The sequence below is a fragment of the Mustela erminea genome, chromosome 8 (genome assembly GCF_009829155.1).
Source record: "Mustela erminea isolate mMusErm1 chromosome 8, mMusErm1.Pri, whole genome shotgun sequence".
Classification (NCBI taxonomy): Eukaryota; Metazoa; Chordata; class Mammalia; order Carnivora; family Mustelidae; genus Mustela; species Mustela erminea.
Window position 1 is genome coordinate 82,350,719 of NC_045621.1, and position 288,358 is coordinate 82,639,076.

Genomic DNA, 288,358 nt, shown 5'->3' on the forward strand with positions numbered 1-288,358 from the left:
CTGTAATCTCTGGCTCCCAAAAAGAGGAAGAGTAATGGCACCTAGGTGGCTCAGTCGGTTAATTCGCAGACTCTTAGGCTCAGGTAATGATCTCAGGGCTGTGAGATCAAACCCCATGTAGGATTCAGCACTGGGCTCAGCGCTCTGTGTGGAACCTTCATAAGATTTTTTTCTCCCTCTGACATCTTCACCCCCCGACCTCCCCACCCCTACCCCTGCACGCCCAAAAGCACATTATCTCAAAAAAAGAAAAAAGAAAAGGAAAAAAATGAAGAGTAAATGAAGGGAGGGAAAAGGGGCATTGGCCTTTTAAATCCCATGAAAGTTATGTCTCAGGAGGAAGAGGGACTTAAACAGTAAGAGGAAATAGACTCATATAGCAGCAATGGCCATGGTCGCCAAACTGTGGAAAGAACCAAGATGTTCTTCAACGGACGAATGGATAAGGAAGATGGGGTCCATATACACTATGGAGTATTATGCCTCCCTCCATCAGAAAGGATGAATACCCAACTTTTGTAGCAACATGGACGGGACTGGAAGAGATTATGCTGAGTGAAATAAGTCAAGCAGAGAGAGTCAATTATCATATAGTTTCACTTATTTGTGGAGCATAACAAATAACATGGGGGACATGGGGAGATGGAGAGGAGAAGGGAGCTGAGGAAAATTGGAAGGGGAGGTGAACCATGAGAGACTATGGACCCTGAAAAACAACCTGAGGGTTTTGAAGGGGCGGGGGGGTGGGAGGTTGGGGGAACCAGGTGGTGGATATTGGGGTGGGCACGTATTGCGTGGAGCACTGGGTGTGGTATGAAAACAATGAATACTGTTACGCTGAAAAGAAATTAAAAAAAAAAATTAACTAAAAAGAAAAAAAAAAAGGAAATGGACTAACAATGGCAACCTGTCTGTTAATGTTTCTCTGAGATAAGAAGCCACAATCAGCACAAATCCTTGACATTTGGATCCTATAGGATCCCTTTTACCCATTCTGTCACCACAAGCTGTGTGCAAAATCCTCCAGTAACAGGTTGATAGCTGCCTCCCATTGGACATGGTAGTGGGGGATGGGTGCTGCTACTGAGCAAAGAGCTGACCATGACCCGAGCTGAAGGCAGAGGCTTTAACCCACTGAGCCACCCAGGTGCCCGGAGCCAGCTGATTTTTAAAGTCCCAGGGAGATACTTAATCAACTGAGCCACCCAAGCCTGTGCATTTTGGTTTTTTACTTAAAAAAAATTTTTAAGGGGCACCTTATTCAGGTTTTATAAAAAGAACTCTTTTGTCATTTACCAGGAACTCTATAGGCATGTTTTATGACACAAACCCAGTTTTTTTCCAACTTTTCATATTAGAGTAATAATTTATAGCAGAAGGAGTTTCTGTACCTTTAAATTCAGGTCTGTTGGCCTGGGATTTAATTATTTTTTTTTTTAATGTGCGTTCATCCATTTTGCTCATGTCTTTCTAAATATTACTTGTTCTTTGCCACCGACCACCCACTTGGCATCACAGTAACTGACACAGCTTGTCCAACAATGCCATGCCATTAGTGCTTTTTTCATCTTATGATTGGAATTGGGAGACTAATCTTCAGTTAGCACCATTAGTTAGCTGGCTTTAACAGAGCAAATGTTTGTCCTCATCTTCTGAATCAAGCACATCTTTTTTGTTCTTTTTATATTAGGCACCTTTCATGTGATTTGACACCACTTTGAGGTAACTATTTTCTAAAGTTGGTAACTATTTTAGGTACTAATTTTTGCTTTTGCTTAATTTTTTTTTTTTTAAGTCTAGGGATTTTAATTATTCCCAAGAAATATTGATGAATCAAAATCTGTTCATATAAACATTGTTTTCTGTGCTGTTAAAACACATATATCAAAACAATTTAATAATTCTTTGCAGGAAAGAAGATTTTTTGTTTTTTTTTTTGTTGTTGTTTTTTGATCAGGGGATGACATAACTATAAAACATCCAGGCTAGTGTTTGTTTCTTTATTTCACTCTTTTGTTTTAAAAGTTTTTTAGAGTTTTTTTTTAAACAATTTTATTTATTTCTTAGAGAGGGTGAAAGAACACAAGCAGGGGGAGCAGCAGAGAGAGGAGAAGCAGCTCCTCACTGAGCAGGGAGCCCCATATGAGGCTCCATCGCAGGACTCCCGGATCATGACCTGAGCCGAAGGCAGACAGTTAAACAACTGATCCACATAGACGCCCCGTTTAAGGAAGGAGTTTATATGACTATCCTCTAAAGGCTCTCCAAATTATCAGATGATAGGACAAAACCTTTATTACTTTTATGTAACTGGAGAAAGAAAAACTTTTCTGACTTTTTAATTCCGCTTGTGGCTAACACTCTATGATGTTTTCTAATAGGTAGCCTTTTAGCTTATTTTATTTACCATAATGAAAGTCCTTTGGCTTCATGGTATCTTTTTTGTGCCAAATTCTCCTGTTTTGGTGATCCTTACATACTGTTTACCTCAGTATAATCCTTAGATACTGTTTACCTTTAGGTTTAGCTTGGATTGAAGAGATGGTATCTATACCAATGGATTTCTTTATCTTCTGTGGTATCTTAACAGTTTTATGAGGTTTGGTGTAGAATGAGAAGTAATTGACAATTTTCTCAGTAGCTGGTGAAGTATGGTTCTGGGACTGGCAGTAGGAGCATCATCTGGGAATTTATCAGAAATGCAAATTGTCAATTGCTACCTTAAACCTATTAAACCAGAAACTCGGGGTATGTTGCCAAGCAATCATCATCTCTTCCAGGTGTTGAATGGCTTCTTACCATTAGTAATTTGGAGTCTTTGAGATCCATGTAACTGTAGATTGATCTACCCATCATTTCTTTTTATTACCAATATTCGAAACTATTTTTTTATATTGATGAGAACTCAGTGAATGTATTCCATTGAAGTATTCTCTCATAATTCTGAAGTTCTTCAGTTGAATTCACACTTGGTATTTATTGCATTGTCAAAGAAGTACTGTCAAAGAAATTACTTGTTTACAAGAATCTGTGCTTTTGCTACCTCCACTTCCCCATCCTCCTCTTGGTTCTTCTCTCCAATGTAATATGATAAAGGGTACTGCTGTGCGTGGGATTTGACAGCATTGCATATCAGGTAAATCACTTAATTTAACCCCCACAATACCCATGAATTAGTTAATAGTTTTATCTCAGATTTTGCGGAGAAGAAAACTGGAGCTTAGGAAAGTGAAGGTGACTCCGTAGAACAAGAACCCAAATCTGGGCCCTGCTGATAACAAAGCTCTTAAATATAGTAGTACCATCAGTCTTACTTCTCTAGTTGTGCTTTTCCTTACTCTTTAAGAATTTGCATTTATCTTAAACTTAATGTACAGGGTTTTTTTTTCCTGGACTTTTTACAGTCCTGATTTGAATTTTTTTTTTTTTTTAATTTCATCACTTGTGACTTTCTAAAAAACTAAAACTTTCTGGAAAAATTTTGGTGTCTTCATCTTCACTTCCTTTGCTTTTACTTTTTTCTGGTTTAATTTAAAAAACGAAAACCTTTTCATATATTCAGTTAAAGATGTAGAGTCTGTATTGCCAGCTTTTTCAGACATGCTAAAATGCCTCTGGTAATTTCAAGTTTGAAGTAAGTAGGGAGACTGTTCCAATCATGGCAGAATTATGTTAGAAGTAGAAGTGTAGATATTGACTAGTAATTTTAATATTATTTGAAATATTCCTCTTAAACCCCATGTCTTAATTGTAGGCAGCAAATAAAAGATGAAATATACTACTCTAATTCCAGAAAGGAGAATATATTACTAATCATTTTTAATGTGTTGGTAGCAAGCATAGACCTTTTTTCACAGTTAGGGTATTTTAAGCCACAGTGAGGATATCATTTCATGTTGTTAAAAGGATCCCCCCCCCATGCAACTTTTATTTAAGGGGAGAAATAATAAAAAAATAATAAATTAAAAAATGGTTAATATAAAGATTCTTAAAGTGGCTTGCATAGACATTAGGCTCCTAGAAGGTGCCCAGAGGCAGCTGAGAAGACTGCTTTTCTCCTAAGAAAAAATATTCTTAAAGAATAAACCAGTTGAATACTCTGTTTTTAAGTTCCAATTTTGGATCTTGGAACCAGAAGTCCTTTGGACTTTGGGCCCTGGCTACATGGCTTATACAGTTAGGGGGAGACAGATTTGCTTGCTCTCAATCTGTCAAAGCCTTGCTCAGATGCTATCCTATTAGCATTTCCAGAGAAGAATAAAACAGCATTCCAATGGTTGGCATCTAATTGTCAGTATGTAAAATTAATAAATGTGAGTTAATGAGTTATTAAATGAGTTAAATACAAAGTATGTGTAACAGTTCCTGGTATATAAGCAAACAGTGCTTAAGTTCTTATTACCCGACTAGTAAAGATTGCTATTGGAAATCAGTGCTAAGACAATTAGATCTTGGGGTGCCTGGGTGGCTCAGTCGGTTAAGTGGCTGCCTTCACTCAGGTCATGATCCCAAGATCCAGGGATCCAGCCCTGCATCCGTGCTCAGGGGTGGGCCTGCTTCTCCCTCTCTCTATGCCTGCTACTATGCCTACTTGTGCTGTCTATTTCTCTGTCAAATAAATAAATAAAATCTTTAAAAAAAAAAAAACCAGAAAAAAGAAAAGAAAATTAGATCTTTTAGCCAAATGTATTTATCTGTGGCTATATTGCCATAAAGACTTTTACAAATTTTTCTTTATTAGTATATATATTTTCCATTCACATCATCATTGCCAATTTTGTTTTGGATATTGTGCTAAAATGCTCGGAATTTTAATGGTTTGGGGATATTGGTAGTTAAGTGGACAGTCTTTTTAATATAATTTGATTATGGATGAAGAGAAATAAAGCAATTATGGAAGTTCATGGAAGAGGCATTTTACCTACGATTTAATGACAGTGTATGTACAATGAGTAGAGCAGGAAAGCCAAGGCTTTCTGGAAGGTTATGATCCTGTGGGATGGATGGAGAGGGAAACATTCTGTATAAAGGAAGCATATAGTTTTAAGGAAGGAAAAATAGTTAAGGGAGGGAATGTGAATAGTAGATTTAAGCAAAAGGTAGGAGTTAGTTGTCTGTAAGAGCCATATACCATGTGGTATGGAATGTCAAATAAGCCAAACTTAGAGAACTGTTCAGATTTTTTTCAGTTTTATTGAGAAATAATTTACATACAGCACAACAGTTTGATTTATGTATATTGTGAATTGATTACCAAAAGAGATTGAGGTGAGTTTTTGAAGTTGGAGAAATTGGAATTTTCATGTTTTTAAAGTTGTGTTTATTTTGATTCTGTAATACTAAATTCTTAATCTCTTCAAGCCTGTAATGTTTTTATATTCATGCTTTTTTTTTTTTTTTAAGGATTTCAGTTTGTTAAAATGAGCAGTCGCAAATCTAAGAGTAACAACTTAATACATGCAGAGTATCTTTCACAGGTTAGTATATATTTTCATTAACCTCAAAGTCTATTATCAGTCTATTATCTATTATCAGTCTATTATCTATTCTGATCAGAGAAATAATTATCTTCTTAATTTGAATTCTTTCCTTAACACTTATGAAACACTTTACATTTTCAAGGAGAGACTCTACACTACTTTCATGCTTTTTAAGGCTTTAGACAGTTGGAATCCCAACTTCACTCCTGTCTTCCCAAATGTGTCCTAATTTCAGTTTACTTCAGAGTTCTCTACTACTTTTGTTAAATTTATTCCTATTTTATTTCTTGTGATTATTGTGTTATAAATGGAATTGTTTTAACTTTTTTATTTGTTCATTGCTAGCATATCTAAATGCAATTGATTTTTATATATTAATCTGTATCCTGCAACCTGACCAGACTTACTAGTTCTCATAGTTTTTACTTTTTTATATAAGATCATGTCATCGGCAAACATAGTTTAACTTTCTTTTCACTATGGTGACTTTATTATTTTTGTTTTAATTTTCTAATTGCCCTGGCTGGAACTTTCAGTACAATATTGAGTAACAACTGAAAAGCAGACATTCTTGTTTTGTTTTTGATTTGGGGGAAACACATTCAGTCTTTTACCATTGAAGTGATGTTAGATAGAGGTTTTTATAGATGCCATTTATTGGGGTGAGGATGTGTTGCCCTTTTTTCCTAGTATGTTGAGTGTTTTTATCACGAACATTTAATATTATCTTGAGTGCATACAGTATTCAGAGTGCTGAGCTTATATCTATGTGTCTGTGTCTTAAGATAGGGAATGGGTATAATAACTTTGTCCTGGTATTTCTACTTATCTGGCTTGACCAGAACTATAGTTTTTTTTAATCAAAACTAAATGTATGTTATTGGCATCCCTTCATCCCTTACTTTTTTTTTCTTTCTGGAAGGAAAAGGTTTAACTCCGTTTCATGAAAGAAATTTAGCTTAAGTATGATTTACATATCCTAGTAAAGTAAGTATCTTCCACATACAGCTTAATTTCTGTATACATATATATGTGTTTAACCTTCATCTCAGATCACTTTGAGATTTTTGAACCGTTCACTGTTCACTACAGCTTCACTTCACTTTATCCCTTAGATTTTATACATAGTTGTTGCCTCTGATAGACAAGTTGAAGTTTGAAAAAGAAAAGGATAGAGATTTATATTTTGATTTCTAATGATCTTATCTAGGTAGAGAAATACACCATATAGTTAGTATTATGATTATATATGCTCATTTAAGTGTTTTATAGGTATTAGCTATTACCTGTACAAATACTTAAGTTATGTTAAAGACGACTACCTTATTTAATCTTGAGAACAGGCCTGCCCGAAAACTATTACTGTCTCTATTTTATAAATGAAAAAAATTAAGATTTAGGAAAGGCTAACTTTAAGATCCACATAATTGGTTCTTCTGGCATCACTCCTCTTAATTCTTTCCCCTTCTTAAATAATAATTTGCTTTGAATAATTTGCTCTGAATAATTTGCTTTGCTTAGCCTCTGTTACGTATAAACAGAACTCAGATTCTACCTTTTTGGTACATGAAGAATCAGTCCCATGCTGTCAGTCTGAGAAAAGCAAATTATCTTGGAAGCTTCTTGTTTCCATTGGTGGGACCAAATCTCAAATAGTTTCCTAAGGTTTTTGTCTTTGAAAGGTTTCTGTATTAGCAGCAGATGCAGAAAAGGAAATGCCTTTAATGGTCTGTCTTTTTAAAAAATGCGCTAGATTATCTGACATAATATTTTACAACTCAGTTTAAGCCTTTTATTCTAAGGCAAACTCAAAATTAATAAGAATTTTTTTTCTTGGGGCACCTGGGTGGCTCAGTGGGTTAAGCCTCTGCCTTCGGCTCAATCATGATCTCAGGGTCCTGTGATCAAGCCCACATCAGGCTCTCTGCTCAGCAGGGAGCCTGCTTCCTCCTCTCTTTCTCTGTCTCTGCCTGCCTCTCTGTCTACTTGTGACCTCTGTCTATCCAATAAGTAAATAAAATCTTAAAAAAAAAAAAAAAAGAATCACCTATTTTAAAAAAAAAATTTTTTTCTTAATTCGTTCCAGTGATTCCTCATTTTATAGATACAGATGAATCTAATTTCTTCCATGTAGTTGAGCAGTTCCTTGTATGCTAAATTACAACTTTTTTTCAGTGTGTCATTTCTTTCCAATTTATTTGCACTATTTCTTTAGGCATGGATCATACTTTTTTAGGAGTATCTTACTCTGCTTCTAGTAGGTCCTCAGTAACTATATGAACTTTTAAACTTTTGTTTTCTCAGAATCCTGACTTTTATGATAGGTGCAGGTAGATAGGGCTTGGGCTAAGCCAGTTTAGATTTGTTTGCTCTCTAGAGATTGAGGTGTGGTTCATGAGCATTATTAGGTGAGATTACATTATTACATTCTCTCCTGTCTTTTTTCCTTGGCTGATATGTACCATATAAAGTGAAGTGCTCATTTATTCACATGCAATGCAAAACAACCCTCAAATTGCTGACGTGGCTAATGCAATTAATTCTTTCTGTTGAACCTCACAAGTAAATTCTCCTCCTTCCTCCGGGACTTGAGTTAGGTTGAAAGAACCGTTAGTTTTACAACTCATGAAAGTAGTACCAGAACTCGTGAAGACAAGTTATTTAGGGAGGGTTGAATAGACTCATTAATACCTAATTCTGACTGCTGTAAATGTATATTCTCATTCATTTTTATTTCATGTGTAACATTTTTATTTATATTTATTCACTTTCTTTTTTATCAGGTACAAGGAATTTTACGGGAAAGATTTTGTCATCAGAGCCCACATAGTAACTTATTTGGAGTACAAGTACAATACAAGTAAGTTTAGCTGTCCTTTTGTCCACTATGAACTTACTTAAAGATGCCATTAGGTTTTATAAAAATTAACCGCACAGATTTTATCTTGAATAAGGCTAACAGACATTTTTATAGAGATAAAAAATTTCTTTTTCTTTTATAGAAACAATAAATATTATAAAGGAAGAGCAGATATAACTGTTGTCATAATGAGAATGTGCCTTACCTTTCAATCTTGTGTTGCTTCTGTCAGCTGGTATATGGAGAAAATTCTGTGCTCTGATACTCCACAGCCTATTGTGGAATGAAAGCTCCCAAGATATGCCGCTGTTGTCCCTTGTCTCATGACATCATAAAACCAAGACATTTCAAACTTACTTGGTTTTCTCTTGAGGTTTCCAGAGAATCCATATTGACCTACCCTCTCTTCAGTGGTTTTCTGTGCATATTCAAATTCAGCTTTTAAATAGTATTACCTAGCATATTATTCCAGCTTCCTTTTTATTTTTTATTTTATTATTTTTTAAGATTTTAATTATTTATTTGACAGAGATCATAAGTAGGCAGAGAGGCAGGCAGAGAGAGAGGAAGGGAAGCAGGCTCCCTGCTGAGCAGAGAGCCCGGACGTGGGGCTCAATCCCAGGACCCTAAGATCATGACCTGAGCCAAAGGCAGAGAGGCTTTAACCCGCCCAGGCACCCCTCCAGCTTCCTTTTTAAATTTTGACTTATATATGTCATTCCAGACACTTAATTGAGCTGCTAAAAAGAACTGCTATCCATGGAGAAAGTAATTCTGTACTCATTATTGGACCCCGAGGATCAGGAAAAACCACGGTAAAACTATTGATTTCTGGTATTTTCTTGTTTGTGTAGGCATGTGATGATTCTTATAGACAGTATTGAAAATACTTTGTATTATTTTCATTATCTCATTAATTTCCCTTTTTTCATTTTCTTTAAATCATAGAAGACGTGCAAAGCCTTAAAAATTAGGGTGGTATATTTGAGTTGAGCATATCGTTTTTCACCACAGTAACAAATTTTCAGTTGCTGCTTTTTTCATCATGGCCTTTTGCCCATGAGGAATTTATGCTTGCCAGTAGAAAAAACAGATTAGCATTTATTGAGCATATTCCTTGTGCCTTTTCTCTGTGTTCTTGCACCTTATCTTGGTCTTTTTATCTGTATTATCATTTCTTCTTTACACTAACGCTGCAAGGTAGATATTGTTTCTGTTTATGAATTAGGTAACTTGTCATGACATGCATTCTTTTTTCCCCTGCTGTTTTATTGTTTATTGTTTAACCCTAACTCAAGTAATTTTCATATGTACAGTCACATCTTCTAGAATTCTTTTCTACTTTCCCTCTTTATTTTCTTAGCTAACACAAAAAGATACTCTTGATTTTTCTCCTCATTTTCTCTTTTCACATTCTTTATTCAATATATGAGATAAATTATGACTGTTACATTGAATATATGTACTATTAATTTTCAGTAGTTGGGCTATATAAAAGCTCTTTTCTGCTATACTCCATGCAATGAATTTAGATTTCTCACTAACATACTTTTTTTTATTACATGTAGAAGTAAAATTACATATTAAGTAAAGTTACATAAATTAGAAGTAAGATTGTTTTTAAAGCGATGAATGTTGACTGTATATTAGGTAAGGTGAGGAAATAAGGACTTTACAATTTTATTGAATTGCCCATTTCTAGTGGCGATATAAATCTAGGTAATTTCTTTTTTAATCTTTGAAGAATATTTTACATTAATTGTATTATTTACAATAATTTTTTAGTTTTGACTATATTTAATTTGATTCAGTCTTCTGCTCAGTCATTTTATACAACCACTATTTCTCTCTCTCTCTCTTTTTTTTTTTTTTAAAGATTTTAGAGAGGAAGAGAGGGAACACAAGTAGGGGGAATGGGAGAGGGAGAAGCAGACTTCCTTCCTACTGAGCAGGGAGCCCCATGTGGGGCTTGATCCCAGGACCCTGGGGTCATGATCTGAGCTGAAGGTAGATGCTTAATGACTACGCCACCCAGGCACTTATATTTCTTTATTCTTGAGTTCCTTAGTATGATTTTCTTTTGTGTTTGACCTCAGTACTGTTCGGATGGTTTTGAAAGGAAAACCATGTGACTGATATGCCTTTGAGCTATTAGAATATTTTAAATTTCTAACAATAATACTATTAAATAGTAGAAACACTAGGCAAAGGAGATGCATAGAAAGGTCACATAAAATTAAATACAGATCTGACTTGAACTTAAAAGTTGTTCAGTTTTACTTATAATTAAGTAAATTAACCAAAAACATTAGCAGTTTTGTCTACCAGGTTGACAAACCTGTAAAATTGATAACACTAAAATTGTGAACTTATAAAGAAATAGACATGTGTCCTGCTGGTAATATAAATTGACATCACTGGAATAAGAGACAGTATCTAACTAGGCCAAAGTCATATGCCCTTTGACTCACCAGCAGTATTTCTAGGAATTTAACTTGTGAAATGATGTATATACAGTTACTCACTACAACACCATTTGTTAATAGTGAAAGATGAGAAACAACATAAATGCCCATCAGTAGAGTACTGGTTAATAAATGCTAGTACATTCATCCACATAATTATTGTGCATCAGTGAAAAGAAACATTTGTCTGTAGTCCAGAAAAGGAAGAGGAAAAAAATACTTGTGTTGGTTTGTACTGGCATACTTCATTTTGCTTTGCTTTGTTGCACTTTGCAGATAATTGCATTTTTTACAAATTAAAAGGCTTTTGGCAACCCTTTATTGAGCAAGTATGCAGACATTATTTTTCCAACAGCATTTCTCATTTTGTCTCTATGTCACATTTTGATAATTCTCACAGTATTTCAAACATTTTCATTATTATATTTGTCATGGTGATCTGTGATCAGTGATCTTTAATGTTACTGCTGTAATTGTTTTGGGGTGCCAGGAGCCATGCCTGTATAAGATGACAAACTTAATGGATAAATGTATTGGTTCTGACTGTTCCACTCTCTGGCCACTCCCCCATCTCCCCCCCCCCCCCCCCCGGGCCTACCTGTTCCCTGAGTTACAACAATACTGACTTTAGACCTATTAATAACTCTATAATGGTTCCTAGGTGTTCAAGCGAAAGGAAAATTCACACATCTCTCACTTTAAATCAAAAGCTAGAAATGATTGAGTTTAGTGAGGAAGACAGGTCAAAAATCAAGGTAAGCCAAAAGCTGGGCCTCTAACACCAAGCAGCCAACCTGTGAGTGTAGAGGAAAAGTCCTTGAAGGAAATTCAAAGTGCTATTCCAGTGAATCCACCAATAAGAAAATGAAACAGCCTTACTGCTGATATGGAGAAAGTTGTAGTGGCCTACACATTCCTTTATAGCAAAGCCTAATCCAGAGGAAGGCCCTAATTCTGTTGAATTCTGTGAAGGCTGAGAGGGGAGGAAGCCACAGAAGAAAAATTTGAAGCTACCAGTAGTTGGTTCATCAGGTTTAAGGAAAGTAGCCACCTCCAAAACATAAAAGTACAGGGTGAAGCAGCAAGTGTTGATGTAGGAAAAGGCAACATGATGAATCATGGACACATACTCTTTTTAGAGCTCCTACTCAGAGATGATAACAGAGCACCTGTCCTCACAGTTCACTGGCCAAATGTCATATAGTTACACCTAGTTTCAAGAGAGTGAAGAAGTATATTCCGCCTAGGTGACTAGAAGTCAGAAATATTTAGTGAATGTCACTGATAGCCGTGACAGCTAACTTGTTTTGAGTTTGTGTGTGTGTGATTTTTCCCTATCTAGACACTTACAGAATTTCTTTATCTTAGCAGTATGAAAATTTCAGACCAATATCTAAGCTTGGATCATAAAAACTGATACTCTGTAAACTCCCTTAATATAAATTTAGATCTTTTTTCACTATAGGATAATTTTTATTCAGTCTTCATTGTTTTATTATCTTTGGAAAATACATCTTCGTACAAATATTTGAAAAACACTTTTAAGTAGTACTTTAATTCTTCAAGAAGCTCATGGTGATAATCTGAGAAAATGAAATCTAGGAAAACAGTACATTTAGACCTATTATTCCATCCTAAACTATGCCTCTTGAAACAAAAGGGCATTACAACAGAGAAGTTGGCTTTCAATGAAGTGTACATCAAAGTGTCAAGCCTACAAATATAACTTGAACAGTTAATGCCTGGATTTATTCTGAACTTTGTCTTGGAAGTTTGTACGTAAAAGCATGGAAGGAGGCTCAGAAAAAAGGAAATAGTTAGTAAACACTTATAAAGATGTTTAAATACAAATTAAAACTATACTCCATTTCATTAGTAAATTGGCTAAAGTAGATCTATTTTTTACCAAGAAAATTAAGCATAAAAGAGAGTTCCCCTATTATAATCACCCCCCATGCACATACATGCAACTTCCCCTATTATTAACATCTTCCCTAAGTATGGTACATTTGTTGAAATTGATGAACCAGTTTTAATATGTTATTATTAACTAAAGTCCCATAGTTTTCATTAAGGTCCCCAGTTTTTTCATTTAAATAAAAAGCTCAGTTTATCAGCTATTTCTTTCATGAATTGTGACTTCGGTGTTATATCTAAACTTCATCACTGGGATGCCTGGGTGGCGCAGTTGGTTCAGCATCTGCCTTCCTCTCATGATCCTAGGGGTCCTGGGATCAAGCCCCTTATCTGGCTTCTTGCTCAGTGGGGAGCCTGCTTCTCCCCTGCCTGCAGCTCCCCCTTCTTGTGCTCTTTCTCTCACTCTCTCTCTCCGACAAAGAAAATCTTAAAAATAAATAAACTTCAACACCAAATCCAAGATCTTCTAGGTTTTCACCTATGTTTCCTTCCAGAAGTTTTATAGTTCTTTGTATTTTTACATTTGGTTTGAGTTAATTTCTTTGAAACATACAGGGTCTGTGTCTGGATTCTTTTTCTTTCCTTCTTTTTTTTGCATATGAATGTTTAAATTGTTTTAGCATTTGTTGACAAGGCTATCTTTTCTTCATAGAGTTACCTTTGCTTCTTTTTCAAAGGTCAGTTAATTCTGTTTGACTCAGTCTATTTTTACCATCTTGATGACTGTAGCTTTATAGTAAGTCTTAAAGTCCGTGTCAGTCTTTTTACTTTGTGTGCTTCTTCCGTATTGTTTTGGCTATTCTGGGTACTTTGCCTTTTTATACTAACTTTAGAATTAATATGTTAATTTCCAACTACTGGGGATGTTTGAGTTCAGTTGTAGTTTCAATCTGTAGATCCCATTAGAAAAACTGGTTTCTTAATTAAATTGTTTCCACATTCATGAACATGGAATATCTTTCCATTTACCTTTTTTAGGTCTTTCATTAGAGTTTTGTGGTTTTCCTTATATAAGTCATATATACTTTGTTAGGTTTATACCTAAGTTTTTAAAAATATTTTTGACCCTAATGTGAATAGTATACGTTTTTAATTTCAGATTCCTAGTGTTAACTGCTGATATAGAGGAAAGCAGATGACCTTTGTGTGTTATCTTGTATCCTGCAATCTTGCTATAATTGATTGGTTCTTAAAATTTGTCAGTTCTTTGGGATTTTCTGTAGACAGTCGTATCATCTGCAAATAGAAGAAAGTTTTATTTCTTCCATTCCTGTTTCTTTTTATAACTTTTATTTCCTTCTGTTGTCTTACTGCATTTGTTATTCACAGGCTATGTTTGAGCATTAGCTGATATTCTACAAACTCTTAATATGACTTTAGGTCTGTTTTCCCTAAAGACTAATTTTATTTTTGAGTATTTCTTTCATTTCTTCTTGTCCTCTCTTAGGATTAAAGTATCCAGTTGTTAAGCCTTTGTTCTCATTTCTTTGTGTTATTTCTCCATGTTTCTTTCTTTTATTCCTCTCCCTAGCATTCTGCCATATCATCAGTGTGATTTTCTTCACCATCCATTCCATTGTTTGCTTCTTTTTATATGATACTGCTTTTTAGTTCTAATAATCCTTCTTGTCTAATAATCCTTCTACCTCCATGTCATGCACCTTCTGAGTTTATTGTTTTGTGTTTATCTAAATCTGGCTTAAATGACTCAAAATACTTATTTTCTAAAATACACATTTTCAGCAGTAATTAATCTTTTTCATCAGTTTATTGTTTCCTTTCTTTCATGTTACACCATTTCTGTGTAAATTCCTATGTCAGTTTTTTCTGTTTCTTCAGGGCTTAAGAAGATGAAAGCCATTAAGACAAGAGTTTTTGTCAGTTAATAAAACAGATAGATCGTTCTTGGTATGCTGACAGGTTGTCCTCTTGTTACATCTTAAACCAGAACCCTCTGATGGTGCTTTGAAGTCATTGACCAAGTCTGACTTCAGTGGAATATGGAAGAATCCTGTACTTCGTATTCCATTTCAGTATTATTTGATTTATCCTGCTGTACTCCAGTATTGGGAGGTCAGAGCTTAGGAGCACTGTTTAACTTTTGTCACTTTCATAATTTGTTGTGTGGGAGTATTCTGAGACATAAAATAGATTGTTTTAGACAAGAACTCTCATGTAAGTTTTAATATAAGAAATAAGATTACAATATAACACTGTCCTTGGCCAAGCTATTTGAAGCACAAAAATTTGGAATCTGTAGTTATTTGATAAAAATAACAGTGTGGCTTATTGTATTTCAAATATTTTATTTAAAAAATAGGATGTGGGGTGCCTGGGTGGCTCACTTGGTTAGGCAATTGCCTTCAGCTCAGGTCATGATCCTGGAGTACCAGGATCAAGTCCCGCATCGGGCTTGCCAGCTCCACAGGGAGTCTGCTTCTTCCTCTGACCTTCTGCTCTCTCATGCTCTCTCTCACATAAATGAATAAAATCCTTAAAAAAATCCAAATGACAGATTGTACCCTGGAAAATACTTTTCTATATGGAAATTGTTTTAGACAAAGAAGCGAGTATTTGGCAATAGAATAGTAGATAAATATAAAAATCCCTGTTTGCTGGTAGGTATAAATGAAGTCGGTCAGTATGTTTGTAAAATTGTTAGCTGTAAAGACTGTGGAAATGGAGTAGCCATATTGGTTATCCTGCTTGGTGTAACATCAAAAAACCAACTAAATTTTTTTTTACTATATAATGTAACTTAAAATATTTGGAAAGATACTCTATTTGTGAAAAATACTGAAATTATGCAATTGGTTACTTAGGTAGTTACACACAGACTAAGTTTTAGCAATATCCAGACTGGAACTAAAATTATTATTTGAAGACATTTATGCTAATACATTTAAATTATCATTTTAGACCATACAAGCACATCATGAAAAAGTCATGAGCTAATCTAGCTAATGTAGCTAGACTAGGCAAATCATAATAACTTGTTTGAAGTAAATTCAATGGAAAGAGTGCTATAAACTTGTTTCAACTCTCTCTTTTAAGTTTTTATTTTAATCACCTGGTGCTCATCACAACAGGAGCACTCCTTGATCCCCATCACATTTTTCACCCATTTCTCCCATCCACCTCCCCTCTGGTAAGCATCTAGTTCATTCTCTGTAGTTAAGAGTCTGTTTCTCGGTTTGCTTATCTCTCTCTCTTAACTTTTGGTAGTTTGTTTTGTTTTCTAAATTCCACATTAGAGTAAAAGCATATGGTATGTATCTTTCTCTGACTGACTTATTTCACTTAGCCATATAGTCTCTACCTCCATCCATGTCACTGGAAATGGAAAGATTTCATTCTTTTTTATGGCTGAATAATATTTGTGTGTGTGTGTGTGTGTGTACATACATATTGTAATCCATTCATCTATTGATAGATACTTGGGCTACTTCCATAATTTGGCTATTGTAAATAATGCTGCTATAAACATAGGGGAGCATGTAGCCCTTTGAATTTGTGCAAGAGGGTTCCTTTTTCTCCACATCCTTGCCAACAGCTGTAACGCCTGTTATTTCTTGTGTTCTTTGTTTTAGCCATTCTGACAGGTGTGACATAGTATCTCATTGTGGTTTTTATTTATCTCCCTGAGGATAAGTGATGTTGAGTATCCTTTCATGTGTCTTTTGGCCATCTGTAGGTCTTTGGAGAAACGTCTATTGCTATCTTCAGCCCATTTTTTAAATTGATTATTTGGTTTTTTGGGGTGTTGAGTTGTATCAGTGCTTTATATATTTTGGATACTAACCCTTTATTAGATAAGTCATTTACAAATACCTTCTCCCATTCAGTAGCTTGCCTTTTAGTTTTGTTGGTTGTTTCCTTCACTGTGCAGAACTTTTTATTTTGGTGTAATCACAATAGTTTATTCTTTCATTTGTTTCTGTCGCTTTGGGAGACCTATTTAAAAAGAAGTTACTATGGCCTGTGTCACAGAAATTACTGCCTGTGCTCCGTTGTAGGATTTTTATTGTTTTAGGTCTCACGTTTAGGTCTTTGAGCAACTTTGAGTTTATTTTTCTGTATGGTGTAAGAAAGTGTCCCAGTTTCATTCTCTTGCATGTTACTACTGCCCAGTTTTCCCAATACCATTTGTTTTTTTTTTTTTCCTGTTGGATAGTCTTACGTGCTTTGTCAAATATTAATTGACCATATAACTGTGGCTTTGTTTCTGAGTTTTCTGTTCTTTTCCATTATTCTGATGGTCTCTTTTTTACCATTATCATAGTATTTTAATTAATACAGCTTTGTAATATAACTTGAAGTCTCAAATTGTGATTGCTTCCAGCTTGCTTTGCTTTTCTTTTTCAAGATTGCTTTGGCTCTTAAGGGTCTTTTGTGGTCCCATAGAAATTTTAAGATTGTTTGTTCTAGCTCTGTGAAAAATGCTGTTGGTATTTTGACAGGGATTGCATTAAATGTGTAGTTGCTTTGGATAGTTTAACAAAATCTTTTCTTCCAGTACATCAGCATGGAATTTCTTTCCATATCTTTGTGTTGTCTCCAGCTTCTTTCATTAGTTTTTTATAGTTTTTGGAGCATAGGTCTTTCACCTCCTTAGTTGTATTTATTCCTAGATATTTTATTATTTTGGTTCAGTTGTAAATGGTATTGTTTTCTTAATTTCTCTTTCTACTGCTTCATTATTGGTGTATAGAAATGTAACATTGATTTTTGTATCCTGCAACTTTACTGAATTCATTTATTAGTTTTAAGAGTTTTGGGTTTTCTATATATAGTATCATGTCATCTGCAAAAAGTGAAAAGTTTTACTGCTTCCTCACCTGTTTGGATGCCTTTTATTTCTTTTAGTTTTCTGATTGCTGTGGCTAGGACTTCCAGTATTACGTTGAATAAAAGTGGGTTGGGAGGAGGTGGGTGTGTCAGTTAAGCATCTGCCTTTTGCTCAGGTCAGGATCCCAGGGTCTTGGGATGGAGCCCCACATAGGGCTCCTTGCTGAGTGGGAAGCCTGCCTTTCCCTCTCCCTCTGCTGCTCCCCCTGATTGTGTTCTCTCTCACTCTCTCTCAAATAAATTAAATGGAAAAACCTTTAAAAAAAAAAAAAAAGTGGTGAGAGTGGACATCCTTATCTTTATCCTCACCTTGGGGGAAAGGCTTTCCAGTTTTTCCCCCATTGAGGGTGGTGTTAGCTGTTGGTCTTTATTATATTCAGGTATAGTCCCTCTAAATCTACTTTGTTGAGGGTTTTTATCCTGAATGGATATTGTGCTTTGTCAGATGATTTTTCTGCATCTACTGACATGACCATATGGTTCTTACTCTTTCTCTTATTGATGTGTTGTATCAGTTAATTGATTTGCAAGTATCGAACTGCCTTTGCAACCTAGAAATAAATCCCACTTGATCATGGTGAATGGTTCTTTTAATGTATTGTTGGATTCAGTTTGCTAGTATTTTGTTGAGGTTTTTTGCAACTATATGTTCATCAGAGATCTTGGCCTGTAGTTCCCTTTTTCTGTGGTGTCTTTCTGGTTTTGGTATCAGGGTAGTGCTGCCCTCATAGAATGAATTTGAAGTTTTACTTCCTTTTCTATTTTTGGAATATTTAGGGAAGCATAGGTATTAACTATTCTTTAAATGTTGGGTAGAATTCACCTAAGAAGCCATCTGGACCTGGACTTTTGTTTCTTGAGAGTTTTTTGATTAGATTCAGTTTTTTGCTGCTGATTGGACTTTTCAAATTTTGTATTTCTTCCTATTTTAGTTTTGGTAGATTATATGTTACTAAGAATTTATCCATATTCTAGGTTGTCCAGTGTTGGGATGTTATTTTTTGTAGTATTCTTCTATAATTGCTTGTAGTTTTTAGTGTTTGTTATTTCTCCTTTCTCATTTGTGATTTTGTTTATTTGGGTCTTTTCTGTTTTTTGTTTTTTTTTTTTCTTGGTAAGTCTAGCTAGAGGTATATCAGTTTTATTGATTTTTTTATTAATTATTTTTATTGAAATATAATGCATTATTTGCCCCAGTGGTATAGGTCTGTGAATAGTCAGGCTTACACATTTCATAGCACTCACCATATCACACACCCTCCCCAGTGTCCATAACCCAACCACCCTCTCCCTAAACCACCCCCCCATTTTTTTTTCCCCCAAAGAACTAGCTCCTGGTTTCCTTTATCTGTTTTGTTGGGTGCTCTTCAGATTGCTATTATCTCCACAGACAATTTTCCCTGCCTTCTCTCCAAGAGCAGCCCCAGTGTCCTTCGAGTTCTCCCAGAACCACACGTGCTGATCTTTAGAACCCCAGGCTTTAAGCCTCCCTGGTTGTAAGAACTCAAGAAATTTAGGCCCTCCAGCTTTCCAAACCAGTCCTATGAGGATTCATTTCCTGTGTGTTCCCCTGTATGTTAGTCTCTTTTTCCCACTCCTCTGAGACTGTGACTTCCTCCCCATTGCATTGGTTATGATCCATTTCTCTCCTAAGTCACGTCTCTGCATTTCCTACCACCTTTGATGTGTCCTCTGTCCTCTTCTCTACACTTAGTTGTGGAGTTTTTTCTGCCGTCTTTAGGTTGGTTTCTGGGGTATTTAGGATGATTTGACTGGGATCTACTTGTATTTGTGGGAGGAGGCAGCCTTAGGATCCTCATTCTCTGCTGCCATCCTCCTTCCATGTTATAATAACTCTTTATGTGTATTATTATTATTTTCCCCATTTCATTATGCAAAGAATTTAAAATAGTTTTCAATGATTTACTGAACATATAATAATTTAGAACATACAATCAGACCCAGAGAAATAGAAATATTATGTAAATAAGATACCATTTGGTGGGAGGAGGAACATTGCAGATTACCAAGAAGCTATGGCAGAGGCCCCATTTTGACATACCACGTTAGTATCATCTGGGAATGAAGTCTTATGATAGACTCATACTTGCTCTAAAAGCCAAGAAGTACCACTTTATTTTTGGATAGTTCTCTGCAAAGAATGTCACTTCTTAATTGGATTTTATTACATAGTATGACAATTGATATTTTGAGATTTCCCTTTTTAAGAGGACTTAGATTACTATGATCTAAGGTAGAATTCCATTTTTTTAGGTTATTTATTTATTTTGAGAGCATACATGCACATGAGAGCAAGCATTGGGGGAGGGGCAGAAGCAGAGCGAGAGAGAGAATCTTAAGCAGGCTCTATGTTCAGGAAGGAGCCAGACACAGGGCTGGATCTTACCCCTCTGAGCTCATAACATGAGCTGAAATCAAGAGTCATATGCTTAACTAGCTGAATCATCCAGGCACCCCAGAATTCCATTTGTTTTAAAAACAATACAGATTAGGAGTGCCTGGGTGGCTCAGTCATTAAGCATCTGCTTTCAGCTCCGGTCATGATCTCAGAGTCCTGGAATCGATCCCTGCATTGGGCTCCCTGCTCAGTGGAGATCCTGTTTCTCCTCTCCCTCTTCCTGCCACTCTTCCTGCTTGTGCTTTCTCCATCTCTGTCAAACAAATAAATAAAATCTAAAAACAAAATAAAACAAAACAAAAAAACCCAGCCAAACAAAAATACAGATATACCAGAATTATGTTTGATACCTGTTATGAAACCTAATAATTTAAAATACTTCTTCATATTTCACGAAGATGTTGTAGTGACAAATTGAAGTACAATATTTCAAATACAAATAGTATTTTGTTTTCCAAAATGATTTGCCATTGTTCAGTGACTTTTGAATTTCCTTTTTGTTCTCACTGAATTCTGATGCCATCTTTACTAATTTTTTTTGTATACACAGTCTGTTTTGAGGGATCATTTATTTTCTAATCATAGGAGTAGTTTTAGTATTAGTAGTCCTTTATCATTGTTCTTCTTTTTAACAGTTTTTTGACTTTTCTTAGTTCTATTAATTTTTAAAGTTTTTAAAAACTGTACATAATATTAATGTGAAGAGATGTATATTATATTGCCATAGAGTTGTAATAAGATGTCACAAGTCAAAAAATAGAGAATAGGAAGTATGTGTCATAAGAATTTATAGTTAAAAATATCTTAAGCTTTATAATTGAACAATTTAAGGTGGTATAACACCTTGTGTGTATATTTTTAGTAGCTACTATATTATTAGTAGTATTTTTTTTTTCATTGCAAGCTCAACATTTCTTTAATAAGGTCTTTCTCTATATGCAGTAGGCCCCCCCCACCCATGGGACATACATTCCAAGACCTCAGTGAATGCCTGAAACCACAGTACCATACCCTATATGTACTGTTTTGTTTTGTTTTTTTTTTAACATGGTAAACTTCACCTGTAGTATACTTTAATGTATGAATTAGATACAGTAAGAGATTCAAAATAATAATAAAATAGAATGGTTACAACAAATATAGTAAAAGTTAGGTGAGTGTGGTCTCTGTCTCTCAAAATAACATACTGTACTATATTCATCCTTCTTGTGATAATGTGAAACGATAAAATGCCTACATGATAAGATGAAGTTAGGTGAATGATGTAGTCATTATTATGTACATTAAGCTACTTTGACCTTCTGCCCATAATGTCAAAAGGAGGATTCATCTGCTTCCACAGCACAGGTAATTGAAACTGCAGATAAGGAGCAGCTGTTATACCTAGCAACTCATAGAGGAAACATCTTTTTCAACTTACCCCTTGGTATTTCTTAGTTTTCCACATTTTTATTTCATGATAGCTTACGGACTAGTTAACAGTATTTCATAGAAATTGATATAGTGACTGGGATAGACTTTTTACAGTCATTTAACATTGCTCTAATACATGTTTTTCAATAGCTTTTAAGTGATTTCAATAGTATTTAGTAGAATAAATGTTAGAGATAAATAATGAACTAACTCAGACATGAAGCTCTTAAGTGGCTGTAATTTTATGTGACTTATAGAGAAATATGTCTTTGAAAACTTGAGGGTTGTTTCTAAACATTTATTAGTTTGGGAAGATGATTGAAAGAGCATGACATCAGTCCTGGCTTTGGCGTCTTGAGTTGGACATTAGATGTTCTCGTTAAACCTTTCTTTTATCTTTGAGTAATATGCAAACTTATTTGTTAGTTTCAAATGACAGTCTTTTTATTATATTATGTTCCATTCATAATTTTTAAAAGAACATGAGCTTATATTTTTATTTATTATTAAATATTCCATAAACTTTTTAATACCATTTAGTTAATAAACCATGCTTTGAAAGAACTAATGGAAGTAGAAGAAGTGAGTGAAAATGTATTACAAGTGCACCTAAATGGTAAGTATGTCATCGTTTTACTATTGGAAATGATATAAACTATGTGAGCTTTTTATAATGTAAAATCTAATTTACTTGTGTGTTTTAAAGGTGGGTAATAGTCATAATTTAAAGAACTTGATCCATGTTTAACAACTTTCACTTTAATATACCATACACAATATTTTGAGAAATTAAAAAAAAATAAGATTAAAGAGGTACATAAGGACTCTTGTTATTTTGTTTTTTCTTTTCTTTTTTAAAAAAATAAAAGAACCCCAAGGATGATAGTTTCTTTGAGTCTAACAAATGTCTTCATTGCTGAGTTTCAAAAAGAAATTAATGTTAACTCACAGTTATTTGACTTTTTTTTTCTAGTTAAAGTTAGAAACCATTAAGAAAGCTTAATTTGACTGGAAAATAATCTGCACTGTTTCAAATATTTCATTTTAGTTAAATACTTTTAAATGGGCTTATTTCAGGACTGCTGCAGATCAATGATAAAATTGCCCTAAAGGAAATCACAAGGCAGTTAAATCTGGAAAATGTAGTTGGAGATAAAGTTTTTGTAAGTATCCTAAATAGTCTTTAATATTTATATGCCGTTAGATATTTTCGGATTTTTGGAAGGCTTGGGTGGGTTCAGGGATTCTAAATTGAAATATGAAAGATTCTTATCATAAAAAAGTATAATGTAGTAGGATGCATTTATTCATCATAGCTTTATGTTTAAATTTTTTTGAAGTAGATTATACTAATTATAAAAGAGCCAAGAAATCCATGTTTATGTAGATATTATCTGAGTTTCTTTATCTGTAAGATAAATAGTTTGATTCCCTATCTTTAGAGATAGTAGTTTAAAGTATTTTTTGAAGTACTACACTCTAGCACCCTATTTTTAGTCTTCTGAGACTTAGGTAGCTGGGAGTAATGCAAAATGTACTGAATTTAAAGCTAAAAAAGGTAGATTTGAGTCTTGTCTTAAAACCATTGACTACTTGATAATCATGACTAAAGTATTTCTGAAGTTCAAATTTTCCCATCTGTGTTAAATGTGCATTAACCTTATTACATCACAGATTTATTCTAAAGACAAGCATTAAACATAATTTATATTTTAAAAATGCTGGATTGGTAATGTTCTATACAAATGTCAATTATCTCTTACTAAAACATTTTCAGAAACTTAATTCATATCTCATCATTGTAACAGCTTGGAACCTCAAGATAGTGAACATCAGTAACTTAAACGAAACTGATTAGAAATGTTCTGGAACTTTCATTAAACTTTTTACCCTATCACTTGATTTATAAGGTTGAAAAGTAACATGATTAAATTAATTTACAGCTAGTTTAATTTTCATAATGAAATGACTTAACTTCGTACTGCTTATTCAGTTGAAATGGATTGTGGCTTTCCTGCAACGACACAGCCATTGTTGTGTAAGCCTCTTAGCATTTAGTAATTTCATTCTTTAATAAGTACCTGTAAAAAGGTAAGCCAATCATGTGTTACCTTTTCACACTGTCTGTAGGTTCAGAATGCCCCTTCTGTAAGTCTGAAGTTCTTCCTCCTGTGCAGAATGTATTGTTGAATACAGTGGCCTACTTGGTCAAGGAGATTTACTATTATATAGGCTCAGTTTGGCTTTTGGTTTGCCCCTGATGTAGACTGAGGTTTCTGACTTTCCTAATTGAACCTGTTCTTATTGGATTCAGAGAAAATAATAAAAGGGACAGTTGTTTATCATCCTAGTCATTACTGTTGTTACCGTAATCATCACATATAGTGATTATTAGTTTAACTTTTACATTATATAGGTAAGTCACCTGAGGCTCAGAGAGCATAATTAGCTTGCCCTAAAGTCAAAATGGATATTAAGACATTAAGAACCTGAGTTACTTGACCCAGAGCCTTTATATTTTGATATACTTACAACAAATTTGTATATTCTTATGCATACGTATGTGTTTTTATATAAGGATATTCTTATAATATGTGCATATGTACTTATATAATTGCACACTCACATGTAATGTCAGATGTAACTGTCTTTTAAAAAAAATGCATAAGACAAGCTACCTTTGAATAACTTCAACTGCTGATTACCCACCCACAGATTGCCTCTGAGCTTTTGTTTATATTATATAAATACCTCTTGCCCTAACTGCCTTGGAAATAATGTTGATTTGACAACAGACAGTTATTATAAAATATGTGGAAATTCTTAAAAACCTGTTCAGCTATTTTATATCAGTTCTCTCAATGGGGAAGCAAACAAGTGGATTTTTTTCCTCCTGTACATCTTCACAAATTTAAAGTTGGCTATTTCTTAAAATGAAAAAATCTGAATGAAGTAAAAATTAATGACATATGAAAAAAAAAATTTCAACAGGGCCCTTATCTGCAAGTTGGAACATCTGGATAATGCATCTGCTTCTCTGTTAATTTCCATGTAGAATGTATAAGTTGTATCCAAAAATGTTTTGGCTGTGTTCCAAGTAAACATAGTCAAAGTTGATATGATATATACAAATTCTATAATATGCTCTTGAATAGGGAGAAACTATTATAATATGTAATGATTAAGGCAAATTTCTTCTCCCCTTTCCTTTTGGATCTCATTTAAATTTGTGCTCATTTTTTTAGTAGTATGCTTTTTTTATTTGTTTGCACGTAAATTTAGTTAGTTAACATATAGTGTAATACTAGTTTCAGGAGTAGAATTTAGTGATTCTTCACTTACATACAATACCCAGTGCTCCTTAATACCCATCACCCATTTAACCCATTCCCTGCCCACCCTCCCCTCCATGAATCCTCCGTTTGTTCCCTGTTGTTAAGTGTCTCATGATTTGCCTCCCCCTCTTTTTCCCTTCCTCTGGGTTCATTTGTTTTTTTTGTTTTGTTTTGTTTTGTTTTGTTTGTTTTCCTTAAATTCCACATACAACTGGAATCATATGGTCATATTTTTAGTGGTCCAAATTAATCTGAAACTTGGAAGAGCTTAATCTGTTTGAAAATACAAAGTGCAGTGATTTCTAGTTCTCAGACTCTATTTGGAATACAAGTCTTAAAAACTACCTTTAAATTGTTAAACAGTTTTATGCATTTTATCCAGAAAATACAGAATTTTGAGCATGGCAGGGTAATGCCATTTTCAGTACAATGCCACCTCTCCTTTTATATTTAAGTCTTTAATGGTGCACATGGAAGTCTCCAGCTCAGAATCTGGCCACTGACTAATTTAGGAAACAATAGATACATAGTGTCTATGTAATGCCTAAGAATCAGATAGTTCGCTTTTATTCTTTATTTCATTAAACTTCTAGTTATGGTGTCTTTTCTTGTTTTTTAGGGAAGTTTTGCTGAAAACCTTTCATTTCTTCTGGAAGCTTTAAAAAAAGGTAAGTATTAGCATATTTAATAACATTAAAAGTTATCTTTTAGCTTTATTTTTCCCCTGATTATAAAGGCATTACATATTTTTACAAAAATGATAATGTAAAAAGTCATAATATAATGATCACTGTAATCCCACAACTATTATAGTGACTATCCTAATCATTACTATTTTTTAAGAAGTTACCACACCCAATGTGGACCCCAAAGTGGGGCTTGAACTCATGGCCCTGAATTCAAGACCTGAGTTGAGATGAAGAGTCGGACACTTAACTGACTGAGCACCCAGCCACCCCATGATTATCCCAATTAACATTTGGTTTCATATCTTTATTCACCTGTAGTGTATCAGTGATGCAGATGGACATAATTTTTTATAAGGATAGAATGATTTTCCATATTGTATAATGTATATCTTGTTCATTTATGTCAGTAAATAGTGAGTTACATCATTTTTATGTTTCTCATATTCTATTTTATAAATTAGCTATACTTAAAATATAATAAATTATGTTATTAATTACCAGTTATGAACTTTGATTTCTCACTTTGTATATAATTAGGAAGAAATGCTTAGATGATCATTTAGTTATTTCCTAGAGTAAATTTTAATGAGTAGAGTTCCAGATTAAACAGTGCCAGATTTAAAAAGAATGATTATAGGGTCACCTGGGTAGCTCAGTTGGTTATTTTTGCTGACTTTGGCTCAGGCCATAATCTCAGGGTCCTGGATTTGAGCCCCATATCAGTCTCCCTACTCAGCAGGGAGCCTGCTTCTCCCTCTGCCTGGGGCTCCCCATAAGGTAACAGTGATTAACTTAAGGTAATAGTGATTCTTTTGCCCTCATGGTTTCCCTCACTGTAATGAGAAAAATAAATTCACAGAGTCATGATGAACTTTCCCCTGTTCCTGAAATATTAAAACTTGGTTGGGGGGGCTTTAAAAAATTTGGTTAGGAGTTAAAAGAGGCTTTGGTCAAATTTTGTGGTTTAACGATTATTTATAAAAATTATAAGTACTTGGGAAGATCCAGTTTGCATTTCTGCTAACTAAACAAATCTCTTTTGAAGCAAAAGCTTTGTTCATAAGTTAGTGACTCCCTTTATTATTAATCCCAAAGTATTTTGGTTTCTGTGGGTGTTAAGAGATCCCTGTCAATTTTTTGATGATAGAAGATTATATTTGCATAATTTTAAAAACAACAGTCTAGTTATTTAAATCATGTTCTTAATTTTTTATTAGTAAACTACTAAAGTCTTGTATTTAGACTGTGAACTACTTGACGGGAGTAAGGACTATCTTGTCCTCTGAATAAGTTTTTGTTGTTGAATAAATGTGTAAGCATTGGTAAGTATCCTGCACAAACTAGGTTTTCAATATATGTTTGTTGAATTGAGTTTTAACCACTAAAATACAGTAAATAATTTGGAAACTTAAGAAAGATTGATGTAGTTGCTTATTAATATATAAAACTCCTATTTTATCTTAGGTGACCGGTCTAGTAGCTGCCCAGTGATCTTCATATTAGATGAATTTGATCTTTTTGCTCATCATAAAAACCAGACACTACTCTATAATCTGTTTGACATTTCACAGTCTGCACAGACTCCACTAGCAGTAATTGGTCTTACATGTAGATTGGTAAGTTTTTCTTTCTATTAAAAAATTGCTTATATTTAGAAAATTAAAGCTTACTGATATCATCAGTTATGTAGGTCATTATATCAGACATTTTTTCAGATGTGTTTTAGTAGTGCCTGGTACATTGATCCTACTTTTCAACTCAGATTGAAGAAAACAAAACATTTATGACACATGCTCATGAACTAATACCTCTCTCCCTCCAGTTAAATCACTGAATAAAAAATGTGAAGTCAGATTATGCTAGTGTAATTTCTACATTAGCAAGTAGAGAGAAAATCATATCACTATTTTATAAAAATCATCCATGGTTTTTACTTCTATATTTAAGATTGTTCCTATATTTTGAAAATGTTTAGAATTGAGTAAAAATAATAGTATCCCATCTTTGTAAGTAGTCATCTCCAGAAATGGAAGGGATTACTTCTCTCAATCTGTCAACAGTAGATAGTGGCTTCTTTGCTTCTTGGGGGTGATTTTAGAATGATTTTAACCATAGCTCTCAGTGTCACTATCACATTATGAAGACTCTCTGCATTGTGAATCTTATGTACTTCAGATAGTTACACAGGCCTTTTTTTTTTTTTTAATCTTCTTTTACATCATAAACTTTCTTACTGAATTCAGGTAAAACTGGTATTTAAGAGTCATCTCTCTTCTCATAGATGGCTGCCATGAGTCTGTTTTCATTTTTCTTTTCCCTCCTTCATTCTTGGCAGGTTTGTGGTCAGGCCCATTGACTTCTTTTCCTTTCTTGCAGCAGTTTTCTTTTTAGAAAAGTGAAATAATCTGAGTCATCTTTCAACAGCCTTCCTTTTAGTCTTGTATTTCTGTGGAGTGTTTTTCTCTGTCCTCTTTCCCTAGTGCTCTTGAGTTTATAATATATGCCTTCATAATAAGCCTCCCCATAAAACATCTGCCTCTTTGTTTTATCTTTATTCCTTCTTGTCAAGGCAGCAGTTATACCACAGGAGTTAAGGAAGCATCTTTCTTCTTCTTGCCAAAAAAAAACACAAAGTAAGAAGTAGCAGTGGCAAATGTTACTGACCCATTGAAGGACCAAATAAAGAATCAGGTGCTCTTTAGCAGTGTTACATAGGCCTTTAAAAATTCTATAGTATAATTCTCCCAGCTGTGCAGTTCAGGTCTATCTGTATGTCTGTGTTTGAAAGGATAGTTGGGTTAGTTACTTTGCTAGCAAACAACCTCTTCTCTGTAAAAGTAGTTCTTTTTTTTCACTATTCTCTTTATTTCCACATTGCAAACTTCAGTCATTATTGTCCACAACTAAAGTACCTTTTACCTCCACCTTCTTTCCATTCCCAGTTCAAGCTCTTAATTATTGCTGGCATAGAGTGTTGTTTACACTGCTTTTAGCCACTTGTACATGGATGATCTAGAGCTGCTCATTAATAGAAAATTTATAATATAGCTGTTTCTGAACATAAAACTTCACTCTCTTTTAATTATGCTGGCACTGTATTTTTCTTTGACCTATAAAAACATTCCAGGTTGGGACGCCTGGGTGGCTCAGTTGGTTAAGCGGCTGCCTTCGGCTCAGGTCATGATCCCAGCATCCTGGGATCGAGTCCCACATCGGGCTCCTTGCTTGGCAGGGAGCCTGCTTCTCCCTCTGCCTCTGCCTGCCACTCTGTCTGCCTGTGCTTGCTCTCGCTTCTCTCTCTATGACAAATAAATAAATAAAATCTTTAAAAAAAAAAAAAAAAAAACATTCCAGGTTTTTCATTCACTTTCTCCCTGCCAACCCTAAGCTATTAATCTTTCCTGTCTTCTTTTCCAGACCAACCACGATCCCGTTTTGATCACTTGAATTCTTTACTCTGTATGATTGGTTTCTTAACCTAGCTATGATGAAAATCATCTGGGTAGATTTAAAAATCCATATTTTAGGGCCTTACCACATTTTTTTTTTTTACATTTTTTCTTAAAGAAAATTGACAGTAAAAAAGTTGATTCCTAACTTCTTAAGGAAAAATAGCACAAATGCAAGTAGTTTCTAAAATATCACTGTAAAAAAGTCAAAAGACAGAATAACTTAACAGTGTCATGCTGTGTTCCTGCAAGTTTCCTCTCCTGTAGTTTGTTCCATCAGTTCAGCATGGCTTCAGCTTGAATTTATAGGTAGTAAACAATTCTTCTCCATTACATTTGCTACTTCCTGAGTTTTTGTTATATAAAACAGTGTTTAAATTTTCAGCAATTAATAGATTTACTACCTTTTGCTCTTTTTTAATATGAATTTTTCATAGAATATATGAAATTCTTTATTGAAATTTTTAGTGTTATTGTGGCAGAGAACTATTCAATAATAGTCACTTTTTTTTTGCAATTATTATTGGCTTGAAATGTTAAATCTTAACTGAGACTAGCATAGTAGGAAAAAGGCATTGACATCACCAGGCCTACAGATGCTTAGAACGGGATTATTAAAAGTGACTTGCATAACTGTGAGGAAATGAAGGCAATGATTTGAGTTTTTGGAGGCTTGAATAAAATGCTTAATTGTGTATTACAGGTTAAGCATTGTTAATTATAGTGATAGTTCAAATATGTATACCTCTAATATTGGTTTTTTTTTTTTAACATACACCTTATATGGATTTTTGTTTGTTTTTAAGGATATTTTGGAACTCTTAGAAAAAAGAGTAAAGTCACGATTTTCTCACCGGCAGATACATTTAATGAATTCATTTGGATTTCCACAGTATCTTAAAATATTTAAAGAACAATTATCTCTACCTGCAGAATTTCCAGACAAGATCTTCACTGAGAGGTGGAATGAGAATGTTCAGGTAAGTTGGAACAGAGGCAATAATGTTTTAATAATTTTTGTGCCTACTGTACCATTGAAAGCTTATAAAAACCTCCAAATTTAAACAAATTTGTAAATTAGCAGAAAGTTTCTCATGTTATTGTAGCATAAAACTGTATTAATACAAATTATATACTTTGTATGTGTTATTTTCTTTAAAAGACATTTGTCATATCCTAAATTTTTTCTCTCAAAAGAACTTTAATGAGATTTTTTGTTCGGTCTTAAAATTTTAGATTATTCTATTAATTTTAGAATATTATAAAAATATTATTTTCATTATTTATTAGTTTAGCAGGTTTTTTAGCTTAGTGGTTCATACCTAACTAATTATCCAGTATGGATTTTCCCTCCACCCCTGATTCTCATACAATTTCAGCTTTTATTTCATTGGGTCTTTTAAGTTGTATTGTGTATATTGGTGAATCTCATCTTATCTCTGGAGCTCTCAGGGTCTTAGCACACTCACATGTTGATATAAAGATTTACTAAACCTTGTGGACTCTGTAATTTTATCTACACTTACATTGAATAGCCTAACTTATGTAGACCATTGTCATATCAACTCAACATACTAGCATAAGTTTATCTTACATTGTCAAGAGTTTTCAGTTGGCAGAGAGAAAGGAGAGAATATATGTATGGGACTATGTTTAATAACACAATTGAAAAACAGTGTTGCAGAATAAATCCACATGGTAGAATCTTCCAAAAATATGGGTCTTCTGAAAGTAGAAAATAGTGTAGAATCCTTGGTTTTGAAAGAATTGGGAAAAACTGGTCTGTGATATTAAATATTGATGAGGATGATTAGATCTTTGGATAATTAAAGTTGCAAAATGTATATTCACTGACTTAAAAAAATTTTTTATGTCAGAGCAGTAATTATTTTATTATTGTAGTTTTAACTTTTTATTTAAATTCCATTTAGTTAATGTACAATGTAATAATAGTTTCAGGTGTAGTATTCAGCAGTTCATCACTAACATATACACACAGTTCTCATCACAAAAAGTGCCTTCCTTAATACCCACAACCCATATAACCCAACCCCTACCCACCTCCCCTACAGCAATCTTCAGTTTGTTCTCTATAGTTAAGAGTCTAGGGGCACCTGGATGCCTCAGTCATTCAAGTGTCCCACTCTTGGTTTTGGCTTAAGTCATGATCTTGCAGTCATGAGGTCTGTGCCTGCATCAGGCTCTGTGCTCAGCGCAGAGTCTGTTTCATGTTCTCTCTATCTCTCCCTCTTTCTCCCACTCTTTCTCTTTCTCAGATAAAATCTTAAGAACAAATGAACAAAAAGAGTCTGTTTCCTGGTTTGTCTCTCTTTTTTTCCCTCCTATTTTCTTCTATTACACTTAAATTCCATGTAAGTGAAATGATATTTGTCTTTCTCTGGCTGACTTTATTTTGCTTAGCATAATATCTCTAGTTTCATTCATGCCGTTGAAACTGGCAATATTCCATTCTTTTTTATGGCTAAATAATACTCCTTTTTATATACACACCACAACTTCTTTATCCATTTATCAACTGATAGACATTTGGGCTCTTTCCATAATTTGGCTACTGTTAGTAATGCTACACAAAAATAAATTCAAAATGGCTAAAAGACCTAAATGTGAGACAGGAAAACATTCAAGTCCTAGAAGAGAACACAAGCAGCAACTCTTTTGACCTTGACCAACCTTAGCAACTTCTTACTAGATAAATCTCCTGAGGCAAGGGAAACAAAAGCAAAAATTAACTATTGGGACTTCATCAAGATAAAAAAGTTCTGCACAGCAAAGGAAACAGTCAACAAAACTAAAAGGCAACCTTCAGAATGGGAGAAGATATTTGCAAATGACCTATCTGCTAAATAAAGTCTTAGAATCCAAAATATATAAAGAACTTAACAAACTCCATTCCCAGAAAATCAAATAATCCAGTTTAAAAATGGGCAGAAGACATGAATAGACATTTTTCCAAAGAAGACATACAGATGGCTAATGGATACACGAAAAGGTGCTCAACGTCACTTATCATCAGGGAAATACAAATCACGACAATGAGGTATCACATCACACCTGTCAGAATGGCTAACATTAACCTAGGAAACAACAAATGTTGGTAAGGACATCTAAAAAGGGGAACCCTTTCATACTGTTGGTGGGAATTGAAACTAGTGTAGCCACTGTGGAAAACAGTATGGAGGTTACTCAAAAAAGTTAGAAATGGAAGTACCCTACTATCCAGCAATTGCACTACTGGGTATTTACCCAATGGATATACAAATACTGATTTGCAAAGCAGTCGTGATTTTGATCTTAAATACCAATACCAAATTAAAAGTGAAACAATTCTGGAATGCTGAAAAGAAATTAAAAATCTAGATAAAAATTAAAAAAAAAAATTCAACCAAAAAATAATTTAAAGGATTTTGATTTATTTTGTTTTTTTATTTTTTATTTTTTTATTATTTATTTTTTAATTTTTCCCAGCTTTGTTGAAATACAATTGACAAAATAAATTGACAATAAATTGACAAAATAAATTATATATGTTTCAGGTAGACAGCTTGATGTTATGATATGCATAATGCATATACATCAAGAAATACCACAGTGAAGCTATTCAAGGCATCCATCACCTCAGTAGTTACCATTTTCTTTCTCTTCTTTTTTTCTCTTTTTTACTTCCTTTGTGGGAAGAGGTGAGAATATTTACGAGCTGTCTTGTAAGCAAACCTCAAGTGTACAGTACTGTATTAAACCATAGTCATGTTTTTACAGTTACTATATTCCAAAATTTACTCATCTTGCAAAACTTAAAGTTGATTCTTGTTTGATTATAAAATATAATCTGCTAATCTAAGCACTATTAATTTGGCACTTCTCATTTTTTAAAATTAAAAGTTCACTGAACAAGGGAACACCTTACTGGCTTAGTCAGAAGAGCATGCAACTCTTGATCTTGGGGTTGTGTGGTTTCAAGCCTCACATTGGGTGTAGAGATTACTAAAAGTTAATCAGGGCATAAGAATATATGTTAAAAGGTGCAAGTTTGCCTTATATATATGCCCATTCTACTTCCTGATACTATAGAGTAGTTATTTGGTTTATAGCCTTTCAAACATTATGCATACTAAAGTTGTTTTTTTTTTTTTTTTAAAGATTTTATTTATTTATTTGAGAGAGAGAGACAGTGAGAGAGAGCATGAGCGAGGAGAAGGTCAGAGGGAGAAGCAGACTCCCCATGGAGCTGGGAGCCCGATGCGGGACTTGATCCCGGGACTCCGGGATCATGACCTGAGCCGAAGGCAGTCGTCCAACCAACTGAGCCACCCAGGCGTCCCCTAAAGTTGTTTTTATAGAAGGAGTTCAAACTTTGTGTATTATTTTGTTTTACCTTTTTCTGTTTTGTTCTGATTGACAATTTTATATTTTTTGTTGTATAACTATACAGAATTGTGTGTAAAAATGGTTATCTTAATCCTTAAAATTCAGATATTGTTCTATGATATAATTAGGTGTAGATTTTTCCTTCTCCTTTTCTCCCCAGATTAATCTTGTCTGGGACTGAGATGTTTTTAGCCCAGATAAGTTTTTTTGATATTTTAATTATAAGATTCTATTCTTTAGGAACCCTTTATATTTGGCACTCCCACATTGTCCCTTTCTTTACCTAGGCCTGATGTGGAGCAGAGCTCTGCATCTTTGACCTCTGAATCCACCTTACAGTGCCTTACAGACTTTCACTTTTCACTTGAATTGATTATCTTGTTACAACAGTATGTTTTTCTGACTGCTTTAGAGATTCAAATGCAGTCTTTCATAATATTTAAATATCTTTGCTTTGCCACAACTTTTATTTCTGTCTCTGCTCCCTTTCTTTTCCTGAGATGACTACCTAGCCCAGGTGATACAGTGCTGACACCTGTCTTTCAGTCCTTCACAGAATATTGCATTCTGTGAATCCAAGTAGGTATATAAAGCAATTAGATGAGAAGGATTACTGGTGAAGCATAATTCTGGATGACTGAGAAAATGGTAACCATGTAGCAGGAAAGTGGCTAACCCTTAGGTTTCTGATCCTTTTTTGCTGATTCTGTATTACTGAATTTGGGGGCAGATGGTAGAAATGAATGTGAGCACTATGCTTTTGTTTTTTAGGGTTTTTTTTTGTTTGTTTGTTTTGTTTTTTTTGTTTTACCATCTTGCATTTCTTTTATAATGTAGAACTAGTACCACTGCAGTTTTTGTCTCTTAGGTCTAGTATTTTGTTCCCTTAGTCCTCACCCTCATTTGCTGCTTCCTTTTGGTATGCTAATGGGTGAGCTTCACTTGAAATATATGTCAGCACCATGGCCAGAGGCCTTGCCCAGGAAAGGGGGGTTTACCCTGAGGGAGCTATCCTTTCTCTCAGTACTGACTACAGTACTGACTACCCAGCAAGTTTTTCTTATTCCAAGCTTAAAACAGAAACAATGGTATAGATAACAGGTCCTGCGGAATCTCATCCAAGAAATATTTTCGGGATAGCATTGAACATATCATCTAACTTGAATGTTTTAGTGGTACAAATTAGTTAAGCAGAGCAAACAACATCTCAGCATGACAGTATAAGGAGAAATCCCTGTATGAAAGAACATTTTAAAGGATCGTAACTAATTCTTCTCAAAGCAAATTCCTCCAAATAACTATAGCTAAGTTCAAGGAATATTTACCTACTGTCATCTTCCCTGTTGAGTTAACAGAAGGTGAGAAGATTCGCCAGGAACTGACTAGGAGGTTTAGTACATATCCTGCTGCCACTGAGTTATCCGTGGAGCATCATGAGTTCTGAGATACTAGTGAAACTCTGTTACATTCTGCTTAGAATCTGCCTGTGGAGAGGGCACCAGACAGGCAAACTGTAACATTGGTACAATAAGAACTTGCTTCTGCAGCTTCTACTCATGTGTTCATCAGTGAAACCTTAGTATTTCAGCTTCCTTGAATAACAGGAGAGATCTGTTTTGTTTCTGGGAATTTCCCCATGTTCCTATAAGGGTGATGTCAGTCAGTCATTCTTTGTCTTTATTTCTCTTGTGTCATTTCCTGAGCGAGCTATAAGGGAGCTTTCAGTCCAGAAAAATAAGAAATTTAGTCGTGTTTCAAAACCCAAGATCTAATATGTTCAATGACTATCATATAATAGCCTTATCTCCAAGTAGTTTATAGTATTGGAATCAAGGTGAAAGTCTAATAAGGATTTTTTTTTTTTTAATGGCTCACATATATAGATCTTCTAGACTTTTCTTTTTTTTTTTTTTTTTTAGATTTTTATTTATTTATCAGAGAGAGAGAGAGGGGGAGAGAGAGAGCACAGGCAGACAGAGGCAGAGGGAGAAGCAGGCTCCCTGCTGAGCAAGGAGCCCGACGTGGGACTCGATCCGAGGACGCTGGGATCATGACCTGAGCCGAAGGCAGCTGCTTAACCAACTGAGCCACCCAGGCGTCCCTAGACTTTTCATTTTTAAAACACATTAAGTAATTATGGAAGCAAGAAGGTGATAGCTTTAAGAAAGATGGGGAGTTGGATTCAGACCTCTAAAAATTTAAGAACACAAGCAGAGTATAGGTTAGCCTTTTGAAGCATCATGTAGAAGAAAAGCAGTTAACTGCTATTAAAAATAATTGATTCTTAGGGAGAAAATTTCTTCTACCAATATTTTTGTGCCAGGTAATTTTTTTATAGTTTTAATAAAACTGCAATTAATTCCCAAAAGTTTTTTATGTGTACTACTTTGCTTTATTATTTTGTGTTCATCTTGTGTACTCTCAGAGAATATCTGATCCTTTTATGATACAAAGATATGTATAAGGGCACCTGGGTGCTCATTGGGTTAAGCCTCTGCCTTCTGGTCAGGTTATGATCCCAGTCCTGGGATTGAGCCCCGCATCTGGCTCTCTGCTCAGCAGGGAGCCTGCTTCCCTCTCTCTCTGCCTACTTGTCATCTCTCTCTCTCTAAAAACAAAACAAAACAAAACAAAACCCATGCTGTTAAGTTCAGAGAGAATACTGAAAATAATGACAAAGGAATGAGGACTATAACTAGGATAATGTATTTACTGAAAGCATAAAACTTTATTTCATTATACTAGAACTTATTCCTGAATCTGGATCTTCTTGCAGTGGACGTAGAAATATAACAGTTTTACCTCTAGAAAATAAGATTTTCGGGGTTTTTTGTTTGTTCTAAGAAAAAGTATCCTCATTTGTTACAGATGATTTTTGAAAATTTATGTCAGTCTTCCCCACTCTGTTTTTGGCTCTGCCAGCTATGAATTTACTCTTTGTACATCTAATTTTTTCTGTAATACCAAGTGTACCTTATTTTTTATTAATTGTGATTCACTGCAGTCACAACTGCTTTTTCAAAGGACCTTATTCTCCAAATTTCCAATGTGATTAGTTCTTCTCAAATATATTTGTTTAATTATACTAAGTAATTTACATTGTTGATCATTACTTCCTTCCTGAAGTTTTCTTCCCTTGGTTTAATTGCCCTCTCTTGGATTCTCTTCCAGTCTTCAGTACCTTTCTCAGTCTCTTTGCTCTTTTTCTATTTTGTTCTTTAATATTAATAACCAAGTTTCACTTCTTGACCACATTTCACTCTTCATTCCTCCTGGAATGTTCTGTCCCCAGAATATTATTTCTGATTTTTTTCTTCCCTTTCTCAAGCCCTTGCTTCTCCACACATCACCGTTTGACTCTCCTTCAGACCATGTCTTCTATAAATGTCTTAATTCTCTGTTCATACTATTTTAATTCAGACCCTTTTTGTCTCTTATATGGACAGTTACAGTGGCCTACAATTAGATTTTTCTGTCATTGTCTTTCCATGAAATCACTTCACCAATAACTGGAACTCAGGGTTACATGACTATTCATTTTTCTGTTAGTATGCCATGATCTTTCAGCATTGCTCATACTGTTCCCTATAACTGGAACGCGCTTTCTTTTTAGCTTAATGACTCATACAATTTAAGCATTCTTTGTACTGCTTTACCTTGTGTTTCCAAATATGGTAACTCTTACTCTCTATTGTGTTTTGTGCTGAATTATGATCATCCCACTGGTATGACTATATGGTTTGCCTTTTTAGACCAGAAAGTTTGGGTAGCGGGTACTATGTTTGGTTTCTGTGTGTTATTTAATTAACATAAAGAGATAAGAAGAAAACAATAGACTGGAAGTTTCGTTTTGATTTTTGTTTCTACAAATAAAACCAACACCTATTTAATAATGAATAAATATCAGAGTTAATGAGGTACACCAACTAGTGAGGCACATTATAGTTAGGTTTTAAACCGCCGTGTTACTTAACCTATTTTGATTTTTTTTTTTTTTTTGCCTCTCTCTCTAGGGTCTCACAGAAGATAGAAGTGTGCGAGAAGTACTACAAAAGCATTTCAATGTCAACAAAAACCTGCGGTCATTACACATGCTATTGGTTTGTATTTTCTTATTTTTATACTCATTTTATTTCATCAGGTAATTGTATTTTGTTGGGAATTGATTAAACTTACAGATAAATTTTGGGAGAATTAACATGATTACTACATTGAATCATCCAGTCTAGAATAGGGTACATTTCTCCTTTTATTTACTTTTTCTTTGATTTGTTTAATTATCATTTTATAATTTTTGCCATACAGGTTTTGTTTATATTTATTTTTTTATTTTTATTTTTTGTTTTTGTTTTATTTTGTTTTTTGGTATATGTTTAAAATATATACTTAAGTATTTAATTTTCTGTGGAACTGATATTTTGTAAATATCATATTTAAGTGATATCCTGTTGTTGTTTTTTTGTTTTTGTTTTTGTTTTTTTTTAAGATTTTATTTATTTATTTATTGGACAGACAGAGATCACAAGTAGGCAGAGGCAGGCAGAGAGAGAGGAGGAAGCAGGCTCCCCGCTGAGCAGAGATCCTGATGCGGGGCTCGATCCCAGGACCCTGGGATCATGACCTGAGCTGGAGGCAGAGGCTTTAACCCACTGAGGCACCCAGGCACCCCAATATCTTGTTTTTATTTAGGTTTTCAATGTGCTCATTCTTAGTATATAGAAATATGTTTATGTCTAATGGTAAGTTTATCTGTAATGGTGTAGTAAATGTCTGTGACTATTAAAATTTATGACTGCTAGTAGTGTAAGTATATCTAGGTACTTTGGAAAACAGTTTGGCAAATTAGTTTTCTAAAGAAACTCTGATGCACAAGAAGATATGGAAAGATTGTTTGCAGCAACCTTATTTATAATTGCAAAAAGAAATGACATATCTATCAATAAGGGAAAGAATTAATAAATTGTGAGTATACATTAAGGAATATAATACAACAGAAAAAATGAATGAACTAGAAATAATACCTCAACATTATAAATTCTCAGTACGTGTTCAGCCAAGAGTTGTAGAAGTATAATATGGTATTTATATAAAATTTGGAAATTACTCTGCATTGTCTAGGAATGTATACATGTGTAGTAGAAAAATAACAACATGGTTTTTTTTGTATAAGGAAGAGTAGAGTATCCGAAGAAATAGATCCTCTAAGATTATATTTTGTAAGCTCAGGAAGTAGTTGTAGATATCCAATACATTATTATTTTGCCTTTTTATGTCAAAAATACTTTATAGTAAAGACAAGAGTAAAGGGGAAGAATAAGGGAAAGAGTTACTGTGTAACCAGGTTCTCTCCCAGTAGGGGAATGAAGGACAAGGATTTCCAAACTCTTCTGTTCAAGTAAGGACCCTGGGCCCTGGTTAACATGAGAGAGAGTTTTTAGTATAAATATTTCTTCAGTATTACATGGTACTTAATTACACTTGGAAATTACTCATTGTTTAACTGGAATTCACGTTTAATTAAATATATATTTTCATCCGCTAACTCTGCTTACCTTATTTAAGAACTACATTTAAATGTTACGAAAATTACACTTAAATCTTCAAATTGTTGGAAAGGCAACAGCTACATGAAAAGTTGTCTCTAGGTATAATTTTGGTTTTTAATTTTTTTCTTTTAGGTACAGTTGAACATAAAGTAGGTAACTTCTGTCACTTAATATTGACCTGAACTGGTTAATTATTCGGTAACAATTAGTAAAAAAAAAAAGCTTATACAAGTCACAGGTCTGCCTTTTTGGTTTGGTCTAGGGCTTTGAATAATAATGTTTTTGAAGTACAGTTGACATTACATTAGTTTCAGTCATACAAGCCTAGTGATTAGACATTTTTATATATTACAAAATGCTCACCGTGGTAAGTATAGTCACCATATGTCACTTTACAGAGTTATTTCAGTGTAATTGACTATATTCCCTATGCTGTACTTTATGTCTCTTAGACTTACTTATTTTATAACTGGAAGTCTGTACTTCTCAATCCCCTTCACCTATTTGACCCATCTCTACTCCTCTCCCTTCTGGCAACCATAAGTTTGTTCTCTGTATTTGTAAGTCTGTTTTTGCTTTTAGATTCCACATGTAAGTAAAATCATACGGTATTTGTCATTTTCTGTCAAACTTATTTCACTTAGCATAATACACCCTCAGTCCATCCATGTTGGCACAGATGGCAGGATTTCATTTTTCTTTTTTATGTCTGAGTAATATTTCATTGTGTGTGTATCATCTTTTTCCATTCACCTGTTGATTGATATGTAGGTTGCTTTCGTATCTTGGCTCTTGTAAATATGCTGTAATGAAATAGGGGTACAAATGTCTTTTTGAGTTAGTGCTTTTGTTTTCTACTAGTAAATATCAAGAAATGGAATTGAATTGTATTGTAGTTCCGTTTTTACTTCTTTGAGTAATCTCCCTACTATTTTTCATACTGGCTGTACCAATTTATATTCCCACAAACAGCAGGAGGGTTCCTTTTTTTCCACATCCTCCCTGTCACTTATTGTTCTTACATTTTTTGATACTAGCCATTCTGACAGGTGTGAAGTAATCTCACTGTGATTTTTTTTTTTTTTTTTTTTTTGGTGTTACTCTGATAATGATTGATGTGGAACATTTTTTCATGTGTCTGTTGGCCATCTGTATGTCTTTGGAAGTGTCTGTTCAGCTCCTTTCCCATTTTTAAATCCAACTGTTTCAGGTTTGGTATTAAGTTCTAGGAGTTCTTTTTATATTTGGGGCATTAATTTCTTAATCAGATATATTTGCAAATATGGGAGAAGTTATTAGATTGACTTTTTTGTTTTGTTGATGGTTCCCTGTACTGTACTGTGCTGTTCAAAAGTATTTTTAGTTTTAGGTAGTCTCAGTTGTTTATTTTTTGTTGTCCTTGTTTGTAGAGACAGTTAACAAAAAAATATTGCTAAAACAGATATCCAAGTGTTTACTGACCAGTGTTTTGTTTTTAAAGAGTTTTATGGTTTCAGGCCTTAATTTAGGTCTTTAATCCATTTTGGGTTTATTTTTATATATGATGTAAGAAAGTGGTCCAGTTTCATTCTTTTGCATGTAGCTGTACAATTTTCCCAACAACATTTATTGAAGACTATCGTTTCTCCATTGTATATTCTAGCCTTTTTTTGTCATGGATGAATTGGCCATAAATGTGTGGCTCTATTTTTGGTTTCACTCTTTTGTTCCATTGATCTTTGTGTCTATTTCCATGCCAATACCATACTGTTTTGGTTGCTATAGCTTTGTAATATAGTTTAAAATCTGGGATTGTGAGATTTCCAGCTTTGTTCTTTCTGAAGATCACTTTGGCTTTTCCAGGGTCCTTTGTGGTTTTATACAAATTTTAGAATTATTTGTTTTAGTTCTGTGGAAAATGCTGTTGGTATTTTGATAGAGGTTCCATTGAATCTATAGATTGCTTAAGGTAGAACAAATATAAACAATGTTAGTTCTTCCAGTCCATGAGCATATATATTTTTTCCATTGATTATTGTCATCCTCAATTTCTTTAATCAGTGTCTTAATTGGTCTTAGAGGGAAAATTTTTCACCTCATTGTTTGGCTGAATTTATTTCTAGGTATTTTATTCTTTTTGATGCATTTGTAAATGGGACTATTTTCTCAATTTCACTTTCTGCTAGCTTTTTATTAATGTAGAAATGCAGCAGGTTTCTCTATGTTACTTTTGTATCCTGCAACTTTACCTAAGTATTTGTTAGTTCTAATGACTTTTTGACTTTTTCCATCCTAATACTATTCCTAATATTATATCATCTGCAAATAGTGAAAGTTTACCTCTTCCTTAACTACTTTGGATGCTTTTTATTTCTTGTCTGATTGCTGTAGTTAGGTCTTCCAGTAGCATGTTGATTAAAAGTGTGAGAGTCTGCATTCTTTGTCTTGTTCCTGACCTTTAAGGAGAAGCTTTCAGCTTTTATGATGCTGCCTGTGGATTTTCTTGTGTGGGTGGACTTTATTTTATTGAGGTATGTTTCCTCTATATAACTTAGCTAAGTGCTTTTATCATGAATGGATATTGGATTTTGCCAAACTTTTCTGCATCTGTTGTGATGATTATATGATTTTTATGCTTCATTTTGTTAATGTGGTGCATCGTGCTGATTGATTTGTGGATAATGAACCGTCATTGCTTCCCTGGGATAAATCCCACTTGATCATGATGAGTGAACCTTTTGATGTATTGTATTCAGTTTGCTAATATTTTGTTGAAGATATTTGTACCTGTGTTCATTGGGAATATTGGCCTGTAATTTTCTGTTTTTGTAGTGGTTTTGGTATCAGGTTAATGCTGGCCTCATAACCATTCCTTCCTTTTCCATTTTTTGGAATAGTTTGAGATGTAAAGGTATCAATCAACTCAATATTTAGGAGGATTCATCTGGTCCTAGAATTTTATTTCTTAGGAGTTTTTTATATATTTTTAATGGTTTATTTATTTGAGAGAGAGTGCAAGCATGAGTGAGAGGGGCAGAGGAGAGAGGATCTCAAGCAGACCACACTGAGCAGGGAGCACAACAAGGACTTGATCTCCGGACCCTAAGATCACAATCTGAGTGGAAACCAAGAGTTGGAAGCTTAATCCACTGTACCACCCAGGGCGCCCCATGGGAGTTTTTAAGTTACTGTTTCAGTTTTGTTAGTCATAGTTCAGATTTTCTCTTTCTTCCTGATTCAGTCTTGGAAGAGTGTATGTTTCTAGGAATTTATCCATTTCTTGTGGGTTGTCCAGTTTGTTGGTGTATAAATTTTCACAGTAGTCTCTTAGATCTTATAATCCTTTGTATTTCTTTAGTGTCAGTTGTAACTTCTCTTTTATTTCTGATTTGAGTCCTCTTTTTATCTTGATGAATCTCTCTAAAGGTTTATCAAATTTGTTTATCTTTTCAAACAACCAGCTCTTTTCATTGATGCCTTTTCTGTTGTTGGTTTTTGTTTTTGCTTTTTTCTAAATCTCTCTTTCATTTGTTTTCATTCTGATCTTTACTTCTTCCTCCCTTGTACTGGCTTTAGGCTTTGTTCTTTTTCTGGTTCTTTTAAATGTAACATTCAATTCTTAACTTGAGATTTTTCTTGTATCTAGAGGTAGACCTGTATTGCTATAAACTTTCTTCTTCAAACTGCTTTTTTCTGTCCCAAAGATTTTTAGAACACTGTGTTAACATTCTCATTTGCCACCATGTAGTTTTTTGTTATCTCTTTGATTTCTTTGTTAACTCATTATGTTGTTTAGTCTCCAAATGTTGTTTAGTCTCTAAATGTTGGTTAGTCTCAAATGTTCATGGTTTTTCCTTTTTTTTTTCTTGTGATTGATTTCCTGTTTCATACCATTATACTCAGAAAAGATGTTTTATATAATTTCATTCTTAACTAAATTTATTGAGACTTGTTTTCTGGCCTAACGTGTAACCTGTCCTGGAGAATATTCTACATACACTTGACAGGAATGCTTTTGGTAGTGTTTTTGGATGGAATGATCTGTAGCTATCTGCTGAATCCATCTGGCTAAGTCTGTTAAGGCTGGCGTTTCCTTACTGATTTTCTGACTGGATAATCTATTGATGTAAGGGGTGTTAAATTGTAATTAATATGTAATTGTAATTATAATTATAAAATTATAGTATTTGGTCAGTTTCTCCCTTTGTGTCTGTTAATATTTGCTTTATATATTTGGGTGCTTCTGTGTTGGGTGCATATGTATTTACAGTTATTGTATTCTCTTATTGGATTGATCCCTTTATATGATGTTCTTCTTTGTGTCTTATTACAGTCCTTGTTTGTTTGTTTTTTTTGTCTGGTATAATAAGCATTGCTACCCTAGCCTCCCCCCCCCCCATTTGCATGGGCTTTTTCCATCACTTCACTTTCAGTGTGTATGTATCCTTAGGCCTGAAGTGAGTCTTGTGTAGGCAGCATGTAGATGGGTCTTATTTTTTTAATCTGTTCAGCAACCTTATGCCTTTTGATTGGAGCACTTAGTCTGTTGACATTAAAAGTGGTTATTGATAGGTATGTACTTATTGCCCTTGCGTTTTATTTTGTTTGCTTTTGTAGTTCTTTCATGTTCCTTTTTTCTCTTGTTCTCTTGTCTTATGATTTTATGACTTTCTTTAGTATTATGTTTGGATTCCTTTCTCTATTTTTTGTGTACCTCTTTTAAATTGGTTTGTGTTTACCATGAGGTTCAACTGTATGTTAGCAATCTATTTTAAGTTGGTAGTTGCTTAAAATCAAAAGCATTTTAGGGGCGCCTGGGTGGCTCAGTTGGTTAAATGTCCAATTCTTGAACCCGGGGCGGGTCTCTATTTTAGGGTTATGAGTTCAAGCCCCTCATTGGGCTCCACACTGGGCATTGAGCCTACATAAGAAACAAACGAAAATCATTTTAAAAGCACTAAATGTTTACTCTTCTCCCATTCTCACACTTGATGTGTTTGATCTCACGTTTTACATCTTTTTACTTAGGATATACCTTAACTAAGATATAGCTGATTTTATTAGTTTTTAATCTTCCTACAAGCTTTATAATTGATTGCTCTCCTCCTTTTACTGTATATTTGCTTTTACCAATGAAATTTTTCTTTAGTAATTTTTAAATTTCCTCTTAGGGCCTTTTCTTTTTTGCTTAAAGAAGTTCTTAACATTTCTTGTAAGGCTGGTTCAGTGGTGACGAATTTCTTAAACTTTATCTTGGAAACGTTTTCTCTAATTCTGAATAATAATCTTCCTATATAGAATATTCTTGGTTGTAGGTTTTTTCCTTTCAGCACTTTGAATATTATGTATCATGCATATAGACCTTGGATTTGTCTTCTTTGAGGCTTCCTGTACTTCCTGGACCTGGATGTCTATTTCCTTCCCCAGATTAGGGAAGTTTTCAGCTATCATTTCTTCAAATAAGTTTTCTTCCCCTTACTCTCTTTCTTCTTCTGGGACCTCTGGAATGTGAATGTCAGTATGCTTGATGTTGTCCTAGTGGTCCCTTAACATATTCTCATTTTTTAAATTATTTTTCCTCTTTGCCATACAACTTGGGTCCTTTCCATTACTTTGTCTTCCAGATTGCTGATCCATTCTTCTTTTAATCATTTATTCATTTCACTTACTGTATTCTTCAGCTGTGACTGATTCTTTTTTATATTTCTTACCTCTTTATTGAAGTTCTTACTAAATTCATCTGCTTGTTCTAAGTTCATCCACTTGTCTCCCAAGTTTGATGATTATCTTTATGACCATTATTTTGACATCTTCATCAGGCAAATTGCTTACATAACTCCATTGGTTAGTTTTTTTTCTGAAGTTTTGTCTTTTTCATTTGGAACATACTCTTCTGTCTCCTCATTTTGTCTGATGTAGTGTTTGTTTATATTAGGTAGCTGTGTCTCTTGATCTTAGAAGTAGCAGCCTTATGTAGAAGGCATCCTCTGGAGCCCAGAAGTACAATCCTTTCGGGTCACTAGAATCTGGAGCTTTAGGGCTGTTTTATGTGGGTGCTTGCACATCTCTTGTCACTGGGCCCCGACTGCTGAGGGCACATTTGTCAGGGCTGGTTCCTGACCCAAATGGCAGCAATGCCTCACCACAACTATTGGAGGCACACCAGTGTGTGGAGCTGGTCCCAGTCCAGGTATCTGAGAGACCCGGCTGTGGCTGCTCAGGGCAGGTGAGAGGGAGTAGCCTCTCTGTGGCTCATTGTGAGATCCCACCAAGACTCTTGTGTGCTTGCTGGCGGGTAGGGTTGGTTCCGCTTCCCTTGGGTAGGACTTACTTGGAAGAATACCTACCTAGATTAATACAGTGCAGTTCCACAGGGGAATTTCCCCTGGCGTGAATAGTGGTCCTAATGAGATAGATGAATAGTGTCACAACTGGCTCTTACAAGCCTCTAACTTTCCTGAAGGAAAAGAAGAAAAATAGTGCTGCCAGCACTTCCATTTTCAAAGAAAGCTCCTACAGATACTTGTCCCTCCAGCACTATGTATGCCTTAGTCAAGTATACCTTCCCATATGGCCCAGGTGTTTTTCAAACTTGCCTCTGAGCAATTGAAATTATGTATGTGCCCTATGAGAATAGAGTCTCCATTTCCTATAGTCCCTCTGGCTCTCCCAGAATTAAGCCCCTCTGATTTTTTGAAGCCATGCATTATAGGGACTTGTCTTCCTGGTACAGATAACCAAGGCAGAGGGTGCCCAGTGTGGGATCTGAACCCCTCACTCCTCAGGAAGGACCTCCACACCTCCCGCTGTGGATCGCTGCACTCGGTGTATGGTTCCTACCCCAACCATATCTCTGCCTCTTTTTACCCTTCTCAGTGTGGCTTTTTAAAATATCTTCAGCTGCATACAGACACACACGCGCGCGCGCGCACACATACACACACACACACACACACACTCTCTCACACTCCTACGCTGCTAGTTTTCAGAGCTTCTCAGAGTTGCTTTGTATGTAGTTGCATTCTTGTGTCTGTGGGGGAAAGTGAGCTCAGGTAACTTCCCTACTCCATTTTCCTGTGAAATCAAAATAACCTTTGAACAGCATTCTTACCTATTTTTGATCTCTTCTTGCTTGTGTGTAGGAAGAGGTAGAGCAGCAAGACCTTTTTTTTTTATGCTTTACATTTACAGACCTATATAACATATGTACTGGAACACTATATTAGAGCCAAGTGTGAGAATACCTTTCCCAAGCATTAATATTAAGTCTCCCATAAGAATAGACTCCAAATTAAGAAGTTTTGTTCAGTAATATCTCCAGAATGCCTAAGTAAACATGTAAATGTTTTTTTGATCCACATTTCCCTAGATGCTTGCTTTAAATCGTGTAACAACATCACACCCATTTATGACTGCAGCAGATCTGATGGAGGCAAACCAGTTGTGTAGCATGGACTCTAAAGCAAATATTGTACATGGTGAGATGCCTGTTTAATTAGTTTTTTATAAATTTAAGTTAACATAATGGAATTTTTCAAAATTATACTTAAAATTGGGTATAATACAGACTACTTTTAAGTCCATGTAGCCTTTAATTAAGCCCTACAAAAGGTATTATGATTCCCATTTAAAGTGGAAGAACACTGATGCTCTCCCTGCCTTGTTACATTGGAAGTCCAGCTAAGACTTGTATTGCAGGTGTTCACATTGCATTGGGTGTCACTAGAGAGCCGTAGCATTGAAGGTTCACTCTCCCTTTGAAGAATCTAATGAATTTTCTTATTTTAGAAAAAAATGTAAATATAATCTCCAAGTGTTCAGGGTTTCTATGAATAGTCAAGGACCCCATGTGATTTAAAGTACATAATTGCAGGGGCACCTGGGTGACTCATTCTCTTAAGTGTTTGCCTTCAGCTCAGGTCATGATCTCAAGAGCCCTGGGTCGGGCTCTCTGCTCAGTGGGGAGTCTGGTCTTCTCTCTCTCTTTCTCAAATAAATAAAGTTTTTAAAAATATATAAAGTACACAGTTGAAGTGTCAGTTTATGTTTATTATGAGCCATGTGATCAGTGCTTGATAATACTCTCTCTAATCCTTATAACATCTCTGTAAGCTTAAGAAGATTCTTAGTTTGCTTATATGAAAGCTAAGCCCAGGAAGGTTGAGCAGTTTGCTTAGGATTGTATAAGTAATAGTGACTGAAAGATCATTTGAACCTGGGGGATGTCTTGATCTCCTGCCACCCCTCAGAACAATGGTCTTTCACTTTATCATTCTCTTTGGAAGACAGTTATTTCAATCTTATGGATCAGTAAGTTAACATACAGCTCATAATTTGTTTTCCTTTTACTGTATAGGTCTGTCAGTCTTGGAAATCTGTCTTATTATAGCAATGAAACATTTAAATGACATCTATGAAGAGGAGCCCTTTAATTTTCAAATGGTCTATAATGGTGAGATGAAACTTTGGTTTCTTTCTGCCTCTACCTCACTGCCTGTTTGAAGGTGTTAATGTTGTTACTGCTTTCTGTCCAGAGTTTCAGAAGTTTGTTCAAAGGAAAGCCCATTCTGTTTATAATTTTGAAAAACCTGTTGTCATGAAGGTAAGATTTAAGTTGACTGTTATTTTTCTGAATACAGGTAGATTTTTACATCCAGTTTGATTGTATATGTCATATTTGAACTCTTACTAACTTTGAAACATTAGGTATTTATCATAGAAATTTATTTGTATGATAGACAAAAATTAATCTCAAAATGTTTGAATAATTCTAAGGCAGCCTGATATTTCCCAGTTTGTGGAAGTATACTGCCCTCTACTGTCTGTTTGTAGCACTGCATTATACAAAGAACTGTACATTGCAGTTCATCAATAAAATCCTGTCCCTTTACAACCCAGGGGTTGGCTTTATAATCGTAGCAGTAAAAAAGAAAAAAAATGCAGATATTAACCATTAAAAAACTAAAAGATAAAATATGGGCTAGTGAGGACATATAAAGTGTTATAAGGGGTTGGTTAAGTCATGAGTTCTAAAACTTGAGGAACTTCTTTAGAGTGTACCATTGTCCACTAGAAATAAATGAGCCACATAGTGTAATTTTGGATTTTCTAGTACCAGCAAAAAAGTTTAAAAAGGCAAAGTTAACTTTAATGATAATTTTTATTTGGCCTAATACACCAGAAACATTTTAATCTATAATTGATACAGAAAATTATCAATGAAATAATTCATTTTCTTTTGTATTTTTTGAAATTTCATGTGTCTATACTTAACTTAATTCACTAAGTATTCATTGGAATTACTTGCTCTTTAGATTTCATAAAATTTGTAGCTGAAGTAGATGTACCTTCTCAATTGTTCCACTAACTTAAAATTTTCTAAATGATTCGAGTATCAAATTTTAAGTTAAACTTAATAATTAATAAACTTAAATAAAATTAAAAATCAAGTTACACGAGTAATAGTAGCCCTCTGTGGTTACCTTACTGGACTGCGCCGCTCTGGAGGACTTGATAGGGAAAAACATCTTTCCTTTCCTTCCCTTCCTCTCCCTCTTCCTCTTTTTTTCTCTTTCTCTCTTTCCCTTCCCTTCCCTTCCTCCCTGCTTCATTCTCCTACCCCTTCCCTTCCCTCCCCTCCAGCTGTGGACCCATAAGTCCTTTATCATCCTTTATAGGCCTTAGTGGTCAGAATTCTGTTTCTTGTACCAAATAAAACATGTGAGTACAGGGCATTACCCTTTCTTCAGAACAACAGAGAAAGTATTTATCCTACTGAAGTTTTTTTTTCCCCTTCCTAATGTCCATGTCTGTCTGATAGTCATAGTTTGTGGAGGTTGTATGAATACAAAGGTTTACATGAACATTTAAATTCTTGAGTAATTTGTATTTTGTACCTGGTCATTCTGTATTTTAAAGTATTTTGCTGCCTAGAAATATTTTAAATTTCAGTTTTATTCTGCCCCAATAATACCTGCAGCTTCAGTATTCCTCTAGTATTTTCTCATTTTTAGAAATGAATGGTGTCTATTTCTTTTCATCAGACTTTTTATGATACATAAAGAATATATTCCAGTGATATTTTTTACAATGTGGTTGTTAGAATAGAAAGCTCCAGAATCTATTTCACTGTGTCAATATTTTAATGCTTACTATCTATGTCATGATTGAATGGTTTCCTTGGTATTAAAAAGATACGCTAATAAAATACCTAAAACAATACTCAGGGTTAGAAAAGACATAGTACATGAATATTAGAGGTGAGAGGAGACCATAAACAACCCTTTTTAAGGGGGGGAGTGAGTTTTTGACAGGTTGTGGCATGCTCTGCAGACTTCTTAGGGAAAAAGGAGCCTGTTTTCTTTCCTTCATGCCCATACCACTCCGCTGAATCATTTATTTATAGGGTTGGCCAAACAGGCTTGGTGTACTCCTAGAGGTTTTTCTGCCTCTAGCTTTTTTTGCAGCTGCATTAAACTTCTGTATAGCAAAGTCTTACAAAACTAGAAAGAGAAAAAAAAAGAAAACCTAGAAAGAGATTGTAAATGCACATTTGAATCACCTAGATAATTAGTTAAAAGTACTGGTCTTACTAGTTGTTCAGTTTTTATAGAGAGAACTAGGAGCCCTTCCCTTAAGTATGAGCAGGTGATATGGTACAGAATGAGGATTGGAAGAAAAACCATATTAAGTAGACTGAATTAGAGTTTGCCCTGTTCACATTCAACAACGCAGGGACAGATAACTGTATATTGATACTGCTTAACCTGATAGATAGATGAAGTTCTTATGAGGTTGATGAGAGTTGTTTTTGATCCCTACTGATTTCTGTTAAGTTTTGTTTCCTGGCACTCTGTTTTACAGTTAACAGCAACCCTAATTGATCTCTGGATTAATGTTACTGTTTTACTTCCCCTATTCAACCAAAACTATTTCTTTCATTTTCCAGGCGTTTGAACACTTACAACAATTAGAATTAATAAGGCCCGTGGAAAGGACTTCGGTAAATACACAGAGAGAGTACCAGCTGATGAAACTACTTTTGGATAATACTCAAATTATGAATGCTTTGCAGAAATACCCCAACTGTCCTACAGATGTTAGGCAATGGGCAACATCCTCACTAAGCTGGTTATGAATATAACCGGTGGTTTCAGTTACAAAGTTTCAGACATACTTCTGTAAGGAAGTCAAAGCTATTGTCCTTTAACAAGATATGTTATTACATTTTCTTATATTTATAAACATGTATTTTTGTATTCATGGGAGACTGTTACACATGTAGTGTCTTGGCTGTGTCATGCCTTTGAATCATGAGCAGTTACATGATTTATAATTTCAGTGATTTTAGATTATGTTGTAAGTAGAAGTTCAAAGAAATAAATGTGACTGTTTTAGGGAGTGAACCATATGCTTATTTAACACTTGTCAAGTATTTATGCAGTATATTTGAAGAGTTCATTTCAACACAGCAGCCTACTGTCTTTACAAATCCTCAAGCGGTAAAGAAACAGTGGTAAGAGTTGAGGTGTACTGAGCAGTCTTTTGGTCCACTGGGAGGTGCCACATTTGTTTTGTTTTTTTTCTATCCGTGGAGATTCTGGATTCTATCCCAGACCCAGGTCTTTTAGTTCAGGAGACTGACCAGTTTGGCCAGGAGACAGTTCACACGGAAAAAAAAGGTGAAAAGTTTGAATATGAATTTCTTCCAGGCTTCTCAAAAGGTGGTACTTAATCTTATCACCTATAGAAGAATCCCTTGTAGAATTTTTTAAAAGGCAAATTTTTTCCATTTCATTAAAGGTTTTGTGAAATGCTGGTTTATTTTTTTATTTATTTTTTTAAAAGGCAAATTCTTGGGCCTGTCACAGGCCCAAAGGATCAGAATTTGTCTTTTTAACAGGGACTTTAGGAAATGCCTAGAAAAACATTCCCGCAATTAATGGTAAGTGTATGGCACTATTGACTAAACTTACTTGTATCAAAAATTGTAAATCCCTAAAGGCAATGTAGAAATAGAAATGCTCACCTTATAAATTTAGGAGTCCAGGAACTATTTAGGAGTCCAGGTTTAAAATGAAATTTAATAAGCATTTGCTAAGTGTTAGTGACTTCATTTATTTAAGAACATTTGATTGTATATTGTTTTTAAAAGACAGTCCCTGTCCTTGTGTATTTCATAATCCTTTTAACTATCAAGTGCCCTGTGATATTCAGGGACTGTTATTTACAGTTGAGAAAAAACTGACATACTAGTGGCAGTGTTCAGAATCACACAGGTAGAGAATGACTGACACACTCTGGAATTCAACTCAGGTTTGACTGACACAAAAGCCCCACTGTCAAGAGTTTAAATTCCTTAACAGGTTCTTGCCATACTTTTTTTTAAAGTATGCTCTAAGAAATTATTTACCAGGTTTTTCAAGAAGTGTCAGGTATAGAATGGACTATAACATTTCTGTGTGTAAAAAGTAGCTCTTCAGTTCAACCTATTTTTTTGCAGATGTAGCTGTTCTTTCCCTGCCTTCTAAGTCTTCAGATCACTGTCATTTACTTTTCAGCAGTGTTTCAGTAAAGGTAAGGCTTGCATACTGGTTCTGTGCAATAGTCGACAGATTTTAGGGGATATTTTGCCAGAATACTTAGAAGCAAGGATTTTACACATGAGCTTAAGTTTTCTCTCTAAAAAAATTTTCTGAGCCATTTTAAGGAAGTATTATCTGTTTTAAATGCACTCACTGTGAAAGTATCTAAAGAACTTGATTTCAGGATTGCAATTCACTAGCCTAAGATTGCCACTAAAAGGCTGAAAGCTCTCATCTGCCTTCCTGGTTATTAGAAGACCTGCAGAAGATCGATCCATCAACACCCAGTATAGAGATTGTAAGACTATAAGTAGCAGGGTGGGTTTTCATTTTCATTGAAACAATTCTTAAATTAGAAAAAGGGTTAGCCAAACGGTGTTAGAGGCTTCAGGGCAGTTTTGACTCATGTGACCCCTCCAAGTACCTTATCCAAAACAGGATCTTCTCTAGTCCATGTGCTCATGCATGTGAATGGCTCTGAGGAATTAAAACTTGCTGGTCCAAACATACAGTATCTTAATGCTATGTATGTTGAGTATATACTATGTATTAACTTCCCAAAGAATCCATTTTGCAGAACATGCTGTGGAAAGCGATTTCAGTCTTTCAGTATAGATTCATTGCATATTCCACCACAGCTTTCATTTTCATGTGATTTAGAAGCCAGTGCAGGTTCTTTTAAACCACTGTTAAGCATTGTTCTTTCCTTCACCTTTACCTTAAAATATATTGAGAATCCCATTGGTGTGAACTGTAACACAGCTCCCACCGTGGGGCTTTCCGTCCCCTCTTTTAAAAGTCACAGGATAAACAAAAGCCTTGGCAACATTAAAAATATAAATGAAAGCTAGCTTCCTTGACAATTGCTCTTACTGATCACCCTAAGTGAAAAATACCAGAATTCTTCCATTGAGTTAGTAAATTAGTTAACATCCTTAGGAAGTGGGGTTTGTATCTTTGATGACTATTTCCTAAGCCACATCTTTCTAGTTCCCTATGAAAAGAAGGTAACTAATGCCTGTTGGCCTCTGGTTTCCTACAACTGGCAAGACTAACATACATACTTTGTGAATACAGTCTTGGGTAGTAAAGGGGGGAAACGCCAACCCTTTACAAACTTTCACCACTATCCCCATTCTTCCATATCGCAAGGTGTGAGCCTCACCGTAAATGACAAAGCTACTGTTCCCCTCTTGAAGAAAAATGTATAGCTGAAGAAAAACTGCATAAGCAAATCATATACCATATTCATTTTTTTATTTAACTCGAGGATGGAATGGGGATAGCATACATTTTATTGTACAATATTTAACAATCACTTATTCAAGGTGGAGTTTTAGGGGCTTTTTTTTTTTTTTTTTTAGCTTTTTGTTAAATACTTGCAGAAAAAAATAGCAAGTACAATTTGACAGTAGTACAACAACCTGTGCCCAAAACACTGACAAGAATTACAGAGTAAAGCTAAAATAATTGCTTACCAATATTTTGAGAGGTAACAAATAGGATATGGATTGAGACTGCGTAAAAAATGTACTGCTGGTTGAATATCTGAGGTAAATGATGTTCAATCAAGATGCTACTTGTATCATTTTGCCCATAAATCAGTAAATAATTTTATGCACATTATACCAAATGTTTCTAAAAAGTAATTTTTTAAAAAGGTAAAAAAGAGAAACTGGAAAATATTTGTGGAGAAGCATTTTTTTTAAAATAGTAAGTTTAATTCCACTCAAACTTATCATCTGGTCAGGGTATTTTTTTCCCCTACCTGCCTGCATTTTACTTAAATGTAGCTGTTACTTAGGATTGAGGAAAGGAAGAAGAAAAAGTTTCTTTTTAAATTTTATGTAGATGATTCTCTTTTTAAATTCCAAACTTGTTGGGTTTTTCTCCTGATTATATTTTCGAAACATCACCATGAAAGATAGTACAGGTTCATGGGACCAACGATTTTGAGGCACAGTCTCTGTTCTGGAATTCACAAGGTACCTGTAATAAACATTCAAACAAGAGTCACACTTCACATGCTAAAAACTTCCTAGCATCTAAAATACATACAAGAGCTGTGCAGGGCAAAGACTTCGAATAAAGCCAAACACTGGTTAATCCATCAGTCCTATGGCAGTTGATCATAAAGCATTCCTTACATGGAGATTTGGGCAAGGTAAAGAGTGGAAGTTAGAGCAGCAGTTCTGATGGGTATCAGAAAGGCAAAATACAAGACGAATCATAAGGAGCACCATACACATGAGGAAAAAATTATTGGGGTCTCAGTTCACCCCCAAACAAAGAAGTCATCATTTTTCTCATTCTTTGATCTTTCTTTTTTCAGTATCCCTAGCTCAAACTTTTTGTAAGCTTGCCCACTCTACGCTGACTGTAAACCAAACATGAAAATGCCCTGCAAATGAAAGTTTTAACAAGACTAGGTATCAGGACAGGTAGTCATTGGAACATTCTTATTTTACTGCTTATAAAAAGTGTTTTTCTATTAATATAGTTTTCAAAAGGATACAAGTCTTAAAGTTGGTTAGCTAGAGTTAAGTACAATACCCAGGATTTCTAAAAATTTTTTCTAACATGAAGAGAAAACTATCTTTTGAATAACTGATCTTATAAAATTTATCACTAGTGCTCACATAAGCCAAACATTCATCATAATACTTCTTGTTTTTGTTTTGATTTTTTTCTTGCTTTTAAAAATGAGATTAAATGTTTAGAACAGGTAGAACTTTGTCTTTAGGAGATTGACAATTTCCATGTGTGAACATTGTCAGTTTCCCGTCTTGATTAGTTTCAAAGTGGAAGTTAAACCAAATCAATTAAGATGTCAGGTCCTTTTTGAAATAAAGAGGTGAACTGAACATTGAAAAGGGAATTCTTAGGAATACAGTGAAAACTTGGGTACATATGAGACCCAAGAGCACAAAGTTCTGCATGGTGTGTGGCACACAGACAACAATGCTGTTACTCTTCTTTCCTCCCTGCTTTAGAGTCTGTTGACCTATGCATTATTTATAAATAATATAATTTATTATTCCCAGAGATTAAGTGCACATTATATGTAAAATGTAGTGTACTGTGTGGTTAAATAGCCATTTGAAGATAATACATTCACAGTGAGCTCCTGATAGTGACATGTAAAAAGTTCTTTTATAAAATCAATGTATGGATTTTAAAATGACCTGACTAAAGTACATAGTGTAATACTGGCTATTTATTGGTCAGAAATAAAATAAAATAGAAATTCAGGAAATTAACTGTTTTACTTTGGCCTATATAAATTTGAGGAACAATCCAATTATATTCTGATGCAATATTGTTTTGAAAAGCACTTTGGCACCTACCTACCATCAATTCCACTTTCTTATCAAGGATAAGGCATGAACTATCCTAAAAATCATAGTTGTTTCTGAAAGCAATTTGCGGGAGGAGGCTAGGCTATATATTACCTATATCAACATCGGTTACCTCTAAATGTCATTGCATATTTTAAGTTTTTAAGTTTAACTTGTTATCCCTGATTTGTTTTAAAGCAGTAACATCTGAAATCTGTGCTTAAAATTTAAAACCTCTATCCTAGGATAATTCTTTACATATCACAGACATCAAATATTACTCTGACAAGATGGCACCAAGCAGAAATATAGTGATAAAGTTACAAGTCTCAAAGCAGAGAGTGAGGAATTCTGGATAATGACACTTCCTGAGGTGATCCTTAAACAGTGATTAAGAATGTCCCACACACTGTTTGGTGAAAAGAAATACACTACAATTTTACATATATAAATAGGAAAAAAAATCTATTTTAAAAGAATAAAAATGAAGAGCTTTCCAGTGTCATAGCTCACTTTAAAAAATTTAAATCATGCTTTAAATTTTCAAATATTCCCCAAACACAGCACACCTTTAAAAAAAAAAAAAAAAAACCTTAGATAAGTATGCAATAATTTGGGAACTGGATAGAAGATGAAGCTCTAAAACATGGGAAGAAGGGGAAAATGACATCTTTTTTTCATTGCAAAAAACAGCACTTTTTTTCCTTAAATTACAAGCTAGCACAAAAAAAGCTAAAACACTGCTTTATGAATGGCCACTTAGTGTTGGCACTAAGCATAGCTTACCTTTTTTTCTTAAATAACACAGTGAATTTGTAATACCTTGTTACAAAACATGGATCAATTTATTATTCAAATTTTGTTAGTGTTTTCAATTTTATAATTTAGCAACCGTGGAACTGAGGTATACCTTGTTGAGGGAGGTTAAAGTAATGCTTGGAAGCCTCTTTACTGTACCCCACTTTGATGACTTTGTTTATGTACACAGAACAGCAGCACACTAAACATTCACAAGCTGTGTCATATTGGCATTACAATAGTCATTTATAGAAACACAACAGCAAATGCAATAAAAACAAGTTTACCCTTTTTAAAATCTGAAATGAAAAGTTTTTGATTTAAAAAAAAAATAGCAGTAGTTCATTTAAGGAATTAGTGTCTTCTGACAGACATTAAGAAATCTGATGTCAGTTTTCAAACACTTGATTAGCCAGGTCCAAAAGATCCTTGATTTGGAGAGGGCTACGTTCTTCATGTACACTTTTTCAAAAGTTTCTTTATAGAGTCTGCAGCTTTTCCAAGTCTCATGTCCTTCACATCTCTTCTGCAGGCAATGCCATAAGTCTCCCAGAGCCACATTTTTAAACGTGAGGGTCTTCTTTTTGACATGTCCAAGAGACCTCCTACTCATTTCTCACAGAAAATTAACTGTAAGCAGTTTCGTTAGCTTAGCAGCTCCAGCTCAGAGTCCTGTTTCACACTGTGTACACATGGTGCAACCATCATAGACTAGATTCTTTGGGAGGAAAGTCAACGTTTGTCACCATTGTGACCACTGTTACAATGTCCTCTGTGGTAATGATATTTGTTAGTCTTTGCATCTGAGTGATTCTTTCACCTACACATCCAGCTGATAACCTGGCTTCTGCATCGTGATCCCAACATTCTTCTATTGTTTCACAGAGCATTGCCATTCCCTAAAAAGGAAAAACATACTCAAACACCACAGCCGATTTTGTTTTCTATTAGGAAACAATAAAATGTCCATAAAGAAACTGGTATTTCTGTGAGTCAGGTTCTAAGATTAGCCAAGTTAGATGTTATATGTCAGCATTCACTTATGAATATCTATTGTATGTAGGAAATGGAAGAAAAGCATTAAGAAAAATCAGAATTCCTATAGCTTCCAAACTTCTGAGACTGTCATAGGAGGTAGTAAAATTTTTTGAATTCCCCAAATCCCCATATAAACCAGGTCAGTTCAATGCTAACCCTTGATCTGGACTCAAAGCCAAAGCTAAATTTGTTTTTTAACCAATTTCTATTGTTTTCTTAGTTAATACCAGCATTTCTGTCTTGCAGTTAAATAGAAAAGAAAAAAAAGAAAGGGTTAGAAAAGCATCCTTAAGATTCTTTACCTGGTTTTAATCCATGTTTCCGGTTATATTTGGACCAAAATAACCAGGGCAATAGTGTTCCATTCTTCACTTACCTAAGTCTCTAGTTTTAAGAGCATTCCTAAGAACCTCAACAAATTCCAATCCCAAATCAAAAACACGGAAAGCAGAAAACTGCTTTACTTTAAAAATAGCATCTTATGGGAAGCTGGTGATCATCAAAGTCACCCACCTATCGACATGATCAGAGCCAGGTACTCCTTTCCCTGGGAAGATTTCCAAACGAGACAAACACAAGACCATAGTACTGTCAGCCCCTTAGGTTTTAGGACTTCACCATCTTCCCTTATAACCCTAAAATTCTTTTTTTTTTTTTTTAAGATTTTATTTATTTATTTGACAGACATAGATCACAAGTAGGGAGAAAGGCAGGCAAAGAGAGAGAGGAGGAAGCAGGCTCCCCACTGGGCAGAGCGCCTGAGATAATGACCTGAGCCAAAAGCAGAGGCTTTAACCCACTGAGCCACCCAGGCGCCCCTAGCCCTAAAATTCTATTGTTTATAGAACTCTAGACAGAATATCCTGTATGAAGATAACCTCTCCAGAAAAATCGTCCCAGAAGAGAAGTGTGCAGAGATAGAAATCATTCCTCTGAAAAGCATTTTATTGGAATTTCAAATGAAAAGCTAACTGTAACTTACAGCATGTTTCTGCCAATAATCTCTTAAAACAGGCCTCTTTTTTTTATGCACAACAACTTCCTGCATGTCTTCAAGAGATGGATGCTGGCCAATTTCCTCCTCGAATGGCAACATGTATTCATCTACAGGTCCTGAAACGGGTGAGGGGGGGAAACAAAACCATTTTAATTCAAATCTTACTGACTTCCAAACTGGAACAACCCTTCTGAAACATACTCTGTATCACCTTTTCCCAACTGTTAAATGGTATATAATGACAGGAGAAAAACACACTCTCAACTACTTCTACCACAGTATGACCCAAATGCTAATTTAAGAGAAATCAAAAACTCTACAATTTGGCACATAAGCCTGCTAAGTTTGCGTAAGGAGCTTTCTCATCTGCTCTATGAGAACGGTCTATCTCCATACATCTATAGGACCACAGGGAATCAACAATATTTGCAAATCTAGGCTATAATATCCCTTTAAGTACTTCCCACAATTCAAATCAGGCTGTAAACAGTGGTGATTCTGACAATTTGGGGGTTAATCTCTTAGAACCATCTTTATCCTGTGACACATCTTTACCCTCTACACACTCTGCATGAGGAATTACATACCTCAGAGTTACAACTCGTTGCCCTCAAAAAAGCTGCCAAAATAGTCTTTTAAAAAAATCACAAGCATACTCCATACAGGGTTCCCAATAAGCCTTCAGAATATGTCTTCACAGACAAAACTTATTCACCAAAATAAATGGTTCCTTTTTTCTTAGGCATACTCAAATAGGAAAATGCAGTTATGAGTTAATACTAATACTTAATAAGCACTTACCCTGACTAGGAACTTTACATACACTATTTCCTCCCATTTTACACCTCCACAGAGTGAAGGTGACATTACCTCTATTTTACAGATAGTAAAGAAGCTCAGAAAAGTTGCATAATTTGCACAAGGACAGAACAGTTGTTAAGTGGTAGAGTTGGAATTTGAATCCATCTCTGCCGCTGAAGTCCGTGTTTTCAATCACTGTACGGTCTCCCCTTGACAGAAACCACTCACTAGAGACCAATTTCATATAAAGGGCCTGTATACAGACCTAAACCTTGCACAGATACTCCTACTCCTGGATGGGATATAAATGATAAATAATGAGTCATGAAGGAGGACATGTAACTCTACTCTTTCTAAATGGAAGAATCCTTGAAGGCCTGGATAGTCCATCTCTGCTTTAGCACTTCCAGTGACATTCTAAAGTGTCTGTTTAACTCCTGCTACTCGAAATTGCTCAGCAGCAATGGCACTGACTACCAGCCTGCAAGAAATTTAAGTATCAGGCCCTAACCCAGGCCTACTGAGTCAGAATATGAACTTGATCAGGAGTTTAGTACACTTTAAAGTGTGAGAATCACTGAACTTTGCCATCAACAAATTTTAAAGTACTCACTTTAGCAATGTTCACACTGTCCCCTCCTGCCCCAATTTCTGACTTAAGGGTCAGAAATTCCCGACTCTGCAAGTATTTCACAGCACATGCAAAGCATTTCAGAAATACCAATACCTGTCCTTTTTCACTTTTCATAAAAACTTCCCTGATAACCGCTCTACTGCAAATGCAAAAATACAAAACAAAGCATTTTTCACTCCTCTAAACTCCCATAACCCTCTCAATATTCTTCAAGTATTATATTTGTCCAGAATAACTTACGGAATATCTAATACTAATGAATACTACACACAGAACTAGACAATTCACACTAACCTTAATCTAGAGTCAACTGTCCAGGATGTATTTTATCCCTGTAATTAAACTATACATTGCTTAAGGGCAGGGTCTCGTATATATCCCCACGACACCATATCCAGTGGTTGGTTCTGGAGAGTCCATATTATTAAAGTTTTTATAAAATACATTTTCCTATAACATCTGCCATCTGACCTATTTCTGCTTCCATAAATGCACATAATGTACTTTATCTTCCACTTTGAGCAAAACTGCTTCAGACTTTCTTGGGTCTGGATCCACCCCACCCCATGCCAAACTCCCAATCTCAGAATGAATGGCTGTCCGTTCCTGACCACTCTCTACTAAATTCCCTTGAAAACCATAGTGCCCCAAATCAAATTTCATGTACCAGACAGAGGTAGTCTGTCCTACACTAAGACACCATTACAGTACTCAGAAAACAAAGTATTCTTATAAATACATGTTAAGTTGGCTTAAATGTACTAAACAATTTCTTTTAAGGTCTTTTCACAATCTGCAGGAAGTTTTTAGGTAATTGTAAATTTTTTTTAAAAAGGATCAAGCTAATTTACATTTGTTGAGATGTCTGCTTTATATTTTTCACGTCCAAAAAAAAGTGCTATAACACAAGTGAAGAGAATGGAGGAGACCTTCGGAGAAGCGCTAAAGACAGTACCTAGCACACTATAATTTTGTTAACACCAGGAACAGTATACAAGCTTATAATCAATCGATCCGTGCAAATATTTACAGGACTTAAACACGGATTTACATAACAAAAACAGTAAGAATCCTTTAGAACCAAGGTGTGAGAGAATATAACTAGCATTCATAACAACCTCTATACATCAGCTCAGACTTTTAAGGCATTGAGGAGGCAGAAATTAACCTGTTACTATATCCAAAGGCATGCTCCATTTTGTGTCATGGAGGATGGACTGTAAATTCAGTCTGGTTAAGTGTATGTGGACATCATGGGAGTGATGAAGAGACTTAGCCTTGAGTGTCCTGGGAAGGAAAATCCCCCAATCCTTCATTTACTTCCTGTTGCCAAAAGAGTTGACTTTTGCAACCTGGGGGCAGGTAGGACCTGCAGGACCCACAAAGTAGAGCCATATCCCTACATTTGGATCAGAGTTTCAAATCTAGGTTTCACCATTTACCACCCTAAAGCTAATATTAGCAATCTGCTTAATTTCTACTACTTAAAATTTGAACTTCAAATTGCGCCTATATAAAACTAATAACTACCTCCAAAGGAGCCTTAGGAAATCAGCTAAAGGTATGTGAAGTGCCTAGCACAGAACACCTGGCAGTGGTAAAGGTGCCCATACCTTCCCTCTCCAGCCTGCCCCTATCCCTTGCCTCCTGAATTCTCTTTAAGCCACTACCTCTTGGGAGTCTACTTAAAAAAATTTTTTTGTACTTTGAAATATTACCTTTTAAGTGTAATCATCCCTTTTCATGTATGTGTAGTAGGCAATAGGCATTATCTTTTTTAAAAAAATATTTTTTCCCTTACCATCTGCAGCAGTACAGCGAGAAGCCAGTTCCCATAGGACTAATCCCATGGCGTACATATCTATCCTCAAAAATGCATCCCTTTGGAAGTTTATAGCACCCTCTAATACCTCTGGAGCCATATACCTCCGGGTACCAACCTGAAAAAGATGAAAGCAAACAATACTCATTCATTAACTTTATGAACTAACATTTTAAGATTTTGTAAAAAGAATCAAAACCAAGTATGTTCTGCTGTCGTTATCAGGTAAGGTAAATACATTATGACCACCAGACTACAGAGTCAAGGCGCATTGTATTCACGTAATAACAGCCAAGACACTAGAAATGGGAAGTTTCCATCAGTAGGGACTTCTTAAACAGTACTATGCAGCTCCTAAAAAACCATGAGGTAAATCTGGACTTATACAGAAAAATTTCCAAAAACACTGTACAGCAAGGAACAAAAGCAGTATATATATTGAGATCCCTTGTGGGTATACTCAATAAATATACCAGCAGACACTGCTGGCGTTGGCTTAGAATTTTTCCCCCTTCTGGAAGTAATCCTAAAAACAATGGTGGTTTTGTTAGAGATAAGGAAAAGAGAACTGTATTTCTCAATTGTACCCTTCACGTCCTGTTTGAAACGTGTCTTTTAAAAAAATAAATTCCTTTTTAAGGGTTTCTCTTTCTCTGTATTAAAAAAAATAGTAATATAAAACTTAAAAAGAATTAGCCCAGTAAAGAATGTAAACTTTTAAAAGTTCTTTTTCTTCAAAGTCTACATATTTATTTATTCATGAATTCTGTCTTGGCATTCTTTATTTCTGTCTCTAACAGTTTGGTATTTCTTAGTATTGTAACTATGGTTACTAAGCTACTATAGCTAGCTTTGGTTGGTGCTTGACAATATTCATATATGAATAAAAAAATTCTTAGAGGATAGCTGGGTGGATCACACATTCAGTTTTTGGAGATCAAGGGAATGGCCAGATAATGGTATTCCAAAAAGCTCCATCCTTAGTTGAGTGATCTCTAGATTAGAAGTCAGACAACTATCTGAGAACACACATACAGCAGAAATGTCTAGAAAAAAAAGGAGTCAATCACTAAGACTCCAAAGCTCAAGTTTTTAATTCATTTAATAATGAGAACACTCTAAAGATAGAAAAAAAAAAGCAGCTTTGCTTCTTTTGCTCCTTTAACTGTACTATAGGCAAGCATTTCTCAAAAGTTTATTTTTCAAAGAAAAAAAAAAGTTTACTTTTCCCCTAAAGACAAATGTATTCTATCCAAAGTACTTTTCTTATAACGTGACAACTACCTTTCCTTAGTATAAAATGCCCTCTCTTTTATAATAAGATAAAAATCTTATTTTTCTCCAGGGTTCTTTATTTGCAATATATAAAGTGTACAATAACTTGAATTTTGAAATTTTCTGGTCCATGAAGTCTCAAGTCAAGGATCCAGTGATGTAGGTAATTATTTTTACCTCGTCATGTAAACTACTTGAGAGGGCAGTAAAAGACAGGAATAAGTCTCGAATTTTTTTCTTAAGAAAAGGGGGGATGTGTTATGATATACCAGAGGATTAAACTGTCCCCCAATTTTAGTTTTATAATAATGACACAGTCAGCTCAGATGTTTGTCCCTAGGCTTCCTGTACAATCTCCCACCTCCATCACAGACTCTACAAGACTGCCTTCATTCCCAAACACGTATGGTGTCAACTTTTCTAGAACTTGGACTACTGACTACTGGTGTAAACTAAATTCTTATCCTCTGTCAGTATTGCCAAATTTGTTATGCTATGATTCTTTAATAACTATTCTTGGAGGTCAATAGGATATGCTGGGAAAAATGAAAGCTTAGAATTAGATGACAAATAATTTCCATGACTTGAAAGATGAAGTAATAAATCATGCCAACTTTGTAAGGAAATGTCACCTTTCAGGTCAAACTGGTTTTCTTAATAAAAAGATGATCTTGTAGGCATGAAAAGCACCACCTTTCCTCACCTCACAGTTTCTGAGAATAAAATGTATGGATCATATTTTTTCTCCTGTTTGGCTTTCTTAAGGATTCCCATTGTTCAGTGTTCTTCATACAGACCTTGACTAGATAGAATTAATTAGGCTTTTTGCTCAGGGCTTAGTAAGTGCTCTGAACTGGAGAGAATTCAAAGAAAAGCTGTAAAGTTGGTTAAAGAATTAATGAAGCACTAAAGACCATGAAGCAAGAAAGTAATTGTTGCATGGAAAAATCAAACAATAGATATTCTTTAGTACATACTAGCATGAATAGTAACTGTTCTGCCATTCCTCTTAGGATGATGAAAGAATTAACGAATTAAAACTGCTGTGTTATTACTAAGAACTCCCTAAGAATGAGGTCCATTTAAATGGATTAACTTGATTATTTTTAAAAATAGTATCCCATGACACATATCTAGGTTGTTTTATGAACTGACTGATCTAAACCACTTGAGTTCCTAACAGTCCTTCACCACACATGAAAATGTCTTCCTCAGCAAATTTAACATACTACTTTTAAGAGAGTCATTTTATATTAAATGCTGATTTAATAACCATCACAGTAATTTTATATCAATTCAATCTAGATATGCCATTCTAAGAAAATATGGGACAAGATTATTTTTCTTACATTTTATAGTTACCATCCTTACCTGTCCATGGGTATCACCTGCAGACTTGCCAGCTTCAAATTTTAACGCCAACCCAAAGTCAGCAATGCAAGCTGTCAGATTGTTTTTCAACAGCACATTTTTACTTTTGATGTCCCTTGCAAACAGACAAAGTATTCAAATTAATTTTAAACCAGTTACTTTTAAAAGTTTTCAGTGAAAGTGGGAAAAGAGGAGAAAACACTATTAGAGTATGACAAACAGAAAAAAGGAGGGAGAAAAGGCTTGAAAAACAAGAGTAGAGTGACAAACTCCTATTCATAACATGGACAATAAGAGGGACATTTCTCCATAAAGAGCTGCTCTTCCAAAAATACTGTCTAGCCTACATGTTACCTATGTCATTCCTACCTACCAATCATAAAATTGCTGGTTTTTTGAGGTAAAATGAGTATTTCAGAGTTTATACTTAGAAGCACCCCTTGCAACTGAGATTTAAGAAAGCAAACTAAAAGAATATTCAAATAAAATGAATTGGGGCCTTTTGCCTACTGGAAAAGGCCTACATACTATTACAAACAATCCCTTATTTTGGGGGTTCTTAGATTCATCAGCCTTGTTGTAGAAAAGCATCTCTAGGAATGTGTATCAGAAAATTTTCACCATAAACAAAGAGCTCCAGCTAGATCCTGGTGTTCCAAAAAGAGTAACGATTTCAAAGCAATCAGATAACCTCTTTTGATCCTGGTGTTCCAAAAAGAGTAACGATTTCAAAGCAATCAGATAACCTCTTTTATATACTAGCTTCAACTAATTCACCCCCGAGATTACTACACTCCTACTACATATATCTATGCCATGAGCAGTAGTTAAATCTATGTGCACAGACATGGAGACCAAGAATGGGACAGAGGAGACACAGACACCCACAAATGCTGCAAAAAACAATCAGTAAAGCCTCAAAGGATTTTTAGGAACCACACTGCTAATAACTTTTGGGGGTGCCAAAGAATTAGTTCCCTGTAGGACTAAGTGAGGTGAATAAAAATTCAGGAAGAGATAGACTGTATGCAGGAAGGTGAGAAAATGGGAGATTTTTCTGAGGTGGAATTCGTTCAAGGGAGTTCGCAAAATTAAAAGTAGTGCCTCCCAACAACCTAAAACACTGCAACTGGTGGCACTCAATTAAGTATCTGTTAAATGAATCAGCTTTTAAAGCAACCATCTTTTTTAAACTATATAAGGGACACACAATGTTACATTAAAAGTGTAAGACATTGTGATTCAACAAGTCTATAGATTATGCCATGCTCACTCAAGTGTAGTTACTGTTACCATACAAAACCACTGATTATATTCCCTAATGGTGTACCTTTTATCCCCATGACTTACTTATTCCATAAATGAAAGCTTTTATCCTACTACCCTTCACCCATTTAGTCCATATTCCCACTCACACTCTCACCCCCAACCCCTCCTCTGCCAACCATTAGTTTGTTCTCTGTATTTATGGGTCTCTTTCTAAAGCAACTGTCTTTAAATTGAATACACAATGGCAAACTGATTCCATGTTTAAAGGAACGAACATTTTCCCTTTTAAGGGAATGACAACTATTGGGTTCAAGCCCAGTTACTCAAATGATGCCTCCCTCCAACTCAGCTCAGATAATGATCACATGGTCATTACAAACACAATAAAAGATACTCAGAGTCTCTCCTCAATTACATCTTAAAATTATCACCAAAGTAAATCCATGTTTTGAGGCAAAACAAATTTCTTTTTTCCTTTGAGATAGACAAAATACACTTTCACTCTTAACCATGTTTTCAGAAATGAGAAATTAAAACAGAGGTCATTACTTAAACTTTGCTAGTGATATTAAATATATCCATTACCCAAAATACTTCCTGGCCAATCTCAAAGGTTTGAAAAACAAATAAAAATCAACTGCCTCTTCTAGCATGATTAGGTAATTGGGGGGAAAACGAATTTTGCACAGTAAATTTAAAGTTTAAATACTAAATACTAAATTATTAGGGAAAACAATATAAATTTATTTCTACCTGTGAGATATGGCGGGTTTGTGGCCATCTTTTAGGCCAGGTATGTCCTCATGCAAATATGCCAGTCCTCTAGCCATGGTTTCTGCAATATGACACAATTCATTCCAAGAGACCACATTAGCCTTAAGAAAGTCTGACAGTGAACCCTAAAGAAATGAAAGAAAAGGGGGGAAAAACAACTTATGCTCTGGACAAAAGCTGTATGACATGGAGAACTTTTTACTTTTAAGAGATTATGGAAGGCAACATATCTTTTAGTGAACAATATTATAAAAAAAAAAATCTTTCTGTAATGATTCAAGTTTCACATTAGTAAACATTTGACTAGAATAGAATACCTCTAATCTTTAAAGGTTTGCTACAAGGCACAGTCAGTTTCCTCCTATTTTGAAGGCAGGAGTTACAAAACAAAACAACCCACCATTTGAAAATCTAAAGTTCAGGAAAATATTTAAAAACTTAAAATATGATGACTACAAATGTTAACACAAAATTAAGACATACAGCTGTCAGAATCTTCCTCTACAGATTACTGTTATTCTTCTGGTCAACAATTTAGAGACGTTTAAGAGCCACCTATATCTAACAATGATGAAACTAATTGCCAAGGAGAACACAACTGCCTATTTCATTAACATGTATTTTCATACTAACTCTGAAAGCAGAAAACCTTCCTACTTTCAGAGGAGAAACAGCAGCTGTGTTCTGGTGATAATTATTCTATAGATCAGTGACAGATCAAAGATCAGATAAATCTCCTCCCTCTAGTTTTGTCACTACGCTATACTGACTGAAGAGTTTTAAAAACAAAATTCAACCTAAAAAATGGTCCAAATAATCAAGATGAATTGCGAATGGTAAATGAAAATGACTAAGCACCGGCTACACTGAAATAATTATCTGTAAGAGAGAGAAATGCAGCACAAGAAATAAGGGACAAATGACTGGTTTTATGTAAGTAGAGGCTTAGGTGAAAAAGTTGCCAACTTTTCTCTTTTACTAAAATGAATTAATTTTTTTTTGAAGATTTTATTTATTTACTTGACAGACAGAGATCACAAGTAGGCAGACAGGCAGGCAGAGAGGGAGGAGAAAGCAGGCTCCCCGCTGAGCAGAGAGCCCGATGCGGGGCTTGATCCCAGGACCCTGGAATCAGGACCCGAGCTGAAGGCAGAGGCTTTAACCCATTGAGCCATAACAAACTAAAACAACATACTATTTTCAGAAAAACAAGTCTGAGGGATTTGTAGCCAACATTAGGTGGGTAAGCCAACCCTGAGTTAAAACTGTTTTCCTGAGTTAAAACAGAAAGTAGTTTTACCTTTTCATGAAATGCTGTGATTAGCCAAAGATCCACATCAACACTGGTGCCTCGTTTTTCTGCACCAATGAACTGCAATATGTTCTCATGCTTCATTCCAGGTAAACTATAAACTTCATATTCATTTTGCCATGATTGTTTGTCCTAGAGTTAAAACGAAAGAATAGTAAGAATGCAAAGAACACGGGCAAATAAACCATATCTAAGAAATTACTCAAGTAGATTCAAAGGGAAAATTTAAAAATAAAGCTAAGCATGAGAAGATTCTTTGGTTTGGTTTTGTCTTATTTTTTCATAAAAGAAATCCAAGAATAACGTAGGAACTCTATGACAAATGCCTGCCGTGCCTGCCCCATTCCCTAAAACATACTTCTCTGTTTCTTGTTTGTGAATACAGGAGTCCTCATGGGAAATGTTGCATATCTCTATCAATGGCAACACATTCTGCTGACAGTTTCGTAATACAGTGTCATTTCATCATCGTGTGAAGTTATTTTTGTTTATTCAGAATAATCTTCCTGAGATACGAATTTCAGGTAGAATGACTTCATCTCAATAGAAAACAATTTTTTTGTTCAAAGACTAACATTGTATCAAACGTTCTTAACAAAATGCTGAGAATACCCTGCAAAGTCAGTGAGCACACAACAGGGTATAAATAGGCAATACAATTTAAAACACTATATACTCATTTGCATCTGCAAGTGACCCATGCCTACTACATGTCTATTTATAAAGGATTAGCTTCTCTTCACAATGAAAGAATAATGAAAGTAGGAGGCACCATAGTGTAATGGTTCGGAACCCTCTGAATCCAAACTATCTTAAGAACCTTTGCCAAGTGACAATCATTTAGTTTCCTCATTAGCAAAATGGGGACACTATAGTGTCTGACCCATAGGGTTGTTGTATTATATGTATACTGTGTATTGTTTTTTTATGTGTGGGTAATATATAGACACCTATTACTGAGTACTCCTATGTAAAGCACCTCTCCTGACAGTAAGAAGCATTCAATAAAATATTAGCTACTGTTACTCTTGTGCTAATATCCAAAGACCTTTCTCTAATTTTTAAGCTTCTTCCCACAATGAAAGAAGAACCCGGAATTTATCAATCTTAGCAGAACAGATTAGATTCTTTTATAAAGTATCTGCATCGGTACAAAAAAAAAAAAAAAAAGTAATAGCGTTCTTCACAGACTCTATGAGACTTTAGAGGAGGCAAGAAAGATAAAAGCTAGGTATATGAAGATAAATTGGTTCTCTAACTCTGGAATGAGGAAGCTCCACTGTGAAGATACAGTGGTGGACCCTGCATCACCAAACCCAACCAGGTCTGCAATGCACACAAGGCATTAGCTGGATGCGAAAAGCAAGACATAGGTAGGAAGAAATCATCATAGATCTATACCACTGATGGACTCAAATAAAACATAAGAACAGTCCAGATGTGCATTAGACCAGGGTTTTATGAGGTCAGACCCCTTTAAAAGAAAAGTCAACAGTAAACCAATTATTTGGAATCTTGATTCACTTCCAAACAAAATCTGAAATGATTACATGAGCAATCAAAGTAAGATAAAAATGAATCAGTCTGGTAATATACCTCAAAACAATTCTAAAACGAATATGCTATTCTTTCATTCTTCTCTTTGTTTTCTGATAATGTCAATGGGATATTAAAAGTTAACCAACAAAATTCTATTACTGGAATCCTCATCTTCACCTTACATTTCTATAGTATTTTTAATGGCAAAAGATGTCCTATACATTCATTCACTGGAATTCCATCACTCCAAACAAACGTAACAACTGCTATACCATGAGTTCCATTCCTTGGATGAGAAGGCAGACTAAAGAGCTAGCCGCTTTCCTCAATATCACAAAGAGCCACCTGGAAACATGTAGTCTGTGTTTTCGGACTGTTTCTGAATTACGATAATTGAGCCAGTTTATCTTTTAAAAATACATGCAGATGAGAAAGATGCAATAACATACCTGTATTGGAAATATTTTCACAGCCACGTACTCATTGAGCAGCTGGGCTTTCCACACACAACCAAATCTTCCCCTTGCTTTCACTTCTAGTAACTGCAGTGGCTTCAAACCTAGTAATGGAGAAGGTGGGGGTGGTCCTGGGTCCTACAGATAAACAATAACAATAATTTTAGAAAGCAGCACCTGATACAGATCAATGCTAAATATGAGGGGGAAAGTGAGTATACTGAGGAATCAATTGACAGAAACAGGAAACACATACAAATGACACTAACTTCTATCTTGCAAAAACAGTTCTCAAGCATTACTAATTATTTATAGTGATCATAAAGTAAACCACTTGAATTGATGTTTCCATAATAACACTCAGCACTACTGCTACAAAAGTACAGCAGGAGAAATGACCACAAATCATTTTGAGTCCATCTCACTAATTTTCTGGACTAAGATCTTTTGTGACCTTTAGGGTTATTACTAACAGTATTTCAATGGTTTCATCCAGTTGGTACTTAATTAGACGAGGATTTTAAAAGTGCCAGCAACAGCAAATTATGGCTATTTCTCAAAGGAAAACACCCCTCAAAATCTACTACTTTCTTTCTCCAATGACTGTTTATCTTTAAATCTCTTCTTCATTAATCTCAGAAATGCACAGTCATTCCCAAATACATTGCAGATATGTGTGTCAAATAGAAAATGCAAAATATGTTAACAGCCACAGTGTTCTACTTATTCTAATTTTTCAACCTATTAACAATTAATCCCTTTGCTTATAATTCCCCAAGTTGACTGGAGATAAAAATTGTTAGTCTGACTGGCAAAGAAAGTACAAATGATAATCCAGAAAATGAGTGTTCATCATAGTAGATGGGAAGAAAAATGAAAGAGAAGTGTATTGCTATAGGTAATTTTGAAAATGGAGCAAATATAGTATATAAATAGGGGCACAATGTTTACAAAACACAAAGGCATCCTTCCTATACAAAGCAGAATGGCAACCTCTCTGGAAGCATTGTATCAGTTCAATATCTGCAACTAAAACAAGATGTAGGAAGCCTTTTGAAAAGCTTCCAGAGAAAAGTAATAAAAATGTATGAAGGACTGCATAATGAGTATTACAAGGAAGAACTAAAATTTCTGTGGCAACAGCAGCAGACACTGTGACACTGGGTGGCATCTAAGTCGCTTGGAAATAGTATGTCATCCTGTATCAATGCATCTCTCTCCTTTTCATCCCCTTTTAAGAAAAAAATCTCTGCAAAAGCCCCAACACGGTCAGTGCCCCCTTTAGGCATTATTCAGCCCATGGTGTCACTCAAGATTTTAAAAAGCTTACATCAACATTAGAAAGACTCTCAAAAATAGAAAACACTGCACAGTATTAAAGAGGACGAAGGTGCAATTTCTTTGAGGCAATCCTTTATAAAATGGCTTGAGAATTCCTACTTTTAAAATAGATAAATTAGAAAACTTGTGACTCATTTCAACCTTAGATATTTATTTTTTAAATGTCTACAAAAAGTTGCTTTGCCTTCACACATTCAAAAGATGAGAGGTTATAGGAGAGCTAAAGAGTGTTGTAGTTTTAACAGAGTGATGAGTCCAGAAAAGTCAGATACAAATCTTAGGGCAAGTATGGCCCCTGAATTTATTACTCTCAGTGGGAAGGGACACAAGAATCTAGGGAGAAGTTTCATCAAACTTAAACCCAGCCTACCTCATTGCTCTATTTACAAGTGTAATAAGAGATGCCCCTGACAGGAGTAGGCTGCGGATGTGGATGTGGAGATGGGAGGAAAAAAGGTTGAAAACTAGTCTTGTAGAGGCAGAGAAAACCGCTCATGCTCAAAATCCAAGAATTATTAGATAACTACATAAAATAATTATGCTAACAGAAAAAGTTCAGCCTGAAAAAATGGCACTAACTACAAAGTTAAAAATCAATGATTCCCCCCTTTTTAGAACTGAATCAGAAATGTCAAGTTTTCAAAGCAGGTATACCAAAAACTGAAGTATGGTGATAAATGCTGAAAGCTGAAGAGGCAAAATAACCACATAAAGAAGAAAACAGCTCTTAACTTTAAGATTTAGGAACTTTTATGTAAATTGATAATGTCTCTTAATAACATACGACATTACCCATTCTCTGTTCTAAAGTGTACCAACCACATGGATATGATTCAGTCTATAAAACAGGATTCAGAGGACTTAATCCACATCTCAAATTAAGACTATGTTTGCAGTTCAAAATGCAATTTTAGTATTTTAAGAAATTTTAGGACACATACAGTAACTTTCAATGTCTCTATTTAGAGAGAAAAGATCACTGAATATTTTCTGAATGCACAAATAAACCTTAAGGTTCCCGTAAGTTTCCAAGTCTTTGTTTGGCAAGTTTCTAAGCTACCATTATGAGTAAAAAGTCTTAGATCACTGTCCTAATACTATTACCATTCTGTTCAGCCTTATAATAGCATGAAAACAGACTACTGTTAAAAGAACGAATACTGACGACTTTTTAAAGGGTGAGGAAAAGGTGTACAAAGGTAGATTCCTACAGAATGTCAAACTTTAGAAAATGGTATGTGTTTTTAAATAGTATTCTATAATACTTAAAAGGTAAAACTCAAAAATGAGTAACTAAAATATAGATCATAACTCTATAAAATATATACACTAATATAAATTTTTGTTTTAATGAAAAACTAGATTATTCTATATAATACTTTTCATACTCTTCACTAAATGGATAGGAAACTTTAACTGTATCTCTAATATCTGGCTTTTACTTATCCTATCATCAGAGTGTATCACAAATCATTTGCAGTTTATGAGCATCATTATACTATTTTACCCACAAAAAACTCAATGCAGTTCACCCTTGAACAACATGGGCTTGAACTGCAGGAGTCCACTTCTATGTGGATTTTTTTCTAATAAATACAATACAGTCAGTACTGTAAATTTATCTTCTCTTCATTATGATTTTAATAACATTTTCCTTTTTCTAGCTTACTTGGTTTGTTACTTTGTTGCAAGAATATCACACGTATAACATACAAAATATGTGTTAACCTTTGTGTTATTAGTCACAAAATTTAGTTTTATGGTTAAGTAGTTAAGTTTTAGAGGAGTAAGAAGTTATACGCAGGTGTGACTGTGCACAGCACTGGCACCCCTAAACCCTGCATTGTTCAAGGGTCAACTGTACTTGATTCAGGAATAAAGATTTATACTTTTAAAATGTATCAACACCTGGCAAGACAAATTCGGGCTTGTACTTCACAATGACAGCAACACTCTAATATTGTCATAAAACATGACTTGGTCCTGCTACACAGAAAACCAGCTTTGGGGATTCAACTGTATGGACGAGGGAATTCCTGTAAACTTTTTCTGATCTCCTGTTCTCTTGCAATCCCCCCGCTATGTTGCATAGTTACGAAGACATGCAGTGGAACATGCCTCCACTTACATCACTTCTTTACCCATTTGTATATGAAAATTATGGCATCAGAAGACATAATGTTGAGGAACAACAAATGGCAATCACTGAAAGCCGTGTGCCCATCCCAACACCGCTACCCAATAAAATTACTATACTGAAGACTGAAATAAATTAGCAGAAGTGAAGAGCTGCTAAGTAGTCTGTGATCATTTGATTCTTCTGAGTTCTCAAGTGGGAAGGGTGAATTCTAATCTAAAATAAAGCCTTCAATCTCTAGAGAGCAAAAAATCAACTTATACTTCTCTAGCTAGCCCATTTGCTAAGGAGGCTACAGAAGAAAGAAACTATTTGAAAATATAGATTTCACATTAAAGGATAATGGGTTTTACCAGAAAGTCAGCTCCTGGTAAAAATGAGCATATGCTCACATTTAAGCTAGTGACACACTAGTCATTAGGTGTTAACATCTCATCAACTAGAACAGCTGTTTCTACATTCCAACTCAGGTAAGTATAAATGAGGTTAAGAACTCTTTGAAAACAAAAAAAATTTGCTATGGCAAATCAATCATATTTTTAATACTAAAAGTGGTTTAAAAAAAAAATTCCATAACATAAATTTATAAAGGATGCACAATAAAGCAACAACAACAATGAAAATCTAAGAACAAAATGTTTAATATGCATCCACAAAAAGTTCCACAACCATAAAACAAACATCAATGCATCTTACCTCTATCATTATATGAAAGGCGTGCTTGTGAAGAAAAAACACAGGCAAAAGAAATTACGATTTATATCCAGAGTGAAATGAAAAATGACACATCAGTTACAAAAGCGAAGGAAGGAGAATAATGATTTAGCTTTTTAAAAGTTGGCAATGATCCAATGTATCATATTTTTAAAATAAGAATTGGGACACTCTCCTTATAAAGAGAGGAAAGTAATATCAAACAAACAAAAAACTTGGATATTACCTTTCAGATGAGGGGCATTATTGTATAGACGAATCTAGTATGGCCCCAAACTACTTGATCCAATGAACTTCAAGCTAGCAAATAAACTACAGCAAGTCAAATTGTTACTTGTTTTTCTAAGAAGTTCTAGAGTCTAAACTGAAAGAATAAAAGGAGCAATTTGAGAAAATATGCGTTAGAACTGGCTTTGGACAGCAGAGGGCAGTACTGCCTTAAACAAAATCTAGAAGCAGCACAGAAGGAATTTTTATGTAACTAGAATAAGTTCCTCAGCCCACACTCTGGCAGTTGTTTTAAGACTCTCTAAAATCTCCCATTTCCTGAACTGCTTCACTCCCTTGTCATGGAATATAGCAGAATCGTAATAGAAGAATGTTTCTAGTGTGCAACATGTCTCTAGTGTGTGCAACATAAACAATATACTAGGGTAAGAAAATAAGACGGGAGTAATAAAAAAATGAGAATTAAGTAGAATACAGTGACAGGCCAGGCCCACTGTTGACTTACTGGCTACATAGAGAGTGAAGAAGTCAATCAGGGGTGGCCCTGGGAATAAGTATCCATACATATTTTTCAGTCTGAGGACACTCAGATACTGAAGGAGAACAAGATTTTCATTTTCACAGTCATCCTAAAATAGTTAGGGGACTAAATTTAAAATTAAGAGAAAGACTGCCACCAATGTAAAAGAAGGCTTCAAATCTCTCCAGTCACTGAGTATATCTGCCATTTCCAATATTTCTATAATATTTATACAGAGAATAGCACTGACAAAAAAGATGTGACAACTCATATGTACCAGTAGTTTAACTAGTTTTGCTTCCTTCTTGATTTTCTCCTGTGATAATGATTCAGGACTATTTATAATTCATCTAAAAGGCTTAGCTAATCCTACTATCAAACCATCTTATCAGTACTCCAAAGTATAATTCATCCCTTAAAAGATATACATGCTAACTGAGTAACTAGACTTTAACTTCCCAAGGCCTATGTATCTCTCAGGTTTTGTTTTCATTACAGGTACTACAGAGATAAACCTGCCACTTCAATTGCACTATGCAAGTAGGTGCTATCCATGCATCTTTATATACTTATCAATAAATGAACATTAGAGTAAGTCAGAGAATGATCAAGCTAAATAAGAACAAGCAATAAGATCAAGCTAAACAAGAACAGGCCTCAATGTGTAAACTATGTTCCAAAATAAAAGGGTCAAAACAGAATCCAAAAAAATTAAATCACTGAAATACATGGAAAAAAGTAACCAAATAAAACCATCTGAATTCACAACACAGAAAATGGAAACCTGAGTATCATGTGCTATAACTGGAGATAATCATGAAAACCAAATCAGCATATTAATGTCAACTAATTAGGCTGCTGGATAAGAAAGAGACTAGTTGCTCATTCCTTAAGAAGTAAAGAAATTTAATTGTATTGCCAAACATCAAAAAAGAATAAATAGGACTTCTCCATTCACTCAAAAAATCCCTGAGTGCCTACTTGTGCCAGGCCCTGACTACCCCAGCTTCTCATGGTACTTACTATAGTGTGGAGGAAGTAAGACTCATCAAAGACACCACACTGATGAATCTATAATTATAAAAGAGCAGTAAAAAGGAATTCAGTACTTTGAGCACCTGTAAGGTGAAAGTGGACTTCTACAGGCATGTTAAATAAGAGATTTTCCTAAGGAGAGAATCCTTGGAAAATGGAGTAAGTACTCAAGGGAGACACACTAGGTGGGAAAACGATACGGAGATACATCCTAAATTTCTGACTTGTGCCACCAAATGGTTACTGGTTCTATTTACTGAGAACTCAGTTTGGAGAGATCATTACCACAGGATGGTTAAGTGCTTGGAGATACCTAAGTGCTAATATTTAGCAGGCAGTTAGATGTACAGAACAGGAACAGAAAGAAATCTTTCTAGAAATAGGATTTTGGTTCATTTATTTACTATAAACAAGCATATATGACATATACTAAAATTTTTCTCTTACTATTTAAACCTAAGATTTACATATACATATATATTCTTTGATAACTCACTAAATATCTTCTTAGGACTATCAAGAAGATTTAAGCTCCCCCCCAACCCAAAGTATTTGAAAACCAACAAATTCTGAATTTGTCTCATCTTAGTTATCTAATTATCTCATGCTCTAAGAAATTTTACAATTGCTGATTTTAAAAAAGATTATTGCCAGGCAGACTGAAATAGAATCTATAAAGAAATAATATAGGGCATCTATCAAAACAAATGCTTCTGAGCTAGGGAAAGCAAGACATTATACATTAACAGATTCAATAGTATTGATACTGCCAAATACACAGCCATCATTCTATCCAATTAGATCTTCAAAATTCCATTGTGATTTATCAACTCCTACTTCCTCGATTTCTCTCATCTAACTCCTGAAAGCAAGGCAAAGACAGATCCTTTGAAAGAGGTTTCTGAATAAGTTCCCTAAAAAGAAGGTAGCTCCTCAGCGCAGCTAGCAATGGGGTTTAAAAGTGTGAACTAGATGTAAGGGATATCCATTCACCTTCTGGCCACTGCTCAGAAGCACCAGGTTTATTAGAAATTTTATTTTTATTTATTTTAACATTTGTATTCTGCAAGTAAAGCTGAAAAAAAAGGAAAAGGATCATGCTATACATTATGGAAATTATGGAACTGTGATGTGATAAAATGGTTATGTTTATATGTACTTATAATAAAAACTATTTTAAATATAATTTATATACTCCGATCCCTCCCTTTATCCTCCTATAGTTTTTTATGTCCCCCCTAATTATTTACTAAAATAAGCCATTCTGTTAAAATTACCTCAATGAATAATAATCCTTGGGTCTAAATGTCCAGACTCTACTACTCAGCAGACTGACACTAGGCCAAGACACTTCACCTATCTGTGCCTTAATTTTTCTTATCTATGAAATGGACTTAATAAAACAGAACCTATATCGTGGGGTGTGGAAATATTAATCAGTGTAAAGTGCTCTGTGTAGTCCTTGACAGAGTACTCAAAATAAAATCCTTCACTGCACTAATTTCAAATGACTTACATATAAATATATATTTACAATGGCCTCAATAAATAGACCTTCTGACAACAATTTTGAAGCTGCTACTCTGTTGGAAATAACAGCTAACATGTTTTTGTTTTGTTTTGTTTTAATTTTATTTATTTATCTGAGAGAGAGAGAGAGATCACAAGTAGGCAGAGAGGCAGGCAAAGAGTGGGGCTGGGGCGGGGCGGGAAGCAGACTCCCTGCTGAGCAGAAAGCCCGATGCGGGTGCGGGGCTTGAGCACAGGACCCTAAGATCATGACCTGAGCCAAAGGCAGAGGCTTAACCCATTGAGCCACCCAGGCGCCCCAACAGCTAATATGTTTTGAACACTTAATATTAGGTACCCTGGGTGTGGCTCCAAGTCACTACAGAACTGAAGTCAGACCAAAATTGTCTTCACCTTTCATTTCCAAGCTGCAAAGTCAAACGACCAACCAACCCAATTTTTGTTCACCTACATATCAACTGTGGACTTCAAAAAGGCCAGCAAGAACTGTCCCTCTGTTGCTCGCCACTACCCAGCAGCATGATGTGCGGCACACGACAGGCACTCAGGCACTGGGTCAGTGGGTCAACTGAAACCAAACAAGCAAAGCCGAACACCCGCCGCCTATGTGATACAAGCAGCTCTCACTAACAAATGGGCTCTTTCATTTTTCTTATCTCAAATTAACAGAAAAGATTTGACAGTGAAGTAGCTAGGAATGAAGGAAGAGATCTACAATGAGGTTCAGGAAATAAAAACTGAGAGAAAAGCCAAGTCACTTCTTCCTATCTTCCATCTCCTAACCAGACAAGAAAAAGGAGAAATTATGTACTCTGCTCTATATGCATCAGTCCCATTTGCAAAATGGAAGATAGGGCCCTCCACAGTCTAAAGGAAAACTGAACTCAAGATTTTAAAAACTGAATGGAAGTCGTCTTTAGAAATGAAGTACCTTCGCTATTAACTTTAATATACAGCTTTAACTTGTTTTAAGATTTGGATAAAGGTCCCCCCCCACCCGCTTCCCTTTCCTTTTTGCTTTTGGACATGGAATTTAGCAGATCTCTAAGTGGGCCTGTCCATGCATTTGTTAAGTAAAACAGCTCTTATACACCTAAGAGAGTAATTTTTTGCCAAGCTGCAAGTCTACAAATAATTTATGACACTTATCCCCACAATTAGAAGTATACCTAAAACTTAAGTTGTATTTTAAGTTGTAACAAAAATAATCACACACAAAGGTAGAACACAGAAGAAAGGAGACTTCCTTTCTTCTGTAGGAACCCTGCACTATTTCTTAGGCATATATAAACAAACAAAAAGATGCTCAACTGCAAGATAAGAGCATGATATCATCATACTTGAAACATGCTAAAATAAAGTAAGGCACTTAAAAAAATTTGTGAAATGCAGGTTCCAGGTCTTAGTAAAAACCTAACACCAACTCTAAGCTAATAAAACATCATGTTTTGATTATTTCATGAGCATACATTATAGCTCTACTAAATTTCACTTAAGAACACACACTTAATCGGAATGAGATTGAAAAGTATTGAGCTGAAAAGCTGTCCTCAGTATACTGTTAAATTAAAAGAAACCAATTGTGAAATAACATTCTGTAGTTTATATAAAGGGGAAAAAAGCATATACTCAAACAAATTAGATTAGAAAAAGGTGTCAAAGGATACATACCAACCTGTTAAAATTGATTATCTCAGGAAAGTGATAAAGAAAAAAAAAAAGGAAGAATAAATGGTTCTATCACCTTTCTTTTGCACACTTCCTTCTGTATAATTTGTCTTATTATAACAGGCAAGTATGTGAAATTAATTCTTAAAAATAATTTAAAAGGAAAGAGAAAGTAAATCAACCTATTTCAAGATGTGCTTCTATAGATGTGATACTCATTTTGCAAGTATAACTTAATATTAGCATATTAATACTCATTTAATTTTAGTAAATTTCTCCTGCATCCTCCACAAATAAACAGTACCCTTTCCTAAACTGAGTTGCCTGAATGATGATGTTATGCTACCCTTTCAGTATGTTATTAATTTTAAATGGGTACATATATAGACTCAAGTTCAACAGGAAATCCTACACAGCATTTTCACAGATGGCTCAATTTCTCAGTGGATAGTAATTTGACATAGCACGAAACAACAACCTATTATTACTTTAATATTAAGGTCAGCACGATTATTTTGTATGCCCAAATCAGTATCCCAAACATCTGAAAGTCTTTACTCTTTATCAGACCAAAATCTAAACAAAATGTCATTGCCGTAAAGAACTGAAGAGACTGATGTCATTTAAGTAGGCATTACTGTTGCAATAGTAATAGTGCTACTTAAATAGCCTTTAAAAATGAACAAGAAGTTAACTTCATACCTTGTTAAAGGTAGGTAATTTCTAGCCCCTAAAATCCACTTTCTTATCAAGTGCTTTTATCAGCATAAATATAGATCTTATTAACAGGAAACTTCAGCTCACATATGGTTTTGAAAGCGATGCAAACACTTTTATTGAAACCACATTACCTCTAACCACAGTAAGACTTCTTAATCACAGAGTCAATGCAGCCATTCCCTCCTGTTCTTGATTCACCGGCACTAGAAAAACCAGTTTGTGTTCAGTTTACTCACTGCAGGTTACAAGAGCAAATTCCTACATGTGGAAAGACAGTTTCAGCACAGATAAAAGAAAAGGACCTACAGGATGTAAATTAAAAAGATGCTTCAAGCTTGTGATTCCAGAAAGAACTGAATACTGGCTTTGTCTTATGAAAGCCTGGAATACTTCAACTTATTTTACCCTAAAGAAATATGGCCTCTAGATTTATCTTAAAACTAAGCCCTAAAGCTCCTTATTAAATGAATCCCTGGACATGTTGCATTATTATCTCAATATAATTCTAAATGCGACAAAGTCAAATCTGGCAATTCATCACTTATAGAACAGTTATACGCACAAACACTATGTAAATACAGCAGTGACTACAATATGCAGCTGGTCTTCAGGGAGTTTACAGTCAAGGGGGAGACTGGACCATGCACACAAATGACTAGAGCCTCTCTCAACTGGGGTTATTCATCTGACTTAACACAAGACAAACTGACTTCACTCTTTTCTCAATTCTTTCAAGGACAGTACATAACTAGTATTATTCTAGAGGCATATGAGGGATATGCCTCTAGAATATGGGAGGAAAGAATAAAAAGGTAAATATATTGAAGTATGGAAGTCCCATGTCATACTCTCAATTTTGTATTCTTTGCTGTGGAGCACTGAGAGCCCTCAAATATTTTTAAAAACAGAAGCAACACAATCAGACATGTAAAATGCTATTCTACAGCAATAATACAGATAGAGAGAAAGAGAAGACCAGCTATGAGATTACAGAAATAATCTCAGCCTCAGATGTAATAATGCCCTGAACTACAACAGGATCAAGAAGGATGAAAAAGTGAATGAACAGGACTTGGTAAATGATAGGGCCAAAAAAGCAGTGGCTGTCTCCCAGGCTTTCATTGAGGGTGACGGGGAAGATAGTGTTAGAGACGTAATAGTTATAGGTTATAAAGAAAGAAGAATGGCTTCAATTTAAAAGAAAAAAAATTATTTTCCATGCCTCGAACTATGCTAGATTTGAGAATTAATATTCTTTACTGGTTACTAAGAACCATAAGACCAGATTTTAAAGCATGTATATCCTTAAATCATTCCTTCACAATAAAATACTACACCATAAGAAATTCTATCTTGGGGTCTTAGAAAGAATCCCACAATTTAGCTGTCAGAACCAGCTTAGTAAGGAGATATATGTGGGTATCTCTTGTCTTCCAGGATTCCATAAGACTGATTTTTTATCCCCCAATGAGAATGAAAGACTGAAATCAGACCAAAGAATGATCACAGTATACCTAACTTCAGCTTGCTCTGTGACATTCACTATAAATTCTCTTCAAGTATAGTTCTTATTGTAGGAACGACCTGTCAATGAGATATTATCACAATGAGACTAATGTCATGTAAGAGAGAAGTTAATTCACAAACCAGTCTTTGCCAAAGCTTTAAGGAAAAGTTGCCTAAGAAAGGAAGGAAAATTTCTTATCGCTCTAAGTATTTGAAGATTTGGAGGAAAAATGTTTCAGAAATCCATAAGAATATAAGATCTTTATCTAACCAGTCTTGGAATTAAGCTTTGAACATGAATATGGAGTGAAATACAGAAATCACCTTAAGACTTCAAATGTATGTCTCCTTTACTATCTTGTTTTAACCATCTTTAATCACATTTTAACTAACCTATCCCTCGTAAAAGTCTTGAGTAACTAGTAGGGACTGGCACTCTCAACTCAGCTGCACAGGAGTCCTTACCTATAACCCAATCATGCTGAAAAAGGTGCTAAAATTTTTTTTAATGAAAAACACATGAATATGTCCTTGTACATATCCATGACCTTTATTGTCCTTGGTGAGATAATGAAATATTGTTGCTCATTTTGGTGGTCAAACTTTTCAACATCCAAAATGGGAAAATAAACTGGCCTATAGAATGATTTTGAAATGGCAGGGATGTTTACCGAATTATCTAAAACACCAGAGACATCAGCTTTCTAGGAAAAAAAAAAAAGAGGCAGAACAGCATAAGCAGGAAGAAGAGCAAAGCTTTAGTATTGGAGTCCTTGATTCAGATTGCAGCTTTGACACTTGTGACCTTTTCTAGGTCTCAATTTCTTTATCTATAAAATGGAAATTAAAACTACATAAACAACGCTGTGAGGTAAAACGAATTCAGTGCTTTTCACTCCTGGCTGGTCACCACAATCACCCTTAAAACCTATCAGAAACATAATACTCCATACTTACAGGGCTGTGGCCCACAAGTATTTTATAACAAATTCTAAAGATGAGCCTTACATGCCAGTCACAATTGAGAAATCATGGGAAAAAATTATCTATTTTATGTTTTTACATATTCTTATATGTATAAACTTAATATGTGTAACTTACCAGTACCCTAGTACACTGTAAGTGTTCAAATAAATGCTTGCTGTTATTATCACTAATTATTTTGAAATTGGAGATAAAACTGGGAATTTTGTAACAAGATGGGCACTTGGCGGTTGCAGAATTACTATGTATAAACCTCTCACCAAGAATGAGACTTAAAACATGACACTATACTGTTTGAGACACAGTGAGAGATGACATAAATGAAGTTTCAAATTGAAGACAACCCCTCTTCTAAAACACAGTTTATCACAGAAAGAAAGCCTAGTTGGGCATTTTTTATATTTTTCCTAACAAAGCTTGACCATTCTAGATCATTCCATCACAAAACTTTAAATCTAATTTTCATTTTTCAGTAATTCATACAATGTATGCAAATTTACCACAGAGCAATTCAAGTGCTAAATAAATGTGTACAATGACATTAACATGGCAGCAAATATCTAAAATCCACAGAAATGGGACATTCATTGAAGATTCCTATTTCTCAGTTATTTATGAATAATAATTGCATCGTCCCATTTTAAAAGTCTAAACCCTTGAATTAATTAGCATTTCTAAATAAAGTGGCCTCATATATAGGATACCAAGCCCTTTAAAAAAAGCCCAACCATATCTCTGTGCCATTATAAAAATATCAATATTATCTATAAGAATACATTATTATTTTTAAAGTTCTATTATAAAACAACAAATCTGTTTTTAAATTTAGTTTCCAGTTTGTTTCTTTCGTAAAACAAACTAGGGTAAATTCAGACACTACTCTAACTACTAAACACTCTCTCTTCTAAATAAAGAAATAAAAGAAAAAATAGTTACCACCAAAAGAAGATAAGGGGGAGTCTACAGCTATTTGGAATAAACTACATATATTTATTAGGCACTAAAATTTTTATTTTTAAAACACTTTCACAGATAATTTTTAATAAATCTACAATTTAATTACTAGTGTTTAAAAGTTAAAATATTTCAGCTGTACAAAACTGTGTGTTTACCTACTTTACTGAATAGGATACTTTACCTTTGGGTTCCATATACACATCTTACAAAGATTACGTGGATCACTAATCTAATGCTAACAGATTGCTGCAAGTACTGAGAAAGAAGTATGTTATGTAAATAAAGCTTACAGAGAAGAAGTTGTTTTGGTCATTAAATTATAGGACTCTACCATTCTTCTATCATGTTTTAACCATTAATCCTAGTGGTATTAGAGAAACAAAGTTAAACTAAGAGATCCAGAAGGCCAAGGTAATCTGATCTTAAGAGTTAAAAGAAACAGGGTAAAAACTAGAGTTGTTTTTTTTTTTTTTTTTAAAGATTTTTATTTATTTATTTGACAGAGAGAGATCACAAGTAGGCATAGAGGCAGGCAGAGAGAGAGAGGAGGAAGCAGGCTCCCTGCTGAGCAGAGAGCCCGATGCGGGACTCGATCCCAGGACCCTGAGATCATGACCTGAGCCGAAGGCAGCGGCTTAACCCACTGAGCCACCCAGGCGCCCAAAACTAGAGTTTAAAGATGTCTCAAAGTATAACTACAGTTTTCACCTCTCCTCAGCCTGCAGAATATTAACTAGTTATATTAAAAGAGCTTGTAAACCACTGTACCAGTGCCAACTGTCTACATGATAGGAAGAATGAGGAAAATAACATGAATTTAATCTGATTACCCACCACAACCACATTTTCAAGTATATTCAGAGTCAGGAGAGGGAGAATTAGGGGCATTAAAAAAGTTTTTGGTCTTAAAAAAAAAATAAAAAGCTTTTAGTCTTCAGTACACATTTGATCTGCTGCAAAGCAAAACAAAACCAAAAAACCCCAAACAAAAACAAAAAAAAACAAAACAAAACAACACTTGGAACTACCAAAGTAAATGACGACAAAAACTACTCATCTGCAGCTCTTACCAAAAACATTTTTTGGATATACTTTCCTAATGCCTCTGTGAAACCTCTCTTTTCCACACTTTCTTGATTACCGTACTAAATCCCTCCCTATGGTTAAAAGGATAATTTGGCAAATAGGATAAACAAAGGATATCTGGCAAGCCTGAAAATGGCACAAAAATTAAGGAATGGAAGAAAGAATAGAGGGGAAAGAATGTGAAAGAAAAGAAGGGAAAGTGATCATAACCACCCCTTCTCCACCATCAATTACTTCTCAAGAAACAAAGCAGGGAGAATCTCACACCTGAAAGTCCTACAATGACAATAAAACTGTCCAAAGAACATAATACCCTTTACTCTACTTTACCTCAACTCCTAAGTGAGAGAAGTTTAGGATATATCAAGTTAATAAGTTTGGAAACTTAGCCATAGATGCCATAACAATAAACATTCAAAAAGTAACACCAAAGAAAATTATTCATAATAACCCAGTGGGTTTCCCCACAGTAGTATTTCTTTAAAATATACAACTCAAAACAGCACAAAGTACAAGAAAATAACTTACTTGAGTTGGAACAAGTACAGGAGGATAGGCCATCTTATGATGTCTATACACCCAAAATGCACAAATAACAATCCCCGCAATTAACATAAGTGGCACCAAGGAATACAGCAATATGTTGTAATAGGGTGGCTTAGGTGTAACTGGGTTTGAAGTCGCTGTGGAAAATAGAAGGAAAAAAACAATTAAGATTTGGTCTATAAAATTGCACAATAAGTATTTATTATAGTATCAAATCTTAGAGGAGAAAAATGAGAGTAGGAGAAGGTAGGAGTAAATTACTACATCAACACAAATATTCTTTGTTTTCAGTGTACTAGTTGAACAGACCTATATGTTTTCCCTGTGAACTTACGCTGTGTGACTTCCATCTCCGGAAAATAAGAAAACCTTTCATTACACATATTGCCCTCACAGCAACAAAAATACACTTCAGGGCTGTCTTTTTTTTCTATACAATCAGTCCTATAAACAAACAAAAAGAGAAATAATTAAAATCAACATTAAACTGAATCTGTAGTGAGAGTTTTTCTAAAATTCTTCTCAGAGATAAAATAATGAAAATGTTATTCATAGTCAACTTCAAGATTTTTATTAATAACCAGTGATCAATTCTTAAAAGCCAAAAATGGGGCGCCTGGGTGGCTCAGTTGGTTAAAGGACTGCCCTTCGGCTCAGGTCATGATCCCAGAGTCCTGGGATCAAGCCCTGCATCAGGCGCCCTGCTCAGTGGGGAGTCTTCTTCTCCCTCACCCTCTGTTGTTCTGCTTATGCTCTCTTGCACTCTGTCAAATAAATTTTTTTAAAAAATTAAATTTTAAAAAGCCAAAAACGTTCCAGTAATCCTGTTACTAAATTTCATAAAAAACAAAACAAAACAAAACAAACAAAAAAACCCAGCTGCTCCCATAGCAATCATACGAGCTCCATGAGACCACTGCTTTAATTTGGTTTTTAACGATCAATCTAAGGCAATCATCTTTTTTTTTTTTAATTATTAGAAAAGCATGAAAAGGAACATAAAGCCAATGAAGAAATTTGGTTTATGAGTGCTTTCTTTTACAGGAAATATACCTTTCCCATTGCATGAATACAAAAACTGAACACTATAAATAAAACTATGTGTGTGTGTACACATCAATACATATATACATATAAATATACACACACAAAATGATGCAAGTTCCTCTCATGGCAGAACCTATCTCAACATCAGAGACCCAAGCTAGGTTTGGGAATTGAAGAGTGTTATTTTTTGCAGTAGATTTAAATGCGCTAAAAAAAATGAACAGGGTTAAGATAACCAACAAGTAGAGAACATCATGGAACAACATACAGAACCTAGTAACTCAAAACCTGATATGAGTTAGGTTGACTGGGGAGCTGAGGAAATAGGGACTTAGTTGCTAGAACAAACCCTAGTCAGCTGCTAATAAGACACAGCTATACCTATTAAAAAAAAAAGCAAACCTTTAAACACTGCTAATAAACATCAGGTGAATTTAAAGATCTATCTTACAAATACACGGCAAACTTTTGTGATGGCTGTTAGAATAATAAGGTTGAATTTAAAATGGGAAGCTTAAGAAATTTCAGGGAGAAGACTATTTTAACAAAATCAAAGATTAAAATTAAATCTATACCAATATCTATTTAGTAGAAAGTAAAAAACAACTGAAAGTGAAATCTTAAGTCATAAAAATGTATAAATTTAAATGTTTAATATTTAGAATCATTCCTCAAATTATAGGAAGTAAAAATGATTAAGTACCTAGATTAATTAATTTAAAAAAGTACTTTTCACCATCCAATTTCACTCTTCTTTTTATCATTGTCTTTTCCTCCATATTTTGACCTTTCTTGAATCTTTTAACTATTCTTCAAGTGAGACAAATAGTTTTTACCACAAAAAGAACAAGGATCCCCGGTTTCAACTAATTAATAAGAAGTAATTTGGATAAAGACTTTCCCCCCAAATTCTTCCTACCGCTTTTTTAATTTTTTTTTTTTTGGTAGATAAAGCTGAAATAATACCACATTAATTTCAGGTATACAACATAGTATTTTCATATCTGTACATACTGTGAAATGATCACAATAAACTAGTTAACATCAAATATACACAGTTACAAATATTTTTTCTTGTGATAAGAACTGTTAAGATCTACTTTCTTATCAGGGCATGTGGGTTGCTCAGTCTGCTAAGCGTTTGACTCTGGATTTCAGCTCAGGTCATGATCTCAGGGTTGTGAGATGGAGCCCAGCTCTTTTACTCTCTCTGCCCCTCCCCAACTCCTTCTATAAAAGAAGAAAAAAAAATATCTCCTCTCATCAGTTCTCAAGCATACAATACAGTTTTATTAACTACAGCTGCCACGTTATACATCACAATCCCAGGACTTGTTTTATAACTGGAAGTTTGTACCTTTTGATCACCTTCAACCATTTCACCCAATCATCCACTCCCCCAAACCCCTGGCCTCTATATCTAGGAGTTCTTTTTTTTTTTTTTTTTAAGACTACACTTATAAATGAGATCATACGATATTTGCCTTTCTCTATATGACTAACTTCACTTAGCATAACACCCTCGAGGTCTATCGATTTTTGTCTCAAATGTCAAGATTTCTCTTTTTAAAGGCTGAGCAATATTCCTGTGTGTGTGTACACATCACATTTCTTTTTTTTTTTTTTAAGATTTTATTTATTTGACAGAGAGAGATCACAGTAGACAGAGAGGCAGGCAGAGAGAGAGGAGGAAGCAGGCTCCCCGCTGAGCAGAGAGCCCGATGCGGGACTCGATCCCAGGACCCTGAGATCATGACCTGAGCTGAAGGCAGCGGCTTAACCCACTGAGCCACCCAGGTGCCCCCACATCACATTTCTTTATCCATTAACAGACACTCAGGTTCTTCCATATCTTGGCTGTTGTAAATAATGCTGCAATAAACATAGGGGTGTATGTATCTTTTTACAAGTTAGTATTTTCATTTCCTTGATAAACAGCCAGAAGTGGAATTGCCAGATCAGAGAGTAGTTTTACTTTTAACTTTTTGAGGAACCTCCATCCTGTTTTCCTACTGGCCCTTCTTCCTTTACATAATAACAGGTATCACTTGATGATCACCTCTATTAATAGAGAGGCTAAGAATCAGAAATCCAGCTAAAATGTGTAATTACAGAGAAAAAAAATCCCTGGAAATTTCAGAGATTTAGAAGTATATCCTAAATACTACATATATACCTAAGATTTTAATTTCTAATGAAAAATTGAGAATTCAATTTTCATGGGCTTATTCTACACATTTTGCTATTAACTACATATGGCTAATCAAGCACAGGTTAATGGTAATCAGTTAAAGCTCCTGAAAGTGGATAGGCAAGTATCCAGTGTTCCATGAGTATATCAGTATTTTCTGGCTCCAAAATGTCGTTTATCTAGGACTTTGCAGCCTCTGCCAGTCATTAGCACCCACCCACAGTGGGAATCCTGTGGCGCAGGCAATTTAAGTAATCAGCCAAACATCTATGGGACTCCTTACAGAAGATCACAGTTAGTCAATAACATGCCTACTGTATTTTATTTCCAATACAGAATAAAACAATTTAAGCAGGGCGCCTGGGTGGCTCAGTGGGTTAAGCCGCTGCCTTCGGCTCAGGTCATGATCTCAGGGTCCTGGGATTGAGTCCCACATCGGGCTCTCTGCTCAGCAGGTAGCCTGCTTCCCTCTCTCTTTCTCTCTGCCTGCCTCTCCATCTACTTGTGATTTCTGTCAAATAAATAAATAAAATCTTTAAAAAAAAAAACACAATTTAAGCAAAATTTTCTAAATAAAATGTAGCTTTCTATAAGGACTCTGTTAGTACTGATGTCATTCCAAATATCAAGTTAAAATGTCTCAGAGGTAAAGAACAAAGGCCCACCTTGCAAGGAAAAAACAAACACAGTAAGATCAATTTCTTCCAGATACATAAAGAGGGAAACTAAAAGAAAATTAAATACTATTATGAAGCCTTACTTTCTTTGAGGATACAGGATAGATTTTCAAAAGATATACTATCTTTTAAAGCAATTTTGAAAATCCCTTTTCCTCAAAATTGACATTAAAAATAGTTTATCATCCTAATAATATAGGGGAAAAAATGGTTCTATCTCAATACTTGGTGGATTATTCAAAGTGTATCAAAGATAAAATATAAACATGCCATATTTATCTTATTACTTTAAAACATGTATCTTGTCATTAGAACATGTTATAATGGTCTTCATAATCCCATCTTAAAAAAAATTTTAAGTGAAAATACATGCATTGGGCTTTCCCCCTTTAAAAAGGGAGTGGGGAGAATTATTCGACATTCTCATAAAAAAAGAAAAAGTTTCCTTACCTGTCATAGCAGTTGATATCATCCAGCCAACAACCTTGCTTCACTATTTCAATGGAACCAGAAATATTCTTCCAGGTAGCAAAACAATGTCGCCTTTTATCTTTGTCACCGTAACAGGGTTCAACACCAGTTCGATTGGTTTTATCTCTTTCCCAATTAGCATTATAGAAAATACACTCCTGAGTTTCTGATCTACCAAGTATAGCACCTATAAAATAATGAAACAACTTAATATTAGCTGTATTGGCTCTTAAGAGATTCTCTCCCATATACCGAGCTCAGCCTAAAACATCAGTAACTTTCTGTCTTCCCAGTGTTGTAACATGGGTTTGTTTCTTCATCAATCTCTGTACTTGAAGTGTAACGAACATAATAATGGAAAATGATCAAATGTATCACAATATTTCTCTGAAAAAAGGACAGTTTCATTTCATTTAAGAATGTTCTTGATGAAAAGCAGTAAAATTGTTAATTAAATCTTGACCTGGATAGATTTCTTTTCAATATCCTGTATGACAAAATAGGAACTAAGCAAAAGCACTTCTACTGCATATTGAAGTACAACGATTGCCTCAAGAAAAAGCCGCTGCGTGACTGAGTTGCGAATTAAACCAACCATGGTTATTCAGACTTGGGTATCTGACAGACATGTTCTCAAAAATGAACAAGCCAAACCCATTACCTTCAAGAAAAACAACGGACAGTATGCAATGCCAGTGATAAAATTTGATCTTTTAAGAGAAAGAATTTTGGAAAATTTACATACTTTCCCAACACTTAAAGAATTCTCTCTCTCTGGGTGCCTTAGTCAGTTAAATGTCAGACTCTTGATTTTGTGTCAGGTCATGAGCTCAGGGTCATGAGATCAAGCCCTGCTTCGGGCTCTGCTCTGGGCATGGAGTCTGCTTAAGATTCTTTCTCCCGGGGCGCCTGGGTGGCTCAGTGGGTTAAAGCCTCTGCCTTCAGCTCACGTCATGATCCCGGGGTCCTGGGATCAAGCCCCGCATCAGGCTCTCTGCTCTGCTCTGCAGAGAGCCTGCTTTCTCCTTTCTCTCTGCCTGCCTCTCTGCCTACTTGTGATCTGTGAAATAAATAAATAAAATCTTAAAAAAAAAAAAAGATTCTTTCTCCCCCTGTCCCTCAGCCTCTCCCTCAATTCTACTCCCACTCGCATGTGCATGCATGAGCATGCTCTCTTTTTTTTTTTTTTTATTTTATTTATTTATTTGTCAGAGAGAGAGGGAGAGAGAGCGAGCACAGGCGGACAGAATGGCAGACAGAGGCAGAGGGAGAAGCAGGCTCCCTGCCAAGCAAGGAGCCCGATGTGGGACTCGATCCCAGGACGCTGGGATCATGACCTGAGCTGAAGGCAGCGGCTTAACCCACTGAGCCACCCAGGCGTCCCAGCATGCTCTCTTTAAAAAAAAAAAAAAATCTCTCATGAGATCAGTGAAGATGTTAATACATGTAACTTTAAATACTGAATAATAAAACGTGCCAATAATTAGGTCTACGTAATTTCTAAAAAAAAGAAAAAAAATGGGCAAAAGATTCAAAATAACATGCTTTGCTGAAAAGGTATGAATGGAAAACACTAACATGAAAGGATTCTCAGTATCATTAATCATTAGAGAAATACAAACTGAAATTCTAATACTGATTAAAATGGCTAAAACAAAAACAAGCTCAAATGTTGGTAAATATGTAAAGCAACTGGGACTTTCACATATTTGGTGGCTGTAATGCAAAATGGTCCACCCACTTTGGAAAGCCAGTTTGACAGCTTCTTATAGTTAAACATACACCTACCATACTACCTACACAGCAATAGCATGCCTAGGCATTTACCTAAGAAATAAAAACATATGTTCATGCAAAAATCTGTACATGATGCTTAGAATGGCTTTATTTACAATCAACCCAAAACTGGGAACAACTCAGTATCCAGTACTGCTAAGTGGATAAACAAACATCTATACAATAAAAAGAAATGAACTAGTGACAGCTGTACAACATGGATGAATCAGATACACATTATGCTTGCTATATGGGATTCCTTCTCCCTGATATTCTGGAAACAGTGAAATTATGGAGACAAAAATCTGATCAGATGTTGCCAGAAGCTGGGAGTGAGGGGAGAGGACTGATAACATAAAGCCATGAGAAAATTTTTCAGAGGGACCAAAATACTCTACATAACTGTGGTCAGAGGGTATATGACTTATGGGTTAATCAAAAGTGACAGAATTATATTATTAAAAAAAACATTTTATTCTATGTAAATTATACTTCAGTAACTCTGACCCCCCTCCCCTCAAAAAGCAAAAAATCTACCACTTGTTGAGTTTTGGTATAGTATCAAAGAAAACATCCACAATCATCTAAAAACACATTTTTTCTAACGATATATATGTGCATGACCAGGATTTCCTTCATATCAAAAGAACATATCCCAGGAGACTTAATGGAGAAAGAGATACAAGAATCCAATTGTCGGGGCGCATGGGTGGCTCAGTGGGTTAAAGCCTCTGCCTCCGGCTCAGGTCATGATCCCAGGGTGCTGGGATCGAGCCCCGCATCAGGCTCTCTGCTCAGCGGGGAGCCTGCTTCCTCCTCTCTCTCTGCCTCCTTGTGATCTCTCTGTCCAATAAATAAATAAAATTAAAAAAAAAAAAGAGAGAGATCTGCAAAAATTTCACTAATTTTTCGGTTTTAGAAAATATTTTTCACACAAATGTTCTTTTGTGAACATATAATGGATTACTGTTACTGTTAAATATTTTTAAATTCTGTCAATTTCTAATGTGATAAGGATGATAGATATAACCCCTATTTAAAAAAAAAAAAAAAAACACCTCTGGGGTTCTAAATTTTTAAAAGTCTTAAAGAAATTGAGACCAAAAAGTGTAAGAAATCGTTGATGCTATACAATGTCCTAGTACACAGATGGAATTATAAGCTGCTAAAATCTGTGGCAGTATTAGCGCGATGTACTTCCTCTCAACTATGGAAGAAATAAAAGCAGGAGTAGACATATTATAAACTAAGGCTAGTAACTCCATGTTCTCTGTATTCTATTAAAAAGGGGGGGGGCTGCTTGTACTATTTACCTGTATTAAAAAAATAGCTATTTTCTAAGTTACTCCTTTTCAAAAACCTGTTGAAAATACCAGCAAAGTAAGTTCCCTCCTTTACTAAACAGCCCAAAAGCAATCATTCACTGTCACATTATTATCTTAAAACAAGGTATAGCCAACATTTTCTCTTTTAATTCAATTTAATTTTCTTTCAGTGTTCTAAAATTCATTGTTCATGCACCACACCCACTGCTCCATGCAATACGTGCCCTCCCTAATACCCACCACCAGGCTCACCCAACCCCCCACCCCTCTTTCCTCCAAAACCCTCAGTTTGTTTCTCGGAGTCCACAGTCTCTCGTGGTTTGTCTCCCCCTCTGATTTCCCCCAACTCACTTCTCTCCATCTCCCAATGTCTTCCATGTTATCCTTATGCTCCACAAGTAAGTGAAACCATATGATAAATTTTTCTATAAAGGGCCAGATGGTAAATATTTTCGGCCTTGGAGACCACCTGGTTTCTGTCACAACTACTCCCTCCTGCCATTATAGCACAAAAGCATCCATAGGACAGTATATAAATGAGCATGGTTATGTTTCAGTAAAACTTTACTTATACACACTAAAAATGAAATTTCATGTAATTGTTACATGTCACAAAATACTGGTTTTTTTTCAACCATTTAAACATGTAAAGATCATTCTTAGTTTACAGGCTATAAATCTGGTTCACAGGCTATGTGGTCAACTATCTCTTAAAACAATGTCCTAATTCCAATAGTCTAGCTAACCTCCCTTTTGTTTTATTTGTTTTGTTGGGGATGGAGCCTCTGTAAATTACTACTTGTGTAATTTGTGTTAAAAACTACTATCAAGGGGCACCTGGGTGGCTCAGTGGGTTAAGCCTCTGCCTTCAGCTTAGGTCATGATCCCAGAGTCCTGGGATCAAGCCCCACATTGGGCTCTCCGCTCAGCAGGGAGCCTGCTTCCTCCTCTCTCGCCTGCCTCTCTGCCTACTTGTGATCTCTCTCCCTCTGTCAAATAAATAAAATCTTTAAAAAAAAAAAACAAAAAAAAAACACTATCAATGGGGAGCCCGGGTGGCTCAGTGGGATAAGCCTCTGCCTTCAGCTCAGGTCACAATCTCAGGGTCCTAGGATTGAGCCCCGCATCAGGCTCTCTGCTCAGCGGGAAGCCTGCTTCCCCCTCTCTCTGCCTGCCTCTCTCTGCCTACTTGTGATTTCTCTCTCTGTCAAATAAATAAATAAAAACTTTAAAAATACACCCCACTAACATTTTTAATTTCCAAAGATGTCACTGAAACACAGGAACATAATACCATTTAAACTAAACAAAACTGATAAAAATAAAATAAAGTACTGCCTAGAACAGAAATGCCAAATAGATTTCGTCTTTGTTGTCACTTCCAATAAACTAACAGTAGCTGCCTGGAGTAGCATATGGAGAAGGATTTTGAAGTAAAAGGGTCTTGAAATTAGTATCTGCCACCTCCGTTCTAGAGAAAAGACAAATGACCATTTCCTTGTTTAAAAAAAACTTTCTTCACTAAGTTTTAAAGGCAAACAAGACTTCAGCATGGTTTTCTAGATCTAGACTATCATTTGAAGGATATTTTCCAGAGACAGAAAGAAGACTGCTTATATAGAAAATTGTAGCAATCTCATCATCCCCTCCTCAAGCTGATTCTGTAATCAATCAGTCTCTATTCCATCATACCGCTAACTGAACACTAAATAATATGATAATTATAAAAATAAAAATTACACGTATTTTTATGTTCTTAAGTTTGCACTGTGACTTTAAAGGTGAAATTCTAGGGGCACCTGGGTGGCTCAGTTGGTTGGGTGACTGTCTTCAGCTCAGGTCATGATCCTGGAGTCCCGGAATCAAGTCCAGCATCGGGCTCCCTGCTTGACAGGGAGTCTGCTTCTCCCGCTGACCTTTCTTCACTTATGCTCTCTCCCTCTCATTCTCTCTCTCTCAAATAAATAAATAAAATCTTTAAAAAAAAAATTAAAAAATAAAAAATTTTTTAAAAAGGTGAAATTCTAAAAAAAGGGCAAAAGTTGCTTACATGTGTGAATTTTTAACAGCAACTTCCAATTTAAAATTTCCTGAAACTTAAAATTTCTACCCATAAGTTTATTCTATCAAAGTAATTCCAGATTCATACTATTTTCAAAAGAAATAAACAGACATAAAAGGTTATGTGTTCATGGTTTAGCATGACGGTTCTTAACTAATTATGTAAAACAGAATCCCCTATGTTTTCTCAAATTCCTGTTTGAGTGACATTTTAGCCCTGGGAATGAGTAACTGAAAAGTCTACGACAGGAGGGGTACATATCCAGAGAAAGTGAGTGAGTGAGTGAGTGTGTGTGCACGTGCGTGCATGCGTGTGTGCAAGTACACACACGTGTTTTTTTCTTTCTGACAAAGACCCAGTGGTGATCAAATGTTCCTCCCTAGTTAAGTACCACTGGCTTAATAGACTGTGAACTGAATTTGGAATTTAGTTCACAAACTGTGGCCTTCAGTAAATCACCAAAACTTTCATTACCCTGTTTCCACAACTGAATCAATTTCCATAATAATTTTGTAATTATTATTAATAATTTCATCATTTCCTAATTCACATTTAGCCTAGTTATAGTAAATCACTTAAGTCTTTAGATAATAGTTCTAGTTCCAAAGTACTACTTATGCATTAATGACTAGTACCATTTTTCCTGCCACTTTAAAAAAAGGGGGGGGGCAGCACACTGGACCTGAAATTTGGTAGAACATCTAATCATAAAATAGCCCTGTAAAAGTCCTATTTAAATCTAAAGTACCCCTTCTATGATGAAAAAGCTGATTTCACCTAAAGTGACTACATCTGAGGACAATGAGGATTTTATTTTTTTAAAGTAGTAAATTTTAACCTGATACACCAACACTAATTTCACACACTCTCTTCCAGAAACAGAAAAGAAGTGACTATTTCAACTGATCTTATGAGGCCACTATTACCTTGATAACAAAAACAAAGCACAACAAGAGAAATACAGACCAATATTTCTTATCAACTTAGATGTTAAAGTCCTCAGCAAAATTTTAGCAAATAGAATCCAACAGTATATATATTTTTTTAATTTTATTTTCTCAGTGTTCCAAGATTCATTGTTTATACACCACACGCAGTGCTCCAGGCTCATCCACCCCCTACTCCACTCCCTTCCCAAACCCTCAGTTTGTTTCTCAGAGTCCACAGTCTCTAATGCTTCATCTCCCCCTCCAATTTCCCCCAATTTACTTTTCCTTTCCTTCTCCTAATGTCCTCCATGTTATTCCTTATGCTCCAAAAGTAAGTATGATAATTGACTTTCTCTACTTGATTTATTTCTCTCAGCATAATCTCGTCCAGTCCCTTCCATGTTGATACAAAAGTTGAATAACACCAAGTAGGATTTATTTCAGGTATATAAGGTTGGTTCAATATTCAAAACTCAATGCAATCTGCCAAATCAAGAAACTAAAACAAAAATCACACAATCTATGAGTACACCAAGAATAGATGGGAACTTCCTCAAACTCACAAAAAGCACCTACAAAAACACCAACAGCTAACATCATAATGGCAAAAGACTAAATTCTTCCCCTCTAAGATCAAAAACAAGGTAATGATGTCTGTTCACTACTCTGAACACTCCACTGAAATTCTAGCTATTGCAATAAGGCAAGAAGAAATTAAAGGCATATGAAATGAAAAAGAATATATAACTATTTCTATTTGCAGATGGCATGACTGTCTTTGGAGAGAATCCCAAGGAATCTTCAAACAAAATATCAGAATGAGTTCAATAAGGTCACAGCACATAAGATCAATACACAAAAACTGCATTTCTATATACTAACCAGTGAAGCAGTAGACATGAAATTTAAAATATAATACCAGTGGGGCACCTGGGTAGCTCAGTCAGTTAAGCTTCTAGCTCTTGATTTTGTCTCAGGTCATGGTCTTGGGGTCCTGAGATCAACCCCGGCATCAGGCTCCCCAATCAGTGCAGAGTGTGCTTAGGATTCTTTCCCTTTACCCACTCTTCTTCCCCCTCTGTCCCTCCCCCATCTTACGCACACCTGTGTGCATTTGAGCGCACTCTCTCAAATAAATAAAATCTTTTTTTTAAATGTAGTACCAGTTACCATTGCTCCTTAGATTATAAAATACCTAAGCTATAATCTGACAAAATGTATAAAATCTACGTGGTAAAAATTATTAAATGTTGACGAAAGAAAAAGACTTTAACTCTTGGAGAGACATACCATGATAATGTATAGGTTTAATCCAATTCATATCAAAATCCTATTAAATTTCCTTGTAGACATAAATGAACTTATTCTAAACGTTTTTGAAAAAGAATAAAGTGGGAGAATTCATGCTTACTGATGTTAAGTCTTACCATAAAGCTGAAGTATGAGCAAGTGGTAATAGAGGTGGGACAGACACAGATCAATGGAACACAGAGAAAACCCAGAAAGAGATCTACACAGATAAGCCTGATTAACTCTGGACAAATGAACAAAAGCAATTCTATAGAGCCGGGAAAGCCTTTTCAATAAATAGCGCTAGAGCAGTGGGAAATGATTAAAGCAACTATTTCTTAAATGCCCTCCCCTTTGCTATCTATATCTATCATCATTTTAATAGTTCCTGAAAGTCCAGCTCTTGCAAAAAAGCCTCCTAGGCTAAATTTCACGTGACAATTTTCATGTTTTCTCAAGGTAGATATAACAAAATCCTAGAAGTCCTTTAATAAGAACTACTCCTTCCCCAAAATGTACACCACTTGCAATCCAACATACAATGTATTCCTTTACATTTACTTACCGTTTTTGATCATTGCCTATGTACATTCATTTACATGTCAGAATGACTGTGGGTCTAAAACTATCCATCTTTATTTCCCTCCAAATACAATCAGTATTTAATGAATGATAAAATGTAAAAAAAGCAATATAAGAACTGAATAAAAAAACCCACTAACTACTACAGCTTCCCAGCTTCAAACAGGTAACTGGAATCAAACATCTTTAACAACTAAGAATTGCATTAATTTCTTTTCTGATTAAGAAGACAATGTTTTTCACAGTCCTGTGACCTGTATCACCCTGTCACAATTTTCCTATGTATACAAACAACATTAAACAGAAAGAATTGTTTGATATCTCACAAATATGAGGGACACTTCCTTTTTTTTTTTTTTTTTTTTGCCTTCCCCTCCCACTCCCAATCCTCCCCCCCTTTTTTTTAAAGATTGATTTATTTATTTGAGAGAGAGAGAGAGAGAGCATGAGAGGGGGTAGGGTCAGAGGGAGAAGCAGGCTCCTCACTGAGCAGGGAGCCTGGCAGAGGCTGGGTCCCGGCACTCCAGGATCATGACCTGAGCCAAAGGCAGACACTTAACAAACTGAGCCACCCCAGTGGCCTGAGGCTCACTTCTGAAAAAGTTCTCTAATGGTGTCTGAAACTATCAATAAATTATTGAGAATACAATATAAATAGGCACGCTTCCCTTAAACCTGTTCCTCCTATAGGCAAATTAGTCCTCTAGGAAGGGTTAATGAAGTTTCAAAAATAATAAATAAAACTTGATAAGCAATTCTTGTTTCCCTTTCACATATTATTGCTTCCTGCCACTCTAGGGATAAAATACACATCCAAAGAGAATCAGCAACAGCAGGTAGATTAGACTGATGATGCTTTTAATCCAAAACACTTTATAGTATAAATTAAAAACAACAGAATGGTATCAAAAGCATTATACAAAAGAATGATTTTAGATAAGCAAATAATTGGGAAATTCTAGTATAGTACAACCCCATGGCACCAAAAAACCCTAAAATAAGTAAATATATACAGCATTTTATTAGTTCAGCAGGTATTATTTAACAGTCTCTCCCTATGCTAGGTAATCATCCAACTACCCAGAAACCTGCAACTTGAATGAGTAGCATACAACCCTCAAGTTGAAGGATTTCTCAATTCCCCCCAATAAGGTATTTTTAAAATTTTGGCCAACTGGAAGTATACAAACCTTTGTATATTTATATGAAATAGTCCAATGTATACTTATTTTAATGAATTTAATGAATTAAGTTTTATGCATATTTTAAAATCAAAGCACAATTTTATAAACAATTTTGTTCAAATTTCACATGCATCTCTCAACAAGTATCATCTCATTTTTTTTTTAAGATTTTATTTATGTATTTGACAGAGAGAGACAGTGAGAGAGGGAACACAGCCAGGGGGAGAGGAGAGAGAGAAGCAGGCTTCCCACTGACCAGGAAGCCCAAGGCAGGGCTCGATCCCAGGACCCTGGGATCATGACCTGAGCCAAAGGCACACACTTAGTGACTGAGCCACCCAGGCACCCTCATTATTCTTTTTGAGTCATCAAAAACTATCAAAACATGAATCCTCTTCACTTCCATTTAAGTTGCTTGAGAAGCAATACGTTTTAAAGTCATATAGGATATTATCACTGGAAATGTTTTTCCAAGCCAATAATATCCATTCACGTAATACTAAGGCAGTGATTTTCTTTTCACTGTTCTAAAGGAGTATTTTGTGATCTTCAAAAAGTAACTACTTATGATATTGCTTTTAAAAATGAGTTTTAAGTTTTTTTTTTTTTTACAGCCTCTGAAAATAGTTTCTCCAAGAGTAATTAATTTGTTTAAACTCTTAATTCCCTTCTACCTTAGGAAACTGACATAAACATTCAATCGAGCACTGACCGGCATAATTTCAAGCTCGCCTGCCTTTTCCAAACATTTTATTTTCATTCAAAATAAAACTGAGAGAGTCTCAAAATACAAAAAACTTTGTAAGGATTCAAATATAAAATTACTCTTCTTCTGAGGAATAATCTTTTAGAGAAAACTATGCTTTATACTGAGCATTTACAGATGAAAAAAAATTGACTATATGCTTGTACTATAAATTAACACACCAAGATAAGTGCTACAGTTAAATGCTGTAGGAATTAGAGATGATAACCTATGAGCTTTCTAGAATAAGCCCTGTTACCCCTTCTGTATCACCAGTGCTTGGAACAATACAGGAACTCAATAAATGTATACAAAATCAATTCACAAAAAAAAAAAAAAGAAAAAAGACTTTACAGAGGAAGTGGGACTAAAGCAAATTATTAAGGAGAGACAAAACTATGGCGAACAGAAGCAGGGGAGATAATGACCAAGTAAGGAGGGATGTGAATAATCAAGAGTGTTTGACAACACTGCTCTTAATAGACGTACACATTCCATACTGTTTAGTACTGGGTATAATCAAGGCAGGTCTGCAAGACATCAGAATTAAGAAAAAGAACAGAAGTGATATTTCTAAGATTAATCTGAATACAATGACTATTAAAGTGTGCTGGATTGGAAAGAAACTCAGTAAGCCACACTAATAAATAAAATATTACCCAGTAAAAACCAAGGGTCTATAGTCTATCACGTGCTGACCAGACAGTCACAAGTATCAAAAGGACTGGCAAATCAGAAGACAGAGATCAAGTTTTTGCTTTCCATAGTCCCTTCTTTGGTCCCTCTTCATGTAAGAAAGTAAGATAAAAGTGATTTAGTTTATAAAAGTGATCTGCGTGTAGAGGGTTGGCTGTTTCTAAATGTTTATCTTCTAGCATCTGACAAAACAGAGCTGGCTTTCATACTATCTACCCTTTATTTCTCTTTGTTGCTAACTCTCATCCTGATATTCACTCCTACTGTCATGAAAGATACATATTTTCAGGGGTAAGTAAGATATCTTCAAAGATGAAGCACAACAGCAAAGTGTTTTTGCCTACAGCCACAAAATGTGTGGGATATCTATAAATGCCCAGGATGCAAGATTAAAATAGTCCTACCCAGTTCTCTGGCACTCATTCGAAATATGAATTACATCAAAACAAGTACAAGTAGATACAAGTATTACCTAGGCTGTGTAAAATAAATTTCTGATATTAGATGTTCATCTTGTGAGGGCAGAGGAGATCACGGTGACTGCAGTTAGAGGCCAGGACTCCTATCAGAATTAATGGGCTATTTTTAGAAATTGTACAAAAGCCAAAACGGGCATAAACTTAGAGTAGTAAGAGATAAAAGGTAAATTCGCAAAATCAGAACAGCGCTCTTAAAATAGATTAAGGAAACACACACAGAGCAGTTCCTACTAAAAACAATCTGTACAATGAGAAGCCACTACGTATATTAAGGTTTTTTAGTGCTTTATTTTCTTGTGAAGATGCAGCCTTCTTTTTAGTAAATCATCAAACTCTGTCTGATGCAAAAAAGACTAAAAATGGCTCATTTCAGCTGCTATGAAAGTAATGTGAAATATCACCCTTGAGGAGCCAGTAGTATAAAGAATAAGAAATTGAAAACAAAACAAAACAAAACAAAAATGAAAAACCACCTCATCACAAAGTTTTCATTAAAGTAATATCTGGCAGTTTAAAATCATCAAGTGTAGAAAATTAGCAATACTTACAAGAGTAGCTTTAACTAGCAATACAATTTTATTCAAGGAAAAGAATGCAGACTGAAAACAAACTATGACATTAAATAACAATGGATACAGAATCAACCTAACTAGCCTTAAATCAACAGCTTTTTTTCATATTTATAACCAAGATTCCTAGTATTAGAAAAGAAAAAAATCTAAAATTCTTGTTTATTACTTTTGTGTGTTATAAAAATTTGTCCCACTTCAAAACTCATTTTAATAATGTTTCTATGAAACTATAAACACAGCATAGGTCTTCTAGCATCCTTTCTTTTCTATATTAACACACATCATGGAAGACAAGTCACCTTCCCTATTTGGTTGCCCTGGGCTGTTTTTAAGGACTAGGAAGAAAAATCCACAAAAAGCCTTCTGATAAACAGGTTAGAAACAGGAAGGAGAATAAATTTTCAAATAAAATTTCTGCATAATAAAAACATTTTAAGTCCTATCAATCTTTTGTTAAAAAAAGTAAGCACCTCCTTACTACCAACCACCTCTAAAGGGAAACATAAATACTTTTCAGCATTCTTCCCAGATTTTTTTTTTTTTGCCTTACCTGTTAATACTCTCTTAGTACTAACTATCAGTTTGACAAAATATTACAAGATTCTGTCCATCTTGCTCAAGTAATATAAACTAGAAACACAACTACTATGGAATAAATTAAAAATCTAAACGTATGTGGTAACAGACAGACACAGTATGTGAATGCGTGTGTAAGGAGTAAAAAGTACTTTTAAGTCAACATTTAACTACTGGTTTTTTTAAGGGCTCCTAATACTAATTCCTGACAAATTACTAAGATAATCACCCAAAATGTATCATAACATTGTTAACTTGTGACTAATTTTTCCCATATAGATACTTCCAAAATAAGTATACACCTACTTTGTAAGGACCCAGATTTTCTTAATATTTTTTAAATTTTAATTCCAATATAGTTAACAGTTTTTATTAATTTCAGGTGTACCATGTACCGATTCAACAATTCCAAACTTAACGACTGCACCTTAACAAGTGCACCTTAACCCCCATCACCTATCTGACCCATGGCATCACCCACATCCCCTTTGGTAACCATCAGTTTGTTCTCCATAGTTAATAAAGACCAAGGGGTACCTGAATGGCTCAGTCGGTTAAGCATCTGACTCTTGATTTTGGCGCAGGATTGTGAGCTCAGGGCCCTGAGATTGGGCCTCAGGTCAGGCTCCATGCCAAGCATGGATGTTCTCTCTCCCTTTGCCCCTCCCCCTGCTTGCACGTGTGTGCACTCTTTCTAAATAAATATATTTTTTAAAAAGACCAAGATTTGAAGAAAAACCTCAATCTCAATTTCTCAAACCTCTTTCTTAAAAAGCCTCTATATAAATAAAGTTTTAGAGCCCCAAAGAGATCACCACATTTGTAATGGTAGAATTTCCTTTTGTGAAAGAAGCAAGCAGCTCTCTTTAAATAAATTCGGAACAATTTCTCATTTTTTTGATTCACTTAACTATATAAAAAGGTGCATTTCTTTACTAGCAAAACTTTCAGAGGACCTCATTTCTTAAACTCTTCTCTAAATATAGAAGATCCTCTACAAAGGGACTGTTCAATAAGAGACACGAACGTGCACTTGATTACTAAACTGCTAATTAAAGCCACCCATTACAATGGTTTCTCCCAAAAGAAGAATCTTCAAATTGGTATATTTCGTTGGTTATTTAGAATAAAGCATTGATTTTATCATCCATTACCAAAGAACTTCAATTTCCTGAATACATAGAGTATACACAGAATAACAGGAACCAAGAAAACAGCAAATCACAAAACTCCAAATTTCTGATTCAACTAACCAGCACTTGGGACCACATTTACCTCTCCAGGACAGTCCAAGAAAGTCTGGCAAACTTTCAAACCTCAATGTCCTAATTAAAAAGGGAGGAGAGGAATACTTAGAAGAAAAGACCTGCTTTCTTCTCATTTTAAACAATATAAATAGGTTTCTTATTCCATTATTGGGGAGAGATTTCCATCAAAAAAGGAACAGGAAATATAAGAGCCCAGTGTTTTCCCCTTCACCAACAAGAAAATTCTTATTAAAATCCTTTTACCTCTTCTGTCCCTTGAAGGACACTTTAAACTCTATTTTGCAGACATGCTACATGAAATCTTAAGTATTATGTCTTTCACACAGGTAGAGCATCTTCTACATCCAACGAATATATATAGTGCTGACATATAGGTGCCAGGCACTTTGACTTTTGGGTACTAAGCAGAAATAGTGAAAAATAAAGTATTTTCAAAATTTGAGAAGTCTTTAATCTCAACCTAGGAAGAAGAGAAAAAATGAGAGGCTGAATTTTTAAAACCAGACACTAAAGTAAAAAATAAGAGAGAAACACACATATCTTTAGACACTTCTAAACTTCAACTGAAGCTTATTCTAATTTCCCCAGTAAGGTAAGTAGGAAGGCAGGACAGATTACTAATCAGAAGATCACAAAGACTAGGGAACTTCAAGTATGCTTCTCAACATATTTTATTTAAAGGAATAAAATCATGTTAATGCCTCTAAAAATGTAGACTTTGTCTTGGAACTGAACTGACAAGACAAAATGATGAATAAAGAAACATAAGGGTGTCTGGGTGGCTCAGTAGGTTAAGCCTCCAACTCTTGATTTTGCCTCAGGTCATGCTCTCAGGGTTTTGATATCCAGCCCTATGTTGGGCTCTCTGCTCAGCAGGGAGTATGCTTCTCTTCCTCTCTCTCTCTGCCCCTCCCCACCGCTCTCTCTAAAATAAATAAATCTTTTTTTTTTTTAAAGGAAATATAAAAATCAAGTGAGATATCCTGACTTGCATATAGAAGTGCTCCCTACTAACCACTGCTTGATACTACAAAGCAACCACATCAACCCCTTAGTGCTAGGTAGTAAGGACATTTTAAAAAGTAAATAAACCCTCTATAAATGCATTCATACTAAGTATAAAGAAACCATCTATTCATATTAGCACCCCTAATTGAATAAAACAATAAAATAATGTTGTCCAGTTTGTCAAAAGAGTATTTATGGATAACTAAAATTTTAAAAGAAAATAACAAAATCGGGTCAGAGATTTAAGTTACAAGCAAAAGAATTTAAGAAAATCTAAACTAGTTTTTAAAAGAGGTGGAACAAGGTTATTACCTCAAGTTACCAATATCTCTTCCTAGGCTGGAGCAATGGCTTCCCTAACTGATTTCTCAGCTTCTACTTCTATCTCGGCAAAGGGAGTTCTTCATCCAGAAGTCAGAAACTTTTTTAAAGCAAATAAAATCAAGTCACTTGCCCAACTTAATGCTATTCAATGGTCTCCCACCACCCTATTCCCTAAAATAAAACTTGAACAAATCTTTCTTCTCCGGCCTTCCACAATCTGGCTCCTCTTCAGCCTCAATTCATACCAGACAAAGAACAAACTCTTTCGGACCTTGACACATTCCTTCTACTACTCCCTCCCAATTTCAGACCCCTAAATGTTTGAGATAATGGAGTGCAGTAAAACATTAAGAAAATGTTTTGAAAAATGCTTGAAAAACTTGAAGAAAAGTTACCAGATCAGGGCAAAATATCAATTCTAATTTGGAAATAGTTCTCAAACCACTGAGAACAGTTTGATTATATTTAGTAAGTCTTAAAAAAAATATGTATTTACCATCAAATTTTCCATTCCCACCAAACTACTGATCTCAAAAATAAAAATACTCAGCTATTTTTCTATGATATTTCTAATAGCCATTCTCCATCCCTCTAAAAAAGAAAGCTTTATTTGCTACTTGATTCCTAAGAGACAAAGGAAAGCCCTTAAATCTAATAACCCTTCTCCAAAAATCCCTAGTCACAATAATACAAAACATGCACTCCTCCTCCTAAACTCAAAGAAAGCTAAGCAAAAATTTCAGATAAACATACCAAATCAAATAAGTATCTGACTCTAGTTTGGTCACTGGCCTCTTAGTTATTAGTAAAACTAGAAGAGTTATATTTGTAAGTCACATTTGTCCCCTTTAAAGATAAAAACATCTATCCAGTATCTTTCAATAATTATCAAAGTTGTTTTAAGACACTGACTTGTCTGATGCTATAAAAGAGGAGTAGCAAGGATAATAAAATTAGATTAATAAACACATTTTTAATATCACAAAATATATTTAATCTAAATCCTTCACATTTACAATTTTAAAACATTTCTTCCCAAATGTAGCTTAAATCTTTACCATTTAAACTGAAGGAAAAAATATTTTCTTCAACATTTTAATAGTCTTGCTATATTAATACTGCCCCAAATATAACAATTTTGTTCTATGCTAATTACCACAAAAGAATTATTTTAATAGTATCTCAATAGAGTTTTCCCCTCCACAACTTAATGCATTAAAGTATATATACTACAGGCATCAATTTTTACTGTAAGTATTCACATTTCGCTGTTTAACCAGTCAGTGATAAGAAATAGGGCTTTCAAAGAATAAAAAAAGGGAGCATGATAAATTTATCACTAACAGTTTTAATCAAGGATCAAAGTTACAGCAAAACAAAACAGAAGTTACAATAAGCCTCCTTCAGAAAGCTTTCACATAAACATCTGTATAGCCTATTACTTACATTTAGTACACATATTTTATCACCCTAATATAATGTTCACTTGAAATGTCATGTTTACACTGAAAAGAAGCCATGGTTACTTCCAACAATAACCAATAACTGATTGCTCTTTGTTATGTTAATGATTATTTTCTAATATGCCATCACCTACATCTCATTAATGAAACCAGAAAAACTGTTCATTTAGACTAATAGTAAAAGGAACTTTTTCTGTTCAGGAGTATGACAGAAAACCTTGGAAAACACCAAATGATTTACTTTTAAATCCAACAGTGGAAGAGAGCGAACACGTTGATAGACCTGTGCTTATGTTCTGTAAGTTAAATATCTTGAAAAAGAATTCTGTTAGCCCACCTTGAATGGCAATTTACCATTTCTTCAACATTCTCCCTCCTAGAGATGTTTATAACCATCTAAAGAACAAAGATCTACAGAACCCTAACAATTATTGGGGCTATTCGCGGCCTGTATTTGTAAAACATTTAAACATAAGGCAAAAATACTTACTAATGAGCCACTGAATTATACCTATAAAACAAGATTCAAAGATGTTCTAATATACGGCACTTTTTCCCCAAGTTAAAAGCTTTCCCAAAGCCAGAAACAAAGGTCACAGCTGACCAGTGTTTAGGTTCAGATCAACCCTTGGAACAGAAGTCTGAGATCAAGATGTGTAGCAGAAAAGCAAAGGAATTCAGAGACACAGAGACTTTAATAATAATGCTACTATTGTTACCCCTTTCCATACTCATTGATGTATTTGTGCACTGAGGAGGCTGAGAAAGGACAGGAGCAACCAGACAGAAGAAAAGGATGGAGACAAAAAGCAGTTGAAAGGACATGAGCAACAACTGCACCCACCATAGTTGTTCTCAGTTAAGCAGCTGGCTGGCCGCTGACTCAGGGGTCAACAATTCTAATCCCTGGCCTTCCACTAAGTCTGAAGACCAATTCCTGGTGGAATTCACACACCCTCCTCCTGTTTAGCACTTATACCCACCTGCCCCAATTTTCAGTGAAGAACAATTTTGCTTTTTAAAAACAAATTAAGAATGGGAACAACTGCAATGAAACTTTGAACCCACAGGAACTTACATATTTTTAGGTATTAAAAACCTTCTAAGTCTAATGAAGAGAATGACAGCGATAGGCTGATGAGAATTATGTCCTAGCTGCCACACAATCCAAGATTCATCTTTAATAATAGAATTTTTAAACATAAATAAGCATTTACAGCATATTCCTAACACTTGAGGAGACATTTTGGGGTAAATATCTAAGAGAAATGTCAGCAGCACTGGTGTAAGGAAAGAACACTTCAAATTTTTAGTTTTTTGCTTACTCTGGTACTTAGAAATTTTAATTTTTTACAAAATGTCTCACTCATTTTTATCATTATTCCATTCAGTAAAAAGGTAAACAAAGGAGAAGAAAGACCAAAAAAATGACACATTACAAGAAAAACAGAAATAACAAGCAGACCACTCAAATGAAAAACAGGGGGGTAAAAAGATCAAAACCAGGATTTTTCATGGGAATGAAGGTATTATACCCTTTCAAGAGGTGGGATCTAATGTTGTAGATGATGTCTGTAGGAGCAACTAGAACTAGACAGAATAGCTCTCAACCATTTTTCCGTATAGAAGTAGAAGACATTGCCTCTGTATCCTATTTTCTGCTTTCCTATTTATTTTGCCACATAATCTTAACAGTTTTCATCAATGGACTATAACATTTTTGGATCCCTGAAACTAAAAAAGGAAGGGTAAGAAGTATAGACTCCTTTTAGAGCCACCTATGTTCTATGATTTTCTTTTTTTTTTTTTAATGTTTTCTGTAATACTAATATTTGTTGTGCTTTAACCAGCAGGATGGGTTTGTCCCCTACTCTGACATCTGTGTTACCATCATTTTGAGTCTCTAGGGAAAACACACACACACACACACACACACACACACACACACACACACACACACCCTCTGATGTGCAACATTTTTATGTTCATTTTCAAGCTGGAAGCATACCTAATTTATGCCATGCAGCCAGTGCCTACAACTGATGCCTCTGGAGGCAACCAGAAACTCAGCAGTGTTTCTAAAGGGGGAAATAAAATGCCGATTTTTGGATCTCAAACCACACCTAGTAAATCAGATTAAAAGTGTGCTGTTATACTGCATTTTTAATAAGCATTTCTATATATTATGTGTAGGTATGAGATACAAAAATAACAATTGTTAAAGCTTGAAACACTGTATGCAACAAAGAATAGACATTTGATAATAATCTGCTCCCTCTGGAAATAAGAAAATGCAGAATTATATTTTATCATCCCCAGAAGGAACCCTAGCAGTAGGGGTAGCTTTTTGTTCCAGGTTGGTATCTTCTGTTTGTTGATGGCAAAAAGTATCAAAGGTAGACTTCAAATAATCCCTAAATAAGACTTCTATTTAAACAATGAAGAGTCACAGAAATTACTTTTAAAAATTATTCTTACTGTTAATTCTTACTAATGTTAATATTACTAACATCAAACACTTTAAGCCTCTATATTTTTAAAAGAGTTTGTTTATTTATTTATTTATTTATTTATTTATTTGACAGATAGAGAGGAGAGAGATCACAAGTAGGCAGAGAGGCAGGCAGAGAGAGAGAGAGAGAGGGAAGTAGGCTCCCTGCTGATCAGAGAGCCTGATGATGCAGGACTCGATCCCTGGACTCTGAGATCATGACCTAAACTGAAGGCAGAGGCTTAACTCACTGAGCCACTCAGGTACCCCTAAGCCTCTATATTTAAAAATTAGAATGAACATTAGTTTTTCCTTCAAATTATTACTCACTTGGTTTGAATATCTATAATCCTGCTTAGCCTCTATGCAACTTACAAAAGCAAAATATTAAATAGAGATGGGAGAGATGAAAAAAACTTATTATTTTGTACATAAGAAATCTGGAATCAAATACTTAATAAGACCTGTCATCTACCAAGACTCACCTTGTACAGAAATCATGACTGATTTACAGCTGAGAGTCACTGTCTATATACACATATAAAATACACATTATATATTACAATGTATTCATATTTAGTAAGTACTATTATATGTTATGACCTATAGAGTTCTAAAATTAATTATCTTTTTACTTAAACTGATTTTTACAAAGATATCTTACATGATCCTCACAGCAATCCTACCAACTCCAACTGTAGACTTATAATGCAATCAGAAGATTCATACTTGAACCAAAACATATCTTAGAATCATCCAGTACATCATGTCCAGTGCTTCTCAAACTGGATGTGGTATGGAACAGTTACAACTGAGTGCTACATAAAACTTCCTTTACCCAAAGAGATCAGTTCAGTGGGTCTACGGCAGAGCTCAAGGATCTGCATTTTTATCCAAGCACTCAAGGTGATTCTAATGCTGGAGGACCTCAAACCACACAGTTTGAGAACCATGAAATAATTCAATCCCAACTGAGTCCCAAAAATGAAATGATGAGGTTATTATGTGGTGGACTGGGACTCAATCCCAGACTTTGGCTCATTTTCAATATGTACACCATTCACAAAACAAGACTTAGAAAGTCTTTCTTCACTTAATAGGAATTCTGTGTAAAGAAATTTTCATGAACTATTAATCAAGAGGTTTCAAAGCTGAACTCTGAAAACTGCATTAAGGAGTCACAGTTTAGAATATGTGTTATAAACATGTATTCCAAGAAAACACTATGGTAATTCTTCTTCCTCCATCTGGTATTTTAAACTAAGAGAAATAACAGGAAGATCCTACCAATCAAGGTCACTACGTGCATACTCATTTAATCCATATATGTCAATGAAGTAGATATTATTTCTGCCCATTCTATGGATGAAGAAACTGACACTTGGGTGTCTGGAATTTGCCAAGGAATATAAAATTCAACGGTCAGGCCAAACTGACTAAAGTTAAAAGTATAAGCTTTTTTTTTTCTTTAAAGATTTTATTTATGTATTTAATAGAGAGAGACAGTGAGAGAGGGAACACAAGCAGGGGGAGTAGGAGAGGGAGAAGCAGGAGGGAGGCTGATGTGGGGCTCAATCCCAGGACCCTGGGACCATGACCTGAGCCTAAGTCAGAAACTCAAGGACTGAGCCACCCAGGTGCCCCAAAAGTATGAGCTCTTAACAATACTTACATACTGTAACCAATGTCCCTATCACTAAGTCCTCTTAATGACTGCCTAAGCAATAAATTTTGATCTAGTATTCCACATAATCTTTCATTGTTCCCAAGTCACCAAGAACTCTGTCCAGTTCTTATCTCATAAAATCAATCCTTTACCTCAGACCCTTCCTCTCTATTATATTACAGTAAATCATCCTCCCCTGTCTCACTGCTATCCACATTTTATCTGCTGATCCCAACAGTTTCTCTTGGATGTCATTATGAGTAACTACTGCTCACAGTAGTACACACCTTAGGCTAAAAAGCCCCTAGTTGGGAAGGATGTTTTCTTTAAAATAACTATTTTATTCCTCTTATAGAATACTGTCTACTGCCATATCCTGCCACTTCCTATTCATTTTTTCTTTTGAATCTTTTTCTCTTATCTTCCAGATGATTTCCCCACCATCTACCAAAAGAAGTTTCACACTAGTTTTTCAATCTCTCTCCTGAAATTACATACCATTTCATACAGAATTCCCTGAACTTAGTTTATCTTAAGAGATTCATGTTCACTCATCTTATGCCTTCACCAATTTCCTGGCATTACTGTACTTTCACCAAACACTCTACACCTGAGCTGATAATAGTAGCCACTAGCTATATGGTTTACTGAGCACTAAAAATGTAGCTAATCTGACTGGAGATATGCCGTAACTATAAAACATACACTAGATTTCAAAGACTTAGTACCAAAAAAACTCATCAATAATTTTCATATTGATTACATATTGAAATAATACTTGTGGGGCACCTGGGTGGCTCAATGGGTTTAAGCCTCTGCCTTGGTTCAGGTCATGGTCCAAGGGTCCTGGGATCGAGCCCTACATCTGGCTCTCTGCTCAGCAGGGACCCTGCTTCCTCCTCTCTCTCTGCCTCTCTGCCTACTTGTGACCTCTGTCTGTTAAATAAAAATAAATAAATAAATTTTTTTAAAAAGAAATAATACTTGTAATATACAGAGTTAAATAAAGTATGTTATTAAAATTAATTTCATTTAGAGGGTTTTGCTTTGATTTGTACTTTTTTCCATTATTTTTTATTCTTTTTAGAGAGAGCATGAGCATGAGTTAGGGGGAGGGGCAGAGAAAGATCTCAAGAAGGCTGCACACTCAACACAGAGTCCAATGTGTGGCTTGATCTCATGTCCCCGAGATCATGACCCGCGCTAACACTGAGATTCGGACGTTTAACCAATTGAGCCACCTAGGTGCCCCTTTTTGTACCTTTTTTAAGGTGGCCACTAGAAAATCCAAAATTGTATTTTGTAGTTCAGAGCTATGTCTTGCATTATATTTACTTTGCAGTACTGCTTTATACAGTTCACAATCCTGAGCCTGACTGGCCCAATGCCCGTATGACACCTTTTTAAAATATACCCACTCTCTCTGTTCAATCATCTCCTCAAAGCTGTATCAATTAGTTCACCCCATTAAAAAAAAACCTAAAACAATATTTCATCATAAAATGTACACATGTGCATTTCAAGGAACACCACCTAGAAATAACATTACCATGAATGTCTCCAAAGTGGGAACTGCAAGTTAGGTGTTAAGTGAATGAGCTATTCAAAGGCAAATAAACTACCCTACCTGTCCTCTCCTATACTTGAAACTTTTCTTATTGCCTTCTCTCCCAAGAAGCCAAGGCAATGCTACCTCTAACGAAAGAGAAAGGAAAACTCTAGAAACTGTAGAAAGACAAATAACTTCTATCACTAGAAGGAAAAGGAGTGAAAGAGGTTTTTGTTGAGAAATATTCTGCAAATATAAAGTACAACAAAATGTAAGCTATTAATGCTTTAAATCAACTATTCAATGTGTCAATTATCCATAGAACCCAACTTTCCATTAAGACATTATAAGAAATGGTTTTTTTGCATCAAGGTACATTTTATTTTTAATTAGGCTTTACATAATATGTTTTATATAGAAAAAAATAATGTATGACCCCTTTTCGATACATGCAAAACATAGGTGAGGCACATTTAAGAAGTTAGCTATCAATCATTAAAACTTTACTGTGGTACAGTATATACATACAAAAACATGGGCTCTATGTTTTCAATGTGAATTTAAAGGAGTTGGAATGGAAACTCTGTGATCACGTTTGCCACTTATATGGGGCAAAAAACCCAAAAAACAAAAATCTCGCATCAGAGAACAAGCAAGCTCCACCACTAAGAGTCCCCATTACAGGCACTCAACAAACTGTTTTTCACCTACTTACACCAAAGACCAACGAACAAACAAAATCAAGTCCGAAGATATGTAATCAGGAGGAAGTTAATAAGGGAAAGAGCAGAAAAATTAAGATGTGAACTTGAAGAAGAACAAGAAGGCAATGTGAGCAGCAATTTAAGATGTCCCAAAAAGCAGGAGGCAAGTTTTTCTTTAAAATGAAATCTTAACAGATGGCTAAGTAGGGGACTTAGTCCTCAGAATATTTATAAGATGAGTTCTTCTGTATATATCTCTCAATTCCACTGACACTAAAGGCTTAAAAGTAGCTATTCCATGCTTTTGCTTATTAGAACTTACCTGAAGCAGACAGCACAGCTTTTTACTTTTAATCTCCGCCACAAAATATTGGTATGTTATCTGTAAAACTGATTCATAATTAAACATATCATATATATGTTATCATACATGCACATAGGCTAGATATTTGCAAATTTTCCTATGAGGGATAACATACAAAATTTTTATTTAAATAAAACCCTGATTTAAAAAGCTGACCAAATTAAATTTATTTATTGATATTCCTTAAGGTCGTTAGAATTTAAGAATTAGAATTCAAAAGTGATTAGCAGAAAATAAGTGTAAGAGAAAGCTTATTTATTACTTTAATTAGTAATAATGTACTGAACTTGGCATTTACTCAATATTAGCCAAAAGCAAGGAAAAAATGTCTTCCTAACAAATTTTTATTAAGGGGAAACACCTTTCAACGGATGAGCTTTGAGTACCAACCATCAGACAATAACCACATCTAAGGACTCAGAATACTCAAAACATGAGAAATATACCACAAGTCTTTTTGTTTCCCCCCTTGTGGAATCTACTATCCATTCTGCATATCAATCAAAAACTTAGAAGTTACTTGATAAAAGACCTCAATGCAAGGCAGGAATCTATCAAAATCCTAGAGAAGAACATAGGCAGTAACCTCTTCGACACCCGCCACAGCAACTTCTTTCAAGACAGGTCTCCAAAGGCAAAGGAAACAAAAGCGAAAATGAACTTTTGGGGCTTCATCAAGATCAAAAGCTTCTGTACAGCAAAGGAAACTTAACAAAACAAAGAGGCAACCCACAGAATGGGAGAAGATATTCACAAATGACACTATAGACAAAGGGCTGATATCCAAGATCTATAAAAAACTCCTCAAACTCAACACACACAAAACAGATAATCTTGTCAAAAAATGGGCAGAGGACATGAACAGACACTTCTCCATAGAAGACATACAAATGGCTAACAGACATATGAAAAAATGTTCATCGTCATTAGACATCAGGGAGATTCAAATCAAAACCACACTGAGATACCACCTTACACCAGTTAGAATGGCCAAAATTAATAAGACCGTAAACAATGTATGTTGGACAGGATGTGGAGAAAGGGGAATTCTCTTACACTATTGGTGTAATGCAAGATGGTGCGGCCACTTTGGAAAACAGTATGGAGATTCCTCAAAAAATTAAAAATAAAGCTACCCTATGACCCTGCAATTGCACTACTGGGTATTTACCCCAAAGATACAGATGTAGTGAAAAGAAGGGCCATCTGTACCCCACTGTTCATAGCAGCAACGGCTGTAGTCGCCAAACTGTGGAAAGAACCAAGATGCCCTTCAACAGACAAATGAATAAAGAAGATATGGTCCATATACACTATGGAGTATTATGCCTCCATCAGAAAGGATGAATACCCAACTTTTGTATCAACACGGACAGGACTGGAGGAGATTACACTGAGTGAAATAAGTCAAGCAGAGACTTGGTTTCAATTACTTGTGGAGCATAAGGAAAAACACAGACGACACTGGGAAATGGAGAGGAGAACTGAGTTGGGGAAATCAGAGGGGGAGACAAACCATGAGAGATTGTGGACTCTGAGAAACAAACTGAGGGTTTTGGAAGGGAGGGGAATGGGGGGTTGGGTGAGCCTCGTGGTGGGTATTATGGAGGGTACATACTACATGGAGCACTGGGTGTGGTGCATAAACAATGAATTTTGGAACACTGAAAATAAATAAAATAAAATAAAATGGAAAAAAATTAGAAGTTATTTAAAGTAATCTGTGTGCTTATTTGTAAACCAAACACATGAGAAATGTGAGAATTTCATGAGGAATGTGAAGATTTAAAGGGATACATAGAATTTGAAGATTAATTAGAAAAGGTTTCATAGAAAAAGTTTATGGATTTATTTAGAAAAGTAAAGATATCTGATCATCTAAAGAAGGAAAAGGATAGTCAGGGAAAAGGAGGACCCATATGCAGAAAGCAGTCTGTACTGGTAAGTAATGAAAAAGGAAACTCATTCTTCCCTTTAAAAGGGAAGAAGGAAGAAGGGAGTCAGTGGAGAAAGCAATGAGAAAAATCAGGGTATTCAGTTCCTGCAACGAAAAGACTTGATATGATAATTACCTATGATATTCAGAGTCACAGTTTATAAATTAGGTCAGAGGGTGCAAAGGGTAAAACTCCATCCTAGGCAACTAACAAGGTACTAGAAAGGCCAAGGAACTTAATAAACTATGGTACCTGCTCTCAAGTTGCAAACAAGAAAAATCAGAAATGGCTTATTAAATTCAGCATTCTGGCAAGGTATACTTAGAGACATTCAGAAGAAGCACAAATAGGTAGATTTGTTTGAAATGAAAGGTATGTTTTTGATTAAAGAAGTAGGAGAAATGACCAAGTAGAATATTAAAGGGAGGAAGAAATAGGCCAACACTGAATTTGATGTTATGCTATACAAGAGTACCACAATAACAGGTCTAAATATTAAAGGTTTCCATAATTATACTTGAGACATTTTCACTCTACTTTTTTTTGCTTTGAAGAGTACACTCTTACTCTCATACCCTCCACCCACACCCATACCCTCCCACACACACATCCCTCACCTAACCTCTTCTCCAACAGCTCGTAATACCCTCACATCCTACACATACCTTCCTCTTACAGGCCCTTACACACCTTCATAACTCATATACCCTCACATCTTCTCTCACAGAAACCCACAACCTCCACATCCCCACAGCTCTCACATCCCCCACACTCACCCTTTCCCACATTCCCAAGCACATTCATACCACATTCAACACAAATATGTCCAATATCTGTATCTTAGTTCATGTCCCTACACTCAACCTCTCAACCCCCGCCAGCAACACACACACACACACACACACACCCCTTTCCCAACGATCTAAATTTTAGTTGATCTTTCAAGGTCCACTGAAGTCCCATATTCTTTACGAAGCTTTCCAGGCTACTTTGCCTCCTGATGATTTTTCTTGGTCTGAATTTCTTAGTTACTCAGCTAGTATTCAGCTGGTTTCTCAAGCAATTCAGCATTTAAATATAAACTATATTGTAACATTTACTGTTGATTTATATATAGAATTTCTCCAACTAGAGCATAACCAGAGACCACAGCTTTCTGTTTTCTCTACAGGAAACACAATACAGGACATAGGAGGCAAGAGTGTGTGCGCGCGCGCGCACACACACCTCCCCCCCCCCCACATCCCACCCCTTCTGGATTTTAATCTAAGATTGTCTAATCACTCCCCCAATACATTCAATCCCTGGATTTCCTTCTGCAATCTCCCAATATCATATTTAAACATGTAACTAAGAGGGTCTTTGCAGTCATAAATTGGACAACTCCTTAGGGACAAAAGGCAAGAATGAACAGTCTCCCTTATGAATGAAGCAAAATCAATTTTAACATTTTTACAAATACCCTGGAAAAGTATGTGTAGAGCTGAACTTTCAGACTTAAGAGATTTCAACAAGCAATTCAAGGAAGCAAGCTACCATGCCAAAAGTGAGAAATTTTACAAAGCTTTTTAAAGGGTATAAAAATATAATACTAGAATATTTTCTAATATTAAAGGAAGAATATAAACTACCATTTTAATTTACCCATTTAATAACTGATTATCCCTGAGGGAAAAACATCTGGAAGTCATCAAGGTTTGTTTTTAATGATATTAAAAGACAATGACAGAAAGTACTGATCTAAGTACAAAGGGCAGTATCTTATAATCTTTAGGAAAGGCATAAAAAATAAAAAAATTAAAAAAAAAAACAAATTACTAACACCCTGAACAAAAAGACAGGTTATCTACATTTAATATTTCAAGAAGATATAGGGCCTTTCCTCAAAATTCAAGAGCTGGTGTTACTCCCCAGTTTAACAATCCACAAGGGTTACTACAAAGGGAAAAAAATCTTAAAGCACACCTAAGACTCCATTTCATCTTCATCCACCTTATTTTTCTAACCCTACCTTCCCTTATATTTTCTACCTCTTCTCTCCTGTTTAAAAGGGGTATTCAGCATAACTATAAATATTATAGCTACTTCCTCAATGCTCTTGCATATGCTAGCCACTCTGTATAGAACCTTTTCCCCCATCAAAGACCAATGGGATTATACTTGGTGAAATCCTACCATTCTTCCCAGGGCAGGTCAAAGGCCACTACTTCCACTTTTTATGTCCAAGAAGAGCACCCTGAGTCAGGCACCAAGAATTTAGAAAGGAATTAGACAAACCCTTTATAGATTGAATGTGAAAAGAGAAAATATCAATAATGAATTATATATAACAATAACTAAATCAGTAAGATGGTACGGAAACACAGAATGCAGTACCTAACAACTTCCTAGGGGAGGTCCTACAGGAACTGCAGGAAGCACAAAATGAGGGGAGTTTGGAGGCAAAATCAAAGTATATGGGGAGAGGGGAGATATCAGAAGTTTTTTTGTGTCACAGGATCAAGGTAGGAGACAATGAGTAGCAGGAGATGAAGGTGGAGAGAAACAGTCCCAGGGGGTACTGTATGTCATGTTAAAAAGTTTGACCTTCATCCTGTGTAGGTGATAAGTCAGTGCAGAGGATTTAAGAAGGTGAGTGTCGGATCAGAACTGCACATTCATGACAGATCTCTTAGTTTCTGTAGTCTCCATGGTTCCCAGCAAATTGTGTGGAAGACAGGTTTTCTTTTTCCTTGGTGCTTTTTTGTTTGCTTTGTTTGGTGGGGGGTTAGGGGGACTGCCCATTTAAGGGTCCAGGGAAGGGATGGTAAGGGTAGAACACTCTGGTAATGGAAAAAGGCAAGCAAGAATAGATTCAAGAAGTATTCTGGAGGTAAAATTTACAGGATTTAGTAATTTCATGTACTTGGAAAAACACTAAGAAGTGTTGAAGATGGCACCCAAGTTTCTGGTTCCAAAAGGTTTAAATGTTAATCTTCCCCCTTCTATAATCTCTCTCCTGAACCAACTCCTTAAGCACATAACATCTCAACTCTTTACATCTCTTTATACCTCTTCTCAGCTTACATTTTTAAAGAAGTTATGGACCACAGCTGAACCCACTTCCTCATCTACATTTCACTCATCTTCCACAATGGTTCTTGTCTCTCCACCATTCCACTGAAATGTCTCTTGCTAAAGTTACAAATAATCTCCAAACTGACAAATAAGGCTCTGTCTTATTTGGTCTCTCTGGTACTGCTAAATATTCCCTCTATCTAGATTTCTTACAATGACACTGCATTTGTTTCCTTCTACCTCCTGACCACATCTTGGTCTCCTCTACAAGCTTTTCCTTATCCTTTCTCCCTACCCTGAAAATGTTAGTATCCCCCAGTTTGATCTTTAGAACACTTTATTCTTCCTTCTGCCTACCTGATTTCATGCTTATACATCTATTAGCTGAAAATTAAAATCTCTCTCCAGCTTAGATCTATATCATCAACTACTTATTTGATATTCCTGTCAGGATAAGCTACAAGTACTTTTTGACCCTTCAAAATGGCCCTTCACAGCCTTCAGCATGAAGTTAACACTCTGGCACAAAACAAGCCCTTCATGATCTGATCCCTGTCCACCTCTGCAGACTCATCACTGAACCCATCACATCACTGCTCCATGCCCCATGTCTTGTGATCTAGGTCTCATGAACTAATTCCAGTTCCTCAAAGATGTAATAATGATCTATGTCCATGTATAAGTTATTTCCTCTTCATGTATCTGGCCATTCTTAGCTCCCTTAGTCCCTTTCTATTCCAAGTACAGGGACAGGCAGCACGGATTCACAGGAATTTGTTAGAAATGTAGAACCTCAAGCCTGACTCCAAACACACTGAATCAAAAATCTGCATTTTTAATATTATCTCCAAATGATTTATATGCATATTAAAGCCTGAGAAGTACTGCTTTATTTTATCAAAACCATTATTACAATATACAACAGGTTAACACAGAAAAGGATAAATCTTAATCTAAATTATTCCTTTACACACACTGCTTTTAACTGGGTAGTGATGGGCTTTGTTATTAACTCTCCACTCCTTACAATCTCTTCTCTCCCTCTGGATTTAGTGCTCAATACCATTTTGCTGGTCATGCCATTGGCTCCACTGAAAGATGCTCACTCTCTGTTCTGAGGCTGTATGTTCTCAGACCTTGGAGGCTTCCATAATAGGCTGTCTCAACACCAGGATGCATACCCACCAGATCTGACAAAGACAACATAAAATATTCCTCTCACTCTGTCCCCCTAGTGAACTCCTAATCATCCTTCAAAAACACTTTAAGCATCTTTGAGGGAAAACATTACCTGACTCTCTCCAAAATGAATTTAGGCCACCTTTTTCAGCAGTCTCAAGGGACTCTAATATAGATAGAATGTGCTGCATAATTGCTACTTTACCAATCTCTATTCCCCAACAAAACTGTGAGTTTTCTAGGGTAAAGGCTATGTCTTATTCATCCCCCTACTCCCACTTCTGACATATATTTAATGTTTACTGGATAACTAAAAAATAAGTCTGGAGCTCAAGATGGAGATCAAAGTAAGAGATTTAATTCAGGACATCTACATTTACTTAAAAATGAGAAATGGGATTACTTCAGCAGGGGAGGATATGTAGATTAAGAATTCTATAAGGATTTAACTCTTGAGGAACACAAAACTAAAAGGATGAGCAGATTGAGATGAGGTAGTGAGGGGGCTTTAGTCAGAAAAACTGGGAAAACAAAGGAACAAAAGAATTTCAAGAACAGGTAGAAAATAACATCAAGGTTACGGGAAAGTCAAGTAGTAACCGAATATAGGTAAGAATCCTTTAGATTAGCCAATTAGAAAACCATTAATCTTTAAGGGAATTATTTCACTTACTTCAGGATGACAATGGGTTGAAGAGAAAACAAAAGGTACAGATATGAGGCCAAAGTAGGATAGAAACCTTTAAAGAACTTGGATAGTGACAGGAAAAAGAGAGACCCTTTCACATTAATTTGCTCAAAAAATACTGACCATTGGAATGCAATGATAAATACAGAAGGCAATAATTCCTATCCTCATGGTGTTTTTACTGTAGCAGCACTAAATTCAGGAGGAAACAAAGCCAAGAAGGACTCAAAAAGATTAGACCAATCTGAATGGCATCGCATACCTAGTAAGGTCCTAAAAGATAACCAAAGCCCGCCCCCCTCCAAAAATGCCCCTTAGTGCCTACCATCACTAATTTTAGTAATTGTGTCACATGTTTTTGTATTATATTTTAAGTTTCAAAATGTGTATTGTGTTTTAGAGTATTAAGGTTTATCATTCCAAAGTGACTATTCCTTAAACAAAGACTTCATATTTCTTTTACATTTTCTCCATAGTACCTGGCATACTAAGAAGCACAACAGCAGGTACCCTTTAAATGTTGGCTGATTTCAATTATAGCAAAACAGATAAAGGATATGACAATATTCGTTTTTCTATAAATTCAGTCACTTCAATTCAAACCAAATCCTTATGGCTTTATTAGTTCTGACTACTCATTTGTCACCTTTTATTCATTCTTCCTAATAAAAGAAACCAGAATAAATAAGGGATTTCCTTTTCTTCCTATTCTCTTCATCATCTTTCAGTTTTCTGCAGGCTAACCTATAATTTAGAATTTATAGTAACAGAAAAATTAAGTTCTTAGATTTTGCAAAACAAAGTATGTGTTTTGTCTTTTTATCAATCTGTCTTAATATGAATGTGGGCAAGGGAACCACAAATCCAAATGCCAGAACCATTCATACTTACCTAATATGTTCTTTCGCACTCACCCAGCATAGGTAACAGGCACCAAGTGAGCAATTAACCTCTACTACCATTAAATTATTTTCCAAATATTAGTCAAAAAGAATCTGGATTTGTTTTCTTCTACCCAAGGAAAATTCAATTAATTCAACCTCTCTGAATCAAAGTATAATCATTTTTAAAAGATGCATTTACTTTGATCCTTTCATTCACTAATTACTCAAGTAGTGATCAGAGCAAATGAATTCTGACCTAGTTGTGATTCTGGCTCATTGTATAGACAAAAGGAACAACTTCTGTTCCTCAGTCTTTAATTAAACAGCTGTGGACTTTTACTTAAGAGGCGGAGAAAGCTCTGCTTTATCAGCTTACAGGAACCACAGTAAGCCATCAAAAACTCAATTTGATAACTCAGCATTGTTTCCTACGCCACAGGTTTTAATGGGTAACAGCAACACCAGCTACCGTCAAGGTGGGAACACGGGGCAGGAACCTTGGCAGAACAGGTTCAAAGAAAATCACACTGCACCGGAATTGGTAACTTCTATTTTAATATACACTTCAAAACTGACTCAATAGAAAGAATAGATTTAAGCCCTGTAGACCAACATAACATACTTTGGCTCTGCAATTTATTTAGTTATGTGGCCTTAGGCAAGTCACTGAGTCTCAGGTTCTTCATCTATAAAATGGGAATAATATCTATCTTGTAAGGTGAGGCACACACATCATCACTGAAACTTAAAAGCACTTAGCCCAAGGCATATAATAAGTGGTGGCTATTAAAAATGGCAGCTTTAACAAATGTTAGTCGTTAATAATATTATCGTTCTGCATAATGACTGAGCTGTGACATAACTTGTTCCAATTTGACCAAAGAATTTAATAATGTAAAATTCTGGCACATGTGTAATGGGACTCACCTATTAGTGACCCATTAGGAAAAAATTGTTAACCATTCTCAATCAAAAGTAAAAGTGATTGAGAAAAGAACATCTGCAGCAATCAAAGGCAGGATTTACCCACAGCAACAATTAACATATGTGGATTTGTGGTTGCCATCAAGCAAGCTATCAAGCAAAGAGCAAAACAACTTCTGCCCTAGAATTTGATCTCACTTTGGTGTTTATTACTGCTGTATCGCTACTTCCAGCTCCCCACTTTCCCACCAACCATGGATTTCTCAAAAGTGTAGTACAAGGATTATTTACAAAACAACTACTTCTATAAATGACTATAAAGATTCCCCCCACTAAGGATGGGAAACGGCAGAGGATGATGAGAAAAAAATTATCATTCTTTACTTTTACAAAAGAACACTGAACTTAAAATGAGGCTTTATGTACTAGCTCCACTGATTAGTGAATTCAAGCAAATTCTGTTATTACAGGGTCTGACTTAAACTAAAAAACAAAACAAAATATGAAAGGTATCTCAAACAGGTTCAGATAGGATTAAATAGGAACATACATGAAATCACTTAGAAAATTAGAAAACACATATAAATGGAAGTTATCTTCCAAGAAATGTTGATACTCAAATACTGAAAAAAATCAAGTAAGATACACTTTTGGAAATTTCATTTATTTCCCCAACCACACTCACTTTCCTTTTGTTTTCATCTCATTTTCGAAAGATTTTGAGGTACTATCCTTTGGGAATATACTACTGAATGACATACTACTCCATTCTATTTTATAGTTTTCTGAAAAGATCCCCCCAGGCCTCTACATAAAATACCACCAAATTACATAATTGAAAATGTTAATACTCTTCCCTGATAAACTAAATGATATTCTAGATTTAACCAGAGTCCAATAAATATATAACTATTATAAATAAAACAAACACTACAGTATCCTGAACAGGATGGCCATCTGCAAAAGTAGTTTCTCACTAAATATATCAGAATTCCCTCAATTTTATAATTACTACACTATACTTGTTCATGTTCAATAAATTGTTTAAGCTAGACACTGTGCTAGACAGAAAACAGTAAGCAGCAGCAGCTGCAACTTTTTGAGACTTAATTTTATAGCAGTTTTAAGTTCACAACAAAATGAAAGTACAGAGATTTCTCATATACCCCTTGACCCCACACATGCATAGCTTCCTGCATTATCAACATCACTAGAATGCTTTATTTGTTACCAAGGATGAACCTTGACATGTATTTGAATCACCCAAAGCCCGCAATTTACCTTAGGGTTTTACTCTTGGTGTTGCATATTCTATGGGTTTGGACAAATGTATAATGACACACATCCATCATTAGAGTATCATAGAAGAATATTTTCACCATCCCCCAAATCCTCTGTGCTTTGCCTATTCATCCTTTCCACCCCAGGTAACCACTGATCATTTTACTAGTCTCCATAATTTTGCCTTTTCCAAATGTCATGTAGTTGGAATCATATAGTATGTAGCCTTTCTAGATGGGCCTCTTTCATTTTATAACATGTATTTAAGCTTCTTCTGTGTCTTTTCATGACTTCAAGGATCATTTCTTTTTAGTATTAAATAATATTCCACTGTCCAGATGTACCACGGTTTATTTATCCATTCACCTACTAAAGGACATCTTGGTTCTTCCAAACTTTGGCAATTATGGATAAAGCTGTAAACATCCATGTACAGGTTTTTGTTTGGACTTTAGTTTTCAATTCCTTTGAAGCCTATGGTAAGAGCATGTAAGAAACGACCAAAGTATCTTTCAAAGCAGCTGTGCCATTCTGCATTCCCAATAAACGAGAGCTCATATTGCTCTACATCCTTCCCAGAATTTGGTGGTGTCAGTATTCCAGACTTTGACCTTTTTAATAGGTATGTAGTATTGTCTGTTTTAATTTGTATTTGCCTGATGACTTATGATGTAAAAGCATCATTTCATATGCTTCTTTACCATCTGTACATCTTCTTTGGTCAGGTGTCTGTTAAGGTCTTTGTTCCATTTCTAAATTTGGTTGTTTGTTTTCTTCTTATTGAGTTCTAAGAGTTCTTTATTTTGGACAATAGTCCTTCATCGGATATGATCAAATATTGCAAATATTTTCTACCAGTCTTATCTTTCAACTATTGTTTCTGAGTTATTTACAATGCTTACTACATGCCAGATATCATTCAAAGCACTTAATGTATATTAACTCATCTACACTTTATAACAACTGTATAAAAGAGTACTATCATTATCTCCATTTTCCAGATGGGAAAAATAACTTGATCACACAGCTAGAAAATAATGGAGCCAAAATACAAAACCAGGCGCTCTGGCTCCAGTGCTCTTAACCTACACTGAACACCAAGCACTACACTGAAAGAATCTAAAAGAACTCACAGTCAGCTGATATAGATGGGCACATTAACAAGCAATTCTAATACAGAATATGGTAAGGAGTACCACAGGGGTAACCAAGAAGGATAAAATATTAAGTCCAAGTCTTCAGATATTACCTGTTGAAACTTACTCTATATAAATTAGTAATTCCCACTGTAAAATCAAGACCTCCAAACCAGCTTGAGAAAGATTAGCATATTTTATAGGGTTTGTCACCTATCCATTCAATTAACCAGGTATCTACCTGTCTGCTAGGTTTCCTTAATTTTCTAAGAACAATAGCCTTCCGATCAATCTTTTTCTTCCCAAGACAATTCCAAATCAAGTTAGAGATCAAAATTAGCATAATTAGTTTTTCACCATACTTGCTAACAAAGTATATAAGAGAGAGATGGCTTAGACATTTAATATAATTTTTAAGTACTTAAAATGGGTAACTAAATCTGGACTGAGTATTGCTTAAGAGTAGCTTCTCCTTAATAACTAGAAAAGAACTATTCTCAATTAGCATATCAAAGCTACTAGTCTCCAAAGCCAAGACTTCTGCTTGTAACATGATTAACAGCGGCCCCTGTTTTACCTATACCCACTTCTAAATCGCCACCTGGGAATAGCCAACCCATTCAGATGGCCAGGTGGCCCTGCTACTTGGGTTTCCCTCCTTATTCTCCTTTCAACTAAAGACAAGATTATATTACTCCTCCTCACTAAACCTCATCCTCAAGCCCTTGTTGTTGCTGGTGTGAGTTAAAAGCCCACACTGCTGGTGAGGTATGAAGGAGCAGGGCTAGCAGTACACATGGGGAAGAAGAAAAAATTAAGGCAAAATGATACAGACTCCTCCTTTCTTATACATCATATAGTTCTTCACACAGAGCTCCTAATCATTTTCTTCCAGTGGCCCTGTCCTAATACTTAAGCTAATGCTTTGTCTCAAGAAACCTGGTGAGTTGCCACCTATTAAGATTTTTTTTTGTCCTCTGAAACACAATGGAAGTCATACATAGCTTCATTCCCTACAGTAAAAACAATACAGTATAATGGAAGAAGTGCATATTCTAAAAAGTTAAGTGTCTGTTCTCACTTGTGACGCTCATTAGTTTAACACCCCATCTTCCCATCTACAAAACAGATAACTACCTCAATAAAGCAACCCAAAACACACTATACCAAGCAGTAAAGATTTCCTTTCAATTTTTCTTTTGGTTCTCTTATATAATAGGGGTTGGTACAGGGGAGATCTCAGGATCAATACAGGCTTTCAAACTTTCTGACCACAAACCACTGTAAGAAACACATTTTTCATTGTGATCCAGTACATATATACATATAATCACACACACGATACTATCTCACAAAATACTACCCTTACTATGTATGATCACTCTAATATTTTCTATTTTCTTTCTTCTCTCTGGTCCCCATGCGACCCTTTTCCCTTCACGCCCTCCTCCCTAATCACATACACAAATGTCTTTTTAGCCTTGTCATCATACCACCTGACTGGAGACCCAGGAAGCCAGACACTTTCCAGGTAGAAAAAGAGAGATCCTGGAAGAAGGAAATTCTGATAGGTGCTGAGGAGAAAGTCTGTCTTTCTTCTGGCCCAAGAAAGAATACTATATCCATTTTCTCTCAGAAACAGTGTGACTGCTGAGGGGCAAAGTTGTACTGCTGGAATAAAAGACACTGGAGGTAAAAAAGGCTTGTAGATTAGTCTGGGAGAGAACTTACCCAAAATATGTGACAATGATCCTATAAGAAAATTCCTCCTAGGTTCCCAACAAAGTTTTTAAAACATAAAATACTTCTATGTTGGGAGAAGGGGTGCTATTTATACCATGTCTTATGTTAGAGGTTGCTAAACTACTGCCCATGGATCAGATCCAGCCGGGAGCCTGTTTTGTACAATCCCTGAACAACAATTTTTACATTTTTAAATTGTTGAAAAAAAGTCAAAAGAATATTTTATGACACATGAAAATTACATAAAATTCAAATTCCATTATCTATAAAGTTTTATTAGAACACAGTCAGAATGATTCATTTATGTACTGTCTATAATGCTTTTGTGTTAAAACTGGCAGAGCTGATAGTTGCAAAAGAGATTGCCTAAAATACTTACTATCTGGCCCTTTACAAAAAGTCTGTGAACTCCTTAGTATTTGATTCAATATTCATTCACAAATATTGGTTAAGCACCTTTTATGTGTCAGACGCTGGGGAAACTACAGTGAGTAAGTCAGATACGGTCCCCTACTCCTAAGTATTCACTGAAGGCAAGTGAAAACAAAAGCTCCTAGGAATAAAAAGCACTTGGTTTGTTGTAGGAACCACTAAGGCAAAAGATGAACCTGGAGAAGGGCTATATCAAGCAATGCCTTTAAGGTCACTATAAGCATCAGACATTCCTCTAATATTTTACCATATATTCAGTTGTTTATAGAATTAACCCCTTTATTCACAATGCAAAAATAAATGTCTACTGATGAAGAATCACAAAGGCTGAATGAGAACTGTTATTATAGTTCACTTGAACCTAGCACTCTATTGCTCTCCTTGAAAAAAATCACTGCATTAATTACAAATATTTGGGGTTTGGGGGTAAGATTTTATTTATTTATTTGACAAAGTGAGAGAGGGAACACAAGCAGGGGGAGTGAGAGAGGGAGAAGGAGCTTCCCGTGGAGCAGGGAGCCTGATGCAGGGCTGTATTCCAGAACCCTGGGATCATGACCTGAATTGAAAGCAGATGCTTAATAAATGAGCCACCCAGAAGCCCCAATTACAAATATTTGGAATAATAACTCAATGTTTACAAAGTTTCAAGTGTATATGTGAATGTGCTTGTGGTTATGTATGTCGCCTTTGATCCTCACCTTACTTTTGTCAGGTAGGTATTATGAACTCCATTTTACAGATGAAGAAATCAAGGTTATGGAATTTTTCCAAGGTCAAATGGTTTATCACACCATGGTAAAAAAAAAAAAAAAAAGGCCCAACACCCAAGTTTTCTCCCTAAAGAATGTCTGCTCTTTTCTACTATACCAGTCCAAGAACTGCATAATTAATTACTTTCACTGAATTTGAGATGAAGGACCTTCTTAATTAATACTATTCACTTATAACAGCTACATTTGTACCAACAAGATTAACTTTTATTGCTATCAACTAGCCCTTACTCGCCAACAATAGATTCCAAAGGTAGAAAATTCTATAATCTGTAACAGACTAGGCTCTTCTGATTTCTTCTACTCTTTGGCTTGGTGAGCTGTTATCTTTCCCTTTCACAGAAACAAGACTAGATATTAATTTAAAAATACTGTTTAATCAAAGCTGCTAAATATATGTTGCTAACTAGGATTACAATTCTTGGAGTGGGGCTATGCTCTGGCTACAATATTGCAAAAGGTAAGATCTGTGGATAAAAGATCAAAACCACCCTTCACTGATTCAAAAAAGAAAGAAGTATAACCAACACTTCTCTTATCCTAATCTTTTAATTTTATCCCATCTTTCTGAAGTGAGGATCAGCTTGAGTAGCTTATTCTCATAAAAATCACTCTGATAGAGGCAGTTACTAGAAAAAACAGTACCTGACACTCTGTTAGGCCCTCTCAGCAGTTAGAGCCTAATTTAATCATTTCTATTATTTCTAGCTCTCTCAGCTAGTAGACAATCTCTATTTACATTTCAACAAACAATTAGCAGTGAATTTCCTGATTCAACACCCAAACAAGGTTTATGTACCTCTAAAGAAATAAATAAGAGAATAAAAAAAGGTCAGCTGGTAAGATTTGTTATGTAACATTTATGCAGAATAAAAGGATGATCAGTAGCTATTTAATCATTTTCCCAGTCACAAAGAAAGGTGTTTTATTCTACTTCTGAATGCCTACTAATCAGGTAACTTTACTATTACCCTGTTCATCTTGTTTAAGTTATCTCACAACGGCCCTTATTCATTATTTATCATTCTCTTTTAACTTTGACTTTTCATTTCTCCCCATATTATTTTAAAGTGTACCTGCACAAGAAATTCCAAGTCTTAGCTTAAATAAAAACAATTAGCAAATTCTATTCACAAAAAATGCAGTATGAAACTCCAGGACCAACGAACACAAAAATCTAGCCAACCTGTTATTTTTCTAGAACTACTTTACTTAAGGTAATAATAAATAAAATGGCCTCTAATATTTACAGAGTGAAACTACACTTCTTTATAGAAGGTGGCTTACCAAAGACAGTTAGCTTTACCTGCTTCCATAATGAGAGAAACCAAATGAAAAGAGGCAGCCACCATTATATTTTTAAATTCAGTAAAGTTTAATGTCTCTTCTGGCTTTATCTCTATGTAATAATACAGTTTTTCCTAGTCAGAGATGATGCTGCTGAACTTCTGCCAATATAGAGTTGATTTCCCTGTGCCAAGCACCACCTCCCCCTCCTACCAACAGTACAGACTTGAAATCTTTCACAGATAAAAATATTCAAGCTGACTACTTAGAGTTAGAGGCCATAGCCCAGAGGAAAAATAAGAACCCACAGTATTAACTACTTATCCTTTCAGACTTTAAGACCTTGATAACCTGTAAAGTATCAAATTCCTAAGAATTAAGATAAAATATGTTGTTTCTACTTCTGAATTTTCAACAACACCAACAATAGAATATATTACATGTTTAAAATAAAAAGATGATCTTGTAAAAAAATAAGCATATTGAAAAGGTGTAAAGTCAAAGTTTCACAGAAACAGGAATGCTTAGTAAATAAGAATATAAATTAGCAAATGCACAAAATCTAAATATAGGAACTTTCCAGAAAAATTCAACAAACTCTGTGTTTTATTACCTCTTTTTTTTTAGCTTTTTTTTTTGAGATGATGTATTCAAATTTTTCAGATGCACAATAAGCCTATCCATTTATTTTTAAGAAATAATAAGTAGGACAAATATGGGATGACTAAGAAAATCTAAGAGGAAGACTGGTTAAGTACAGTACAGGCAAGTTTGAGAATACAACGTTCAGAGGTAGATAGGATCTTAGAGAATCTGTACAGTTTAGGTTAGATTGATAAAACGGCCTCCCACTCTCACCTCTTCGCTTCTACATACCTCCAATATACTCTCCAGAGAGCTCCCAAGTGATCTCAACATATAACCCAGATCTAGCTCCTCCTCAAAACTCTTTGCCCTTTGGATTTTATTCTAACTCCGTCCTACATTAGATCAAAGCCCTGCATGATCAGGTCCCTGTCTCTCTCTCTAGTCCGGAGCCTGGGTTCACTTCTTCAGGCAGACAAGCAGGCTTCTACTTTATGCCAGAAACTGTGCTATCCCCGGAGAGTATTATGATAAAAGTGACACACCCCTCTAAAAGTTTATACTCCTGTAGTGGAAAGTGCAGAGAATAAATAGGTAGATAAGCTAAGTAACTAGAGATTTGTGGTATGGATGTGAGGCAAATAGCTATCCTATGAGTACCCTGTTTGCTTCTGTCAGAATTCATATGGCAATCTGTAATTATTTTATTCATTTGGCTACTGACTTTAAGACTGTAAGCTCCATATGCGCATAATCATATCTGTCTTGTTCACTGCTGCATCCCAAGCACTTAGCAATGTCTAGCATGTAGTTCAACATTTGTTAATAAATGAATACTTAATTCACTCTCTTTAATTTAAGGATGAGTAAAGTGAGGTCTGAGTGATTGCCAAGGTGAAAGAAGAGTGAGTAACAAAATAGGTATCTAAATGAGACTCTTTAAGTTTTAGTTCAAGATACTATTATATCACATTCAAAATACTGATCTCAAAACTTTAACGATTATGTTTTTGAAGCTTGTAGCTGTTACCCAAAAACAGACTTGAGAATCTTTCAAGACTTTACTTCTACATGAAAAATTTTAAAACACTTAAGTTTTAAGTGAAATTATGAAAATATTTTCAATTCCAATAAATAGAAAAGAAAATTTACTTCGAGGTTTCCTTTAATGCATTCTACAACAATGAGACCTTAAAGAACTCTGTTTAAAAAAAAAAAAATCTTATCTGAATGTTCTAGATATTTCCTGACTCCTTTTTGGCACTCTGTATTGATATTTTCTTTGGCTAAATCAGTTAGTCAGAATATTATTTCATATTAATGGATAAATAATTTACCAGCAAACTTAAAAATACCTCCCAAAAACTGAATCTATATTTTTAAATGTTTTACACACAATATTCTTAATAATGGGACTTTAAGATACGAATGAAGACAAATGAATATGGGTGTATGTAATATCTACTATGAACCAGCTACTGTGTTATAGGGCATATTATTTCATTAAATACATCTTTGTTCACAAATTTAAAAAATTAATCTAAGAGCTTTAGAAACTGGCCAAAATTTCATAATTCACCCATACCCACTTCTCTTAAAATAGTGCTTTGGAAAAAATTTGATTTATCATGTATAATCATATAGATGTGAAGATCACGTATAATGATAACGACGTGAAGACCAAGAATTTCCCAATAAAGGTTTCATTTCTATAAAATATATATTATAAAGTTGCTAATCCTAGGTAGGAAAACTCCTCCCTCAAAGTTTTATATATAGACAGGCTTACTTTTATTACAATATGTAAAGATGGTTCGTTTTTTAAATGTTTTAAAAAACAACCACTCCCTAATGGGAACTTCTAATAATTATCTTATTGCTTTACATTTATTTTCTTTCACAAATTAGAGAATAAAATGATTCCCAATGTGACTATAGCTACTAAGAAAATAGTCAACCAAAGAAGAAAGTGAAAGAACGGTACTGAAAAGGTTAGGATTCAGAAACAAATAATGAATACCAAATCAAAAAAGTTTCTAAATCTACAGAAAATGACTTATGCAGATTTCAAAGAATGTAATCTGAATGGCCAGTATGAGCAATAACTGTGATTACTATAATCTGACCATTATTTAAATACAAACAACATAATGAACCATGAGTGCTCAGAGTTCTTTACAATAAAGACATACCATCATAGTGTCTCTGCCCCCATAAAAGAACACTACATGTGCTCATCTTTTCTATGTATTCTATTTTTCCAAATCTATGTCTGTATTTTCATTCATGCTTATAATCTAAATCTATACCTGTCTGTAGAATTTCTTTAGTTATGAAAATGCTCCCTATTTTCTTCTGGTTTGATATTTCTTTACCAATTTTATTTAGTAGCACTACCATCCTACTTTAATCTTCAAATTGCTCTTCTATCCTATATTCTATATATATGTATGTGTATACATATACACATAATATATCATATTTTGGGGACCTCCATCAAGATCTGCATCTCTCTTAGTTTTAATTACTTTTTCTCTGATTTAACCCACTCAAATGAGATCGTTTTACTTCTTCAAGCAATTATAAACATCTTCTCATCACATAAATCTCTTCCTCAGATTTAGTCAAAATTCCTTCATCTTGTCTTCTATCCATGGTCAAGTTTACTGGCAAATGCTCTCTGTGCTCCTGGATTCTATTTTGTGCCTTTTCCTTCATATTAAGGTAAACATCCCTCTCAACCCTGCCAAGACATTTTTCCCCCTATTATTAAGATCTATGTCCTCCAGCAAGCCTTCCCTGAATGAAGAAAAATCTTAACTCTTCAAAATTACAATCTAATTTTGTTTTGGAACCTTTGTGTATCCTTAATTTATGCAGAGAATCCATAAGAAATAAGAGCTCAGCCAGAGCAGGTACATGTTCTCTCTTAGGACCAGTTTTCCCTATATTCTGTACCTAAGTACACATTCTCTATTGTAGATTAAATAATGAGCACGTTTTTCGGTACACATACTTTTCAATGCACATGTTTACTACGCAGTTTCCTTCTCAGAGAATTCGATAGAATAAGGGATTGCTGAACTAGGTCACTATTTCTTAGGAATTTAGAATCCATTAGTTGATCATTGAATTAATTAATGGATTACAATAAAAAAATTAGTGAAACAGAATATAAAAATAAATAAAAGCCTTACACACAGTAAGAGCTAGTTCTCAAAACTTCTACTTCTGATATATATACATATTCATGTAAATGGGAACTGCATTATGAAGCAATGTGTATTTCCTTCTGTGGGTTATGGTCAAAAAAGCTGAAAGACACAGAACCTGAAGATCTCTAAAATGCCTTCTAAACTGTGTGATTCAAATTATATTAAAAGATTTTATCTAAGGATCAGAAACACAGCATGTTAAAAAAGTGAACAGAACTTAAGGTACCCAAAAACAACCAGCAAAATCATTTTCTCTTAATAAAATATTACTATTAAACTCTAACCTTAAGATTATAGAATCATAAAGCTTTTAGAAAAGGAAAAAAGTTCAGAAATAATCTAATTCAAGTTTATTGCTTTAATACATAAATGGAAAACCCAGGCCAAGAAATGAAAAAAATTCACTTCATTCATTAACTAAACATTTCTTCAGCACCTATTATGTGCCAGGTTCTAGAACTGGGTCTGTCGATAAAGAGAAGATGTCTTCGAAGAGCTCACAGTCTAACATGTATAGAGGTAAATAAACGTTTGGAATAAAGGTCATTTAGAATAGAAAGCAACTAAATATGGGTTGGGTGGCATAAAAATTGTTTCTAAGCAGGTGATACTTCTTAGTCTTAAAATAAGGAGTTTTAGTCTTAAAAAACAAGGAGTTTTAGTCTTGGTCTTAAAAACAAGGAGTTGGCCAGGTAAAGAAGGAAGAACTAACCTATACAAAGGTACCATACTGATATACAATAAAGGATGACACATTCAAAAAACTGTGAGTCAAGTTTGTATAGCTGGAATATAGGACTCATGCTAAGGAGGAGACACAGCAGAATACCTAGTATTTATGTGATATTTAATCCTCAAACCACTCTCTGAGGTAGTCACTATTAATACCCCCACTTTGTAGATGATAAAACTGAAGCACAAAAGGTAAAGTGATTTGCCCAAGGTTAAACTGAGAAGCCAGGATGTAAACATAGGAAGTCTAACTCCAGAGCCCATCCTCCAAGCCACTATACCAAGAGGTTAAAGAACACAAGCAGGAACCAAATGACAAAGCACCATTCTAAGTACATGCAATTCTAAGACTAGATTTTAGGCTAAAGATGACTTACAGGGAAATGTTTAAAGCAGGAGTGACATATTTAGATTTATTTTTTAATGAGGTCAATTGGAAGTTATATGTGGACAGAAAGGGAGAGGACGCAATGATAGGAATCCAGTCTTAACTAGAAAAGTACTACAATAATTCAGGTAAGAAAAATGATAGATGAGCTGGACAGTGGCAGTGCTGACACCAGAACCAGAGTCTACTGACCACTGTGATCACATTCTTGTCCAGTATCCAAAAGAACCTCCAAATTTTTTCCTTTAAGCCCATCATTCTAATAGTTTTTAAAAATCCAATCTCAAAGACAATACATTTCTTTTAGACCCTTCATTAAACAAAACGTGATACTAGATGCATTTAGATATACCATATTTAGATCACATTTAGATATATGAAAGTGACTAACAGAAATCCAGTTGGAGAATGACAGAAAGTCAATTGCTATCTACAGTAGTTTCTTTACCTTCTTGACTTCTTCTCCTTCCTATATACACTATTACTGGAACTTTCATGTTCAATAGTCAATTTGAAATCAATGTTCTGTCTAGACATGAGCATTATAACCTAACAGAATTAAATCTACCACAGAGGAAGTCTGTGGTCCCAGCTGTGGCAATAAATATATTCCCTGGTCTGGTCAAATTTTGGCTTAAACAGAGATGAGGAATGAACAACAACAAAAGGCAGACTTTTTGAAAGCAGCAAAGAGTTAAAGAAAACCAAATATTTAAAAAAGGAGTAAGAGTAGGGCACCAGGGTGGCTCAGTGGGTTAAGTGCTGGACTCTTGACTTCCTCTCTGGTCATGATCTCAGGGTCATGAGATCAAGCCCTGTGTTGCGCCTCTCCCTCTGCCCCTCTCCCCTTCAAAAAAAGGTTATAAGAGCAATCTACAGTTGAAACCACTGGATTCCAAAAGAGTAACACTACTCCCAAGTGTGTGTGTGATATCTCAGAAACCCAACAAATGAAAGAACAGTAGAAAAGACTATCTGGTCAATTCTCAAACATTCTCAATTGAATCTGTTTTCATTTAAATCATGTGTGAGCCCTCTTGAGCCACACCTGATGCTAAGCAACAAGTGGGTTCCACAAGCAAAGCAGCCTACAGAAGAGGGAAGTACAGAAGGAAAAAAAGAATATAAACAAAGCAGGCATAAAGAGGAAAGGAAATGGAAGAAAGTATGAGTTACAGAATAACAGAATAAAAAGTGAAAGAGTACTACTGACCCTAATATCAAATATTGCTAAGCTTACCTAAATTACTATCTAAGAGAAACTATGCAGGACACATAGCCACATAAGACAGCATGAAAAGACAAATACAAATCACAGGCTTTTGAGACACCAAAGATGAGAAATAAGAGCATACTACTTAAAAAGTTAAAAAAGCAAGAAAATAATTTTAGAATATAAAGGAACATTTAGAGATTATTAAAATCTCATTTGGTTTAGTTGTGCTTTACTTCTCATGAAACAGTGAACCCAAAAGGTGAAGATGTCAGTAGTACCAAAGATATATATGTATGGGGAGGTGTGTTACAAAGATAGTATGAAGCTTATTTGCATACTTTTTGTGGGAGTGATTTCAGAATTTTTCTTTTCAATGGTGTAATGCTACTTACACTTTTTCACTTTAATTCTTATCCTGGCTAGGTTCACTTCCTTAAAACCAGAGTTCAAAACAAAGTAAGCATTTATTAATTATGGTCAATTTTTAACCTTAAGAAGGACAAGGGTCTACGATAGATCATAGAATATTAATTAGTATAACCTAAATGAGTCTAATGATAACCAAAACCCAGCCAATGATTCTCCAGAAAACTATGTAATTAAGAAACCACTTTAAAACTTTCTTCAAATTAAAGAACAGAAAAAAAAAAAAAAAAAGCCTTAAAAAAAAAAAAAAAGAATCACACCCTGAATTTATACTTTGAGATCTTTCAGGCACATGTAATAGTGTACATATTTCTTCCATATGAAACTTTTAGTCTCTCTCCCTCTCTCTCTCTCACACACACAACCCAGCTGCCACCACACAGCTCAAACAGTGATTTTAATAAGGATAAAAGGAAATATCCTTAAAGATAATTATCACAGCAAAGAAACTACTGGATCAAAAGCAAATATAACTAAACCTGATACTTCAAGCAATTATTCATCCTATTCAGGAATACACAGTCTTCATGGGCTTTCCATCACAGCAAAGCAATGGATCTGGAGAGTTTATTCAAAACTTAGCAAATTATTTTTATTAAAATATCGTAAGATGATACACCAATAGTCAGTTTTTCTAATATAATCATTCTAATTCTAAAAGACAATGAAAAGATGAAAGCTTTCAATACAAAATCACCTCAAGAACAACAGCATATCCTTATAAAATTTGGATGATTGTGGGAATGGAAAGCAGGACCCTTTTATTAATATAATAATACTTTTAAAAATGAAGAGTTTAAAGTAAGGCTTCTCAACCTCAGTATTATTGACATTTTGAGCCACGTAACTCTTCATTGTGTAAGGCTGTCCTGTGCATTATGGGATAATTAGCAGCATTCCTGCCCTTTACCCACTAGATGCTAGTAGCATATAGTACCCCACAGTTGTGACAACCAAATATGTCTTCAAATGCCTCCTGGGAGAGGTGTAGGGGCAGAGAGCAAAAGACACCGAAACTTGAGAAATACTGGCTTACAAGTAGAAAAAAAATCAACAAGAATTGGTAGGGGAGGGAGTTTGTTTTGTTTCTCTTCTGGTTTTGATGTTCTAATATACTGTATTTGAATTTGATCACAGACTACATTTAAGCAGTTCTGCCTGCAGAAAAGAAAGCATTTAATATCTAACACTTGTTAGCCAAAGTTCAGTGGAGTCTCAGAAGATTCACTATACTGCCAATTCTCTCTCCAACTGCACATATACTCGCTCACAGAAACATACATAGGCGTGAGTGTGTGCACGCGCACACACACACACACACACACACACACTCTATTGCCTAAGTGAAGTAAAGGAAATGCATAAAATTACTTTATCTCCATTTCTTATTTCATCGAATATATGGACCAGACTGCTCCAGTCTGCACAGAAATTCAAACAAATTCTCAACTTAGTGCAACTCAAATACCACAGTAGCTCATCATTCTAGGTAGGATAAACCTAAGTACTAGAGCAAGAATTAAACTCACAGTTTAACAAATGGTGAAGATACAAATTAACCACAATGTTTTAAAAACAAACAAAAAATCTAAGTACATTTGTGTTTTGAAACAGAATCTGAGAAAGGATAAGAATGAAAAAGTGCAAATACAGAAGGAATCTGAAGGCATTTGAAGATGAAAGCATAACTCAAAAATGTTTTCTCTGGAATTACATTAAAAAATTATATACTTGGTCATATCGTACAGGATTAGTATGCAAAATCAGTCTTCTAGTATATTCACCATGGGATGGAAACTGAAAATCAAAGTCTGCAAAATACTAAAGAAAACAGTAAACATTCATCCTAAAAACCTGAAATACAACAGATCTTTACTACAATTTTTCATTTGCTTAAAAAAAAAAATCAAATATCCAGAAACAAAAAACTGACAACTTGAGAAATTTTTAAATTCTCATGAAAACAGTCATCCTCATGCTTCCAGCATGCCCGCTTACATATTACATAGAAAAATCAATTAAAAAAAGAAACATAATAATCTTTTAAAGTGTATTTAATTCATAACAAAGCCTTTTAAAAATCAGATATTTTAGGAACTAAAAATCTTCATACATAAATATGGATTAAAGTCTTTAAGATGATTTCAATTATCTTCAATAGAATTATATTTTAGTTCAACTAGGAATTATTTGAAAAAAAACTAAGCAACATTTATTACCAGTTTTATGTAATTCTGTGTGCTATATATATATATATATATATACACACATATATATGCTCTACAGCAAGAAAACTACTGTATTTCAAAATTTTAGCTATTAACCTCCTGGCCCACGGAAAATAATCCTACAAAAAACTAATGCTCTATTCTTTTTACTTCTAAACCAAGCAGAGGAAGCTGTAAGATCTGTAGCGACAGCCTGCTTTCTCAGAAGTAATACCTTGAGACTGCTCAAGAATAACCCCCTTCACCAATTAGTGTGATTCAGGTGGGATTGGGAGGGAATAATGTCCACAATTCCTTGGTCAGTGGCCATGATGCCCCTCCTCCTCAAGGGCAGGAGATCAGAGAAAGGGATTTGAACAAGAGGAGTTCACCAACCAGAACATACAGAAACACAGAAGAGAGAGTACTACAGGAAAAATAAAAACTACACAGTTAAGTCATGTTACAAAAGCAAGAGGTTTAATGTTATCAAGGTATTCATTCATTTCAGAGAGACCATTGTTTATCTTCCTCCCCAAACCGCGCACAAAAAGAACTGTCAGCCTGCCTTAAGCATGTTCCTTCTTCCATTTAAACAGACATGATTCTTTGGTTAATCTCTGGCAATGATCGCCATTTCACAACACATTTAGCCCACCCGGAACTGATCAATACCACTACAGACATAAGACTAGACTTTATCCATTTATTAACCACAAGGAAATGAACCATTCAGCAAAATTCTATACATTACAAAAGATTCTATTAAAAGAGGGGGTTGGGAAGATGGACACACACACACACACACACACACACCACAGAGGTACACAAAGAAAAGACTAACACCCTCTAATTTCCCTCTAGCAAAGGAGATAAAGACATGGCCATGAAACCTGTCAATTCGTCCCCCCCCCATAATTCTCTCTCACAACCTAGTAACTGAATATATTGAATTTTATGACCAAGAGATCCATTGCGACTTTAAAATTGTTTCATCTATCAAACTAACTCCCCTGTTATGTACATTTGCACACCTTTGAGCTAGGTTGTATTCATTTACAGAATTTCAAATACAAAAGACTAGATAGTTTTCCAACCACTGGTTGCAAGCATAGAACGTTCTCACAAAATCAAAATTTCAAATAAAAAAGGACCTAATTATTCTTCCAACCTTGGGCCAAAACCTATTTTATGACTATAGCGTATTTGACAGTATGAACAATCTCAAATGGCTGCTCTAAACCAAAAACAATGCTTCAATACAACGCGTTTAAAATAAGTATTCCGTAGGTAAGCAAAATCTATGCCAGAAAAGAGCACATAAATGGTGGTTGAAAGCCAGCACATTACCAACACAGCAGCATACCTCTTCTGCACTAGGTTATTGTTAATACTCCAACAACAACAACTATAACTATTTTTAACACTGCTGGACACTGAAGTTTAAGAAAACATAAGGGGAGACCCAGATGAAATTGCTGATATGATGCATTGTTTCTCACGGTCAAAATTAAGTAACAACTGCCCAGATTTCTGTCGTGATAGTCACTGGTGAAGCACTAATTAAAAGACCATTAAAATAAAACACCCTTATTTTGGAGAATGCCACACTAAATGGCATTTTGGAAAACGCCTTTCGGGTCTCAAACCTTTGCATAGATTGTCACTTGTGGTATTTGTGGCTTAACTGCAACCCAACCAGCGCTGTCATCCAATGTTATGGCCACAAACCATGACTTTCTCACTTCCACAACAGAGCAGTCACTCTTATCAGTTCGCCAACCTAACTCAAAACGAGAAGCATTCATGGAGATGTCCAGATCACAATCAGACCTGGGGGGTCGGAGCCGAGGGGCTCCAGGTCGGGGAAAACCTCCCCGGGCTCCACTGGAGCTCGCGGACCCAACAACAACCGCGGCCAACAACAACCGCGGCCGCCAGCAGCGGCGGCGGCGGTGGCGGCAGCAGCAGCAGCAGCCCTGCCGCGCCACGCTCCATGCACCTACCTGAAGAACAAGAGATAAGAAAGACGGCAAACGCCAACTTTGCAGCAGCTCCCATTTTCCCGAGGCGCCGGGGAATCCGTAGGAAGTTCTCGCTAGATATCCAGTTCCCTGGGTCTTCCTCGGAGACAAACCTCCTGGTGTAAAATCAACCGTCATAAAACATATTCGGAAGCCCCGACCAAAAAAACGTTCACGGGGTTAAAAAAAAGAAAAAAAAAAGGGGGGGGGAGCACAACAATAAAAAAAAAAAAAAAATGCACCACGGGGGAAAAACCGCCACACACACGCACAACACACAAAACCAAACAACGAAAAGCCAACAACAACAAAAGCGCGTTTAAATCACTGTCAAAATCACTGTCAGCTCCGCTCGCCTCTCGGGTCTCTCCGAACAAAACGCCAGGCTGAGGCGACGAGGCGGCGGCGGCGGTGGCGTCCGCTGCCGCCCGGACAGTCCGGGAACCGAGCTGGGTCCGACGTCCGGACCGACCTTCAACCCGGACACCCAAAGTCCGCGGACCACTGGCGGCCAAGCTCTCGGCCGTGGCGGCCGAGGCAGCTGCGGCGCGGAGAAGGAGCAGCGGGCGGCGGCGGCGGCAGCGGTGCTAGCGGCGGCCAAGTTCTGGTCCAGGCTCTGGCTCCGGCTCCGGGCTCCGGGCTCGGCCGCGTTTTCGGTCCCCTGGCCTCCGCCGGCCCCGCCCCCCAGACTTCCGGTTCCGGTCCGAAGCTGGAAGCCCGGCACCGCGGAGAAACGCTCCGCCGCGGCGCGGCGGCGGCGGCGGCGGCGGTAGGGCAGCAGCGGCGGCGGCGGCGGCGGCGGTGGCGGCAGCGGCGGCCCGGCGCAGCGCGCGTGCCGGGCCGGGAGCGCGAGGAGATTGTCGGGGAAGCGAGGCGGGAGCGGGGGAGGGGTGAGTGCGAGGGCGGGGCCGGCTGGAGGGCGAGGAGGCGGGGCGGATGGAGGCTCGCTACCGCGAGGCCTCGGCGTCCGGCCTGCTCGGCCTCCTGGGCTGTGGGGCTCGAGTGGGTGGGTGACTTGATGCAGTCGGGGACGTGGAGCGCCCGGTTTTCTAATTGCGCCCCACTGGCCTCTCTGGAACGTACACCAGCCTGATCAATGGGAACCCAAGAGAAACCGGAGCCTGAGGCGGGGTGGGTGGCCGGTGACTCCGGGGGGCGTCTGCGGCGCCCTGTCTTTCCTCTGGGGGGACGCCTCGTCCGCACGGAGACTCGGGGCGCCGGAAAGCCGGGGGTGTGAGCGGGTCTGCCGCGCCCGCGAAGCTGCCTTAGCGAGCTCGGTGAGCGCGCGAGCGGGTGGTTGTGCTCCCCAGTCTTAGGTCCGCGTCCCACCCCTGTACCTACTGCTTAAGCGTTTTGTCTTTCGGCTAAAAGAGAAAAGAAGGGGGAAGACCAGCAGAGGATGGGCTGTCAGTCCGGTCAGGATGTCCGTGGCATTATCACGGTGTGCAATTTGAGTCCGTTCCTACCATCCCTTTTATACACAAAGCATTGTGTTGAGGACTGTTCTGCACGTAATAGGTTCACAAACATTACGTGCCAAAGAAAACCTGCGCATTTCGATCGACACATTGGATGGTCAGACAAGTGTTTACTTTTTCAAATTTTAGTTTTTTGGAGGCTTAAATTTTACCTCTTAATCCAGGTCAATTGTTTACAAGGTGCCGTGCTAGGCATGGAATGGGATCCCAAATGTAAAAATAGGATCCCTACCTCAAGGAACTCACAGTATTTGCTGAACTTGGAGTTAGCTATAGAATACAAACTAATGACAGTATTAAAGGTACTAGCTTTCTCATTTACCACACTTTAGCGAGCTCTGTGAAGGTAGGGATCCTAAATCTTCTCCATTTTATGCCAGCACTCAGAGTGTCTAGCATGTGATAGGTGGTTACTAAATAATTGTATAGATGACTAGGGATTACTGCCTTTTCTTAGACACAAAATTCTTGCATGTACTCTACAATTTTTAAAATTTTTATTAATAAAAAATAATAAAGCAACTGTATCGTATGGCTAACTCATGTTTTACTGGTGGTTTACTGATTCCCACATTTTTCCCACAAAGCCAAACCTTCCCTCTAGTATTTATAGTGTTTTATTTTTCTCTTCCTCTAAATTACTCTATATTTCTGTCTATTAAGTTCATCCTGTAATTATCTGCCCATTTCTACAACTTGTCAAGGTTATTAGTAATTACTGTGACTCTTTAAACTCTCTCCAAGATTTCCAGTTCTCAAGTTGTGATGCTCAGAATCTGTCTGATAATTGTGCAACAGTTAAGAAAAGTCCCAAATTGGTCTTCAAGGTGTCTAAATGATCTCATATTATGAAATTCTCTGGACTTTGTAAGCTGGTTGGAGGAATAGATATAAACTTTCTTCCATTTTCTAGTTTCACTAAGAGTTGCCACTAATGTTTCAGGAATGGAAGAGTGTATTTAGATCATTCAGGAATTTGATGTCGGTTATACCCTGGATCAGGCCTCACTATTGTCTTATCTCTGCATCACTTCCATATTTCTTGAATTGTGAAACCAGAGCAAGTGGAATAACTGGAATAACCAGTAGTAGGACTAAAACGCGAGAATATATTCCTTATTTTACCACCTAAATATGCCAGTAAAAGAATATGAGAAGAAGAAAATCATGTTTCAGTAGTATGAAAGGGGAGCAACAAGTTGAAGTCCTCACTTATAAAGAGTTTAACCCCATGTGAGAAGTTAATATCCACTAACAATAGTTACCTATTTTGTCCCTAAAATCCCCCATCCTCTGTGTATTTTTAAGAATTAAAAAATAATTTAACCCCATAAGACAGAGTATGTAAATAAATTCCCTCTGGAATTCCAAAGCTTAAAAAAAAGACAGAGGTAGCAGCAATTAACCCTACTGGCCCTCTTTCTTTACTATTTCTAGAATCACTTTCTCTTAATCTACAAATCTGACATCTCTCTAACACTGCAAGCTGTACAAGCTGAGTTTAGGAAGAAACGTGAAAGGAACTTTGGTCTTCCAGAGCATTAGACAATTATATGTCAAACATCTTTACCTAACACCACTCAATCGCCATACCTGAGACCCAGGCTTATAGCCACTCCATTGCTAGAATTTCAGGTCCAGATTTCTGAGAAGAAATTCAATTGAACTGCAAGTCTTTCCCAGCTGAAAGAATCTTGAGAGGCCGATCTAATCTAGAAATTCATGTGTGTGTTGGCTAGATGAGGAGACAGAGATATACAAGTGTTATAGACTGCTTCCAAAATAAAGGATGATTTATTTTGCTAGGAACTCATCTGGCTCAAAAAGGTATGGATTAAGTTTAAATCTTCAGCTCTGAAATAGGGCTGGAATTGAATTAGGCCAGATTTGAACTTGCCTTTGAGATTGAATGGTATGCCATATATTGTGAAGAAATTCACTGAAAGGTATTCACCTGCTTGTAGACATACCAACAGCCACATATATGCATAGACATGCCAAATCTCTCTTCCTTCATCTTCAGAAAAGTGACTAAATTCCTTTGGAGCATGAAGGATGTTGGATTTCCCTTAGTTGAAGGATTTAAAAGTATTTCTGCTGCTTTCTATACACTATATACATTTGTATAAGTATATAAAAGTATACTATAAAGTTACTATAAAAGTCTACTCCTGTGCTCAAATTGCAAATAACATATTCCTGAAGTGGCATAAGTAATGAATTTCTCATATACCAATGCTGTAAGGCATAATACATGGGGGAAAATTTGGTAACGTGGTAAGTCAAAGGAAGGCAAATACTAGCATATCTCCCATGAACATTCTCCTCTCCCTAAATATTCAACATGGGAATTAAATTCCCTATATCCTAGCTTTTGCTACTATTATTCCTCCCTTTTTACTTAGGTCTAGTCATAGCATTGCACTATGCCAATGATGGAGTAGGGGGAGACAGATAATGAGAAGAATAAGGATGTGGGAATGGATGAGGGACAAAAACATTAAGGCAGACTATTTTAGGGCAGGAAAATGAGTTAGGAAAGTTAGGAGAAACTAGCTGTGGTAGAAATAATATGTCCAGCGCTCTGGGGGCACCTGGGTGGCTCAGTGGGTTAAGCCGCTGCCTTCGGCTCAGGTCATGATCTCAGTGTCCTGGGATCGAGCCCGCATCGAGCTCTCTGCTCAGCAGGGAGCCTGCTTCCTTCTCTCTCTCTCTCTGCCTGCCTCTCTGCCTGCTTGTGATCTCTCTTTGTCAAATAAATAAATCTTAAAAAAAAAATATGTCCAGCACTTTGATAAAAAGGTTGTATTAACCCAACTAGTAATAAAAATAACAACCAATTGTTTCCTGTTGGATTATCCCAAGGATATTTGACTTTTCTCCCACTCTCACCTCCTTCAAAATCAGTCAAGTATTTGGGGAAGGTAATTCCCACCCCACAATTTATATTCATGACCACAAAGACTTAGTTTTCTGTTTAATTTCTACAATTTTAGAACTTTAATTTCTAATAGTATTCTATTTTACTTCTAAGCTCTTCAACTGTTTTATAAATTTTATAACTTTATTTCTTAGTTTTGTTTTATTTCTAGTAGTTTTCAACTCTTCTTTCTGTAACAGAGGATAGATTGAGCTTTGAGATACAATACATAAATCAATCCCAGTGATCTCAGTCATTCATTCAAGTTGGAGTAAAGCAACACTACTCAAAAACACTACTCAAAAAACACTACTCAAAAGCAGTTCTCAAATCAACCTTGGTCTCAAACTTTGTTGATGATCTTTAATGAGATTAGCATAGACATTGACAACAACCGATTAAAAAGTTCTGTAGAAGGGCACCTGGGTGCCTCAGCCGGTTAAGTGGCTGACTCTTGATTTGGCTCAGGTCATGATTTCAGGGTCATGATATTAGGGTCAGGAGATAGAGCCTAGGCTCGTGCTCCATACTGGGCATGGAGCCTGCTTAAGATTCTCTCTCTTCCTCTCCCTATCCCCTATCTCCCTAGTTTCTAGTTAAAATTCTAGAAACTTAATAGAATAATGTTAAGTCTGTTAAAAGTTAATAAAAACAGGGTGCCTGGGTGGCTCAGTGGGTTAAGCCTCTGCCTTCGTCTCGGGTCATGATCTCGGGGTCCTGGGATCGAGCCCTGCGTAGAGCTCCCTGCTCAACAGGGAGCCTGCTTCCCCCCTACCTTCTGCCTGCCTCTCTGCCTACTTGTGGTCTGTCTGTCAAATAAGCAAAAATAAATCTTTAAAAAAAAATTGGCTTTTGGTGCAGCCACTCTGGAAAACAGCATGGAGGTTCCTCAAAATGTTGAAAATAGAACTGCCCTATGACCCAGCAATTGCACTATTGGGTATTTACCCTAAGGATACAAACGTAGTGATCCAAAGGGGCACATGCACCCGAATGTTTATAGCAGCAATGTCCACAATAGCCAAACTATGGAAAGAACCTAGATGTCCATCAACAGATGAATGGATCAAGAAGATGTGGTATATATACACAATGGAATACTATGCAGCCATCAAAAGAAATGAAATCTTGCCATTTGCGACAACATGGATGGAACTAGAGCGTATCATTCTTAGCGAAATAAGTCAAGCAGAGAAAGACAACTATCATATGATCTCCCTGATATGAGGAAGTGGTGATGCAACATGGGGGCTTAAGTGGGTAGGAGAAGAATAAATGAAACAAGATGGGATTGGGAGGGAGACAAACCATAAGTGACTTTTAATCTCACAAAACAAACTGAGGGTTGCTGGGGGGAGGGGGTTTGGGAGAAGGGGGTGGGATTATGGACATTGGGGAGGGTATGTGCTTTGGTGAGTGCTGTGAAGTGTGTAAACCTGGTGATTCACAGACCTGTACCCCTGGGGATAGAGTATTATGCCTCCATCAGAAAGGATGAATACCCAACTTTTGTAGCAACATGGACGGCACTGGAAGAGATTATGCTGAGTGAAATAAGTCAAGCAGAGAGAGTCAATTATCATATGGTTTCACTTATTTGTGGAGCATAACAAATAGCATGGAGGACATGGGGACTTAGAGTGGAGAAGGGAGTTGGGGGAAATTGGAAGGGGAGGTGAACCATGAGAGACTATGGACTCTGAAAAACAATCTGAGGGTTTTGAAGGGACGGGGGGGTGGGAGGTTGGGGTACCAGGTGGTGGGTATTATAGAGGGCACGGATTGCATAGAGCACGGGGTGTGGTGCAAAAATAATGAATACTGTTATGCTGGAAATAAAAAAAAATTGGCTTATATTTTGTTTTTACATCATGTTTTTGGTAATTCAGTTTTAATTGCATTTTATAAAAAGTCTCATAGATTGGGAAATCACCATAAATAACTTGAGAGGCACTGGACTAGAAAATAGACTATATACCTAAGACTGTCCCTCAAAAACAGTGCTTTCTATCCTTTTTGACAAATGCTTAATATCTCGAATAAAGCTTTGATGCTCCAGTCCTAAAATTTTCTATAATGCAAGACTGCATAAGAATCAGTCATTTCCATCACATTACCCATCTTTATCTGTGGTACGCATTTATCAAACAAATAGTTATTAGCTGCAGGATTGTCCTAGGTATTGGTTGTAAAGGAATGAAGGAAATGGATATCGTCTCTGCCCTCACTGAACTTATAGTATCATAAGGAAGACAGAAAAATAGCAAGTAAACAAGTAATTATGAAATGGGAAGGATTATTTATAAAAGCAGACAGGGTGCTGAGATAAAGAAGAGTGGTGGAATTGGAAAGGTAAAGGACACTATTTAGAGAGAATGAGTCAGGAAGGACTTACTAAGGAAGTGGCATTAACCTGAACCCACAAGATGAAAAGGAGATAGCCATGAATGGAGCTAGTTAAGGAGGAACAGTATGTACAAAGCCTATGATGTGTTCCAGATTGAAAGGAGGTTCTCATGGTTATGAATACAGTGATATGAATAAGGAGAGAAAGGAATACAAGCCCCAGACAATAATATCTTATAGGCCAAAGTAAGGTTGTTGGTTTTTATTCAAAATGAAGCATCAAGGCATTGGAGGTTTTTAAGCTAAGAAGTTATGTGCTCTTACTTAGGTCCTTTAAAGATTATTCTTATTCTTATATGGAGAACACGTTGCAAGAAATTACCAGAGAAAGCAGAGGGACTAGTGAGAAAGGTGTTGCAGTAAGTTAAGCAAGAAATTATGATACCATGAAGTAATATGGAAAGAAGTGGATAGACTCAAGATAGACTTTGGGAGAAGAATCAAAAGGATTTGCTGATGAATTGGATGACTCCTACTTTTTTCTTGAGCAAATGTGTAGAGGTAGTGTTATTTCTTGAGATGGGAAAGATTTAGAGGGAGTATATTATAGAGAAGGGAGTAGAGAGATGATTAGTGAAAAAATCAATTTTGAAAACTTCAAATTTCAGATGCCTGCAAGACATCTAAATGGAGATGTAAAGTAAGCAATTGGATATGACCGAAGTTTGGAGGAACAGGCAATGCTACGGATATAAGTTTTGGAATTATCAGCACATAAATGGTATTTAAGGCCATGGAAATGAATGAAAGCATCCAAATAGAGAGTGGATAGAGAGAAGAAATTTAGCAAGTGGAAGAGTAAGAGCCAGGAAAGGCGATGAAAAAGTAGCAGCCAAAGAGATGAGATAAAAACTGAGAAAGATGTCATATATGAGAGTTTACTACAAAACGGAGATAGGAACAATATTGAGTCATATGGAGACATCAATAAATCGAAGAGCAAAAAATAAGGAACCATTGGATGTGGCACCACAGAGAAAGAATCCATCTCCTTGATAGCCATTTCAGCAGAAACCTGACTGAGGCGGGAAGGCAAGAAGAAACTGCAAGCAGAAGCAGGTGAGTCTGTAGAACTAGCCACAGGTGGATGATGGTATTTCCAGTGAGAGCTCTAATTTCCACAAATTATAAAGCAAGTTTTCAGCTTAAAGTAGAAGAGGCATGATGAAAAGTTGTGAAATAGTTCTAAATGAGTTTGAAGAGCAATGCATTGTAGGATTCTCAGGGCTTATTACCTGTTTGAGGTTGGAGTTCATGTCTGTCATTACTCCAGTCTGTACAGCTGTGTGAGTGGTTATTTCCTGAAATGCACAGAGGGTTTCAGGCACAGAGTTGTCAGGCAGATGACTGAGTTCTACCATGGTTGGGTTTGTTAAGGGATTTTGAAGAAAAGAAAAACAAGAACGGTATGGAAACTGAATTGAAACACTCAATAATGGAATTTGAGTTGGGGAGGAAGAACGTATAGTCTAGAAGAGGCTTTTGTGGGTAGACGAGTGATAGGAGCATAGATTAGAAGACTGGCTGGCACCATTAAGAGGATTTGTTACTTCCTAGTCAATATTTAAGCAACTAGAAAGATAGGAGCTAAGATCTAAGAATAAGAATTTAAGGTTTTGAGGGGGGACAGTTGTGTCTGGCCAGGGAGTTACCATTGCAGTGATAGAAAAAAAAAATTTTTTTTCTGGCAATGAGGAGATCCAAAAATGGGATGTCAAAGGATCCAGTGATCAGGAGGTTGAAACTACCTGGAATGGTAACAGTTATCAGACAAGTGAGTAAAAACATTAAGACTTCAAGGGACGCCTGGGTGGCTCAGTTGGTTAAGCAGCTGCCTTCAGCTCAGGTCATGATCCCGGTGTCCTGGGATCGAGTCCCGCATCAGGCTCCTTGCTCGGTGGGGAGCCTGCTTCTCCCTCTGCCTCTGCCTGCCATTCTGTCCGCCCGTGCTAGCTCTCTCTCCCTCTCTCTCTGACAAATAAATAAATAAAATCTTAAAAAAAAAAAAAAGACTTCAAGAACACAGAAATGTTTCTTGGAGTCTGCTGGATGATAGCATTCCTCAATGTTACCTTCAACAAGACGAATGGTTGTCAAAGTTTTGTCAGGTATACTTAGTTGATTTTCATCACAACTCTGATAAATGGGTAACTTTGATGATATTATTAGCATTTTGTAGATTTAAAGAAGTGATTCTCAGAGAAACAGCAAATGTACTGGAGATAGTTATAAGGAGGGGTGCTAGGGTCACTCAGTAGGTTAAGCATCTGCCTTTGGCTCAGGTCATAATCCCAAGGTACTAGGATCAAGCCCCCATTGGGCTCCCTGCTCAGTGGAGAGCCTGCTTCTCCTTCTCCCTCTGCCCTCCTCCCGGTCCTACCCCAGCTCATGCTCCCTCTCTCTCTGGCTTGCTCTCTATATCAAATAAATAAATAAAATATTTAAAAAAAATAGTTATAAGGAGATACATGGTAAAGAGAGTCAATTTATTGGCCTCTATTTTAAATTAAGCTCAAAATTATGAAATAAATTGAAGATGATTTGTTAACTTTTAAAAGCATTCTTTCTAAGGCTTCCTTTCAATGGCACCTTTCCTAAGTACAAGCACATTTTAAATTTCTCTGTATTTAAAAAAAAAAGTCAATCTTTACTTTTTTTTTTCAGAAACATGCATTATGCAAAGTAAGATAAAGTATCAGGCAAAGGAATTCTCTGAATATCTGCTCCCTTTATGATATGGTGAGGACATTAAAAAAAATCTGTTGAGATAAAATTATCATAAAATTTAATAATAATTATTATTCAACTTCATTTCTGAAGAATTATAAATAAGAAAAGAATATATGTGAGTTTATTATTATTATGTGTAAATGTGAATTTTTGCACTTAGGCAATAGAAAATAATACATGTGTATAACATATAATACTTTTTATAATTAATAAATAGTGAGGAAATAAATTATTTTTCTCTCTCTTTTTAAAAAATATTTTGTTTATTTATTTGACAGAGACAGAGAGTACAAGCAGGGGGAGTGTCAGGCAGAGAGAGAGGGAGAAACAGACACCCAGCTGAGAAAGGAGCCCGACGTGGGGTTCGACCCCAGGATTCTGGGATCATGACCTCAGCAGAAGGCAGATGCTTAACTAACTGAGCCATCCAGGTGCCCCATATTTTTCTTTATTTCTAAAAAAAATTTTGTTTTCTCTGGCTAAACTACACTGAATTTTCCCATCTGTTTAAGCATGCAAATTAAAACACTTAACTGCACTTTATTGTGCTTCATTTTAACTTAGATCAGAAGAATTTTAATCAAAGCAATACTGAGGCTTTAGGGGAAACTGAATCATAGGAACGTTTGTAGTAATTTTAACTAGTCACAATATACTGTATGCATTTCTTTATATTCAAAATCAGTTATTACTTGCTACTTGTGCAAGTAAGTGATAATTTTATCCCATTTTTTTTTTTAGGTGAACAAATGCAAAGGTTAAATGTTTTGCCCAAGGACATAAATTGAATCAGGAGCAGAAGTAGGATTATAACTCCAAACTACTGACTCAAAGCTTAGTCCAATGAGCCATGCTGCTTCTCAAGTAGTAAGCATATTAATTGCCCCTCCAAGCAGGAAACAGAGTTCTAAATGGAGCATGTCCTATCCAGAAGACCTACACAACATAGGAAGGAGACCTATTTCTTTCACTTTAAAAAAAAAAAAAAAAAAAGTACATACCAAACTGTCAAACTTACCTTTCTGTAAAGAGGTAGTGTATGTTAGATATTCAAAAAGTAATACAAAATATATGCTATAGAAAGGAACTAAATTTTATACTTATAAAACCAAAAATGTGTTTTAATTTTGTTGTTCAGTATTGACATTAGACCTGGGATACACAGAATATGAATATTAGTCTAATACCTACATAATTCAGGAATCTATTTCCCTTTGTTATTTAGGCTAACCAAAGATAAACAGCAATTACATAAATTTTATTCCATATTTGAATAAATGCTTTCCTGACTCATTTTTCTTATTCCAAGTTCAACCAGGTCATACTTTTTCTGACTTAGTTTTAACTCTCCAGTTTTAAAACCACAAATGAAAGACTATATTGAAAGTAGAGATTATGGAAATTGCAAATTAAAAGTGAATGATTCAGCTTTCACTCTAGCTATGGTAGAATAGCTTGTAATATTTTAACTCCTGTTGAAAAATAATATATAAAATAATATATACAACTATTTGAAGTCACTAGAGTACTAAGGAAGCCAGTACTGGAGGACCCAAGATCTCAGAGAAGAGAAAATTGTAATGAGTCGAGGCCACATTCACTTCAGCTTTTCACTTGTATTGGCAGATTCCTGGCATGGGCAATAGAGGCCAATAAGAAAGTGTCAGCCTGGGCTTATGGCAGTCTCACTGGATTAGAGAGACAGATGCTATAGTTTGAGGCTACCAAGGTGATTGGGACTTGAGTTGAGAAAAACCACAGAGGAGTGAGCTCAAACTTGTGAATAATGTCCCTTCAAGGCAAGTGCTGACTCCCAAACTGTGCAGGGTAAAATGCAGAGAAACTAAGTATAAAGGAATACTTTGGATGTTAAATAGCAGAGCAGAGATTTTGGCAGCTTTGGAGAACTTGAGAGAGATGAAAATTTAAAAACCACCAAGGTGCTAGAGCCTAAGTAAATACTTCAGAATTTTAGAGGAGAATCTAAGAATGCTACTTCTTAATAATTAAGGACTATGTTTTAAGAGTTAGAACAAACTGGAAATCAATAAGGCTAACAGAGTCTGAAACCCAGCATTGACTTGAGTAATGTGATAAATCCATACCTCGTATAACGGGAACATATTAAATCCTTTCTGGAAAAAGGATAACTTCATAGAGTCTTTGCAAATTTTCACACATGACATTTAGCATCCGATTTAAAAATTACCAACTGTGTAAAAAACAGGACCAAATGGAAATACTAAAAGGAAAAGTTACAAGAACTAAAGAACTAAAACAAATTATAAGATGGTTTAATAGTATATTAGGCACATCAGAAAGAAGAATAGTGAACTAAGGGGGAAGTAGGAAATATCCAAATTTAAGTATAAAGTTTAAAAGGGATGAAAAATACAGAAGAGAAAATAAGAATTATATGGAACAGCATTTAAAAGTTTGATGTACCAATCATTGGAGTCCCGGAAGACTAGGAAAGCATGAACTGAAGAAAAGCAACATTTTGAATCTATTGGCAACGAATTTTACAAAACTGATGAAAGACAGCAAGTCATGAATTCAAAAAACTCCATAAACCACATGCAGGATAAATATAAGGAAGCTACACCTAGAGTATCACAGTCAGACATCCAGAACACAATGATTAAAAGAAAATATTGAAAGTAGTAGAAGAGGGGTGCCTGGGTGGCTCAGTGGGTTGAGCCTCTGCCTTCAGCTCAAGTCATGTGGTCCGCATCAGGCTTTCCGCTCAGCAGGGAGACTGCTTCCCTCTCTCTCTGCCTGCCTCTCTGCCTATTTGTGATCTCTCTGTGTCAAATAAATAAAATATTTAAAAAAAAGTAGAAGAAAAATATATTTGTAAGTATTAAATATAAATATGTATTATATACACATAAATTTCAAAGGAGCAGACTTCATAGGATTGCTGACTTTTTAATAGAAACCATGGAATACAGAAGACAATGGAATAACATCTTTAAACTTTGCAGGAAAAATATTAACATAGGAAACAATAAATGAGTAAATCTAAATACAAATAATAGTGAGTAATGCACCATGGGCTTTAAAATAGCTATAGGATTAACACATATAACACACAAAAATAATATTCAAGAAATTGTAAATGTACAAACCTAAAATAGACTGCAATGAACAAAAAAATAACCTTGGAATCTCTTGTTTTAGGGTAACCAACAAAATAATAAGTGTATCACTAACAATCCAATAGACAGGTCAAATGGAATAATAAACACTTGATTAATCTAAAAGAAGATGGTACAATCTGAAATATATAGTAAGAAGGTACATTTAAATACAAATACATGAATAATTACACTTAAGTAGTTGGATCAATTCTGTCTAATTTGACCATCTTTGTGATTTAAGTAGAGTAAGACAATAACCAATCATATGCTGCTCATAAAAGACATACCTTAAATATAAGGATTATTAAAGGTTGAAAGTAATAATATGAAAAATATAACAGGAAATGATAACCAAAGGAAGATGGTGTAGCTAAACTGATATCAGGCAAAGCAAACTCTAAGGCAAAAGATATTACTGTAGAAAAACGGTTTTTCATAATAAGGAATCAATAGGAATATAAGCTTACATTTAAATGTACCTAATAACATAGTCTTAAAATATGTAAGTTATTATGAAATATATTCTAATTTTCCCTGTGATTTTTTTTGAACATTTGGTGCTCCCAAGTGTTTTGCTTAATTTCCACATATTTATAAGTTTCTTAAATTTTTTCATGTTACTGATTTTTTTTGATATTGATTTATTGAAGTACTTGACATACATTGTTACCTTCTGTTATTGATTTTTTAAAAATATGTATTTATTTTAGAGAGAGAGAGAGCAGAGGAAGGGGCAGAGGGATAGGGAGAAAGAACTCTAGAGCATACTCCCTACTGAGTACAGAGCCTAGTATGGGGCTAGATTCCAAGGACTCGGAGATCATGACCTGACCTGAAATCGAGTCAACTGCTTAATTAACTGAGCCATCCAAGTGCCCCTGTTATTGATTTTTAGTATCAATCCATTGATTATATTATATCATTTCAGTTATTTTACATTCATTGCAGCTAGTTTTATGGCCTAACATATGGTCAATCCCGGAGAATTATTCCATGTGCTCGTGAGAAGAATGTGAATTCTTCTGTTTTGGGGTAGAGTGTTCTATAGATGTCTGTTAGGTCTTGTAGTATAGTTGACTTGTTGTGTAGTTACATTTTTCTATTTTATTCTTGGTTTTCTTCTTTTTGTTATATCCATTATTAAAAGTGGGGTATGGAGATCTCAAACTAGTATTTTTCAATTGTCCATTTTTTCAATTCTGTAAGCTTTTACTTTGCATACTTTGAAGATCTGGTGTTAGGTGCATGGCTATTTATGATTGATATGCCATCCTTATGAACTGACTCACTTTTTATTATAAAATGCCTTCTTTGATTCTAGTCATCATTTTGATCTTAGAGGCTATTTTGTTTAATACTAGTGCCATTCTAGGTCTCTTTTAATTACTAGGTCTCTGATAACAGTAACCAAAGAGATTTTTTTCCCCATTCTTTTACTTTCAGCCTCTTTGTTTCTTGAGTCAAATGTTTATCTCTTATAGCCAGCATATAGATGGGTCATTTTTTCAAAATACATCTTGCCAATCTCCCTCTTTTGATTCAAGTGCTTAATCCATTCACATGCAACATAATTATTGGTAAGGTAGGATTTACATTTATCATTTTGTTATTTATGTTCTATGTCTTATGTCTTTTTCTTTCCCAGTCACTGCCTTCTTTTGTGTTAGGTGTTTTCTAGGGTACTATTTTAATTCCCTTGTTGTTTCTTCTATTATATGATTGGAATTAATTTTCTTAGTGGTTTCCATGGGAATTACAATTAGCATGCTAACTTAAAACAATCTACTTCAGATTAATACCAGCTTAATTATAATAATGTACAAAATTATTAGTCCCTTTAATGTACATTAATGTACAAAATTATTTATTTAGTTAGTTCCTTTCTGCTCCCCATTTTGGTGCTATTATTGTCATACACGTTATTTTTTTATATATTAAAGTTCATCAACAAAGCTTCATAATTTATACACATATCTTTTAATTCATATAAAAGAGGAAAAATGTTATAACCTAAAATGCATTTTTACCCTTTGTCTTTTGACAGTATGATTATCATTTATCTATGTGAAAGAATAGATCTCAGGATGCCTGGATGGCTCAGTCAGTTAAGTGACCAACTCTTGATTTCAGCTCAGATCACAGTCTCAGGGTTGTGAGATTGAGCCCTGGGCCAGGTTCTGTACTCAGTGCAGAGTTTGCTTGTCCCTCTCCCTCTGCTCCTCCTCTGCCCCACTCATACACTCTCTCAAATAAATACATAATTTTTTTTAAAAAGAATAGATCTCTTTATGTTCACAATATTTTGGATTTGTTGTGCTCCCTGGATCTATAGATTAATGTTTTACATCAAACTTGGGAAATGTCTGTCTGTTGTTTTTTCAAATATTCTTTCTGTCTCCTCTTGTTTTTCTTCTGAGATTCCCGTGATGCATATATTGGTACTTTTCATGGTGTTTTGTGGATCTGTGAGGATGTGTTCATTGGTTTTTGTTTGTTTTTTCATTTAAAAAAAATTCTCTTTCTCAAACTGGACATTCTCTATTGACCGATCTTCATGTTTGCCAATTCTACTTTTGCTAGCTCAAAAACAGTCTTGAGCCCTTCTATGGAATTTTTTATTTTGGTGACTGTACTTTTCAATTCCAAATTTATATTTGGGAGATTAATATATATCTCCCAAACTTTTTGTTGATATTCTCTATTTGATGAATCATCTTTCTCCTTAATTCCTTAGCTCTGATTTTGTTTAATCATTTGGACATATTTATAGTAGATGATTTTAATTTTTTGTCTGAGAGTCCTCAGGGGTAGGACCTATTAACTGCTATTTACCCCTGTGTATGGGTCATAACTTCCTGTGTCTTAGAAAATCTTGTAATTATTTTTTGTTGTCAAAAACTAGAATTTTATTCAATACAATGTGGTACCTTCGTACCCCAGGATTTATTATAGTTGCTATTTCTTTGCTATTTTTTTGTTTAGTGGCTTTCCTGGATTAATTCTATAAAATTTGTATTTTTTTTATATATAGCCCTTGAAGTCTCTGGTGAGATTAGTGGTCAGATAACAATTGCAGGATGATTTTTTTTAAAAAGCCTTGAAACAATAAACGTACAAGATTTTGCCAAGAGTTTCTGTGGGTGTTTGTGTTAGGTTATGCCTTCAATGCTCTGGCATCTTATAAGTGTCTTATCCTTCATTTCCTGTTTGCACAGGGCCTCAGGCCTTAGACATGAGAAAATATCGGTCTTGTCTTTTGTGAGGTAGTCACACAAAAGTGCACAAGCATGTGGCCTTCTAGATCCCCAGAATTATTTTGGAGCTTTTCAAAACCCACTATGTGTATCTCATCTCCAGATATTCCTTTTAACTTTCGGCAAGTATCTTATATTTGTCAAGCAGTCTTCTCTTCTCTCCTCTTTACTTTTCTCCTTCCTTCCTTCCTTCCTTCCTTCCTTCCTTCCTTCCTTCCTTCCTTCCTTTGTTAAGTGCTATTTCTCTTTTATGTAGCCACAATATTAACAATTACCACTGAATGTTTTTGACAATGCCTTGGGGATAGAGACCTCATCACTAAAAAATTCTGGTTCAGGTAAAATAAAGGCAAGTCTTAGGAATGGGGCTCTTCCAGGGAGTTGCCAGATAGGTCAAATAGTGACAATTGGGGCGTCTGGGTGGCTCAGTGGATTAAGCCTCTGCCTTCAGCTCAGGTCATGAACCCAGGGTCCTGGGATTGAGTCTGACATCAGGCTCTCTGCTCAACAGGGAGGCTGTTTCCTCCTTTCTCTCTCTGCTTGCCTCTCTGCCTACTTGTGATCTCTCTCTCTCTCTCTCTCTGCCAAATAAATAAATAAAATCTTCAAAAAAAAATAGTGACAATTGGCTTGGGATTTGGGGGATCTCCAAACTGATTCTGCACCCTTTAGTGTCTACTATGGTGGCTCTCATAGCTACTATGGTGTAAGGCTGCTGATTTTCAGGGCTACCCTCGATCTGAGGAGAGAGTAACCAGACAAGGCAAGTTAAAATGCCACAAAGCTCACTGTTTTTACCAAAATTCAGTAGTTTTTCTTGAATAAATGCTCTTTAGATTGCTGCAAGTCTTGGGTTTATTTCTAGAGGTCTGAAAAAGTAAATTTTGACAATTTTCAGGATTGTTCTTATTGCTTTTATAGAAGAGAATCAGAGGTTCTTATTCTGCCATTCCAGAAGTGCTTTTGTTTTGAGATTTTGCTGAAGTTCAGTAGTATAAAGGAACAAGATATAATGAATAATGTTTCATGTAACCACATTGATGAATCTCCCAGAAATGACATTGAGCCAAAGAAGCCAGGTATGAAGAGTACATATTATTTGGTTTTACTTATGTGACCTTTCAAAAACAGTTAAAAACAAGTCTTTATAGTGATGAAAATGAGAATATTAGTTGTCTTTGGGATGGTTAACTGAAATAGGACATGAAAGAACATTGTAGGATGTTGCTAGTGTTCTAGATCTTGACCTGGGTGGGGGTTCCCCGGTATATTCATTTACTAAAATTCTTTGAGGAATACATGATGTGAATTTTATTGTATGAATGTATGCCCTCATTAAAAAAACTTTAAAAACAAAAGTAAATGGTTAATCTCAGGCCCTTCGTTAATTCTTGGATATAGATTCCCTTTCAGAATGTTATGCAAGGAGTAAAAGTTCTTATATTTGTGGTTAAGAAAGTTTTCTATAGGAATGATTTATTTCTAATATTGTTATTAGTGCTGATAACAAAAGCATATATGTCTGTACATCTCTGATTTTTTAAAATTAACATATAATGTACTATTTGCCCCAGGGGTACAGGTCTGTGAATTGTCAGGCTTACACACTTCACAGCACTCACCGTAGTATATGCCCTCCCCGATGTCCATAACCCAACCACCTTTTCCATACCCCCCTTACCCCCACAACTCTCAGTTTGTTTTGTGAGATTAAGAATCAATTATGGTTTGTCTGCCTCCTGATCTCATCTTGTTCCACTTTTCCTTTCCTACCCCCTAAACCCCCCACTTTGCCTCTGAAATTGCTCATATCAGGGAGATCATATGATAATTGTCTTTCTCTGATTGACTTATTTCACTCAGCATAATACCCTCCAGTTCCTTCCATGTCATTGCAAATGGCAAGATTTCATTCTTTTGATGGCTGCATAGTATTCCATTGTATATACAGACCACATCTTCTTTATCCATTCATCTGTTCATAGAAATTTAGGTTCTTTCCACAGTTTGGCTATTAAGAATATTGATTCTATAAACATTCAGGTGCATGTACCCCTTCGGATTACTACATTTGTATCATTATGGTAAATACCCAGTGGTGCAATTGCTGGGTCATAGGGTAGCTCTATTATCAATTTTTTGAGGAATCTCCATTCTGTTTTCCAGAGTGGTTGCGCCAGCTTACTCCTCCCACAGTGTAGGAGGGTTCCCTTTCTCCACATCTTCGCCAGCATCTGTCATTTCCTGACTGGTTTATTTTGCCATTCTGACTGGTGTGAGATGGTATCTCATTGTGGTTTTGATTTGTATTTACCCAATGCTGAATGATGTGGGGCACTTTTCATGTGTCTCTTGGCCATCTGGATGTCTTCTTTGTAGAAATGTCTGTTCATGTTTTCTGTCCATTTCTTGATTGCATTCTTTGTTCTTTGGGTGTTTAGTTTGATAAGGTCTTTATAGATTTTGCCTACTGATAAGTCATTTGCAAATATCTTCTACCATTCTGTTGGTTTTCTTTTAGTTTTGTTGATTGTTTCCTTTGCTGTGCAAAAGATTTTGATCTTGGTGAAATCCCAATAGTTCATTTTTGCCCTTGCTTCCCTTGCCTTTGGCGATGTTTCTAGGAAGAAGTTTCTGCGGCTGAGGTCGAAGAGGTTGCTGTCTGTGTTGTCCACGAGGATTTTGATGGATTCCTGTTTCACATTGAGGTCCTTCATCCATTTTAAGTCTATTGTTGGGTGTGGTGTAAGGAAATGGTCCAGTTTCATTCTTCTGCATGTGGTTGTCCAATTTTCCCAACACCATTTGTTGAAGAGCCTTTTTTCCATTGGACATTCTTTCCTCCTCTGTCGAAGATCAGTGGACCATAGAGTTGAGGGTCCATTTCTGGCCTCTGCATTCTGTTCCATTGATCTATGTGTCTGTTTTTGTGCCACGACCATACCGTCTTGATGATTGCAGCTTTGTAATAGAGCTTGAAATCTGGAATTGTGATGCCACCAACTTTGGCTTTCTTTTTCAACATTCTTCTGGCTATTCAGAATGTTTTCTGGTTCCACATAAATTTTAGGATTATTTGTTCCACTTCTTTGAAAAAAATGGATGGTATTTTGACACAGATTGCGTTAAATGTGTAGATTGCTTTAGGTAGCATAGACATTTCCACAATAATTGTTCTTCCAACCCATGAGCATGGAATATTTTTCCATTTCTTTGTGTCTTCTTTGATTTCTTTCCCAAGTACTTTATAGTTTTCTGAGTACAGATTCTTTGCCTCTTTGGCTAGGTTTATTCCGAGGTATCTTATGGTTTTGAGTGCAATTGTAGATGGGATCGACTCCTTAGTTTCTCTTCGTCTGTCGTGCTGTTGGTATATAGAAATGCAACTGATTTCTGTGCGTTGATTTTATATCCTGACAGTTCATTGGATTTCTGTATGAGTTCTAACAGTTTTGGAGTGGAGTCTCCTGGGTTTTCCATATCATCTGCAAAGAGTGAGAGTTTGGCTTCTTCTTTGCCAATTTGGTTGCTTTTATTTCTTTTTGTTGTCTGATTGCTGAGGCTAGGGTGTCTCGTTCTATGTTGGATAGCAGTGGTGATAGTGGACATCCCTGCCGTATTCCTGACCTCAGCGGAAAAGCTCTCAGATTTTCCCCATTGAGAATGCTATTCACTGTGGGCTTTACAGAGATGGCCTTGATGATACTGAGGTATGTACCCTCTATCCCAACACTGTGAAGCTTTTGATCAAGAAAGGATGCTCTACTTTGTCAAATGCTTTTCAGCATCTATTGAGAGTATCATGTGGTTCTTGTTCTTTCTTTTATTAATGCATTGTATTGCATTGATTGATTTGTGGATGTTGAACCAACCTTGCAGCCCAGGAATAAATCCCACTTGGTCGTGGTGAGTAATCCTTTCAGTGTACTGTTGGGTCCTGTTGGCTAGTATTTTGGTGAGAATTTTTGCTTCTGTGTTCATCAAGGATATTGGTTTGTAATTCTCCTTTTTGGTGGGGTCTTTGTCTGGTTTTGGGACCAAGGTAATGCTGGCTTCATAAAACGAGCTTGGAAGTTTCCCTTCCATTTCTATTTTTTGGACAGTTCTGGGAGAATAAGTATTAATTCTTCTTTATGTGTTTGGTAGAATTCCCCTGGGAAGCCTTCTGGCCCTGGGCTCTTGTTTGTTGGGAGATTTTTGATGAGTGCTTCAATCTCCTTACTGGTTATGGGTCTGTTCAGGTTTTCTATTTCTCCCTGGTTCAGTTTTGGTAGTTTATGCATCTCTCGTAATGCATCCATTTTTCCAGATTGTCAAATTTGCTGGCCTGTAGTTGCTTCTAATATGTTCTTATAATTGTTTGTATTTCTTTGGTGTTGGTTGTGATCTGTCTTCTTTCATTCATGATTTTATTAATTTGGGTCCTTTCTCTTTTGTTTTTGATAAATCCTTGCATGGGTTTATCAATCTTATTAATGCTTTCAAAGAGCCATAGGCTAGTTTTGTTGATCTGTTCTACTATTCTTTTGCTTTCTATTTCATTGACTTCTGCTCTGCTCTTTATTATTTCTTTTCTCCCGCTGGCTTTAGGCTTTCTTTGCTGTTCTTTCTCCAGCTTCTTAGGTGTAGGGTTAGGCTGCGTGCTTGAGACCTACCTTGTTTCTTGAGAAAGGCTTGTATTGCTATATCCTTTCCTCTCAGGACTGCCTTTGCTGTGTCCCAAAGATTCTGAACAGTTGTATGTTCATTTTCATTTGTTTCCAGGAATTTTTCCATTTCTTCTTTAATTTCCTGGTTGACCCATTCATTCTTTGGTAGGATGCTCTTTAGCCTCCGTGTATTTGAGTTCTTTCCAATTTTCCTGGAAGGTGATTGGAAAGTGATTGAGTTCTAGCTTCAGAGCATTGTGGTCTGAAAATATGCAGGGAATGATCCCAATGTTTTGGTACTGGCTGAGACCTGATTTGTGATTAAGGATGGAATCTATTCTGGAGAATGTTCCATGTGCACTAGAGAAGAATGTGTATTCTGTTGCTGTGGGATGGAACGTTCTGAATATATCTGTGATATCTATCTGATCCAGTCTATAATTTAAGGCCTTTATTTCTTTGTTGATCTTTTGCTTGGATGATCTGTCCATTTCAGTGAGGAGGCGTTAAAGTCCCCTACTCTTATTTTATTATTATTGATGTGTTTCTTTGATTTTGTTATTAACTGTTTTATATAGTTAGCTGCTCCCATGTTAGGGTCATAGATATTTAAAATTGTTAGATCTTCTTGTTAGACAGACCCTTTGAATATGGTATAATGTCCTTTCTCATCACTTATTATAGTCTTTGGCTTAAAATCCAATTTATTTGATATAAGGATTGCCACCCCAGTTTTCTTTTGATATCCATTAGCATGGTAAATTTTTTTCCACCCCTCACTTTAAATCTGGAAGTGTCTTTGGGTCTAAAATGAGTTTCTTATAGACAACATATTGGTGGGTTTTGTTTTTTTTATCCATTCTGATACCCTATGTCTTTCGATTGGGGCATTTAGCCCATTTACATTCAAGGCAACTATTGAAAGATATGAATTTAATGCCGTTGTATTGCCTGTAAGGTGACTGTTACTGTATATTGTCTCTGTTCCTTTCTGGTCTGCTGCTTTTAGGCTCTCTCTTTGCTTAGAGGACCCCTTTCAATATTTTCTATAGGGCTGGTTTGATGTTTGCAAATTCTTTTAATTTTTGTTTTTCCTGGAAGCATTTTATCTCTCCATCTATTTTCAATGACAGCCTAGCTGGGTATAGTATTCTTGGCTGCATATTTTTCTCATTTAGTGCTCTGTATATATCATGCCAATTCTTTCTGGCCTTCCAGGTCTTTGTGGATAAGTCTGCTGCCAATCTAATATTTCTACCATTGTATGTTACAGACTTCTTATCCTGAGCTGCTTTCAGGATTTTCTCTTTGTCTCTAAGACTTATAAGTTTTACTATTAGATAACAGGGTCTAGACCTATTTTTATTTATTTTGATGGGGATTCTCTGTGTCTCCTGGATTTGGATGCTTGTTCTTTGCCATATGAGGGAAATACTCTTATAATTCACTCCAATTTACCTTCTGTCCCCCTCTCTCTTTCTCCTTCTTCTGGAATCCCAATTATTCTAACATTGTTTTGTCTTATGGTATCACTTATCTCTCGAATTCTTCCCTTATGGTCCAGTAGTTGTTTGTCTCTCTTTTGCTCAGCATCTTTAATATCTGGCATTTGGTCTTCTATATCACTAATTTCCTCTTCTGCCTCAGTTATCTTAGCAGTAAGAACCTCCATTTTTTTTTTATTGCACTTCATTAATAGGTTTTTTTCATTTCAGTTTGGTTAAATTTTAGTTCTTTTATTTCTCCAGAAAGAGATGCTCTAATATCTTCCATGACTTTTTTGAGCCCAGCTAACACCTTGAGATTCATCATTCTGAGCTCTAGTTCTGACATATTACCAATGTCCGTAATGGTTAGGTCCCTAAGCATTGGTACTGCCTCTTGGTCTTTCTTGTGTGTGTGTGTGTGTGTGTGTGTGTATGTGTGTGTGTGTGGTGAGTTTTTCTGCCTTGTCATTTTATCCAGATAAGAATATAAGAGGGAGAGAATAAAATACTACAAGAGATAGATCCAGAAAAATGTATGCTAACCAAATCAGAAGGGACACCAAATTGGGGGAAGAGGAAAGGGGAAAAAGAAATTTTAAAAAATTAAAACAAATATATATATTTATAAATACATTAGACTGGTGAATAGAACAAAGCCACCCATTTGATTTTGGGTGTATTTGGGGCCCTTAAAAGAAACTACATCCCAAAATTTTAAAGAAAGAAAAATATATACATACACAAAAATAAGGGTAAACATGATGAAGGGATGGAATATGATTGTAAGGATGAAAATTTTAAAAAATTCTAAAAAAGGAATTGATAAGATAAGTTGGTTGGAAAAAGAAGGAAAAAGAAAGTGGACAGAATTTGCTCAGGCTAAGGACAAGAATAAAGCCTTGTGCTAGATTTAGGGTATATTTTGATCTACTAGAAGAAATTGTATTCCAAAATGTTTTAGAAGAAATAACCTTATATGTATATAAAAAATAATTGAGATACAATGAAGGATAAAATATGACTATAATAATAAAAAAGTTTTTTTAAAGAAAGATATTATTAAGATAAACTAGTTAAGAAAATGTTAAAAGAGGAAAGAGGAAAAGTTTAAAAAATTAGAATAAGAAAAAAATAAAATTAAAAGAATTTAATTAACTTTGCAAGACTAAACTATCATGGGTAGAAAGCCATGAATTCCATGCTTTGCTTTCTCCTCCTCTGGAATTCTGCTGTTTTCCTCGATCAGTGGGCTTGGTCTTTGGTGGATGTTCTTGCTGATATTCTGGAGGAGGGGACTGGTGTAGTGATTCTCAAATGTCTTTTCCTGAAGTGGAATTGCTCCACCCTTGCCAGGGGATGGGCTAAATAATCTGCTTGTGTCCCCCCTGGGGAGCTTTTGTTCCCTGAATGCTTTCTGTAGAGCTCTGGAGGATGAGAATGAAAATGGTAGCTTTCCAATCTCCGGCCAGGAGGAGTAGAGACCTTGGGGCCCCACTCCTCAGTGTGCCCTTGGAGAAAAGTGGTCAATCACTCCTGGCTCCCTGGTCTCTGGCCACACTCCAAGCTCATGTGGCCTGTGACCAAGAGTTTCTGTCTCTGGCACACAGCCCTGTTTGGAGTCTCCAAACCCAGCAGATTTCTGCTGCCCTGCTCTTCCAGTGGAGGAAGGTGGGTTTCCTGGATCTGCCACTTCTGGGGTCCCTGCTCGAAGAACAGTGGTCCAACTGTGCCATGGATCACAGTTTAAGGTAACCCAGAGCTGAAAGCTCACTCCCTGTCTCCATCTCTGTAGGCGGCTTCCCTGCTCTGAGACCTGTGAGCTCTGCCACACTCAGACACCCCCGATATTTCTGTGACCCTGTGGGTCCCGAAACTATGCTGTCCCCATGAGGGCACCCCCGCTTAGCCTCTGGAGCAATGTTCCTCAGTGGAGCAGACTTCTAAAAGTTCGGATTTTGTGCTCCATTGCTCCACCACTTGCCAGAAGCCGGCCCCTCCACCCATGTTCTATCTTTCCACCACTTCGGATTCACTTCTCTACCCCCTCCTACCTTTCAGAAAGTGGTCAATTTCCTGTTTCTAGAATTGCTGCTCTTCTTCTCTTCCATCTCCTGTTGGGTTTGTAGGTGTTCAGAATGGTTTGATAACTATCTAGCTGAACTGCCACCTGATGTCATCTCAGTCTGCTACTCCTCCACCATCTTACATCTCTGATTCTTAAACTACTCGCATACATTATCTTGTCATCTGTAGTAAGCAATTGAAGTTTGGAGGTCAAGTGCTATATTTACCAAATGAGGAGACTCAGATGTAGAATCAGAATTTGTGAATAAAGGAGTCAGGATTGATACTCAATGTGTCTAACTCTTAGATTATCATGCTTCTTTATCACTCAGTCTTTAGAATATTGCTAGCCACCAACTTATCAAAATTAGATGTGTGCCCATGGTTTTAGAATTCTCTAAAATTCTCTTAAAGCTTTCCTTTTTTAAAAGATTTTATTTATTTATTTGACAGAGATCACAAGTAGGCAGAGAGGCAGGCAGAGAGAGGAGGAAGCAGGCTTCCTGCTGAGCAGAGAGCCCAATGTGGGACTCGATACCAGGACCCTGAGATCATGACCTGAGTGAAAGGCAGAGGCTTAACCCACTAGGCCAACCAGGCGCCCCTCTTAAAGCATTCTTAAAGGATGATATTAACTCTTAAATTTATAGGTAATCACAAGTTCTAGAACTAGACAGAATTTTGAACTTCCTCTTTTAAATCTCTTTGTGAGATACAAGAGTATTTATTATACAATTTAAACATATTTTTTAAAAGATTTATTTATTTATTTGAGAGAGACAGAGAGAGAGAGAGAGGAGCTGGGGGGAGGGAGAGAGGGAGAGAATCTTTGAGCAAACTCCCTGCTGAGCATGAAGCCTAATGTGGTGCTAGGTCCCATGATCCATGAGATCACCACCTGATCCAAAACTAGAGTCCAACACTCAGCCAACTGAGCCATGTAGTGCCCCAAACATATCTTTTGATGAGATTTCACAATGCTCACTTATTATATATCACCTACTTTTTATGATAAGGAGCTCATCCCATTGCTGTGCGAAGTTTCTATTTCTGCTGCCTGCTTTTTCCCTGACTTCTACTCAAATACAGAATAACTGATCATAGTCTGATTCCTTTCTAAATATGTGAGGAATGTTAAAAGCTATCCTCACATTGGTGATCTTTTCCCTACTTCATTTAGGCTTTCTTCCTATTATTTACTAAACATCTGCATATTGGTTGAATTTCTTCCTATCAGAAAAGATCCTTGTCTTGTCATTTCCTCTGTGCTATGAAGCTTTATACTAGAAAACAGTGCTCTGATTAAGTCCTGGTCAATGTTAATGTAAAGGTTTTTATTTTTTCTGATATATGATGATTAGTATATAATATTCTGCCATGTTTATGTAAATTTCTAACATCGATTTCTTTTATTTAGGTGATTTAATCTGCATTTGTTCCTTGAATTAAAGGTCAATAGATTTGTGAAGATGACTTTGAATTCAATTGTGTTTTCTTAAGAAATAGGCATGCCAGTTAACTTTTTATGCATCTCTTATTAGTTTAATAAGTATACTCTCAACATAAATCCTGGGATCACAAATGGAATAATAAATAAAGCAGGACCCACAAAGCTGCTATGTATTTGTGAATAGCTACTAGAAAGCCTTAATTTGCTTTTCAGGAAAATGAAGAATAGCATACAAGTGAGAAAGTGCTATTTATAAAGAGAATAAGGGGCTTGGAGAATTTATTTATGCTTTTGCAATTAAGTTCTAAATTGCTGATGAAATGCCACTCCAGACCCCAAACAGAAAGCTACTTTAGCTGTATTTTCTCTGCCCCTCATCTTGAGCAAAAAACTTAACTTCTCAACCACTTAAATATGTAAGGGGGTGGTGGCAATTTTTCCTTCAAATATTTCTCTGTAACCCGATAAGGTCTCCCTACCCCTCGCCTCCTGGAGCTCACCTTTCCCATGATATCCACCAAAATACAGTACACAGAATCTGTTTGGTCCCACAACTTATACTACTATCTACTTGGGCAATTTTAGGAAAAGCTGTAGATAGATAATGTGAGTTACTGGGGTACATTTCTTTGTTAGCTTAGTACAGCCTGAAAACAGTAACCCTTCTCTTGTACACTAGCTCACTTTCATTTGCTACTCTCTCCTTGAGTCCAAACCCTTGAAGTCACTACCTTTCATCCTAGTTCAGTCTGCTTCTACTCTCAAACTGAGGACAGATAAATCAATCCTTCCTATCTTCCTTCCTTCCTTCCTCTCTCTCTCTCTTTTTTTTCTTTTCTTTCCTTTCCTTTCCTTTCCTTTTTTCAACTTTATCCTTGAAGGTAGTGTCCTTTTCTGCCTGGATCAGTTTAGGTTTAAAACTGCTATTCTTATAGGCATCTGAGTATTCAATCTATGCAGGGACATTAGGATTGAACCCACAGAAAGCCCATGATCAAGCTTCTTCCTTTAATTATGGACACATAATAATATGCAGAGATTGCATATCATTATCAGCCCTTCCTGGGTTTTTTTTTTCCTTCTCTTCTCATGTTCTTTACCATTTGGACCCAGAGTTTCTTTAAAACCTTACTTGTAACACCAGTGTGCAGCCCATACCCTGTTCCTTCTTCCTTCCTCCCTTGTTTATATAACAAGATCACCAACCTACCTCAGTAGCTCCGTTCCCAGCATTCAGGAATACCAGCAATATACTAACATCTCTCTATTTTTCTAATCATATTATTAAATACAGAAGAATAATAACACATTTTACTTCAATTATAAGTTCATCTCTGTCTCTGGACACATCCAATTTGGGGGATGAGGCTAAAGATAATTTACAGGATATTTTAAAAGATACACCACAGCAAAAGAGATTGAGAATATACTTTAATATTTACTTATTTTAATTTTTTGTTGTGGAATGTTCAAAATATGCCAAAGTAGAGGCATATTATATTGAACTCTCAGGTATCCATCACCCAATTATCATAGTCTGTTTATGTTATTTTTAAATGAAAATTTTTGGTCACTATATTGTATTAACATTGCTTTCTTAAGAATTATTTTTCCTCATGACCAATCTGCTCTTTATCCTAAATCCAGTCCTGAAACCAAATTAAACACAGTAAAAAAAAAAAAAAAAAAAAAAAAAAGTTAGGGGTAGAAAAAGAAAAAGGAACAAATTGAATACAGTTCTTTTAATTCCAGGAATATCTCTTCCATATTATCTTTATCATATAAGACAAGTTGCAACATGAAATGTCTTATAAATTCTCAATGGCTGAAGAGAATTTTAGCTTATTGGAATTACTTTTCTTTCACCACACTGTTGTTGTCATAGGTACTTACCTTGTATTCTTCAGCGAAATCTCTGGACAAAGATTGAGTCAGTTTCAGTGTAGGCAGGTTTTATCTAGGCTGGGGATATCTGTGGCATCTATAGGAAGAGAAGAAACCTTCAAAGAACTAAACTAATGAGGTCTAGATTATACCACTTCCAGGCAACTGAATAACTTGACAAAATTACAAGTAAGAGTAGTGGTTGTTTTTCTGGGTGAGGTGAATCAAATGGCTAAGTGGGAACATGCTAAGAGGATAGTTTTCCTCATATCTTTATTGATATCCTGAATAAAAGAGTCAGAGCATATTGTGAGACTCACAGGAACTGAATTAGGTGGTTTGCTCATATATTAGAACAGAGAGAGAAATGACTTGAAAGGTGATAAAATGTTAGTCTGAAAACAAAGTGTGAAATCAGAGGTGACAAATACAAGGTGAGGTTTAATTTCATAGAAATCCCATGAATTCAGGTTGAAAGATAATTCTTCGACTATACTTTTCATTTGACAGACTTGTACTAAAACAATGCATACATCTGGATCAGAAAACTTTCAGATTTTGTTGACAAAATTAAGGCGTTTCAAAGATTAGTGGCAAAATCAACAAAAGTAGAGAAAAATTCAGCTTACAAAATAAAATTTAAAATGCATGAAGTGCATAATGAAGAATGTTATGGTCTGAATATATGTATGCCCCCCAAATTCATGTCTTGAAATCCTACCTCCATGCAAAGATGGTGGTATTAAGAAGTGGAGTCTTTGGGAGGTGATTAGGTCATGAGGGTGGAGCCCTCATGAATGAAATTAGTGCCCTTATAAAAGAGGTTCCAGAGATATCCCAGTTCCTTCCACCATGTGAGGATACAATGAAAAGTCTGTGACCCGGAAAAGGGTCCTCACCCAACCACTTGGCACTCTGATCTCAGACTTCTAGTCTCCAGAACTGTGAGAAATAAATTTCTGTTGCTGTTAAGCCAGTCTGTAGTATTTTGTTAAAGCAGCCAAATGTACTAAGACAAGGAAAAGACTGAATGGGGTGTGTGTGTGTGTGTGTGTGTGTGTGTGTTTGCTTAAAAAAGATTAAAAAGAACTTTACAGGAGGACACACTGTATTGGGGCCCAATTCCCTTTATCTTTCAATCAGGCAGCAAAAATAAGTGAATAGGGTGTTTTCTTTGGTTCTCCTTCCAAAGTGTGGCTTTCATGGTGTACTTTTTTAATGTAAGAGTTCTTCAGCAATGAAAAAGATAGTATTTTATTTTATTTTATTTTTTTGGGTCAATTTTGGTCCTTCTTTGCACTATTCTAAAAAAAAAAATGTTCAATTAGCCAGCACATGGTACATCATTAATTTTTGTTGTAGTGTTCAATGATTCATTAGTAGTGTGTAACACTAAGTGGTCATCACCACATGTGTCATCCGTAATACCCATCACCCCCATCCCCCCATCCTTGCTCTTCTGTAACCCTCAGTCTGTTTATGGAAGTCCGGAGTCATTCATGGTTTGTCTCCCTCTCTGATAGTTTTCATTGACTTCCCACTCTTCCCAGCAGCAAATGATTTGCTGGTTACTAGGGCTATAAAGGAGTTCCTCCAGGTAAGCACCAGCTTCCCACCTCCCTCACCCTAAAATGGCATATATTCACATAGTACAAACTTTTCAAAAATGTAAAAAGGCATACTGTGAGAAGCTGTGCTCTCATCCTGTCCACCGTTTATGTAGTTCCTTTTACACACACACACACACACACACACACACACACACACACACACACAGAAAGCCATAATTAATTCTTACATATTCTTGGCAGATTTCTTTATGCATTGACAAGAAAATATGAATATATAGTCTTATTCTTTCTCTTTTTTATAAAAAGCACAAAGTATGCACTGTCTTATACATTTTTTTGCATTGAACAACACATCCTGATGATTAATACTAGAGAGCTTCCTTATTTTTTTAAACCACTGTGTCGTACTTCACTCTGTAAATGTTCCTTGACTATTTAACTAGTCTCCTATTGATAGGTATATGAGTTGTTTCCAGTTTTTTAAGCAACACAGGCCTAGATAACATTACACATAATGTCATTTCACATGTGGGCAAGTATATCTTCAAGATAAATTCCTAAAAGTACAGTTTTCATAAACCTTGCAAAATGTCTTCCCATCAGACTATACCAATTTCAATTCTCCCTAATGTATGAGAAGACTTGTCTTCCTACAAACAATAAAAATATGTTGTCAAGCTCTTAGAACATTACCCAACTGGAAAGTGATATATCAGTGTTGCTTTAACAATATTTTTCACTTATTACAAGTGAACTTGATCATCTACTTATATTTACAAGCCATTTTGATTTTTTCCATGACTTCAGTATATATATTTCTGCCTATTTTTCTAGTATGTGGTCAGTCTTTTTTTTTTTTTTTAAGATTTTATTTATTTATTTGACAGAGAGAAATCACAAGTAGACGGAGAGGCAGGCAGAGAGAGAGAAAGAGGGAAGCAGGCTCCCTGCTGAGCAGAGAGCCCGATGCGGGACTTGATCCCAGGACCCTGAGATCATGACCTGAGCCGAAGGCAGCGGCTCAACCCACTGAGACACCCAGGCGCCCCAGTCTTTTATTGGTATCTAGTAGCTTTTCATGTTAGAGAAGTTAGTATTTGTCTATGACATAAGTTTCTCAGTTTGCCATTTATCTTCTGACTTTGTTTATAGTTATGCATGTTGTTAAATTTATTTTTTTTATTTCATGCATTCGAGATTTTGAGTTACAAAGACCTTCTTCACTGAAATGTTACAAAGGAACTTCCTGTGCTTTCTTCTAATACTTGCATGCTCTAATTATTTTGTACATATATCTTTGATTCAAGTGAAATTTATCCTAGTTTTTCTAGATCACTAGAGTATGATACAGGGTATGAGTCCAACATCTTTCCTCTACACATTCTATCACCGTTTATTGAAGTGTTCATCTTTTCCCCACTGATTTAAAATACTATCTGTTTCCTCTGGTGATTTGCTGTATGCATTTGGAATTATTTCTAGACTTCGTATAATAGTCTATTGGTCAATCTGATCATGAACTAGTCCCACGCTGTTTGCAGTTTTCAGATTTTTATGTTTATGTTTTTATAAAACATATAGGGGTAATTCCCCCTCATTGACCTTACCCTCCCCTAGTTTTCCTTTCCATTTTTTGATAACTTTTCCATATAAGCTTTATAATCACTTTGCCTAGCTTCGAAAACCCACTATCAGTGTTTTTCTTTTTGGGATCCTGTTGAAATTATAAATTAACTCAAAAAGAGTTGACATCTTTTTGTTGTTAACTCTACCAATTAAATACATCTTCACTTGATACAAAATTTCTTATGTGTTCTCCAGTATGATTTTAAGACTTCTTATTAAGTTTATTCCCCACCTTTTATCTTCTTTTCCTTCTTAGATGAGTATTTTTTCCATTATATATTTATACTGGTTGTTGTGTTTCTTTTGTATATTAATTTTGTGCACCACTACTTTGCTAAATAGCTTTTCAGTTGAGTCTCTTGAGTTTTCCAGGTATATAATTATAATACCTGGCAGGAAGTTTCCTAATGGACACTGTGGAGGAGAAAAAATTTTGCTTTTCAGTTTAGTGGATGGAAGTTCCTTTTGATAAATCTCAGGAAGATACATTCTCGACTCTTGAGCGCTCTAGATGACACCAGGTAATAAATGCCAGTGTTTGAAAACTGTAGTATCATTTTACAGGGGATATACTGGAATGAGGATTGTTTTAAAACAAATAATTCATTCTTATCTTAATGTTAGTCCTTATAATTGCTATCACATCTTAAATTTATAGAGAGCACTCTTTTAAAAAAAAAAAATCACTAATACATAGCTACCCATTTGTTATCACTTTTGTTATTACCAAACATTTCAAAAATGCCTTTAATATCCATATATGGCTCATGGAGTTTAATACACTATGGTTAAAAAAAAAAATCCAGTTGCATGCAAGTAACTACCCATCAGTCTTGAAGTGGAATTTGTATTTAAGTAGCTTAAATGAGTTGATTTGTGTTTATGATGGGCACAGCAAATCTTCCTTGCTGATTGCTAAACCCTCCTCAACTAACAATGATGTTCTTTGTTGATCTTCAGGGCATGGTGTCTCATCTGTTTACTTTGGCCTTTTATTTGACTTTCATTGACTTTACAGCCAAGCCTGTTTTCTTTGTTTGATATGTTAGCTCAAATATGTAGGTGAACTCAGCCGTTTAGTGATAGGCATACAATTTTAAAAAACAACACATACTGGATTTGATGAGAGAATATAATTTTCCCATGCAAATGGAGAAGCAAATGTTTGACCAATAAGTACTATCTGGCTGTCTTTTAGACTTGTCCAGCTGCCTTTTGCTAGGAGACATAGACTTCTGGTTGTTGAATTTCTGCCAGCCCTTTTTCTTTATACAGAGCTCAAGCTTACATTACAAGGAGACAATTTTAAATCTTCTTTAAGTACTTTCTAAGATATTAGCACCTTCCAGTACTAGTTTCTGAAGACTTACAGCTGTCACCCAAGTCTTAGTACAGAGCTAGCCACTATAACATGAAATTTGGTGTGTTGAAGAATCTTCTCATTTGAGATACATCACAGTTTGTGCTATGTTTCTAACTATTAGAAAAAAGTAAATATGCATATTGGGCAGTATGTCAAGGAACAAAAAAGAGAGAAACCAAAGATTGTGAACGTGTACATTTGTACCTCTTGGTACAGAAACCTTGATTTCACATAGTAAATTCAACTTTATTGCCCTCCCTCTGGTATGGCTGAATCTCAGTACTTTACTTCTCTTTTACAAAATTCTCTTTTAAAAAGCCAAAATACAAAATACTTCTAGAATCCTAAAATTTTACATAAATTTCAGTTTTCTCTGAGGTGTTAATTCTGACATAAAAACCAGTGAAACTTCAGATCAAATAACATGAGGTACTGAAATCTTGAGGGACTTACTCTGTGTGTGTTGAGAGATGCTGGCAATTGGAATATTCTCATCAATAGGAGGTTTCTGTTGGCTCGAAATGTGAATTACTTTTGTAAATGTCCCTTTAAAACCTCTGTTTATATGATAGAGATCTTAAGAGATATTAGAAAGACTCTTGTCGGGTGCCTGGGTGGCTCAGTGGGTTAAGCCGCTGCCTTCGGCTCAGGTCATGATCTCAGAGTCCTGGGATCGAGTCCCGCATCGGGCTCTCTGCTCAGCGGAGAGCCTGCTTCCCTCTCTCTCTCTGCCTGCCTCTCCATCTACTTGTGATTTCTCTCTGTCAAATAAATAAATAAAATCTTTAAAAATAAAAAAAAAAAGAAAGAGTCTTGTCTTCTTTTATAGACTTTCTGATTTGCTAACACACTTGAAGTTTCAATATTCAAAAGTCATTCACATAACCTCTTTTTTGTATTGATGTGGTTTTGAAAAGTTTCAGATACTTACTCATGTTTCCCAAGAATGTTTCCTTGTGTCTGGGGTATACTCTGACATTTACCCTCCTTCTTTTTGTTTTCTGGATTATTTTTTGAACATAGCACATCTTTCAAAGAAAGAAGAAAAAGAAGAAGAGACAAAAGCAATCCCTGGTTTATTTACATGACCAGCAGAAGAGCAAAGGAAAGCTCCCTCCACTATTTGCTAATTGACCAACATAGAGGAATTCTTTACTTATTTTATTTCTGAAATTATTTGATTATCTCAGTTTTCTGATACAAATTGATGTCAAATCAATTAGCAAGAACTTGGAACTGTCTTTTATCCTTGTGTCCAGTGGGAGTGTGGGGCACCTGGTAGATGACAGGGATAAGGTTGGAAAGGGATTTTTTTTCCTTCATTTTAACAGTTTGTGTAATGAAGGTTGTATATAAGATTACTTTATTCCTTCATCTTCTCAGTTTTTACTTCTTTGTATTTGCACTTTTCCTTTTCTACCTGGAAAGATTTGGTGTTCATTCAAAGATATGCTTACTGTGTTTGTCCAGTTTTACCCTAGTGATAAACACCTTGCAGGGCTGAGTGCCCACATGGACAGTCGTGTCATTGGCTTCTCCTGTTGTACATGTTCAATATAGAGGACACATTTTTTTTTTAAAGATTTTATTTATTTATTTGACAGAGAACACAAGTAGGCAGAGAGGCAGGCAGAGAGAGAGGAGGAAGCAGGCTCCCTGCTGAACAGAGAGCCCAATGCGGGACTCGATCCCAGGACCCTGAGATCATGACCTGAGCCGAAGGCAGCGGCTTAACCCACTGAGCCACCCAGGCGCCCTAGAGGACACATTTTTTAAAAATTATTTTTATTAACATATAATGTATTATTTGCCCCAGGAGTATGTGTGTGTGAATCATCAGGCTTATACATTTTACAGCAATTACCATAGCACATACCCTGCCCAATGTCCATAACCCAATCACCCTATTCTTACCTGCCCACACCCCAGCAACCCTCAGTTTCTTTCCTGAAATTAAGAGTCTCTTATGGGGCTGCCTGGTGGCTCAGTGGGTTAAAGCCTCTGCCTACAGCTCAGGTCATGATCCCAGGGTCCTGGGATTGAACCCCACAACAGGCCTTCTGCTCAGCAGGGAGCCTGCTTCCCTTCCTCTCTCTCTGCCTGCTTCTTTGTCTACTTGTGATCTCAGTTTGTCAGATAAATTTAAAAAAAAAAAAAAAGACTCTCCTATGGTTTGTCTCCCTTCTGATACCATCTTGTTTCAATTTTTCTTTCCTTACTCCCCAAATCCCCCCACCTCTCAAATTCCTCATATTGGAGATCATATAATAATTGTATTTCTCTAATTTCCTTATTTCGTTCAGCATAATACCCTCCAGTTCCATTCACATCATTGCAAATGGCAAGATTTCATTCTTTTGATGGCTGCATAGTATTCCATTGTATATACAGACCACATCTTCTTTATCCATTCATCTGTTCATGGACATCTAGGTTATTTCTATAGTTTTGCTATTGTGGACATTGGTGCTATAAACATTCAGGTGCATGTGCCCCTTCGGATTACTACATTTGTATCTTTATGGTAAATACCCAGTAGTGCAATTGCTGGATCATAGGATAGCTCTATTTTCAACTTTTTGAGGAATTTCCATACTGTTTTCCAGAGTGGCTACACCAGCTTATATTCCCACCAACAATATAGGAGTTTTCCCCGTTCTCTGTATCCTCACCAACAACTGTCATTTCCTGACTGGTTAATTTTAGCCATTCTGCCTGGTGTGAGCTGGTATCTCATTGTGGTTTGGATTTGTATTTCTCTGATGCCAAGTGATGTGGGGCACTTTTCACTTTTCATGTGTCTCTTGGCCATCTGGATGTCTTCTTTGTAGAAATGTCTGTTCATGTCTTCTGCCCACTTCTTCATTGGATTATTTGTTCTTTGGGGGTTGAGTTGGATAAGGTCTTTTTTTTTTTTTTAAATATTTTATTTATTTATTTGACAGACAGAGATCACAAGTAGGCAGAGAGGCAGGCAGAGAGAGAGGAGGAAGCAGGCTCCCTGCTGAGCAGAGAACCTGATGCGGGGCTCAATCCCAGGACCCTGGGATCATGACCTGAGCCGAAGGCAGACGCTTTAACCCACTGAGCCACCCAGGTATCCTGAATAAGGTCTTTATAGATCTTGGATACTAGCCCTTTATCTGATATGTTATTTGCAAATATCTTCTACCATTCTGTTGGTTTTCTTTTGGTTTTGTTGATTGTTTCCTTTGCTGTGCAAAAGATTTTGATCTTGGTGAAATCCCAATAGTTCATTTTTGCCCTTGCTTCCCTTGCCTTTGGCGATGTTTCTAGGAAGAAGTTTCTGCGGCTGAGGTCGAAGAGGTTGCTGTCTGTGTTGTCCTCAAGGATTTTGATGCATTCTTGTTTCACATTGAGGTCCTTCATCCATTTTAAGTCTATTGTTGGGTGTGGTGTAAGGAAATGGTCCAGTTTCATTCTTCTGCATGTGGCTGTCCAATTTTCCAACACCATTTGTTGAAGAGCCTTTTTTCCATTGGACATTCTTTCCTCCTCTGTCGAAGATCAGTGGACCATAGAGTTGAGGGTCCATTTCTGGCCTCTGCATTCTGTTCCATTGATCTATGTGTCTGTTTTTGTGCCACGACCATACTGTCTTGATGATTGCAGCTTTGTAATAGAGCTTGAAATCTGGAATTGTGATGCCACCAACTTTGGCTTTCTTTTTCAACATTCTTCTGGCTATTCAGAATGTTTTCTGGTTCCACATAAATTTTAGGATTATTTGTTCCACTTCTTTGAAAAAAATGGATGGTATTTTGACACAGATTGCGTTAAATGTGTAGATTGCTTTAGGTAGCATAGACATTTCCACAATAATTGTTCTTCCAACCCATGAGCATGGAATATTTTTCCATTTCTTTGTGTCTTCTTTGATTTCTTTCCCAAGTACTTTATAGTTTTCTGAGTACAGATTCTTTGCCTCTTTGGCTAGGTTTATTCCGAGGTATCTTATGGTTTTGAGTGCAATTGTAGATGGGATCGACTCCTTAGTTTGTCTTCGTTCTGTCTTGCTGTTGGTATATAGAAATGCAACTGATTTCTGTGCGTTGATTTTATATCCTGACAGTTCATTGGATTTCTGTATGAGTTCTAACAGTTTTGGAGTGGAGTCTCCTGGGTTTTCCATATCATCTGCAAAGAGTGAGAGTTTGGCTTCTTCTTTGCCAATTTGGTTGCTTTTATTTCTTTTTGTTGTCTGATTGCTGAGGCTAGGGTGTCTCGTTCTATGTTGGATAGCAGTGGTGATAGTGGACATCCCTGCCGTATTCCTGACCTCAGCGGAAAAGCTCTCAGATTTTCCCCATTGAGAATGCTATTCACTGTGGGCTTTACAGAGATGGCCTTGATGATACTGAGGTATGTACCCTCTATCCCAACACTGTGAAGCTTTTGATCAAGAAAGGATGCTCTACTTTGTCAAATGCTTTTCAGCATCTATTGAGAGTATCATGTGGTTCTTGTTCTTTCTTTTATTAATGCATTGTATTGCATTGATTGATTTGTGGATGTTGAACCAACCTTGCAGCCCAGGAATAAATCCCACTTGGTCGTGGTGAGTAATCCTTTCAGTGTACTGTTGGGTCCTGTTGGCTAGTATTTTGGTGAGAATTTTCGCTTCTGTGTTCATCAAGGATATTGGTTTGTAATTCTCCTTTTTGGTGGGGTCTTTGTCTGGTTTTGGGACCAAGGTAATGCTGGCTTCATAAAACGAGCTTGGAAGTTTCCCTTCCATTTCTATTTTTTGGAACAGTTCTGGGAGAATAAGTATTAATTCTTCTTTATGTGTTTGGTAGAATTCCCCTGGGAAGCCTTCTGGCCCTGGGCTCTTGTTTGTTGGGAGATTTTTGATGAGTGCTTCAATCTCCTTACTGGTTATGGGTCTGTTCAGGTTTTCTATTTCTCCCTGGTTCAGTTTTGGTAGTTTATGCATCCCTCGTAATGCATCCATTTTTCCAGATTGTCAAATTTGCTGGCATGTAGTTGCTTCTAATATGTTCTTATAATTGTTTGTATTTCTTTGGTGTTGGTTGTGATCTCTCCTCTTTCATTCATGATTCTATTAATTTGAGTCCTTTCTCTTTTGTTTTTGATAAATCCTTGCATGGGTTTATGAATCTTATTAATGCTTTCAAAGAGCCATAGACTAGTTTTGTTGATCTGTTCTACTATTCTTTTGCTTTCTATTTCATTGACTTCTGCTCTGCTCTTTATTATTTCTTTTCTCCCGCTGGCTTTAGGCTTTCTTTGCTGTTCTTTCTCCAGCTTCTTAGGTGTAGGGTTAGGCTGTGTGCTTGAGACCTACCTTGTTTCTTGAGAAAGGCTTGTATTGCTATATCCTTTCCTCTCAGGACTGCCTTTGCTGTGTCCCAAAGATTCTGAACCGTTGTATGTTCATTTTCATTTGTTTCCAGGAATTTTTCCATTTCTTCTTTAATTTCCTGGTTGACCCATTCATTCTTTGGTAGGATGCTCTTTAGCCTCCGTGTATTTGAGTTCTTTCCAATTTTCCTGGAAGGTGATTGGAAAGTGATTGAGTTCTAGCTTCAGAGCATTGTGGTCTGAAAATATGCAGGGAATGATCCCAATGTTTTGGTACTGGCTGAGACCTGATTTGTGATTAAGGATGGAATCTATTCTGGAGAATGTTCCATGTGCACTAGAGAAGAATGTGTATTCTATTGCTTTGAGATGGGATGTTCTGAATATATCTGTGATGTCTATCTTGTCCAGAGTGTCACTTAAAGGCTTTATTTCCTTGTTGATCTTTTGCTTAGATGATCTGTCCATTTCAGTGAGGATGTGTTAAAGTCCCCTACTCTTATTGTATTAATTTCAATGTGTTTCTTTGATTTTTTTATTAGTTGGTTTATATAATGGCTGCTCCCTTGTTAGGGGCATAGATATTTAAAATTGTTACATCTTCTTGTTGGACAGACCATTTGAGTATGATATAGTATTCTTCTTCATCTCTTATTATAGTCTTTGGCTTAAAATCTAATTTATCTGATATAAGGATTGCCACTCCAGCTTTCTTTTGATATCCATTAGCATGGTAAATTGTTTTCCACCTCCGCACTTTAAATTTGGAGGGGTCTTTGGGTCTAGAATTGTTTCTTATAGACAGCATATTGATAAGTCTTGTTTTTTTAATCCATTCTGATACCCTATGTCTTTTGACTGGGACATTTAGCCCATTTTCATTTAGGGTAACTAAAGATATGCATTTACTGCCATTGTATTTCCTGTAAGGTGACTGTTACTGTATATTGTCTCTGTTCCTTTCTTGTCTATTACTTTTAGGCTCTCTCTTTGCTTAAAGGACCTTTTCAATATCTCCTATAGGGCTGGCTTGCTGTTTGCAAAATCTTTAGTTTTTGTTTTTCCTGGAAACTTTTTATCTCTTCATCTATTTTCAATGACAGCCTAGCTGGATATAGTATTCTTGGCTGCATATTTTTCTTGTTAAGTGCTCTGACTATATCATGCCAGTCTTTTCTGACCTGCCAGGACTCTGTGGATAAGTCTGCTGCCAACCTAATATTTCTACCATTGTATGTTACAGACTTCTTATCCCAAGCTGCTTTTAGGACTTTCTCTTTGTCACTAAGACTTTTAAATTTTACTATGAGATGGAAGGGTGTGGACCTATTTTTATTTATTTTGAGGGGAGATCTCTGTACCTCCTGGATGTTGATGCTTGTTCCCTTTCCCATATTCGGGAAATTCTCCACTATAATTTGCTCTAATATACCTTCTGCCCCCCCTCTCTTTCTTCTTCTTCTAGGATCCCAATTATTCTAATAACGTTTCATCTTATGGAATTTCTTATCTCTCAAATTCTTCCCTCTTGGTTTAGTAGTTGTTTGTCTCTCTTTTGCTCAACTTCTTTATTCTCTGGCATTTAGTATTCTATATCACTAATTTTCTCTTGTGCTTCAGTTATCCTAGCAGTAAGAACCTCCACTTTTTATTGTACCTCATTAGTAGCTTTTTTGATTTCAGATTGTTTAGATTTCAGTTCTTTTTTTCTCCAGAAAGGGATTTTATTTCTCCAGAAAGGGATGCTCTCACATTATTCATGCCTATTTTGAGCCCAACTAGCACCTTGATAATCATCATTCTGAACTCTACTTCTAACATATTACCAGTGTCCGTATTGATTAGGTTCCTAGCCATCGATACTGTCTCTTGTTCTTTTTTTGTGGTGAGTTTTTCTGCTTTGTCATTTTATCCAGATAAGAATGTATGAATGAGAAAATAAAATATTAAAAGGGTGTCAAAGACCCCAGAAAAATATATGCTAACAAAATCAGAAGTGACCCGATACTGGGGGGAAAAGAAGGGGAAAAAATAAAAAAAAAATTAAAATATATACATATGTAAAATTTAAAATTATATATGTATAATTTATTTATATAAAATATGTAAGATACATAAAAATATATAAAATATATTTTATATTATATAATTTTATATTATAATATTTTACATTTAATTATATATTTAATATAAAAGTATATAAAGATTTTGTGTGTGTGTGTGTATATGACTGGTGAATAGAACAGAACCATGCACTTGATTTTGGGTGTATTCTGGTCTCTTAGAAGAAACTACCTCCCAAAATTTTAACAAAGAAAACAAAACTTTAACAAAGAAAAACTGATATATATACAAAAATAAAGGTAAATATGATAAAGTGGTGGAATATGAGTGTAAATATGAAGATTAAACAAGGTTCTAAAAAGGACATTGATAAGATAAGTTGGCTGTAAAAAGAAAAAAAAGAAAAGGAGATGATGTGATTAGGCTGAAGACTAACTAGTACAAAGCCATGCACTAGATTTAGGGTATATTTGGTCTATTATAGGAGAAATTGTATCCCAAAATTTTAATGGATAAAAAATACCTATATGCATACAAAAAAAAAGGTTAAATACAATGAAGGGATAAAATATGACTATAACAATGAAAATTTAAGAAGATTTTTTTGAAATAGGTATTTATAAGATAAAATAGTTAAAAAAACATTAAAAGAGGAAAGAGGAAAAACTAAAAAATAGAACAAGAAAAAAATGAAATTTAAAAGATTTAACTTTGCAAGACTAAAGGATCATGGGAAAAGAGCCATGAATTCTGTGTGTTGCTTTCCCCTAGCTCTTGAGTTCTGCAATCCTTGTTTGTTGGTGAACTTGGTCTTGGCTGGATGTTCTTGCTGATCTTCTGGGGTAGGGGCCTGTCACAGTGATTCTCAAACATCCTTGCTTGAGGTGGAATTGCACCACCCTTGCCAAGGGCCAGGCTAAGTAATCTGCTCGGGTTCACTCTCTGTAGCCTTTGTTCCTTGAATGCTTTCCATACAGCTTTGGAGGGTGGGAATGAAGATGACAGCCTCCCAATCTCTGGCCCTGTTGGAGCCAAGAGCTTGGAGGCTCATTCCTTAGGGCGCCCTTAGAGCAAAACAGTCAATCCCTCCTATCTCCCTGGTCTCTGGCCGCACTCTGAACTCATCCAGCCAAGCATTTTTATTTCTAGAGCATGGCCCTATTTGGACTCTCCAAACCTAGCAGATTCCTACTGCATGCTCCTGCTCTGGTCCTCCCAGAAGAGGAAGGAGGGGGTCTCTCTTGATCTACCTTTTGTGGGGTCCCTGCTCAAAGAGCAGTGGTTCAACTATGCTTTGGATCATGGGTTAAGGTAACCCCAATTAAGCTGAGAGACTACTGCTTGGCTCTGTCTCTGTAGCTGGCTTCCCTGCTCCAATACCTGGCAGCTCTGTTGCACTCAGACACATCTGGTCTTTCTGTGACCCTGTGGGTCCTGAGACCACACTGAACCCACGAGGACTTCACGCCCTGCTTAACCTCTGGAGGACATCCCTAAGTGGAGCAGACTTTGAAAAGTTCTGATTTTGTGCTCTGTTGCTCCACCGCTTGCCGGGAGCCAGCCCCCCCTCCCCCAGTCTATCTTCCTGTTGCTTTGGATTCACTTCTCTGCACATCCTACATTCCAGAAAGTGGTCAATTTTCTGTTCCTAGAATTGCTGCTCTTCTTCACTTTTAAATTATTAAAAAAAAACTTTAAAAGAGGAAAAGCTAAAAAAAAATAGAATAAGAAAAAAATGAAATTTAAAAGATTTAACTTTGCAAGACTAAAGGATCATGGGAAAAAAGCCATGAATTCTATGTGTTGAGTTTGTAGGTGTTGGGAATGGTTTGATAACTATCTAGCTGAACTCCTGGGACCTAATGATATTTCAGTCTCCTACTTTTCTGCCATCTTGCTTCCTCCTTCTTAGAGGACACATTTATTTCTGTAAACTTGGGCTACTTTGCCAATTTGCTGACCTTTGTAGTGCCCTTATACAACCTGAACTTTATCATCCTTTCAGATGGACATGGATGGAACATTGTACTTCTGTCTCAGCCCTTTGGAAAGAGGGAAAGATAATCTTCCTGCAAATGGTGGGAAGGTGCATTGAAATTGACTTTCATGTTTCTTGCCCTGATCAGACATCACAAAAGGAATGAACTTCATTTTGGCTACAGCTGTTTCAGCAATGGTCATAAAAGAAAAACAAACAAACAAACAAACAAACAAACAGAAGATGGGGTTTTCAGAGCAGTTTCTCTACCTCCAGTCTCTTGGTTTGCTTGAATGTGCGAGTCTGCCTTTATAATCTCTGCCCAGCCCTTTGCCTAGCCTATTCAGTGTTTTTTCTCCTAAAAGTTAGGATTTATACTTTTTACACACTTGGAATCCTTGTCAGGCATTTAGTTGCCCTCTTTTTTTTTTTAAATTTATTTATTTGACAGATCACAAGTAGGCAGAGGCAGGCAGAGAGAGAGGAGAAAGCAGGCTCCCCACTGAGTAGAGAGCCCGATGCGGGACTCCATCCCAGGACTCCGGGATCATGACCTGAGCTGAAGGCAGAGGCTTTAACCCACTGAGCCACCCAGGTGCTCCAGTTGCCCTCCCTTTAAATGAAGTTTTGATTTCATCTTTTTTATTGCTGTTGTTGATATTTCTAAGTTTAAAGAGACATGTTTTCATCATATCAGAAAGAAAATGGACTCTGGAATCAGACATGCCAGTATTTGAACTCATATTCCCCATGTGCTGACTTATTCACTTCTTAAGCTAGTTATATAACATATTGTCTGCAAGTTGCTTATAATAAGACCAATCATGTAAGATCTGCTATGAAAATTCCTTAAGCTCATGCTTGTAATGTGCTACCCAGAACCCAATACATTGTTAGCACGCTATATATATGAGTTTCTTTTAAATTTATTTGAGGCATTCTAATGCCTATTGATTATTGTGAAAGGCTTTATGTTTAAAAAATATATATACTTTCATTCATTTATCAAATATTTGTTGTGTTCTTTTTAAGTGCCAGGCATAGCTTTAAGAGCTGGGAATATATAGTGAATAAAACTGAGATTATTTAAGAAATACTAAGTTTATACAAGATTTGCATTCTTATGGGGAAGATAGATAATGAACAAAATAAATGTGAAATATAGAATACATTCAATGATGATAATTACTGTGGGAGAGGGTGGTACCCTGGGTAGGTAATGCTTAAGTAGAGACTTGAAGGAGGTGAGAGAGTGAGCCATGTTGATACCTAAGGCAAGAGTGGGTGGCAGGTATAATATCCTGAGAAAAGGAGGCCAGTGTTTCTGCAATGGAGTAGGACATGTGCCCACAGAGACAGCAGAGGATGTATCATATAGAACCTTGTAGGCCATTCAGAGGGGTTTCCCTCTGAATAAAGTGGAGCTAGGAGAGGGGTTTAAACAGAGAAATGACATGACCTGAGTAAGATTTAAAAATGAACCACCTAGGCTGCTCTATTAAGAAAAGACTATCAGAAGGATGAGGGCAGAGACAGGGGAGACCAATGAGGAGGCTAGTGTGTAGTATGTAGTGGCCAGGACCAGAATAGTAGGTTAAAGAGGAAGTGGTGAGAAGTGACTGGAATCTGGATATATTTTGTATGTGGGGATGACATGATTTTTTTGAAGGATTTTTGTAGGGTGTGAAAAAAAAAAAAAGAGACGAGTTAAAGATGGCTCCAGTTTTGGGCCCAAGAAAGTGGAGTTTCTGAGAGATCACAACTAGAATATGAACATATTTGGAATGGGGGTGAAGAGGAAGATCTGAAGTTTGGATTTGGATATGTTAATTTTGAGATTAAAATACCTACTAGACTTAAAAGTAGAAAGGTTCTTTAGGCCTCTAAAGTCATGAGACTAGGGCATCCCGGTGTCTCAGTTGGTTAAGCATCTGCCTTGGATTGGGATCATGATCTCAGGACCCGGCTCCCTGCTCAGTGGGGCATCTTCTTCTTCCTCTCCCTTGCCCCTCCCCTGTCTTTTGCTTTCTATCCTTCTCTCTCTGTGTCTTTCTTCTTTCAAACAAACAAACAAACAAATAAATAAATAAATAAATGGATAAATTTTTTCAAAAAGTCATGAGACGGATGAGAACTACCAGGGAAAGAATATACATAGACAAAAAACTAAGTCCTGGATCCCTCTTACAATAAGAGATGTTGGAGATGAGAGGAGCTATCTGATTTGTTTCTCACAGTGTAAATGTAGAGGAATACATTTTGAGGAAATTTATCTATATTCACTTTATGCTTGTTTCCATTAAAAAAAAGTTTATATTAATGTTCTGTGAAAAGTCAAAGGATTGTGACAATTTCAGTACCAGAAGACCTTTAAACAATTGTGAATTGAATAGTATACCCCCAATCTTCAATGTTAATTTCTTTTATTAAAAAAAAAAAAATCATTCACCTTTTTTCTTCCCTTTCCTTTTTTTGGGAGGGAGGGGTGTCCTTTTTGTTTTTTCTGTTTTGTTTTGCAAAGTTCTCCCTGAATTTGTTGTTCAACATTTATAAAGAGTCTTGACTTGCCTCTTCCCATTTAGAAAGAATCTGCTAAACTGGGTACCAGGTTTTAAGCCATACAAAGTCTTGGCTGGCCGCAGCACTATGCAGATAGTTTATGTCTTCAATATTGATAGCCTGGCTTAACTTTTTTTCCTGTTAGTTGTAATTGGATAACTTGTCATTAGAGATAGGGAGTTAAAAATCTTATGCTAGCAAAATAGTCATTCTCCAAATTGTAATTTCACCTCTTCCATACACTGTTTCTTGTTGCCTCTAATATTTGCAACCATTTTCCTTATGACTTTAAAATCTCCTTACCATAGGTATCTAATGAACATATTCAGCCAACTACATAAGTAGAATTAGTAAGATGAGGTAGGGACTAAAGAAAACATCACAAAATTACAATATTAAGGATGTGTAAAGTTATCCTGAAAATTATCTTAGAACAAATTTCGTAATCTGTTAAGAATATGCAAATAATTTGCAAAGATCCATTATTCGCTCCCATGTGCATGTGGCTTTTGTTAAGGACTGCTAACTCTCCCCTAATATTGATTTTGTCCTTATTTCTTTAGTACTGGAATCTTCAACATTTAGCTGAGCATCTGGCCACCCAGACAAAGACTGTATTTCCCAGCTACTCTTGCTGCCTTGTTTGGCCGTATATTTTAGCACTTGGCCAATGGTATGTGAGTAGATTCCAGCCACACTGTTGAGAGTTGCAAAAGCCATCTTTTGGGGATGAGAGCCATGTCTTAAGAATGGAAGAACAACAAAGTAGAAGTGCCTAAGTCCTCAAGTCTGGGGAGGTGCCATAGACTAATTGTGCTTAGCTCTTATGTGAGAAAGAAATCAATGTCTTTTTGTTTGAGCTATTATTTCTGTGGCCTTTGTGGCAGCAGGCAGGCTTGTATTCCAGTTTGCTCATGGTCCTTCTACTAGAGGCCAGTGTGCTGAAGTACAATAATGGTTGTCCTTTATTATTTGTTGATGGAGAACATATATAATGACAAAGAGCTATTATAAATGCAGGAAGACTTTAAATGGATTTTTATTTATTTAATCCCAGCTCTGTACATTTGAAAAACAATAGTCCTTACCTAGGTGAAATATATTGCTTAGTCACTATCTTGATAATGCATGGATTGGATTTAAGGACTCTTTGTCAGGTCCTTTCCCCAAACTACTTTTTAAAGTCCATGGACTTAGGCATTCGAGTTAAAACTGAGGTTAGACAGAATAGGATCCAGCTCAGAAGATGCAAAGAAAATACGAAATGCCAGGTCAGTGATGTAACTAGAACAGGTATAAAGAGAGCTGAGGGCCAGAAGGTCTAGGATCTAGTGCACATGTGGGAACTTCCCCAACATCACTTTGCCACTTTCCCATCGCTTAGCAACCACCCCACTTGGAGGGGTATACCGTGTTGAATAATGTCCCTCCCAAGTTCATGTTCACTTGGAAGCTGTGAATATGACCTTATTTGGAAATAGGGTCTTTGTACATATAATCAAGTTAAGGTAAGGTCATGCTGGATTAAGGCGGGCCTTAACCCAGTGACTGGTATCCCTATAAGAAAAGGGAAATTTAGACATGGACACACAGACAGTCATCATGTGAAGGTAGAGGTCAAGATTGGAATTAAGCTATCATAAATCAAGAACAACAAGGGCTTCTAGGAACTACCAGAAGCTAGAAGAGGCAAGGAGAGATTCTTCCCTAGAGCTTCTGGAAGGAACAAGGCTCAGCCAACACCTTGATTTCGAATTTCTAGCCCCCAGAATTATAAGAGAATAAATTTTTGTTGTTTGAAGCCACCCAGTTTGTGGTACTTTGTTATGGCAGCCCTATAAAACTAATACAGTGAGGTTGGCAATGTCCTCAGGTGTAGGCTGAGGTTATATTCAATATGTTTCACATCCAGGATATGATCCATCCAAACAGGAGAGATGCCTACCGCAGTGCTGGAGCAGGGACCAAATGAATCCTCGCTTTGCAGATGTAAACTTTGTCGTTGCTGGGTAGTGGTATGTCAGGAGGATTCCAGGATGGACTGCTGATGCAGCAAAGAACATGTGTGTGTGGGGTGTGTCACAGAACCTTGGCTACTTATCATCTGGTTTAAAAGCATTTCAGTATTTAAAGAACCTATGGAGTTATGTCAGTATGTACCAAAAGCATGCCTTGGTTGGTCTAAACCAATACAATATATCCTTCCTTCTTGCCATTACAGATGATTCAAGAGGGATCCAAATTGGGTCAGTCACAATGAAGCTCAGGACTTTCCTTCTCTGGGTGGGGAGGACAAGCCCTCTCTTGGGAGATGGGAATAGGAAAGAAGGTAATCCTGGTTACTGTGAGCTAAAATTTTGTAACCTGCCCTTGTAAGCCCAAGGACACAACCAACAATCAAAGCAGGGAAGAACTGAGACAACTGCAGCCAAATCATCCGGAACTCTGGCCGTTTGCACCTGAGCCTCTCCCATCCTCTGGACTATTAGTTACATGAGCCAACAAGTGCTTTTATTGTTTATGCAAGTTTGGGTAGGGGGTTCTTTTGTTTATAACTAGCAGCATCCTAAATGATATGGTCCCTGTGACTTTCTTAGCAGATATTTATTAGGTCCTTTCCTCTGAAACATTTTATTTTGATGTCTGCTAGTATAATTATTTTGCAATTACCTTTTATGTTTGTGTTCTGTTAGTAAATGAAACATCAGCCAAGTTTCAAGGAAATAGGATTTTTGCTGAAAGACTACTATCATCAATTTTATATGGAATCCCTCTTTTAGAATACAACCTAAACTCAGACACACAAGCACACGCATGTGTGTGTGTGTGCACAAGTGCATGAACATAAACACACACCCCCATCTGCAATTTCCCTCACTGTATTCCTCGCCACACATAATAAAAACTAACTTGTATTACAGATGTTATTGATGGGCAAAATGGTACAAACAAACGGGAGAGGCTCTGTAATCTGTGGGGGACAGTGAAAAAATAAAGGAAAGTATTAACTCAAAGAAATATGGCTTTGTGAATGAAATTCTCTTCTCTAAGAATAACTCCACAATAAATCAAATGGTAGTGCAAAGGCCAATTTAAATACAAAGGCTAGCAAAGGAATGGCGATAGAGAGAGATGAATAGAGGCAGCCAGGGAAAAATCATGAAGTTTAAACTCCTTTGCTTCTGTCTCAGCCTTCAAAATAAATCTTTCTTTTGCAGTTAGAGGGACCATTTCAAAAACAGGGCTAAAAAAGGGCAGAAATAAAATACTAGTATCCTCTGTGGCCCCCTAAAAATAAAAAATTTGAGGAGCCTCAATTGATGTGGGTTACCTCATATTACTATTTGTCTGTTTGCATACTGAATTTGAGGCTTCTGCTTTATACACCTCATGGCAGTGACTGTCTATACATCATTAACAATAACTATTAGAAAATGCAATGCCAGATTTAGCCAACATATCAGTTACCTTCGATTGATTTTGAAATTAGGATATTGCTTTCAATAATAAGGGGAGAGAAGTTTAGAAAGGAGACTCTAAAAATGCTAAAGTCGCTTTTCTTAGTATGCAATTCATGTGAAATCGCTGGTGTCTGAAGAATACAGAACTGAGATTTTATCAATACATGCAGTACCACACATTTCCTATTTTAGTTGTTAATTAGTATTCAGGTGTGCAGTGGAATACATGAAATTAAATGCTAATGCTGTTTCATTTGTGATTTAACATGTACAAGTTGTTACTATATGCACATTACACTGTCAATGCACACGTATAATTGTTGCTTTTTTCTTTGTAATCATCATATCTTCATGTATTCATTTGATTCAATCTTCAAAGGGCATGAAATGAATAAATCTTCTTGGTTACAAATAAATGATTATTTTCTGTAGTTTAGAAATGAAAATAAGAGATACCTGGGAGTCATTTTTAAAAGGCTTCAGTTGAGGCCTTACTTTAATTGACTGACTCGTATAGAAATTGTAGTTTTCCCCTTTATTTTGTTTCACTTCATTTGTGATTAACAGCTGCCTAAAATTGTGAACCATCTAATGGAAATAGTTTTATAAATATTGTATGCCATTTTATGTTCAATTTGTACTTCCCTTATCAAGTATTTTTATGTTAAGAAATTTCAAAGTTAATGTATGAGGAAGTAACTAGCTACTTTAGTTAGTTAGATTTCTCTTCCTTGAAGAAAATTACTATAATGGTTACTTTTGCTAAAATGCAATTACTGTCACTGTAACAATCAATCATATTTTTATATAAGAAACTTTAACAACTTTTGAATGCATTAAGAAAAGTAAATGAAAAAGACTCAGTGTGAAATAAGACTAGACACCCAAACCCCTCACCCCCGACATCTGATGTGAAAAAAAACTCAGCTACCTTTCTTGTGATTCATGCTCATGCCTTAACTAAGATTACTGCAAAAGTTTTATAATATAGTAGTAAGCAAGTTTCTTAGAACATCATTGAAAAATACAATGTATATGAAACAACTAGTGCTATTGTTTCTGATGAATAGTTTACTCCTAATCTGTCAAAAATCTGTTCTCTTGGAGTCTTGCATATCAAACCAAAAGACATCATTTGCAAAGGTTTAGCATTATTATACTCCTGGAGCTGAAAATATCTCCACATGAAAAGCAAAGGTTAGGAAGTATGAACTGGATCATTTCTTGGCTTGGAGGAGATCCCTATTTGAGGATAGGAAAATGTTTTTTGTCTCAAAATATTACACAGTGACATGGAGACAGCATTTTCCCTCCAAAGCATCTACAATATACTCATAAAACTGGAATACTAACCATAACATGAGATTTCTGTCCTGCTATTCAGAATATTATACCCCTCATGCAATGTTGGAAATACAGAAACAGATGACGTGGTCTGTACTGTTACTTAGTAACATATGTTTTGACAGGATGAATACATATAAAGGGAAGCATTAATCAAAACCTATTAAATAATAACATGGTATGGGCAAAACAGATAATTTTATATAGCTATGTACTAGGACACCCAATTAATGCCTGGGCACATAGGCGATCACAGCTCTGTTCTCTCTCCTCCTCTCTCCTACTCCATCCCACACCTGCCCATGTCTGTTTTCTTTTTTTTTTTTTTTTTCCTGTTTTCCCTATTATCTTTAATGGTCTCTCCATCTAGCTAATCTCCTAAACTAAATACAAGAGAAGTATTTTGATTCCTCCCTCTTCCTTAGCCCCTTCATTCACTCCATTGCTAGTCATTTCCAGTCTCACTGCCAGCCCCATCTCAGCTTTCTGCGTAGCCCCCTCAAGGATCCAGGGTAATTGGTCTCTCTCTTTTGCCACCCACCCTCTTCCCTGCTTCAGAGTTTCCTTTTCAAACTCTTTGGCATGACATATAATTCCTGTCCCATTTTGTCTGGTCTCACCCTGTTAGTTTCCTGGGCATTCCTTCCCACTGTGCCCTGTCTGGCCAGGGACACGATTAATCCACAGAGTCCAGTTAATAGCAGGTACTGCCTTTGCTTCCTGAAATATCATTTTCTAGGGCCTTTGACTAGCAAATGACTATTTCTCCATCACAACCTTGATCTAAAAGGCCTTCTCTGACACCCCCAGGCAAAATTCACTGCTTCCTCCTTTGTGCTGTCATAGCTGTCTGGACATAAGAGGTTTGTAGCACTGTCTGTGCTTCTTGAGCTTCCCTCTGCTGCATTGAAAGCTTCACTAGGACAAGGACATGTCTTATTCTTTTTGGTATTCTTAGTGCTTAGTTCTGTGCATGACAATACAGTGTGCCATCAATACAGAGTGAAGGAATGAGGGAATGAATACATCCTTTAGTATTTTTAGTTGTGAACCAATTTCAGTGTTATTATTCATGGTCCACATTTTGTCTGAAACAAAACCATTAAGAAAAATAAAAATTTAAAGTCATGCTATAAAAATTAGCTTTTAGCCAATTTACCTGAAAGTAACATCCATTACAATGAGAAACCATTCTTCATTATTAGAAAGTCTCTTCATTCTTAGGGATTCTTTTCTTTTCTTCTTTTTTTTTTTTGGTGTTAAGAAATGTGAGGTGTGAATGACCAATGGGTAACAGCTGCACGCACAGTGATTTGTTAATAAAACATCCCCAGAAAGGCAAACCCTTACAGGGTATCTATTGGACATTTGATTTTTTTTTTTTTTAATTTCTCTCAAAGCTAAAGCTGGCCATAAAGTTCATCTGGTGGCAATTTTTTCAACGTATTTTAAATTGAGATAGCAGCAGGCCAGTGCTATCTATAGAAAACTGCATTTGGTTCTATTGCCAATATGTGCTGCTTTTTTTTTTTTTTCTACACTCCGTCTGTTATCAGGTGCTTCTTTATGTCACTGTCATGCTTTCTAGAAAAGAGAAAAGGTTAATAGCATAAACTTCAACATCTTCCTTAATGAAGACCCTACAATTATTCGATTTAAGGTACATTTGCATTAAACATCAGTCATTTTAATCAGGTCAGAATCCCTGTGTTATTTGAGGAGTGGCATCTCCCTCTTCCTATGGGTTTTGGTGGAAAGGACAGTCTCCGTGTCTTGCCAGCTTCTGCTTCAGGAGTGGGTAGGAGACCCAAGCTTCTCCAATCGTGGTATCTCACCCTTCTGCCTACAGTGTTTGATGGAAGTGGTGGGTATATGACCCAGGCAAGGCAAATTGGAAAGTGTGTGTGTGTGTGTGTGTGTGTGTGTGTGTGTGTGTGTGGTGAAAGAAAGGGCTTATTTATTTTTTGCATTTCAAGATTATAAAAAGATGCATGTTTGGAAATTCTGGCACTTATGGTTTCTGACACACGAAGATAGTCTGTTCAGAGTAGGAAAACACGTACCTTACATACCAAGGGAAGAAGAGAATAGCATGGTTGAGACATGTTAAGTAAATCTTATGATACTATTTGCACCCTTTTATCTAGCCATTCCTAAAGTGAGAGTCATCCTTAAACTTCCAGGTATATGAGCCAACGAATTCCTTCTTTTCTGCTTAAGCTGGTTTGAATTCTTCCAACCAAAATAGTATATATCAGAGTGACATTATGCTGAGAAAAACTAAGTGTTATGGCTCCTTAAGTATGAAATGTCAGGGTTAAATAAATACAAAGTGTGCACGATCTGTCACTGCATGGGAAGAAGTTTCTGGACATGAATTCCCTGACATCTCCCAATATTTTCCATTCTAGACTTTTGAGAGTTCTAGAAAATCATTTTATTTCAAATGCAATATTTCAAATACTGAGACTATCCTTTTCACCAAAACCCATAGGAAGAGGGAGAAGCCACTCCTCAAATAACTCAGGGATTCTGGCCAAATTAAAATGACTGATGTTTAACGCAAATGTACCTTAAGTCAAATAATTGTAGGGTCTTCATTAAGGAAGATGCTGAAGTTTCCACTATTATTCTTTTCCCTTTTCTAGAAAGCATGACGGTGACAGAAAGAAGCACCTGATAACAGATTGTTAGTTAACTCACGGCTAAAAGTACTAACATGGTATGATGGCTTTGTACCATGTCAATTTCCCCAAATTCTCTTCCCATAATAGTTCCAGGTTAGGATTTGCCATGACAGAAATGTTGCAGGATTTGGCACTAAAGGGCACCCATTTCTAGGTTCTGAGTATTGAGGCAGGGCAGGTGCTATTGGGTTTTTGCATGTTTTCATGGATCTGCCATTGGCAAGGGGCAACTGCTGAACCCACAGCACCTCTAGCTCCCACCAAACTCCTTCAGCCTCTGAGAATCCTGGGCTAGGGGCATGTACATCTCTGTAGTAAAAGATGCTGACTTATCCCAAAAGTTGCCCAAATTATCAGGACAGAAGACAGGATAAAGTGATCTTTTAGTTTTTCCTATTGAGTCCTGGTTTGTCCTTGGTTGCCGCTACTTTGCACCCACCTTCACTTTTTTACTGGTGATGCTCAATCTCAGTACCAGACCTATAGGCAGCAGACATCTATGACTGCATATGGGCTAACGCCTGTGAGTGAATTCCTTGTTTTCTTCATTCATTGGTTCTGCCTGCCTGGTTGAACTCAAACTGATGGGTGGTCTACTTTTTTAAAATTTATTTCTGAAGCATTATGGGAATTTATTTATTATTGGGAATCAACATTGGTGAGGTTGAAAGAATTTAGGCTTTATACTCACTCTTCACATTCTATCTTTGTCACTTGCTATCTATATAATTTTGAACAAGTTGTTTGATCTTTTGATGACTTAGTTTCTTTAGCTATCAAATGGGGAAGAGTATATCTACAAAGGGAATTGTTACTATGATTTACAAGGAAATAACATTTTTTTTTTTACCACTGGACTATTTATTATTACAATCTCAGCATTTAGCTGAAAAATCAGTACATTGTATCTACTTCACAATCTTTCTAAGCTGATGCATAAAGATGTGCTTAATACATGTTAATCTCTTCTCATTCTTTATTTGAGGAGTTATGGTGGAGTAAATTATCTCTCAGATAATATTTTGTTTCTTTCCTCCAAGAAACCTTCTATGGAGAAGTAGATTTCCCTATCTCATTAATATTGGTCCTGGCCATGTGACTTGCTTGGCCAATGGGTTGTTAGAATATATAGCAGGTAGCCACTGGTCCTTTAGACTGGGCTTCTGAATGAGACAAGTAAAGCAAAGCATTTCTGGCCTAGTCTGAAGCAAAGACACTCTGGCTGACCCATAAACACATGACTAAGAATCAAAGCTTATTATTCTGTGACTTGAGTATTCAGGTAGTTTGTTACTAAACAATTGCTGACTGATGTAGAGACCCTTAATTATAAAGATAGAATCAATATTTATAGACTTAGCATGTAAAAAAAGTCACAACTCAATTGGGTTTATGTGCCTATTATAAATAAGATAAACAGATTAGAACAATAGTTTAGAATGGTCTTTGGCCGGATTAATCGATCCACTACATAATCCATGAGTACAGTTTTAGTGATAGTTCTGGCATGGTTGTAACATGTATTTAAGAGCACGAGAGTTGGTAATCATCCTCAAAGAGCACATAAATATGTCCTCAAGAAAAGTGGGAATATTTATTTATTTATTTCACACCATAGCACATACCCTTCCCAATGTCCATCACCCAGCCACCTAATCCCTCCAACCATCCTTCCCTCCAGCAGCCCTCCATTTGTTTCCTGAGAGTAAGAGTCTCTTATAGTTTGTCTCCTTCTCTGGTTTCATCTTGTATCATTTTTCCCTCCCTTCCCCTTGATCCTCTGTTTTATTTCTCAAATTCCTCATATCAGTGAGATCATATCATAATTCTCTTTCTCTGATTGACTTATTTCCCTTAGCATATTACCCTCTCGTTCCAAACATGTCATTGTAAATGACAAGATTTCGGGTTTTATTGATGGCTGCATAATATTCCTGTGTGTGTGTGTACATTTATTTATATATATATATTCATATATAATAATATAATTATTATCTACATTTATATTTATATCTATATCTATATCATGCATCTTCTTTACCCTTTCATCCATTGATGGACATCTAGGCTCTTTCCATAGTTTGGCTATTGTGGACATCGCTGCTATAAACATTCAGGTGCATGTGACCCTTCAGATCACTATGTTTGTGTCTTTAGGGTAAATTCCCAGTGGTATGATTGCTGGGTTGTAGGCTAGTTCTATTTTAAACTTTTTGAGGAATCTCCATACTGTTTTTCAAGTGGCTGCACCAGCTTGCATTCCCACCAACAGTGTAGGAGGGTTCCCTTTTCTCTACATCCTCACCAAAACCAAAAATCAGTTTCCTGACTGATTAATTTTAGCCATTCTGACTGGTGTGAGCTGGTGTCTCATTGTGGTTTTGATTTGTATTTCCCTGATGCCAAGTGATGTGGGGCACTTTTTCATGTTTCTGTTGGCCATCTGGATGTCTTCTTTGCAGAAATGTCTGTTCATGGCTTCTTCCCATTTCTTCATTGGATTATTTGTTCTTTGGGGGTTCAGTCTGATAAGTTCTTTATAGACTTTGCATACTAGCCCTTTATCTGATATGTCATTTGCAAATATCTTCTACCATTCTGTTGGTTTTCTTCTGGTTTTGTTGACTATTTCCTTTGTTGTGCAAAAGCTTTTGATCTCGACGAATAGTTCAATTTTGCCCTTGCTTCCCTTGTCTTTGGCGATGTTTCTAGGAAGAAGTTGCTGAGGCTGAGGTGGAAGAGGTTGCTGTCTTTGTTGTCCCCAAGTATTTTGATGGATTCCTATCTCACACTGAGGTCTTTCATCCATTTTGAGTCTATTGTTGCATGTGGTATAAGGAAATGGTCCAGTTTCATTCTTCTGCATATGGCTGTCCAATTTTCCCAACACCATTTGTTGAAGAGCCTGTCTTTTTTCCATTGGACATTCTTTCCTCCTCTGTCAAAGATTAGTTGACCATAGAGTTGAGAGTCCATTTCTGGCCTCTGCATTCTGTTCCATTGATCTATGTGTCTGCTTTTGTGCCAGGACCATACTGTCTTGATGATTGCAGCTTTGTAATAGAGCTTGAAATCTGTAATTGTGATGCCACCAACTTTGGCTTTCTTTTTCAACATTCTTCTGGCTATTCAGAATGTTTTCTGGTTCCACATAAATTTTAGGCTTATTTGTTCCACTTCTTTGAAAAAAATAGATGGTATTTTGATACAGATCCATTAAATGTGTAGATTGCTTTAGGTAGCATAGACATTTTCACAATATTTGTTCTTCCAATCCATGAGTGTGGAACATTTTTCCATTTCTTCATGTCTTCCTCAATTTCTTTCCCGAGTACTTTATAGTTTTCTGAGTACAGATTCTTTGCCTCTTTGGCTAGGTTTATTCCGAGGTATCTTATGGTTTTGGGTGCAATTGTAGATGGGATCAACTCCTTAGTTTCACAACTGATTTCTGTGCATTGATTTTATATCCTGACAGTTCATTGGATTTCTGTATGAGTTCTAACAGTTTTGGAGTGGAGTCTCCTGGGTTTTCCATGTCATCTGCAAAGAGTGAGAGTTTGGCTTCTTCTTTGCCAATTTGGTTGCTTTTATTTCTTTTTGTTGTCTGATTGCTGAGGCTAGGGTGTCTCGTTCTATGTTGGATAGCAGTGGTGATAGTGGACATCCCTGCCGTATTCCTGACCTCAGCGGAAAAGCTCTCAGATTTTCCCCATTGAGAATGCTATTCACTGTGGGCTTTACAGAGATGGCCTTGATGATATTGAGGTATGTACCCTCTATCCCAACACTGTGAAGCTTTTGATCAAGAAAGGATGCTCTACTTTGTCAAATGCTCTGAAAGTATCATGTGGTTCTTGTTCTTTCTTTTATTAATGCATTGTATCTCATTGATTGATTTGTGGATGTTGAACCAACCTTGCAGCCCAGGAATAAATCCCACTTGGTCGTGGTGAGTAATTCTTTCAGTGTACTGTTGGGTCCTGTTGGCTAGTATTTTGGTGAGAATTTTTGCTTCTGTGTTCATCAAGGATATTGGTTTGTAATTCTCCTTTTTGGTGGGGTCTTTGTCTGGTTTTGGGACCAAGGTAATGCTGGCTTCATAAAACAAGCTTGGAAGTTTTCCTTCCATTTCTATTTTTTGGAACAGTTTCAGGAGAGTAAGTATTAATTCTTCTTTATGTGTTTGATAGAATTCCCCTGGGAAGCCGTCTGGCCCTGGGCTCTTGTTTGTTGGGAGATTTTTGATGAGTGCTTCAATCTCCTTACTGGTTATGGGTCTGTTCAGGTTTTCTATTTCTCCCTGGTTCAGTTTTGGTAGTTTATGCATCTCTCGTTATGCATCCATTTTTCCAGATTGTCAAATTTGCTGGCATGTAGTTGCTTCTAATATGTTCTTATAATTGTTTGTATTTCTTTGGTGTTGGTTGTGATATCTCCCCTTTCATTCATGATTTTATTAATTTGGGTCCTTTCTCTTTTGTTTTTGATAAATCCTTGCATGGGTTTATCAATCTTATTAATGTTTTCAAAGAGCATATCCTAGTTTTGTTGATCTGTTATACTGTTCTTTTGGTTTCTATTTCATTGATTTCTGCTCTTTATTATTTCTTTTCTCCTGCTGGCTTTAGGCTTTCTTTGCTGTTCTTTCTCCAGCTTCTTAGGTGTAGGGTTAGGCTGTGTGCTTGAGACCTACCTGGTTTCTTGAGAAAGGCTTGTATTGCTATATCCTTTCCTCTCAGGACTGCCTTTGCTGTGTCCCAAAGATTTTGAACAGTATGTTGATTTCCATTTGTTTCCATGAATTCTTTCAATTCTTCCTTAGTTTCCTGGTTGACCCATTCATTCTTTGGTAGGATGCTCTTTAGCCTCCGTGTATTTGAGTTCTTTCCAATTTTCCTGGAAGGTGATTGGAAAGTGATTGAGTTCTAGCTTCAGAGCATTGTGGTCTGAAAATATGCAGGGAATGATCCCAATCTTTTGGTAGTGGTTGAGAACTGATCCATGACTGAAGATGTAATCTGTTCTGCAGAATGTTCCATGTGCACTAGAGAAGAATGTGTATTCTACTGCTTTGGGAAGAAATGTTTTGAATATATCTGTGATATCTGTCTGGTCCAGAGTGTCATTTAAAGGCTTTATTTCCTTTTTGATCTTTTGCTTAGATGATCTGTTCATTTCAGTGAGGATGTGTTAAAGTCCTCTACTCTTATTGTATTAGTTTTGATGTTTAAAAATTTTTTTTTATTAATTGGTTTGTAAAATTGGCCCTCCCATGTTAGTGCTATAGATATTTAAAATTCTTAGATCTTCTTGTTGGACAAACCCTTTAAGTGATAAAGTATCCTTCCTCATATCTTTTTTATTTAATTTTTTCAGTGTTCCAAGAGTCATTGTTTATGCACCACACCCAGTGCTCCATGCAATATGCTCCTTCCTTAATACCCACCACTAGACCCCTCTAACCCTCAGCCCTTCCCCTCCAAAACCCTCAGTTTGTTTCTCAGAGTCCACAGTCTCTCATGGTTTGTCTCTCCCTCTAACTTCACCCAAATTACTTCTCCCCTTCATCCTATGTCCTCTGTGTTATTCCTTATACTCCACAAGTATGTGAAATCATATGATAATTGACTCTTTCTGCTTGAGTTATTTCACTCAGCATAATCTTGTCCAGTCCAGTCCATGTTAATACAAAAGTTGGGTATTCATCTTCATATCTTATATTGTCCATAGCTTAAAATTTAATTTTCTGATAAAAGGATTGCCACCCCAGTTTTTTTATGCCCATTAGCATGCTAAATTGTTTTCCAACCCTCCGCTCACTGTAAATGTGTTTCTTGCAGACAACATATGGATGAGTCTTGTTTTTTTATCCATTCTGATACTCTGGGTCTTTTGATTTGGGCATTTAGCCCATTTACATTCAGGGTAACTACTGAAAGATAGTTATATCTAGATAACTACTGAAAAGGCCACTGTATTGCCTGTAAGGTTACTGTTACTGTACATTGTTTCTGTTGCTTTCTTCTCTGTTACTTTTAGGCTCTCTTTTTGCTTAGAGGACCCTTTTCAATATTTCTTGTAGGGCTGGTTTGGAGTTTACAAATTCTGTTAATTTTTGTTTTTTCTGGAAGCTTTTTATCTCTCCTGTTTTCAATGACAGCCTAGCTGGATATAGTATTCTTGGATGCATATTTTTATCATGATGTGCTCTGACTATATTATGTCAGTCCTTTCTGGCCTGCCAGGTCTCTATGGATATGTCTGCTGCCCATCTAATATTTTGACCATTGTATATTACAGACCTTTTGTCCTGAGCTTCTCAGGATTTTCTTTTTGTTCCTGAGACTTGTAAGTTTTACTATTAGACAAGGGGGTGTTGATCTATTTTTATTGATTTTGCAGGGGGGTTCTTTGTGCTTCCTTGATTTTGATGCTTGTTTCCTTTACCAGATTAGGGAAGTTCTCCACAATAATTTGCTGCAATATACCTTCTGCCCCCTCTCTCTTTCTTCTTCTTCTGGGATTCCAAGTAATATTAAGATTGTTTTATCTTATGGTATCACTTATCTCTTGAGTTCTCCCCTCATGATCCAGTAGTTGTTTGTCTCTGTTTTGCTCAGTTTCTTTATTTTCTGGCATTTGGTTTTCTATATCACTAATTCTTTCTTCTGCTTCATTAATCCTAGCAGTTAGAGCCCCCATTTTTTATTGTACCTCATTAATAGCTTTTTTTATTTCAACTTGGTAGGATTTTAGTTCTTTTATTTACCCAGAAAGGGATTGTCTAGTATTGTCTATGCTTTTTTCAAGCCCAGCTAGCATCTTTATAATCATCATTGTGAACTTTAGTTGTGACATCTCACTAGTGTCCATATTGATTAGGTCCCCAACAATTGATACTACCTCTTGTTCTTTTTTTTTGAGATGAGTTTTTCCACCTCTACATTTTGTCCAGAGAAGAAGGGATGAATGAGAGAACAAAATGCAAAAAGGGTAACAATTACCCCAGAAAAATATACACTAACCAAATCGGAAGAGACCCAAAACTGGGGTAGAGGAATGGGGAGGAAAAAAAAAGATATCTATATATATATTTTATATATATTAAAAAATATATTTTATAAATATATATATTATACAATAAAATATATTATATGTATATTTATTTATATAAAGATAAGTATAAATGTGTATTTATTAGATTGGTGAATAAAACATAGCCACACACTTGATTATGGGTATATTTTGGTCTGTTAGAAGAAACAAATTTTTTTTTTTAATTTTTTATTTTTTATAAACATATATTTTTATCCCCAGGGGTACAGGTCTGTGAATCACCAGGTTTACACACTTCACAGCACTCACCAAAGCACACACCCTCCCCAATGTCCATAATCCCACCCCCTTCTCCCAAACCCCCTCCCCCCAGCAACCCTCAGTTTGTTTTGTGAGATTAAGAGTCACTTATGGTTTGTCTCCCTCCCAATCCCATCTTGTTTCATTGATTCTTCTCCTACCCACTTAAGCCCCCATGTTGCATCACCACTTCCTCATATCAGGGAGATCATATGATAGTTGTCTTTCTCTGCTTGACTTATTTCGCTAAGCATGATACGCTCTAGTTCCATCCATGTTGTCGCAAATGGCAAGATTTCATTTCTTTTGATGGCTGCATAGTATTCCATTGTGTATATATACCACATCTTCTTGATCCATTCATCTGTTGATGGACATCTAGGTTCTTTCCATAGTTTGGCTATTGTGGACATTGCTGCTATAAACATTCAGGTGCACGTGCCCCTTTGGATCACTACGTTTGTATCTTTAGGGTAAATACCCGATAGTGCAATTGCTGGGTCATAGGGCAGTTCTATTTTCAACATTTTGAGGAACCTCCATGCTGTTTTCCAGAGTGGCTGCACCAGCTTGCATTCCCACCAACAGTGTAGGAGGGTTCCCCTTTCTCCGCATCCTCGCCAGCATCTGTCATTTCCTGACTTGTTTATTTTAGCCATTCTGACTGGTGTGAGGTGATATCTCATTGTGGTGTTGATTTGTATTTCCCTGATGCCGAGTGACATGGAGCACTTTTTCATGTGTCTGTTGGCCATCTGGATGTCTTCTTTACAGAAATGTCTGTTCATGTCCTCTGCCCATTTCTTGATTGGATTATTTGTTCTTTGGGTGTTGAGTTTGCTAAGTTCTTTATAGATTCTGGACACTAGTCCTTTATCTGATATGTCGTTTGCAAATATCTTCTCCCATTCTGTCAGTTGTCTTTTGATTTTGTTAACTGTTTCCTTTGCTGTGCAAAAGCTTTTGATCTTGATGTAATCCCAATAGTTCATTTTTGCCCTTGCTTCCCTTGCCTTTGGCGTTGTTCCTAGGAAGATGTTGCTGCGGCTGAGGTCGAAGAGGTTGCTGCCTGTGTTCTCCTCAAGGATTTTGATGGATTCCTTTCGCACATTGAGGTCCTTCATCCATTTTGAGTCTATTTTTGTGTGTGGTGTAAGGAAATGGTCCAATTTCATTTTTCTGCATGTGGCTGTCCAATTTTCCCAACACCATTTATTGAAGAGGCTGTCTCTTTTCCATTGGACATTCTTTCCTGCTTTGTCAAAGATTAGTTGAGCATAGAGTTGAGGGTCTATTTCTAGGCTCTCTATTCTGTTCCATTGATCTATGTGTCTGTTTTTGTGCCAGTACCATGCTGTCTTGATGATGACAGCTTTGTAATAGAGCTTGAAGTCTGTAATTGTGATGCCACCAACGTTGGCTTTCTTTTTCAATATCCCTTTGGCTATTCAAGGTCTTTTCTGGTTCCATATAAATTTTAGAATTATTTGTTCCATTTCTTTGAAAAAGATGGATGGTACTTTGATAGGAATTGCATTAAATGTGTAGATTGCTTTAGGTAGCGTAGACATTTTCACAATATTTATTCTTCCAATCCAGGAGCATGGAACATTTTTCCATTTCTTTGTGTCTTCCTCAATTTCTTTCATGAGTACTTTATAGTTTTCTGAGTATAGATTCTGTGCCTTTTTGGTTAGGTTTATTCCTAGGTATCTTATGGTTTTGGGTGCAATTGTAAATGGGATTGACTCCTTAATTTCTCTTTCTTCTGTCTTGCTGTTGGTGTAGAGAAATGCAACTGATTTCTGTGCATTGATTTTATATCCTGACACTTTACTGAATTCCTGTATAAGTTCTAGCAGTTTTGGAGTGGAGTCTTTTGGGTTTTCCACATATAGTATCATATCATCTGCGAAGAGTGATAATTTGACTTCTTCTTTGCCGATTTGGATGCCTTTAATTTCCTTTTGTTGTCTGATTGCTGAGGCTAGGACCTCTAGTACTATGTTGAATAGCAGTGGTGATAATGGACATCCCTGCCGTGTTCCTGACCTTAGCGGAAAAGCTTTCAGTTTTTCTCCATTGAGAATGATATTTGCGGTGGGTTTTTCATAGATGGCTTTGATGATATTGAGGTATGTGCCCTCTATCCCTACACTTTGAAGAGTTTTGATCAGGAAGGGATGCTGTACTTTGTCAAATGCTTTTTCAGCATCTATTGAGAGTATCATATGTTTCTTGTTCTTTCTTTTATTGATGTGTTGTATCACATTGACTGATTTGCGGATGTTGAACCAACCTTGCAGCCCTGGAATAAATCCCACTTGGTCGTGGTGAATAATCTTTTTAATGTACTGTTGAATCCTATTGGCTAGTATTTTGTTGAGTATTTTCACATCTGTGTTCATCAAGGATATTGGTCTATAGCTCTCTTTTTTGATGGGATCCTTGTCTGGTTTTGGGATCAAGGTGATGCTGGCCTCATAAAATGAGTTTGGAAGTTTTCCTTCCATTTCTATTTTTTGGAACAGTTTCAGGAGAATAGGAATTGGTTCTTCTTTAAATGTTTGGTAGAATTCCCCCGGGAAGCCGTCTGGCCCTGGGCTTTTGTTTGTTTGGAGATTTTTAATGACTGTTTCAATCTCCTTACTGGTTATGGGTCTGTTCAGGCTTTCTATTTCTTCCTGGTTCAGTTGTGGTAGTTTATATGTTTCTAGGAATGCATCCATTTCTTCCAGATTGTCAAATATATTGGCGTAGAGTTGTTCATAGTATGTTCTTATAATAGTTTGTATTTCTTTGGTGTTAGTTGTGATCTCTCCTCTTTCATTCATGATTTTATTTATTTGGGTCCTTTCTCTTTTCTTTTTGATAAGTCTGGCCAGGGGTTTATCAATTTTATTAATTCTTTCAAAGAACCAGCTCCTAGTTTCGTTGATTTGTTCTATTGTTTTTTTGGTTTCTATTTCATTGATTTCTGCTCGGATCTTTATGATTTCTCTTCTCCTGCTGGGCTTAGGGTTTCTTTCTTGTTCTTTCTCCAGCTCCTTTAGGTGTAGGGTTAGGTTGTGTACCTGAGACCTTTCTTGTTTCTTGAGAAAGGCTTGTACCGCTATATATTTTCCTCTCAGGACTGCCTTTGTTGTGTCCCACAGATTTTGAACCGTTGTATTTTCATTATCATTTGTTTCCATGATTTTTTTCAATTCTTCTTTAATTTCCCGGTTGACCCATTCATTCTTTAGAAGGATGCTGTTTAGTCTCCATGTATTTGGGTTCTTTCCAAACTTCCTTTTGTGGTTGAGTTCTAGCTTTAGAGCATTGTGGTCTGAAAATATGCAGGGAATGATCCCAATCTTTTGATACCGGTTGAGTCCTGATTTAGGACCGAGGATGTGATCTATTCTGGAGAATGTTCCATGTGCACTAGAGAAGAATGTGTATTCTGTTGCTTTGGGATGAAATGTTCTGAATATATCTGTGATGTCCATCAGGTCCAGTGTGTCATTTAAGGCCTTTATTTCCTTGCTGATCTTTTGCTTGGATGATCTGTCCATTTCAGTGAGGGGAGTGTTAAAGTCCCCTACTATTATTGTATTATTGTTTATGTTTTTCTTTGATTTTGTTATTAATTGGTTTATATAGTTGGCTGCTCCCACGTTGGGGGCATAGATATTTAAAATTGTTAGATCTTCTTGTTGGACAGACCCTTTGAGTATGATATAGTGTCCTTCCTCATCTCTTATTATAGTCTTTGGCTTAAAATCTAATTGATCTGATATAAGGATTGCCACTCCTGCTTTCTTCTGATGTCCATTAGCATGGTAAATTCTTTTCCACCCCCTCACTTTAAATCTGGAGGTGTCTTCGGGCTTAAAATGAGTTTCTTGGAGGCAACATATAGATGGGTTTTGTTTTTTTATCCATTCTGATACCCTGTGTCTTTTGACAGGGGCATTTAGCCCATTAACATTCAGGGTAACTATTGAGAGATATGAATTTAGTGCCATTGTATTGCCTGTAAGGTGACTGTTACTGTATATGGTCTCTGTTCCTTTCTGATCTACCACTTGTAGGCTCTCTCTTTGCTTAGAGGACCCCTTTCAATATTTCCTGTAGAGCTGGTTTGGTGTTTGCAAATTCTTTCAGTTTTTGTTTGTCCTGGAAGCTTTTAATCTCTCCTTCTATTTTCAGTGATAGCCTAGCTGGATATAGTATTCTTGGCTGCATGTTTTTCTCGTTTAGTGCTCTAAAATATCATGCCAGCTCTTTCTGGCCTGCCAGGTCTCTGTGGATAAGTCAGCTGCCAATCTAATATTTTTACCATTGTATGTTACAGACTTCTTTTCCCGGGCTGCTTTCAGGATTTTCTCTTTGTCACTGAGATTTGTAAATTTTACTATTAGGTGACAGGGTGTGGGCCTATTCTTATTGATTTTGAGGGGCGTTCTCTGAACCTCCTGAATTTTGATGCTCGTTCCCTTTGCCATATTGGGGAAATTCTCCCCAATAATTCTCTCCAGTATACCTTCTGCTCCCCTCTCTCTTTCTTCTTCTTCTGGAATCCCAATTATTCTAATGTTGTTTCGTCTTATGGTGACACTTATCTCTCGAATTCTCCCCTCGTGGTCCAGTAGCTGTTTGTCCCTCTTTTGCTCAGCTTCTTTATTCTCTGTCATTTGGTCTTCTATATCACTAATTCTTTCTTCTGCCTCACTTATCCTAGCAGTGAGAGCCTCCATTTTTGATTGCACCTCATTAATAGCTTTTTTGATTTCAACTTGGTTAGATTTTAGTTCTTTTATTTCTCCAGAAAGGGCTTTTATATCTCTCGAGAGGGTTTCTCTAATATCTTCCATGCCTTTTTCGAGCCTGGCTAGAACCTTGCGAATTGTCATTCTGAACTCTAGATCTGACATATTACCAATGTCTGTATTGATTAGGTCCCTAGCCTTCGGTACTGCCTCTTGTTCTTTTTTTTGTGTTGAATTTTTCCTTCTTGTCATTTTGTCCAGATAAGAGTATATGGAGGAGCAAGTAAAATACTAAAAGGGTGGCAAGAACCCCAGGAAAATATGCTTTAACCAAATTAGAAGAGATTCCAAATTGTGTGGGGGGAGAAAGGGGATAAAAATAGGTTCAAAAAGGAAGAAAGAAAAAAAAAAGAAAAGAATTTAAAAAAAAAGAAAACAAATAAGAAAAATATAAAAAAGAAAAAATATATATATTAGATAAACTGGTTAAAAAATGTTAAAAAAGAAAAAGGTAAAAGTTAAAAAAAAATTTTACCAGAAGGCGAGAAAAAAAAAACAAAAAATGAAAAAGAAAAAATTAAATTAACTGCGAGACTAAAAAAAATCACAGGGAAAAAGCAATGAGTTCCGTGCTTTGCTTTCTCCTCCTCTGGAATTCTGCTGCTCTCCTTGGTATTGAAACCGCACTCCTTGGTAGGTGAACTTGGTCTCGGCTGGATTTCTTGTTGATCTTCTGGGGGAGGGGCCTGTTGTAGTGATTCTCAAGTGTCTTTGCCCCAGGCGGTATTGCACCGCCCTTAGCAGGGGCTGGGGTGAGTAATCTGCTCGGGTTTGCCTTCAGGAGCTTTTGTTCCCTGAGCGCTTTCCGTAGATTTCCGGAGGACGGGAATACAAATGGCGGCCTCCTGGTCTCCGGCCTGGAGGAGCCGAGAGCCCAGGGCCCCACTCCTCAGTGCGCCCTCAGAGAACAGCGCCAGTTATTCCCGTCTGCCTGACCTCCAGCCGCGCTCCGAGCTCACCGAGCCTGCGACCGGTTCAAGGTGACACCGAGCTGTGAGCTTACTGTCGGCTCTGTCTCTGTAGCCGGCTTTCCCGTTCCAATACCCGCAAGCTCTGCGACACTCAGACACCCCCGATCCTTCTGTGACCCTGCGGGACCTGAGGCCACGCTGAACCCGCGTGGGCTTCGCCCCGGTTTAGCCTCTGGAGCGATGTCCCTCAGCGGAACAGACTTTTAAAAGTCCTGATTTTGTGCACCGTTGCTCCGCCGCTTGCCGGGAGCCAGCCCCTCCCCCCGGGGTCTATCTTCCCGTCGCTTTGGATTCACGTCTCCGCCGGTCCTACCTTTCCGAAAGTGGTTGTTTTTCTGTTTCCAGAATTGCTGTTCTTCTTCTCTTCGATCTGCCGATGGATTTTCAGGTGTTTGCAATCTTTAGATAAGCCTCTAGCTGATCTCCGGCTAGCTGAAGTAGTCTCAGCCAGCTACTTCTCCGCCATCTTGACTCCTCCTCTAGAAGAAACAAAATTTTGAAGAAAGAAAAACATATATATATATATAAATATAATACTTTTATATATACTATACACACACACACACATACACACACACACACACACACAAAATGAAGGGATAGAACATGACTATAAGATGAAAATTAAAAAGGGTTTTTGAAAAGGTATTGATAAAATAGTTAAAATAGGTTAAAAAAAGGAAAAAGGAAACTTTCAAAAAAATAGAAAAAGAACAAAATAATGAAAATTTTAAAAATTTAATTTTGAAAGACTAAAGAACCATGGGGAAAAAGCCATGGATTCTATGTGCTATATGTCCCTATTCTGGAGTTCTGCAGTTTTTATTGATCAGTAAACTTGGTCCTGTCTGGATGTTCTTGTGGATCTTCTGGGGGAGGATCTGTTTCAGTGATTCTCAAATGTCTTTGGCCTAGGCAGGATTGCACCACCCTTGTCAGGGGCCAGGTTTAGTAATCTGCTTGGTTTTGGTCTCAGGAGCTTTTTTTTCCCTGAATGCTTTCCTTACCATTGTGTAGAACAGGAATGAAGATGGCAGGCTTCCCATATCTGGCCTATAGGAGCTGAGAGCTCAGGGCCCCACTCCTCAGTATGCCCTCAGAGAAAAGCAGTCAATCAGTCTCATCTCTTGGTCTCTGGCTGTGCTCCATGCTCATCTAACCTGTGACATAGCATTTCTGTCTCTGGTGCATAGCCCCATTTGGAGTTTCCATACCTCACAGATTCCTCAGTGCACTCTTGTTCTGCTCCTCCAGGAAGAGGAAGATACGTCTCCCTGGACCTGCTGCTTGTTGGGTCCCTGCCTGAAGAGCAGTGGCACAACTCTACTGTGGATCATGGTTTAAGGTAATCCTGAGCTGAGACACCTTCTGCCTCTGTCTCTGCAGCCAGCTTCCTTGCTCCAATACCAGGGAGCTCTGCCACACTCAGGCACCTCTGGTCTTTCTGTAACCCTATAGGTCCTGAGACCACACTGTCCCTGCAAGGACTCCACCCCCTACTTAGCTTCCAGAGCAACATACATCCATGAAGCAGATTTCTAAAAGTTTTGATTTTGTGCTCCCTTGCTCTACTGCTTGCCAGGAGCCAACCCCCCCACCCCCACTTGTGGTCTATCTTCCTGGACATCACCTTAGTTTCACTTCTCTGCACATCCTAACTTCCAGAAAGTGGTCACTTTTCTGTTCATCGAATTGCTATTATTCTTCTCTTTGATCTCCTGTTGAGTTTGCAAGTATTCAGAATGGTTTGATAACTATCTAGCTGAATTCCTGGGACCATATGAAATTTAGGTCTCCTACTCCTCCACCACCTAGCTCCACTCCTTGTGAATCTTCTCTAAAATATGCCTCATTTCAGAGCTCTGCCACTGGCTCAGTATAGGGTCATGTGTTGCTTATCATTTGAACATTTAGAAAGAATTCTGCACTACTTAGGTGCTGCAACCTTGGAGAAGAAGAAACTCAACTTTATTTTCTCATCTTTAAAAGTGGCATAATAATAGTTGCCATCCTATGGAATTGAGAGACCGAAATGAAAGCATGCATACAAAGCTCTTAACACATTGGCTGGCACATTGTAAGCAGTCAGTAGAAGGTTAGCCCCTGTTACAGTTGTTATGATTGTGACTGACAGAATGCTTAAGGAAGTTGCCAGGGTAATTCTGCCACTCTAAGCCACTCACACAGCAAAGTGATAGAGCATTCCAGCTTGGCTCCATGATTGGACAGGGAGTCTCATAGCAAGAAGAACTCATTAAGAGGACAATCTAGGAGAGCAGCATTTAGTTCTTATGAAAGAAAAATCATGCAGGTCATAATTTTTTTTATAAGTACTTTAATGGAGTCTTTTGGATCAGATTTCAGATTTCCTTTCCTTGGGCTAAGGAATCCAAATACATGTGTTAACTTTTTTGTTTAGTTATGAATTACTTATTAATTTTTCATATTTCTTACTTTATTTTGTGAAGACTATGGACCAAGGAAAGTCAGTTTTGAGCCAACCAGGGTGGAACAATAATATGTGGGTATAGAGTACATACTTTTAGTACTTAATTTTATTATTTGTTTTATTTTGTCTTACAGCATTCATAACCATTGTACCTTCTCTATTCTTAGTCAATGATTTGGTAGGTGGCATTGCCCTATTCTTAGCCCTAGACCGGGTCTTGTTTGGCTTATCAATATCTCATTGCTGTGGCCCTTGTGATTGGTTCAGAGTTAGGTATATGGTCCACTCTGGACCAAGAAAATTGAAACAAAAGTTTGTATTTAATTGTTGGAGTCTTTCTTTTCTTGGCTGGAGTGATGTGAAGATGCCATATTTATAGCCGCTGTGGATAGGACCACTAGGGGCAAATATATGGAACTGGAGAATAAAATCAACAGTGAGGAAGATAAAGCACTGGAGATAGAGATAAATTGGCTCATTTGTAAAATCAGTGAAGCTGCTAAATTATGCCTTACCTGATGTCATAATTGCCTCTGGATTTTAGCTCCTTAAACAATGTTAAAGGCAGTTTGAATTTGGTTTTCTGTTATCTGCAGCATAAAGAGTAATGTACCTACATGCCACACCCTTATTCATATGCCCTATCAAGAACTCAGGTGATCAATAATAATGATAAACTTAACAAATTTTTATAAATGAAAGTCCTGTTTAGCACTGTGTGACATTCAGCTGGCTGCCCCTTTTTTATTATTATTATTCCTTCCTTTTGACTTGGGATGTGTAGCAGAATAAGGATCCTTTAATTACACTTTCAAAATGCTTTCTTAAGAAAATAGTGTGGGGGAGCCTGAGCGGCTCAGTCGGTTAAGTGTATGCCTTTGGCTCAGGTCATGATCCTGGGTTCCTGGGATCAAGCCCTACATCAGGCTTCTTCTACTTGTGCTATCTGTTGCTATCTCTGTCTCTCTCTCAAATAAATAAATTAAATCTTAAAAAAAAAAAGAAAATAGAATATAAGATGCAATGTTAGATTAAAAAAGCAGGGCAAAAAATTCTATCTATATATATGTATACATAAACATATATGATACATGTATAATTCTATATATAGTATAATCTCAACTATGTGGACATACATAGGAAAATATTACTTTCACAACAAAAAAATTATTAAAAGTACTCTTTCCTACCATGGCACTATTAATTTAGGATGTTTTCTTTTTAGGCATGATACACCCCCTCACTATCTAAGTGGTCCTTGTGACACTTATGTTATGCTCATTTGTCACACAATCATTTCCCTTAACAACTAGATTGTGATCAAACATTACAGCACATTAATTCCCTGGTAAGACAAGTTAGAATATAGTGTGCCCTGCTGTTTTGTCACATTTTCCTCTTTTTATTGTAACTTTCTTTTAACGTCACCAAATTTGGTGCTTTTATCAAAATGATTGACTCTTAAATTAGAAGATTTGTTTGATGGTTAGGCTCCATATCTTCAGTTAGAGAGTTTTGCTTAAGATTTATAAGGGCCTGAGAATGGCGTTATCATCACTGGCCTTACATAACACACATATCAGCTACTAGATTTCTCATTCCTGAAGTTGTGATTTCAAAAATAAGGAGAAAGTGAAGGAAAAACTTTCCACTTGAAGGCAAGTGTAAAATGTCTTAATGATTTTCTATATACTCTCAAATCATTACTAAATTTTATTGTTCCTACCTTGACATATACCTTTAAAAGAGTTGCATTTCTGACAAAGCAAAGGAAATGAGTGATTCCAAGTCAAGAGCTAATAAAGCTGACATTGGTTTAGTAAGAATTTTGAAATATCATTGAAATGGTAAATTTGTAAATTCCATGACTAATTTTACTGTTTTTAATTGCCAGGAGAATATGTTTATGCTTTTAGGAGTACAGATGAAGTGATGGAGTTGTTACCAGGAGGGAAGAAAGTAACAAAAGGGTGTAAGACATATACCTTCCTAGTGAGTGATAGAATTGTTAGGGTGTTGGTTTTTTTTTTTTTTTTTTGAACTGTGAGTTATTTTCTAATGTCTTTGACTATACATGGCTTCTTAGGACAGACCCTCTTGCCCTCTGAGGGGGTGAGGCTGTGGGAGGGAGGGAGGAACATGGTAAAAGAAAGAAGACTAGAGAAGTAGAAGGGAGCCTTGGGGATTTGCTCCGTTTTGGTTCAACAGGGAGGATTCTGTAGCTTTCTCAAAGTTGGACTTTTAAAGCACTGATGATACAATGGAGCCACTTTCATCACATTGGTGACAGAAATAAAATTTACATTCATCATTCAGGTTTTTTCTGCATTTTAATGAGAAAGGTACTCAAGGTCATTATTTGAACTAAAGTATAAATCTGATCCACAGTAAAATGAAATCATTGCAGGATGATATTATACTTTGATTCTGCCTAGATGTTAAGTCATGTATCTTGGCACATTAAATTGTGGTAAATGAGCATTTCCTTTTCTACCAAGATATTTGTAGTAATATACTCAATTTTTAGATAAGATGATGGGCAAAATTTTAAGCAATTTTCTTCTTCTTTGCCAAAGATTCATAACAGAAATTCAAAAGATGCTGTGTGCATGGAGAAGGCTTATCAAATATCCCCTGAATTTACTGTAAAATTTGAAACCATAAATGTTAACCAAGGTTAGTTAGATTTCATTCTTTCCTGATGTGAGAGTTCTAGTCTACTTGTTCTTAGCTTATACTATATAACAAATACACACACAAATCTTTAGGTTACTTTGCATATCTAAAGAAAAAATTTTACATATGGCATTTTTTCCCACTCAGTGTTAAGTTTAACAGTTGTTTTAGAAGTTATTAACAAATTGACACATTAAAAATTCAAAAAATTAACTCTGGTTAGTATCAGAGAATATTTTTAATATATGTGCATTTAAAATAATTATTGAGCATTAAAATCCATCTTGAAAATATGAAATCTATCATTATTTTCCCTAAATCTGAAATGGTGCCAGAACCTAGCTCATTTTCCATATTCATAATTATGTTTAAGACTTTGAAGAGGCATGAACAGATTGTATCCTAATAATTGTCCATGGACATTTGACATGAAATCTTTTAAAAAAATAATTTATTCTCAGTTGTGAATTTAATAGTATACCATAGTAAGAGCAAGATGTCTGGAACTAGGTTGTCTGACAGAGCTTCCTACTAGCTATCTAACTGAGTTCATATTATTTAACCTCCTTTCTCACAGTTTCCTCATCTGTGATATGGACATAATAATACTTCATTACAGGGCTGTTGCCAGGATTAAATGAGCTGATAAACATAAACCACTTAGAATTGTGGCTGGAATAGAGGAAGTTCAATAAATTTTAGCAATTTTGATTTTTTTTGCCCTCCTATTTAAAGTAATTTAATTTAAAATAAAAAATAAAAAATAATAATAAATAAAAATGTTTTATTTAAAATAACACAATTAATATTACTTTAGTATGTTTTCAAATCACAGTATGTCACACCAAATATACAGTGAGTCCCAAGCCCTATATTGTTCTATTTAAAAGAAATTTAAGAAAATCAAATTGATACTTTCAATAATACTTTCTATTGAATTATGGAAAGAAGACAATTAGTGAAAATGGTATTTTCTTCATCTATGTCACTAATATTCTGAGGAACTAAAAAACAAAGTATTTAATATACGTGTTACAGGAAGCACATAAGTCTAATATAATCACTTTCTCATTCCCAGGGTGCTTTTGATGTTTAATTAGTTAACATTTGAAAAGTGCTTTGTGGATTAAAACTGCTACATAAGTGCTAAATCTTTATTGTTAGTAACAAAAGACCAAGTTTGAAAGAACACATCAAGCATATTTTACAAAGGAATTGTGTTTTATTGTAATTTTTGCGTTTCAACTTTGTACAAAACTGCCATTAAAGTTTATTCTTGTAAGAGATAAAAGCAGAGCACTCCCACTGAAGAGCTCAGCTCAGTTAACCCAGTGATAATGGTGGAACTTTGACTAAGTCACCCCAAACCAATGTCTTTTACTTTCATTATTACTGAAGTGAAGATAATCATACTTAACCCCTACCTACTTAATGCAGACATGAAAAAAAAGACTCCTGGAAGCTTCAGCTAACATTAGCTGTGAGTTCTTTGCAGGACAGTGCAATTTATCATTGTTGTGATTAGTGCTCAGTGACACTGCATTCATCATGTATTTGGTGCAACGGTGTTGAAGCAGCTGAAGGGTCTTTGCCTACAGCCCTGATTGCAGAACCAGGCAGTCTCCTGTCCATTGCCTTTTATCACCTCATCAAGAGAGTAGGTGGGATAGCACAGAAAGAGGGAGAATCCCTGACCTGCAAATGCCTTGAGACCACCTAATCCAATGTTTTTATTCCCAATTCCACAGACACAAGCGAAACCCACTTTGAACAGCAAACAGTGATTGTACACCTTAAATGGGTAATCTATAGGGTCACTTGGGTGACTCAGTTGCTTAAATGCCTGCCTTCACCGTCCTGGAGTCCTGGGATCGAGCCCTGTGTCTTGGGCTCTGTGCTCAGTGCAAGTCTGCTTCTCCCTCTCTTCCTTCCTGTCCCCACTTGTTCTCTCTTTCTCTCTTACTCTCTCTCAAGTATATAAATAAAATCTTTAAAAAAATGGGTGAACTCTATGGTATATGGATGATAGCAATAAAACTGGCGCATGAGCAAGTATATTGGTGTGATGTGTATAAATGTCTGCCTTTTTGACCATCTCTAAACTGCATTGCAAGCCTACTTCACTGACCTTGTTCTCATTCATTTGTGTTCTTTGATGTATTGTGGAATGCAGTAATGTTGCTCAGACAAGAACCCTAGATGATCTCTTCTTTCTTAAGAGCTAAAGGCAAGCAATGAAGAAAAGTTACTTAGGCTTTTCTCTTTATCAGATGGCATTGACTTTTCAGGAGTTCTGAGGAGGTCTTGCTAACCTATAAAACTTTCCTTTTTACACTCTTGCTGAACTCATTTTTTTTTTTTACCCAGTCCCTAGCTGTTGGTTTCTGCCATTTCATCTGGGAGCTCTATTCCTTTAGTTCAATGGTTCTCAACCAGGAGTTCCTTATGAGGCGTCTGGTGTTGAGAGGAGACCTTTTGGATTATTACAATTCATTGGAGCAGGGGACAGGGATGAAAATAAATTGTCTTTCATGAGCACTCAGTCATGTAGAACAACAAATCATCCTACCCAAATGCTAACAGTGCATGTAGTGAGAGACACTGACGGAGTCTAGCTTGAAACTTTGGTTCCTTTTAACTTGTAAATATAGCAATCTCCCCTTATTTGCAGTTTCACTTTCCATGGTTTTTGTTACCTGTGATCACCTGTAATCTGGAGGCAGACAATCCTCCTTTTGATAAATCATCAGAAGGTCAATCAGTAGCCTAACGCCATGTCACAATGCCTACATCTTTCACCTCATGTCATCTCATCAAGTAGGCATTTTATCATCTCACATCATCTCAAGAAGAAAGGTGAGTAGAGTACAGTAAGATATTTTGAGAAAAACCACAGTCACATAACTTTTATTATAGTACTGTATATTGTTATGTGTTCCATGTTATTATTAGTTATTGATGTTAATCTTTTACTATATCTAATTTATAAATTAAACTATCTTCAGCATGTTATGTATAGGAAAAACTGGTATATGTAGTGTTCAGCACCATCTGCAGTTTCAGGCATCCATTAGGGTTCTTAGAACATATTCCCTATGGAATAAGTTCTAGAGATAACTAGAGTTGTCTCTCAGAACTTATTGTAAATGCCATATTCTTTCCTTGGAACTAGTTTTGGTGAACAGAATGGTAAGAGCTGGTGGGAAGAGCACATGTAAATGAGTTTATTGGAAATAATGATCTCATGGGAGCAGAAAAGATGAGAAGGGAAGAATCTATGTGTGGTAGGTACTGTTGGTTAGCTGCCCCACACCAATTTCCAATCCCCTTCCTTTTTGTCTCCTTTCACTAATGAGGTTGAAAGAAAATGATTGACTTCCTCAGGTTTCCTCATAGATGAGTGACCACGTGACAAAATGCTAACCCATAAGACATGAATGAAAGTCTGCCCTGGGTGGGAGGAGGCTTCTGGTAAAATATTGCTCTCCTGGAAAAAGTCATGTTGTTGTCCCATCCCCTTTTACCTACCCTGAGTATAGATGTGATGTTCAGAGCCATCCTTCAATATAAGATAAAAATCATGCCAAAGAAAAGCCAGTACATTGAATATGATAAAGAGTAACGGAACAAGTCTGAACTTCAGTTCATCCTGGAGCAGACAAACTAATCCTGGCAACAACTACCCTTGATCTTGTTATGCGAGAAAAAGAAACTCCTTATTGATTTGCGACACCTGAGTTTTCTATTACTTCTAGCTGAACATTGCTACAATGCTAACAATATAGAATCAAAGGAAAATTGCCTAGGTAAGAATAATTTTCCGTAGGTCTGAGTCTATGTCTTCATCTTCCCAGAATATTCTGTCAATCAGGATCAGCCTACTCTGTGCTCTCAAGAGTAGCCAAACTTGACAAGGCCCTCACTGAACTAATTTCAGCCTTTATTGAGAGTCTAGTACTTGAAAGGCAATATAGCCACAATAAAAATGAGTAAGATATAGTCCCCTACCTCAGTGAGCTTGAATTTTGAGACAAGAGAGACAAATGATTTTACTGAATCATTCTGATTCATTCTATATTAAAATTCATTCTATATTAAAACCCTTAATATCATTGATCTGGAAAGCGGTGGTCTGGAGGTGGGGATATTGGAGGCAGAGATGCCAAAGAGGAAGTTGTTGCTATCATTTAGACAAGGACAGTGTCTACACTACAATCTCACTCAAGAGATGCCATTGCTCAGTGGCCAAATATGACATAAGGCAGAGCTTCTGAGTTATCAAAGATATTCCCCTTTTTACTTGAACAACTGGCCTTTCAACTGCTTTCCCACATTTTCATGAGCACCACCGTTTCAGTGCACCACCATTCACTGAAATCATCTATTCTTATATCAAAGTTTGATTAAGCATCTATGGTATGCTTAGTGGAAATGTTGCTTAGGGGTCAGGAGTGTATACTCTGGCTTTGAATCTAGCTCTGCTACTTAAAAATGTGGATTTGTACTTAGGCCAGTTACTGAACTGTGCCTTAGTTCTATCTTCTGTAAAGTGGGGATAAAATTAACACTACTTTAAACCACTGTCAAAATGATTAAATGTGATAATGTATGTTAAACATATAGAACAGTGCCTGGCATATAGTAAGTACTTAATAAATATTAATAAATATTAACCATTATGTATATAGCATTGAATGAAATGATGGGGAATGCAAAGAGGGATACAAAGAATGTTAGGGCTATAAGCCTATAACTTAGGGGTTTAGGGCTATGGAGGAAGGAATATGAAGGGGGCAATTCAGTTTGTTAAAGATACTTGGAGGAAGGGGCAGAACTGAGGTAATCCTTGACTCTAGCACTAACCACTCTCTGGTTCTGTATGGACTTCCGTCAGGTTTTGTGTATGTACCTCAAGCCTGGTGATTTTTTTGTTTTATTTTAATTCCAGGATACTTAACATACAGTGCTTTATTAGTTTTAGTTGTACAATGTAGTGATTCAGAAATTCTAGACATTACTCAGTGCTCATCATGATAAATGTACCCTCTAATCCCCATCACCTATTTCACCCATCTCCCCTCCCACCTCTTCTGTGGTGACCATCAGTTTGTGCTCTATAGTTAAGAGTCTGTTTCTCGGTTTTTCTCTCTCTCTTTTTTCCATTTGCTCATTTGCTTCTTAAATTCCACACATGGGTGAAATCATATAGCATTTGTCTTTCTTTAGCTGACTTATTTTGCATAACATTATACTCTTTAACTCCATTCATGTTGTTGTAAATGGCAAGGTTTCATTTTTTATGGCTGAATAATATTCCTCTGTGTGTGTGTGTGTGTGTGTGTGTGTGTGTGTGTGTTATATCTTTATACATTCATCAATCAAAGGACAGTTGGGCTAATTCCATAATTTAGCTATTGTAAATAACACTGCAATAAACATAGGGGTGCATATATCCTTTTGAATTAGCATTTTTGTATTCTTTGTGTAAATATCCAGTAATGCAATAGCTAGGTTGTAGAGTAGTCCTATTTTTAATTTTTTGAGGAACCTCCATACTATTTTCCAAAGTGGCTTCACCAGTTTATATTTCCCCCATCAGTGTACGAGGTGTCCTTTCTTTTTCTCCGTGTCCTCACCACCACTTGTTTCTCATGTGTTTGATTTTAGCCATTCTGGCAGATGTGAGGTGATATCTCATGGTAGTTTTGATTTGCATTTCCTGATGATAAGTGATGTTGAGCATCTTTTCCTGTGTGCTTGTTAGCCACTTGCATGTCTTCTTTAGAGAAATTTCTATTCCTGTCTTCTGCCCATTTTTAAAATTGGGTTATTTGTTTTTTGGGTGTTGAGTTATATAAGTTCTTTATGTATTTTGGGTACTAACCCTTTATCAGATATGTCATTTACAAATATCTTCTCCTATTCAGTAGGTTGTCTTTTAGTTATTTGAATTTAATTTTAATTCCAATATAGTTAATATATAGTATTATATTAGTTTCAGGTGTACAACATAGTCATTCAACAATTCCATACAGCACTCAGTGCTCATCCTGACAAGTACACTCCTTAAACCCCATCACCTATTTCACTCATACCTCTACCCATCTCTCCTCTGGTAACCATCAGTTTGTTCTCAATAGTTTAGACTCTATGTCTTGTCTTTTTTCTCTCTCTCTCAGTTGTTTTTAGTTTTGTTGATTGCTTCCTTTGCTGTGCAGAAGCTTTTTATTTTAATGTAGCCTCAATAGTTGATTTTTACTTTTATTTCTCTTGCCTTCAGAAACATATCTAGAAAAATGTTGCTATGGCCACTGTCAGAGAAATTACTGCCTCTGCTCTCTTCTAGGATTTTTATGGTTTCACATTAATCAATTTTGAGTTTATTTTTGTGTGTGGTGTAAGAAAGTGGTCCAGTTTCTTTCTTTTGCATGTGATTGTCCAGTTTTCCCAACACCGTTTATTGAAGAGACCATCTTTTTTCCATTGCATATGCTTGTTTCTTTTTTCAGTGATTAATTGATTATATAATTGTGGGTTTATTTCTGGCTTTATATCCTGTTGCATTGATCTGTGTGTCTATTTTTGTGCCAGTACCATACTGTTTTGATTACTACAGCTTTGCAGTATAACTTGAAATCTGGAATTGTGATACCTCCAACTTTGTTTTTCTTTTTCAAGATTGTTTTAAGTCTGTGGTTTTTGATACTCATGCACACATATACCACCCCAAAATCCTTTGCTGCAAATGTGAAACTAAAGGTGCTGACATGGGACTGAATAATTTTCCTAAAGCAGCTGGATGGTAAGCTTTGGACACAGACCCTTTGAACAAGGTAGAGTCAAGTCCACCTGCTTGTTAGGACTGGGGAAAGGATGTGATTAGATATACTTTGCTCATTGTTCAAAAAGATTTGCAATAGCTTGTACACAACACAATAGGACAAAAAGTAGAGGAAATTTTAGGGTAAAATAAAAGAAATAAGAATAGGAAAATAAGATTTGACCTGGATTAATAAGACTTGGAGAGAATTTTTTGGCCTTTCTTAAACTGGAAAGAAAAAAAGGAGTAATTCAATTTTAATCCAACAGAGAATTGACCAAAATACATGAATGACTGTCTTTGTCATTTTTTTCCAAAAAGGTGGCAATATTTTTATTTATAAACATGTATAGTTTTATATAAATGTATGGTTAATCTTAGTTCTCAAGAATGCATATATCCCAACATCATCTTGTAAATGTATGAGTTTTCTGAGATTGAATTACATCATTACGCCCACATAGATATGTAAACTTCATGCTGCATTTATTTAACACAACAAGACCCAGTTACTAAAACATCCTTTGTGTCTTTCATTTCCACCACATGATATTGTTTAGAGTAGTGTTTTGGTTCCAAGCACATAAGACATTTTTTAAATAAACGAGAATTTATTTTCCTTGTGAGGATGTGGGTTGTCTATTTGAAGCATTAGCAAAGCCATTCTTTGGAACTTAATGTTTTCATTGGCACAGAGATCTGTAGGAATGTACAGTAAGTAAATTGTCAAAGGTGAGTTTAAGGCATTTCTAACTGTTCAAATAACCAGGATTAGAGATGTCCTTTTTTTGTATTTCTTTCTCCTGCCCTCACACACATGTATGGAGCCATAAACAGATCCTATTTACTCAGCCATGAGTAGATGTGGATGGTCCTGTGACAGCCCCATACCTGTTTTACCACCACCATTTGGGGACATACGCAGGGCTGAGGGGAAAAAACAAGGAAGACAAAACTAACCCCCCATTCAGAGATGGAGCCCCAGAACTTCTTTCCTCCTGTCCTAAAAGGCCCAGGTGCTTCTTTGCAATTTTGCATCTTTTAGCATATTGGGCTGGAGAGCTAGCCATTAGATAATGGACAGATGAAAGTGCTGACAAGAAATTGTGCATTCCCATTGGTATATCAGAGAAGTTTGGTGTATCAGAGAAATTGTGCATTGCCATTGGTGTATCAGAGAAGTTTTATCACAACAGATTAGAAAGAGATCATTGAAACGAGCTTTTAAAAAAATATTTTTTGTACTTTATAATAAGATTTGAGATTGCCTTTTTTATAACGCAGCAAAGATGAGGAAAAGAATTTCTAACAAAAAGGTATTAAGCAGACTTTCTTTTTTTTAAAGCAGACTACAAGGTTTTGTTTGTTTCTAAGACTCACAAATGTTAATATTAATTCAGTTGGTGGTAAAGTTGTTAAAATGAAAAACAAAGGGAATAATAATAACCAAAAGAAGAGTTTTCTCCATTTTTGTGTGATAGAAGAAAATAGAACTAAGTAACTTTGCAGGTAATCAGTGTGAGCTTTAGTTCTGTATTTAACAAACTACCCTTTGATGTGCTTTGAAATAACCTATAAATGGGGAGGCATGTTCTATAAATAAATAAATAGGCTTACTCTACTTACTCAACTCAACTTTCTCATCTTGATGTTTAATAACATTTCATAATGAGGACACATAAGTTATTTGATTTAAAAATTAAATAAAAGTTTGTGAAGTTTGGTTTACTTTTTATTTATAGTAAATTATTATACTATGGGAGAGAGATGAAGAGAATGCTGCTAGTGTTGCTCCTTTTCCTCTTTCTTTGAGTTGGCCTCATCCATGATGAAAGTTGGTGATTATAATGCATAAACTAACTCCTCTAAATGCCTTTATATCTGTATTTGTATTTAAAAGGGCAAATGAATGATGAATTTCCTTTATTTTCAGTAATAAGCAATTACTGAGATGTATGTCATTGTATTCACCACCATGGCCAGTTTTATGATTCTTCTCAATGATTCTCCAGGTACTTTGTTCCGTCTCACCATGGATTACTTGGGTGACTGGGTTTCGCATAATTGGCATAATAACATATTTCATGATGGAGTTGGAGAAGACTTCTCAGTGTCTGGGCTATAAGTAGCAATAGGAATATTTGAGTATTGATGAAGTTTTGTCTTTTATTATTGAGGCTCATGAACAAATCTGGAAGGGTTTCTAATATCAGTATTGAAGGACATTTGAGTATCAAAAATGCACATGGTACTTTCAAGAGTATGCCAAGAGAGTCAACAAGACATGATCTCCAACTACCTGAGGCTCATAGTAAAAAAATACAACTTGCCCAGTTCTAGTTTTCTCTCAGAAGTGGTCCAAGCCTGCCCAAATTACTTCTAAGGTTTCAACCACTATGCTTATGGCCCTGCCAGCCAGCAGACTTGCAGAGAAAGTAGATGTTCTTCATGTTTAAATCTATTCATTAATTTTTAATAGACTTAATTCCTGTTGAGCAGAAAGTTATCCTCTAAAGCCTTTCTTGTGAAATATTAAGTCAAAAAACAGTTTTCTTTTATTGTTGTTGTTGGAAGAATGAACTTTTTATATCAAGCAGCTGGCCAGCTTCTATATAATTATGTTGTATAACCATAAAAAGCACAAAAATAAAAAAATCAAAACCAAAAAAGACCTGTGAAAATCTATGATAGGGATACAAGACCTCGAAACTAAAATTATCTCTATAGATTCCATGTTTTATGATGTTTTACTACTCAAATCAATACGAAGGAGGCTTTTCCTCCCCAACACTGATGATATTCTATTGGACACAGATTTTTGCTTATATTCATATAGTTTAATCATTTGAAGGACATCAAAAGTTCTTCACATCCTGCCTCCTTACTTCTAGTGTTACTTCACTGACTACAATTTGCACAAACAACCCTATATGTCATAAAATTGCAACCATGAAACTGCTGTATTCAGCATGTGTATTTTTTTTTTTAAAAGATTTTATTTATTTATTTATTTGACAGAGATCACAAGTAGGCAGAGAGGCAGGCAGAGACAGAGAGAGGGAGAAGCAGGCTCCCTGCTGAGCAGAGAACCCCATGCGGACCTCGATCCCAGGACCCTGAGATTATGACCTGAGCCGAAGGCAGAGGCTTTACCCTATGGAACCACCCAGGTGTCCCCCGCTTTTTTAAAAGATTTTGTTTATTTATTTATTTTAGAGAGAGAGAGAGTGCGTACAGGGGGAGGAGCAGAAGGGGAGAGAGAGGGAGGGAAAAGAATCTCAAGCAGCCTCTGTGCTGAGTGTTGAGACTGACACTGGGTTCGATCTCACAACTCTAAGATCATGACCTGAGCCAAAACCAAGAGTTGGTTGCTTAACCAACTGAGCCAACCATGCACCACTCAGCATATATATCTTATTATAAACTTCTCTGATTAAATTTAGCTATATGGAAATTGGAGAGAGGACAGGTGCATTTTCTTGGGAAAAAGCGGAGGAAAAATGAGAATGTTTGTGACCACAGGGTTTCTCTTACGGGGTCTAGGAAGCCCTGCTACCCTGATAATGGAAGAAGGTGCTATATGATTCATTAAAAAAAAAAAAGGGCAAAAAGTGCAGAAAAAGAGATTTGAAAGGGTACACAAGGTTATCTATTTCACATTTTTGACCAGAGAAGGCCATATCTAGACACCACACTGAAAAAAGATCTGCCAACTTATGACTTTGTAAGAAGTAAATGAGCAGATGATTCATGCAAATTTATTCCAACCACAAAATGAATTTCGAAAGCCCCAGAAGTTTAGAAATATAAATATATGCTTTATTCTGAGTTCATTGAGCATAAAAAAGTTATATAAGGTAAGTCTAAGGATGGTATGCCAAAATAATATAAATAGTGAGATCAGATAGTGGAGGCTTGAGGTACGCTGTAATATGCAGGAGAAGTTATGAGGAGGCCACATAAGAGATCTGACGAATTGGTAGGATTTAAATAGATCAGCAGAGAAGAAAGGAGCTGATATTCCAGAAGGCAAGAAAAGCATGAGCAAACACAAGAGGATGGGTTTTCCATAGCATGTTTTGTGGATAGAATGGTGAACACAACAGTCTTCTCAGTTGGGCAGCTCAGGTGGGATGGGCCAGTGTGCAGCAGTCCTGTCTGATCACCCAGTTGAGGAGTCTACACTTGATGGTGGTGCCACAGAACAGGTGATGTATGTATAGTTAGAGTCATTTAAAAAAATCATTCTTCTCGTAATGCACCTTTCACTTACGGTTTTAATATACTTGATTACCCTGTGTAATCTATGAAAACTACACTGGTTATAAAAGTGAAGGGTGGAGTGAGGTGACTAGCATTTATTATATGCCTGCCAGGCACTACATATGTATTAAAAGATACTGACTATTAGTTATTAACTGTATGACTTATGCAAGTCAATTTTTCTGTGACTCTATTTACTTGTATATGAAGTAAGGATAATAATATCCCTACAACTATGTAACTACCTGTCCACTCATACATCTAATAAATTCGGAAATTTTTAAGAGAGAGTCTCCTTTGTGATTAGCATGTATAATCAACTCAACAAATATTTGTTCAGTGGATACTTGAAGTGGTTTTTAGAGGAGTAAGTGACTTGGGTACTAACTGAGAAAAGTATTTTATAAACAGCAGAGTAATACATAAATAAAGGAAAAATTTCTTCCTTCTGCTTCTGTCCAAGGTCTCTCCAAAAATTCTACTAATTCCTGGTCTGAGCAGAGATTCATTTCCATGTCAAATTCAGACTACCCAACTTGAGCTAGGTAGCCATAGCAAGGACAATTTCATGGACTCACCAAACCCTTTTCTTTTTATTCCTGTCAGACAGCTTCTTACCTTTCCTGCAGTAAAGTGAGGCCATGTGACTGAGTTATAGCTAATGTTACGGATATGATATACAACCATAGCCCCTCAGATCTCCAGGCATTGACCCTCAACTCTCCTGCAAGATTCTCGACATCCTCTCTTTCCTCATCTGCAGGTTGGATGACACCTGGGAACTAGAAAGCCTTGTTTGTTTTCTAGGATTGCCATAACAAAGTCTCATGGATTGGGTGACTCAAACAATGGATTTTATTTTCACACAGTTTTGGAGGCTAGAAATCTAAGACCAAGGTATTGGCAGGGTTGGTTCCTTCTAAAGGGTGTAAGGGAAGAATCTGTCCCAGGACTCTCTCCTTGGCTTGTACTGTGTATAGATGGCCATCTTCACCTTTTATGTTCACATTTTTCCTCTGTATGTGTCTGTGTCTGAGTTTCCTCCTCTTCTAAGGACGCCAGTCATATTGGATGAAGGCCCCCTAAAATGTCATTTTCACTTATTTGGCTCCATAGAGACCCTATCTCCAAAGATGGTCACATTCTTAGATAATGAGAAGCAAGTTCTCAAATATATGAACTTTGGGGGAGATACAAATAAGGCTGCAACAGAAGCTATGTGTCAAAGTTAGGGGGAGCCTAGATACCCCTTGTTTCTAACATGCACCGATAGTGACATGAGCTAGAAAAGTTTGGTCTATTGAGATTTGGTCTATTGTAAAAGGTAGGATATCTTGACTAATACAGATATTGGGTAATATATAATAAAAACCTAAAATATATTGCATTGGCTTACCAATGGGTGGGGTGCAGGAAGCAAAAGACACTAGTGTCACAAACTAAAAAAATGGCACTCCATGTAATATACTGGTAAATTGCTTAGTGATAAGAATTGTCACCTCTTATATTTCAGGCAGCAGATATGCCTACATTGAGAAATAGCTCTAAAGGAAATAGTAAAAGGAATCAAACTATCAATGTGAATTGACTATTGTTGGCTAACTTTTGAAAAATATTTCAAAAATAAGTAAGGTCAGGAAAAAGCTGACCACTTAGTGAGCAGAAATGAGATAAATAGAGTCTAGAAATTTGGAGTCCTAAAGGATGGAGAAACGTGACCATTTCTAAGTGCCTATCAAATAAGATTGAAAAAATTAAAAACCCACTAATAACCAAGCATTTGGCAAATATCAGATTAAAAACGTGGTTTTCCAACTGAGCTTGAGCACTGAAGTAACTGCCATTAAATTGAGACAACAGGTACAGAGTGAGAAAAAAAAACACATTTGAGAATTATATCTAGAAGATAATTTTGGGATGCTTTCTTAGCTAATAGGATGAGTAAAGTAGATTAGAAACATTCTATACTTTTGAGTGAACTTCATTATCAAAGAAACTGTAGACTTCAAGCTTGGATTAAAAACAAAAAAGATCTTCACTGTTTAAGGAGTAAGACCACTCTTGGACTCCCAAGTTGTTATAACAGGACACAGCTTATAAAAACTGTATAGTCTATAAGAAGGCAATACTCCCAAGTACCCATTTTAGACATGGCCAAAGATGCTGCATAAGGAAGAAGCTCCTAGGTGGTCAGAGAAGTCCTCCTGAAGTGGAGACTCAGGGCCTTCACAAGAAAATCTTCCTCTATCCCCCACCCTATGATAGTAGACCCTCCTAGTATTTGACCAGCAGGATTTTAGAATTATTTTAACTCAAGTCAGCTACTGTTTCTCAAATGTGACTGTTTTTGGTGGTAATTCTGTGCCCATTCCACCACTGAGTTTGGGGAGTATGTGAGTTAAGAGGGACATAACTTGTGCCTTCTTTTTAGTTCATAGTTTATAAGAACTTGAGAAATCCCACCTGGAATTGAGGAGACCTTGATCATTGTTGAGAGATCCTGGTCTTTGGGCTGGATGCAGAGATTGAATGGGAATTTAGACTACCTCTTATGGGGAGGTGGTGATTTTGTTCTGTGTTTGGGAGGAGAGGATGAAATAAATATGTGATGACCAGGTGGGTAGAGTGTGACGGAAACATTTTCATATTCTCACCAAATCTATTCTCTCTCTCTCTCTCTCTCTCTTTTTTTTTTCCAACTGTCCTGCAACAAAATTACTTTTCACAGTATTTTCTGCAGTTAGATGAAGCCATATAACTGAGATCTGACCAGTAGAATGTATATAGAAATACTATATACTTTTTCTGGTCCTGACCTCTAAAATGTCTTATAAATTCTCCACAATCTCTCTTTCCTCATTCTCTTGTTGGATGACTCTAGAGTGGTGTTGACTGCACACTTGAAGAATGAAGAAATTGGGGCCCCTGGGTGGGTACAGGGAGCAGATTCAAGCCCCTCACCTACCCTAACCCTTCGTTTCCTCTGAACATCATTAACTCTCATTGAACTGTGACCTCAGCAAGGGATGCACTGTTACTGTGTTAAGCCACTGAGATTTGAGGGCCGTTTGTTACAGCAGTTGATATAGTCTGACTGATATAGCCACTGATGTTGCTAGATGATCCTTTTACTTCTTCCCAGTGTATTCTCAGGTTGCCCACAATGATGTCTTTGCACAGCTGATACATACAATGGAGGGGCAGAAAATTCAGCTAGCCTATCATATTTAAGGGCCCAATTGATCCCAAGCCTTCACTCTCTATACAGCCAAATTCCCTGTACTATTTTAAGTAGTACCTCTGTATAGATGACCCCACAGCTACCTCTCCAATTTTTATTTCTCTTCTGAATTCTAGACCTAAATTTCCAACTGGCTACTGAGCATCTTTCTAAATCAAATTGAATCTGATTTTCAAGTAAGAAATATATCACTATAGTCATTCTCTTTCTCAAAATCTGGGCCTCCTTTTCAGTCAATGATCACAAGTCCTCCTGAAATCCAGCTTGAGGTTTGTGAGTCATTTTCAACCCCTCCCTCCATCTGAACCTCCATCTCTACTCTGACACTGGATAGTTTTCTTTTGCTGTCTCATACATCTTTTCTTTCTTTTCATTCCTTCAGTAATCAGGACCTCCCCATCTTATTTCTGGCTTGTTAATGGCTTTACCTGACTCTAGTCTCTTCCTCATCAACTCCATCTTTCTAATGCTTTAAGAATTATATTTTAAAAATCATGACACTCCTTTTCTAAGAAGCTCTGGTAGCATTTCATTATTTACAAAATAAATCTACATTCCTTAACTTGCCATTTGAGAGTCTTTATTCATTTGTCCCAACCTAACATTTTAGTCCTTATTTGAATTTTCCAACCATATGCATGTTCTCTGTATTGCTCTGCATGTCTGTCTATATTGTAGCATAGCTAATAAAGATTCTTAATTACTCTCAATGATGGTCTACCTCAGAATCACTAGGTAGCCTTAAAAAATTATATTCTCATGTGACACCCGTACAGATATTGTGGTCCTCTTAATCTGTTTTACATTGACTGTGCAATGCAAACAATCTCTTTTTGGAGATGGGAATAAGAATAAGAAAAGATTGTAGCAACTTTAAAAACAGTACAGTTTTTTGGGTGTTCCAGGGACTACTGAATCAGAATCTACAGGGATAGTATTTCCCCAAGCATTTCTGATATGCAGGCTTAGGAACCACTGATAGGCAAGCTGGAACTAAGAAAGAATTGAATAAGGCATTAAATATATACTCCAAATAACTGCGAAGGGCCAAAAAAAAAAAAAAAAAGAGGAAATATCATTACGAAATCAGGGAAGATTTATCTGAGTCATCATGTTTACAAAAACTAGATATGCTGGGATCTGGACTTAGAAAAGGGCCCCCTTACTCTTATAGGATCTTCATTATTGGGAAGAATAGGAATAAAGGGAAAGTGACTTCCTTAAAGTAGGTAAATTGTGAAAATATACATTAAACTCTGACTGCATCATGATAAATGCCATAGCTAGCAACAAAGAAGGCATATATGCTCGGGAAGCCTACCCTCTCAGCAGACAAGAAACAAAAGCACACTGACAAGTGGGTAAAGGGGTAAGGCATGAGGCAGTGAGATGACAACATTATTTGTGTCCAACTGGCTATCCTGTCAAGAGGGAAAGTGAGAGAGAAAGAGCCATTAAGGACTCTGCTCTTGCTGGCTTAGCCCTATGTTTCTGTCCTGAATGAAGAAAGAAAAGCAGCAGTTGAATAGCTAATAACAAATGAACAAACACATGGCATAAAGGACTCTGACTTGCTAAGTAAGGACTCTGTGATGAGTCAGCCACTATTTTGACCTCGTTGTATGAATAGGAGAATTATACCCATTGCTTTTGTTCTTGGCTTCAGCAATCTGTAAACCACTGGATGCCACACAGTAAGTAATTTAAGGTAGAATGCCACCACCCATGCAAGAATGTCTTATGTTGAGATACAAGCAAATATTTGGATACAAAATGATTTTCTGTGATATTTTTTCTCTTTAACTTTGAGGATAATCATTTCAAGGAATTCTGCAACTTGAAAAGGATTAACGATATAGTGTTTTGAAATCAGATCTGATCTGTTTTTTAAGCTGTGCTGTATTTAGTTAGAGATGTATTTTGTTGTGTGAATGTCTTGAGTCTATCATCGGAATTGGACTTTCCCATCAAAACCAGACACTGCTTCTCAAGGAGCCAGAATAGGGTACTCTGCAATTTGGTGGCATCGTTTTCATTTTGCCCTTCACTGTGTGAGGTAGGATGGCAATGAAAGAGCTGATATGGGAGCACCTGGGTGGCTCAGTCGGTTAAGGGTCTGTCTTTGACTTAGGTAATGATCCCAGGGTCCTGGGATCGAGCCCCATGTGGGGCTCTGTGCTCAACAGGGAGTCTGTTTCTCCCTCTCCCTCTGTCTGCTGCTCCTCCTGCTTGTGCTCTGTCTCTCTGTCAAATAAATAAATAAAATCTAAAAAAGAAAAAGGCTGATACCGTTTTTCTCTTTCTGTCTGGCCCAGAGAAGCTGCTTCCAATTGTTGTGCAATACAGGTAACCGAATTTTGTTTGGGGATTGCCGTAACTAAGAAGTCTTCAGGAACCGTGTAATTTAATCACTTCCAAAGTTTTGAAAAAGTATAGAAATAGGATTTTAAAAGCATTATTTGGAGTTTAATTTATATTCTTTCCAGAGAAGAGCTGTTGACAATGGTGGGGGATGAGGGGACTGTGATGAAGAAAAGTATTGAAAATTCTGGCAGTTCACGATTCTATAATGAGCCTCCAACTTGTCAAGAGGTCTGGACCCAAGATCTGAGGAGCTCAAGATTTTATCTGAGGTTGGAATAGACAAAAGCAAGAACCATTCTTTTTTTTCCGTTTGGCACTGAATTTTTAAATGGTCTAGGAATCATTGAGTATGGCAAAAGCCTGGCACATATCTCATCTGATTGAATAGATTTAAAAAAAAAATCATTCAGGGTAAAATGGTTTTCTATTGCTATTGTGTTATTTTGCCCAATTTTTTCCCCAAAGGTGTGATTTACATAACAAAGTTAGCAAAAAATTTCTAGGCCTAATTATCGCTTTCAAAATAGAACCTGGAAATCAGCCATTGGTAACTGAAAATTACAGATTGTTTTTTAAAAAGCAAATCTTGAGTTCAGCTCAAATGTTACCCTTAAAACTGGATTGTATTATTTTGCCACCTCAAATCAAATGCCTTTTTGGCATCAAAGAAAGCAGCAACAAGCTAATTTATAGCTCAAGTGCTGTCAGTTTAGGCTATATTAAAGCTTTAGCTTTTTTAAAATTAAAAAAAAAAAAGACAGTTGTACCTATATTGTTTATAACGACAATTTGCTTGTGTGGCATTAAACTTTACTTGGAAACCAAAAATACGTTTTCTTCAGTCTATGTTCTGTTACAGAGACAGGAGAGGAAGTAGTTGTGAACATAGGCTCTAGGTTAGATTCCCTGAATTCATATTTTGGCTCTCTCACTCCCCAGTTTTAAGTCCCTGGGAAGGTTTTGCAACCTCTCTGTATCTCAGTTCTTTCAGCTGTAAAAGGGAATAGTAATGGCACTTCTTTCATGGGGTTTGTTGACAGGAGTAAATGAGTCAATACATGCAAAGCACTTAGCTCAGTGCCTACAAATAGAAAGCATTCAGTATTTATTATACTCTGATATGCTCTCTACATTGAATTCAGGAGGATTCAGACTTCTGTGCCTAAAAAGTCATACACGTACTAAGCTGGCTGAGAATTTTTTTTTTTTTAATGTAGAAATCCTTGAAATTAGTACAAAAAGACTTTTTTCAATGTGGATATGATTTAAGCAATTTGTTTACAAGGTTAACTAATTTAAAGAGTACTACCAAATATAGTCTTTTATGTCCAGTTTTTCTTTAATAAAAGTTTTTTTCCTAAAACATTTGGATAAAAGCCTAACTTGTGTAGTTCAATTAGTAAATGATAAATAATTTTTCAATTCTTATGGAAGGCAAAGAGATAGTGGTAATTAAGGAAGTCACACATCTAAATAAATATACAGCACTGATCCTGCTGTACAGGAACTTATTCATTTTTGGAAATTTTATCCTATCACAAACTATTGGGAATCCAAAATGCTTTAGATTGTACCATGAGTAAGAAATGAACTCTTTGTGTTGAACTACTTGAGGTTTGGAGCTTTTCTGTTATAGCAACTATAGTTAATATACCTTAAAAAGTAAAGTTGGGTTTTGAACTCTCTAGTAGGATTAAGAATATAAGATTTGGAACTGCTGTTAAGTCCAGTGCTGTTGGTGGGTCCCAAGAAATCCTGCCTCAAGAGCACAGCAGAGAAAACTACTTTGTTCACATTTTGAAATTCTGTTGTGTACCTACTGCATAAGCAGATGCTGTGTGAGACATTGGGGACAAAAAAAGAAGGCAGAGGGCCTGGCAGTCTCAGCCAGAAGAGCATGCAACTCCTGATCTTGGGGTCATGACTTCAAGCTTTATTTTGGATGTAGAGATTACTAAAAATAAAGAAATAGAGAAATGAAAGGAAGGAAGGAAGGAAGAGTTGCTGTCCTCAAGGAGTCCATGAGCTAATAGAAGCAGTGGTGAAAAATAGAACATTCGTTGAGTGACCACGGTGTTGCTTGCATTCATTATTTTCTTTATTCCTCATAAAAACTCTATTAGATACTTATTCCTAGGCCCATTTTGAAGGGGAAGAATATGGGGCCTATAGAAGTTAAGAAACTTGAAAGTATTTCACATTCTACTATAGAAAAAATATGTAAATAAAAGACAATGTGATTAAAGCCAATGGAATGCCTGCAATGTCTATGGTATGCTGGGCATTTTGCTCTATAATTTGTAAATATTGCATTTAATCTATATAGTATTTCCCCAAATGTATGTATTATTATCCTTAAGTTACAAAGAAGGAGCATACGACTCAGAAAGGTCAAGCAGAAACCTCTAGATCACTGTTTGTAGTAGTGGAGTAAAGAAATTTGAATCTGCATTTTTCTGGCTTCAAAACCCAAGTTTTTATCACCACATTTGAATGGTCTGTGCAAGGTTAGTGGACGAGAGGGGACTGCAGAAGAGAAGGCCAGATCAGGCTAAAGCTTGTGGGTGGTGAGAAACCATTGGAAGATTTTGGCAGAAGAACATCAGATTTGCTTTTCAGAAAGAGCAGACTGATAGCAGTTAAGAATGATTATATCTTAAAAAAGGTGTATAAATTACAACTATGCTGCTTTCTTTCTTGACTTGCAAGCATCACCAAGAGGAAGGTTATGAACAAGATGCTTCATCATCGCTCTCTCTTTTTGGGACTTTGATTCTGTACTTTCCCTTTTTCCCAGGGGTAGCTGATTCATGCACTGGTCCTAACCAGTCTGGAGTCTAGGTCCCCAGCTTTTATGAGAGTGCCTGCTGCAGACCTACACCCTTTCCTGTGTGCACTTATTCTATTTCATATCTTCTTTCCACATTTATTATCTATATTATCCTCTAGATTTGACTGTGGATGACATTCTCAAATCAATGTTGTAAGAGAAATATCTCTTGTGTGTTTTACTAGTGTAATAAGGTGGAATATGTGGTGGTTTTTTGAAGTTACCAATGCTATATAATTTATCTAGCAGTGTATTATATTAACAACTAGGGCACTATGCAAGAACTGCCTGGGAATAAGAATTCTGCCAAGCTGTTTACTAACTGTTAAGCACTTTGCTCAAAGATATTTAGTTTAATAAATAATTGGGAGACAGTACAAAGAATATGCTGGACACAGTGCTGCATGCTTCACATATCACACTGCATTTAACAAGAACAAAGCAGACCTTGGTGGATACATGCTTTATGTATATACTCTTCACTTCATGAGAATATGGTGAACCTGGAAGTGGGTGTTATTTCCCAAGGTTGACCTCTTTGTGTATTACTTTCCTTATCTTCGTAAGGATAGTAATGGTAAGGATCTCTTAGGATAATTATAAAGATTAAGTGAATTAATCCATTCCTATATGCCTAGTACATAGTAAGCACTCAATCAGTATTAACTATTACCTGATGAATCAAGGAGTGATTCAAAAACAAGCTTGTGGCCTTTGAGACACAAAGATATGGTACGAAAAGGGCATATTTATATAGAAAACAAAAAACAAAGAAAAAAATTCAGCAGGGAGAAAACAGAACCATTTCTTTTTTCCAGCTGGTTTATTAGATTAAAGTAGAGCAAGCTGACTAGCTGTAAAAATTGTACTGTGTATCTATGACCACAAGTACAGAAATAGCACAAGTTTTTAGATTTAAACATCCTTGATAATTTATTGAAAAATCTTATAAAATGAATACTTTAAGCAATTACATGTTCACTGATTAAACCATAGAAACTAAACTTTAATGAAGAAAATCAGCTTAACTCTTAAGTGTACTAATCTAATGGAATCCAAGTCAGAAAATGCTAAATTTAAATTCTGTGAAACTGAAAAATAAGCAGATGAAATTGCCTGTAAATATCAATTGGATGTCATTTTGATTTTTTAACCAGTTTTATATGTGTAAATGACATTCATTTGCATAAATAAAATATTAGTTAGATGAAAATGCAAACTTATCAGAAAAAACTTATAGGAAAACAATCTGTAGGAAGAAAAAGGGACAGTCTCATCAAATCAGAGCTGAATATATGAGTGCCCTGAACTCTCAGATGTGGTATTCCTCTCATTAAATGTCAGAATGATTTTCAAATTTTCCTCTACTAAACATTAAAATGATTCTTGACAAATGTGAGTGGCCACCTGATTAGTTTTCCCATGCTGAGGCATGGTCCACTGAGAGTTCTGTTTAAACTGGCCTTTTTACTCTGTAATAGATTATTGGGTCAAAAATACCAAATCAATCTGTCTTCACTCTTCTGAGTATTCAAGAACTATTCAACTCCTGATATATTGGTAACTTTAATTTCTTTATTCACTGGGTGTCCATTCAAAGAAGGAATTTCAGAGATAAATTTCAAACTATATTTTCTAACTACTGAGGACATTTTAAGTTAATTTTCTTATTTCAAATTATTTTACTTCATGTGTCTGGATTTCTATGCTTCTTCTGTGCTTGGAGTTTTTTTTTTTTTTTCTCAAATATATATAGTCAATTTGGGAAAAGATGAACCCCCAGAGTTTTAAGAACTAAATGACTGGTTATAGGTTAGAGACAGTATAAATAAGGAGATGGTTCTATCTGCTAATACTAAAAAATAAAGAAATAAAGAAGGACTCAGAAGAGCCATTAGTGAGGAATTAACCCCTGTATCCCCAGTCAGGTAATATTTGGGAGTCAATAAAAAACTAGAGATTGTTGGTTTCTATTCTTTTGCCTTCTTCTCTAGCACCAATAGGCATCTGTTTGAAGTTGATGGTGGAAGGAAGGTGTGTGAGTCTGAAGGTGTGTGTGTATGTGTGTTTGTGTGTGTGTGTGTGTGTGTGTGTGTGCATGTGTAAGAAAACCAAGGTAGGAGCTGAAGAAAGAGTTCTAATCTTAAGATGTTTGTGAGGTGCATTGAACACTCAAGGAGGAAGTCTTATTTTATTTTTTAAAAAGACTTTATTTATTTATTTAGGATAGAGAGAGCACAAGCCAAGGAACAGAGGGAGAGGGAGAAACAGGCTCCCCACTGAGCAGGGAGCCAGACATGGGGCTCCAACCTAGGACCCTGAGATCATAACCTGAACCAAAGGCAGATGCTTAACTGACTGAGCCCCACAAGCACCCCAGTTTGCTGGAATTTTAATATTGGTTCTGCCTTTGTTTTTATTCCCTTCTTAAATTCTGCTAATTCTTTAGGAAATTTGCTGAAGTCTATACAGCTTGGTTAGTTATTCTTGTGGACATGGAAAGGTTAGTGTGGCAAAAGGAAGGGAGATCATTTTATCTCTTCTTCTCTCAGGATTACTCTGTGTTGCAGATGGAGGTCTAGCACTGAAGGGTATCCCACAGAGAAGCCACCAGGGAAGGAGCAGCTCTTGGGGAGGACACGGTAGTAAAAACAGGCTGTGATTACAGCCACAGGACAGACACCACCATTTTCCTGAGGAGGAGGTAGCAACTCCAGGGAACTCCTGGATTCCTTATAAATACTTTAGTTCTTGACCTGCTGCTGGTTACTTCTACACATCTTCTCCCCCATTTCCTCATATGCTTCTCAAGAAGCATCTTACCTCTATGTGACATCTCTTCCTCTTCTTTTATCTTTCTAGATTGTCCTCAGTGTTCATTTAGAGATAACAAATTTTCGTGTTAAAAAAATGTTAGTTGCAAACATCACTTTCTCACAGAGACATTCCCTGGAAACCTTATTTATAACTGCAACCTCTGCTTTACCAACATTCCTTATCCCCCTTCCTTGATAGATTTGTTCCACTGCAATGATCACTATTCTTGTGTATTATCTATTTTACTTACTGATCTATTCTCCACATAAAAAGAAAGCTCCATGATGGCAAGAGATTTTATCTTTTTTGCTCACTACTGTTTATATCCCATGTCTAGAACAATGTCCTGTGTTAGTGGTCATGCAATGAATATCTGAGGAATTTTGATGCACATGACAAACGAAAGTCCCCTGTTCCCTTCTGTTTATGCACAAAGCATTCAGGTGAGTCTCAGTCTCACATGGATAACTCCTTGAAAGTTAGTTGAGCCATTCAATCCAATGGTGACAGTCATATTCTTTACAGGGTCAGCTTTTGCATCATTGTTTCCTTTTGGGAACTCTACTTTCTATGTTATTGTGGTTCCTTTGGTCTTTCATGAGCCTCTCACCTGCTCAAATACCTGCTATTGCTTGCTGAAAGGAATAATTCGTTGGTACAACCACTTGTGTTATTCTGGCTTTCCCTTCATGGTCTCAGTCAGAGGTGCTGCTCCTAGAATCACTGATAGGTCTCCCTTTTTGCTGACGACCTAGGACTTTTTCTGCTTGCCTTTACCAAGGTTGCCTTCACCATCATCTTTGCCACTTTCCTCATCAATGCTCTTCCTCCTTCCCAGAGCTAATGCATGTTTCTCCGATTCAGATGTTTGGAAACAAACAAAAACTCCAAGCAAAAAACTGTTCCTAGAAGGGCATGTGCCTGGATTCTATATGCTCCCACTCTCATTTTGAAATCCTTGGGAACTGAGAAAACAGGAAGTCCAAACTGCCGGGGCCATTAATGGTTCCTTGCAGGTCTGTGGGTTTGTGTATGGCACAGCAACGCAGACTTCCTCCCTTAGCTTCACAGTGCTCTCTCAGACCCCTCTCGCCTTTTGCCTTCTATTATAAATCTTGTGCTTGGAACTATTTCTGGTTCTATGTTTGATCTCTGGGCTAGATGCTTTGGGCTGTCTGGTCTGGAATTAGGACTCTGAGTCCCCTTTGGCCACAGCCTTAAGCTAACCCTGACTATTTTTCTCCCAGATGCCACCACTCTTGGAGCTGGGGAGGTTGAACCCAAAGGGTTTCTGTCCCAGCCTTTCATTCCTTGTTGAGAATGGCTGGCTTCAGCTAGGGTGGAGTAGAAATGAACAATAAGAAATCAAACACTTTATTCTATGTGTCCTAGAGCACTGGATCTGCTGATGGCAGAAACACAGTAAACCCCAAGAAAATTCAGACAACCACTCTACAGACTTATGACATTCACTATCAGCATTGCCCTAGACCAACTCTCAGCAGCTGGGAAATCTTTCCTGCTACAATTTGATCTGGGCTATGGGACGATCTTCTTAAAGCACATACGTATTATCTAAAAAAAACTCTGCCTTTTCCTGTCCAGGGCAACAGTTGACTCCCTCATGGATTAGAGGGCTGGGGATGTCCAGGGGGCTTTCTCTGGGACCTTAAATATCCTTGGAAAAAGGCACTGCTCACAGCTCAGCTCTCCCCACAAGGGCCCTCAGCCTTGGAGCACATGGCACATACTTGGTATCAAGAGCAGACTTACGGGCAGGGAAGAATGTTACATGTTCAATCAAACAGCAGCTCCCAGGCCAGGTTGGGGGCAGGGGGAAGTGGACAAGGGATTACTCATATATCATATGTTGACTTAGAAATCTTGATGTCATCAGGCTGTGATGGCAGTAATCCCTTATCTTTGTATATATGGAAACAAATGCAGTCTCTTGCACAATTATTACATTTTAAAATAGTCGTGGGGAGACATTTATTGAGCACCTACTATGTATGTGTAGATCATTGGGCTGGGAGGTGGAAGTGCTGAAGTTTATAATGAATAAAGTCTGTTCCCTGCTTTCCAAAGAGTTTCCTGTTTTGTGGGGGAGACAGATAAGCACAGAAATAATATAAAGGGTAAAAAAGGGGCATGGCAAGTGATGAATGTGGAGGCTGAGAATGGAAGTAGCCAGCAAAAGTTTCTAATTTTGAACATTAGTGTTACAGTGCATGCGGCTTTTATTTCTTTTGCAAAAGGAAGAATAAAAATTCTGTGATCTTTTTTTATAAGACTATTAAGCTAAACTACTTCCAACAACTTAGAGAAATTTGGTTATTCATGAGAATAACACCTTTTCTAAAAGAAATAAAGTTAATTTTCTACTCTTCTGCAAAGGAGGTCATTAATTATACATTTTAGATTTCATCAATTTCAGTTAGATGAGACTAACATTTTAACTAGATGTCAAGGAAGACATAAGATATTAAGTTAAATACAGTGGATGACAATAAATGGTTATTAAAGAACATAATTCTGTTACTCTCATAATTTTCTCACTTGGGTATTTAATTGAAGGCCTGAGTTTCACATTTAGGCAGATAAGTCAATGTATAGCAATCCTGTGAGCTTTAAACAAAAGCTTCTAAACCATTGAGTCATTTCCAAATTAAGGACAGATGGATGGCATTTTTTTTAAGCACTTAAAAAAACAAAATCAACAAAACACTGGCATCTACAGTAGTAACCATCTATCTGCAAAAGAATCAACATACCTCTTATCCTGCTCCCACTAGGAATTTACTATTTTTGAGATAGGAACTTTATCTTGAAAAAATTTAATGCATGTGATTCTGTGTTTTGGTGACTCTCATTGCCAACAAATGTAGAAAAAGAAGGAAGGAAAAGCTAAGAGCACTAGCTGTTTGGCATGCGTCGTGATTTTCCCAGGTTGCTCTTCTGTGTTCATCTTCTCCTGTTTTTTAAAAATTGCCCTGTTTGGACAGCCCCCTATCAGGAGAAACAGGAGAAGTAACACCACACTGTCTCCGATGCTGCATGGGGGAGCCAGAGCCATCTTTCATTTTTTCACATTGTCTTCTGCTTGTTTGGCCCAGATTCACAAAAGAAGAGTTGTTTCTTTTTAAAATTCTTTTTTCTTAAGGAATCCAATGAGACACATTAATGAATTTTGTTTTTATTAAACCAATGGGGAGGAGCCCATTCATGTTCCAATAAAGATTTGAATTAATTTCTGGAGTATAGTTTGAGGATTAAAAAGTGCCTTTAAACCATTCGAATTCACACATCTCTAGTGACATATGAATAGTTCAGACAACTGTGTGATAAAAGATTGATCTGTGTGGGTTACATCTGTTTGACCCTGCTTTCTTGTCGTATGATGTATTCCATAAGTACAATAAAGCAGGGAAGACTCTTACAGAAGTGAGAAGTGGGGTGAACCAGACCACCCAGAAGTGAGGATGGGAAATCATACTCATCTTTGATTTTGGTCCTGCATGGACACTCAGGCTGACCACACATACTTTCCCTATGTTTTTGCATGTCACTGTTTTGTATTTATTCAGTCTGCATTGGGTTTGGTCTGTCCCTGGTAGACTTTGAGTTAATCAAGAGGCATGGTCCTTATCTTCTGCTTCCTGTTTCCTTATGCAGAATCTATCCCAATACTTCACACATTGTGTCTACTTAATAGATAATTATTAACAGACTGATCTTTTCCTTCCCAGTAACAGACTGAAATTGGGTTCTTTTTCTTTCCTTTTTTTTCTTTTTTTCTTGTTTGCTTCATGTTGCTCTATGCAAAATCAGTGACCTTAATCTGTGGTGTGGTACAAACAGAAAAGAGATCGCTAGAGTTGACACGAATTTGAAATAGCAAAGAAATGGGTCATCCAAATTGAAGTCAACAATGCATAAAAGAAGCCTCCGCTTTGTAAGTGGCCACTTACTATTAGTAACTGTCACTTATTTTTTGTTTCCAACTATTATGGTCTTGATTTTCTTCAGAGTGGCTTTGAAAGAACTCTTAAAGCAAACTCATCATTTACCATGCTTATTTATTGACAGTTTTGTACTCTTCAATGGGACGTGCAGGCATTAAACTGGAAGAGTCCTGTTAAATGTGGTTGGCGCCGAGGAGGTAAATTCCCAGTGCAATGAAGGGGTAAAACAAACAAACAAACAAACAACAAAACCAAACTCTTTAGTATTCTTTAAGAAGAAGAAGCAATTACAGTTTTGTAGGTCTGGGAGAGTTTCCCTTCTTTTCCTTTTTCATTCTGTCATCATTTTTGCTTTATTAGTTAACAAGTACCATCTGTTTTTTATATGAAAATGTTTCTTAATTGTATTTGGTACAGTAGTTCCAAGCAACATGATTAATATAAAATAATAAATAAATGACTTCAAGAAAATACTTATAAAGGCCACTACCCCTGAAGTTCCCAGTTTTTCTCATGTTCTCAAGTTTCTTGGGTATAATCATTCTTGGTTTCCCAATTGTTACGAATTTTTATTGCAATTATTACTGAATAAGGAAGGTTAGTAGGAGAAAATTTAATCACTACACAAAAGAGAAAATTTGTAGCAGCTACCTGAACTATGGCTTATCTTTCTGAGGGCAATTGGATAAATCTAGAGCCGAAGAAACTAGTATTTAAAAACCCTTTTTAGCCATGTCCTCACAGGAAAAGCCTGTCTAGACAGCACGGCCTATTAGGTCAGGAAAAAGCCAGACTTTTTCAGTTTGATAGAGATTTCCCCACATAATTATATTGTAATATGGAGTCTAGAAATACTTATTCCAACACATAAAATAGTTAAGATAATCCCACTGACTGTCACTGGCTAAATATTTTAGTTCAGCTCTTTGTTAGATGGTCCCTATTGATTACCTCATTTGAAGAAGCTTTTCCCAGTGCATATAGTTGCTTATATAAATAGAGCCATAAAGTTTTCAAAAAAAGTATTTGGTTAAGGCAATTGTGGAATGATCATAAATTTTTTTCTCATCTTCTTTGTTCTAAAATAAATTATAAAAATAAATTTCAGAAGGAAAAATATCTAGTCATTTGGATCATTTTGGTATTTGGATCATAGACCACCTCGAAAAAATTTGGAAATATGAAATTTAGTTATAATGCATTTTTACATACAGTGGACAAATTGATCAGTGATCGTCCATTATGAAAATATCATTTAATATATTGTGCTTGTGCACCCTATAGGTACCAAGGACTATGCTAACCTCTAGAGACACAATGTTTTTTTCTTATAGAGGTTCGGAAAGTAGAGAAATAAAATGGCACTTGAGAAGTGTGTGGGCATTTTGTGAATTAATTCTCTGTTAATGGTTGTTCTTCCAATACTAACAGATGCCTTGAGCAGGATATGAGGTACACTTCTGGGCACAAGTAGGCTTATCTTAGCTTTGGTGAAGACAAATAGAAAAGAAGCTTTAGATATCTTTGAACTTGGACTAAGGAAGGGCAGAACAGACATTTCTCTATCTAGTTGAAGAAGTAGAAAAAATACCCAAGAAAAGTTGGATCATCATGTGTATAAGGTGGGGAAAGAAAATGGAATTAGAAAAAAAAGAGAATGGAATATATATTCAGTTTCATGTATGATATTTTATATCTAACAATCTTGAAGAAAGCTTTTCAACCTTCACTTGGTGTTCCAGTATGAAAAGACAATAACAAAGGCGATATATCGCAACCCCATTTGATTCTGAAATCTTAGTCCCTTTTAGTTTATCAATGTGGCCTTGGAAACTCAGTAAAATATATAAAGTTATTGGTGGTGAATGCTGTAGTTGACACCAGTATGTAATTTAGCTATACATTTAATATTAATATAATATATAATATATATTGCTAATATATATATAATTTAGCAGTATATATTATTTTATTGTGGATTAATAGTTGTATATGAATTCTTAATTTGTGTGTTCAAGCATACGTATACTTAAGTCTCCTCTAGACATACTGATGGCCAATATTTATAAGGATTAAAAAACACCAAATTAGTAAATTCACACATTTTCTCCATAATACATGGTTAATTACACAACTGAGGGATCAAAGTCCTGTGCTTTGAAGTATGTTTGCTTTTCACACCAGGGAACCAAGTTTAACAGCACCTGAGGAATTCAAACAGAACCTGTGTTTACTACGCCTGAGGTATGTCCAGGCAAAATCAGATAAACACCTAAGGTATAGAAAAGATAAACATGGGCACCATTCTCTAGTTCTTTTTCCTCAGTGTCTATTACATGAATTTCCATCTTTCATCTAGAAGTTGTTCAGAGTTTCTATTTGCAAGCCATAGAATCCACTCTGGCTAGTTTAAAGAGGAAGATTTATTGAAGTATTTCAGGTAGCTCAAAGAATGTTTTCAAGGGCCAGCGGACCACGTTTGAATGTAACACATTCTCCAACAATATAGCTGGGAGGGCCACTCAGCTGCTGCAGGATTGTCATTACCAAGACACCACTACCACCTCCCTTCAGTGATTGTTCTGGATGCCGTATGCCAGCACTCCTGAAGGGTAAGATGGTTCCACTCCCATGTTTGCTAAGGGTTAATCTCCCCACATGTGGCCATTGGCTCATGTTGCTACTGTTCACATTTTACTTCCAGAGTCTTATAATAAGTGTATTTGTTTGACACAATCTCGGTCTGATGTTTGCACAGTGGCTAAGAGTGAGACAGGAAGAAGTAGTGGATGTTGTTGTTGTTGTTGTTTTAATTTTACTTCAGCAAGACTGGATTCATGATCTCAGAATCTATCAAAATATTGAGAACATTTGAAAGAAACCAGACAGCTCCAAATGACAAAGTTCCAAGGCTATGATTAAAGAACCTCTGGGAGAACACAATTATTTCAGGATGAGCTAGAAATTAAAATTAGGTGGCACATTAACAGGATGTGCTGACTAAAGGTTGGAGGCTAAAATCTCTTCTGAAACTTGATGTGTAAGATTTGGAGAAATTGTGATTTCTAAATTGCAAACCTCCACATTACCTAGGGATAAACGTAACATGAAATATACATGACCTATGAAGAAAGTGATAAAATGTGCTGAGGAACATAAAAGATGACAAAAAATTTAAAGACACCTTCTGTTGGTTAGAAACGCTCATTAATGTGACGATGTCGATGATCTCAAAGTCAATCAATGCATGAATGGTAATCCTAATCAGAACTCCAAATGGTTTTTTTTTTTTTTAAGATTTTATTTATTTATTTACAGACAGAGATCACAAGTAGGCAGAGAGGCAGGCAGAGAGAGAGGGGGGAAGCAGGCTCCCTGCCGGGCAGAGAGCCCAATATGGGGCTCGATCCCAGGTCCCTGGGATCATGACCTGAGCCGAAGGCAGAGGCTTTAATCCACTGAGCCACCCAGGCGCCCCCTAAATGGTTTTTTTTGAAGGGAACTTTACTAAATGATTTTAAAGATTATATTGGATCATAAATATGGCCAACAATATTCTAAAAAATATAATAGTCAATGAATGAAATAACCAACAAAATTCTGAAAAAGGAAAGTGATGGGGTAATTGTCTCTGGTGTGCCCAGGCATTAGTAAGGAAAGCAGTGTAGTCCTGCCAACACAGTAATACCTAGAAAGAGGAGTTACACTGCAAGTCTAGAAGAAGACTCAAGTTAGTAGGGGAATAAAATATGATAAAGGTGGCCATGCCGGAAGGATAGATTATTTAATAAATCATGTTAAGGTGACTAGTTAGTCATTCAGGAAAAAGAAAAAAGAACTCAATACTGACTTCAGTCATTGTGTTAGCAGAGACTCCAAATGGATCAAAGATTTAGTTAAAAAACTGAACTATAGAATTACAAAAACAAAACAAAACAAAAACAAGGGTTACTATTGTTGTTATGCTCTTCTGGTGAGAAGAGCCTTTAGCCATCACACACACACACACACACACACATACACTCATAGATATTCCCCTTTCATAGGCACTAAAGGAAACTACTGAAGTATTTAAGTACATTAAAAAAATTCAGTATAGCAAAAGGAACCATGAAAAGAGAAATACCATGAAACAAATTGGGAAAATATTTGAAACAGTTTTGAGAATGTATATGAAAATAAAATCAGGTGACAGTATGGTCCTGTGTTTAAGGAACTCTCAATCTTCTCATACACATCTATTTCACACACACACACACACACACACACACACACACACACTACATATGTTACATACTCTATGTCTTTTCTGTAATTTAGTCCCTTTACAGAATTGCCACTGGCTGTATGTTTTATATTACCTAATAAAGCATCTATGCTGAAAAATTTTAAAAGATTTGGTTAATTCATCTGATAACTTTTTTAAGTTCAAGAACATAATTCTTAAAAAATAAAGAGTCGTGGTTCATTGTATTAAATCAAATTTTGTATATTGAATATGTTTCCCCTAACAAAAAAATCTTCAGACGAGTTGCATTTCTGTAAAAAGTAATGAAAAGTCTTCTGGGGTTATGCAGACTCTTCTAGATTCTTTTGCTTTCCTGGATCCAAGGAAGAGAAGACAGGGTTTTTAAAAGGGGGATTGCTTTCCCTTCAGATTGTTATTCTAAATCTGACTTGATGGCAGAATCCAAAGTACATCATCTCCCAAATAAAGCTAGCTGCTTGCCAGACTGCTCTGTTACAATTGAACTGTGAATGGCTCACATCAGCACATTCTGTCAACTTTATATAAACCCTGCTTTATGTAATATGATTATAGATCTCCTGAACACTGTTCTGTACCTGCAACTTGCAGACTGATTCTCTTGATATTCTCTATCAGATATAATCACCATGAAAAACAACTTGGACTGATGTTGAGGACATAGGCAGAGATAACAAGTGGCTAGTGCCTGGTAGTTTCATTTTTTCTGGAAGCCTGTTACCTCATATGCAGAAGACAGGTAATTGTGTTCTTTCTCTCTTTCCCCTTAAGCCTTTACTCCTTGAACCCTGTTTTTACCACATGTAGAAATGTCTGGGGGTGGCTTTCTTTGACCAGAGGCCCTGAGTACTCCACAAGAGCACACGATTCATGTGGTCAGCAAGCCCTTCTGTGCAATGTGATTTATCCAGGAAAGCTTCACTCTCCGTTCCTCTTTGACAGTATGATTCCCACTGCTCCATAATCAGTCCGACCTGCCAGCATGAAGAGTTCTTAGGAGATTCAGTTCAGATCGACAAGCATTTATTGAGCCTCTGTTGTGTTTAAGCACTGAATGAGGCACTGGGGATACCAAGGCATATAATGCAAGATCCCTCTGTTGTGGAGGTGACAGCCTAGTGGGAAAAAAGACAAAATCAAAGTTTCAGTTCATGCCAAGAGTAAGACTCCTGGATGCTGAGCACAGGTGAGGTACTTAATCTAACCTGGGGTCCAGGAAAGGATTCCCAGGGAGTTGATGCCTGAGCTGAGTCTGGAAGATTGAGAAAGAATTGTATAGTTGAGACAAGAAATCTATACAAAAGTAAAGCCTGAAAAATATCACAAGGATGTGAAATGGCTTAGGGATAAGGGCATGGAAACTCCTAGAATTCAGCTATTGAAGGGAAACCTATCAGGTGTGGAGTGATGGGAGATGAGGCTGAGGACGGAAGCAAGTGTCATGTAGGGAAGGACTTGGATGCTATGCTACAAGCTTGGTCCTTATTTTATAGGCAATGCCAAGTCCTTCATCCCCGATCTCTCTCAGAACTATTTCAATCCTTCAGCCAATCGTCTTAACCCACCACCATAATCAACTAGTGAAAGCTACCAAGGATCATAGCAGTAGCTCTGCAATGATAGTGGGAATCAGTCTCCTTCCATTTCTGTCCCTTTGAGGTCTGGGTAGACCACACAGAAGTGTGAACAGTCTCTCTCTAATATAAATCAGTGAACCCTCAAGCCTCCAAAGACTTCTGCACATTTAGAAGAAAATCCACATTCTTACCAAGGTGTAAAAGGCAGATCCTTATTTGAATTGGCCCCTGCCTTGCTCCTCACTTCTCCTTCAACCTCCTTACACATCGTTCTCCAGCCGTGCAGGCCTCCTTAATGTTCCTTGGACATGCTGGCATATTTCTGACTTAGGGCTTTGCACTTGCTAATCCCTCTGCCTGGAGTGCTCCTCCTTCCTTCCTTCTCATGGCTGGTCCCCTCCCCTCATACCCTCTGCTGAGAAAGGGCCCTTCTTCATTGACTGCCCTCTGTAAAACTCATCCTCCGCCTCCATTACTCTCTCTTTTTTTTCTGTTTTGCCTATATTTCTGTCATTGTGTAGTTGTCTTCTATTGTCTGTCTTACAGGGCTGTAAGCTTCAAGAAGGCAAAGATGTGTGTGTTTTGTTGACTGTTGTATTGCCAGGGCTGGAGCACTGGGATTCGTTGAATAAATTGATGAATTAATTCAGAACCATTTAGAACTTGGGAGTGAAAGGATCAGCTATGTGTTTTAGGTAGGTCACCACGGCTGCAATGTGGAAGATGTATGCAGGGGGGTAGATTTGTTAGGGGGAGGTGGGTAGATAAGGTCAGAGAGACCAGTTTGGAAGTTTTTGTGTTATTTGAGATCAGTGAAATGAAGGGCTAAACTGAGGCAGTGGTGTTTTCCATGAAGAAAAAAGAGATAGATTTGACAAGAATTTGGGAGATAAAATTGGCCAAACATGATCAAATTACATCTGGGCCTCCCTTCAGACTCTTGACTACATGAGGAATGATGAAGAATGCTGGAGCTGGATGTGATCCAGAATCAGAGGGAGCAGGATGATATTGCCTGAGTGCCTACTGGGACTAGTGCTTTTCCATTTCAGTATTTCCCTGGGTTAAAATTTCCAAGACATTCATGTGTCCCTTGTGAAGCACCAAAGCGTTGTCTTGCTGTGGATCTGAATGACTACAATGAGTTGGATATATTTTTGGCACCAGATAGATGTTCAATAATAGTTTTAATGATAGTTTCTGCAGCAGTTGGGTTTACCCTGGAGGCTGTCCATCTCTCTAATGACTAGGGCCAAGACTGCTTAGTTTATAAAATCTGGCAAAATTACAGTGTGAACTGGTGACGCCGTGGGCTGTTATACAAATTATACCAGGTCTGTCTTTGAGAAACTTCTCCCAGCCCAGTGCCTCCAGATACTTCAAGAATACTGACTTCAAAGGAAGTCTGTGTTGTTTACCAACACCACAAACCGTGTACCTAGCAAAACAAGAAAGGGACCCATGGAGCCTAACTTGTAGAAGTATTAGATCAGCCTGAAATTTCTTAAAAAGTGTTTGAGCTGTTGAAATTGACAGAGCATTACAATTTTGTTTTCAACATGGTTTGAGAAAGTTCCTTTAAGCTTAGGAAAATTTATTATCTTAGCCAAGGAAAGAATTATGTATAGGCCTCAAATCTATAAACTCTCAATCCAAGAGAGATTATGAAATTATTTTGGATGATTGAGACAGAAATGTTTCCAAAGAAAAGGTTTATCACATGGGTGATTTAAAACACTACTAAAATTGCCTCTCCAAGCGATGACCTAGAAATCTGACAATGCGATAATGAATTCTCAAACAAATAAAACAAACAAACACAAGGATCACATTGGAACATTTCACAATTGGCAGGGTGAAAACTGGCAACAATGACTTCTGGAAAAGTGAGTTGGATCTTATAGCATTAAGATGAATTTTGGGACTATAACATCAAGTCAACACTTTTGTGAGAATTTTGGAATGCTCAATTTCCCACAATCTCATCATTTCTCTGCCTGACAATTGTAATTATTCTTCATCAACTTGACAGTCAAATTTGCTTCCTGTAGTGATAATATACCTGCTACCATCCTGACCATATTGGAGAAATAGCTTTTTCTTTCATAGGTTTGTTCATTTTGAAACTGACGTTCTAGGTTATTCTGACCACTTTCTTATCATTAACTAATCACCATTCATGTTTTTGACAGTACTTTATAACTTTGGAAAAAATGAGGAGATACACAATTATCTCCCTGTTTATGGAGAAAAGACTATTTTACTTACTTCACAAATTGAAATTAGTTACTTGGCCAAAGTATGCCATATGACTTCAGAAAATATTGGACATTATTGTATGTTTCCAAAACACCTAAGGTTGTTCAGTAATTGTGGCTTTAGTGTATGAAACATTATAAAGAAATCTCATTTTGTACAGGTTGAGAAAAGATGCATGGGACATTAAGACCCAGTCACATGAAAAAAAAAAAAAAACCAAAAAACCAAAATAACAACAACAAGAACAATAAAACAATGATAGGGAAAAGAGAATAATTATAAAGTAAAAGTCCCAGCCAGTTATAAAAGATATTGATATGAAATCTCTTCACTTAAGTATTTGTTCAGTAGGTTTCTACTCCCTTCTGATCAGGTAGCATTTGAGTAAAACTTAAATTTAGGAGGTGATGAAGCACACCTTGGAGTTGCCTGCAGAAACAACTTTCCAGAGGGAACTGCAAAGGCTTTGAGGTGGGGTAAGATCAGGCCTGGGGTTTCGGAGGTGGCACAGAGAAGAGGAAGAGGTTGTGGGCTGAAGCAGAGCTGCATGCGGCAGATGGGAGATGAGGTGGCGACTGGGGTCTGTACAAGCCAAAGCGAGGGTCTTGGTTTCTTTTCTGTGTGAAATGGGGAGCACTGAAGTGTTTTAAAGTAAGTTTTAAAAGATTCAATCTGCCTGGTACATTGGGAGTAGATTGCAGAGGACATGGATGGGATCACAGAGACTCGAATAGGCTGATACAAGACAATGGCTTCACCAGGGAGAGAAGTGGAAGTGCTAAGAAATGGTCAGACTCATGGTGTATGTTAAACATAGTGCTGTTAGATGAATTGGCAGTATGAAAAAAAGAAGGAAGTCCAGGGTGACTTGGGGTTTTGCTGAGCAACTGGAAGGGAAGAGTTGTCATTTGTATTAGATTTGGGGAGATGTTGTAAAAAAAAAAAAAAAAAAGTACCACAAATTGGGTGATTTACAATGATCGAAATATATTCTGGAGGTCCGAAATCAAGGTGTTGGCAGGCCTGCACTCCCTTTGAAGACGTTACAGGAGAATCCATTCTTTGCATCTTCTAGTTTTCCTTGGCTGCCTGACTTTAGTCTCTGACTCTGTGATCATGTTGCCTCTTGCTCTTCTGTCTCTTAGGGCCCACATGGGGAAATCTAGGATGATCATATCATAGGATCTTTAACTTGATTATGGTTGCAAAGTCCCCTTTACCAAATAAGGTAACATTCATAGGTTCCTGGGACTTGGATCTATTTGGCAGTTGGTGGGGGGCGTGGGAGGGTGGGGGTGGGAGTAAGTATCATTAAACTACTACACCTTTCATTCACAGAAATGGAGGAGATTGAGGGTACAGCAGGGGGTGGGTGAGAGGGAAGAATGTGTATAATTTTTCTTTTACCTGACAACACCTGATTACAGCCTGAGTTGTTGAAGTAAATAACCAGCTATTATTATTGAAGATATTCATTGTATTATTCATAGATTATTAAAACTATGAAAATCCAATATTCTGCTCAAATTTTGCTACCGTCCTCATTCTTTAGGAGGTATGTTACCTCAAACTATTAAAACAAGTCAGTTGTTCATGTTCGAATTTTATTTCCTCTCCCTTTCACCAGTCTATGGTTTGTTAAAAAAATGCATTTATTGAATAGATATTTATTTATTATCTAGAGTGTGTAGTTCACTGCACTAGACAATTCAGAGATACAAAAATTATGAAGAAACAGTTTCTATCATTAAAGAACTTACGTATAATAATTTGGCTCAAACTAGTGTCCCCATCCTGTCCTAATGTGGCTTAATAGGCATAGAGCTTACTTAGAGTAGGTGTTTTGCGAGCGAGAACACAGGTGATTAAGTCCTCCTGGCTAGTCAAGGTTGAGAGTGGTCACAAAACCTTTCTCCTGCTTTTTGTTTCCCAACTGCTTTCATTTCTTTACATTGAGAAAGTTTAGGTGGTCACAGACAGTGAGCTGTGGATCCCAGAAAAGCTTCAAAATGTAGAGATAAGACTCCAGAATAAGTACATAGTTGGGGGGGGGTGGGTGGGAATCAGTTTACTTGGAGGAGTTTTTCCTAGAAATAACCTCTCTACTACCAATTTGGGAGAGAGAATTTGCTGAAGAGACAAAAGTGGGGGTGGGGTGAAGAAGCACCGTAAAATATAAAGAATGTAAAAGAACTGTAATCTTGGAGGTGGAAGTGTGTTCATGGCAAAGGGCCCTTGTGGAGTTTAGGAAAGGAAAAGATTGGGAGTGAGTATGTTTATCCGTGACCACTGAACAGGAGGAAAAGACTGTATTTGATGTCACTAGTAATCTGAACCCTTAAAAAGTGATGAATTCTCTGATCTCTCAGATAGCCTGATTTAAATAGTTCCCAGAACTATCCAACCTCCTCTGCAGTGAATCTGGCCTCACCAGTCACCAGATTATTATTGTAAAGAGCTTAAGGGGCAGTTTTTGGCACATCATACAAATTCCACCAGGACGGGCTATTATTATAAGTTGTTATTTTTTTTTTTTCCTTGCTCCTTGATCATTTCTCGCAGTGTGATCAAACTGTTGGGGGTGTAACTGATGAAACTGAACATAGAAACCTTGTTGGCCTGTCTGAACTGCGATGATTCTGGTCAAGATGTGATCAGTTATTTAATTAGTCACTCCTGAAACAGTCTACTAGTCCTCTCCTAATACTGCAAGCAGAATATTTCTCCCCATTGAGATTGTATTTGCTGATAATTGTCAAATAGCATCACCTATTTATTGTCTCCTTTTGTAATCACACTGAAGCATTGTTTGCTCATGCCCTTTTTCCTCAAACACCTTTCAATAGATCACTGGTATCCACCACATAGGCTAAACTCCTTAAAGTAGCATTCAAGACCTGCCTATTACCATTTGATTGCAACCTGTTTCCAATGAACTCCTCCCACCACTCTACCATATTATTTCTACGTTGCCACCCAAAAAGGTTATTGTCTCCTTTACAAAACATATGCTCCCCTACCTCTATGCCTCCTGCCCTCTGGAATGATACTACTTCTTAAAGTTACTCAGATCCCATTAGACTCCTTGCCATTGCTCAAAGGCCATCTCCTCCACCAAACACTTCCAGTTCCCTCTGGCTGTGAATGATTGCTATAAAAACCTGCAGTTCATGGGTCTGCTGTTAGGATATTTTCCATGTGACAGTAGTTTGTCTGTTGTGGGAAATGCAGTGTTACATCACAGAAGGGAGCTAATGCTCCTTGGGGTCAGACCAACAAGTCCTATTTTACCAGTTTTATAACCTTGAACCACTTAGTTAAACTCTGTGAGCTTAGTTTCTTGTTTATCTGTAAATATTCTTATTTTATATGTAAAATAAGTGTAGTGTTACTATGAGGATTAAATGAAATCCCTCAATGTTCAATAAAGCTCTTGGTGTAGTCCCCGACACATTATGTGACCCAAGATATGTTTGAAATTATTACTTTATTGCTAATATTATGTCCTTTCTTACTTAAAGATTATAGTCATTTTGAGATCAAGGACATGGCGTCTCATTCCTCTTTGCATTCTGCTTAGCATAATATCTTGTGCGAAGGCCCCTGTTTGCTAAATTTGTGGATTGTGTATATCAGTTTTCCCTCTCCAACTACACTGCATGTTTCTAGAAGTTCAGGGACAATGCCTCATATACTATAGTACACGTTGGTCCCAGTTAAAGGCTGGCATAGTATGTATTTACTCATTAGGAATAAGACCTATTCAAGCACTCTCTGCTAACAGTGACATTTATTTTTTGTTTAAAGATTTAATTAATTTATTTATTTGAGAGAGAGAGAGGGAGAGAGAAAGAGAACAAAAGTAGGGCTGGGGCTGAACAGAAGGAGAGGAACAAACAGACTCCATGTTGAGCATAGAGCCTGACCAGGGGCTTGATCCCACATATCTCAGATCATGACCTGAGCCGAAATCAAGAGTCAGATGCTTAACCAACTGAGCCCCCTCAGGCACCCCTGGGCAACTGAATCTTGACTGCAGTTGTCAGGTGGGGAAGCACGTTTTCTAGACAAAATTCTTAATAAAGTCTGAAAGAATTGTGTATAGTGGAGAATAACTAAATCCATGCTATGAAATTAGTACCACTACACTTAAGTTATGTTTAAATACATACACAGCAAATTACAGTGCATATTGAAAGTCATTTTGATGGTGACATTCATCTCTCCCCTTGAAGGAATTTACTCTTAGGTGAATGTAGATCAGAGAAATATCTCTCACCTCATCTTGGTCCCTTTGTATGGCTCCATTTCTGGGTCCTACATTCCGCCTGTACTACAATTGCCTGCCTCAGAATGGGCGTGTATTGCCTCAGACTTAAGATGACTGCTGGGAGAGGACGTCTGATTGCTACATTGACAGTTGCATAGGAAAGCCTTTAAGTAGAGTTTTCATAAGCCATTTCTTTGGGTAATCATGTCAGATGTAATCATCAAATTCACTATCACACCAAATGTCAAGAGGATTCCTGTGCCTCCCCTATATTTTACAAAGTCCTCAGTGTGGAATTGTTTTTTGAAAGCATTGCTGCAACTTGCTTTCTCTGAGAGTTTTTTGATTTGCCCTATATTGTGGGACTGGAAAAAATTATATGTATTTCTGTGGATGTTTGACAAAATGGGGCAGCTAGTGGTTGGGCTCAACCTGAAAAAGAATCCTCTGTTGTATAGAAATAATTTCTATGGCTTCCTGGGTGTCATAGTCAAACATCTTTTCTGCCTACCTCTAAGTATGTAAGTATAACAAAATTGCTACATATTTACTATGTAAATTCACAGGATCTGAAAAGTGTCTTATAACAGCCATGTGATCTATAGATTATCCTCACAGATGAGGTGTCGGCAATTATGTATCATTATGACAGTAGAAAGATTACTAACTAATTGTATTAAGTCTGGTGGTGATAACATTATCATAGTATGAAGGAGTAAATTCAGAGATGAAGGTGAGATGATGAAAGGAAATTAATAAGAAAACTGAAATCATTTAAACCTTTTCTCAGGTGAATTGTTCCGCAATGTCTCTCTTTCATCAGTCAAATGATATACATTATACATGGTTTTGCAACATTAAAACCATTTCTCCCATAGGTACTGGAATTTATTTATTTCTAGCAACAAAACTGGATTTTTGTTTGGAAAAGATAATTTTTGAAAGGGAAGGGAAGTTGCAATTCAGTAGTCTCTTCACAGTTGGACAGAAATTCATTTTAACTGGTGTCAGAAAAATGAGGTGCTATAACATTCTTTTTGCTCTGAATAAATGGAATATTAACACTGATGGTGAGTCTGTAGTTCACCTGTCTCATTTTAACACATACAAGAGACATATTCAAAGACACACAATGAGTTATAATACAACTCAAATCTCTTGACTTCTAACCCAGGGCAATTTCCACTACTTTTCCTTCTCTGTAATTCTTCTAATTGTACAATTAATCAGGAATGGTCAGTGTTATGGATTGAATGTTTATTATCTCCCCCAAATTTGTATGTTGACACCTTGAACTCCAGTGTGACTATATTTGGAGATGGAGCCTTTATAGAAGCAATAAGAGTTACATGGGGTCATGAGTATGGGGCCTTATGATGCCCTTATAAAAAGAGATACCAGAAAGCTTGCTAACTCTATCTTTTATGTGAGGACACAGGGAGATGAAAGCAGCTATCTGCAAGCCAAGAAGAGAGCCAGCATTAAAAAGCAATCAGCCTGGCACCCTGATCTTGGACTTCTCAGCCTCCAGAACGATGAAAGCGTAAACTTCTGTTGTTTAAGTGACCCGGTCTATGCTATTTTGATATGGCAGCCCAAGCAGACTAATACAATGAATAAAAGAAAAAATACTTTTTTTATATGGCCAAATTTGGCTACTTTCCATTGGCTGAGTGTTGTTGCAAGTACAGATGTTGCCTTGATGAAATACAATTAGGTGAGAAAGAAAACAGAAGTCTTTATCTTTATGCCTGCAGTGCTTGGTTTCCTTAGCTCATAAATTCACATTCATAGATAGAGATGTGTTGTGTGATTCATGTGCAAATTCTATCTCAGACCTGCCCTGGAGATGGAGCTGCTTATGCAAACACAGATTAATTTGATTAAAAAGAATATTTATTATGTCTTAAAATTTCTCTTTCAAGTGGGAATATGTTATTCACTACTGAATGTTCAGGGCTAAATTAGGTGCTTCCTAATTATCTTGGTCAAAGGGGTTAGTAGCAAAGGGAGTTTTACATTTTTTATTCTGCAGGGCATCTATACATACGATTGCTCCAGCTTCCAGTGAGATAGGAATTAGCTAGCAAGGTAAAATTAGCTCTACAACTTCTACTCAACATTTAGGAAGGAACTAAAATCAAAATGGTTTCTTTCCAACTTTTTACATGGGTTTTCTTCATAACAGAAAAAATGTTCTTGATTTTCTCATTGTAATTCAAATCTTGATGGCTAATGTGTTTGGAAGGCACACTGTAGCTAATGTTTTAGTTTTGGATTGAGAAGTGTCAGGAGGATTTAAAAGTATGCTAGTTAATAGTGGTTTTCTCTGGGAAATGAGATACTACAATATTTTATTTTTTATGTTTTATGTAAATTTATATTATCCAACTTAAGCTAAAGTAAAGATAACCAATAGGATTTTTTAGCCTTTTTTTTTTTTAAGCTATAGCTTCAAAATCAATGGATTTTAGGTCAGAAATAAAATATATATTTTATTTGGAAAAGAGAGGTATTTGGGAAAGCTGCAATATCACAATGTAGACACATCAAGTATGTAAATAGTTTACATTATAAAAATGGACTGGTGGAGCAAACACTAAATCTTTACTTTCTGAAATATTTCCCTTAGGATTCTTTTTTCTGCAGTACAATGTAGTGATAACAATAATGTTATATTTACCTAACTGGGCTTCATAGCTTACCAACTAAAGAATATTCTCTTGAGTCCAATAAGACTACTCTCCAGTAGACAGGGCAAATGTTACATTCCTCATCTTAGAATTTGAATAACTGGGGATCACAGAGGTAAGTGACTTGTTCAGGCTGAAAGGGTAAGAAATGGCTGGGTCAGAAGTAGAGATAATGTCCAGTGTTCTCTCCAGCATAGAACTCTATTTTCATGATCACCATTTAACTTACCTTCCACTCACTTAATTCTCACTAGGTTTTTGTCCATACCACTCCAGTGGACGCACTCTCACAAAGATCACCAAGAAACTCTATCTTGCTTTGTGATTCTCAGTTCTCATTTTGCTTGACCTCTTGGCAATACTCCTTCCTCCAAACTTGAAAAAAATACATAGAAATAGAAAATACATGTAAATGCTATAAAATTCAAAATACATAAAAGACTATAAACCAAGAATAAGTCTCTCTTCTACCTCACACAGTTCTCATGCCCAAACAACCTTGTCATAAGATTATTGTATATCCTTTCACAAACATTCTAGGCATACACAAAAATATGTGTATGTGTATTTATTTATATTTATTCTTTATCCTTATTCATATATATATACATATATACATATAATTTTATTTATTTATACAAGAGATGGGTAATATACCAAAGATACTAATCTAAACTGTGACTTGTTTCACTTAATCAAATATCTTCAGGAGCCTTTCCATATGGTAACTATAGAGCTGCCTGATTTTTTTCTTTTCTTTGCCTCATTTTTTAAAATAGCTGAATAGTATTCCAGGATTAACTGTAATTTATTTAACCAATTCCCATAATTCTATTATTTATTTCAAGATGAGTCATAATTTATTTAGCCAGTTCCCTGATGATCTATACAGGTTGTTCCCAACCTTTTTTTATTATTAATTATTTTTATTAACATATAATGTATTATTTACCCCAGGGGTACAGGTCTGTGAATCATCAAGCTTACACACTTCATAGCACTCATCATAGTTCATACCCTCCCCAATGTCCATAACCCAACAACCCTATCCCTACCTCCACATCCCCCAGCAACCCTCAGTTTGTCTTGTGAGATTAAGAGTCTCTTATGGTTTGTCCCCTCCTGATTCCATCTTGTTTCACTTTTCCTTCCCTAACCCCCAACCCCCCAAACTGCCTCTCAAATTCCTTATATCACGAGATCATATGATAATTGTCTATCTCTGATTGACTTATTTTGCTCAGCATAATACCCTCTAGTTCCACCATGTTGTTAAAAATGGCAAGATTTCATTTCTTTTAATGGCTGCATAGTATTCCATTGTATACCACATCTTCTTTATCCATTCAACTGTTCATGGACATCTAGATTCTTTCCATAGTCTAGCAGGTGCACATGCCCTTCAGTTCACTACATTTGTATCTTTAGGGTAAATACCCAGTAGTGCAATTGCTGGGTTGTAGGGTAGCTCTATTTTCAACTTTTTGAGGAATCTCCATGCTGTTTTCCAGAGTGGTTGCACCAGCTTGCATTCCCATCAACAGTGTATGAGGGTTCCCCTTTCTCCACATCCTCACCAAAATCTGTCATTTCCTGACTGATTAAATTTAGCCATTCTGACTGGTGTGAGCTGGTATCTCATTGTGATTTTGATTTGTATTTCCCTGATGCTGAGTGATGTGGAGCACTTTCTCATGTGCCTCTTGGCCATCTGGATGTCTTCTTTGCAGAAATGTCTGTTCATGTCCTCTGCCATTTCTTGATTGGATTCTTTGTTCTTTGAAGGTTGAGTTTGATAAGTTCCTTATAGATTTTGCATACTAGCCCTTTATCTGATATGTCATTTGCAAATATCTTCTTCCATTCTGCCAGTTATCTTTTGGTTTTGTTAACTGTTTCCTTTGCTGTGCAAAAGCTTTTGATCTTGATGAAGTCCCAGTAGTTCATTTTTGCCCTTGCTTCCCTTGCCTTTGGTGATGTTTCTAGGAAGAAGTTTCTGTGGCTGAGGTTGAAGAGGTTGCTGTCTGTGCTGTCCTCAAGGATTTTGATGGATTCCTGTCTCACATTGAGGTCTTTCATCTATTTTTAGTCTATTTTTGTATGTGGTGTAAGGAAATGGTCTAGTTTCATTCTTTTGCATGTGGCTGTCCAATTTTCCCAACACCATTTGTTGGAGAGCCTGTCTTTTTTTCATTGGACATTCTTTCCTGTTTTGTCAAAGATTAGTTGACCATAGAGTTGAGGGTCTATTTCTGGGCTCTCTATTCTGTTCCATTGATCTATGTGTCTGTTTTTGTGCCAGTACCATGCTGTCTTGATGATGACAGCTTTGTAATAGAGCTTGAAATCTGGAATTGTGATGCCACCAACTTTGGCTTTCTTTTTCAACATTCCTCTAGCTATTTGGGTCTTTCTGGTTGCATATGAATTTTAGAGTTATTTTTCCCATTTCTTTGAAAAAATTGTGGTATTTTTTATGTGTTCATCAAGGATATTGGTCTGTAATTCTCCTTTTTGGTGGGGTCTTTGTCTGGTTTTGGGATCAAGGTAATGCTGGCTTCATAAAACGAGCTTGGAAGTTTTCCTTCCATTTCTATTTTTTGGAACAGTTTCAGGAGAATAAGTATTAATTCTTCTTTATGTGTTTGGTAGAATTCCCCTGGGAAGCCGTCTGGCCCTGGGCTCTTGTTTGTTGGGAGATTTTTGATGAATGCTTCAATCTCCTTACTGGTTATGGGTCTGTTCAAGTTTTCTATTTCTCCCTGGTTCAGTTTTGGTAGTTAATGCATCTCTCATAATGCATCCATTTTTCCAGATTGTCAAATTTGCTGGCATGTAGTTGCTTCTAATATGTTCTTATAATTGTTTGTATTTCTTTGGTGTTGGTTGTGATCTCTCCTCTTTCATTCATGATTCTATTAATTTGGGTCCTTTCTCTTTTGTTTTTGATAAATCCTTGCATGGGTTTATCAATCTTATTAATGCTTTCAAAGAGCCATAGCCTAGTTTTGTTGATCTGTTCTACTGTTCTTTTGCTTTCTATTTCATTGATTTCCGCTCTTTATTATTTCTTTTCTCCTGCTGGCTTTAGACTTTTTTTTGCTATTCTTTCTCCAGCTCCCTTAGGTGTAGGGTTAGGTTGTGTGCTTGAGACCTACCTTGTTTCTTGAGAAAAGCTTGTATTGCTATATCCTTTCCTCTCAGGACTGCCATTGCTATGTCCCAAAGATTTTGAACAGTTATGTTTTCATTATCATTTGTTTCCATGAATTTTTTCATTTCTTCTTTAATTTCCTGGTTGACCCATTCATTCTTCAGTAGGATGCTCTTTAGCCTCCCTGTACTTGAGTTCTTTCCGAGTTTCCTCTTGTAATTGAGTTCTAGCTTCAGATCATTGTGGTCTGAAAATATGCAGGGAATGATACCAGTCTTTTGGTACTGGCTGAGACCTGATTTGTGACCGAGGATGTATTCTATTCTGGAGAATGTTCCATGTGCACTAGAGAAGAATGTGTATTCTATTGCTTTGGGATGAGATATTCTGAATATATCTGTGATGTCTATCTGGTCCAGAGTGTCACTTAAAGGCTTTATTTCCTTGTTGACCTTTTGCTTAGATGATCTGTCCATTTCAATTAGGATGTGTCAAAGTCCCCTACCCTTATTGTGTTAGTTTCAATGTGTTTCTTTGATTTTGTTATGAGTTGGTTTATATAATGGCTGCTCCCTTGTTAGGGTCATAGATATTTAAAATTGTTAGATCTTCTTGTTGGACAGACCCTTTGAGTATGATATAGTGTCCTTCCTCATCTCTTATTATAGTCTTTGGCTTAAAATATAATTAATCTGATGTAAGGATTGCCACCCCAGCTTTCTTTTGATGTCCATTAGCATGGATAACCCCTCATTTTAAATTTGGAGGTGACTTGGGGTCTAAAATGAGTTTCTTGTAGACAGCATATTGATGGATCTTGTTTTTTTTTTAAATCCATTCTGATACCCTGTGTCTTTTGATTGGGGCATTTAGCCCATTTTCATTTAGGGTAACTTATTGAAAGATATGAATTTAGTGCTGTTGTATTGCCTGTAAGGTGACTGTTACTGTATATTGTCTCTGTTCCATTCTGGACTACTACTTTTAGGTTCTCTCTTTGTAGAGGACCCCTTTCAATATTTCCTGTAGGGCTGGTTTGATGTTTGCAAATTCTTTTAATTTTTGTTTTTCCTGGAAGCTTTTTATCTCTCCTTCTATTTTAAATGACAGCCTAGCTGGATATAGTATTCTTGGCTGCATATTTTTCTCATTTAGTGCTCTGAATATATCATGCCAGTTCTTTCTGGCCTGCCAGGTCTCTGTGGATAAGTCTGCTGCCAATCTAATATTTCTACCATTGTATGTTACAGCCTTCTAGTCCCGAGCTGTTTTCAGGTTTTTTTCTTTGTCACTAAGACTTATAAGTTTTACTATTAGATGATGGGGTGTGCACTGTTTTTATTGATTTTGAGGGTAGTTCTCTGCACCTCCTGGATTTGATGCTTGTTCCCTTTGCCATATTAGAGAAATTCTCTATTATAATTCACTCCAATTTACCCTCTGCCCCCCCTCTCTCTTTCTTCTTCTTCTCGGATCCCAAATATTCTAATACTTTTCCATGTTATGGTATCACTTATCTCTCAAATTCTCTCCTCGTGGTCAGTAGTTGTTTGTCTCTCTTTTGCTCAACTTCTTTATTCTCTGGCATTTGGTCTTCTATATTACGAAGTCTCTCTTCTGCCTCAGTAATCCCAGCAGCAGAGCCTCCATTTTCATTATGCCTTATTAATAGCTTTTTAAATTTCAACTTTGTTAGATTTTAGTTCTTTGAAACCTCCAGAAAGGGATTTTATTTCTCCAGAAATGGTTTCTCTGCTATCTTCCATGCCTTTTTCAAGCCCAGCTAGCATCTTGAGAATTGTCATTCTGAACTCTAGTTCTGACATATTACCAATGTCCATATTGATTAGGTCCCTAGCCATTGGTACTGCCTCTTGTTCTTTTTTCTGTGGTGAGTTTTTCTGCCTTGTTATTTTATCCAGATCAGAATATATGAATGAGAGAATAAAATATTAAAAGTGTGTCAAAGGCCTCAGAAAAATGTACACTAACAAAATCAGAAGAGATCAAAAACCAGGGGAGAAGAAAGGGGGAAAAAAGAAATAAAAATGAAAAAAATATATATATTAGACTGGTGAAAGAACAGAGGCACCCACTTGATTTTGGGTGTATTTTGGTCTCTTAGAAGAAACTACCTCCCAAAATTTTAAAGAAAGAAAAACTTCTATATATACAAAAATAGGGAAAACATGATGAAGGGATGGAATATAACTGTAAAGATGAAAATTTAAAAAGATTTCTAAAAAACGAATTGATAAGATAAGTTGGTTGGAAAAAGAAAAAAAAAAGTAAGAGGAAGGAATGTGCTCAGGTTGGAGACTAGAACAAAGCCATATGCTAGATTAGTGTATATTTCAATCTATTAGAAGAAATTGTATCCCAAAATTTTTTAGAAAAAGACCCACACTATACGTATACGAAAAATAAGATTAAATACAATGAAGGGATGAAATATGACTGTAACAGTGAAGGTTTAAAAGGTTTTTTTTTTTTGAAAGTATTGTTAAAATAAACTAGTTAAAGAGAACTAAAAGAGGAAAGAGGAAAAGTTAAAAAATCGGATAGAAAAAAAATTAACTTTGCAAGACTAAAGGATCATGGAGAAAAAGCCGTGAATTCTATGTGCTGCTTTCCCCTATCTCTGGAGTTCCACTCTTCTCCTTGATTTATGAGCCTGGTCTTGATTGGATGTTCTTGCTGATCTTCTGGGGGAGGGGTCTGTCACAGTGGTTCTGAAATGTCTTTGCCTAAGGAGGAATTGCACCACACTTGCCAGGGACCGGGCTAAGTAATCTGCTCAGGTTTGCTCTCAGAGTTTTTGTTCCCTGAATGCCTTCCTTACTGCTTTGGAGGAAGGGAATGAAAATGGCAGCCCCCCAGTCTCCAGCTCAGAGGAGCCCAGAGCTCAGGGCCACAGTCCTCGGTGTGCCTTCAGAGACAAGCAGTCAATCACTCCTGTCTCCCTGGTCTGGCTGCACTCCAAGCTCACCTGGCCTGTGACTGGGTGTTTCTATCTCTGGTGCATGGCCCCATTTGGAGTCTCCAAACCCAGCAGATTCTTGCTGTGCTGCTCCTTCTGGTGGAGAAAGGTGAGTCTCCCCAGATATGTCACTTGTGGGGTCCCCGCTCAAGGAGCAATGGTCCAACTGTGCCTTGGATCGCAGTTTAAGGTAACCCTGATCTGAAAGCTCACTCCTCTGCCCTTTCCCTGTAGTCAGCTTCCCTGCTCCTGCCTCACTCACACTCCCAGTCTTTCTGTGACTCTGCGGGACCTGAGCCCAAACTGTTCCCATGAGGTCTCTACCACCGCTTGGCTTCTGGAGCGATGTCCTTGAGTGGAGCGGAATTCTAAAAGTTCTGATTTTGTGCTCTACTGCTTCACCGCTTGCTGGGAGCCGGCCCCTCCCGCCATGGCCTATTTTCCTGTCACTTGGGATTCACTTCTCTGCCCGTCCTACCTTTCAGAAAGTGGTCAATTTTCTGTTCCTCGAATTGTTGCTCTTCTTCTCTTCTATCTCCTGTTGAGTTTGTAGGTGTTCAGAATGGTTTGATACCTATCTAGCTGAACTCCTGGGATCTGGTGTCATTTTAGTCTGCTACTCCTCTGCCATCTTGCCTCTCACCAGTTCCCAGCCTTTAATTGTTGAATATAGTTCTTCAATGTATGTCCTTGTACATTTATCATTTTGCATAAGTCTAAATATTCAGGATCAATTCCCAGAAGTAGAATTGCTTGGTCAAAGGGTATATTCACACTTAAAATTTTGATATTGCCAAGTTGCTCTTAAAGAGAATGTGCCAATTTATAGTCCCATCTACAATACATGAGACTGCTTCTCTATAATCTTACCAATATGGTGTGTTATTAAATTTTTTGATCTTTGCTAATTTACTGGATGAACAATGATCTTACAATAGTGTTTAAACTTTATTTTCTTTTAGCATCTTTTCTTTCCCAGGACCCAGGACAAATACATTTGTATTTCGTTTTGTACACACTGTATTTCCATATCCTTTACTCTTTAGTTTTCTTCTAGATACTCTATAATTCTTGATTTCTCACTCTCCTGGTTTTCCTGCTGCAAAACTGGTTGTTCCTTCTTAGTGTCTCATGCTGGGTTTTCCTCTTTTATAGATCTCTAAATCGTAAAATGCCCCAGGGCTCAGTTTTCAGCCTTCTTTTATTTTCCACTCATTATCTAGCAATCTCCTCCTGTTCTATTAAGAGCTGATACTTTCCAAACTTACACCTCTTGTTTAGCATTTTGTCTAACTGCTTGTCCACCAAGGTGTCTAATAGGCATCTCAAATTTAACATGTCTAAAGTGTAACTCTTGGTTAATGCCTTTTTCTCTCCATGTCCTCATTTCAGTAAGGAGAACTGCCACTCCACCGATTGAGCAAACTGAAACACAACTTATCCTTGATTTCTCTGTCTCACTCCCAACAGCCAATTCATCAGTAGGTTTACCATCTCTAACATTAGACTATATCATAAAACCTACCAATTCTGATTACTACTAGTGTTACCCTCACTTCTATTACTGCTATGGTCTCTGCTACACCAGTCCAGTCCAAATGACCTCTTGCAGCTTTATCCATGTGCAGAGATACAGTGTGTGTTCTCACATGGATCAGAGAATCATTGAGGGGCACCTGGGTGACTTGGTGGGTTAAGCCTCTGCCTTTGGCTCAGGTCATGATCTCAGGGTCCTGGGATCGAGCCCTGAGCTGGGCTCTCTGCTCAGCAGGGAGCCCCTCCCCCACCCACCTGCCTATCTGCCTACTTGTGATCTCTGTCAAATAAATAAATAAAATCTTAAAAAAAAAAAAAAAGAATCATTGACCACGTGCTCATTTCATTGTGGAACACTGGCAGGAAGCTGAAATAACAGATGGGGAAGAGTACTTGATCTACATATTCCGGGTTGCCAAAAGATTCCCACTGCCTTGTTAGATTGGGAGCATTCTGAGAGGCATGCAAGACTGGCTTAATCATCTCTGTATCCACAGCACTCAGAATAGGGACCAATATGTAGTCCAATTAATGTTGGTAGAATGAATGAATGAATAACCTGATTATTGGTGGGAGGTGACAGACATGCTAGAGAGCTTAATGATTCATTGGCCACAAACCATTCATTCAACAGATATTTAATAAGTGTCTAGAGCACAAGATCACCTCCTAGTCTGTATTCTAGGTGATTTAATGTTAGCAGAAAGCACAGGCAATCAGAACAAAGGACTCTGATTTCTTGACTTTCTTTGATTGTCTCAGATTGAACCTTTGCATTACATCTGCCATCATGAGCTTGTTTTTATTAGGGTCATTTTTGTTAAGGGATTGATTCAGGAACTCAAATATTCAGCTTGCTGGTCCACCTCTTACTTTCTGTGGTAGGGCTAATAACCAGGCTCTTGGCTTGCTTCAGTATCCAGTTTCAGTAACCAAGTCCCTGTTGTCTTAGGACTACCTTGATAGTTTATCTGAGGTAACAATTACTCTCAGATATATCTTATTCTCAAACCATTTCCAGGACTTCTAGAGTCCTTTGGTCTCTATGCCTGTGGCTGAATACTTCATACTAGGAAGCAGACCTAAATGTCTTTTTTCCTAGACCCATGTTTATTGCCTGTTGTCCGACTCCTTAAAACTTGCCCATCATCCTAACCTTCCTTCTTTCCTTTGGCCATGTCTGTGTGTCTAAGCCCTGCCACCTCTGGTTTGGCTTTTCATTCAGCCTCTTCTGACTTCCTCTTTGACTGTTTATATTGAGTGAAAAAATCAACTCGGATGTCTTTTTAGCCTGGGCATGATCCTGGAGGAAAAAAATCATGGAGATGAAGGAAAGAAGTTCTTTTTCCTTCATCCAAGTTCACAGCTGCTATGAACATTAACTCTTTGAACTCTATGGATTTCTTTCTGCCTTTTTTGAACTCCTACAACACATTCTGGATGTCCCAAAGTCATCACTTAGATGTTAAATGTGAGATACTGGTCTCTTCCACAAGTATATAACTCAAACCTTCTTATTTCAACATAACTTCCAATGTCAGTGTCAAGTACAATTTTTGAGTACTTATTGTATGCTAGACACTGTGCTAAATGCTTTATTTACAATAACTTATTTAGTCTCTGGAATGATCTTATAAGGAAGGTGTGAATATAAGGGAAGTTGTTATTTAATGGGTATAGACTTTCAGTTTTGCAAGATAAAAAGTTATGGAGACCTGTTGTACAACAATGTGAAAATACTTAACCATACATTTAAAAATTGTTAGGATGGTAAATTTTGTTATGTGTATCTTACCACAATTAAAAAAATTCTTACACATAGTAGGTAGACTGAAATACTATACAGTACTGTGCTTTGCCCAACAACACATACACAATGTTATTTTACTATTAAAGATGGTAGTTCTCATGATGGCAACAGTCAAATCCTTACACCATACAATTGTTCTAAATTCTGGACTTAAAATTCTACTATATTAAAAATGCATATGGGCAATTATTACAAATATCATCATGGTGTCAATTGTTAAGAAAAATTAGTGAATGCTCACAACATTGTTCATGTCTCTAAAACTTGGTTGGAGATGGTTTTGGGAGAGGCACATAAATATAAACATCATGTGCATGCAGACACATAACTACCACACATATTCTGACCTTTTAACTTACTCCACATATGTATATTATTTAGTGAGTCAGTACCTTCCCTGTGTGACAGTGTACTTGTTTGTACTTTCTTTTCTTATATTTAGAAAAATTATATGTCTGGTGCCAAATATCATATATATCAAATATATATCATGATATCAAATATTGTATATATTTCATTACATTTGAGAAGAATATCTTCTTAAGCTTACATAATAAATGACTACATAAAAGTCTACATTTTTAATGAGAAAACGACCTTTATTTTGTAGTTTTTAGTATATTGAACAGATATTCCTATTATCTGTTATTTTCCATTAATGAAAGTTTATATTTTTATAATATCAGAATATTTTGGTTTTTATAATATCAGAATATATTATTTCTGATTCCTAAAAATACCCAAAAGTTTGAAATGTTTCTATTTATATAGTATAAATAGATGCCTGCAGATTTGACAGGAAGCTGGGAATGTTCCCTACTCAAAGATATAGGCCTACTGTGGATATTTGAAATGCCACCAATAATGACTCATTGCTTTCTGTTAAGCTTTTCCCTCATATAGTGGTTCTTTTTTTCTTTACAAATACTCCAGGAAGGAGTAATATACTGACTAACTCACACCCTATTTCGAAATAATTGATCATATCTTTTCTATGATGGGAGGAGCTATGCAGAAAGTATCCACACAGGATCCTTGAAAGAAAAGTATCTAAGGTAAAGTAGAGTCTGCCGAGGATTTCTCCTTCTCCCTGAGCAGAAGCTGAGTTCCCAATCCTTTTTTAAAAGGAGTTTCTCAGTTGCAAGTTTAAGTTTTGTAGATACAAGCAAAGTGCAATGGAAATCTGGGACAATTACCTAAATTATTTCATTTTTAAAAAAATTCATTAAATCTAAATGGGGATTTTTGGCTTAAATTATTCAACAGGACTAACTGCATTCAAATTATCTAAAATTGCCTTGCTCTCTATTTCACCTTATCTGTTTAGAGAGACAGACCTTAGGCTGTGTCTGCTTCACCCTGTATGGATTGATTTGGGGCCAAAAAATTCAATTAATTCTATTCACAGAGGACCTTTGTGGTACTGAGCAAATGGCAAAATTAATGCTTCTGATTTCTTGCTGCCCCATTCCACTGTCAAGTCTGGGAGAGACTGAGCCTGACATACTTAATGATCCCTGTTCACTTGGCTCACTGTGTGCCTGTGTGGGTTTCCACTTGACATCTTATTTTAAATATACTGGCTTCAAAAGCTGTTTTGCTTTGGGATAATCAGCAGAGCCGGTTCATTGTTTGGGAAGCAAAGAAAGCAAATTGAGGCAGTGTGTTGCTAGCTAACCTCTCTGTGTGCTTATCATGTGCTGGGTATTTATTAACTCATTAATCTGAGGTTTATTGTAAGTGGTGCTGCAGCTTCAATGCTAGGCAGTGTAACTCTATAACCCGCGTACTTGAGTGCGGCCTACGCTGAGCGTCAGTGGAGCATGCTGGTCAAGAGTGTGGGCTCCAGATTCAGGTTGCTGAGTTATATAACCTCATGCCTCAGTTTCCCTTATTGTAAAATGAGGGTAGTCGCACTTCCTATCCTATTGGGTTGTGAGGAAGATAGGTAATAAATGTAAAGCGCTTAAAAGAATGCCTAGCACATAGTAAATTACTTAAGAAATATCACCTATTATTCTTAAAGGCATCATTACAATAGTCTATAGAGAAGCAAGGAACGAATGCTCTGAAAGGGAGTATGTGAAATCCTTTTCTCTTGCCTCTGAATTTACCCCTCCCCTAACCTTCCACTCTTTCCTGCACCACTCCCACCCACCCACACACCCACCATTACATATTCTTGAGAATTAAGACTGGCTTTAGGACTATAAATTTAGGCAGAGTTATAAATCAAGACCAACTGAGCTATTTTGGTTTGTGTGACAGTCATATGCTTATTATCTTTTTACTTAAAAAATGATCATAAACGTCATCATGATGATGGGATTTGTGTAGCACTTTCTGGTGTTAGTATATTTTTATATTCATCTCTTCTGATGTAGCAATACTCTGCAAAAGATTGTGCAGATGTGACTTCCATCAATAGAAATTGTAACACAGAGAAGTCGAATCATTTGCAGGAGAAGGAGAGGGGATGCAGGGACTTCCCAGGGGCCTGGGGCAGGAGAAGTTGAGGGAAGGAGCATGAGAAAAGTTTGGTGTTAGCCTGGGTTTTGGAGTTATTGGAACTGTCAATGTCAAGCCTACAACTAAGGACGGGGTGAGGAATCTTCAGAAAGGTGAAAAGGAGAGTAGAAAAGAGTGACCAGAAAAGGGAAAGAAACAGCAAACAGGGGAAAGAGGTGTACAGTCTGGGAAGAATAGAGTGTTACCAGCAGTTTCTTCCAATATGCGGACTATTCATATCTAAAAATGGAGGTTTCTCAATGGCAGGGTCTTTATCTAGGTCCTTAATTTCTTCTCCTGGCATTTAGTGTAGTATTGTTGGGTGCCTAATGAATTGTTCTCTCTTGTGCAAAGGACTTCCACTACAGCAGCAACTGTGAGCTTAAATGATGGGAAATGGTTCATTTCTCCCATTGAGGAGAAAGGAAGACCTCCTATGAAGTCAAGGAATTGGATGAAAATGATGGGTATTCTCTGGGGTGGTTGAAATTAGAGCTCTGTGGTCCGGAAAATAAACTGTGCTTCAGTACAGATACATTTATGGAAACATCAATAAACACTGTGATTAAACTGCAGATAGGATTCCATCAGAGAGAACAATTCAAACGGTATACAAAGTTATTTTAAACCCCTATTCATATTTGCAGGTAAAAATTCCATTTTAATTAACTAGATGGGTTATTTAGATGGTTTTGTTAAATTGAAATTATGTTAAAGTAAAAACCTTGTGCTGCAGGGCATGGAAAGTTTACTTGTTCCCCCTTTGCTCTGGTGTGCACTCTTTGCAGATAATAGCTTCCTAACATCGAAAGTTGTGGTGGGGGCATGGATTCTTTCCTTCCATATGCGATCATTAAGTCGCTATTGTGTGATGAGCTTTAGGTTCATGTTTGAGGAAATCCTGACAGAGTTCTCACTCCTGAGGAGATTAACATCTCTGGGAGATTAAAAAACAGTGTGACAATGACAAGGACTCCTCTGGAGAGACAGGTTCCAAGGACTATGGGAACTCAGGGCAAGGGCAGTCAGGAGAATGTACTTTATCTGTGTCCTAGCTCTGGGTCTGGATGGATGAGCTGGTGAGGGAGATGAGCCATTCTTTGCAGAGAGCCCTGCATGTGCGAAGTTACAGAGATGAGAACATTCGGGAGCTGAGGACGCTGGCTGGAGGGGTACAGGGACCGGAAAGAGAGAGGGTGGAGAGTTGAAGCTGGTGTTGTAGGTGGGGGCCCAGTCTTGGAGGGTCTTGTCTGTCATTCTAAAAGTCTGAAGTGTATTTGGAATGCTGTAGGGGTGCCACTGAATGATAGGATATGTGGCACCATATCGGCTCTGGAAAGAAGCAGGAGGAGGGGACAAAAAGATGGGAGTAGGAAGACTGGGTATAGATGCACTCGGGAGATAAATGTTGCGTTTTAAATAAAGGCCCTCTGGGCTGCTGGGTGAAGAATGGATTGGACAAGGGTGTGATCCGGGGCAGTGGGAGGTGGTGGGAGGAGTCTATGTGAGAGGTGAGGGCAGTAACCGGGGACGGATGCAGGTTTGAGCAAGGGTAAAGTGAGAGTTGCTGGAACTTGGTGATTTACTCAACGCCAGGGAGTGAGAGTGGAGTATAGAAGACTCACAGATTTAAGGCTTGAGAATCCGGTGGTTTCTTTAATTGAGAGAGGTATACTGAGGGAGCGGGGAGAGTGAGGTAGAACATGATGTAAGATGACTGCATTGGGGGAAGAACAGTTGAAATTAGCAGGGCCCGGAATGGTAAGCATTACCGTGTTCTGATTTCTGCTTCCTGGTACCTGCCTCTGAGACTCTGGTGGTGGTTGTCCTGCTGTCTTGCTTTTCTCCCTCTCCACCACTTCCTCTCACATTACACCGCTGCTGTTTCTTTCATCCTTACCTGCCTCTGCTAATGTTTCTTTCTCAGTTCTCTCCAGTTCACCCCCTCCAGCCTACCCCCCATTGAGACTCAGCAAACCCACACATTTATAACAGATAGAACAAATACTGAACCAACATTTTTGTTAAATAGCTCGACTGCTTTGTGGACAGGGATTTGTCAACACATCTGTTCTAAAGGATTTTCTTTTAATAGATTTTTTGTGTGTGTGTGTGAAAACCAGATCAGCAAAGCACTGTTACCATGGTCTATCCTTAGAGACCTGGAAATTGCTATACTAAGCAGAACTGATTAAATGATATTTTACCTGTTTGGAATGAAACTCACAATCTGTTTCTGCAAATTGTTGCCATTACTTGGCTAAAGGTAATTGAGGAGAGGAATATAGTATCTGTTGTATTCTAAAACTGAGATTTGTGATCTATGTCTATGGACATGCTCCCTCCTTAACTGGATAAACGCAAACTGTGAGCATAAAAGAGGACCCGTTTAGAATAGAGGGAGCCCTGCCAGAGGGAGCCCCAAAGCGGACTATGGGTGGAACTAGGAACACCACCACAGAGAGATCTGGGGTGCAGATGAGATGCAAGACCACCTGGACCCAGCATGAATGATCTAGTGCTTCTTAGACATGCCGTTCATGTGATGCTGTGTGAGGGTATTGATTACAGATCCAAAGAAAAGTGAAAGATGGATCACCTGCATGTGTAAGTTCTGAAGCTGTTTGACTCAGATGGTGAAGGTTATCCTGCCTCAGAAAGTGGAGGGATACGAGAGTCGGACAGCTCTAATCCTCTTAGAGTAGAAAAGCTGCAAGAGTGCTAAGTTCTCACCAGGAACACGGCCACGTTCCCTAGAGGTGGTAGGGCAGGGATTAAGCACGATGGGTCCATCCAGGCAGCCTGACACAGGTAGATCTAAGAGCAAGGACTCTGGCAGCCAGGTTCCAGCTTGGCCCTGCCCCCCTCCCTTGCTTCCCAGCAGTGTAACTTTGAGTAAGTTACTTAACCTCTCCGAGCTTCACTTTTCTCTCTGGGGTTACTCATGGGGTTGTGGTGAAGAGGAACAGCCATGGTGCTTGCTGTGCTTAACATCTTGCCTGGCACGTAATGACAGGGAGCCTAATAAATGCTAGCTGGTATTCTTAGTGGCTATCTAATGGGATGATGAAGTTAGAGCTAGAGAACTGTAATGAAGGGTCTTGTAAAACAAAGATGTTTTCCTGTCATGGCATTGAGAAACTGGTCTTTGGGGATTTGGTTACAATGAATTTGCTACCAGGAATAAGCTTATACTACAAAAGCATTCTTGGGGTTTGTCAAAAGTCTTGTTGTTTTCCCTCTGCTTATGGTTCACCGTGTTCAACAGTATTCTGAAAACTGCTGTCATTTAAAGTCTGTTTCCATCTCTATCTCTGATCATCCTTCACCCACAACCAATTACCAATATGCAAAAGGAGTTTCTACAAGACATGTCAAGGGTCTGCCACGGAAGCCAGGATCCTGACTCTGGCTTTGCCCATCTCTGACCTCTCTTTTCTCCTTTCTTTCTTAACCTGCATTGCCAGGGAAATTAAGCATCTTCTGGAAGATAATAGAGCAGTGGTCCTCAATTCTGGTTGCATCACAATCACTTACAGAACTGTTAATAAATTGTAGGTGGGCAGGTGCCTGTTGCTGAACGCACAGAGGGCAGCTTACCTAATTCACCCTAAAACTCCACTGCGGTGTCCTTGTCAAAGCAGAAGCAGCCAAGGACCACTTACAGTTGTATTAAGCAATCAACGGAAGTTGTGAGCATCCCCTGTAGTTACAAGACTCTACATGTGCCTCTCGGAGAGAGCGCACCCATATAGGAACCAGTCATGTTTGGACGTTTCCTCTTCAGTACAGTATTTTTTGGCTTTATCCATGACCTTTCTCTGTCAATTGCATTTGTTTTTGACTCAAACTTTTGCCTTTGTTCTTGTACAAATGTATCAGATGGGAGGAATGTAGGATATGTGTTTTCCCAGTAATGTGGATAACTCTTTAAAACAGGCTTACACAAACTTTCTTCCATATCTGAAATAAATCTGTGAGGCGTTAACTGGGCAGAGAGGAGATGATCTGTCCGCATTTCTCCTGCAGGATTTCCCCTTCTTGGTCAGAAGCCCTTTTCTCTGAGGCAGTTTACCTTTTCAAGCTATCAAAGGCACACCCCTCCTCCACCCCCAAACTGTAACAGCCTAAGTAACAGCCTGTTCCTTTGTGAGGAAAACATGCCTCACTGGGGCCCTGCCTTTTAACAGCTTAATGCCAGCATCTATTAAAGCTAGAGCTGCCTCCTCCTTGTGAAGTTTATTCACAGGTAAGTTTTAAGGTTATAATGTTTTTATCAGTACTAATTTGAAGGTTGACATTTTTTTCCATAGATTATGTTGCATCTCCTTCTTTGGCCCAAATTGAAACAGACTTGGGAGCATTTCCTAAAAAAAAAGTTCCTTCATTCCAGGGGTGTTTATAAGTGTTACCAAAAAAGGAAAATGCTTCCTGGTGAACAAAGCTTGGGGAAATACTAGAAATACAAGTTGGCTTCTCTGTAGAAGCATTTAACATGGTCATATTCATCGTGTCTGCAATATTTTCCCATAAAACTCTCTTATTTATTCACAGAGCCTCTCTTAGGCCTAGGCTTTGGGGGAAAACACTTTGGGAAATGGTGTCCTAAATTTCTTAAACAAGAACCATGAAACAGAGGAGAGAGAAGAGACACAATCTTGAAATAAAAACTGATACACATGATCTGACATGTCCTCAGATAATAAGACAATTTGAAATTGGATCTGCCTCAAATAGTTCAGAACTTTGGATCAATGCGTACCTCATGCCATGAGGGTGATTGGGAATAGCACAGCCTTTCCCAGGCAGCTACCGGAAAATGAGGGTGTTTGATGTTGTTGTTCTCATCATCAAAAAAGTGGGTGCACAGTTCTGATGTGCAGAACTATCCTTTTTTTTTTTTTTTTAAAGATTTTATTTATTTATTTGACAGAGAGAGATCACAAGTAGGCAGAGAGGCAGGCAGAGAGAGAGAGAGGAGGAAGCAGGCTCCCTGCTGAGCAGAGAGCCCGATGCGGGACTCGATCCCACGACCCTGAGATCATGACCTGAGCCGAAAGCAGCGGCTTAACCCACTAAGCCACCCAGGTGCCCCAGAACTATCCGATCATCTCCTTGGTTAGCATCAGTGTAGCCAATTGTTAAGAAGCAAATCACATGCCTGTTGTTCCTGTTCAAAGCATCCACTGAGCTACCCCATAAATACTTACTGGATGCCTGCAAAGTATTAGGTACTGTTGTGATCACTTGCGCTAGAGGAATGACAAAATAAAGTCCCTAATCTAACAGGGTTACTGTCTAGTTTAATCTTTATAATGCTCACATTTAATAGGTAAGAAAACTATTTTTTTTTTTAAAGATTTTATTTATTTATCAAAGGGAGAGAGGGGGAGAGAGCGAGCACAGGCAGACAGAATGGCAGGCAGAGGCAGAGGGAGAAGCAGGCTCCTTGCTGAACAAGGAGCCCGATGCGGGACTCAATCCCAGGACGCTGGGATCATGACCTGAGCCGAAGGCAGCTGCTTAACCAACTGAGCCACCCAGGCGTCCCGGTAAGAAAACTATTGTAAGAGATTTTAAGAGATGGAGACTGTAGATTTTCAAGTCTGGAAAGTACTTCAACAAATATTTTGAGTCTAAGTTGGCATTTGACTCCTGAAGAAATATGTTTAAATGGCTAGTCTTTTTGATTGAAAATAGTGACAGCTGGGACCAAAAACCAGGTCTTCTACCTTGAAACTCTGGTCTCTCCCTGTTGCCGTATGCTGCTTAGAAAATTGATGTGGCTGTGTTTGAGATAGGCATTCGAAGGAGGTGTGATTCTCAGAGAGTGGACACATTCTCCGCCCTAACACAGTCAGAATTTGACACTGTCAGCTCAAGCTGCTGACTGAAAAATCCAAAAGCAGCAGTTGGTGAAGGACCATGCCAAATAGTATTTCTCAGGGTAAAGAGGAAAAGGGATCCCCATTAACTGAGAAGGATGAGATAAAGGGTGCCAGAACTCTTACTTGCATCTTGCTGGATAATGAAAGCACAGTGGATGTGCTCTGATTTAAACTTGGCCAGACACTGGGGGATTAAGTTTCATTACACAAGAGGTTGGTATTGTTAATCCTTGTAGGTTCTCCATGAGAAGATGGAACTTTTATATGTCTTCATATGTAAGGAAACAACTTAAGAACCATATTTCTGTTACAAACAGTATCAGAAATTAGGACTTCACTTACCTTTTTTTGCAACACTAAATCTAGGAATATCGAGGAAGAAATTGTACTTCCGGGAATGCAGAAAACTTTATCCAAAAAACCCTTAGTTGGTAAAAATGTATCAAAGAAAGCATATAAAACAAACAGCATACATTTCATATTTCAACTTTTTATCTGAATTATCTAAATGGTTGTTAGACTGACCGATTGATTTAATCCATAAAAAGGGATTAGATGACTATTAATCAACAGACACATATTAAGCATCTACTGAACAAAGCATCATTAGATAGTAAGAAATACGAAGATGAATAAATCCTGACCCCTGAGGATGATAAATGCTGCAACACAGGGATGAAAACTGATATGTTCATTAGAGGAGCATGAGATATTTGGGAGAACAAAACTATTTCTCACTATGGGAAATATAATCATAAGATGGCGATCAAACATTTGTTGCCTGTGAGAATGTTTGGCCTTAAAAACCTGGTGAGGAAAATGCCACTAAAATTTTGGAATTACGTGATTTACCTTTTGGAAACTGAATTTGGTATGGATGGTATGATTCAAACTACCATTTGCAGAATGATCTATAATAATAGCTGTTATTTTTTGAGATGATGTTATATTGGCCCGGATCCTTCTGAAGTCGGTTCTGACATTTATAAGGGAGCAGTTAGCTCCTTTGCAGACAGCAAGCTCACCATCCTTGCATACTTGTATCTAAAATAGTCCTAAAATTCTCTTTATTGCCACTACACTGTTTCCCAAAATGAAGCATGAGATCATGGTAGTATTTAGTTATTGGTTCAGTTTCCTGTCTTCTTAGATCTTTTTAAAGCTCCTACGTCCTTAGAGAATGACCTCCTAGCTTAATGTCTGATCACGTGATCAGCTATTTACAAAGTACTGCTGTTCTAATTTGATTCCTTTTGATAACATAAGAGAACATTTAGTTGTATGGTCTGTAGTGAGTATAATTTATTTCATACGCTCAGAGTCTTCTGAGACTGCAGTGGCAGAAGCAGACCGACTAAATAGTCACATTCTATGAGAAATTAAATCAGCCTTTCTGTAAAGGAATTTCTTCCAACTATTTCCCCTTATTGATTATATAGTTCTAAATGAAATAGATAAAAAAATTCAGCCAGTGAATGTGCCAAGCCATGCTTTGTCAACTTTATTATAAAAATATGTTAAGTGTCTATGGATCACATACATCATATTTTATTTGCATAGGAATATATACACTTTAAGATACATTTTAAAACATTTTTACTCAGAGTATTGGTAGTCTTAGTTACTAAAATTCTTATCCTAGAATTCATGGCTGAACGTTCCTTTAAGGCAAACTCGTTAAATACCAGTCCCCAACTTTATTGCAAACCTATTATGCATACATAATGCATTCCACACTCTTGCAAGATGCAAGTCACTACTCCCCAGTAACATTCTTACACACAACCTTACTGTTTTTTTCTTTGTAGGACTGAAATATCCTCCTGAGTTTGTATTATCTTGTTTTGTGAAAGTTTTGTGAATTTTACCTATGACCTTAGAGAACTGGTTGTGATTTTATTGAAAAAAAAAAAAAAGTAGCACATTATTCTTATGCAAGTCTCCATGAGTGGCTATTTTTGTTCTCCGTTCTCAACAGGAACAAGTAAATATTGCAGTATGAGTTATATTTAAAGGTTTTTAAATAGTGTTTGTTATTTCAAGGCATTAACGAGTAAAACTTCTTAGAAAATACTGGTCAGTTGTGTTTATTGCCTTATGTCAACACGCTTGTCATTTTGAGAAAGTGTCATAATCCTAGAAGAAGATGGTTCACACTCCTTGAGTCTGATTCTAATCTGAGAAGTGTTCTGTGTATCCCCACGTATCTCTCAACGGATCTGTGGCTGCACATCTGTAAGCATCTTGCTTCTCATAGCAGAGCAACATGCATGCCGGGAAGACTCAGATTCTTTTCTTTGGCAGTGCATTTACTGAGTAGTGAATGTGGAAGAATGGAAGGGTCTGCATCCACCTGCATTTTTTCCCCCTCTTTCTATCTGCAGTCTTCATATTTTTGACCTATTTACGATAAGCCAGATTTACTGAGTGGGATGGACTGAACACAGGGATCTGGATTCCATGCCTGGACTTGTCCAAAAGCAGTTATCGGACTTTTAATGTAAACTTCATTTTTTTTTTAAGATTGTATTAATTTATTTGATTGAGAGAGAGAGAGAACGAGAGAGAGAGAACACAAACAGGGGGAGTAGGAGAGGGAGAAGCAGGCTTCCTGCCCAGCAGGGAGCCTGATGAGGTACTCGATTCCAGGACCCTGGGATCATGACCTGAGCTGAAGGCAGACACTTAACGATTGAGCCAACCAGGCACCCCAAATATAAACTTCTTGAGCCCCAATGTCCTCATCGTGTGAAGGGAGAGATTTGCAAACTGCTGGCTCATGGCTTAAATGTGCACAGGTGTTTTGCATGTGCTTTACTACTTTAAAAGTCACTTTTAAAGCCACTTACGGCTTTAAAAGTCAGGAGATTTGACATATGATTTCTAGCATAAAATGAGAAGCTCTGCAACCTGGGGCCTGCATTCTCAAACAGCACATTTTCTGGGCCCTCTATGTTCCTCAGTTTGTTATCCTTGTGCTTGACCAGGTTTTGTTCCCTTGATCCTCTAAAATGCCGTGATTCTGTAGGCTTTGTTTCAAGAAACTTTGTGGAAAAAATTTAGTTCCTTTTAAAATTCGTTAGACACATTACTTTCTTTTCTACCTTATGAAGCCTTAGTTTTCCTCTGGTTCCTTTCTGACCCCACACTCTGACAAAGGACACAGTACGCCGCCTGTACTTGCTCTGTTCTGCCTGGTATGGCTTGGCCTTCTCTGCCTCCTCTTTAAGGCCAATGGTTGGGGAGTAACCTTGGCTTTCTTTTTTTCATGCCATTTAACTTTTCTCCTTCCATAATTTTCCTTCCAGATGTATAATGTAAAATAATTTATCATTGCTTCTATGGAAATTAGAGAAACAATGCCTTTCTACTCATGAAATTCAGAAAGTATGTGGAACTGAGAAAAGAAGAGTAAATCACACTTTCTGAAGCTGTGCTTGTTCACATTTTTGGTTACCACGCTGTATCTAATCAGATTCTTGCAAAGCAATGCTATGCATGCAACCGTTCTCCCATAACTCTCTTTGGAGATGGAATCCAGCTGCTGTGGCAAGGGTTAGTTGCTTCTTATGGCTTGGGATTGTCTTTCATTAATGATCACAGATGGTTGTATATGCATCTTAGTACTAGAACTGACATAAACTTTGGTCAGGCAGAGGAGGACTGCATGACCGTGAAGAGCTTCTTGAAGCACAACATCCCTGAATCATGTCCAATGGTCATGTGTCCCCATGACCAGATTGCTGAATCTCTATCCCAGCGTCTTGGAGAGAATCAATAAAGTCAATAAAAACCCAGGGTAGTAAGTTAACTTTGGATCTGTGGGTGGGGGGTGGGGGGGCTGGTGGAGAATGACTGATAAAATAAATTTACTTGTTTTAATTAAGAGTTGAATTTGTACAGAAAAAAAAATGGTTAATATTAGAGACTTGGTTTAGACAAAAACAATGCTTACTTGCTAAAATAAAGCCTTGGTTTCTTACTTGATTCTTACAACATGGCTACTCAACAGTTTTAGAGCCAAATAAATGTTGCTTATTGTCAAATGTGATCCTTGAGCTCAGTTATTGACAGCTTAGGACCATCTAAAGATAATACACATTTTACAAGATGATTCTTTTTCACCTGCTGATTAAAATGTGAAAAATCTGAGCCCAAATGCAAATCTCCCTGACACCCTCTTATTGGATAGGCTCCCAGGACTAGGCTAGAGGTAATACAAATTAGAGAATTTCTACCAGTTGTCTTGGGGAAATAGTGAGCTTGAAAAATTAACCTCTCATCTGTGAGATTCTGCAGAAAAATACAAAAGTAGGAGCTTTGATTCAGTGAAGTAGCTTTAGGGGGAACAAGATTCCTTTTCTGGAATTGAGTGATTACTCCATGTATGGAGCAGATCGACCAGATTCCAACCTTGTGAGCTTATTCGCTTTTTTTTTTTTTTTTTTTTTTTTTTGTTTGTTTGTTTGTTTGTTTGTTTTCCCTCCTCATCTCTTTTCTGGCTTTTCTTGGCTCAATGTTGACTGCTGAAAGTGAGAACAACTTAGGGTAGACCTTTTACCTCTGCTTTTACATAATGCATTTCCCTGAATTCCTCATGGGAAATCTGTTCCAAAATAATGTTAGAAGCATAAAGAGATACATTTTGTGAGGCACACAGGCAGTGGATAACTAGGTGGAAGAGGCTAGTGAATTGATCTGCGCCTCATTTCTGACTAAACCTTTTAAGAACTCCATGGGAAGTGGGTAGAATATTTTGAGTATCTTGTTATGAACACTCAGATATGATTCCACAGAAGACAAAGATGTCTGGAAGAAGGAATTTTTGTGGATGTTAATCTCAATGTTTTTCATATCTGGTCATGATTTGACTCTGGAATTTCCTTAATAATATGAAGAATTCAATAAGATTTTATAGCAAGTTGCTCCCTGTTTGTCTTTGGAGACCTCATGATCTAATGCAGGATTATCATCTGCCAAACCAGGCAGGGTAACAATCAGTCCTGGGCAAACACTTAAAATGCTTAAAAATGCTTAATAAATTAGCAATTTCAAAAATTGAGGATGGGGGCCGAATACTATTTTATAAGCTTCTTTTATATCTAAGTTTGGAAGAGGACATTGGGGCAGATGGACTAACACCTTCATTTTACAGATGAGAAAACTGAGGGCCAAGGAATATAAATGCCATAATTGAGGTTACATAACTTCTTAGCTGCAGAACCAGAATGAACTCTTGATTCCCAGCCCAAGGCTTTGTTCTTAGGGCATGCTGCCTTAGATTTTCCCACCAGATCAAGCTGCTGGCTTGGGTAGAATTCTAATAATTGATATTTCATTTTTGATAAAAGTTTGTTTTGTGAAGCCTGCATCACATTATGTCCTTTCAGCACTGTAAAAAGGAGCTTAATTTGAATGTCCTTGTAGCATAGTGCACCAATGAAGTGTACCAGCTTAACCAGTACAATATTATCACCAGGCTCCAAGAACACTGTGTAACTTTTCCCACCTGATGCTAGCCCCTATCTGTCATGTTCAGCTTCAGTTTTGAAAAGCTGCCCAATTCCTCCTGTATCTGACTAATCTTACCCAAAGATGCTGCCTTTAGTGTATGTTGATTTTCAAGGAATCCTCCCCCACAAACCTACATCAAATTAATGCACATAAGTAAATGGAGTTATTTTTTCCATAGAAAACATCGGCAGATATAACAAAAACATAGATAACTAATTAGCTGACCGTTATGTTGAGACATCTAATTTTATGTAAAAATTGCTAAGTCATGGAGACAAAGCCGAGTATGTACATGAGACCCAGCCTTTGGATTTCTTAAGCTGTCTGTTGAATGTTAGGCATCTTGAAATTGTCACAATTGTCATTTTGGATGTTCAGCTTATATCTTTTTTTTTTTTTTTTTTTTTTTAAGAATTATAAAGTTGAACTGCTCAGTGGGGGAAAAATATTTCTTAAGAAAAGAAGGGGGGATCTGAACATGGACAAAATCCATCTGAAAATATCTGTGACTCAAAGACTATCTTTAAGCATTATATGTGGGCCTGAGTGAGCTTCATAGGTTTTGGGTGCCACCAAAGTCATGGTGTGGTTGAAGGAAAAAGTAGTGATGGGAAGATTAAACCAAAAAACAAAGGAGAGAGTAAAAGGAAAGAATGGGAGTGTCAGATACTCCCAGAAATAGTTCTGGATATGTATGTTTATTCTGAGTTCTCTTACTTTTGTGTGTATTTTTTTTTAACAGCTTTATTGAGTTATAATTTATTTTTCTCAAACTTCATCTGTTGCACTTTCACAATTCAATAATTTTAAGTACCTTGAGTTTGTCATTTAAGTCTGCCACTTGGCCTTCATTGTGTGTAATGAGAGGTTAGTCATTAATTGCATTGTTCTCTTTTCCTCTCTGTTCTTCAGATTGGATAATTTCTATGGATCTATCCAAATTCCCACATTTTTCTTCCATATTACATTTTCAGGTAAAACCAGAAATATTTGTGAAGTTTTCATTTGGGTTATTGTACTTTTCAACTCTAGAATTTCGATTTAGGGGCACCTGGGTGGCTCAGTGGGTTAAAACCTCTGCCTTCAGCTTAGGTCATGATCCCAGGGTCCTGGGATCAAGCCCCACGTCAGGCTCTCTGCTCTGCGGGGGGCTTGCTTCTCTTCCTCTCTCTCTGCCTGCCTCTCTGCCTACTTGTGATCTCTCTGTCAAATAAATAAAATAAAATATTAAAAAAAAAAACTTAAAAAAAAATCCCTGAGGAGGGTTTAAAAAAAAAAATAGAATTTTGATTTAGTTCCTTATAATTTGTGTCTCCTTATTGAGATTCTCTATTTGCTGAATCATCATCATATATTCCTTTAATTCTTGTTTCCTTCCATTCTTTAAATATATTTATACCACTTCTGAGTCTGTCAGTTATATCCAACATCTGAATTCCCTCAGTTATAGTTTCAATAGACTACTTCCCCTTCTCTCCCATGCTGCATTTCTTTGCATGTCTCATAGTTTCTTTGTTGAATATTGGACATTTTAGATAATTTCTTGTAACAGCTCTGGATTCTGATTTTTTCCACCAGAAGGATTTGTTGTTTGTCGAATAACTTGCTTTGTCTAAATCTATGAAGTCTCTCTCTTCTGTAGGGTGTGGCCCTTGATGCCTCTATTCTGTTTCTTTCCTCCTTTCCTTCTCCTTCTCTTCCTTCTTTTCCTCTTCTTCCTCCTCTTCCTTCTCCTCCTCTTCCTTCTGCTTCCTCTTGATTTTATTTTTTAAGTCTGACTTTCTAGAGATCATCTCTACCAGGAGGAAGGAGAGTTCAATTCTGGCATATGCCTCAATAGCTTAGGGTTAGCCAACAATTGGTCAGAGGCTGTGCTCAAACACCTTGAATCAGTATGGCTTTCATCATCTACTGATGGAACTGAGTGGGCTTGGGAGTATATTCAAACTTCAGATCACTTTCAAGTCTATATGATCTTTTGCCTTCTGCTGACCTCTCTTGAATTTCCTTTTCATTTGCCTAGACTCAGCGCTGTCAACTAGGAAGTGTAGGTGGCAGTGTATGTGCATAGCCTCTGGTCAATTCAGGATATTTGAAGAGTTTATCGCATTCACTATGGATGTCTAATTTCCCATAACTATCTGTTTAAGTTCTGGCTGGTCCCCCAGTCCCGTGTTTACCCCAAACAGGCCAGCAACCTGAGGCTAATGGAGTCCTGGCCCTTCCTTGTCATCAGATCTCCTCTTTAATTGATAACGCTCCAAATCAAGTGAACTCTCTCCAGCAACAGCAGCAGCAGCAGCAGCAGCAGGAACAGTTTATAATTTTCATGGCCTGCCCTACTCTGGTTGTACAGCCAGGCTAAGTACTGAGGAGAGATGATTGTAACCTTGGGAAAAATGCCACAGACTTGTGCTGTTCTTACCCAAAGTTTAGTAGATATCATGAATAAGTGCTTCTCGGTTGTTGTATGTCTTTGGTCAAATTCCAGGGTGCTGAAATGATTGGTTTTGACTATTTTGTCCAGCTTTATAGTTGCTTTTCGGAGAGGGTATTTTTTGACTTTTTAAAAAAATTCTTGACTTATTTTATTCTGTCACAGTGGAAGTTGGAAGTCTCCTCAACTTCATTTTACTGACAATATCTTCATTGAAGGTATGTGGCCCATACCCTTTGCATGTAGATATAAAAGCTCAGCACATGTTCCAAAGGTCATGCACTATATTTGGTAGTATGTCCCTACAGGAAATACTCCGTTCATTATGCAACTTTTTTTTTTTTTAAAGATTTTATTTATTTATTTCTCAGAGTGAGCATAGGCAGACAGAGTGGCAGGCAGAAGCAGAGGGAAGCAGGTTCCCCGCTGAGCAAGGAGCCAGATGCGGGACTCGATCCCAGGACGCTGGGATCATGACCTGAGCTGAGGGCAGCCGCCTAACAAACTGAGCCACCCAGGCGTCCCATTATGCCACTTTTAAGAAGCACACAGATTTGAGGCTCTACCCACACCTCTGCCTCTATTTCGTTCTGAATGAACATCAAGCTTTTTCATTTCTGGGTGCTGATAACCAAGGTGCAGAAGATGATTCTTCTCCTTGGCCATAATAGCAGTCATTTAGTTTACAGTTTGGGAGAGTGACAATAGAAGGGCATTATCTTTTTGCTTTCTTAGTGATAAATATTTAAAAAGTAATAAGAATGTCTACCATTTAGTGAGCACTTATTATGTGCTGGGTACTTTGTTAAGCATTTCACAACTTTGTGTGTCTTTATCTCCATTATAAGACTTAGAAAAGGTAAGTCACCTGCCTGAGGCCACTCAGTCAGCATTTTGTGGAGAAAGAATTCAAATACAGCTCACTTGGATGCCTAATTCCATGTTACTAATGACCAGGCTACTACTCTTTTGAGGCATCACTACTCCCAGACATCAAGCCAACAAATTGGGTTCACACTTATTTTGAGAGACTGGCTTTCAATAAGGCAACATGGCTGCTGATCTGCCCATGGTGATTCTTGTCTGTTTCAACTGCAATCTTCCTTCTCTAACCCTTCTTTACTGACTCACTAAATTTAATTATAATTTGGGTAATGGAGGAGCGGGTTCAAGGAATTGTGCTTAACAATATATTATTTTTCTTAATCTTTAATTTTTTTCAACTGAAGGGTACATCTTGTCACAGCCTGGGTCCCCTGAGAAGTGGCATCTAAAATGGAGATTAGCATACAAGAGATTTATTAGGGAGTACTCTTGGGATCAATACCATTGAAGGGAATGGATGTAGGCAGAAATGAGCAGAGGAAAGAAATGGAGCTATGATGGAATTTCAACAGAGTTCTCCTGGTTCTGAAGCTAGGATCGCTTTTTCAGAGGTCAGGGATAGTCACTTTATACCCACAAAGATCTATCACTGGGTAGGCCACCCTGGGAGGGACAGGGTATGGCTTGGGGTGAGGCAGAATTCCCAAAGCAGGGCTGACCACTGAGAGTTATTAGCCAACATCACCTGCTCCCAGCTTGGGAAAATACGTCTTTCATTCCTTAAGGAAGATTTGGGCAATTTACTGGAGAGCCCAGCACAACCATTTATAGATATACTTTTTTTCTGTTATTATTACTATTTCTTTAATTTGGCAAAGTTGTTTAGTGAGAAAAGGACTTTTTGTTGTTGAGATATAATTGACATAATATTGTATTCATTTTAGGTATACATTATAATGATTTCATATATATATATCATAGTTCTTTATTCTTTTGTTTATTCAAATAACATAATTTTTAAATGTGAAAGTTTTACATGGGTACTGTATGAGAAGCTGAAGATACAATAATGAAAAATACCTACAAAGTTCCTGTTTTTATAATGCTTATAGCTTGGGGGAGACTATTTGTATTTAATTTTCTTCCTTGAAGTCTCTTGTTTAATCAGAAATTGGTTCTAGGTCAGTAACTCAATATGGCCTAATTTAAGCCAATTTTAATCTCCCATCCAAGCCTTAAGCACTTGGTTGTTGTTTCCCAAATCCTTCTAAATTAGAGAATATCTTTCTTAGAATTATACTAGACAATGTTTAGAAGTTTTTACCATTTGTAAAGTTACAATTACCAGTTTAATGGACTGTGAGCTGAGGGAGAGGAGCCTTTGTATTAAAAAAAAGGCATTAAAAATTAATTATAATTTTTGACAGAAAGTGGTGATAGCAGCAGTTGAATTTGTTGCTCAAGATTATCCTATCTTCTTAGTGTTATCCTATTATCCTTAAAAAAGAAATAGTGTGTTTTAATTGTAATTACTTTTGATAATTTTTTTTACCCTAGGAGGTAAATTATTAATTAGGGTGTGCATTATAAATTACTTTTTTATTAGGTGATTTCTGTCTGACAATAGTTTCTAGTTTTTTTTTTTAATTAAACTATGTCTCTAAGATTTATTATTAATAGCTTTGGGTTCTATTAAGAGGGAGGCTAATCTGATTTCCACCTTATGACTCCACATACAGCTGGAAAAATGATTGTGCCCAGCTGAGATAAATGGTGAATTATGTATGGCCAATACAAATGGCTCTGGTTGAGGGATCATTTTTATTTTTAAATTTTATTTATTATTTTTTTTTTAAAGATTTTATTTATTTATTTGATAGAGAGAGATCACAAGTAGACGGAGAGGCAGGCAGAGAGAGAGAGAGAGGGAAGCAGGCTCCCTGCCGAACAGAGAGCCCGATGTGGGACTCGATCCCAGGACCCTGAGATCATGACCTGAGCCGAAGGCAGTGGCTTAACCCACTGAGCCACCCAGGCGCCCTTGTTTTTTAAGAGATTTTATTTATTTATTTGTCAGAGAGAATGAGAGAGCACAAACAAGGGGAGTGGCAGAAGGTGAGCAGGGAGCAGGGAGCCCAATGTGGGGCTTGATCTCAGGACCCTAAGCCAGATCCCATGACCTGAGCCAGAGGCAGACCCTTAACTGACTGAACCACCAAGGTGTCCTGGGAATTATTTTTATTTTTTTATTTTATTTATTTTTTTTATTATGTTATGTTAGTTACCATACAGTACATCATTACTTTTGGATGTAGTGGTTCATTGCTTATGTATAACACTCAGTGCTCCATGCAATCCATGCCCTCCTTAATACCCATCATAAGGCTCACCCATCCTCTGACCTCCCATCCCTTCTAAAACCCTCAGTTTGTTTCTCAGAGTCCATAGTCTCTCATGGTTCATCTCCCACTCTTGATTCCCCCCTACTTCATATTTCCCCTTCCTTCTCCTAATGTCCTCCATGCTATTCCTTATGTTCCACAAATAAGTGAAACCATATGATAATTGACTTTCTCTGTTTGACTTATTTCACTTAGCATAATCTCCTCCAGTCCCTTCCGTGTTGATGCAAAAGTTGAGTATTTATCCTTTCTGATGGTTGAGTAATATTCCATTGTGTATATGAACCACATCTTCTTTATTTATTCATCTGTTGAAGGGCATCTTGGCTCTTTCCACAGTTTGGCTATTGTGGACATTGCTACTTTGAACAGGGATGTATATGGCCCTTCTTTTCACTACATCTGTATCTTTGGGGTAAATACCCAGTAGTGCAATTGCTGGGTCATAGGGTAGCTCTATTTTTAATTTTTTGAGGAACCTCCACATTGTTTTCCAAAGTGGCTGCACCAACTTGCATTCCCACCAACAGTATGAGGGTTCCCCTTTCTCCACAACTTCTCCAACATTTGTTATTTCCTGTCTTGTTAATCTTTGCCATTCTAACTGGTGTAAGGTAGTATCTCAATGTGGTTTTGATTTGAATTTCCCTGAAGGTTAATGATGATGAACATTTTTTCATGTGTCTGTTAGCCATTTGTATGTCTTCTTTGGAAAAGTTTCTGTTCATGTCTTCTGCCCATTGTTTTACTTCATTATCTGTTTTTTGGGTGTTGAGTTTGAGAAGTCAGCCCTTTCTGGTGTCATTTGCAAAGATCTTCTCCCATTCTGTGGGTTGCCTCTTTGTTTTGTTGACTGTTTCCTTTGCTGTGCAGAAGATTTTTATCTTGATGAAGTTCCAAAAGTTCGTTTTTGCTTTTTTTTCCCTTGCTTTTGGAGACGTGTCTTAAAGAATTTGCTGTGGCCAATTTTGAAAAGGTTGCTGCCTATGTTCTCCTCTAAGATTTTGATGGATTCCTGTCTCACATTGAGGTCTTTCATCCATTTTGAGTTTATCTTTGTGTGTGGTGTAAGAGAATGGTTGAGTTTCATTCTTCTGTATATAGCTGTCCAATTTTCTCAGCTCCATGTATTGAAGAGACTGTCTTTTTTCCATTGGATATTTTTTCCTGCTTTGTCAAAGATTAGTTGACCAAGGAATCATTTTTAAATGAATATTTCCTTTTCACGTTTTTTTCACCATGGTATTTCACTGTAGATTTTAAGTTAATTTGCCTAACCATTACACATGTGTCAGGATAAATAGCTCTTTAAAGAAATAATCCAGGCATACAAAGAAATCAGGGAGAGAACAAGAAAACTCAATGTAGAATCAACTCTAAGTGATAAAACAAATAAATGAATAGATCACCAATAATGTTACCATTTGTGCATAAATGGGGTACCTTGGCTAAAACTGAATCCTAATACATTTTTCCTTCTGAACTTTCATAGGGAAAACAAACAAACAAAAACCAACAACTAGCTATGACCAGTAAAAACCTCCAACAACAAAACTGCTATTAAAATAGAACTATCTAAAAGTATAAATTAGTTTTTTCTTCAGTTTATTTTTTGAGCCACCAATCTTTTGTTTTGAGAAAACTCTTTGAAAAAATGGGGTCTTGGAGAAATATATATTTCATATAGGTCTGGGATAGCACCTTATAACCAAACTCTAGTATTTCTACACCTAAGTAGATAAATAAAGACCATATATAGCTTCAATCTGTTCAGGTCAGATTTGCTATCTAATGAGTCAGTCCCAAACTTAGGAAAATAATATTTGGTTTTTAGAGATCTTTGGATTTCAGAATTGGGTGAGAGATTGTGCACCTGTGCTAATGAGGTATCTTCCTATCACTAGAAACCTAGCATCATTTATTCCCAGGAAAATATTCTGAGACCTCATCACTTTAATAATTGAACTAACCTAGGAGGAAAGTGAAGACATTTGACATGGGGGCTGGTGCTCTTCTTCTTTGTTTGAGAAGTGTACTGGGATAGGGTCTGTAGCCTCAGAGTTGGCTCTTACCCTCACTCCCCAAAGGAAGCCTGCGTTTTCTGTCTCAGTTCTCTGTTAGGTTTTTGACTCAGAAAAGAACTCTCCCACGAAGCAACTGGTTTGTGCTGCAACAGTGGGACCCTCAGCAGCCTCTTAATCCTTTTTTCTTAAGTGTGATAGGACAGCCGAGGAACACAGAGAAATCTAGCAGCATGAATAGGAAAGACCAAGATAAACAAAAAATGAAACCTGAAGGAAACCTCAATCATTTAGGAAATAGAATAAGACCTTAAAAGAAAAATACTCATAGTCAAGAAAATATTACATAAAATAAGAGCAGTCAGGGATGTAAGACCTCTTAAAGAATAAAAATATCATTGCCTATGTAAAGAGAATTTAGTGCAAAAGCTGGAAAATGAAGTAGGGGAAATCTCCTGGAATGTGAAGCCGTAATACAAAGAAATGGAATAGATGAAAATGCATGAGATAAGGGGCCAAACCAGGGGGTCCAACATCTTTGGAGAAAAAGAACAGGGAAAGTGAAGGGGAAGAAATAATCAAAGCAGTAAGAGAAAATAGTTTCCCAGAGTCAGTTTGAAAGGCCTACTCAGTGAATGAAGAAAGTTTGTGTTTGGAGTACTTTAGGAGGACAAAGAGGAAGAGTAAGGCCTGGAGTTTTGTCTTTGGAGAGCCCAGTAGTGGGCGGGAGTTAGGGTCCTTTTGGCGGATTGTTCTGAATCTAGCTGTAGAGTGAAATGTGATTTCTTTCTCTCTAGCATTCTGACCAAATGGTGGTCGTGGTGGTGGGGTGAAAGAGAGAGAGTCCAGGAAAACACAAAATGTTAGATTCAGATCCTGCTGGCATTTATTAAGGCACTTAAAAGAAAGAGCTTTGAGTGCCCTTATTAATTCAAGAGTACAGGGGAAGAAGAGATTACCACATAGAATGTACTCATGGTCTCATTCATTTGTATATGCGCGCAAGCTTAGAAGGTAATCTGGGAGGCTATATCCCATTTCCAGATGGTGCGATAATGGGTGATTTTTATTTTCTTCTTTATAATTTCCTGTATTTTATGAAATAAGTGTGTATTTGTTTTACAAATAAAAATACTAAACTTGCTTCCATGTGTGGGGGGTGGGGTAGGGAACTTTCTGTATTTAAAATGCAAATTCTCTTGGGAGAAGGTGAAAACTTGAAGAGAGTAGCTTGTGAAGGTAGGAGTAGGAGATACCCCTCAGGGTGCTGAGAAAGAAGGCCTGCAGTGGGAGAAATTGCGGAATGAGGAGGTTGTAAACCCCAAAGGTTGAGCTAAAGATAAGCTTCATCTACCTCATGGTTCATATAAGACCTGTCTTAACAAATTTCTGAACTGAGATAAATAATTTTCTTACACTGACGACTTGTTGCTTGAGGGCTGATGCTATCCAAGATTATCTCCTAAGGGGCAGAAGAAACAACCAGATCTGGAAAGTATCTGGCCAGGGCCCAGCTGTGAGAGGAAGGGAAGGAGCCCAGGGTTTACGATGAGGTGGTTGGGGCTTGGCTCACATAAAGCATTCTGTGAGCCCAGAGATCTTTCAACTTCTCTTAAGTTTATTTGAAAATAGATATAGAATGATTTGCTGACCATTCCAGCATCCTGAAAGAATATTTCTGTGGCCATTGTCCCTATTGTCATCATGAAAATACATTTATTCTCAATTGATCCAAGGGGAAGGCTATTTTGGGCACTGAAAAGCAGGTTAATAAAGTAGAAATGGTTTCTTTCTTTCTTTTTTTTTTTTCCCCTAAGAATTTGCAGATTGTGAAAGAGAACAGTTTAAAAGCTTACTTTATGTAAACAGAAATTATAAAATGTAGTTTCTCACAGGGAAGCCCTGCCTGAATGACCGTGTGATGATCCAGTTCGTTAAAAATATCTCTTAATTGAATTTAGGTCACTAACTTGGGCCTTGCAACCCCATGGTAGTCCAAGTTTCCAGAATACTCAATATTAAATAATTCTGGATTAATTTGATAATCCATTTAGGAGACGAATGATGGAGAATTGTCATAAAATTTTCCATCCAGGTTAAATTTTTTCTCCAAAAAAGCATTACGTTTATAAGATTAAAACAAATAATTCAAGCTCTAAAAGTTACTTTTCCCTACAAAAATACTATTGTGGAGTTGTATTTTTTTTTCAAAGCAGAGAGTAACAAAAGCAGGGGGAAGGTAGGAAAAGAACAGAAAATTGGATTTAAGAGATAATGTATTGCATTTAAAGAACTCCAGTGCCATTACTTTTCATCACTTAACTTTTCAAAGAACACTTTCAGCTTCCTTATTTGCATGTTTCATTGTTTTCCAGCCTTTACACTGTATGCTTAAAATGCAAATGGAATAATATAAGAATAATGAGAAGTAATACTTGGAAATGTACTGAGAAAATGTTGAAAAAGGGCCTGGTTTCCATCTGATTGAAAGGAGGTGAGACTTGAGAGAGCAGTCAGACTAGATATAATTTTATCTTAAGCTCTAACTAGTGGCACCATTGCTATCCTGTTCTCCTGTGTATTGTTGAAAATTAGTTCTTACTACTCTTTCATGACCCCCTTATTCTTTGTCCATTTCTCCTATTCTTCACATTTGGTGTCTATCAATCAGCTAACCTCAATTCAATGAACATTTATTGAGTATTTATTAACTATTCATTGCCATATCTGGAATGTGGAATAAATAACTCTTTAATAAGGAAAGCTTGGGTAGCTCAGTCAGTTAACCCTTCAACTCTTGATTTCAGTTCAGGTCATGATCTCAGGAGTTGTGGGCTCGAGCCCCGCACTGGGCTCTGTGTACAGGTGGAGTCTGCTTGAGATTCTCTCTCCCTCTGCCTCTGCCTCTGCATACTCTATTCCTCAAATAAGTAAATAATGTCTTTTTTTTAGATAAAAACAGGATTTGGGTAAAGGACACACATGGGGAAACATTTGTCAGCCTCCTGCTCCAACTCCTTTCGATATCTGACTCTCCACTGAATGGGGTAGAAAATCAGACAGCTTTGGTTCCAGTCTTGCTCTCCCATTTCCCAAACATGCTACTTACCTTCTCTGAGCCTCAATTTCTTCATCTATAAAAGAGACTAATAATGCCTTTCTCATTGGAGACTGGGATAATTGGGACAATACAAATAAGGTGCTTATAGAAATAGCTCAGATGGGGGTGCCTCGTTGGCTCAGTGGGCTAAAGCCTCTGCCTTTGGCTCAGGTAATGATCTCAGGGTCCTGGGATCTAGCCCCGCATCGGACTCTCTGCTAAGCAGGGGGCCTGCTTCCTCCTCTCTCTCTCCCTGCCTCTCTGCCTACTTGTGATCTCTGTCTGTCAAATAAATAAACAAAATCTTAAAAAAAAAAAAAAAGGAAGACGGAAACAGCTCAGATGATTTCTGTCCTTTGGTTTGTGATATAACAAAGGAAGTGTAGGTTGACCAGCCACCATACTGAGATTGATAGGTTTTCTAGGACATAGTTCTGTCAGTTTCAAAAAGGAGTGGTGCCAGACAAATGTGAATGAAGTGGTCACCCTAAAGATAGAGGAACATGTATTCAGTTATTCTTTTTGTTTGTTTGTTTTTTAAAGATTTATTTGTTTATTTGAGAAAGCAAGAGAGAGAGAGAGTTCGAATGCACAAGCAGGAAGGAGAGGTAGAGGGAGGGGAAAGAACCTCAAACAGATTGCAAGTCGAGTTCAGAGCTTTACATGGAGCTTGATCTTACAATCCTGAGATCATGACTAGAGCTGAAATCAAGAGCAGGCTGCTTAGCTGACTGCGCCACCAAGAAGCCCCTACATTCAGTTAGTCTTAATCCCAAATCGAATGCATCAAATTACGTTCTACATGAACAAAATTATTCTGGGGCATAGGGCAAAGGATGGCAAATTCCTCCGCACAGCAGAAGAAAGAGCCTTCTAAACAGACAGAACTGAAGAAGCAAAGGCATGGAGGTGAGAAACTGCGCGGACCTGTTTGTGGAAGCCTTAAGCAGTCTGGTGTGGGAAGCCTAAGAGTGTTGGAAAGGGTGTAGCGAGTCAAAGGTTCAGAAGAATATGGGATGGACAGACTGTTCAAGGCCTTGAGTGTTAGGCTGAGAGGACTGTGGATTTGTTCAGAGGTAATGGGGAGATGACCTGGAGAGGGATGGAGCAAAGGTAGGACATACACTTCTCACACCTCAGTCTGACCCTGCAAGAGAAAGAGCTCATGTGACCACTTCAAATAGACTAAAATGAACAATTTGTGTCTAACTCTCATTTTATTATTAAGTAATCACAAATTTTCCATTATATCAAGTATTTAATACGGCTCTCCTTATATGATGACAGATAAAGGGTACAAAGTCATTTTTGCTACCTTCCACATTTGAGCTTTGGGGCACCTCAATCCTCCTCTTCCCATTATCCTCCTTATCTAATCAGTGGCACAGTATATTGGTCTTTGTCTTCATGGCCAAATTTTCTTCCTCGCTAATCACTAACTTAGGCCCTAATCATGTTCCTCTAGATTCAGGAAACAATCATATGTGGCCTGTGTTCCTAGCCTCTCTCTGGATATATTCATCCTGAATACTGTGCCCAATTAATCTTGTTAAACAACATTTTTGTCATGTCACTCTCCTATCCAAGAACCTATCACAGCTTCTTATTAACATCTGGATCCAGGCCACCTCTCTTAGCCTGCCTTTAAAATTTCTTCATCAATGGGCCCTTCCTTACAACTAACTACTCAGGTTCCCAGAAACCATTTGTGTTATTCACATCCACCTTCTAGTTGTCTTTTTGCTTTGTTTGGTTTTTGTTTTTAAATTTTTAATTGTGGTAAAATACACATAACACAAAATTTGCCATCTTCAGCATTTTTAAGTATACAGTTCAGTAGTGTTAAATATATTCACATTGTTGTGCAACCACAAATCTCCAGAAACTTTTCATCTCTTTTTGTCTTTAACACCAGGCCTTCCTCACAAACCCAGCCCCTCCATCTGTTTCAAACCGCTTGCCACACATGGAATTGAGTTTCTTTTCTTTTTCTCTTCCTGTTTAAATCCACAGCCAAACCCCAAGAAGAGAAAGCCTATGTAAAGTCTATAAAAGAATAGGTGCTCAATAAATGGTTCAAGTTCAAGTACTACCGTTCTGTTTAGTCTTAGTCTGTGGTTATAGCTTGTATGTGGAGAACACGTTGTCATTCACAGGTCTTAGGCACAGAGGTCATTTCAACTGGTCCTCACCACAGCCCTGTATGGTAGATAAAGCCGATGCTTTTACACCCAGTTTTCAGAGGAGAAACCCAAGAATGACTAAGGTACTTGTCCAAAGTGATGCAGTTAGTAAGTGACAGATCTGGTAGTAGAATCCAAATGTTCTGGCTCCTAACACAGAGCTATTTGTCCTGGGTCTGCCTGCCTCATTTCTTTGAAGCATATCTTGTCTCCCCAACAAGAGTGAAAGTTCTCTGAGTGAAGGAACTACAAGAATTATCTTCAGCAGCCCTAGCATATGGCTGAGTCTTGGGCACAAAGATTCTGTTTCTTAAGGTTCTCATCAGTTTATTGTTAATTTGTCACACTGTTATCTATGGTTTCTAAAATATTTAAATCATTTTATATATATAGTTCATGTGTTTCCTCACATGACTCGGCAGAAGACACTTTTAGTTCTCACTTAATTCTTCTAGGTACATGGGAAAACTGTACCTTCCTTGCTTCCCTGTCACCCTTGAGAGAGGTCAGATGATGACTTCTGGCCAACTGACTGTGAGAGGCGGTGCCATGGATCTTTCCAGTCTCTTTTCTCCTGCCACCCTTGGCATGGAGGGGTACTTGTGGAGAGATGGTAGAGTCCCAGGATCTGAGCAGCATGGATGCCACATTGAGACTTGGAGAACAGCTACCCTGGAGAGTGGCCCAGGTGTGCCGTGGACTTTGTGAGGTAATCAACTCATATCATGTTAAAACCCAAAGATTTTAGTTTATTTTTCTCTTTTAACCTTGGCATAATCTACCCTATTCTGACAGTACAACATGGAAAGCATCTCAAACTCTCAGAGTTAATCCTGGAAAAATCACAAGGAATTGTTCTTCTTAATTTATGGTTGGGAAATCAACAAGGGCACAGAGAGGTTAAAGAAATGACCTTGAGCCATTCCTCAGGTCAGTCTCTTAATCCAAGTTGGATCTTCCCCCACAAACTTAAGACACTGCCTAAGAAATGTAAATCAGGTGCAGAAAAATGCCAATGAATACTCCAACCCTCTCTGCTTGTACCATAACTTCCTTCACCTTAGCTCTCCTCCTTGCTTCACAGCCATCTTCCCTTTTTTGTCTGGTTTCCTACTTAACTGCCAGTTGAAGCCTTTGCCAAGGCAGGCTATGTTGAAAGAGGCATTATTATTTATCACTGTGTTGTCAGAGTAACAGCAGTCTGCACAAAGATGCAGCTGAAGAACTGGCATGTGTACAAGAGATAGCTCTGCTGGTCTTACACAGACTTCTTGGTCCTCATCTCCTACCCTTGGCCTGTGTGAGGAAAAGAGAGGGATCAAGCTTGTCTTCGTTCTAAAGAGGAGCCTATCTCTAAGAAAGGAGAGGAGAGAGCACTTGCATAATCTCAGAGTTAAGTTTCACTTTAGTGATGGTTATTGCAATGTTCTCATGTTTCCATGTAAAATCCTTTCCTAATCAAGCCAATTCTTATTACTAACTATAAATAAAATCCAATTATCAGAATTTAGGGTCTTCTTTTCAATTTTTTCCCAATTTCAGTTGAAATTTAGACTTTTGTATAACCTTAATTCTCTAAAGTTTTACACACACTCACATACACACACACACCCTTCTTACATAATATATGAAACTTGATATACACAAAGTCTATAGTATTTTTTCAAAATTCCTTTCTTTCTTTTTTTTTGAGTCTGGTTTTGGGGGTGTTAGAGGGATAGTGAATGAGACATTTAGCCTTGGAACCAGACTAATTTTTCTGTATAAATTTGCATGGCCTACCAGGAAGTTACTAATGTTTCTTTGCAGCATTATAAAGTTGAACAGATTATTCAGTTCATATTTGAACCTCACAATTTACAACTATTAGGAAAAAGCTGAGAGGGAGGCTGAAAAGATGTTCCTTGGGGGAATTTTCATTGCTGAAATAAAAGATACCAATAGACTCACAAAAAGTTCCATAAAACAAATGGGAAAAAAATGTTACACTGAAGATACAGATAATTTGGGAAGCTGCAGCCATCTGGTTATGGTCAAAATAGCTGCTTCTGATGTCCTTAGATGGTACAAATTACTGGCAGACCTCAAAAACCAAAACAGGAATCCATTTTGAGATCAGATTCCTTTTGCCTTCAAGACATGTTTATAAAGAAATCAAGATTAGAGGAAACAGAGGAGGAACTGAAGTGTGGAGAGAACATATCACCAAAGGGTTACTTAATTTGGCCAGTGATTAACATGAGCTACATTTGGACAAGAGGACAGGTGAATGACCAGCCCCAGGTCATTCCTTTGGCTTTTTCATTTTACGATAACCATTAGTGCCCCCAGTTTCCCACCCAGGAGCTGTTTGGTGATTTTGTAAGGGCTCTGTTACCAACGGCAACCAAGAGTCTTCTTGGGATAAGGTAGTGGACATTAACCAGATACGACATGCGATGGTGACTAGCAGACAGTTGCTTCTAAGCACGTAGGACTCACTCCTTCCGAGGCTCCATCAAAAATGTGGAGGGAGCACTTTGCAAGGTTTAAGTGGAGAACTTCATTTGTACGAGTACTAATATGATTTGAGCATTTAAAGTAAAAGTACTCTAAAAAAAAATAAAAAGTAAGTGAATTTATAATTCCCAGGTCAACAAAATCTTAGTGTACTGGTGTCATTACTGAACTGCTTCAAGCTGACTCATCTTCCTTTCAGTCACTGCACTGCTAGCTGGGGCACCCCCTCAGCTCCTCCTTCCAACCCCATGTTCCCCAGTTGTGTGAGCATGGCGCTACTCCCCTCCTTTTTTTTTTTTAAAAGCTTAGATAACCTTTTCTTCCCCTCACATCTTCTCTTCTATTTTTTTCCTTACTCCCTCCCCAATTTCTAGGACTGCCCTCTGCTCAGGTCCATTTCTGATTTCCTGTTCCAACAATCTGTGAGGTCAGAAACTAAGAAATCAAATAATTTCCTCAAAATACTTGTTTTTTAGTAAAGGGGAGGGAAGAATGAGGAAGGGGGGATTGATATTCTTGTATGTAAAAAAACCCAATTTGCATACTTTAACAGATAATTTAAGCATACTATTTATGCAGATTTAAAAAATCATTTGAAAACGTTTTTTTGAAACCACTTAAAAAATACTTCAGAATAATTGCGTGGAATATTGAAGAAAACAGCCTCTACCTTATGCAGGTTGTATGCGCCTTGTTTTCGACTTGGTCTTTACACTGTATGAAACACTGAATATCCTTTTCATGTCTTCAGTTGCGATGGGAATTGATGCACAATGTGTGTAAATAAAATAATCTTACTCAAACAGTTACTATATGGCAACAGAGAAATTCATTGTGAGATTCCTGGGGGCCACTTCAAAAACCTAAGTATTCCTTCACCAGATAGGCTGCAACAGAGGTATCACTAGAAAACTCCTGGACTGTGAATTAAGAAGGCTACTTTGCATGTGTCAAGGTTCCCTGAAAGAAAACCATCAGTTGTTTCAAAATGAGTCTTACGTGAAAAGTCTCAAGGGCACAGGTTCTGATTTATAGATGTTGATTCAGAGTCAAGCTACTCTGTGTAGCTGGGCTTCTAGGTAAA

At 36.7% G+C, this 288,358-nt stretch overlaps 2 protein-coding genes across 4 annotated transcripts; one reads left to right on the forward strand and one right to left on the reverse strand.

Annotated features, from left to right (window-relative positions):
* The first annotated feature begins 5,403 nt into the window (after positions 1-5,403).
* On the forward strand, positions 5,404-59,887 carry ORC4 (origin recognition complex subunit 4). 2 transcript variants are annotated; one of them, XR_004288345.1, is made up of 14 exons: positions 5,404-5,477; positions 8,264-8,340; positions 9,065-9,155; positions 21,943-22,018; positions 22,480-22,565; positions 25,357-25,405; positions 26,891-27,042; positions 29,682-29,855; positions 37,275-37,361; positions 46,156-46,264; positions 47,143-47,238; positions 47,321-47,388; positions 49,735-51,362; positions 57,559-59,887. XR_004288345.1 is itself a non-coding variant. In XM_032354064.1 (13 exons), exons 1-13 carry the CDS (start codon positions 5,421-5,423, stop codon positions 49,921-49,923), a joined length of 1,311 nt encoding a protein of 436 aa, XP_032209955.1. In that variant the 5' UTR covers positions 5,404-5,420; the 3' UTR covers positions 49,924-54,630. The 2 variants fall into 2 exon arrangements, 1 of the variants encoding a protein (XP_032209955.1); XM_032354064.1 differs by lacking the exon at positions 57,559-59,887 and having other exon boundaries at positions 49,735-54,630.
* Positions 52,715-137,561, reverse strand: ACVR2A (activin A receptor type 2A). 2 transcript variants are annotated; one of them, XM_032354062.1, is made up of 12 exons: positions 137,301-137,561; positions 88,131-88,338; positions 84,100-84,209; positions 83,748-83,902; positions 72,968-72,991; positions 68,788-68,931; positions 66,788-66,931; positions 65,467-65,612; positions 63,445-63,559; positions 60,778-60,916; positions 57,527-57,657; positions 52,715-56,405 (listed from the first exon to the last, which is right to left on the reverse strand). In XM_032354062.1, exons 1-12 carry the CDS (start codon positions 137,353-137,355, stop codon positions 56,211-56,213), a joined length of 1,566 nt encoding a protein of 521 aa, XP_032209953.1. In that variant the 5' UTR covers positions 137,356-137,561; the 3' UTR covers positions 52,715-56,210. The 2 variants fall into 2 exon arrangements, with proteins under 2 accessions (XP_032209953.1, XP_032209954.1); XM_032354063.1 differs by lacking the exon at positions 72,968-72,991.
* Positions 137,562-288,358: the final 150,797 nt, after the last annotated feature.

What these genes read in the sequence shown, in the direction of transcription:
- ORC4 (XM_032354064.1), top strand. Translation starts at nt 5,421, where the DNA reads ATGAGCAGTCGCAAATCTAAGAGTAACAACTTAATACATGCAGAGTAT. An exon ending in TTGGTCTTACATGTAGATTG is followed by an intron (nt 27,043 to 29,681) that starts GTAAGTTTTTCT and finishes TTTGTTTTTAAG; the next exon opens with GATATTTTGGAACTCTTAGA. An exon ending in GGTCATTACACATGCTATTG is followed by an intron (nt 37,362 to 46,155) that starts GTTTGTATTTTC and finishes ACATTTCCCTAG; the next exon opens with ATGCTTGCTTTAAATCGTGT.
- ACVR2A (XM_032354062.1), bottom strand. Translation starts at nt 137,355, where the DNA reads ATGGGAGCTGCTGCAAAGTTGGCGTTTGCCGTCTTTCTTATCTCTTGT. An exon ending in TCGCTGTACTGCTGCAGATG is followed by an intron (nt 57,658 to 60,777) that starts GTAAGGGAAAAA and finishes CACCCGTTTCAG; the next exon opens with GACCTGTAGATGAATACATG. An exon ending in ATTATTGGCAGAAACATGCT is followed by an intron (nt 56,406 to 57,526) that starts GTAAGTTACAGT and finishes TTTCCTTTTTAG; the next exon opens with GGAATGGCAATGCTCTGTGA.